Source organism: Schistosoma haematobium, chromosome 7 (assembly GCF_000699445.3).
Source record: "Schistosoma haematobium chromosome 7, whole genome shotgun sequence".
NCBI lineage: Eukaryota > Metazoa > Platyhelminthes > Trematoda > Strigeidida > Schistosomatidae > Schistosoma > Schistosoma haematobium.
Window position 1 is genome coordinate 6,131,961 of NC_067202.1, and position 288,358 is coordinate 6,420,318.

At 34.4% G+C, this 288,358-nt stretch overlaps 5 protein-coding genes across 10 annotated transcripts in view; 3 read left to right on the forward strand and 2 right to left on the reverse strand.

Annotated features, from left to right (window-relative positions):
- Positions 1-41,655: 41,655 nt before the first annotated feature.
- Positions 41,656-92,362, reverse strand: PTK2_3 (putative serine/threonine protein phosphatase). Its single transcript, XM_051219578.1, has 9 exons — positions 92,311-92,362; positions 91,766-92,265; positions 90,472-90,657; positions 66,588-67,211; positions 64,535-64,822; positions 53,580-53,840; positions 49,488-49,943; positions 47,204-47,324; positions 41,656-44,217 (listed from the first exon to the last, which is right to left on the reverse strand). The coding sequence occupies exons 2-9, from the start codon at positions 92,171-92,173 to the stop codon at positions 42,950-42,952; spliced, it is 3,612 nt and encodes a 1,203-aa protein (XP_051064305.1). The 5' UTR covers positions 92,174-92,265; positions 92,311-92,362; the 3' UTR covers positions 41,656-42,949.
- A 4,336-nt stretch (positions 92,363-96,698) lies between these two features.
- Positions 96,699-100,541, forward strand: MS3_00009496 (uncharacterized protein; the record flags this gene model as incomplete). Of its 2 annotated transcripts, XM_012939191.2 has the most annotated exons (3): positions 96,812-97,109; positions 97,158-97,313; positions 99,962-100,541. In XM_012939191.2, coding segments are annotated over 3 exons (936 nt in total), but the record flags the coding sequence as incomplete, so codon positions are not given. The 2 variants fall into 2 exon arrangements, with proteins under 2 accessions (XP_051064306.1, XP_012794645.1); XM_051217876.1 differs by having other exon boundaries at positions 96,699-97,313.
- An 8-nt stretch (positions 100,542-100,549) lies between these two features.
- On the reverse strand, positions 100,550-228,812 carry SLC4A8_1 (Electroneutral sodium bicarbonate exchanger 1). 2 transcript variants are annotated; one of them, XM_051217877.1, is made up of 25 exons: positions 228,428-228,812; positions 226,080-226,256; positions 224,652-224,796; positions 223,012-223,172; positions 216,735-216,938; positions 210,111-210,262; positions 203,855-204,100; positions 202,736-202,882; positions 194,134-194,483; positions 191,766-191,940; positions 186,400-186,533; positions 181,074-181,286; positions 168,803-168,974; positions 166,351-166,572; positions 161,658-161,789; positions 160,605-160,754; positions 156,471-156,649; positions 153,470-153,542; positions 151,950-152,083; positions 143,717-143,828; positions 141,315-141,467; positions 136,803-136,868; positions 135,643-135,731; positions 101,240-131,908; positions 100,550-101,107 (listed from the first exon to the last, which is right to left on the reverse strand). In XM_051217877.1, the coding sequence occupies exons 1-24, from the start codon at positions 228,516-228,518 to the stop codon at positions 131,449-131,451; spliced, it is 4,137 nt and encodes a 1,378-aa protein (XP_051064307.1). In that variant the 5' UTR covers positions 228,519-228,812; the 3' UTR covers positions 100,550-101,107; positions 101,240-131,448. The 2 variants fall into 2 exon arrangements, with proteins under 2 accessions (XP_051064307.1, XP_051064308.1); XM_051217878.1 differs by lacking the exons at positions 100,550-101,107; positions 101,240-131,908; positions 135,643-135,731; ... (14 more) ...; positions 226,080-226,256; positions 228,428-228,812 and having other exon boundaries at positions 178,796-181,286; positions 203,509-206,376.
- Positions 228,813-237,731: 8,919 nt separating this feature from the next.
- PRMT3_1 (Protein arginine N-methyltransferase 3) lies at positions 237,732-268,340 on the forward strand (the record flags this gene model as incomplete). 4 transcript variants are annotated; one of them, XM_051217881.1, is made up of 12 exons in its annotated part: positions 237,732-238,006; positions 238,041-238,311; positions 238,345-238,457; positions 238,499-243,690; positions 245,274-245,376; positions 247,338-247,494; positions 249,101-249,243; positions 251,477-251,672; positions 258,755-259,853; positions 261,533-262,051; positions 265,186-265,273; positions 266,373-268,340. In XM_051217881.1, the coding sequence occupies 4 exons, from the start codon at positions 259,653-259,655 to the stop codon at positions 266,501-266,503; spliced, it is 939 nt and encodes a 312-aa protein (XP_051064311.1). In that variant the 3' UTR covers positions 266,504-268,340. The 4 variants fall into 4 exon arrangements, with proteins under 4 accessions (XP_051064311.1, XP_051064310.1, XP_051064309.1 ...); XM_051217879.1 differs by having other exon boundaries at positions 259,781-259,853; XM_012939196.2 differs by lacking the exons at positions 237,732-238,006; positions 238,041-238,311; positions 238,345-238,457 and having other exon boundaries at positions 239,629-239,724; positions 243,403-243,690; positions 259,781-259,853.
- An 8,608-nt stretch (positions 268,341-276,948) lies between these two features.
- Positions 276,949-288,358, forward strand: part of PRMT3_5 (Protein arginine N-methyltransferase 3) — a gene marked incomplete at both ends in the record, with an annotated part of 37,580 nt that continues 26,170 nt past the window's right edge. The window contains 4 exons of the mRNA XM_051219579.1: positions 276,949-277,113; positions 278,750-279,091; positions 283,027-283,311; positions 286,077-286,286. Of these exons, the coding sequence (XP_051064312.1) occupies positions 276,949-277,113; positions 278,750-279,091; positions 283,027-283,311; positions 286,077-286,286 (1,002 nt within the window). The remainder of the gene's footprint in view (positions 277,114-278,749; positions 279,092-283,026; positions 283,312-286,076; positions 286,287-288,358) is intronic.

Sequence of the window (288,358 nt, forward strand, 5' to 3'; positions counted from 1 at the left end):
AAAAGAATATCTGTAATCGTGACGGGAATTGACTATTCTCCTAAATTATTGACCATATTACAGCTTGGTTGACAGAATTTGACCAGCACCAACAGATTGGACAAACATAGTATTAGTCATTGATCCATCCCACTTCATCTCAGTTCCTACAGTTGAACCCAAAAAAGCCAGACATTTTTTAGAAAGGAAAGGTACTAGGTTGGTCCAGCCGGACATATCAGTTCATGATCAAATGATAAGCAAGGGACACTGGCGAGTGCATGCTATTAGTCATATATATATATATATATATATATATATATATATATATATATATATATATATATATATATATACGGTAATCTTGAAGTTTGAACAGGCTGCGCATTACGTGTACAAGGGTACTTGTTCCTTAATTTAACTAAGTCTGCTTTTCAACCATTTATCTTGGACCATCGTGGTTGGTTTGTGATTGACGAGTATAAAAATATATCGTCTAATTTTTACAACGACCACAACTAAGATTTCTGTCATTTTATGTCTTGTTATTGAGTCAGTATTCCTGATGTTATGATGTACAGGAGTAAATAATTGCTGGGTACTTTTTCACCATCACTTTCATCGTTAATCACTGTAATTATTAAGTTTTATACCAGATGATCCTGACTGAATCCTTTGTCTATTTAAATGACAGCTTTAATAAACCACGTATTCCGTCCACTGACTAGCGAGTGATTAGAAACCTGTTTCGTGAGTAAAACTATCAGTATTAAGTTTTGAGTCCGTTAATTGAGGTTACCATAATAACAGTATCTACTCAAAAATTACTCGAAACAATCCGAATGCAACTGAATTAACTTTTACAGATATTTGTACTTGGTTTAGAGTCATATTCTGAGTGTGAGGGTCAGTTATACTGTGGTGTGTGCTACTGATGTCGACAGATGTAAGTAGTATGTATCATCAATCGAAAGTGAAATACATGGTGGCAAAAGGTTAAGAAGATCGAAGAAAAAAGACTGAGAACAGAGAATGATTGCTGTGGAAATGAAAAAGCAGTGAAGTCTGAGACGATTGATTGGCATTTTGCAAATGAAGAATTTACTGTATGGTTCTCAGATTTTACTGAGATGTTCTGTAATTTCGTGTTGAAGTACATCCGATTGTCCCCACTTGTGTTCTCGTTCACTACAATGCTACCTGTCTGTTTAGGTCAAAGTGGTTTGCGAGAGGTCCAAATATAAGGCTTAGTGTTTGAAAGTCGATGGTTTTAATTATCAGGTCACTGCTCCGAAAATTTCATGTATCATTTTTGTCCTGTATATAGGGTTGTAATTTTGTCAATAGGGGTTCGTGGAAATTGTTAAATTGTTAAAATTTACAAAACGGACTGGTCTTAGTTCAATAACTATTGGAAAAGAAGAAACATTGGAGAGTTCTTTCGTTATAATATAGAATACCTCACTAATGTACATCCATAACTTCACCGGTGGTGGATAATTATCAATCTAACTCAATAGAAGATGATCGCACTATATCATGAATTGATTGAAGTTGAACATTCACACCACCGAGTTCTGACTTACTGCTTCAAAGGCTTGAACGCTTGCAGTGTGATCTGATAGTCCTCGGTTTGTTCTTAAGTGAGATAATAAGTGGTTGATACCGAGGAGTCATGTATTAGGACGAGACATTAATCCAGTTCTTCTCGTTTTTCAATGGTTACCAGTGTAGGGGTTGTGGAGATTATTAAGTTTTTGATTGAGATTATGAACCGATTGATGTTAGACCACCGTTGGAAACCTGAAAGCAATTTACGGCCGTTTCGTCCTATTGTGGGATTGGTTGATGTTAGACACTAACAACATTGGATGCCGGCTCAGTGTTCCAGTAGGTTAAGCATCCATGAGCGAGACTAAAAGCCCTGGGTTCGAATCCCACGAGCGGGATCGTGGATGCGCAATGCTGAGGAGTCCCATAATACGACGAAACGACCGTCCAGTGCTCCCAGGTTTCCAACGGTGGTCTAACATCAATCGGTTCATGTTTTCAATGGTTGTTTAAACAAGCTTAGTTCATATACTTAGTCAATTGTTTTAATGAATACTTCTGTGTACATATAGCTATCAATTCAAAATGTCGTCAGTTATTTGTAAATGTTCGATGTTTTTTTTTAAATGATTGGCTGCCACAATTCTTCAAGGTTTATAATTCAACTACTTACTAATTCTAATCAGTAGTTATATAAACACAAGTTTTGCGAATAAAATTATGGCGAGACTCTAATTTAGCGACGACCTTGGAACGAATCTTTAATGACCTTGACAATTATTAGCCAATCAGAAGACAGTTAGTATAAAGTGAGAATATATTGTAAGTAATGAATTACAGTGGATATTCTTCTTTTACATGATTTAAAAACTTGTTAAGGTTTGATGAAGGTTCAGAGGCTCTGAATTCATAATGCATATTGTATAGAAACTCGTCCATAGGGTTAGTGGTTAGGGTTGTAGCCTGTCAATAGACACTTCTTCTCTAAAATCCGATGTAAACCGATCGCATGTTAGCACCCTAACCCCAACCTTAACCTAACCCTAATCTAACCCTAACCTCAACCTAACCCTAATCTAACCCGAACCCAAACCTTAACCTAACCCTAACCTTAACCCTAAACCCTAATCTAAGCCTAACCTTAACCTAACCCCAAACCCTAATCTAACCCTAACCTTAACCTAACCCTAAACCCTAATCTAACCCTAAACCCTAACCTTAGCCCTAAACGCTAATCTAACCCTAACTCTAACCTAACCCTAACCATAACCCTAAACCTTAACCTAACCCTAAACCCTAATCTAACCCTAAACCCTAATCTAACCCTAAACCCTAACCTTAGCCCTAAACCCTAATCTAACCCTAACCTTAACCTAACCCTTAACCCTAACCTTAACCCCAAACGCTAACCCTATGGACGAGTTTCTATACAATATGCATTATGAATTCAGAACTTCTGAGCCTTTATCAAACCTCAACAAGTTTTTAAATCATGTAAAAAAAGAATATCCACTGTAATTCATTACTTTCTTGTAATATATTTTTACTTTATACTGTCTTCTGATTGGCTAATAATTGAAATTGCTCAAACGCTTCTCATTGGCTCGTCCCTAAATTAGAGTCTCGCCGTCCCATCTGTTTTAACCTCTCATTAATCACCTCCTCTCTAAAATCCGCTGTGAACCGACCGTATGTTAGCATCGCGTGTTGAACTTGGCTCTGTGACCTCGAAATTGCTCAAACGCTTCTGATTGGCTCGTCGCTAAATTAGAGTCTCGCCAAAATTATTTTAATAAAAGTATGCTCGGTTTTGATTTTAGCTTTCATGATGAATTCAATATACATAAACAGTCATGCCTTGAAATAGGAATTGGACCTATGGCAAGACACTAGCCTCGAAACCTGATTATCTAGGCATTATTAGCAAAAAGCCATAACTCAGTGTAACATTTGAATATTGTAGAAAACTAATAGAAAATCATACCCGTTTATCTTTACTAAGAATATGGATTCATGTAACTTAAGATATGTCGATCTAGTCAAACTGATATTGTGTAATCATCTTCTTATAAATGCGCAAACGTATCCTTTCGTTACATAAATAAAAGACTACAGAAGTAATCACTAACTAACATAATTACTTCTTTTGATTCAAACACCAAAAAGACAACAGTTCAGAAAGACAAATTCAACACGATGATGTTATGTCAAATAGAAGAAACACTTTAGTGGAGAACATAAATGGGTTGTCCGCCTAATTACACTTAAAAACTGACTAGAAGTTAAACAATATGTCATGTTATCGTCAATAAAATCAGTCAGGCCAATAGCGGTCATGAATTTAACTGAAAAAATACCATTTTTAATTTGGAATTAAGAGGAGTTGAAGTATACCGAAAACATTTTTCTAACTTTAAGTTAGTGAACATAGCAAGGTAGATTTCATTTACCAATCGATAATGACTCAGGCAATTAATCAAATGGTAATCATGAACCAATCAATTTTAGAACACTATTAAAAAACCTGAAGGCACTGAACTCTTAAGCAATGCGCATCTATGATCTTGAGAGTCTGAAGGTCCTGGGTTTGAATTCCGTGTATAGGGTCATTGATGAGCATTGATAGGGAGTCCCATATTAGGACGTGACGTCTGTGGAGTGCTTCCAGGTTTCCATTGATCGGTTCATGAATTCAATGATGTTTTTTCTTTGTCCACTGACTTATTTGACTATAAATACTGTTAGACGACCAACCATGCATATTATGTCATAATTTGTAAAATATATTGGTGAAAGTATAATTTATTGACAACCTTCGGTAACGCTTATAACGAGGTTGAGAAATTTTAGTTGAATTTTGGCCAGCAAGAATACAGGTGATGAAAATAGATACTTCAGTATATAAAAACTCAAAAAGCTTGTAGCTGGAATATATGATTACTGAGTTTTAGGAGATATTCATACATATGCAATTCTATCTATCTATCTATCTATCTATCTATCTATCTATCTATCTATCTATCTATCTATCTATCTATCTATCTATCTATCTATCTATCTATCTATCTATCTATCTATCTATCTATCTATCTATCTATCTATCTATCTATCTATCTATCTATCTATCTATCTATCTATCTATCTATCTATCTATCTATCTATCTATCTATCTATCTATCTATCTATCTATCTATCTATCTATCTATCTATCTATCTATCTATCTATCTATCTATCTATCTATCTATCTATCTATCTATCTATCTATCTATCTATCTATCTATCTATCTATCTATCTATCTATCTATCTATCTATCTATCTATCTATCTATCTATCTATCTATCTATCTATCTATCTATCTATCTATCTATCTATCTATCTATCTATCTATCTATCTATCTATCTATCTATCTATCTATCTATCTATCTATCTATCTATCTATCTATCTATCTATCTATCTATCTATCTATCTATCTATCTATCTATCTATCTATCTATCTATCTATCTATCTATCTATCTATCTATCTATCTATCTATCTATCTATCTATCTATCTATCTATCTATCCACAGATCTATTTATCTAAGATCACCTAAGATCAGTCTGTGGTGTAAACTACTGGAGTTCAACAACCTCCACAAACTCCCTATAATATTAATAATGATATGGCCCCTAGTGACTAACATCAAGCAGTTAACCTTGGAGTTGTAGCATATTGGATGTGAGCCATTTACTCACTAATGTCTTTGGGAGATAGTTATATAATACTGCAAACTAAATGAAGCAATCTATGTATACAACAGTAAGCCAACTTGACAGTCTTATGGTTGAATGCTCTCAGCAGGATCTGATGATACTGGATTCAACCCACTATTAAGTGACAATTATTCACTTTTGAGAAGTTCTATACTACGACTAAACAGCTATCCAGTATTCATAATTACTATGGTGGTAAATATAATCAATTCAAAAAATAAATTTCAATAAAACTAATGAATATTGACAAATGTCATTCATATTCACCGGTATTATATTTAACCAATCAAAATCAACAATGAATTTGGTACCGCTTCCGTTTTTCAATCTGTGTACAGTATCAAGGATTAATTAAAGTGAACGAATATTACACAGAATAGTATAATTTTCACTAGAATTACTTTTTTTTCCATTCGGCATATTGAGATGCGCTACAGTGTGCTATTCACAGAAGATATAATGTAGACAACTACTTCACTGAGAATTACACATTCATTTGCAGTATTATTGACACCCTAAATTCACCATCTCAAAATTAAAAAAAAATGTTTGGAAATGCTATATTAAACATTGAAAAATAAATGGTTAACTCCACATACATTGATAACGATAATTAGAAATAAAGTCTGTTTACTGTAATTAAAATAGACATTATATTGGACTTTTTGTAAGCAATGATGAATAGTGGCTAGCAGTGGAATCCAGGACGTGCGTTTCGTCCTATAGGGGACTCGTCAGCTGGATGTATCTGCACCTCAGAGTTGATGTTCACTCTGGGACTCGAACCCAATACCATTCGCTTCAAACGCCATGGCGTTATCCACTCAGGTACTGAGTTCTGATAGCCACTCAATGGGAAGATACAAGCCAAACAATACCAAGTGAATTATATTGGACTGTTTAATGATAGATAGACAGATTGTTAGTGACATTATATTAGTGAATTATTTATTCAAATAAAAACTACGTTATAATGGTGGATATGGAGGATCCACCTAACGGAGTTGGTAAACCCTGATTCCAAACCAATACTGTACATGGGCTACAGGATACTGAAGAAACAAATGGCTTATCAACCTATTATTGGTCATCGGCTATCATCGGACTGTATCTCCTAACGTTATTCCACTGACTTGTAGATTAGACCTTTAGGTCAGAGGCTCCAGGTGTGGCTCTTTAAGAAAACCACCTGTTTCGGTTTGGGTATCCGGGTAGTATCCCAGCCGTTACACAAGTCGAATGATTTATGTGGCACATCTATATTTGGTGCCTCCTTGTACCAATGTTTATGTGTTTAATTAAATAAATAAAATAATGTTATAATATTCATATGATGTTGTATGCTTGTATCTTCGCATTGTTGTTTAGGACTGCAATCGATCAGTTTCTTATTGGTATATATGCACCCTGTGCGGATTGCATCGATATTGCCTTAAGTCACAAGCATTATAAGCAACGATGGTTAGTGGATAGCAATGGAATCCAGGACGCGCGTTTCATCCTATTATAATATTTACTAGTACAGAATAAGTATGTAATTTTGTTGTGTCATTTTTGTCACAATAAAATATCTCAGCATGGGTACAAAAACATAATTTTTGTTATTCATTTGTTACTCTTGTTTACAATGTAGACAATTCAGTTTGTTGTGAATGATGTTACCTTGATAAACATGATGATGATGATTTCGGAGATTATTTAATTGTGTAGGTAGTATTTGTCACAATTTCCCATTAGTTAAATTCTCTTCGAATTTTGTTTAAATCACGTTGCAATGTAGACATTAGTTGATATTATATATACTATGTTCTTGCTTTCAGTGTTTAGAGGCAGTTGACAGAAGCCGCTCAACTCATAGCTCCAACTAATGAACATCAATAGACGGTGAATACAAATGACAATTCATCTAGACTAGCTGATCACATTGCAACCAAGTGAAAGGAATTCAAACAGGGTCATTAAAAATTAGGCAAGCATAACATTGGTAACTACTTAATGATTCATCAATTGTAACTGTTTGTTGTAGTATAATATTTATAAATTTAAAAAGTTGATTTGGCCCTCTTGGATAAACTGTATTCGCGAGACCCAGAATATTTCTTGAAAAAAGCTCAAAGGGGGCCCTGAAAACGCTGGGAGATATTTTATTCAATCAACATTGAACAGAATTTTCTCAGAAACACCTAGAAAGCGAAGAGTCACGTGTCACATTTCTGACTGGATGATTACCTATCCCACTACTATGTTTAATAGAGTTCCAGAACCTTCCAGAAGCCCAAGGCCATTTGAAATGCTATAAATACCCTCAATTTTCTGTACATAAGCTAACCATGGAGTAAAATGTTCTTTCCACATTTCGTGCATTTTCTCTCGTGTTCAAGTTATTGTGTTTATTTATTTATCTAATTAAACATATAAGCATTGGTACAAGGAGGCACCAAATATAGATGTGCCACATAAATCATTCGACTTGTGTAACGGCTGGGATACTACCCGGATACCCAAACCGAAACAGGTGGTTTTCTTAAAGAGCCACACCTGGAGCCTCTGACCTAAAGGTCTAATCTACAAGTCAGTGGAATAACGTTAGGAGATACAGTCCGATGATAGCCGATGACCAATAATAGGTTGATAAGCCATTTGTTTCTTCAGTATCCTGTAGCCCATGTACAGTATTGGTTTGGAATCAGGGTTTACCAACTCCGTTAAGTGGATCCTCCGTGTCCACCAACCGGTTTTAAGCTCCGGACATTCACTTTTCATCATTTCAATTTGGTAATCAACACCTCTGCTGCGAGAAGGCAGTGAGTAGGACTACCGTGACAGTGGCTGTATACGCATGGCTATGTGACAGCATTTCGAGAAGGAGAGTTGACTCTTCCTACCCTCGGCCATTCCAGGGCCTTTGGGGGCAAGTGTAGATTTGGCTTGGTGTTATTAGAAGAGCATAGGAAACCGATTCAAGTGTTCAGTCAGAAGATCTACCAAGTTCATTGCCTTTTCTGGAAAAGTTTATATTATTCTGATGGGTACATATGCCCGGTTTAGGATGTATGTAGTAAGTGGGTAATAGGTCATGAAATATCTAGAGATAACAGTCAGGATTTTACTACTATTTTTGTATTTGTAACTCATTTCAAGAGGGTAGGTGGAAGACACTTTTTGTGACAAGTTTACATTGCATGTAAACCCAAAATACATAAATCAAATCGACTTATGTATTCTATATTATACAAACAAGCACAGAGGCCATTTCAGGAAAGTAACGTTGTCTTCCTACTCGTTAGTCTAAAATCCCAGTTTTGCAATTATACTTTACATACACACTTGAAATACACAGATTGGTTTTGTTTTTGTGTAAACATATACTATATACACATCTGAAAGACACTGATCACATCGACCTATAACTCTCAAATTACATACACTAGGCACAAACGCTCCGGCCTGTGTTGTTCACCCCGAGATAAACGTAATGTTTCGGTCTGATTTCACAATAGTATTGGATTAGACCGATCTTCCCTCCCATGTTGGTTCATAAGGCACAACCTCAAAGTTCTCTGAACACCACAAGAAGGTCTGGATCAGATTTTACAAAAGGAAAATAATTTTCAGTTAAGTTTAATTATATCTCCAAACTTGAGAATATTTTTACGTGATCAATTAGAACTCATGACACATTTCAGTCTGTCATAATGGAATATGAAATTGTTTTGTGAATTCGCACTATTGAGGAGTCTCATACTAGAACGAAATGGCCATCCAGTGCTACCAGGTTCTCCATGGTGTTCTAGCTTTAATTGACTCATGAATTCAGCTATTGAAATTACAACAGAAACTATTGAGTTTCGTTTCCATGACTATATTTCTAGATAATTGATTTATTCATTTTAACATTATGTGAAATTCTAAAAGATAATCACTAAGAATTCTCTAGATGTTTCTACTTCAATAATCCTAATTATTTAATTGTATAAGGGATTTGTAAAGATTGTAGAATTTTCATAGTTTAAATCATGTACAAATTTTAGTTAGACAATCTCTACAAATTTCCCATAATAATAGTAATCATGTGTTCATTAGTGATTTGTTTCAAGATGTAACTTTTAGAGTTCTCGTGAGAAACTGTGATCAAATGAGTTTAACTGTGTTTCGTGTGTAGGCAAGATGTCGAACCAGCGAAATGTCACTGAGCCCTAACCCAATCATTCGGCAGTTGGGTCACTGAATATAGAACAAATCATCGATCCTGGCCAAAGTCAAGGACGACCAACGCTCATCAGTTGGTCTTATGCCATGGACTGGCCCATGCAGCGGTGGTCTTACTTTCATTTGTATCTACTTTAACTAATATGTTTCTGTAATAACCTCCTTTGTCTTGTACAGTCCTCAAAGCTTCTATAGTACCTTGGTACGTTGATGGGATAATCCACGTAAGGTGCTGACCGCGAGGTGTGACTTCGACGTTAGCTGGTTCGTTACGCCATTCCCGTCTAACTCTAGTAGGCCCCCAATCATTCGACACAGATCATCTACGCTGGTGATTTACAAAGGTATTCATTAAAAACAATGGAACATGATCATGTAATATCCCAATAGATTGTAAAAGTCTTAACTTATACATCACTGACTTCCGACTAATTGATCTACAAGTGAAGTGTTCATACTTGAGACTAAAGCTCACTGATTCGGTTCTGTGATGTGTAGTATTGATGAGTGTCATACTAGAATGAAATAACTCTATATTTATGTTATAACTTGTAGCCTGTGTGCCTTGTTAATGTATAACGTAACGATACCGCCAATTAGAGAGCAGTGACTTATCGATCGGATCAATGACGCGTAAAACCTGTACGAGCAATCTACAGTCCTGATTGATCCTGCTTTCCGCCTAGCCCAGCCAGTTAAGTCCAGAACAGCAATCCGAGCCTCTGCGATATGAATCATTTATTTCAAGCACACTGGGTTTATATACCAACCAGACAGACCACATCATGAGTCAATTAAAGCTAAACCACCACCATGAAAAACCTGAAAACACTGGACTGCCGTTACATCCTATTGTGGAACTAACTCTTCAACAGTACACATCCACAATCCTATCTTATAAGATTCGAATCCAGCCCCCATATCAACACATTCATCATTGTATTTAATAAATAGAGTTTAATATATTTATATTAAGTATTATTATTATTATTATTATTATTATTATTATAGTAAAGTTTCTATTTATTCATTCGATGAATGTACTTTTAATTATTTAGACTTGTCAAATTGAAGGTCATTTCTATTAAATGTCTGTATGTCTATATATATATGTATATATAGATGAGGTCTAATAGACCTGTCTATCTATCGATCTATGTACATTTATTCTTTTTAGATAAACAATAGAAATAAGTTTATCTGTTTATCTGGGATATAAAAAGATAAATGAGAGGGGGGTGGGACAGCGAGAGAGAGAAGGGATAAAGTGAGATAGACGGAGAAAAACTAGAACAAATAATCATTTCATTTGATGAATACAAACAAATAACAGTCAGTAAATAAGCATTTACTATCAATGTTTATGAATAGATTTTATTCATCATTTCATTATTAACTCTATATGATGTACTCTGTCAGTTTCTATGTTATAAAACATTGAATTGAATAGAGATGATGATGATGATGATGATGATAATAGGAAGATGTAGACAGAATATTCATATTAATAATCATAATAATAGTACAATCTCAAGGTCATATTTAATCGATTTCGTCCAAGATATGATAGTAACTATGTGGTTTCATTATTTTTAAAAAATCAATATATGGTTAATAATTAGTGTTTTTTAATAGTTGAGATCATAAATTAATTGAAGGTAGACTACCATGAAGAACCTGGAAGTATTGGATGGCCGTTTTGTCCTACTGTGGGACTTCTCAACAGTGCTCCTTGACGATCACATCTCGCGAGATTCGAACGCAGGATTTATCAGTGTTTGTATATGTTTCTTGTTTTGTCATTGTGTGTGTGTAGATGTGTGATTGTGTAGTAGTGTAACTAGTGTAACGACCGCTTCGTCCTAGTATTTATTTACTGTAATAACTAACTAACCAACTGATGGTTAGGACTGCAATTGATCAGCCTCTTATTGGCATATATGCATCCTGTGCGGATTGTTTCGATATTTCCTTAAGTCACCATCCCTATAAGCAAAAACGGATGGTGGTTAGCAATGCAGTTCAGGACTCAAGTTTCATCCTACTTCGAACTCGTCAGTTGGTTCTGCCCTCACCCTATAGTTGATTGTTCACTCAACGACTCGAATTCAATGACGTTTGCTTCAGATACCATCGCGAACAGTACTGAATTCGATTCCTGAATAAATTGCCTCGATGTTGTCTTTAGTTAAAATCTTTTTAATAATGAATAACGGCTAGCGACAGAATCAATATGGAGTGCATTTCTATTTATTTAGGACTCGTAAATTGGACTTTGTACCTGTATCCCAGTATGGATGTTTACACAGGAAGTTGAACTCAGTTGCCTTTGTTATATGCCAACGATGCATTATCCATATATATATAATAGCTTTTCTATCCAATACTTCGTGAATCCATTTTGAAACTTATTATTAGTGAGCCTCATAGTTAGTAATTGTTTAGGTATTGATTGTTATTCTTATAATGTTTTGTGTAGATTGTAGAATTTTCACAGATTTCAAATCACAGCTGAAGTTTCCCATACTAGGACGAAATAGTCTTTTAGTGCTTACATGTTTTCATTGGTAATCTAATCTATGAAGACTCTTTTATCTCCAAAAATCCACTTTATACTGTAAAAAGAAATTTGTTACACTACTGTATAACTAATGTTGATACTGGATTACTATAATAAAATTCATAGTACTGAATAAAGCTAGAAGGATTATTGATTCATACATAGTTATAATGGAACATTAGTCATCGAAGACATTGACATAGTCATTGGATTATATCGCGATTTAACTTGGAAATTTCTGCCATTAGACACTAACCCCGTGAGTCTCGAGGTTAGACGTTCACTCTGAGGGTTTTGAATTCGGTCCTTGGTTAGTTTATTGTGTATATTTGTGAAAAATCGCGATATAATAAGAAAAAAACAACTGTCCAGTTCCTCCCTGATTTTCAATATTTCCTAATCTATATTTAACAAAAATCTATATTCGAGAACCAGAGCAACAATCAACATACGTACATAGAATGTTTGCATAATATGGAGACCGGAAGGTTTATTCAAGTAGCTGGAGGTGCTTAGAGTAAGTTAAACCTATTGGACGCAGGCTGGTCAGAAAAGCTTAGCCTTGGTTGAGTTTCTATTGTGCTTTGGTCATAAAAAAGAATATGCTTCGTACAGACAGACAGTTGCACTGATGCTATCCAAAGAAGTGCGAAAAGCACCTATAGGATGGGAATCTCATGGATACAGAATCATCAAAGGATTCTTCAAAACAAAGAAGGAAGGGATTACAAGGAGTGGTATCCAGCGCTTTGTGCCCACCAATGATAAAAGTGGAGATGATAAAGATCAGTCTCATGTGAAGCTGCATTCGATAAATGCTCAGGAAATGACCTGAACATCCTTATGGGAGATGTAGCTGACGTAGCTTCGGATCACCATCTAGTGTTTACCAAAATGAAACGGAAGCTAAAGAAGCACTGGATAACTAGAGAACAAACATTACAAAAGTTGGATACCGCCGCCCTTTGAAATACTGAAAAATGCAGTGAATTCGAGATAGCTCTGAGCAGTAAGTTCCACTTAAAGAAGAGGAAACTACTATAAAGAACAACTTGAAAAGGGATTGAAGAAGCAATAACTTCAACATAACAGGAAGTGATAAGCGTAAGTAAGTAAATCATCCGATTAAACTGAACTTACATGTTAGTGTTTATGCATTATCATATTACTTACAGATATAATTGTATTTAATGAAAGTATTTATCATAATTATTTCAAACAACAAAAGAAATCGTTCTAGAAATTCCCATGTTAAGTGATTCGTTAATATCTTAAGCCTATTTGTTTTTACCATGGTGTGCGCTACTAATGTCGACAGGTATAAGTAGTATGTATCACCAATTCAAAATGAAATGCTTGGTGGCAGAAGGTTGAGAAAATCAAAGAGAAGAAAACAAGAACAGGGAGTAATTTTTATGGAAACGAAGGAACAATGAAGTCTGAGACAATTGATTGACATTTTGCAAATGAGGAATTTATTGTATGGCTCTCAGATTTCACTAAGATGCTCTGTAATTTTATGTTTAAATACATTTGGTTATCCCCACTGCCGTTTTTCTGGTAAACTAAATAAACTCCAATATGAAAGTAATCAATGTAGAAGTTGGTAAAAAGTAAATAGAACAAAAAGACAATGGGTGTTGATATTAAGTATAAAATTCTATTCATGCTCATTAGCAACTGGTTTCTAAAGGCGATTACCGGAATAAGAAGCTGTGACCAGTGAAGTTTAACCATGTTGAGTATGAATCAGTTACCGATTGTTGATATTAGATAATGATTATAGAGCATAGAGAATTGATTGAGGTTAAGTATGTCAAACAATGAGTGATGGTTCAATAATTTAAAGCTTAAGCTCTCGTTTTGAGACTGAGTACCCTGGGTTAGATCCCAGATAGGGTGGTGGGTATGTCGTTTTGAATAGACCTATACTCGGACGAAACAGTTGCCAGCGTTTCTTGGTTTTCAATGGTTGTTTAACTAAAGTCAGTCCATGATGCAAACTATGAGATTTAAGTGTTTATTAAAATAATTGTGAATGACTTACAAAGTAATTAAAAGATTGGTTAAACGAGATGATCTTGAAGAAAATACATTGGAAGCAGAGAAATTGAATAATAAGTCATTTTTAACTCACTATAATGCTGACTATTATGATGGCTGAGGAATGCAGAACCGTTGTGCAAACTTTTTACGGGTACGGAAATGTGAATTGTTAAGGTGGATAATGATGACTTCGGTTATATGTAATAGATTTGAGGGGTATTTTAATTTCAGGAAAACAAACTCCTCAGGAACTTTTGTTATCTCAGTCACTGTCCTAGTCTGGGTCATATATTTGTTGATAAGTTTTAATGGAAGTGTGTTCATGTTAAATGATAAGTCTGTTACTGGAACTCTTACTACTAACTCCCTAGCTGCTTCTGATAACCTCAGACTCTTTTCACACTTCAACTCGAACAAGAGAGAAAAAACGCGAAACTTGTGTAAGAACTTTACCATGAAGTTAAAAAAACAGACTATATTTACAAAGTTGTATCTAACCTTGAACCTCTCGAACCTTCTCGAAACACAAAAAAAGCTGGCAACACCAATATTCAACGAAGAACGAGATACATGCTTCTTCACTTTCTGAATGTTTTTGAGAAGCTTCTATTAGACGCTGATCGAATAATTATGTACTCTCATTTCATCGATATGATTACGTGTGTTATATGTGGTCTAAATAAATTAAATGGATACTTGTAATCGCATATTTGACAACCCATTGCTCTGATTTGAGGTTTTGGTCACTCAGTCAGTCAATCAATTATAAGCGATGTAAGGTTATGTGACCTATCGATTACGTAACGGATACTGTGATAAACTGATCATAATTAGTACTGATGATTTGTGGAAATTGTAAAATTTTCATGGATTTAAAATCATGTATTGATCTTAACTAGATCACCATTGAAAACCAGGAAGCATTTGACAGCCGTTTCGTCCTAGTTATGGCACTCCTCAAAAAATGCATATCCACGATCCCAAATCCAGGAATCGAACGTGGTAACGGATAAGGGTTATGCAATATCGTGAACTGATTGAAGTTAGACATGCGCACCAAAAGATGCTGCCCCAGTGGCTTAGACATTAAGCTTTCGTGTTTGAGAATGAAGGCCCTGAATTCAAACCCTTGTGTCTGGGTGGTGGATTCGCACTATTGAAGAATTCCATATCCAAATGAAATAACTGTAGAGTTGTTATATTTTTTTAATGGTGGTCTAGCTAAAATTGGACATCGGCTCCCATAATGGTTTGGTTTGCGCAAATTTATCCAAGCAACTTTGGCAAGGTTATAATGGATGTTATTATGTCAAGCCCACATAAGCTATTCTAGCTTCTGGAGACAAGCTTATTCATTTTTCTTAAGCTATATTTTGACCTTGTCAACTATTCGCTTACCAACCTTGACTATTTTTACGTGAGCGTATGTGTGTACATTGCTTAACCTACTCATCACACGTCTGTAGTTTATTATTGTTTAACTATAAATAACGATTTACACTCAATTAAATCGAGTTGGCTCACATGCCTTCTCCAGTTGGTTTCCCATAGCTCCCTCCTCTTTGCTTTTTTTGCTTCGTTTCTTTGATCGTTTGTCTGGATCAACGATCGTATGAAATATACGTATTCGAAAAACGTTCTCGTATTTCACCTATTTTAGTTCAGTTATTCTCTAACGCGTGTTAAGTCGATGATTATGTACGAGGGTGACCAGGATGTATATTTTGATGACAATCATAATAAGATTTAACTGCAGTCAGACAAAGAGTCACCAAAAAGATGATCTCAGAATTAATCAGTCCTCGTTAATAAATGTCAATCTGTCACTGGTAACGATAACCACGAGAGTATTTTTGTGAATTAAATTTCCCCATAGTGTTTATCATCCTTTGATTGGTTATCATAACTTTTTATTTGCTTATCTTAACTATGCTTCTAGATCACGTTTCTGCTGATAAGTTGATAGAGGTTTAATATTTCAATCTGCTTACTTCAGTCTTCTTCCTGTATTTCTTCGTATTAGTAGATCAGTGTTGTGGTGTGATGTATCACTTACCATTCTATCAAGTCCTCAATAGAATCTATTCATATTCAAATAACATCAATTATTCCGTAATTAGCAACTACTTTACATCCGTACTGGATCTCAATCAAAAGCATATAACATAGTTAACACTAACCAACAATGTTTCCTTTTTTTTAAAATGTTCACATAAATTACAATGGGAAATTCAATTAATGATCGATAAAATGTTCATAACAGACAATGAAAAAGTCAATTAGTTACTTATATATAATGAGTAGTAATGTAGCACCATCCGTTCAATGTAAATTTGATCATCAAACATTGTCCTTCAAAAAGTGACCAATCAAAAGCAACTAAACTTTATTTGAATTTTTTTGGTAGATTTATCCCAACAAGATGATGTTTTAAATTCACTTGGTGTTGTTTTACTTGTATCTTCCTATTGTTATTTAGGACTGTAATTGATCAGTATCATGTTGGCATATGTGCATCTTGTGCGGATTGCCTCGATATAGCCTTAAGTCACAAGCTTTTTAAGCAAAGATGGATAGTGGATAGCAGTGGAATCCAGTTTGACGCGCATTCCATCCTATTTGGGACTCTTCAGCCGGAGTGAACATCAACTCTAGGATTCAAGTAAATCCAGTTGACGAGTCCCAAATAAGACGAAACGCGCGTCAAACTGGATTTCATTCCTAGCCACTATCCATTTTTGCTTAAAAAGATGATGTTTTAGTGATAAATAGAATAATCTGTAATTTTGATGAATAAGATCACTATACATAGAACATTTATGACCATTTATGGTATACAGAGATTTTGATTAAGTACAATAATCTGCACAAAAACAACAAATAAATCAAATGGAAATCTTTGAAATGATGATGTGATCATGTAAACATTATCATGTGTAACTCAAATCTACCTTAAAGATGTTCTTCGTCAAAGACAATGATAGAGTTTATTTATTTCCACCAATTTCTAGCATACAATTAAATGAATTCAATAAGATAGTCCTGATTAGTTTTCCCTAGGCAGCTGATTGAAATATTCACATGATCATGAATTGATTCCTGTCTTTATCATCTGATAAATAATGATAATATGTGTTGGGATGACTTACGAGAAGTATAACATAGCCTCTAGAGGCCTTAAAGGAACCGAAGAGTTTCTATTCCAATCAAAGCCTCATGGAGCTTTCTAAAATATCAACATTGTATACTACGATTGAACAGTAGCATAACTTGCCTTCCTGTACATTGATTGTATTGATTCTTACCTAACAATCATTTCTGCTGTTGTTGTTTATTTCTGTCTTCTAATTTTGTAACTATGGTGCTCTATTACCTTCAAATATCATTAGTCACATATATATCATAGTCTGCATCAATCAAATAGGCAAATGTAACATCGACCAGATCATTAAGTGGCATTTTATTATTGTTATATATTACAATCTTTTGTTATATTTACACCTACATTGTAAACATTCACATTTATCATATGGACTAGACACTAATGATAAACATCATTTTTCCCGTAGTCTAGGTGTTTTAATCTTATTTTATTAAAATCAACCTAGATTTTAGACATTCAATAGAAAAATCTTATACATCACCTATATATACATAGAACATCATTATTACTTATAATAATTAAGTAAACAATAGATGTGATGTGGTATCCCGATAAGAATAATGGATGGTAACTTTTGGGATCCATTTATAGACCAATACTATGAGTATATAATTGTTATGTAACTAAACTGTTCATATTCATGTCCCTCTTAATGTGAGCTTTATTTTGATCTATGAACCATTATTATACGTTTTACCATTCATGAATTATTCCCTGTCTGTTAATCGCTATCTCCCTCATTCACAGCCACATTTAGCTAATTCTTGTACAAATGTTGTTTCATATTTTATTGGTACGTTATGGTCGGTTTGATTGGTATATAAACTCAGTATGTTTGAAATATAATTATTCATATTGCAGAGGCTGAGACTGATGTTCTGGACTTAACTGGCTGCTAGGCGGAAAGCGGGACCAATTAGGACTCTAGGCTGCTCGCAAGTGTTTACGCGTCTGCAATCATCAAGTTATAAAAGTTGGCGACGGGGTAAAAAAACGATCCAAGGCCAAGCCAATCAAAAGAAAGACAAAACAAAATGACGGTTATATTATGTCATTGATAAACAAAGTTGAATATTCACATTAAATAGAAATATTAGTATAAGGTTATGGAGATTGTAATAATTTTCTTTTTAATAATTGAATTTATGAGTCGATCTAAATTAGACTACCATTGAAAGCTTTGGAAGTACTGAATGGTTGAAGGTTCATAGTTCGAATCCGTGTGAATGGGATCGTGGACACGTATTGCTAATATGTTTCATTACTAGAACGAAATAACCGTCTAGTGTTTCTAGGTTTTTAATGGTTGTTCAATATCAATCAATTCTTGATCTCGTTCAAGAATATAAATATATTTTAATAGTTAAGATCATGAATCAATTGAAGCTAGAACAACATGGAAAATCTGGAAGCACTGGACAGCCGTTTCGTCTTATTATGGGATGTGTCACTCAATTCCGTGAATTGGTTGAAGTTAGACATGAACACTGTTGGATGCCGCCTCATTAGTTTAGAGATTAAGCATTCACACACGAGACCGAAAATCATGAGTTTGAGTCCTACATATAAGATTGTAGATACGCACTGTTGAGGAGTCCCATTACTTACTTACTTACGCCTGTTACTCCTCGTGAAGGAGCATAGGTCGCTCACCAGCATTCTCCATCCAACCCTGTCCTGGGCAATCCTTTCCAGCTCCGTCCAGTTGTAATTCATCCTTTTCATATCTGCTTCTATTATCCGACGTAATGTATTCTTTGGCCTTCCTCTTTTTCGCTTCCCTTCAGGATTCCAAGTTAGGGCTTGCCTCGTGATGCAGTTTGACGATTTGCGTAATGTATGTCCTATTCATTTCCATCGTCTTCTCCTAATTTCCTCTTCAGCTGGAAGTTGGTTTGTTCTCTCCCACAGAAGGCTATTGCTGATGGTATCCGGCCAATCGATGTTGAGTATCTTGCGTAGACAACTATTTACAAATACTTGTACTTTCTTGATTGTGGTTGTTGTAGTTCTCCAAGTTTCAGCTCCATACAGTAGAACTGCCTTGACGTTCGTATTGAAGATTCTCACTTTGATATTGGTTGAAAGTTGTTTTGAGTTCCATATGTTCTTCAATTGTAGGAATGCGACCCTTGCTTTGCCGATCCTCGCCTTTACGTCTGCATCTGAACCTCCTTGTTCATCGATGATGCTTCCCAGTGAGGAGTCCCATACTAAGATAAAACAGCCGTCTAGTACTTCCAGGTTATGCATGGTGGTCTAGCTTCAACTGACTCATGATCTCAATTATTAAAATTACTATAATATTCACAAAACCCCTTTCTGATATAAATATATTACGTGTGTGTGTGTGTGTATATGCACACATATCTACATTCATACATACATACACATTATGTTTATTTCGCAGTTGTATTCCTACAAAAACAGACACATATTCTCTCACATACAGATGTAACAAGTACGCTGATATGTATGTATGTATGTATATGTGTATGATTGTGTATCTTTATACTGTCTATATTATGTATGTCTGTATGTTATATGTCTACATACAAAAACCAGCTAGACATGTAGATGAGATAAATAATAGAATAGAAAATAATAAATATTTACGGCAAATATATCGATTTTTTTCAAATGGTGCATTTTGAAAAATAAAATAAATGAGAATAAATAAGAAAAAGAAAAGAAAAGAAAAAGGAAAAAAAGAATTTAGTTGTATCCAACTTTATTTTATTTCTAAATTCCTTTTTCTCTTTTTTTTAATAGTCAGGTAAATATAAATAAAAGAACGAAATAACTTTACTAGACAGAAGTAATATGGTCAGAAGGGGTTTTGTGGAGATTTTAGACATTTCACTAGTTGAAATCATGAGTCATTTGAAGTTAGACCACCATGGAAAACCTGGAAGCACTGGAAGGCTGTCTCGTCCTAGTATGGGACTCCTTAGCAGTGCTCATCTACGATCCCGCACCCCATGAGATTCGAATCCAGGATTTATCAGTCTCGCGCCAATCGCTTAACCAACTAGACCACTGAACCGGCATGATTTATATATGATTTATAAAAATGTTGAATGTTTAAACAAGATTCCGAGCTAAGATGAACTGGCAGTTCAATGTTTCCAGGTTCTCAATAATGGTCTAACATTTATCGATTTATAATCTTAATTAAAAACTTAACAACCATCACAACCATTAGTTACTGTCAGGGAAGTCCTAATCACTGCCTTCTCGACGCGGGGATGTTGTTTACGAAATTATGGGGATGAAAAGTGAATGTCAGACGCTTTAACCAAGTTGGTGGATATGAAACATTTACCTAGGGTGAGTTGGAAAACCCTCATTCCAAACCAATGGTGCACATGGGTTCTAGTATCCTGAAGGAACAAATGGAGTGTGAATCAATCGTTGGTCACAGGTCACCATGGGACTGCATCTCCTGACATCGCTCCACTACCTTGTAGATTAGGCTTTTAGGTTAAAGGTTCGGGGTGCGCCCCCCTAAGATATACGCCACATAAATCATTCGTTTTATGTGAGAACTAGGATGCTGACCGCGTTCCCAATCCGAAACAGGTGGTTTTGTTAAGGGGACACACTCGAGGCCTTTGACCTAAAGGTCTATTCCACAAATCAATAAAGCAACGTCAGGAGATACAGCTCCATGGTAGCTGGTGACCGACGATTGGTTCATATGCCATTTGTTTCCTTAGAATCCTGGAGATCATGTACACCATTGATTTGGAATGAGGGTTTTTAAATTCTACTAGGTGAATCCTCCGTGTCCACCAACTCGGTTAAAACGTCAGACATTCGCTTTTCTTCCTCTCAATTCGATAAATAACACCCCCGCAACGAGAAATTAGTGAGTAGGACTTCCCTGGTAGTAGTTGTATACACGTGGCCACTTGAGAGCATTTCGAGAGAGAAAGCTGACTCTCCCCACCCCGCTTGGACGTATCTAGGATATTTAGAGCATTTGTCTACATATATCTTCTTTGAATATCACATTATATCACATGCCGTTCTGTGTAATACTCATTCACTTTAAATAAACAGAGAAAAGATCTGAAAAATAATTGATACTCTATACAGATTAAGTTTGTAATACATCCATTTATTGATCTTATCCCAAATGGATATTCATTCAAGGAGAACATTTTCAATTTTGTTGATTTCTCTGTTTGTTTACACTTTCTAGTTTTGTTTTTGTTTTGTCTTTCAATACAGATCAGCTGATGATGATCATATTGTTTTCTGCTTATATATATATACATATATGTATGTTTACTTAATCCAATTGAATGGACAGATTATTCAATAAATTAGTATCTATGTGAAATAAATGAAAACTATCAATTGTCCTTTAAAGTAAACAAACTTTTCTTAGTTTTTTTTTCTTTTTCTTCTAAATGATGTAATCAAAGAGAAGATTGATCAATGAAAAAAGTGTTGCATGAATCTTGATCATATGAGTTAAATTGACCTTGAGAAATATAAACTGTGACTATATAATCAAATAAGAATATAAATATAAAAAAAAACATAAACAATTTTATTCTTTTATAGATAAATATTAATTAGATTTAGAGGTGATATACATATAAAGATGGTAATATTGAATAATGATTAGAATGTTGAGTTGTAATTCAGTGGTATAAGGTTAATAAGAGTAGAGTATCTTCTTAGGTTACTAGTATTCGATCATAAGTGTCTTCGAAACATTGCTTGTATATTCTGGGACCATCGAGTAAGTAATGCAGTTGTTAGGAAATGGGTACGAGATAAGGATGGCAAATCAATTGATGAAGTAGTGAAACTTCATCAGTTGAGATAGCTGGGACATGTGTTACGTATGCTCAACCACCGACTGCACCGACGTCCGATGTTTTATGGTGTAGGAGTAGGTTGGAAGAAAGCTAGGGGCGGCCAGACCAAAACATGGGACAAGACCATGAAGTCACTGACAAGTGGACTGAGCCATATTGGTAGGTATAGGCCTGCCTGATTGGGATCCGCGAGACGATGCAACCGATGGTTAGACACCCTGAAAGTGACATGGTTCAAAATCGTTTGCAATGGCTCAGGTGCATCCACTCTTTATGTTCTCCCAAATTCTAATCTTCTGAATTCTTCATGTCCACTTTTTCCTCTTTCCAAGTTTGTTTTACTGTATTATACTCTTTGAATAACATCTTCAAACCCTATTCTTTCCTATTACTGCTAATACTTTTACTACCTCTACCACTATGGAATTTGAATTGACAATTGCATCTCTGTGCTAATATGGTATGGCAACTCGAACTGACGTACGTACGTACGAAGTTCCACGTCGTTACTGACTGACTGGTATAAGTTTATAATTATGTTTATACCAACATTTGTTAGATATCAATTCAGACTGATTGATCTAAGTCAGAAGTTGTACTACTGATCACACCATGTGGTATTATATGCGAAAAATGTTTGCTTGTGGTGGTGAGAATCTTAAGGAATATATCTTCCCAGGTCCCAGAAAATTTCATTGGTAGCAGTGCTGACTAAAATGGAAAGTGAAAACATATCAAAACTATCTACAAATGGAGTATCACTAGCATCAAGAATCTATTTCTAGAGCCTTAAAGTTACGTTTCCAAGTGCTCTGGTGCACTCGATGGGGTGAGCAGAGTCCTCTCTCTCCCTCTCAAAATGCCCCCATATATCAACGCGTAGATAGCAGCTACTAGGAAGTCCTAATCACTGCCTTGTCCAAGCAGTGGTGTTGTTCACGAAACCGCGATGGTTTATGCTGGGTTAATGTGTACGGAGAATTCACTTAAGGAAGTTGAAATATACTGATTCAAAACCAATGGTGCTTACGGGCCTCTGGGTCCTAGGTGGGGGTGAGAAATGGCGCATGAAGCTATTATTGGACACTGGCTACTATGGGACCACAGTCCCTGAAGTTAGTCCACTGCCTTAAGGATTAGAACTCTAGGTCAAAGGCTCAAGAAGTGGCACCTTAAGAAGACCATCTATCTCGTTTTATGCATCCGAATAGTATCCAAATTCACAGAAAAATTGAATGATAAATAGTTAGTGAGGCATATATAAGTTTTTTGGTGCCTCTTTGTGCCAGTGTTTATATGTCTATAAAGCCTTTACTACTAGTTCAGCCTATTTTCCAACTATTTTAAGAACAGGAAATTATTTATGATTGTTTAGCCAAAGGTTTTAGATTGAGGCTAATGAAAAACTAGAGATTTCTATAAAACTATAAATCTCTTTCGCTGAAATTTTGAAACATGACGCATCTTAAATTTTTTTACTGTCCACTGACATCATTGTTGAGAACCTAATTGAATATGGTGAATTATTTGTGCTTGACAGTTTTTTTAAAAACGTTTAACTACTTATAAGTAGTTAAAAAGTAAATGCTAAAACTATCGTCTAATCCATTTGTTTTTAAAACATGTTCAAGATGTAAATAGGATGGGTAAAAAAAGAGTGTAGCAAACAAATGACGTGTTCACATATGCATACATATAAATATATAAATATATATCTGTGTCTGTATAGAAATAATTAATGGAAATGCTTAGAACTAAACGGGAAGTCTAAAAATTAGAACAGATTTGTGTTGTCGAGAATTACAATATTATTAATATTAATAATACAGAAGAGATAGTATATTCTAATGAGAAGAGAAGAAAAAAAAACTCAGACATTCCTTGAATGACGCTTATTATCCTATATAGAAGAGAATACAACTAACAACTAAGTAATCGTCGATAAACAATGAAGATAGACGTGAATGTATAAATATAGACTTCTATGTATATATATATAGGTAAGCAATAAGAAGAATAAATACAAACACGTAAATATTCTAAACTATTCACAGAGAAAGAGAGTGAGAGCGGGAGAGAGAGAGAGAAGGTATGGAGTTAAGAAAACAAAACAAACATCAATAGACACGAAGAAGAAGAAAAAGAAGAAACAAAAAGCACCTTCTTTTGGTATGATTATTTCAAGGTTATATATATAGTTTTAGTGAATGAATTCGTTTGTACTTTTATTATAGATGATAATAAAAGTAACTATAACATGTAAATAAATAGACATACATATACAAAATAGATACAACTATACAGAGTAGATACTAATGAATATGAAAGTATAGTTACTTAAAAGAAAGAAGTTAAAAAGTAGAAAAGAAAGAAAGTAAAAAGGAAGTATATATGATATGGTTTATCATATAAAAAAAAGGTAAATAATAGAAATATGTATGTATGTATGTATATATGTATAGACATTTCAAAAGGTAGATGAACTCTCACTTGGTAGTATAAACAACACAATAGATTTATCTAGATAGTTTAAAAAAAAATGGGTTTTCTTCTATTAAACCTCTATTTTCAGACAGTAGATTGTAGATTTTTGTATGTGTCTAGTAATTATCAAGTTATTCTCATTAATTAATGATAATTGTTATTATCAGAATTGGTTTTGTGGAGATTTTAGTAATTTCAATGGTTGAAATCATGAGTTAATTGAAGCTAGACCACCATGGAAAACCTGAAAGTACTGGACGGCTGTTTCGTCCTAGTATGGGACTCCTCAGTAGTGAGCATCCATTGCTCACTAGTGACTCACTTCAAGAGGCATTTCCAGGAGTTCTAGTGAGAAGCCGTTACTAGTGTGGTCCAACCAAGTCTGTTGTGAGATATCAGCTCACTGAAGACAATGGTGTACAGTGGTTCTATTTCGTGGATTATTTGAAGTTAGACACCGTCGGATACCAGCTCAGTGGTCTAGTGGTTAAGCGCTCGCGTGCGAGACTGATAGGTCCTGGGTTGTAATCTCGCGGGGGGCGGGATCGTGTATGCGCACTGCTGAGGGGTTCCATACCAGAACGAAACGGCCGTCCAGTGCTTCCAGATTTTCCATGGTGGTCTAGCTTAATTGACTCATGATTTCAACTATTGATAATAATAATAATTATTATTATTGTTATAACTCCGCCTGTAGCTCTTCTAGAGTTACTGCCGGTCCCAAGCCCGGGTAAAGGAGGAGGGTTGGGCATGGGGTTAGCGTCCCCATCCCGTAGAAAACTAACTCGCTAAAAAAACGCTTACCAGAAAAAATAATTCAAACCATTTTAACTCTGCCCTGAGAGTTAGAAGGTCTTCATTTAGAAGAATTATGACGCTTCATGGTGAAAGCCGAGTTCCTTCGGAAGCCACGAGGCCGATTCCCCTTCTAACAACCAGAGCAAAAATTTTTATAGGTACATGGAACGTTAGAACAATGTGGGAAACCGGGAAGACCAGCCAAATAGCAACGGAAATGAGGAGATACAACTTGGCAGTACTGGGAATCAGCGAAACCCACTGGACCCAAGTTGGACAGAAAAGGCTAGCTACGGGAGAGATGCTGCTATACTCCGGTCATGAAGAGGAAAATGCTCCACACACACAGGGAGTTGCTCTAATGCTGTCCAAAGTAGTACGAAATGCACTTGTAGGATGGGAATCCCACGGATCCAGAATCATCAAAGCATCATTCAAAACAAAGAAGGAGGGGATCTTAATGAATATTATCCAATGTTATGCACCCACCAATGATAGCAACGACGACATTAAAGATCAATTCTACGAGCGGCTGCAGTCAATCATAGAGAAATGCTCAAGAAAGGACCTCACCATTCTGATGGGAGATCTAAATGCCAAGGTCGGAATAGACAACACTGGATATGAAGATATTATGGGACGACATGGACTGGGTGAGAGAAACGAAAATGGAGAAAGATTTGCAAATTTGTGTGCATTCAACAAATTAGTCATAGGAGGCACAATATTTCCACACAAACGTATACACAAGGCTACATGGATCTCACCGGACCACACTACAGAGAACCAAATAGATCATATTTGCATCAACAAAAATTCCGAAGGACAATGGAAGATGTGAGAACCAGGAGAGGAGCTGACGTAGCTTCAGATCACCACCTAGTCGTAGCCAATTTAAAACTGAAGCTAAAAAAGAACTGGACAAGTGGACAAACAGCACTACAAAGGTTCAATACAGCCTTCCTTCGAGATACTGACAAACTCAATGAATTCAAGATAGCTCTCAACAACAGATTCCAAGCCTTTCAAGATCTACTGAAGGAAGAAGAAACTACCATGGAGGACAACTGGAAAGGCATCAAAGAAACATTGACTTCAACGTGTCAAGAGGTTCTGGGCCTAAAGAAACACCATCATAAGGAATGGATCTCTATAGAAACACTGGACAAGATCAAAGAAAGGAAGAACAAGAAGACAGCAATTAACAACAGCCGAACACGAGCAGAGAAAGTCCAAGCACAAGCTGAATACATAGAAGCAAACAAGCAAGTGAAGAGGAGCATTAGAGCCGACAGGAAGAAATACGTGGAAGAATTAGCAACGACGGCAGAAAAAGCTGCTAGAGAAGGAAATATGAAACAGCTCTACGATACAACGAAGAAACTATCAGGGAAATACAGTAAACCAGAGAGACCGGTCAAAGACAAAGAAGGCAAGCCAATCACTGAAATTCAACAACAGCGAAACAGATGGGTAGAATACTTCGAGGAACTCCTGAATGGGCCGGCTCCAATGAATCCACCGAACATCGAAGCAGCACACACAGATCTTCCTATAGATGTCAACCCACCAACGACGGAAGAAATTAGAATGGCCGTCAGACAAATCAAGAACGGGAAAGCAGCAGGACCCGACAACATACCAGCTGAAGCACTGAAATCAGACGTCGAAGTAACCACAAGCATGCTTTACCCTCTATTCAAAAAGATTTGGGAGGAGGAACAAGTGCCAATGGACTGGAAAGAAGGACATCTCATCAAGATTCCAAAGAAAGGAGATCTGAGCAAATGTGAAAACTACAGAGGCATTACACTACTGTCAATACCAGGGAAAGTCTTCAACAGAGTGTTGCTGAACCGGATGAAGGATGCAGTAGATGCCCAACTTCGAGATCAACAAGCTGGATTCCGAAAGGATCGGTCGTGCACAGACCAAATTGCAACACCACGGATCATCGTCGAACAATCAGTTGAGTGGAACTCGTCACTATACATCAACTTCATTGATTATGAAAAGGCATTCGACAGTGTACATAGGAGGACATTATGGAAACTTCTTCGACACTACGGAGTTCCTGAGAAGATTGTCAATATTATCCGGAACTCATACGACGGACTACAGTGCAAAGTAGTGCATGGAGGACAGCTGACAGATGCATTCCAAGTAAGGACCGGAGTCAGACAAGGCTGTTTACTCTCTCCCTTCCTCTTTCTTCTCGTGGTCGACTGGATTATGAAGACCTCGACATCTGAAGGAAAACACGGAATACAATGGACAGCTCAGAACCAATTAGACGATCTGGACTTCGCAGATGACCTAGCCCTCCTATCACGTACACGTGAACAGATTCAGATAAAGACAGCCAATGTAGCAGCAGTCTCTGCATCAGTAGGCCTCAGTATACACAAAGGAAAAACCAAGGTCCTCAAATTCAAAGCGGAGAACAGCAATCCAATCACCCTTGATGGCGAAACTCTGGAAGATGTAGAATCCTTCACATATCTGGGAAGCATCGTCGATAGACATGGAGGTTCAGATGCAGACGTAAAGGCGAGGATTGGCAAAGCAAGGGCCGCATTCCTACAATTGAAGAACATATGGAACTCAAAACAACTTCCAACCAATATCAAAGTGAGAATCTTCAATACGAACGTCAAGGCAATTCTACTGTATGGAGCTGAAACTTGGAGAACTACAACAACCACAATCAAGAAAGTACAAGTATTTATAAATAGCTGTCTACGCAAGATACTCAACATCGATTGGCCGGATACCATCAGCAATAGCCTTCTGTGGGAGAGAACAAACCAACTTCCAGCTGAAGAGGAAATTAGGAGAAGACGATGGAAATGAATAGGACATACATTACGCAAATCGTCAAACTGCATCACGAGGCAAGCCCTAACTTGGAATCCTGAAGGGAAGCGGAAAAGAGGAAGGCCAAAGAACACATTACGTCGGATAGTAGAAGCAGATATGAAAAGGATGAATTACAACTGGACGGAGCTAGAAAGGATTGCCCAGGACAGGGTTGGATGGAGAATGCTGGTGAGCGACCTATGCTCCTTCACGAGGAGTAACAGGTGTAAGTAAGTAATTATTATTGTTATGAGTGAAGACGAATGGTGGATAGTAGTGAAATCCAGAATGAGTGTTTCGTTCTATTCGGTACACGTTTGCTAGATGTACTTGCATAATAGAGTTGATGTTCACTATCAGGATTTGAAAAATGAATTTTCAGAAAAGGGTTATAGTAATTTAGTCGTTGAATTCATGAGTCAATTCAAGCTAGATCATGATCCCACTCGCGAGATGCTACTGAGGAGTCTTATACTAGGACGAAATGGCCATCCAGTGCTTCCAGGTTTTCTATGATGGTCTAGCTTTAATTGACTGATGAATTCAAATAATAAAAATGAATTTTACGCCATAAATCGTATTTTTTGTTCTGTTTAAATGCATCAATGAATTAAGCTGTATGTAATTCATGTTCCTTTTATTATAGGCTTTGTTTTGACCTATGAACTGTCATTATATGATTTAATGTTCTTGAGTTATGTCCAATTTGGTAATTACTGTCTCCCACATTCACAGCCACTTTTGGCTAAATCTTGTACAAATGTTGTTTTCTATTTTTGTGGTGTGATATAGTCTGTCTGGTTTTTATATGAATCCAGTATGTTTGACATATATAGTTCATATCGCAGAGGCTAAGATTGGTATTCTGGATTCAACAAGCAGGGTTAAGCAGAAAGAAGGACCTATGAGAACTCTAGACTGCTCGTACGAGTTTTACGCGTCAGTGGTTCAATCGATAACTCACTGTTCTGTAATTGGCAGTATCATTACGTCATATACTGATAGAAGCACAAAGCCACAATATATAACAATCTGTAAACAAGATGTAGAATTTTCATTGAAATTTATTGGAAATATACGCATTCGGAATGACTAGCTATTAATCTTTCACAGCCGAGTCCCCATTAGTCGGAAGCGAAATATGGATACGAAGAACTTGTAATCGCAAGGATATAGGTTACGAACTGAACCTCTTTAAGAAATTGCCTAATGAAAACCTGTATCCATTGGTATTTATTGACAAGAATATAAAACCCAAACCTCCTAAAGTACAACTAGCTTCCGTACCAATGAAAACTCTTTATATGAATATTGATTTTAAAGGTGACATAGCTACCAACATCCTGAAGAGGAGAATTTCTGACTTTCTCAACAGAAAGTTTTTTGCAACAACTTTATGATTAGTGTTCTCCAGCCAGCCAATGTTCAGTAACAATCTAAAGGATAAATGATCTCATTTGAAGAGTTCCATGTGGGTATATCAATTTACCTGTTTGTGTAAACCCAAGTACATAGGTCGTTTGATGTGTATTTTATCCAAAATAATTCGAGAATATTGCTTAGCTTGGTTGAAAAGAGGTAGAAATGATTCAATAAAAAGATCAGTAGTTGAACACCTTGTGAACACAGGTTATCTTATCAAAACTAACTCTGCGCCTCAAAGGACATCTCGTTATCCACTTAGCTACTGAGTCCTGATAGCCACTTGCTTGTGTAATTGTGTGAAGTTTAAATTCACTTGGTATTGAAGCGAACGGTACTGGGTTCGAGTCTCAGAGTAAACATCAACTCTAAGATGGAGGTACATCCAGCTGATGAGTTCGAAATAGGATGAAACGCGCGCCTTGGATTGCACTGCTAACTACCATCCATTTTTGCTTATGATGTTTTTGACCTAAGGCAATATCGAGGCAATATGCACAGTATGCGCATATATCAATAAGAGACCGATCAATTGCAGTCCTAAACATCAATGGGAAGATTCAAGTAAATAATGCCAAGTGAATTGTCTGGGTTCATTTTTCAAAGTTAGTTTGGAAGATATAAATAATCGTTTCATGAAGTATTTTCTTCGGATTAGTATAGATAAAGTTTCGTTTAATACTTATAGGTGTTATGCTAACATATTGAGTTATCATTTCAGTTCATGTTACTTTGATGTAAAATATTCATGATAAGTTTGTCAGGAATTAAAGATTTTCTTTTCAAGACAATCTAACTTACGATATTGATTAGATAACATGTGAGATCATCATATACTAGTCGGGGAAGGTAATGATTATATATGCGGATTGTGGTAATTCAGTGTCCGTTTCGTAATTGTGATTATCTACATAATCTGAATGTTATGAATTCGATTTCGAATGATACATTATGTATAGGTGAGGAAGTCTGCAATAGAATCATTCTATGCATCACAGTTTTCACTAGTTCTTCGATTTGTGTCGTAATTTTGTCTAGAAATCATGCTAAATCACCAACGTAACTTTTAAAGCCAGTCATTTAATTGTTTTCAGTGTAAACAATTTAAATTCACAGTATGGGGTTGTAGAGATTATTGAATTTCATTGAGACTCTAAACCAATCTAAGTTTGATAAGCTCTGGATACATGTTTCGTTCTAATATGGAACTATTCACAAATGCCCATCTACAATCTCATAGGAGGAACCCAAACCCAGAACATTCTTTCTCACGAGCAAACGCATAACCTCTAGATTCCTGAGCGGGCATCCAATGCTATAAATGTATAATTTTAATCAATTCACGATATTGTGTAACCATCTTCTATTGTCTTGGGTGAGTAACTCCATCATAGTTAGCACGGTTTAGTTTCACCGGTCACTGCTTTACACTAGAATTCCGGAAACTTCTCAAAGTTAGTCACTAGTGAACATATAATAATTTTCAGTATGAGTTTCTGGAGATTGTTGACTTTCGTTGAAGTCATGACCCAGTCTAAGAAATTCAACAATATTCTCTGTGAAACCCCTTTTAAGGTTTATATACTGTCTAGAATGGACTGCAATTCGTGAAAATCTACACTTTATATATTATGTTATTTGAAAAATAACTCCTCATTTATAAAAAAAGTATTGTAAATCACCAACGTAGATGATCTATGTCGAAATGATTGGAGGCCTACTCGAGTTAGACGTGAATAGTGTGACGAACCAACTAACGTCGAAGTCACACCTCGTGGTCAGCACCTTACGTGGACTACCCCCATTGACGTAACAAGGTACTATAGATGCTTTGAAGACTGTACAACACAAAGGACGTTATTACAGAAATATATTAGTTAAAGTAGATACAAGCCAAAGTAAGACCACTGCCGCATGGGCCAGTCCATGACATACAATTAACTAATGCGCGTCGGTTGTACATGACCTTGGCAGGGAGCGATGATCTGTTCGACATTCAGTGATCCAACTGCCGGATGATTTGGCTAGGGCTCAGTGACATTTCACTGGCCCTACAATACTCCCCACCAGATTCAGCGGCCGTTTGAATCGGTATACGAAGGACCCTTCAAAGTTCTTCAACGTGAATCTAAGTACTATATAGTCGATAAGAACGGAACAAACGATAGCATCAGCATCGATCGCTTAAAAGCAGCGTATTTAGAAGGAAATCCTATCCACGTCGATTTTCCTTCGGTACAATCGAACGACACGACTCCGACACTTACAATACCTCATCCGACAACCAACACACACGATGATACTTCGACAGTATCCGAAAATAAACTTAAAACGACGCGTTCTGGAAGAAGGGTGAGATTTCCAGAACATTTAAACGACTATTGCACGTAAGGCACTTCTCGACATTTTATATTATTTTTTAAAAAAAAAACAATTTTAATATGCTTATATATTTTTATTTCTATTTAAAAAAACAAAACAAAAAAAAAACAATTTTTTTAATTTATTTAATTTATTTACCGCTACAGTATGAATCACTCTCAATAGGTTCTCGGCTGATATTATCCGTATTCTTTTCAGTATTCACTAGATGGATAGTTTATATCAAGTACCTTCGTTCATTTTTCCGTTAATTTTATAGATAAGTGATCAACAATGCTGAGTACAATGTATTTAGTAAACATTGTAAGCGTGTGGTGTGTGCTACTGATGTTGACAGATATAAGTAGTATGTGTATCATCAATCGAAAGTGATATGTCTAATGGCAGAAGATCGAAGAGAAAGAGAATAGAGAATGATTGATGTGGAAATGAAAGATCAGTGAAGTTTGAGATGATTGATTGACATTTTACAAATGAAGTACTTACTGTATAGTTTACTAAGACGTTCCGTAACTATGCATTCAAATACATTCGATTGTTCCCACTTGTGTTTTTGTTCACTACAAGCGTTTACTGATAACATTGCCACAAAATTCTCTTATCTGAAATACAATTTTAATAGTTGAATTCATGAGTCAATTAAAGTTAGACTACCATGGAAAACCTGGAACAACCACTGAATGACCATTTCATCCTAATATGGGATTCGTCAGTAATGCTCAATTACAATCCCGCTTACAGGATTCCAATCCAAATGCTTCGACGTTTACCATAATAGTTTAGTTTTAATTGATTCATAAATTCAACTATTCCATTCAATTATGTTTCTTTATAACGTTGAGGGTTACAACATTTTCTCTCTTTATTATGATCATCAAGTTTCCAATTTCAATCACAGCATATTCATTGATTTATTTATTGTTTACGTAAATCCATGATCATCTAGACGTATTTTGTCTGATCGAATGAGCATACGTACACTGTTACACACAAACACACACATATATATATATATATATATGTAAGTATATAGAGAAACGGTAAACATTTCCATCGTAACTATTGAGGTATTATAAGACATTGGATTGTTCAATTATTTTTGTCTATTTGTTGTTCTTCATTTAAAATATATATACATCGATTGTTTTAAACAAACATAAATATAAATATGTAAATAGGTTCAATTAAACTGAACTAGGACTACTTACTAACTTACTTGCGCCTGTTACTCCTAATGGAGCATAGGCCGCCGACCAGCATTCTCCAACCCACTCTGTCCTCCGCCTTCTTTTCTAGTTCCATCCAATTCTTGTTCATTTCTCTCATGTCTATCTCCATTTCCCGGCGTAATGTGTTCTGTGGTCTTCCTCTTTTGCTTTGGCCTTGAGGATTCCATGTGAGGACTTGTCTTGTGACGCAGTTGGGTGCTTTCCTCAATGTGTGTCCTATCCACTTCCAGCGCTTCTTCCTAATTTCTTCCTCCGCTGGGATCTGGTTTGTTCTCTCCCACAGTACGTTGTTGCTATTAGTGTCCGGCCAACGAATCCGAAGTATTTTGCGTAGACAACTGTTAATAAACACCTGTATTTTCTGGATGATGGCTTTCGTAGTTCTCCAGGTTTCCGCCCCATACAGTAGAACTATCTTGACATTTGTATTGAAAATCTTGACCTTGGTGTTGGTTGACAGACAGACAGTTGTTTTGAGTTCCAGATGTTCCTCAGCTAGGATTAAGGTGTTAGTAAAACCATATATATATATATATATATATATATATATATATATATATATATATATATATATATATATATATATATATATACGACAGTTGTAAAATATAAACAATCTCGTCCCACAATAGGACGAAACGGCCGTTCAGTCATTCCAGGTTTTTCATGGTGGTCTTATTTTATTTTTGTCCATTTAAACACATAAACATTGGTATAAGAAGGCACCAAATAGATGTGTGCCACTTAAATCATTCGATTTGTGTGAAGACTGGGATACTGTTTAGGTGCCCAAAACGAAGCGGGTGGTTTTCTTAAGGGGATACACTCAAGGCCTTTGACCTAAAGGTCTATTCCACAAGGCACTAGAGCAACGTTAAGAGATGCAATCCCATGGTAGCCGGTGACCAACGATTGGTTCATATGCCATTTGTTTCCTTAGGATCCTGGAGATCATGTACACCATTGATTTGGAATGAGGGTTTTTAAACTCTACTAGGTGAATCCTCTGTGTCCACCAACTCGGTTAAAGCGTCAGATATTCGCTTTTCTTCCTCTCAATTCGATAAACAACAACGAGAAATTAGTGAGTAGGACTTCCCTGATAGTAGCCCTATACGCATGAGGAGGTTGTAAGTGATCAATAATGATTAGTTTCAAGCTTAACATTCCCTTAGTTTTCAGTGGTTCAAATTTGTAAAACATGATTGATTGATCACTGGGTGGTGATCAATGTCATGCTTGTCTAGTCCTTATTAGTGCGGATCGAATGCTATCGATCATGTTACAATGTGGCCACCAGTCTGGGTGACTCGACATTGCGGGCACTATGTATTGAGATCAGATGGTGGTTGGAGGTGGTCAACAGGAAACCCTGGACCCTGGAGTTTAGTCACGGCTCGGATAGCTCAATGGTAACGTCTCTGACTGTGAAGCTGAGTGACACGAGATCGAATCCGCCAGGGAGCACCAGTTCCCTCAAGATTACAGGTACACCTTGCTGATGAGTGCCAAGTAGCACGAAACCCGGGTTCAGGGTTTCCTGTTGACTACTTCCAACCACCATGATAGAATATACATTGAAGAAAAACATCAGACCAATTTTAAAATATCATAACATTTTATTATATTGTATTGTAATAAAGGGGAATGAGTGCGTGCATAAGAGATAGAGACATAAAATAAGGAAAAGAAAATCTTTAGAGACAAGGAAGAAATCCAGACTACAATCGAAAAAGAGATAATAACAACAACACTGTCCAAAAGTTAGGTTATTATTATTATTATTATCATTAGTAGCATTATTGATAGTATATATTTGTTTCTAATCAATGAAGACAAATCATGCTACGAATCAAAAGATTTGAGCTGTTACCATTCAAGAAGAAAACAAACAAACAAACAAGTTTTCCCTCTTGATTTAGATTATTTATTGTCTATAATGAATGAAAATGTGTTTGAGAGAGAGAGAGAGGGGGGATATCTGAAAAACGATAACATTAATAGTACTGTATGTATATATCGATGCATTCACGCTTACTTATTTAATTATAAGCAGAAAGCAAACAAGGGGAAGAAGGGGTTTTATTTCAATAACACTAACTATATTGATAATAATAATAATAATAATAATAATAATAATAATAATAATAATAATAATAATAATAGTAATGGCATCATATTGCAGATATAAAACCATCTTGTGTATATCGAAATTTCTGCCTATTTGTATATATATGTGTGTATGCAAAGTCAAGGATAATCCACACAAACAACACCTTCTATACAAGTATATTAACGATAGTAATAATTATGTTGGTAGTAATAATAGTGTTGATAATTATAATAAAGTTAGGGTAAATAATATTTTACACAGCATGTAACTACTACTATTCGACGATCTACCACCTTGTTTCTTAGTAATTCGTGTAGTTGTGACGTAGAGACATAGAGCAGGAGAGAGAGAGAGAGAGAGGAAGATGAAAAAGTCTGAATAACTATGAATGATTTGAAATGATAAATTAGTTTTCACCTTCTAGAAAGAAGCTGGTAAGTTAACATATATATTATTTTCGTCGGAAAAAAACATAAAAATCAAACAAACGTTTGTTGTTGAGAAATAGCTTCAATTTAAATTCACTTAGTATTGTTTACTTGAATCTTCCCATTGATGTTTAGGACTGCAATTGATCAAGGTTGCTTACTCTCACCCTTTCTCTTTCTCCTGGTGATGGACTGGATCATGAAGACGTCAACATTTGAAGGGAAGCACGGGATATAATGGACATCTAGGATGCAGTTGGACGATCTAGACTTCTCAGATGATCTGGCCCTTCTATCCCAAACGCAACAACAAATGCAGGAGAAGACGAACAGTGTAGCAGCATCCTCAGCAGCAGTAGGTCTCAATATACACAAAGGGAAAAGCAAGATTCTCCGATACAACACAGCATGCACCAATCCAGTCACAATTGACAGAGAAGATTTGGAAGATTTAAAAACCTTTACATATTTGGGTAGCATCATTGATGAACAGGGTGGATCTGATGCAGATGTGAAAGCGCGGATCGGTAAAGCAAGAGCAGTGTATTTACAACTGAAGAACATCTGGAACTCAAAACAACTGTCTGTCTGTCAACCAACACCAAGGTCAAGATTTTCAATACAAATGTCAAGATAGTTCTACTGTATGGGGCGGAAACCTGGAGAACTACGAAAGCCATCATCCAGAAAATACAGGTGTTTATTAACAGTTGTCTACGCAAAATACTTCGGATTCGTTGGCCGGACACTATTAGCAACAACGTACTGTGGGAGAGAACAAACCAGATCCCAGCGGAGGAAGAAATTAGGAAGAAGCGCTGGAAGTGGATAGGACACACATTGAGGAAAGCACCCAACTGCGTCACAAGACAAGTCCTCACATGGAATCCTCAAGGCCAAAGCAAAAGAGGAAGACCACAGAACACATTACGCCGGGAAATGGAGATAGACATGAGAGAAATGAACAAGAATTGGATGGAACTAGAAAAGAAGGCGGAGGACAGAGTGGGTTGGAGAATGCTGGTCGGCGGCCTATGCTCCATTAGGAGTAACAGGCGTAAGTATGTAAGTAAGTACTGCAATTGATCAGTCTCTTATTGTTATATGTGCATATTTCCTTAATTCACGAGCATTATAAGCAAAGATGGATTCAGTAACTAAGTGGATGACACGGTGGAGTTTGAAGCGAACGGTACTGGGTTCAAGTCCAACAGTGAACATCAACTCTAAGATTCAGGTATATCCAGCTGATGAGTCCAGAATAAGATGAAACTCCCATCCGGGAACCCACTGCCAGCCACTATTTTCTTATGTTTATGGTTTAAAGGTCATACTCTCCCATAGAACCTGGAAGTTTTGATTACTAGTCGATGGTGAGGTCATTCATGTCTGCTGCTGAGGAATTTCACATCAGGACAAGATGGTCCCATGGTTTTTAATAACTGACTACATGAAGCCATTCCGTGATGTAAACTATACATTGAATAACTCCTACAAATTTATTGAGCTAAAAATTTAACAGTTTTGAGTATGAAAATATTGACTAATGATTGAACAAAATATTCGATTTTGGCAAACTGAACTTAGCGAGTGAATGTTTTCGTAATATTTAGTAGCTATGACTAGTAAGTTACGGTTCATAGTTTATTAGGATTCACCTGAAAGTAAATGATGTACCTTCTACCAGTTATGCTGAACTTGTGACGATGTTAATGAGCTAACTGAGGAACGACTATATGTGTCTGAGTCAAGTTTGACATTAAATGGTCGGACGCAACGGGTAAGAACTTATCTGTTTAGATTTATGTTAGTAGGTTTTTTTTCACACATGCGAATCTGCAGTCTTGACAGATCTGATGTACTGACGGGTATCGGACTGAACCCAGCTATTTCCTCCACGTCTACTCATTTGTGATGCAGACATAGAAGTTACAACCAAGTTGTTCGTTTAACGATTAATTTTCTGTAGGACAAAGGTATTTGTACATTAATTGGTCCCTTAATAACTACTGATTAGAGATCAATTATCGAGGAAAGGATATCGACTATTTAATAGATTACATTCGCGGAATATGTGACATAAAAACAAAGGGTATTTCATTCAAATCTCGATTAGACATTATAATGTTTTTACCCGTTTCGCAGCATACAAAATTAGGACTTATGGTTTTTTTGAACGCATCCAATCAACTTAAAATTTCCACATATTTAGTGAGAGGCTGTGGCCATTGGAGTCCAATTTGTGTCGGGTGGAGACAGTTATCTACCTCAGACAATGAATAAAGGGTTTAGTACGATCATGGATCGACTGAAGTTAGACATTAACACCGTTGGATACCGACTTAGTGGTTGGTAAAGTTTATACAGGTATATGAAAATATTAAACTAATCAAGATAGTTTACGAGTCAATGATCACAATACAATAGACTGTATAATAGGCAAAAAGTATAAATCTTAATAGTGAGATAATAGGTATAATAGTTGTGATAAGAATAATAAAGGTTTAAATCAATGTTTCATAATAGAAAGTAGGTCGAAGATTTGGGAATAATAGACATTGAAATGCGTTGAGTCGGCTTTCCGAGAACTGCAACAGAGTCTCCAGAGGAGCCGAAGAGTCCTAGCCAGTCAGAGCATGATGGAGCTTTCTAGAATGTCAACGTGGCGTGCTACTATTGGCCAGTAGCATAATATGTCTTTTAGCGGATTGGCTAAAATATGATGTTGATTTAACAAATGTTAACATCTATAAATACGTGTTTTCTGTACAAAAACGAACCTTGGAGTAAAGTATTTTCTCGCATACTTAGAGTCTTCTCTCTTGTGTTCAGGTCGCTGTATAGTTCTAGCTTGGGGGTTTCCAGAATAGCTTAGGAAACGAATATAGCGTTCAATTCGCAAGACGTATCAAAATGATATCTAATAAAATCACTATAACTATGCCTTAAGTAGCATTCAAATAATTTTAAAAAAGTGAGGGAAAACAAAGGGTACAGAAAATAATAATAATAAGTGAACCAGTTTGTTAAGCCTAACTCGACCAATGAAGGGATAAAAGTGTCATAAATTCCTTATGAATAAAGAGCTTGGGTAGTTAGCTAGGATCCCAATAGATTCTGATATATACAAGAACAAAATAAATAGAAACATACATTACTTTGAATGGTTTAGCTCTATCTGTTACATAATCACTATTGACCAAATGTGATAGAACGGGGCTGAATATTATTTTTGTTATGCTTTTCACCGATCACGAAGAAAGGTATTCACTAACCTGTTTAGTTATATGTCCGCTACAGCGTTTTCCATAAGAGCAGCCGAATTCGTTGATACACAACAGATACTAGGTTTGAGTTTTAGTGGAAACAATAACATTGGGATGTACGTACATTCAATTCAAAAATCACAAGTAAGATGAAACGTGCGTCCTGCATCCAACTGACAGTCATTATTCAATTTTACTAAAGTTTGTTGAAAATTCAGAGAAACAGAACATAAGAAGGAAGATTTCGAGAACCATATGAACAGAAATCCATGATTAGGTAAGAAGTAACCAAATCAAGAAATGATATCACGCACAAAGATGGTGACAGCTGAACTAAGCTATATAGATGGGTATAGACTACTTGGTTAAGGTCTACGTGAATATCATCAACAATGATGATGTAGGTTCATAAGCCGTTTGTCCCCTCAGAATCCTGGAGCCCATGTTCACCATTGGTTTGGAATCAGAGTTTCGCAACTCCCCCTAGGTGAGTCTTCCATATCCACCAACCCGATTAAAGCGTCGAACATACGCTTTTCATCCTCTTGATTTCATAAACAACAATCCCACCACGAGAAGGCAGTGAGTTGGACTACTCTGATAGTGGCTGTATACGCGAGGCCATTTCTGAGTTTTTCGAGAGGGAGAACTAACTCCTCCCTCCCTCGGCCATATCGGGGCTTTAGCGAATTCACCAAGCAACAGATCCGTTTATTTAACTTCGAGCCACTTTCCTTCAAGTATATGAGGGTTAGTAAATGATAATATTGAATTTTTTTAAACGGTAGATTGAAGTTCCCTAATTTTTAAAATAGAAGAAACCAATTGTATAAATATTCATTTATATAGCTTGTAAGACAGTGTTCATTTAATTTCTAACGATCATTTCTTACTTTAAATCATATTCTCAACTGTAAGTCATGTTTCGTATCTAAATTTCATACACTGACCTAAAATACTAATTGTGGATCAAACTCTTAACCACAAATCGAAAATCAAGCATCCTATTCTTGATCTTCATTTGGGAATTTTATTCAGTAAATTACTCAATAATTGAATTCACGAATCGATCTAAGATAGATCAACATCGAAAACCTGGAAGTACTGGATGGCCGTTTCGTCCTAGTATGGAAATCCTGACCAATGAGCATCCATGATCCCTCACTCGGGACTCGAACCCAGGACCTGCGCTCATCCATTGCTTTCAGGTTTTCAATGGTGGTCTAGCTTAGATCGATTCGTGAATTTAACTATTAAGAAAAATTACTACAATCTCCACAAATCCCCTTTCTGACAGTAAATGATTCATCCATATCTCCTACATTCCGATAGGCTAAAAATAGATTTTCATTTTACCAAGGTCACTTCATCGGTAACTGGATACTGTTAACGGCAAAGTATACTTTTAAGTATAGTTGTCAAATATGAACTGATAAAGAAAGATCAATTGAATATAACTATTTATTGTGAAGAATGAATACACTGACTGATATAAATATTGTGACACCGACTATATGTGAAAACTTGATTCGAGATGCATATTTTTTTACCAGATTTTTGTTGCAAGAAGTGTTTATTTTCATAGTGACAAGTAATTCATAGTTACACTATTCTTGTATATATGAATTAAGAACTTTACTTCACCAAATACATGATTTACGCGAACTGATTTCCTTTGACTAATGAATATGTTTTCTAAAATCTATTCAGTTTAGGATTCTGAAATTGAGAGGACGAAAAGCAAATTTCCGACGCTTTAACCAGGTTGGCGGACACGGAGGGTTCAACTAGGGGACTTGGAAAACTCTCATTCCAAACCAATGGTGCACATGGGCTACGGTATCCTGGGGGGACAAGTGGCATATGAACCTATTGTTGGTCACCGGCTACCATGAGACTGCATCTCCTAACGTTGTTCCACTGACTTGTGTAAGTCGAAGGCTCAGGGAATGGCCGCTTATGAAAATCACCTGTTTCGGTTTGGGTACCCGGGCATAATCATAGCGCTCACACAAACCAATGATAACTACTACTGGCTTCATTGTTATTGTATGGCATATATGTATTTGGTGCCCCCTTGTACCAATGTTCAAATAAATAAATAAATAGGATTCTGAAGACTTGATCATGCATGAATAAATTCAATTGATCCCGTAATGAAAAGAAAAGATTAAGAAGTTATAAACTACTCCTATGTTGTTTACAATTAAACAGGAATATGTCAAAACTCTAGATCGAGAGAACGTTGAAAATGCTAAGGAATTTGTAAAAGCGTAGGATTCTCATTTATCGGTAATGAATAGGTAGACCAATTCATTTTAACAACTTTGACGAAAGAGGGCAATCAGTCACATGGTTAGAGGTCAGCTGAACACGATAATCAATAGGAATGAGGATAGCGGTACCTAAAAGCACAACTATTTATAAAGAAGGCCATTAGGAGAAACTACGTTAATGTGTGTGGAATAACTAATCAACTAGGCGTTTGATGGTGTTGTTCAGAATGATATACCATTCAATCACCAAGCTTAAAAACTTAACAACGCAAAAAACGAATAATTGCAGAAGAATGTTGCAATTACACTGACTATATATATATATATAATAAGCCTAGTAATGCATTACTCATATAAGCATGAATTTTCAAACTGAAAACAAAGTACTCAGGAATTGTTTTCACTCAAATCATACTACTCGTAAGTAACACAGGACATTAAACAATTAAAAAAAATACATATAGGCATTTTGGATACGTGATGTGCGTGTGAATGTGAGTTTATTTGTGTGCAATCACTGGAACAATCTAGGTGTGCAGGGTATACACATGACCATAAAGTCATGCGTGTAAACACACGCACACTATGGAACATTACGAAAGAATAGTAATCGTAATTGCTAACAAAGTTGCATGCTGAAATGAGAAAAGGAATTAAACTAAGCCGAGAAACTTATGTTTTCAGTTCTATAAGACAATTGATGATTAAGGATAAAACGGAAGCAGAAATCGAGAGAAATTGTAAAAGCATTAGAGATAATTTGAGAAGTTTTGATTTTAGAAAAAAATGCTCGGCATAAATACACGACTATCATCTTTATGTGTGTGTGTGTGTGTGTGTGCAGTTAAAATTTACATACTATTTACAAATGAGACAAGTTTTGTGTGAAGATGTAAGGGGGAAAAACAGAAACATAATTCTATACCGACAACGGTAACTGAAATTTTGCAAAGAGAACCTAAGAGAGAGAGTGAGTGAGGAAAAGAGGAATACAATGAAGAAGAGCATGAAAATGAAATAAACGAGATGGTGATAAAGAGAAACAACCTCTAGCACACAAAAATTATTGGACACACCAGTGAGCAAACGCAGTGAATAAAAAAACTCACCAAACAAACAGACATAAAGCTAGCTATTGGGACATTAAACATTGTCATCATTTTTTATTCCGTATAATAAAACATAATAATAGAGAGCCAGTTGGTGAATAAATTGTACAAAATAGATTTTACAAAAAATGATCAAATAAATAGCATTATTGAGTTGCATATGTACTATAAAATAAAAAAAAACGTGTAATCAAGTCATCATCATCATCATGATTGGTATTGGAGATAGGGGAGAAGAATCAAAGAAAACTCATGTGAACAGGAAATCGATAAACCGACGACATCAACAACACTAATAACAAATAGGATATATATACTGTGTGTGTGTGTGTGTGAAAAACGAGATCTTGTATCGCTTCTACCCAACTCTGTATATGAAGAAATTGATATACATGTAAAAAAAATACATACATACATTCCATGCATGAATACATACACAGACAGACGATGATAACAACAACAATGTCAACGGGAATAATAATTATTATTTTCTTCCTGTAACTTTCTTTCGTGAAAATATACGTGAACAAGGTTTTAATCGATTACGTGTTCTTGGTAAAGTTCCAGTAGATTGAATAGAAATATCATCTATTTGAATTTTAGGTAATGATGATGATGTGATTTCAATAGTTGAAGTTAATTCTGTAGCACTATTCACATTTCTATAATAAATAGTATTAGAAGATGAAGAAGTAGAATTGGTCGTTGAAACAACTGGTGAATAACTATTATTATTATTATTATTATTATTATTATTATTATTATTATTATTATTAGTAGTAGTAGTAGTAGTAGTAGTAGTAGTAGTAGTAGTAGTAGTAGTAGTAGTAGTAGTAGTAGTTTGACAATTATTTGAAGCATCTTTTTTAAATCGTATACTTTTTATTCGATTACGAAATGAATTGAATGGATTGAAAAACCATTGATTGAATCTATTCAAATGATTAGTATTAGTTGAATGATAATCTCTTTTCATAAATTGTTCTTGTCTATTCAATGTTGAATTTATATGAGTTCGATCAAAATCTATATTCAAATGATTAGATAATTGATCAGGATCAATAGCAATGATATTGGTAGATTTTTGATGTGGTTGTTGTTGTTGTTTTGAACAAGTGAAATTAAGAAAATCTTTTGGTATACTATTAATAGGTCGTAAACCATAATGCCAAGTTTTTTGATTTAATGTATCATTACTATTGTTATTATTATTATTTATATTGACACTGTTCTGCATTTGTCGAGGTACATTTAAATCGGATGAAATGAATGCTATAGGACCTGGTAGACTACCAGTTCGATTTGTTACATTGGGATTTATTGCAAATTTAGGTAGTCTGTAAGTAGTAGGAATAGAAATTGGTAAATCCGCTGGAGAAGCTGGAGGTTCCGATACATCATTCATATTATTGATAGGTTGTATAGCTTCATACACTGGAACACCAAGATCTAGACACCAATATGGTTGTGGTGTCATATTACTTTTTAAAGATTTTTCTCGTTTAGATTGATGAGTAGTTAATTGTTGTTGATCTGATGGTAAAAAGTAATAGTGTGACTGACCATTATTGTTATTATTATCAACATTATCTGGAACGTTGTCAATCGGATGACAAATATTTCCAGATCGACGACTAGTTTCTTCTGTTAAGTGAATAGGGCTAGTAGAGTGTAAATAATTCATTGAAAGATTATTATATACATATGGATAATTTGTGATTGTCGAACCAGGTTCCATTCGTGAACCAATACCTATTGGAGAGCAGATAAAGACAAAGTGTAAACTTTGACAATTCATTAATGTCTCTTGAATGAGATTAAAAATCGAGCGAAATCAGACCACCATTGAAAACCTGGAAACACTGGGTGGCCGTTTTATCCTAGCATGGGACTCCTCAGAAGTGCGTATCCACGATCCCGTACGCAGGATTGAAACGCAGGACCTTCAGTCGGACGAAACGACCGTCTAGTGCTTCCAGGTTTTTAATGGTGGTCTAACATCGATTGATTCATGATCTCAATAAAGAATTTAACAATCTCCACAACCTCATACTGATAATTCATTAATTATTTGAGCATTCAAAATCAATGGTATTAGTATTTTCTTCGTTCAAATTCGGTTGGTTAAAAAAGGGAAGATAAAAACGACACCAATTCCTTCTGTTTGTAAAGTTTTGCACTTTCGCGGCATTCATGTTAAGACTTATTAGTTGATCAATTTAAACAATCAGAAAATACAAAGTTTAACAAACAGAATTCATATACACATTGAACAAGTCAGTGACTACCTGGACTTATTAGCTAGGTGGTGGATAACGTGTTAAATGTTTGAAGTAAAAGATCTTGGATTTAAGTCTTATAATGTGAATATTAACCATATGTGGAGATCCAGAGATATACCCAGAGATGACGATCAAATGCATGTCATAGATTCTACTGTTAAAAAATATTTGGATTTAATCGATATAGATTACAGTTAGAATTATGTCAGTTTGCTTCCATGTAACAGTAAAATTTGTTTACTAGAGTAAAGCTTAGAATTTAGAATAAGAAAATATCCACTTCTGAGCGCATATTTCAAAGGTTTCTAAATTTCATATCTGTCACAACAAAACACACTTCATGAGATCAATGAGTATAATAATATGTAGTTGAGTGTTAAAGTATGAAAAACTAAATTAAGCGACAATTGAATTTCGAACTAAATTTCCCGCATCGATGTATCATCAGGGGTTAGATTTGTTTATCCATGTTTACTCGTGTACAGTTGAAAAAAGTTCACAAGAATGGTCTCGAATGTTAAATTATTTTTAAAAAAATGGAACTACTAGATAAATGTTTTGTCTTAGTATTGAACTCCGCCTCAGCAGCAGTGCACATCCATGACTCCATCGCTGGGTATCAAAGACAAGACCTTAGTGATATGGAGAGCCGACCAGAAGGAGCAAAAGGTTGATGGTAATCAGAAGTGACCTAAAGGTCACTAATAATAAGTTAAATAGGATATTGAACAGAAAATTTATTCTAACATTACATAGTTTGTGCTTAGAATCCTTTACTATAATAAAAAATTTGGCATTGAATAAGGCGATTATTAATGCCCGTGAGTAGAAGAAATCATATTAGAGTGAATATTCGTCAACCTATCTCATGATTTTTCATTGGACAGTAGCTTAACCTCAACAATACTCATCCACGACACTACCACTTGGGATCAAACGCATGACCTTTGGTTTTACTTACAAGGAAGACGTTTGGACAATATTGCGAATCGATTGACTTTAGACTTGTTCACCATTGGATCCTGGATTAGTGGTCCAGAGGTTAAGCAATCTTAGACCTAAGTGTTGTGACGTGCAGTGTCCATTATCTGATAGATGGTGTGCCACGTGTTAAGATCACCTCTACACATGAAGAACATCTCCAAGATTGTAAACAGATTATTAAATCCGACAGAAACAAGTGTAGCCTACTAATAATTTAATGAGCCATAAGAAGTAGCCAAACGAGAAGGTCACTTTTGGTGGAGTTTTGTTCTCTGAGCTGGATGGTTTGGTCATGGAGCTTTCATCTTTCTTCTGAACGACATCATCAACACAAACTTCAGATAGATAGAACTCCACCAAAATCATCCACCTGAGCTACAAATCTTCTCCACCATCTCAAGAAGGTCACTTGATGACAATCGTAAAATGACCTGAAAGATAACTTTATATCATTGGTCAAAAATGGAACGATTTTCTAAGAGGTAGAAACGTATATTTATATAAATGAGTATCTATGCATATTATTTGGTAAACCAATAGACTTTCTCTCCCACTCTTATCTTCTCGCTCAAGTAGACAGCCTAAGGGGGGGGAGTCAATGCGTAGCATATTATGTATCAGTATCAGATCTCAGAAACCGTATATCATAACACTTAAAAAATCTTTAAAATCAACAGTATTCAGGTAGAGGGACACAATAACAAACATTTACACAATAAAATATATCAACTGAGAGAGAGGCAATATATTGTTAAACAAAATGATATATCTTCACTTATATATAAATATATGTAGACAACTATGGAGATGAGTTCAACTGAGAAAATGTTGAAATATTATTAAACAGAGGAAACACAAAGAAGGTCATACAATTTTTATAATCCTGACATTCTAATCAAGCATCGATCAATTGACATAAAGGAATTGACCAAGCTTATCATCTAAAAAGAAAAACGGTAAATAATTGAAAGCTCGGATATAGGTTTACGGATGGGAACAGTTAAAACAAACAGAAAAAAATAACGACTACATAATTATAGACAAAACAGGCTGCTAGTCACAGTTGTAAAAGAATCCTAGCATCTTGTCACTCTTTGAAATATGTGCTGATAATGTTGATATTGTCTAGAAAGACAATGAAAACTTTAAGACTAGACCATCCAGCCTAGAGAACACAACACACAACCGAAATATTTACCCTGAACAACGAATATTCTCCATCATAAACAGACATAATAGAAAGAATAGGTGACCTTGACGTTCCAGTAGGTCATCGCAGGAAATTCGGCGTGCAAAGAATAGATTATACCATTTTACGCAGTCGATGATAATGACCGATTTAAAAAAGGCAAAATAAAAGCTTGAGATTTTACGTCGTTTTAGAAACATACTACTTACAAAGTAGTAAGTAGTCGTTTAAACGCATGTATAAAAAAGAAACAAGAATTTTGATCTGAATACTGTGTAATTACCTAAGTTGGCCAGCTGTTTTTCAACATTGGAATATTGTAAACATGCTTCAGGTGAATAGTAAAAACTAGACATATCTTCTGGTCTACTATACTCTTCATAGTCATCCAAATCATGAAATACCTAAATACAAAATATGGTAGGGAAAAAAGCCGTATAGTAAGATGAACAAAATGTATAAATGATGATATTGTGTTACTATGACTATTCTGAGTGGAAAGTGTTCAATTCTGTCTAATATAAGCACATCAGACAATGTTCCGAGCAAGCCTATGATTCCTTTATACGGGTACTTGAGTAATAGTGTCAAACAGAAAACGTTTGGGACCAAAATGGATGCTTGGTCATTCGTTATTAAACATATGCAAAAGTGATTTAAGTTTGATTTCTTTAATATGGTCGTCAACGGATCTAAAGACAGATTATAAAGCGATCTTTGCCGATAATATACAATGTGAACGTTATCCAATATTTGTATACTGTTTATGTTCATATACCGCAAAGGCGACCATTTATCTACCGGAATCCAGGATCAGGATAGCCTGTGATACCTTTGAATTTGATGCGATGCCCACACCAAGTAGGCCACGCGAATTGGCAACCAAGGATCCATATACATGGAAAGTAGATTGCGCCAGTCCTCTATATTGACTGGGTAATGTCAGGGTAATGACTACACTTGGATTTTGTATCCAAGTTTCAGAAACTCAGGAACAATATAGCTGATCATCTTTAGTTAAGTAAAAATTCAAACTAAGAAGAAGGAGAGAAATAGCATTGAATGTCAAAAAAGGTGTATCGATTAAAGTAGAGATACCATTATCAATACAGCGGCATGAGATGAGTAAGAGGGAAAATAATAATGATATAAACAGTGATAGAACTATACAGTTTACATCACGGATTGACTTTCGTTAGACAGTCATTGAAAACCAGGAAGCTATTTCGTTAAGGGCTTGTCACAAGACCTGAAGCTCCTCAATTCGATTCCAGGTAGAGTCGTAAACATGTGCTTCCAGGAGGAGAGTCCCATACTAGAGAGTAAACAACTCCGCAATGCTCCCTGCTTTTCATCCTTACTTAATCAAGATAAGTTCGTAATGCAAACTACGAAATCCAATAATTTCAATAAATCCTTAAATACTAATAGTAATCACTTGCTAATTGGTAAGTAATGTCGACAGGTAATTTCTGAAGTTCTAGTGAGTAACTGTGACCATCGGTATTCAACTATTCTGAAAATCACTGAACAGACGTTTTATTCTTAATAAAGGCTCACCAGTAATAAATAACCATAACAGTACATTGGATCAAGTTCAATTTGACCCAGTCGAGAGTAAAACAATTGTTACCCATTTAAGAAACTGAACGGAAATAGAAATATACATACATAGAGACTACAATTAAGAGAGACGAACCAATGGAACACCAGATAATAACTGATTAATATATCATGGTTAGTGAGATACCTATAGTTATTCGGCTTAATTCTACACCATTAGTAACATGTGTATACCAACTCTGTCACTTTATTCAAGCATTCACGATCTGAATAGTAGGGAAATTATCGTCTTTTAACTAAAACCACAAAATATTTCTTACAGACAATGAACTTAGTTAGTGACTAAAAATGATCATTGTTGATAAGTGCTAAATTGGAAGTAAGTAACATATTCTTATTCATGTGACTGATTGGATCAGTTAGTCAAATGAAACGTAGAAGGTTGTGGCATATTTGTGCATCAGTTCAATTTCTCATAGTACATTAGCACAGCGAGACGAAATTATCAGAGGATATCCCAGGGTAGTAAAGGTAGTAACAGTATTAGCGAAACGAAAAAGTTAGAGTTTAAGAAAGAACAAAGGGTGAATACACCTGAGCCATTGAGAACGATATTGAGTAATGTCGCGTAAAGTCCCCAGTCATTATTTACGATAGTCACGTAGATCCCAATTAAGTAGTCTATACATAACTACTTAAATCAGTCTAACAGTCAGTGTCTTTATATGTTGCTAGGTCTTAGTTTGGCTGGCCATAATCCTTTCCCAACCTACTCCTACAAGAGGCAATATTGCGGTGGTTGGGCATTATGTTGCACATGTCCCAATCAACTCAGTTGATAGAGATTTACTACGTCATCAATCGATTCGGCATCTTTGCATAGTATCCTAACCCACACCGATATTATTTACTCGGTAGGGTTAGGAATGGGTACTAGGTAAATTGAATATTATTATTATTATTAGAAATGAAAGAAATTCCCATACTTTTTATTCAACACCTACCTTTAAACGATCAATCACTGAGATCGGTGCAATACCATCATGATTATTAAAAAAGTGTTCATCCTTATCACTGATAATCATATTTGATAAAGATGTTTGTATATCATTCTCATTACTACTAGTAAATGTTTGATTTGGTGAATTATTGAAAATTTCATCTATATCAAATATTCTAGCTCCAGTATCATCAATATGTGGTAGAGGATATTCAGAATGACATCGACGTAGATAAATTAATGGATCAAGCCAACAGATTATACCACGTTGTTGTTGTTGTTGTTGTTGTCGTTTATGATAATGAATTAATGTATGTGTTGGCGATTCATTATTTGATAATTGTTGATTATGTGATAATTCATTGCGTAATTTAATTTTAATTTTTTCCACAGACATTGGTGTTGGTGGATCTTGTATATACCAAGTTTGTTGACGAATTTGCAATAAAGTTAAACGTTTCTATTAACAGAAAAACAAATAAATTGTTAAAAATTTATTTATTTATTTATCTCAACACATAAATATTGGTACAAAGGGGCACCAAATATATATGCGCCACACCATGTTTGTGTGGGCTGTGATACTGCACGGTTGCCCAGACCGAAGCAGGTGGTTTTCTTAGGGGGCCACCCCCCGAGCCTTTGACCTAAAGGTCTGATCCACAAGGCAGTGGAGCATCGTGAGGAGATGCATTCCCATGGTAGCCGGTGATCAACAATAGGGTCATACGCCATTTTTTCCCGCAGGATACTGGAGCCCATGTGCACCATTGGTTTGGAATGAGAGTTTTCCAACTCCCTGGTTAAAGCACCAGACATTCGCTTTTCGTCCTCTCAATTTCGTAAACAACACCCCCGCCACGAAAAGGCAGTGAGTAGGACTTCCCTGGCAGAGGCTGTATACGCGTGGCCGTGTAAGAGCATTTCGAGAGGGAGGGAGGGCCCCCCCACTTTCGGCCATACCATGGCATTTGGGGGCAAAAATCATAATATTGTTGATTTGTAAGGAAATGTTCAATTTTCAATTAATCAACCAATTACCATACATTTCTCTGATCTCATTTATCAGTATTGATATCACTGATTTCTCAAATATAAGGTCTATTTACTTTATTTTGAGCCACAAACACTTAATCTGTACTTAAAGATTGGTGATATTCAACGAATTCTCTAACCACCAAAATAGTTGTGTATGGGGTTTGAACTTGCTTGATCACAGCAAGCTATTCTAACGTGTTGGTAGAGTTTTCTGGCTGTCATGATTGCTCAATCAAGTTTCATATTGACTGAAACATTTGTCCTTTTAGGTTATACTAAATCAGACAGGTTGGTTGGAGAGTGATAAAATTAGGATTGGTAAATTAAAGTCTGATAGTGAGGTCGTGCAACTGACTGTATTGAGGTATGATGGCAGTATGATGTTTGGTTCAGACAATCAGCATCTAGAACAACACTGTCTTCTCACAAACGAATGACGGAGTTAGAAATGGTCAAACCTCAAAAACGAAACACTTCACCTTGGCTTGCAAATTATCTATCGCCGATAGTAAGGCCTTTCTAGATATAAGACTGACTCATTCAAAACTATTTTTTTTACGAAAATTTCGTGTGCGATCATTCTCAAGCTGTTGTTTTCTGAGTATTGTGGTTACGTTTTCAGGTATCCAAAATCACTACTACTAATTCAAATTCATTATCAAGTACTTCGAAAAAAGTGCTCCTATGGAGTGTAACCAACCAGAAAATGACTACAAAACTTAAACACAAATCATCTACTGATTACAAATCGAGTAGTTTAATAATGAAACCATTATTTTATAATTTAACTCATACTATTAAAGTTAGATTGTTGGGGAACAGTATGGTAATATGATGGCTTACAGGAGCGTACAAGAACTTTCATATTTTATTAATCGGTTATATGAACAATAATTAATTCTAATAGTTGAAATCAAGTCGATCTAAGCTAGGCCATGATTGAAAACCTGGACGAACTGGGGGGCCGTTTCGTCTTAGCGCGGGACTCCTCAGCAGTGTGCATTCATGACCCCGCACGCGTGACTCGGATTCAGGAGCATCTATCTCGTGCGCGAACGCTTAACCTTTTAACTTCTAGTAATGAGCCAAGTCAAACAATTGTGTATGTGCTTAATGTAGGCTGCAAAAAAGTTAGGAGTGGGGGTACCAAAGAGTCACCAACTCATACTGGTCTTAGTCGTGTTGGTGGTAGATGGTAAATTCCTGATCGTAACACGGGTAGTATGCTCTTAACCAACGGTTGGAGCTGTTGGATGTCGTTTACAAATTGACATTTTCCATCTTATGTCCAGCTTTCCATTAACATGGTACGTTTTACATACCTTCTATTGCTTTACTAATACAGTCAATGTGGCGACTTTCATACCAATGACCCGGTGTCTGACGGTTAAGTTTGCGCGCAAGACAGAAGGTCCTGGGTTAGGGTCCCACATGCGGGATCGGGGATGGACACTGATGTGAAGTCTTATGCCGGGACGAAACGGCCTTCCCGGTTCTCAATGGTCGTCTAGCTTAGATCCGTTCGTGAATTCAATGACATCCAACAATTGACATAACCTTATATTAATAATTTGTAAAATTAAACTATGATTGCTCTACGACATTAAACATATAAGTGATTAGGCCTGAATTTGCTCTGAAATAAAGATAGTGGATTTCAATGCTCGAGAAAATTTTTTTTGGTCTTTTCAAAGATCTAAAAACGTTTGATCCACAGTTTAATTTGTTTTTGTATTCCTTCGACATTGGAGACAAGCTCGTAACCTGAACACGACTGGTCGAAAAAGAGCCTATGAAAAATTGTCAACCTGAAGTGGTGTTCATTAGGGTTGCTCATTTTTTCCGTCTCTATTCAACTTTATCAAATACATCCTTTTAAAGATAACTCTCTCATCATCTAACTTTCCAGGACTTGGATCATGTTATTGGTCATAACATAGTGAGTGCACTAGAGACTGTAGATGGAATAGAATAAGCGAGAGTAGAGAAATGATAATCAAAATTCTGAATGACAAATCTAAAACATGACAAAAAAATACTTAGTAAAGGTATACTTTATTGACAAATCAATCAGATTTAAGATAATGGGTTTTGGGAGGAACGATTACTATCACTGAGACTAATGTAAGAGCTGAATAAAACTCATCCATGTTTAGTTACTACGACAAACACAGGAAGATTAAAGATAATAGTGATCACTATTTGTGAATTTATGAAAATAACTAAATAATTCTTGATATATAGAAATAAAGAACCAACTGTATAAATATTCATCTACACGGTTAAAAGTGAATTTTTCCATTTTATTCCTAACCTAGGACTCGTAATCATAAGCCTAACTATTGATCTTAACTCTAACTCTTTACCATAGATTCTAATTCAGCAAAAGTATAGTATAATGATACCATTGAGTTAACCAGTTAGAAGGTAACGCCTCATTTATTTTAGGCGAAATTTGAAGTGAGGTGAGGAGTATTTACTTAAGCTTATTGCCCTTCATGGAAAAGCATAGGTCATCTACCAGGATTCACTGTCGAACTCTGTTTTGGGCAATATTTTCGTAGTGAGGGGTAACTTGTGTGTTATCATTGACGGAGTGAAAACTGGGAATATTTAGTTATTAAAATGCTTGGAATCAGTAGTATACGAAAGATACTAGAAGATTCTTACTTAAATATCTGTATACACTCTAATATTTTCGCTACTGAATCTTTGTTGTTCCAATTATTGAAACATACATGTTATTATACAAATATTCGTTAAGATTAGAACAAATAGTTTGACAGAAATTGGGCGCCGAGTATAGAGAAGTCATTATATGTCTGGACGAAACATTGGAATTATTTAAATCTCAATCGCTGAGATTATTTCAAATATAATACGTGTCGTTAGTTCTAAATTTATGTTCTGATATGAAAAGAGTTGAATGAAGTATCTTAGTCAAGGAATACTAGACAATAGAAGTGTATAGCAAATAAATGTATACAACAAACCATAATTCAAACAAGAAATAAACACTGATATGGAGATTTGAAAATAAATAAACAAACAAACTTGCTTTAGGATCTTTCTGCATCATTTTCCGAATCAAATCTGATGCATTGGTTGATACATATCCTGGTATTGTATAATCTCCTTTAACAATTGCTTCAAATATTTGTAGTACATTTTGACATGAAAATGGTACATGACCAGTAAGCATGAAATAAAGTGTTACACCAGCACTGTATACATCTAACTTAGTACCATCAAATATTGATTGTACACCTTTGGCTACTTCTGGAGGTTGTACAGCTGGTGTAGTTTGACCACCACTAACCTAAAATTACACAAGAAATTCAATATATAATACATTAGATGAATCTTAAGATTAAGTGATATTGTTAATTTTTGTTTTCATCTTCCGAAGATATTTACATGTTTCCCCCATCTACTTTGTGCTACTTATAATTATTTAGTAGCCTATATTATATCTCCAACTACTTTGTGACTTGGATATTGTATAGGAACGTGTAGTAGTATTACGTTGTCACAATAAATTAACTATCCTGTGTATTAGTACTTTTATTTCAATGTTATAACTCGTTATTTACTTGTAGTAATGTTTACTTTATCAGTATCGAGTCTTGTGGGTGACTTCCTGAAATTTTACGCGTTTTGAATAGAATATTTAATTACTGGTATTTCCTGAATGTTACAGACACTTGTACTGTCTCATGAATATTTTATCTAGGGAGTATTCGTGTTAAGATGTATTTATTGATCAAAAGAGAATGTGAGTGATAGGATATCAGGGAGATTTTATCGTATTCAACTGGAGAGATTTGATTATCCCATACCCAATACAGTCAAATGGATTAATCGAAATGTTCTCCGCATTATTATGACCTGGGAAAATTTACCTCTTGATGTCTAGATCTAATTTTATGTGACATTAAAGAATATGACTTCTGTTTACAGTATGAGTTACGGTTTTATTCTACGATCACAACGTATGTGTAACCCTTTGTATGAAAAATAACTAGTCTTCCCTTAGAGGTTGTTAAATTAGTGTAAAGATGCCTGTAAATTCATCGAGTAAATTTCTATCCAATATTGTTCCAAGTAGTAATTTAAACATGTAGATATTGGTTTGACAGGAAGCATGTAAATACATGCCTGTTGAAGTATTAAAATGGATATCATCTATATCTCGAATAATTCAAAGCTAAACTCTAAAATTTTCTACCATTACTTCAGAAAAATGAGTAACAATAATACTATTCGAGGGTAATCAGGCATTTTACAATTGCCAATATCGAAATTTCACCCATAAGCTACATTTATATTACTTATACCTTTATTGTCTAACCCATACTACTTATAAATACCAAGTAGTTAGATATGTATATATTCAACAATTTCTACACTATATGAATTGTAACGAGTGATATTAAGTTTGTGTGTAACGAACCTCTCTTATCTTTCCTTATCAATGCGTTGGTTCAGTTTCATGCTAAAATATTATACTCTTTAAAACCTTGTTTACTGATAAGAATATGTGTATTCTCGAAATGTAGTGTTCAATCCACATTTTCAATGATCATGCTTGTGAAACAAAAATATCGTGGAGACTATCCTTTACACATTACAGATGGGTTATCAAAAGTTATTACAATAGATGAACGATTAATGTACACTCTATTTTATAATTACTCAAATATTTATCAACTGATTTTCTTGCTTAAAACACAAGGTAAGTAACTGTAAGAATATTCAATTGCTAAGCTCAGTTCCAGGTATATCCATAGATAATCCATATTGATCTAGGCAAATAAACTAGTTGAACAATGCAGACGATAAATAATTTTTCATACTGTCTGTCCAATTATCACATTCTAGACCATACAAATGATGATAATTTGGGTTTTATCAGCGTGATATTGTACAGATTTTGGTGATGGAAACAACTATTATTGATATGGACAGTTAGATATACGTAAACTATTCCATTGAGTTGTGAGAGATACTGATCGCGGATCGATTATAGCTGGTGTACCAATACAGATTAAGGACCATCGTACAACTTTTTAATCGTCATAGTATAATGAGACTCTTGAAAAATGCAAACCTACGACTACGCTTGGGATCGAATCAAAGATAACGAGGTTTCACGAATATCACTTACAAATTAAACTTATCTCTCAAAATACTTCAATATCCAGACAAACCTATCAACTATCAATGAGGCTCAATAGTACTTTCGTGCAGAGTCTGCCCAACAACAAGTAGACAGTGGATATTGTTGTGAATTTTTAGACTAGATATGAATTAACTACCTAATACTTAGATGGATTCTTTCCAACTATTTTATTATTTTGTTTTTTACAAAAAAAATTCATGTTTTTCTTACTCAACAATGTCTAAGATAGACAAGCAATTTACTAACAGTTATGCAAATGGATTTTACATGACATACACACTAGGTACATATAAGCATACATATAGAGAGACATACTCTGAGAGAACCATGATGTTCAAAAGCTTATTTTCGCTGTTAATAATAATAATAATAACGAAGTAAGTATTGATTTGCATACATACACATTCCTGTGACAATCATGACATCAGTATTAATAACATAGTTTGTAAGTGAAAAAATAATCAAGGTAATTAATGATCAATTTCGCAGATAGATACACAGTAAAATTGTCCTAATTAACTGACAACACTATGATAAAAATAGTATGCACATTGGTTTACTCTCTCCCTCTTTTATTGTCTCTCTCCCCTTCACACACACACATATATATATGACAAAATCAGTTATTTGGAGACACTGGGAATGACAACATGAATTGACTGGAAATCGATTTCATTATTATTATGTCTACTATTATTGGTAAACGTGTGAGTTATCTCATTGTTGATATTAAGGATTGGAATTAGTGATTAATCTTTTTTTAAATTAAAAGGAGTACTGGGTTCGAAACTCAACGTAAATATAAACAATTCTAGGATATAGTACACACATCCAGTTGACGAGTACCATAGCAAGACGAAACACGTATCCTAGATTACATTATTAGACATAATTTATCAATTCTAAATACTTTATTATTGTGGTTGTGGGAATTGTCGGATGTTATTGAGATTATGTTGTGCTGTAAAGAGTATTAATGATACGCAAGCTTTTCATATAAGAGGTTAAAAAATGAGAAAGGAGCTTTCACTAACTAACTGAACCGGAGTGCATGTGAACTCATTCATAAATCCATGTCTATCTGTTAGAAAACTAAGCTATCAATAGTGTATTTCTCATTTGTCCGATTTCTAATAGACTCACAATATATCACAATTAATAGGATAAGTAGTGAATTTTTTGATGTCATTATAAATATGGTTGTAAGTGATAAGCTTGAAATGGTCAAGAATGAGGAGAATCCGTTCTCCCCGTCGAAATGCTTTCACATGGCCACGCGTATACAGCCACTGACAGGAAAGTCCTACTCACTACCTTCTCGATACGGCAGTGTCGTTTACGAAATTGAGAGGATGAGAAGCGAATGTCTGGCACTTTAACCGGGTTGGTGGACACAGAGTCCACCTAGGGGAGTTGGATAACTCTCATTCCAAACCAATGATGCACAAGGGCTCCAGGATCCTGACAGAACAAATGGCATATGAACCCGATGGTTGGTCACTGGCTACCATGGAACTGAATCTTCTAATGTTGCTTCGATGCCCTGTGAGTTAAACATGTAGGTCAAAGGCTCGGGGAGTGGCCCTCTAAAAAAAACCACCTGCTTCGGTTTGGGCACCCGGGCAGTATCTCAGCCATCACACAAATCGAATGAAGTATGGAGCATGTATATTTGTTGAATCCTTGTACGAATGCTTATGTGTTTAAATAAACAAATAAATATTATTTTTATCAGTCTAGGGTTTTGGAGATCGTTGAGTTTAAATTGATATCATGAATGTCAGACCACTACTGGAAACCTAGAAATGCTGGATAGACGTTTCGTCCTGGTGTAGGACTCCTCAGCGGTGCGCACCCAGGGTCTCGCGCGTGAACATTTAACCTCTAGATCACTGAGCCGGCATCCAACAGTGTTAATGTCTAACTTCAACCAATCCACGATATTGTGCGACCATCCACTATTGCCCTCAGTGAGTAACTGCCTCTACAACAGACACGATTGAACTCCACTAGCCACAGTTTCTCACTGGAACTCCAGGAAATCCATCTTGAAGCCAGTCACTAGTGAACACATAAGAAGTCCCATAAAAGGACGAAACGGCCGTCCAGTGTTTTCAATGGCGGTCTAACATTCATCCATTCATAATATCAATTTAAATATTATTTTATCAAACTATAAACCACCCAATTCATACATAGATTTACGCTCTTGAAATATATATTTTGGATAGAATAAGATGTAAGCGTATTAGCATGTATACAGACAAAGTACAGAAGATAATTCACCGTTGTATATATATATATATATATATATATATATATATTGTAACGTCTATGAAAGTCCAGAAGATACTGTTGAAATATTGTATGCTGTGATATCTATAATGTATTAAACCTTTAATATTGAATAATAGAGATTTGTAATGTTATTAGAAAAAAAGCTGAACCATTTATTAACCCATTAATATAATGACAAAAGCAAATCGTGAATTAACGATAAACACACACACATATACAAGTGGTCGATTTCAATCATTGATATCAAAATCAGATCAGTATGAATAGAAGAGTAGAGGAAGTTACTGATGGAAACAACTTTGACAGATTTTAGTAATGATGGTGTATAAGTATGTTGCCTGGAGAAAGACTTCAGTGAGACTATAATTTATAAATGACTTTTGAGCGATACTAAAGTGACCTTGGGAAAATTCACCAACTTACTAGGGTTAAAAGAGAGTTATAAATGTCTGAGGATTTAAAGTTAAAAAATAGGGTTAGGAATTACAGTTAGAGTTTTCATCATGAACTGACATTAGCTATAATGTCAAAATGCTATTTAATCATTAAGGTGAAAAATTTCGCGCTAAAATCCTAGACTTGGTATCTTCAATTTTATGAGTTCATCTATAAATTATAGATTCATCAACTTTTTGAGTTTGATTATACGAATGATATTGTCTAACTGTGAGACGATACCCAAGCCATACAATACACACTTGATCAGTTGATACTCAGTGTTCGTAGGTATAGTATCTGCTTTGCAGCTATTAATTACAAAGTACTTTTGCAAGACTGGCAGTAGCCTGTACCTGCACCGACCCTTGCTAGTGAGCAGGTAGAAGTAGTTGAGAAGTTCATGTATCTGAATAGCTGTGTAAATGCTGGTGGTGGGGTGAGTGATGAGATAAATTCACGTATAGTGAAAGCCAAAACAGGTCACCTTTGGCGCTTTTGTGACTTTAGTATAGCTTGAAAAAGGTCAGATTTAGAATGAGTCGGTAATATTGTTTGGCTGTATGCTTATGAAATCTGAATTTTCCGAGTTCAGGATGTTAAGCGACTAGCTCTATTTGATTATTGTTGTTTCCTAAGGATTGCTGACATTCAGTGCTAACATCATGTTAGTAATGAAGAGATTCGGCAACGTGTATTAGGCCATGACGACTACAATTCGATTAATACCACCATTTTTAAGAACCGACTTCGGTAGCTTAGGCTATGTCGCGAATGTCGTCCTGTCGGATTTTACAGCGTGGATTGTTTGCGGACTCTGGGACCGATTAGAAGAAGCGGAGAGGCGGTCAGTGTATGACATGGTATGAAATAAAGCTAAACAGGACTGGCATTCTCTACTCGTTTACAATTCCCTGGTTGAGGTCCTAGGGATAGTGCGACACAGTGGCTTAAAACGTTATCAGACCTGTCTCAGAATCGAGGACAGTGGCGGTCCTACGGTAGTTTTCTTTTACCTTCTTCATATAAATGAAGGGAATTTTTAACCGAAGGAATACTTTTTGGTTGTATTTTCTTAAGTGAACCGCTTTTCCCATTATTATTGTGATTATTATTACTTTCATTCTCGTACACCAATTTCTACTAATTTTTGTTCTTTTTTCTATCTCTTGACAATCTCATTCTTAATGTGTGTGGTATATAAATACTTTGGCGTCTCTTTATACCAATATTTATATGTTTAAATAAATAGTTACTGACTGTTGAACTGATTCGTGTAGGTAGGTGAAGACTAGCTAGTTTGGGCTTTGTCTCATTACCATAACCAGTGGTTGAAGAGATTGGGTAAAATGGCTCAGAATCGGTCAAAGTGAAGAAGATGCATTCACTCTTGGTCTTCCCACATAATTTTTAAAATTATTTTGTACTTTTTATTTCATTAATTTTATCCTTTCTTCTCGCAATATAGTGTCTAATCTCTTCTACTTCTTACACTGATAGTGTTACTAATTCTACTACTCTAGCGTTTATCATGATAATTCCATCTCGTTGTGCTGAATGATATAAAGTGTGGTAATTTGAACCGAAGAACATATATGCCAGGTTTCTTATTACTGAGTGACTGACTGAAGTGGATAATAATAACCAATATACTGAAATGTTGTAAGTATATTTTAGCATTTAAAAATGTTTGACCTCAAATGTCTTAGTATGGAGGATTGTGAAATAAGTTCGCTCTCTCTCTAGAAATGTATATATAGAGCGACATATTTCCAGACACTACTTAATGACTTTACGTGACATTAACGCTTTTAGGAAAGAAAGACGATAAAAAGAGAACACTCGGCACTAAAAGAGAGGTGATCTAAATAAGTAAGGAATTATCTCTCATCAAAGTCTGTGGAGAACAATAAGATGGGCGGGGACGTTACGGCAAATCAGCAGTAAAAAGAAACTTTTCAGAAACATTTAGAAAAAGGGAAGAATTATGTGTCACGATTTGATTAAGCAGTTGTCTCAATCGCCACTATATTTAGCGTGTTGCTAGAATGATCTAACAGATTAACATAATATAAAACTCTTAACATACACTGAACTTCTTGTACAGAACTAACCTTAGAGTAAAAAGATCGTACTGACATTTCGCTCCTTATCTCTATTGCTTGAGTTGAAGTGTGGAGGTAGTGGGTAAGAAGTTAGGAGTAAGTGTTTCAGTAGTAGACTTATCATTCACTACCTTACTAACTGGTTTCTTACCTTTACTCACTAATCTGTATCTCTATTGTCTTAACATGCGCTTCGAAGGTATGTACGATCGGGTATTAGTAGCCTAAGAATTTTTGTTATTTTTAAAGATCAGGTTTCATAGAACTAAAGTAGAACAATATGAACTGTTGAAAAGTACATTCATTTTTTGTTTACCAGACAAGCCTTCTGTGGGAGAGAACAAACCAACTTCCAGCTGAAGAAGAAATTAGGAAAAGAAGATGGAAATGGATAGGACATACATTACGCAAATCGTCAAACTGCATCACGAGGCAAGCCCTAACTTGGAATCCTGAAGGGAAGCGAAAAAGAGGAAGGCCAAAGAATACATTGCGTCGGATAATAGAAACAGATATGAAAACGATGAATTACAACTGGACGGAGCTAGAAAGGATTGCCCAGGACAGGGTTGGATGGAGAATGCTGGTGAGCGGCCTATGCTCCTTCACGAGGAGTAACAGGCGTAAGTAAGTAAGTAAGTAAGACAAGTCTCTCACCTATTCTAGAAGTGACGCAATAAAATGTTAAAATCGAATGGGATTTTCTAAATTGGTGTCAAGATTTCTTATTTTAGATATCAACCCAATAGATTTTTAAAATCTTACAAGATAAGTAAAGTGATTAATCCGTTTAGTAACTTCACTTTTTATCATTAAGTCTCAAATTCAGATCCTATTCATAATTAATTCGATTTTAGCAACTGGATATAGCATCATTTATACTGTCATCTAAACCATAGTTCAAAGTGACCTATATGCTTATCTGTGTGTGTATAGAGGGGTTGGTTATTTCAGATTGGTAGAATAATCATGTTTTGCTAACATTAAACACAATACAAGGTTACAATAATTTAGATAATCTGTTTATTTGTTTTATTGAACTCATGAGAGATTCTATAATAAATGTATATTTGTTATTCTCTATTCATATTCAGGTTAATCATGATAGTAGTAAGGTTATTTAATTTGTTAATTTAATAAAGAGTTAGTTTTTGAAGGACGAATGTTATATGATTACCGAGTGGAATGAAATGCAGTTTAATAGTATGAAATAGTTGCCTCATTAATAATAAATAAATAAATAAATAAATAAATAAATAAATAAATAAATAAATAAATAAATTAAATAAATAAATAAATAAATAAATGTAGCTTTATATCGTATGCACAATTAGCTCTGTTATATCCGAATGAAGAATAAATGAATGGTAACTGCTAGGGATTATTTATGAACTACTATCACGTCGGAGTGGCCGAGCGGTTTAAGGCGCCAGACTCGAGTGTTCTGGTCCACGGTGTGGGCGTGAGTCCGAATCCCACTTCCGACACATACTTACCACCCCCGAATGCCTTGGTACGGCCAAGGGTGGGAAGAGTCAGCTCTTTCTCGGAATGCTCTCATATGACTACGTATATACAGCCACTGACAGGGAAGTCCTACTCACTGCCTTCTCATACCACGGATGTTGTTTATGAAATTGAGAGGACGAAAAGCGAATGTCTGGCGCTTTAACCAGGGAGTTGAAAAACTCTCATTCCAAACTAATGGTGCACATGGGCTCCAGGATCCTAACAGAACAAATGATGTATGAACCTATTGCTGGTCACCGGCCACTATGGGACTGCATCTCCTAAAGTTGCTCCACTGACTTGTGGATCAATCCTTTAGTTCGAAGGCTCTGGGTATGTCCCCCTAAGTAAACCACCTGCTTCGGTCTGGGCAACCGGGCAGTATCACAGACCACACACAAATCGGATGATTTGTGTGGCGCATATGTATTCGATGCCCCTTTGTACCATTATTTATGTGTCCAAATAAATAAATAAATAGATGGACTATTATTACGAATATTCTTATGAGATAATTATTAAGTACCTAGAATATACATATATTCATATTCCTTTTATCATAAGCTTTCATTCGACCTATAGACTACTATTATATGACTTACTATTCTTAAATTATTCCTAATTTATTAGTTACAATCTCTCACAATCACAGACACTTTTTGGCTTGATCTTGTATAATCATTATTTTTCATTTTATGGTGTGATACGATCTGATTTACTTGCATATAAATCAAGTATGTCTAGAATATATGATTCATACATCAGAAGCTGGTATTTGTGTTGTGAACTCAAAAGGCTGGGCTAGGCGAGAAGTTACCACACAGAGAACCAATAAGTACTCAGAATTGACTCAAGGCTGCTCCTGTTGGTTAACGCATCATTGATTTAGTACAGGGACAAGGTCATATAAAACGGTGTTTTGACTGACGATTTTGTCATAGGACAACAAGTTTATTAAGATGTTGGCTGGTAATTTGTGTGAAATGTTTAAGGTTTCGAATTCATATGAATCTGGAGAGAACAAGTTCAATGTGAGACTTAAAGGTCTTGAATTGTATTATTAAGGATACTATTAATAGATGCTCATTGCTGATAGTTGAAATATCTAGCTATATAATGTATTCGTTGCTTTTCTTTTCAGTTGTCCAACTGATATTAAACCATGACTAATTGATTATTTTAAATTTAAGTCTCTAATAAAATGACAAATAATGAAGATTTTATGTTCTTTTGAGCTGTTAAGCATTATTATTCATCATTATGTGTATATAAGCTAGGATACTATATGGATGCCTAAACCATGGTGTGCGGGTTTTTTTAATAGCCCAACCTGGAAGTCTAACTTGCAAGACAGTGGAGCAATGTCAGAGAATACAACTTTATATAGTAGTCGTAAACCAGAATTGGTTTTCACTCCGATTGTTACCTCGAGATCCTCCAGTTTATGCATGCCATTAGTTTGTAATAAGTATTTTCCAACTTTTCTACGTGAATCTTTTGTAATGACCTGATAAGTCTGCTACTGAAACACTTACTCCTAACTTCTTACCCACTACCTCCACACTTCAACTCAAGCAATAGAGATAAGGAGCGAAATGTCAGTACGATCTTTTTACTCTAAGGTTAGTTCTGTACAAGAAGTTCAGTGTATGTTAAGAGTTTTATATTATGTTAATCTGTTAGATCATTCTAGCAACACGCTAAATATAGTGGCGATTGAGACAACTGCTTAATCAAATCGTGACACATAATTCTTCCTTTTCTGTCAGTGATCCTGGGAAGCTTCTATTCAAAGCTGACTAGATAAAACGCTTCTATGAGTTTTCTAGGATCCTAGAGACTATGCCGAAGGATGTGTTTGGAATCTGCAACAGTGAATGTTTATTGACTGAGGAGTTTGGAACACGTTTTATATATACCAACCATTGCCTACCTCAACAAATAATATTTGCTAACGTGGGTTGGAGGAAAGATAGGGGTAGTCAAATCGAAACGTAATATGAATCCATAAAGTGAGTGACTGTTAGACCAAGCTATGTAAGTAAATATAGACTATCTGGTTGGGGTCCTTGTAATTATCGTAACCAGTGGAAAAGTAGATGCATTAACTGTTTATCCTGAAATACTTATACTTTCTGTCCCATTAATTTATTTTATTTTCTCGAGTTATATCGTCAATGACTAAACTATTCTACTAATAACAACGATAATGTTACTAGTTCTACCACTCTGGTATATGTTTTGATAGTTTTATCTCGCTGTACTGATACTAGTCGTGCAACTTGAACCGATGTAAGTCAGTAGGGACTTTGAACTTGGTTAGTTAAGATATAATACCTTCAATTACTAGTTCATAAATTCGAGGCCGACTCACACGTAATTCTGTTTGAATAACGAGATCTCACGAAGAACGAGAAGAAGAAGGGTGGAAAGATAAACAAACTAATAAGGAGAAAGACAAGAAAATGCATTCAATAAAATTACCATATCATTTGTACTAAATGCTGAAATTGATGCCGATACGCCGAAATCAGTTAACTTCACCAGCCAACCACGTGATAATGCCAATAAATTAGCCAATGAACGTTGACAAAACGCTGATTGACTACCCGTACTGCATAACCAATTATGATCTGGTAAATCCATGGTACCATTTGGACTGCCAAAACCACTTAAACCACAGCCTGGTGCAGGTGTTAATAATAAATTAGCTGGTTTAATATCGCGATGTATAACACCGTTACGATGAAGAAAATGTAAACCGTCTATTAACTAGAAAAGGAAATGCAGAGGGAGAGTGAGGGATGGAAAAAACGACGATAGTACAGAAATATGCTATATATATATATATATATATATATATATATATATATATATATATATATATATATATATATATATATATATATATATATATATATATATGAAAGTCGTCAGTTGGATGTGCCTGCATCCGTGTTGACGTTTCCACTGAGACTCGAACTCAGTACCATTATACTCACTGAACAATCTAATGGTTATTCGGATTCAGTGGTTTAGTTAATAGCTCTTTGGGTGTTAGAAGTGAAAGATACTAGGTTTAAGTCTTAATGTGAATATAAAAATACTGAGATCCAGGCACAAACAGATGACAAGCCGCACAGTGGATGAAACGCCCATTCTGGATTCCACGGTTAGTCATATACTGAATATACAAAACTTGTGGCATAATGCTACATGGAGGTAATATCAGGATCTACATATGGCAAAAGGTATTGATCAACTGTAGACCTGAATATCAACAACGGGAAATTAAAAAATCTTAACAATATAATTCACAGGATTTACGATGAGTTCTTTTATCCCCATCAAAAATATGTTTCTATTTGTGACAATACACTTGGTCTATCTCCATTTGAATTGATTAAAAAATGGACAGAAGGACTCAAAAGTTAGACTGTTCAATTAGCTCAGTCTTACTTCACATATTAATTTTACATTACCTTCATGACACATGCCCCTTGCATGACCATTTGACATTTCGGAAAGAAAACTATTAGTGAATAATGTGAGGATGTGTGACGGAATTACCCAAGTGATTTTAAAGTAAAATTTTTTATCATATATATATATATATTTATATAAGAATAGTTAGAAATTAAGATTGAGAGTCATAGTTCCAGATTTTATCACAAACTGACATCAGCTATAATGCAAGGATTATAAACTTCATATTTTTATGTCAAATCTTAACATGATGAATTATAGATTAATCTTCCGTCTCCTGATTAATTAAATGGCTTAAAATTACAAAAGTTATTCGACGGTATATCTTCACATCTTAGGATCAGTCAGCTAAGTTATCCAATTTTATAATAAGACTGGACAAAAAGTAGTAATATCCTAAAAAAACGCTTCCGTTGTTTGTTATTGCTTTTTCATTTTTATCGTCATAATACCGAATTATACCTACGAACGAATGATGAGCATGCAAATCTCTTTAATGTCATGGCGCATTCATCAAAATAGAGTCAAGATGTGGAGTTAAAGTATTTTTCATTACAGGCAAATATAACCTATAATGCGAAAATTCTAAACTCTATCTCATAAGTCCTAGTATAAGAAGTCGTTTATTTATCTTCACTGTCTCCTGACTGGCTAAAACTAGTCAAAATCTGAAGGTCGTTTGCCTTTATCCCTCCCCTCAGCTGGGAGCAGGAACAAGGACAAAGTATAGGATCCGAATAATAATAAAATTCAAAATTTACATTACGAAATGATCTTGATTGGCCAAGCACTAAAAATTAGAATGGGTTGGACGGCTGTATCGTTCTAGTGAGGATCCACAACCCTAATTCAAAGGGGATCCGGTACAAGATTTTCAGGCGGACGTCTAACCTTTCAAAGTAATTGAATCGGCAGCATCCAATGTTTTACATGTTCAGCTTCAACCAATTCGCTAATATCATCATTATTGTTATTATTAGTTCGCGGTGTAAATTATGAAACTCAATAATCTAGACAAACTACCTATAGGGAAAAGATAATAATGATTTACCTGTAAAAAGTAGGCATGCGCTTGTGCTTCAGGAAGTCGACGAAATTGTTGTTGTTGTTGAGAGGATGTACGTTTTTTTGTTGGTTGTTCTATGGATGATGTTTTACGACTTTTTGATTTATTAAATTTTGTATCTGTTTCTTGATTGATCTGTGTAGATCCCATTGATAATCTAGGATGAAATCGACGAGATTTATTCAACTTTTCAGAAGAATCAACATTTTTTCTTTTATCTTTTGAAATGTTTTCATTTAATACAACATCTGATGATTGTCCATGTTGATGTTTAAAATATGATAATCGTGGAGAGGATGATTTAGCATTGAATTCATCTAATTCAAATTCATTTTCTGAACTTAAAGCTGTATGAGATGGTACACCGGAAGCTTGTAAATCATGTACTGATCCAAGACAATGCTCCATAACTAAACATAATCTATCTGGATTTTCTAGTCGTAATACAACAACTAATGAAACCACATGTCGACAAGCAGATAATCTTCGCATTAAACTAGCTTCATGTAATGCTTGACTCCAACCACCGGGAATTTTTCGTACACCTAGTTTACTAATAATTTTTACAGCATGACGTCGAAGTGTAAACAGATCAATAGAATCTTTTACCTGAATAAACAAAATAAAATATTATAACTTTTTTAGAAAAACCAAATAAAAATTATAAATATCTTATGTAGTATTCACGAATAAACAAGTATCGAAACATATAACGTGGAATCTGGTGGGCAGCAGTCAAATTCAAAACAGTGATCTAGTTCAATTATTGACTGTTTAAAATTCTACTGATTGAGTTCCAAAGTATTTCAGGTTTTAGTACACTTTTTATTGTCATTATTGTTGTGATAATTAAATTAATCCATAGTGTCGTTGAATAAGAGGAAGAGAATTCAGTGAAAAAAATCTTCCTTTCGACGAAACCATCCACTTAAGCTGTACATTTGTATATATAGTTATATGGAAAATATATGTCTATAGGAGGATAGAAAAGATTGCATCACAAAAATCGATTCGAGAATAAATAACAAATGAGGTTACGTACTAATCAAGGGGTAAGGATTCTAACTAAGACTCTGGAAATTCCCTCTCGAAGGTAGTCACTAGTAAGCACATAATTTCAATGAAACTCAATAATATTCACAACTTTTTACTGATAACATTTGGAAGCTGGTAATTTTGATAGGAGATACAAGTTAACTGATCTATCTAATTTAGCCAATCAATCAATAAATTAAAATGCAAATCAGTGTGATGAAATGGAAGAAAAATCTCGTTTAGGAGAGAAATTAATCTACAGGATTTCAGTATAAAGACTAGATGATACGATACATGAAACCTACTTATCAGTCAGAAGTCAGATAAGAATGCATAAAAATTCACTTTACACAATGAGGTTATAAACTTATTTTGTACGATGGATGTTATTATCATTACGACTACTAATCATTTCTATACTTCATTTTTCGTAAATTAAAGATTACATTAGTTGCTTACAAATTATTGATACTATTACACTTTACTAACTGACTACACAGAGTTTAATCAACTGTTAAATATCGAATACTTATCATTTACCATTACTGAGAAACACCTTTGTATCACTTGGTATTGTTTGACTTGTATCTTCCCATTGAGGTTTAAGACTGCAATTGATCAGTCTGTTATTGGCATATGTGCATACTGTTCGTATGCCTCGATATTGCCTTAATTCACAAGCTTTTTGTAAGCAATGATGGATAGTGGCTAGCAGTGGAATCCAGGACGCGGGTTTCGTCCTGGGTTCGAGTTCCAGAGTGAACATCAACTCTGAGATGTAGGTACATCCAGCTGATGAGTCCCAAATAGGACGAAACGCGCATTCTGGACTCCACTGCTAGCCACTATCCATCATTGCATACAAAAAACCTTGTATCAGTTCAATTTAGTATAATTAATATCTTTATCTATAGTGGTAAACCAGAACTATAAGAGTGAACTAATGATGATGATAATGATGAATGTATAAATCTCTCTAAGGTCACGGAATATATTTTGAATCAACAATATGTCTACTCGATTAATAAAATAGATTATTTGACTAAGTTATTGTTACTTCTTGATTGTATTATGAATAATTAAATTCAAGAAAATATCTTAACCTACTTTAATGATGAAAAACAACATCATTAGATATTTGAATTAAGAATTGGGATTGAGATTTAGGTATTCAGTTTGGAATTATATTGTTATAGGAGTGATTAGAATTAAGAGTTAAGGCGTAGAGTTTATTATTTAGGATTAAGAAATTTTGGAACATATATTGACTAACTGTAAAACCCTTAAATTCTAGCTTTAAACCATAATATTTAACTGGTTGAAATCATGAGTCAATTGAAGCTAGACCACCATGGAAAACCTGGAAGCACTGGGCGGTCGTCGAACCCAGGACCTATCGGTCTCGCGCCAGGCGCTCAACCAACTAGACCACTGGGCCGGCATCCAACGGTGTTAATGTTCGAATCTCGCGGGGGGGGGGCTTAATCGTGGATGCGCACTGCTGAGGAGTCCCATACTAGGACGAAACGGCCGTCCAGTGCTTCCAGGTTTTCCATGGTGGTCTAGTTTCAATTGACTCAGGATTTTAACCAGTGAAATTTCTAGAAATCTCCACAAAACCCATTCTGATCATAATATTGAACTTGAATTCTAGTTTTGGAATTATAAATCGCTGATTTACATGAACTTGCTGTTTTCTTATTCAGATAAATGTGTGTTAAGAGTTTGTCAAAATTATTTAGAAATTTGTTCAAACTCCCTTTTATAGTTTAGCTTGAATTAAAAAATACAATAAACTACAAGGTGGTACGTTATTCTAGAAGTTGAACAAGACAATCGGGAAAAAGCCACCAACATAAATTCTAGTAATATATAGTATACGACAAGCAATGGAATTTCGTATGTATGTTCCATTCTACTTGAAACTCGTCAAATGAATATACCTGTCACATCCTAATATTGATGTTGTGCACATTAAGATTCAGACCTAGTACCCAATGCTTTAAACGGCTAACGTGTGGTTCATTTAGACTACTGAGTACCGGCAGCCAATAACTTGTTCAACACAGTGTTATTAAATGTTATTATCAGAACATAATATAATAATGGAAGTATTTACAGGTGTACAATACAATGAATTACAGAATTTCAGCCATATTAGAGTCCTTTTTTCAACAGAAATGAGAGGGATTTCCTGGAGAGAAAAAATCTCACAATGAATTAATTTTTTCGTGAGATATTTATTTTCAGAACGGGTTTTGTGGAGATTTTAGTAATTTCAATAATTGAAATCATGAGTCAATTGAAGCTAGACCACCATGGAAAACCTGGAAGCACTGGACGCCCGTTTCATCCTAATATGGGACTCCTCGTGGACTGGTTGAAGTCAGACATTAACACCACTGGATGCCGACTCAGACGTTTAATGGTTAAGCGCTCGCGCGCGAGACTGATGGATTCTAGGTTCGAATCTTAGGGGAGGCGGGATCGTGGACGCGCACTGCTGAGGAGTCCCACACTAGGACGAAACGGCCGTCCAGTGCTTCCAGGTTTTCTATGGTAGGTATTTATTTGACCAATCTGAAAGGTATTCAATTCTACTTATACATTTTGGACCAAATTTACACAGTAAAATAGTAATGTTGATAGTTAACTATTGAGAATTAGTATGTCTCATAAAACTTGATCGATTTAAATTTTCCACCAACAATTGCTTTATAACTCACTGAATTGTGTAATTGATGTTTATTTTTGACATTTAATTTACTATACAATGATATTAATTCATTCAGTTAGTTTTGCTTCAAATTTTAGACGCCATTATTTTTTGTTTCATCAGTTGAATAACATTAATAAGTTTTCACATCCCAATTGTGTTAGAAAGTCGGCTATAGGTGTGTATCTGTGTGGGGGGGAGTGAGATATTTTGTAAAAGTATAAGAAAAGGTTAATGAAGTTTCAAAATGTTACTTCAACGTCACATTAGGTAATTCGAATGAATACGTTGAATATCAATCATCTACCTTCTAATACCGACAATAATGAAATGAAATACAAGGTAAGGAACTGTTTGGGAAAATTAATTTTTTGTGATTGTATTGCAAAAAATAAATCAAGTGGAATATTAAGATAAATGTGATCATGTTATACCCTAGCGCTAACTACGTAGGCATAGGAAGTCTTGGTAAGAGCTGACTTTATTCTTACTATTTTATTTATTCATCTGGACCATAAATATTGGTACAAAGGGGCATCGAATACATATGCGCCACACAAATCATCCGATTTGTGTGTGGTCTGTGATACTGCCCGGTTGCCCAGACCGAAGTAAGTGGTTTACTAAGGGGGACATACCCAGAGCCTTCGAACTAAAGGATTGATCCACAAGTCAGTGGAGCAACTTTAGGAGATGCAGTCCCATAGTGGCCGGTGACCAGCAATAGGTTCATACAACATTTTTTCTGTCAGGATCCTGGAGCCCATGTGCACCATTAGTTTGGAATGAGAGTTTTCCAACTCCCCTAGGTTGTTTCTCCATATCCACCAACCCGGTTAAAGCGTCGGACATTCGCTTTTCGTCCTCTCAATTTCTTAAACAACACCCGTGGTGCGAGAAGGCAGTGAATAGGACTTTCCTGTCAGTGGCTGTTTACGCGTGGTCATGTGAGAGCATTTCAAGAGGGAGAGCGGACTCTTTCCACCCTCAACTGCAACAGGCCATTTGAAGGAGATGGAAAGTGACTTGTAGATAACTAATACTTTTTTTAAATAATGAATTGGACCACATAAACACTGATAAATGATGCAGTTGTCTTTATTGATGCAAACCAAGTCAAAAAAGGGCAATAGTATTAATATTGTAGAGAAGTGTGAGCAGAAATGTTGATGAGAGAAACACTGTTTATAGGTGGGATGGGTTTAATTGTAAATATTGAAGAAATAGTCCTTTGGAAAAGAAAGTATGGTAGAGAAAAAATTATTTAGACAGAATTAGTAAGTGGTAAGCTTTTCAGTAATATGAATGAATTCTTTAATATTTTTACTAACTGTCCTCTGATTGGCTAAAGATGGTAAAAAAAAAAACATCCTTGAAGATTATTTAAAAGCCGCTTAAGGTCACAACTATTATACTTTAGTCCTGTCACACTATTTCAGCAATTGAAACACTAGGCTAGTTATAACAATCATTCCAATGGTTGTGAGTAATATTAACAGCAGGAAATTGATCAAAAGGATTTCTTTTCAAAGAACTTAGTATCATGCTATACAATTGTATATACATATATATGAACGTTTAAGGAACAATTTTGTGGGGAAATATAGACAATGAATATAAGTGATGTAATAGATTTATTGGAAAAGGAAAGAAATTACTTCACTGAATTTTATGTTTTTAAGCTAAGTAGTATCCACTGTTTTTACATACTCCAAAACAAGTTAGTAAATCATACACACACACACATACACGTATTTCAGGAATAACACACAGGCATATCATATTCTAAGGCATCATAGTACTTCACTGAAAGATAAATATTATGAACATGAGAATATCGATAATCAATAATTGCCGGAAATTATTTAATGTTTAGAAAATTTAAAAAAAGATTTGTAAGAGATAGAGAGATCTATTATCTCCATTATTCTTTCTCGGGCTTTTGAGAAAAGATTTTGCTGTATTGCGGAGAGTGCTGAAGGCAGTTAGCAAGGTGTGTGGTGAATCTTTCGAGGTCATAATTAATATTGGTTGTGGTTAGACATCTAAAGTCATGCAAACTCCTGGTAGGTGTTATTTTATCAGATAATAACCATAATCTTCACTGTTATCTTCTTGTATATCTTCTGGTAGAACGAGACGTAATTACATTAAAATCCATGCACGCAAGCAAATGTATAAAAGTTCTATAATACTTTACCTAGCAAATATACTCTATAACGAATAGGTTATTAGAGTTAACCTAGTCAATAACCTGCATTCTTAACATGTCTCTAATTTGAAAAGTTGTACAGTTTTTCGGGTTTTTTAAACCCTTTTTTGTCTTTGTTTCTGTTTTTTGTGTGTAAGAAACTTGTTGAAATACTGTGTGGTGAGAATTTCTATATTGTACCCGAAATATAATATTGAATAAAGCCACTAATTATTAGTTAATAATAATCTATGCAGAGAGAGAGAGAGAGAGAGAGAGAGAGAGAGAAAAAGAGAGAAACCACCACGTGCTGTTATTTGGAGTCATAAATTATGTAAGTCACAAGACTGAGTACATTTGTAAATAATAATAGTAACAATAGTAATGATAATAATACTAATGTGAAAACGAAAATATGTTGATATATTTTATTGCCTTGACAAAAAGTACATCAATTTCTTTGAAATACGAAAAAAAACCCAGATAACTGCATACCAATGTTTATTTACACACTATGGACATTAAACCATATATATGACCTAATTTTATTGTGATAAGCAAATTTATCACAATTACTTACTTACTTACGCCTATTACTTCCAATGGAGCATAGGCTACCGACCAGCATTCTCCAACCCACTCTCTCCTGAGACTTCCTTTCCAGTTCTATCCAATTGTTGTTCATTCTCCCCATGTGTGTCTCCGTAGGTAGGTGGAGGCTTTGTAGTTCGAGTTTTACATCGTTATCGTAATCAGTGATTAAGGCAAATTCACATAGAATATATGGAATGTGGCTAGTAGTGATGTCCAAGACGCGCATAACGTTCTATTTATGACTCATCATTGGCCGGATGTACCTGCATTCCAGAGTTGATCCCCACCCCATGATTTATACTCAGAATCTTGTCCTTCAGACGCTAACACGTTATCCACTGAGCTACTGGGTCCTGATAGCTACTAACTTATCTTAAATAGGATGAAACGCGCGTCTTAGATTCCACTATTAACCAAATTCCATCAATTTTATGTAAATCAATACACATCTTTAGTTAATAATAATATCTAATACGAAAATATTTTATCATTTTCTGCATTGAAATTTTTACAAAAAATAAACAGGATCTAGAAAGTACTACCATCCTCACTTCAATAATAATGATTACAATCAACTAACAGTCATCAACACTGTCAGTCAAACAAATAAGTTTAATAAACAAATCGACCAATCAATCAACCAATCCATTCATTCAACTACTACTGTTGTGTATACTACTTATGTCGACAGACATAAGTGGTATGCAACATCAGTCGAAAGTGGAAAACCTGACAACAGAAGGTAAGGATCAAGTTGAAGAGAATAAAAGAAAAAATATAAAGAAATTATGAACTAGAAGAGTCATATAGAATATGAAGGACAAATGATGGAAATTTGCAAATGAAATATTCAGTGTATGGTTCTTATACCTTTCTTACTAAGAGAGATTGTGTAGTTTTGTATTTAAATACATCGGTCGACCCCCCCACCACCACCACTTTATGTTCTCGTTCACAACACTATTGAATGGACAACTAATCGGTCAATTGATCGATTAGTTAGTCACACATTCAATTATTGTATATAAATAAGCAGGAAAAAAAGAGCGAGAAAGAGATGAATAGTTTTTTTCTATACTTATGTTCATCAAAATATTTACAATATTAAATAATACACCGCAATACATTTCATTTGAATGAAGAGAGAGAGAGAGAGAGAGAAAGACAAATCATTTATTTTTGTTGTTACCATAGCCATTAATGTCATGTATGTGTGTGTATAAGAGCATTCGTTACTATAAGATAAAGAAATTTCGTTCAAAATAGAATGATTGAACGTTGAGTGGATAGATAAATAATAGGTGGATATGTTTATGTAATAAGTGAAAGTCTATTTTTTTATGAACTAGAATTTACTGAATTCATATAATGGAGGGGGAGGGGTGGATAAATTAGAATTAGAGAGGTTTTATCAATTAATTGACTATAAGTGGATTGCTAAATTATGAATATCCTGTTTGTATTCTTTCTTTGTGTGTATGCTATATTCCGTTCAAATGAATATAGATATAAAAAAAGGATCGAATCCGTGTATAAATTTGAAAGATGTATCGAGTAGATAAAATGATGAAAGGAATTCGCATCAGTCTATTTTACAATATTGGTTATTTATATTTTATAGTACACTATGTTGTACCTGAGAAAATTGTAAACATCATACGGAAATTATGCAACGGACTACACTGGTGTCGTGAATGGAGGACAGCTCATTATTATTTTATTTAAACACATAAATATTGGTACAAGGAGTCAACAAATATACATGCGCCACACTCCGTCATACGATTTGTGTGAGGGCTAGAATACTGTCCGAGTGTACGCAAACCTAAACAGGTGGTTTTATTAGGAGGCTAATACCCAAGCCTTTGACCTAGAGACCTAATCCACAAGCCAGTGGAGCAACGTAAGGAGATGCGGTTCCATGATAACCGATGTTCAACAGTAGGTTCATATGCCATTTATTCTGTCAAGATACTGGAGCCCATGTGCACCATTCGTTTGGAATCAGGGTTTACGAACTCATCTAGATAAATCCTCCATATCCACCAACCTGGTAAAAGCGTCGGATATCCGCTTTTCGTTCTCTCAATTCCGTAAACAACACCCCCGCCACGAGAAGGTAGTGAGCAGGACTTCTCTGACAGTGGTTGCGTACACGTGGTCATGTGAGAGTATTTCGAGAGGGAGAGTTGACTCTCCCCACTCTCTGCCGTACCAGGGCATTTGGGGGCTATAAGTTTAGTGTCAAGAGGACAGCTCACAGACCCATTCTAAGCGAGGACCGGAGTCAGACAAGGTTGTTTACTCTCACCCTTCCTCTTTCTCTTGGTGGTCGACTGGTCGACCTCCACATATAAGGGGGATTACGGAATATGATAAACAGTTCGGATGTAAATGGACGACTCGGACTTCGCAGATGACCCGGCTCCTCTGTTCTATGAACATCAACAAATGTAGGTCAAGACAACCAGTGTAGCAGAAACTCCTGAATCAATAGACCTCAACATGCACAAGGGAAAAACCAAGATCCGCAAATACAACACAGAGAACAACAACCCAACCAAACTTGATGGAGAAGCTCTGGAAGAGGTGGAAAGTTCCACGTATCTGGGCAACATCATCGATGAACAAGGAGGATCAGATGCAGACGTAATGGCGAGGATTGGCAAAACAAGGGCATCATTCCTACGCTTGAGGAACATTGTTAGATATTTCCATAACTAATCAATCAAATTGTTGTTTAAGCGTCCACCACGTTGAACTGGTCTTATGTGTCTGTAAACTATCCCTGTTGCATGTGACTTACCAATGGAAAGAAATTATTATCCTATTATATTAATGTGACTCATAATTTTATCCATTTCGATAAGACACGCAATACTGGTCGAAACAGATAAAGTTTAAAGCCAAGTTGTCCTTGTTCTGACTATAGCTTCCACATAGACTCGGTACTCGCCAGTATCGCGTTTACGGTTCTAGTAGTATATCCGTAGGACAAATTAAATCCTACAAATATATGGGACTGAAAACAACTGTCAACTAATATCAAAGTGACAATCTTCAATACGAAAGTTAATACAGTTCTACTTGGAGAACTGCCACAAATATCATCAAACATGTACGAGTATTGATAAACAATTGTCTACGCAAGATCATCGATGTCCGTTGACCGGATACCATCAGCAACAGCCTACTGCGGGAGAGAATAAACCAGCTTCCAGATGAAGAGGAAATTAGGACAAGATATTGGAAGTGGATAGGATATACATTTCATAAATCATCAAACTGCATCACAGTGCAAACCCTAACCTAGAATCCTGAAGGTAAACGGAAAAGAGGAAGACCAAGGAACACACTGCACCGGGAATGGGAAGCAGAAATGAAAAGGATGAATAGCAACTGGAAAGGATTGCCTAGAACAGAGTTGGGTGGAGAATGCTGGTGGGTGGCCTATGCTCCTCCACGAGGGGTAACAGGCGTAAGTACGTTTTGCAGTACTGTCGTTTTTCTATTCTCTTATCTACATCTCTATTTGGAATTAGGTATAATTAAACAAAATTATTTAGAAAAGCTTAGTACAGGAATTTGTACTCTTAGTATTGAGGGACTCCATTGATCACAGCTTCTCACTAAAACTTTAGTAATCACTTGATTTCCAATGGTTGTATAACTAATATTAATCTGTGGTGGTGAACTGTTACTTACAAAAAAAATTTACTTTAATTGTGCACAGAATATCGATGATGTCAGTTTTTTTTTACTAAAAGCAGTTTTTAACCAACCATGACAATTAATCAGATAAGTAGTGGTTTAATAAGTAGCGACAGTAGTCGTAATAGTAAAAAATGACAAGTGTAGTATGTCATTTGTCAGAAAAAAAAGATTGATTAATTAACGAAGAATGGCGCAAAAGATGAACATGTATTCTCCACTGGTACACACACACACACACAGATATGTAGAGTGGATTAAACTCGAAAAAATTACTATTTCGGTGCTAATGGAGTGCATGAAATGCAGTAAAAAGTACTTATACACATGTATACAGTTGAAGGGAACAACCCCCCTTAAAACGTATTAATCAATAATTAGTTGGATGATTTTTCTTCTTGGAAAAAGATTCCAAATTATTATTCATCGACATTAACAAACATACAGATTAGCCTATGAATATAGATTCTATGCATAGATTACTAATATTGGCTTTAAATTATTACTCCAGTATAGTGACGGAATTATCAAGTCAATATTGAATGATATGTGAATTAAAATAGGAACTGATTGATGTACCCTTGAATTTCCATCAACTGAGATATTTTGACACATAGTAGAAAGGTTAATTTGAAGAGTAATCTAGCAGATGTTAAAACAAGATATAGCAAAAAAATCATGAATTTCCTGACTGTTTGCACTGAGGTATGTCGAAAGGTAAAGACTTCCTAGTTGATGTATGTATATCTTGGGAGATCACAAGTGGCATAACTTAAAACTAGTGGCAAGTTCAGGTGGAATATCGAGTTACTACCGTTTTGATGAAAACACAATATATGCGATCTTTCGTCATTCTAGATCTTACTCAGTCTTTCTGTTTAGGAAATGGTTGATGAACTGAATTTGAGAAACGTACTGATACCCAAGATTTTACGTAACATTTGAACTGATAAGAACCTCCCGTAATGATTTGAGCAATAAAACTGAAGGTTGAACAATTGTATTGTTACAATTGGGTAGCATTTTGAGAAGGAATAAGAATAATGTGATCTAAATATTATGAAATAAAGTTTCTATTACCTCAGTTCATCTATATATTGGACAGTCTAGTATACCAGAATCAAGATAAGTCTTTTAGATAGGATTAGTAATTATTAATGTGATGCTGAATTTTTATAACGGAAGGAGTTAGAAAAAGTTGGGTTCAAAACTTAACACACTCCAAAATGCGCATCAAAGACTCTCAGCGTCAACAGTAAGGTTTAAAAAGCACACAGTTACCCAAATAAAAAAGCTGTGTGTGTATGTGACCGCCCTCAGGCAGTTACCTATTGGGTTCTGCAGTCCCTCTCCTAAATCGACAAGATCATCACTACTACTACTACTACCACTCCAACTAATTCAGTTTCTTCTAGAAAATCCTTCAAAAAGGATTCTCTTTCTACAGTTTAGCCGGATTGTAATTGTCAATCGTCCACACATTTCTAACAGTACATGAGTTGATAATATCTAAATTAACCTTAATAGCTTAGTTTGCATATCTCTATTAAACAGATACCATGTACAAGTCACGCATAAACCATTTCAAATTCACAGATAAAATTTTAATCTATTACAAAGCTTTTAATTATTTTTTTTAATAGTCAACATAATTTTAATTAAAGCTGTTTTTGGTGATGATAGAGGTTAACAGTTAAACAGTCCAATAAAATAAGGGAACGTGATAAAAATAATTTTTAGCTAGTATCGTGATTATCTTGTCGCTATATATATATATTGTGCTGATCTTTTAGTCTTTTAACTGAATAAATTGATCGTGGAGCTGTCATCATTCCTCAGAACAACATCATCAATACGCGATTTGGAAAGAAATAACCTATTGAAGTTTTTCCACAACTGTGACAAACAGCTTGTTCTGCTGACTTGAAATACAGTTGACCGTTATTAAGCCCTTTTCGTATATACCACATGACAGAACATAGCTTCGCTCATATCCATGCATGTGGATAATTGTGAGCATGAGTTCGACTGGAAAAATGTCGACATATTGAACAAAGGAAATAAAAAGAAATTTAGTGAATTTTTAGAAGTCTACAACACTTGAATCGGACATCAATCGATAGACAAATTGTAATTGATTAAACTCATAACAGAGTAAAGAAAAGGGTCAGTAAGTGCAAAGTTAGAGTACAGAAACAGGTCGGAAGAAAAACGACCAAAACAAACACACAAGTAGCAACAATCCAGCTATGGATAACAACGAATCAAATTCCAGACTAACAGAACAATCTGTCAGCCAAAATTGTGGAGGAATTCCAATAGATTATTTCTTCTCGAAGTATGAGCTGATGATGTTATCCAGAAGAACGACGAACACTTTACAATCAATTCATTCAGTTTAGATGCCACAATACTTGCAAAATCCTGAGCTACAAATATTCTCCATCATCTCGTATAGTGCTCATCAAATTCTACTGATTAAGATCTCTGAGTTGGTATCCCATAGTTTACATATCAAAATTCAATCTATTCGAAGTATTCTAAAACCATCATTACTGGGTAACTGCACCATATCCAACGTGGTTGAACTGCCCCGATCACTGCTTCTCACTAGAACTTTGAGAATCAATCTCAAAAAAATGTTTCACTAGTGAGAATTTTCCAATCCCCCACTAAGATGAAACGGCTAACTAGTACTTTCTAAGTTTTAATGATTGTCTAATTAAGGTCAATGTGTAGTGTAAACTATGAAACAAAAAAATTTTTACATTCATACATTTTGTTTACAATCACAAAAACTCTAATGTTTTGTTTCATTGTTGTTGTTCGAGGATTATTATTAATAATAATAATAATAATGATAATAATAATAATAATAATAATAATAATAATAATAATAATAATAATAGTCGAAAGTGATTAATTAACTTTAAAAAAGGAAGGAAGTGTAAATGGTGAATTTGTGAGTCACATTGATGAAAAAGGAAATACAGAAGAAACAATCAAGTTGAATCATAATTGATTTGTTTGGATTATGGTAGTGTATTAAAACTAATCACGAAGCACAAGTGGTGTGCATAAATAAGCAATTCTTTTTTGAAAGAAAATAAACACAACAAATCGAAGCAGTTGAATCGAGTAAACAGACATAAAGAGTAGTACATACAAAACAAGACAGCATACATCATACATAACAGCTCAAGGACATGGAACCTTAAGGTCAGATAAACGGAGTAAATCGATCAATAAGTCATGAAAATGATAGATATTGATCAAAATAAACAATCTGGATTAATATTTTTAGTGAAATAAAACATTCTGTGATTGATGGAAGCAGTAATGTCAGTTACGTACGTACGTAGGTACGCACGCACGCACAAAAGCACAGAGTATTAGTATTGATTTTGTTATTGTGTAAGGGGATCGGAGTTCGAACCAAGAATCTAGTGGTCATCGACCATTTACATAGGTACACATTCATTGGAAACTAAAGAATCGACAACAGAATGTGACAAGAACTATAACAGCTAGATTTAAAATTGATCTGTAAATACAATGTGAACCTATCCACCCATAATCAACACTACGATTTGACACAGATTTGCATCAGTCTCATTCATAACACTGGTTCAGGATAACAAGAGGAAAATAACAAATGGATAGCTAACGAGTATAAATAGTAATGGTATCAAGACAGCTGAAGAAACAAAATATAGTTTAGAAAGGATGAGCAACAATTCTAGGTGTTGTAGCGTTCTCTGAGCTAGATGGTTTAACTGCAAAGTTTTCATTGTCTTTCTGGACAACATTCTCCATGCTTACTACATGTAGAAGTGAGTTTTTTTGGTCATCGCCCCCCAAGCGCCCTGGTACGGCCGAGGGTGGGGAGAATAAGCCCTCCCTCTCGAAATACTCTCACATGACCACGTGTACGCAACCACTGTCAGGGAAGTCCTGCTCACTACCTTCTCGTGGCGGGGGTGTTGTTTACGGAATTGAGAGAACGAAAAGCGGATATCCGACGCTTTTACCAGGTTGGTGGATATGAAGGATTTATCTAGATGAGTTCGTAAACCCTGATTCCAAACGAATGGTGCACATGGGCTCCAGTATCTTGACAGAATAAATGGCATATGAACCTACTGTTGAACATCGGTTATCATGGAACCGCATCTCCTTACGTTGCTCCACTGGCTTGTGGATTAGGTCTCTAGGTCAAAGGCCCGGGGATTGGCCTCCTAAGAAAACCACTTGCTTCGGTTTGGGCACCCGAGCAGTATCATAGCCCAAGTGACTTGTGTGGCGCATTTGTTTCCGATGCCCCTTTGTACCAATATTTATGTGTTCAAATAAACACATAAATAAATTTTAGTTATTACACGTCTCAACTCAGTTTTTCCTGGTAGCCTAAATTGTGATTGGTTATTTTCGTGGATTTTATTGTCTTCGGCTGTTTTTGTACTGAAGTTGACTGTTTTGTCCCGCTGACCTTTGGCATGGCTAGTGCTTGACGTTTTTAGGATGGATTGACAGATTGAATCTAAATCGATCTATCGATTAATTACTGATTGACCTGAATACCATGCTTTCAGAAATTCTCTGGCATTCTTAACAATTATGCGATCTAGAATTTCGACCATCTCCCAGACGAATTGATGTCCGTAGTTGTATACATGCATTGATATCCCTGATGGTATGTCGTATCATTTCACTGACAGATTGTGTTTGTGTGTGCGTAAGTGGAAAGGGTGTCCAATTTGTTCAATAGTGTTTGCTACAGTTGGTACAATTTATTTTGTAAATGATATTGGGTTCATCTTCTTTCTCTGTTATATTTTTTAACCTGCATAAAGTGATGTGAAGTGATTCTGTTGGCTTATAAACGAGATCAACTTCAAAGCGTTTTAAATTATAATAGTGATTTCTGAGATGTCTTACACACGAAACAACAATGAAAACTCCGCAGTTAAACCGACTAGCCCATAGAACTTAACAACACTTAAAGCATCCACCGGAGGTGCAAATTTCCATTATTTCAAATGATTAAACTCGGAACCCAAGAAGTATAAACAAACATTACAACGCGAAATTCGGAGGATAAAAGATGGTGAATACACATTCGCAACACTACAACTGATTTCGGCTTTCATTGGGGATTAAAATATGATATATCAGGTATTGTATATTGTAGCAAGTGGTCAACAGACATGTGTGGTCTACGTTTTAGCTAGGTTAACCGGTGTGCATTCCTTTACAACTCCCTTACATCGACTAACACCCTTCTCGACAAAAATTGTTACATTACTTCGTGATAATGATAAGATCTACAGTGAGAAATATTGACTTTTAAGATACGGATTACAGTAGAAATGAAGAACCTACAGTCTGAGGGCCAAGCTGGAACTGTGCAGTTATTTAGAGCGGCCAGAAGAGAGTTCATTTAAAATAATCTTAAGGAAGAATGGAAAAAAACCTAGAAAACGGAGCTTAGAATTGAACTCAGTCTAGTGTCTTAATAGTAACTTAAAGAATTTGACAATGCTCTCCTTTCCAGGTAACGGACATAAAAAAAGGTCTTATTAATACCTTTTTTAGGAATATAATCACTACAGTTCAACGCGTAATAATAATAATATTTTCACAATATTTAAACGATTTAGAAGCGTTTAGATAACAGTTTAGTTTGCTGAATGCTTCATATATTTTTCAACATTGAGACAGTTGGTTACGATGTTTACATAGAACTAATAGAATTTTAGGACTAATAACAATTTCAATGAACTGCAATTGATCAGTCACTCAATGACATTTATGCATCCTGTGCGGATTGTGCCTCGACAGCCACTAGCTTGTGTAAATAGGATGAAACGCTCATCCTGGATTCCACTGCTAGCCACTATCCATCTCTGCTCATAATGCTTGTGATATAAGGCAATATCGAGGTAATCCGCACAGGATGAACATATGCCAATGAGAGACTGATCAATTGCAATCTTAAACATCAATCGGAAGATCCAAACAACCAATACAAAAATGAACTAAAACTTAACCCCATTGCACAAGCTATTGGCTATCAGGACTCAGTAGCTAAGTGAATAATGTGATGGTATTTTGAGTGAACGGTACTGAGTTCGGGTCTCGGAGTGGAAATGAACTCTGGGATGCAGGTACATCCGGCTGACGAGTCCCGAGTTGGAGGAACGCACGTCCTGGATCGAACTGCTAGCCATCATCCATCTCTACTTATGATTCAAATGAACGCTTTTAACACTTAACATTGACTAAATTCTAATCATTAGTGAAAGAAGAAAAGTTACACAATCTGAATTTTTTTTAACAATAATGTTCACGTTTATAAGGTCAACTTATAATTCAATAAATTCCAATAATTTAGCTTCCATTTAAAACACAAGTGTAGATTCATTATTACGCATTATAAGAAACTAAATGTTGATTTATTTTAGTAAAGTTAGATAGTTGGTTATCAGCTGAATTCAGAACCAGTATTTCTTCCTTTTTGGGACCCGTCAGATGGATGTATCTCTGCTACCTGTAAACACTAATCCAACTTTATCAACAACTAGTGACTAATATGTCTATATATATACCCAAAAGAGACTGGTTGATCGCAATCATTAACATTGACAATAGAAAGAACGGTGGTTAGTGGTTCAGGTATCCGATATTCAACCACTAAGTCCCGGGTCCAAACTCTGGTCCACCTACTTCGGGATGGTAAACCCGGGTGGTATCACTAGCCCTCATACTTGGAATGAGGCTTATATCTGGTAATAAAAGCCTTGCAAAGTTCCACTTAGCTCAACTGATGAAATGAAAAGTTTGTTAAACGCTGATGATTTAGTCAATCATTTATAGACAGGATAGAAACTGAGGTATGTGTATTGGTTTAAATTGTCACACAATATTAACACTGAGATAAAACCAACAAGACAAATTCATAAGAAGCAGAAGTAGTAAGACCATCAATGACAGTAGAAAACATTAGGGATATACAATATGATTCGCGAATAAAGAATAATTCCATATAATAAATAGTACAAGTATTGTAAGACAATAAATTTGAATGAATCTGTGGTATCGAGACCAATTCTGGGCCATCTCACATAACATCTCCAACTACTGGTTAAAAAATAACCTCATAGATCTGAACTAGATAGTTTCCATCTGTACATACGGCTCAATCTAACAGTCATTGATTTCATGGGCAGATGTCACATTTTAGTTTCAATCACTTGTAACTACCATCCTATTCCTAGGACATTTAAAAGTGAGCATCAAGGTGGGCGGGGGTTGAATATCTTAATGATAAAAACATTTTATATATGCGGCCTGTTTGATATACCTCCAGTTTATTTACAATCATCCAATCCATTTAATTGAAAATTTTTACCCATCTCTAAATTAGAAACTATATAGTGCTATGTTATGAGAAATATTCAATTAAGCCTGATCTGTGTGTCTATATTTATTTAAAAATCTTAATCGATTAGAAAGAGAAAACAATCAGAAATATAAAATACCATATCATAGAAAACGTGGAACAATGAAAGAAGAAAAACACAATAAAACACAGGAATGAAAGCCACCAATCAACTGTTGTCAATTATCTATGCTAAGTCATTGATAATGGTATATCATATTGTAATATTGTACTTAAATAACTATGGGAAAAATACCATTTGACTGTATTTTTGTAGGTAGCTTTTATAAGAAAGAATGTAAAGTGGAGAGAAAATGAGTTATCGATTGGCGGCTGGTAAATTAATCACTAGGTTCATATGAATGAAATACTTATGACCTTCTTCGCTCTCTCTATGTATGTATGTGTTTCAGATTGAACGATTGGATGATAAGTTGGAAAAAAAAACAAGTGTCCATTCTTTTTCTGCGGACAGAATAGTGGAATGAGGTGAGGAGGGGGGGAGAGAGAAAGAAGAGAATTGAATTTGGCATAAGAAAAGTCCAGGCACTGTAATTATTATTTAACTGATAAAATCCCGATGCCAGGTAAAGACAAAGAAATTTGAAGTGATTAAGAGGAAGTGGAATATTTGTTACTTCATATACAAAGTGTTTATGTTTTAATCTGTTTGAAATTTTTACATCTTGACTTGGTCAGAATGGATTAACCAACCAGTTAAATTTTCATTCATAAATATGCTTATTTCATGATTAGGTCAAGGATTTATCTTAGTTGCACAAGCATTAAAAACTGGGAAGAATTGGACAGTCTTTTCATTCTTTAGGAGTCCCTATCCACAATTTTATCGGAAATCAAATACAAGACATTCAGGTCTCATGAAGAGTGGTTAACATTTAGATCACTGAGCTGGTGTTCAGTTGTTCACTTATTTTATGAGCTTGTTCTATATAACCCTCTTCTATCACTATCAAGAAAGTTAATTGAAGAGTGATGATGATGAGGGGAAGGTCAAAACACTAGATGCACAGAGACCAGTTCGACTAGAGGTTATGTCACAGTTGGGATAGTAATTCTTCAAGAATAACTGAACTGTTTTAGTGATGTTAAATTCCTATTAATCAAAAATGCGAGTTTTTAAAACTATTGACTTTAAAATAAGAGCGAATAAATGTTTAAAACGGTTTTGTTGGTGGTGATAAGATAATTGACAAGGACGCTGAAGTATTTGTAGTATCAGTCGTAGTGAGAAAGAGTAGACGGTTAGATATCGAGAATATGGTTAGATAAAGTAGAAAGAAAAGGTTTATGTGAGGGAATACCGCAACTTAAGATTTAGAAGATAATAAGTGAATTGAACTGCGCCATTATGATTGACTTCAAGCTATTTTACCCAACGTATCCAACTACTGGTTGCAGTTATCGCGCGGAGACCAACCAAGTAGTCTTCACCCAATAACATGGCTCAGACTAATAATCAATGACACTTTGGTTCGCTCGCTCCTAGCTTTCTGCCGACCGATTCCTACGTCAGACAACATTTAGGGAAGGCGGCCGTTAGGAATACGTAATAAATGTCCCAACCACCTTAGTAGATGAAGATTCACAGCCTCATTACATATCTTATCACTTTGTTGTTCTAACTTATACGACCAACGGTTCTAAGACACAAGTGGTGGCTGGGTGGTTAGACTATTGGACTTCTAACTACTAGGTCGCAGGTTCAAGTCTTGTTGGACCTGTCTGGGTTTGGACAGTCAGGTAGTATCACTTTCACATAAACCGTAGCTCAAAGCGTCAGGCAAATGAATTTGTACTTAGTGAGTTACGTGAGATCAAAAACCTACAGTCTATACACACCTTTTACAAGGTATAGGACTCGGTTTAGAATATAGATTATTGGTTTCCAGCTCAGTGATTCAATATTATTTCACTTATTATGGTTAACATAGACATCTCTTGTGAACTTTATGCGTGTGTGGAATTGTGTTGATATTCACTTCCAAGGAGTCTTAAATAAGGACAAAAACACTATTTCCAAACTATAAGGTAATTACAAAACAATTCATGTAGATTACATATCGATTTACTAAGGACTAATTTCATCATTACATCAATTAGAAAGTGATCGCAGTAAGACAGTATAAACAATCAACCGAAAAACAGTCGTAAAAAGGATGGTAATAATTTCACTAGGTCTTTTTTCGTATAATCGTATAAACAATTGAAGGCATATCTATTTAACTTAATATATGATAATTAGCATACAAAGATAGCAGATTGACTTAACGGATATGCATATTAATCATGTTGCCTGGTGAGGTGGTGTTATAAACGCAATTGACCTCGACAATTACAAATACAATAGATTTACAACCAAATAAAATGCCTAGCATACATTTCCGATATTCAAACTGTGTCAACTTATTATGTGTAGTGGTACGATTTTTGGGACTGGTAGTTGAAAGCACACTCATTGTCTTGGCAATTTAGAAGTGTGCGTGTAATTGTTTCTTTTTGTGTAAAACAACGGCAAAATTGATCTGCTTTTTAATCTAATCTGATACTAGTAATATTAGTTATTACTCTTTGTTCCGGTTTAAAATGTTTGGATGCTACCTACTCAACATGTTACTATAATTATTCAAAATGTCGACCTGAATATTACACATTTTGCCCCCAAGTTCCCTGGTACGGTCGGAGGTGGGGAAAGTCAGCTCTTCCTCTCGAAATTCTCTCACATAGTCACATATATACAGCCACTGTCAGAAAAGTCCTACTCATAGCCTTCTTGTGATGCGGGTGTTCTTTACGAAATTGAGAGAACGAAAAGCGAATATCCGACACTTTAACCGGGTTGGTGGATATGGAGGATCTATCTAGACGAGTTGGTAAACCCTGATTCCAAACGAATGGTGCACATGGGCTCCAGGATCCTGACAGAACAAATGGTGTATGAACCCAATGGTTGGTCACCGGCTATCATATGGCTGCATTTCCTAACGTTGATCCACTGACTTGTGGATTAGATATGTAGGTCAAAGGCTCGAGGAGTGGCCTTCTAAGGAAGCTAATTGCTTCGATGTGGGCGCCCGTGCAGTACTTTAGCCCTCACGCAATTCGAGTGATGGGGTGCTGCGCATGTGTATTTGGTGACTCTTTATATCAATGTTTATGTGTTTAAATAAATAAATTTACACATTTTATACAGGTGATACGGTAGTTTTATAGTTATAATACATTTGACCTTCAACCATTAGGCTGCAGATCCATGCTTCACCTCTTCCCGCTTACTTTGTTTTAAATAGTTGCACAGTACTGTCATTAGCCCAAGTAAGAATAGTTTAATTCAATACCGAGTATATAAACCTATACTTGACAAAGTGAATCCTGTTACACTACTTATGTATAGGGGTTAATGAGAACACCCATATAACTGTTCCAAACAAATATAAGTCGGAAAAAAAGGATTCAAACATCTCTACTATGAGTCAATAACATAATATCATGATAAATAATAAAATTTGTTGATTTCACATGATTTATGTGTTCTCTCTTAATTCTTATTATTTAATCAGATTAATCGTTAAACAGAAGATATGATTAGTATAATCTATCGTTGTACAAGCTTATTGGATTTACATACATTTATTGATATGTTGTTTGACTAGTCAAATTGCAAGACATGAGACACAATTATTTAAAAGTAGTTCTATTGCTTTCTTTCGATCACTTTTGAGTTTTCCCTTATTCCTTCTGCTTTTATGATATAGTGATTGACGAAGATTAATAATAATAATGATAATAATAATAATAATAATAATATTAATAATAAAGTTCTAAATTTCGCTGAAGGGTACTTCAAATTATTTTTGAAAGGAAGAATAAGAATAGGTAATTGTATTACAGAATAATAAATGAATGAAATAAGATAATTCAGTCGATATTCTAAAGTTGAATCATTAAGACCTTTAAAAACTGGATTCAGTATCATACTGTTGGGTATTTTCAAAAGAAAATATTTCAGTTATTCTTTTAAGTTGTTTGTAAAGTTATTTTTAAAAGCGATACCTAAAGAGGATAGTTAAAACCTCTGAGTTTTGTATTGACTAACTGTGAAGCAGTGGTTTAATGGTTCGATATTCAATCACTAAGTGCCCAAGGTTAAAAGCCTGCCCCACTTACTTTAGTTTGGGCAAACGGGCAGTATCATTAGCCCCCACACTTACAGTGTGTCTTATATCCAAGTACTTGGTGAACAAGTTAGTTTGTTTTGGTCATGATTCAACGCAATTCGTTGATCTTCATATTTGGATGTTAGTATACATAAAACAAAACAAAATGGGTTGAGTTATATCAATCGATACATTATCTATCTAAAGGCTATGTATTGCATACACGCCTGTAGCACTGGAAAGAACGGGATTAAACAAGAAAACAAAGTATAGTTTATTTAGCTGACATTTTGTTTAAAAAACACTAAAGAAAAGTTAGATGGAACTATCATTATCCTCTGTTGTAAACCATGTTCAATACCAAGGTTGGACTTGATAGTTTCATATAAATTAAGCAATGGGTAGAGTAAGTAATAAATATATTCTTAATATTTTAATTTAACAGTTGAAGCTAGACCACCATGGAAAACCTGGAAGCACTGGGTGGCCGTCTCGTTCTAGTATAGGACTCCTCAGTAGTGCGCATCCACGACGAAACGACCGTTCAGTGCTTCCAGGTTTTCCATGGTGGTCTAGCTTCAATTGACTCATGATCTCAACCATTAAATTACTAGAATATTCACGCAAATTCTCTCTGATTATAATCATCATATGCTCACTAGCGACGGTCTCCAAGAGGTAATTACTGGAGTTCTAGTGAGAAGCCTTGACCAATGGAGTTAAACCGGGTCTGTTGTGAGACAGTAACTCACTAAAGACAATGGTAGACGGTGGTGCAATTTCGTGGATTGGTTGAAGTTAGACATTAACACCGTCGGATGCCAACTCAGTGGTCTGGAGGTTAATCGTTCGCGCATGAGATCGATAGGTCCTGGGTTCGAATCCCGCGGGGCGGGATCGTAGATGCGCACCACTGAGGAGTCCCACACTAAGACAAAACGGTCGTCCAGTGCTTCCAAGTTTTCCATGGTGATTCAGCTTCAATTGACTCATGAATCCAACTATTAAATCACTATAATATCCACAAAACCCCTCTCTAAATATATTTTTTGTTATTATCCCGATGAGTAGAAATAAAATTTTTCTACTCATAGGGATATGACAAAAAAATATTTATTGACATGTTCAATAACGTTCAGAGAGAATGAATTGCACAACTCCTAGGACTCCTATTGAAGGTCTGATGAATTAACAAATTTAACCAAGTATTTGACCATTAACTAGCCATTTTTCTCTTTCATATAATTCAGTGTCTGTAAAGTGTACCGTATGAAATTATAGAATGTAAGCCACCGAAGACTTTATATGAACATAGTATTATTCACTTGGAAATAATTTTTGTTGTACTTAAACACATATTGTTAGCACGTAGCATAACTTATGAGTCTTGGCAATGGATGAAACTTGTTCCCTATAGATAACAATGATCAAATACAAACAACGAACATTCCCCATTGTTGAGAAGTTGAATTTTGAAAACAAACTGTAGAGCTGACAGCGCCAATGAGTTGTGTACTCTATCTTTTATGGTTAAACTTATGATTTGAAAGATGACCCATATCAGTATCCACTGATATTCAGTTTATTATACATTGGTTTATTTCATTTTTCACTCAGCTATCTAGATGCATAAACCTCTTAACTAATCCCAACAGATCATCGCAAAGAGTGAACATACACGCAGATCCCCATTGGTCTATTAGAAGTAGTTTACGCTTCGTTACTCCACAGTAAATGCAACACGTATAAACAATATTTACCAACTAAGTACCTATACCTTGATCTATAAGTCAGTGATTACAAAATTAAACAATGTGGTGAACACATGAAAGATCTGGAATTCCTTCTTTAAGTAACAAATCGACATTACCATCAAGCACTTCTTTTAGATCTATTTCCAGAAAATAATCTAGGCCAAAATTAAAGCAGACTTTATGAAAGTAACTTGCAATTAAAAAGAACAAGTGCTACCAAACTAATTTAAATAACGATCATAAAGGAATTACCTTTCCATAACTTCCTCGCCCAATTGTAGAACCAAGCAGAAAACGATTGGCTAATACTTTAGGTGGTTTACTTCTATGTATGTATGACATACACAACGGGCTACTTAAATCAGTTGGATTGTATTCTGTTACGCCATGTGGTAGTCCACCACGTTTTAGTGTATCATCATGAGATAACTGCCTCAGCTTTAATGGTTTGAGAAAGAAAAAAGCAGAGTAAATACTACTATTCTTATTATCAATGTGAAGAAGACAATTTCAAGGGAATTTAACTATGCACCAGATTACAGATTTACATATTTGTTATATAAAAGACAATCATAACCAACCAATTAAGTTGAGGTACTTAAAGCGTTTCAGAAATTATAATCCAGTGATTATTTATTGGTTACTTTAATTGCTAGATAAAAAACACCGGTCATGTAAAATATTAATAGCGTAGTAGAACGGTAGCTGAATAGCCGGAGTATACGGGTTTTAGTGTCGATTTGCTGGCTCGGACCTTGCTCCTTTACTTAAATCTAAGCAACTATGTTGCATCACTACATCTTACGCATTATACTTATTTTTAGAATATTTCTAGAAGTCTGTTTGACCCTAAATAAGTGTGTATCAATCCGATTTGCGATGTAACAAATCAACACAATAAAGGTGAATGGGAAGAATAAAAACCAAATGAACTTGAATAATCATTTCAAATACATTAGAAAACAAAGTAAGTAGCATATCTCTAAATAGAACAGTCGAAATCGGTGGATGAACACTATTAGGTGAAGACTGTATACGGTTACTTAAATAATGTACAACCTATATTATATCACTAGGGATCACCAACCACTCGACTATAGATTTAGTCAAGATGCAGTAGTGAAGTTTGTGCACCAGGATGATCTGATTGAGTAACACTACCTTAGACAATTGTTCCTTTAGATACCGGCATACTAAAAGGGTTGGTTGAAATACTTCAAAACATAGATAAGTCCATTCCAGATACAAGGGTAAAGTCATACTACTGATTGTAACACTGTGAAATTTTCTCGTCTCTTAAATTTCTTCTAAAATTTGTCAGGCAGGGCGAGACTATAATTTATGGACGAATCATAGTCCCGATGCCTCATACTAAATTACGAACGTTCTTGCCTCTAGTAAGTATGTGAATACTCTTAAGGTACATTAGCACTGCTCAAAAATCGTCCATAAATTTTAGTCTCACCGATATACATGCTGTTAGCATCACCAGTATATAAAACTTAAAACTACCACTGTGGGAAAAGCAAAACTCCCAACGAGTTACCTGAGATCCATCATCTTGGCATGGTTTAGAATCAGAATAAGAATTAACGAGCAAACGATATCGTTCAAGAATTTTCAGGTCATCATCTGCATTATCACCGTAGAAAGCTTCCATAGGACTAATCTCATCACGCAGCATAGGAGAACTGCCCTCCTTCACCTCGTTACTCTGTGTTTGGATTTTACAGTCCTCTGTAGATATAGTACTCTGCCTTTCATCAATGAGATTTGAGGATTGGTAAGAAAGTGGTTCGGCCATTTCTTCGAAGAAATTTGCAAAAACTCCGGATCCACCAGCAAGATTTTGGCGAGAATGACTGGTCGAGTTTCGGTTTTCAATACTAGATGCAGATACATCTTGAAATGTGTCTTTTAACTCATGAGACATATGATCGTCTAACTTTAGCATTTATTTGTATTGATAGGTAGGATGGTCACCGTTTAGTCCCATGTACGCATATGAAGCAAGACTGATGCCGTTTTACCGAAGAATTCTGTCAGCTAGATTTGATGGAGAGTAAAGAATTAACTAGATTTCTAACATACAGTCCATTTGTTCTACATAACGTAGCGCAGTCACCAGATAGCCCGGGTCAGTATTGAATATCTAATATCTTCATGACAGACTTGAGTAAACTTATTGGTTTTTTGTGCTCTCCTCTCGTGGTTTTGGCACGGTTTCAAATTTCTGCCGATAAGATCCAAAGTACAGAGTCATATGTTCCATCTATGAATAAAAGTGCAAGAGCCTATGTTATTTATAACTTCATATGCCTCTGCATGTGTTCAGATTTCCGTTAAATTGACCAGTTGACGGTAATGACATGACTTCCATCGTCTATAAAGAATAAACTTTACTCAGAGCTCACTTCAATGGAAAATGTTTTGAACAAAAACTATTTCAACGAAGGAATACATGTGTTTTTTGAATTCTAGAATCCTGGATCTTGAGAACTTACTATATGATGCTTAGCAGTAGCTCACAAGACAATCTTGGGATCCCAAGGTTGTGCCAACTAAAAGAGTAGTTGAACTAGCTAAAAGAGATCGGCAGTCTTTGTAGCGGTCAACTAAACTCACAGCCCCCTCCCCACATTGCAAGTGCTCGCTCCCACACTTGTTACACTCTGGTCAAGCGGATGTCAAGTGACTTTTGAGAATTACATGGATTCGGAAGAGGCACAGGATAACAGCATCCAGCACGACAGAAATGAACCAGAATTATCAGTTTGCCAGTGAACTGTTTAGAATAAATTCTTGACACTACCACTCGCCTGTTTTTCTTTGAGTAGAATTTATTAGCTTAAGTTAATTAGTTAAGAGTCGACCCCAAACGACTAAGTATATGCCAAAACAATAGAGCTCATGTTTCAATTCACTTTTTTAGATATGCTGATTTCATTTCCTCACCCTCGTTTCTCTTACAAGCTCTGGTAACCATATAGAGGACATGTAGTAAACCATCAGCGGTAGTCGCAGAAGAAATTGAATGCTATAAGACTGCAAGCCAACAGATGAAGAGACATCCATGGACTATCGTCGCATAACGACGGAGTCGGTCGTCATTGATTGGAAGCCAAACACTGAGCGAGTTGATAATTATCCTTTGGGCTGTAGAAACAGAACGTATATGTCCGTGATAGATAGGTTGATTGAGCAGACGTTCCTACAGAACACGATTCTGGGAGGAAGGTAGTGTAAGAGCTTAGGTTGACTAGTTGAGAGTCGACCTCAAACAACTAAGTATATTTCAAAACTATAAAGCTCAAGTATTCATTCATTTCCTTACTTTTTAAAGACATTATATTTCCCATTATCTCATACTGAATGTTGAAAAGCTTTTTGTGTATGATCAGGCAATCCACAGCTCCACGGTGACTGCCACGCGATCTAAATAAAGACCAATTCAATACTGGTCCGGGTTCTTCTATCAGAGAACGAGGGTTACCTAAAGGCACGAAAGAAACACCTACTTCGAATGAACAACTCAAGTATACTCAGCAATATGATGAGTTACGCGGATTAAGTGGGGTAAACAATCTTCGTTCTTTTGGAATCTCCTTGAAGTAAATGTTACGAACTTCCTTAGGTCTGTGTAAACGCATCTGTGTGCATCTTCCTTGTATGTACTTTGTATGAAAACAAAGCATTGTTTAGCACCAAAGTTGACTTTGTTTTCTCAAATGTCCTCATTTCCGCGTGTCATAAATAATTTTTTATTCAAATTGAGCTATTATTACTTTCTCAGTCCTTGATTTCGGTTTTGAATCATTTCCACGCCATTTTGTGGCATTCCGCCAACTGTCTTTGTTTTCACACGACTCAATCGTATATTTCAATGGTTGCGTAGCTGAATGATTGTGGTTGACTATCTGCGCTCGAGGGGCGACTTACTTTGTCCTTGAACTTCATAATAATATTCCTGGCTTTCCAGGAGCACGTGTAACAAAATGAATGCTTCTAAAAGTCATGATTTTCCCTGATTGTTTTATACATAATAACTGTTATTCAAGGCTTCTGTTGCCCTATACTAATATTTCTAAGTCTTTTAACTTAAAGTTTTATTATCCGACTCTGAACAATGCCGTTATTGTTGTTATATGGTGCAAAACCGTTGACAATAAGGTTATTTTCCACTAAACTCAAGGTTAGATAATGGTCAGAGTGGTGAATATTGACCCGTAGTGACATTTGTTATTATTCACGAAAACCTTGAGAATGAACATAATATAACTAAGAAAACTTAAATCGGACGTTCAACACTCGAAGGTCGGAAAAGCCTACCCAGAAATACTAAATAGAATCGGTATTGTTCAGCCGTATGGTTATGGTCACTCTACGTAACGTGTTGTTTTTGTTTTATACATGTTGTTCCATTACTACTGTGAATGTATTTAGCAATGTTTCTTCAAAGGAATTCCACTAACTTACATGATATGGTGAGACAGTACAGACAATGACGTGGCTTAGTCGTAAAATATTATAGGTTAGGTCATATTATGCCAAGTCTGTAATGTTGGATTAAGTGTAATATTTCCGTGGCATAGATAATTTCACTAATAGAGCCGTAAACCTAGATCATACAGATCTTTGATTATAACGGTTTATCGAATCCATGTACAAAGATATGTTTTATCACACTTTGTTGGAAATACGTTTACTGACTCTCAAGTATCAGACGCTTATTTGCTAACCGCTCGATCTGCTGTTTAGTACACTAGTTTGTACCAGAGCGACCTTTGACTGTATAGCGCAAGCTGATCATTTTGAGGCACTTTGCACTTCAATATAATTTTTACATGAAGTTAAGTCCGCTTAAATCGAGGGCAGAGTTTGCGTATTGATATAATTAAAAACGAGTGACTCAAGAAGGATTTGTATGTTACGAAGAAGAAGGTAGTTCGACTTTATCGAATGAACCTTAGTTCGTTAGCTTTTCATTCAGACTAATAATAATACTTTATTCTCAAATAACAATGTTTTACAAAAAAATATGCCAGTTTACAGGCAAGATCAATAAGTTGTAAATGCTAGGGGATTTGTTATAATGGATTATTCAGTTAGGTTGAAACGTTGTATGACACAATGATAATAAGAACAGGAGGATAATGTTTCGTAAATTAGAATATGAAAGTTAATGAGGCCCTAATTTTCAGAATACGTTTTTGAGGATTCTTCGCGATAAGCAAATAGTGATTGAGAAAGCATGCAAATGTAGTTCAGAGCTGTTAATAGCAAGAAGCAATGTGATGAATGAATGACAAGGCATTTTAAAACACCAACATTTACGCATTATTTTGTGTTTTTTGATGATGTTTCCAGATGAATGTCATAAGTATTAATGAAGGCGCAGAACGAAGTCATATGTTCCATACATATGTTTTTGGGGGAATACCATCAGGTTGCTGGAAATGAGAGGGAGAAAAGAGAACAGACAATGTTCATTTCTGATGGAATAATTAAGAGATGACTGCCTGAGCTTATTTCATCTAGCCCATGTTCTGACGGACATGTGATGAAGTACTAACAGCTTTCTGTCAAAAATTAACGAGTTTATTACTATTTCAACGCAATACAACGAGTTTTGATAAAAATTCATATATATTTCAAGTTAAGCAATAAAAAAGTCGAGAAAATCTCCTTGTGACTAAATAAACGGTATCAAACTTAACAAACTAACTGGGACACCAGTTGGAATTCTTCCTCCCCGTCGTCATAATTTTTTTCTTTAAGTCAGCCTATTAATTTAGGTGAGATTGGAAACCAACCCATTTGAACATAATAAAGACATATTACTCACTTCCCATGTATTAGATTAGGTAGTCACATCGTGAAAAACCTGCGATTTTGAGATTATATTTATTATTATAGCAGCAAGGATAAATGTACTAATATCGAATTAGACCATAATGCTACAGATATACCATTACTCAAGCCAGCTGTCAAAAGCTCTGTAATCACCACAAGGTTATAGTCAGCACGATGCTTCTTATAGGCCATTTGTAGTGATAAGGTCTAAGGACAAACCCCAGTGAAAGTGCAACAACGAGTCAACATCAGCCAGTGAGAATCTTAACACAGGTCAATCAATCTAACAACACTATTACTGGAAACTGATGTTTCAAAATCGTTCTTGCAATATATGAATAAGCTCAAAAAATTTCAGGGAAGCACATTTTATGTTTAAGACTAAAGCCAAAACAAGTGGAGGAAAAATTGTGACGAATGTTGAACAATCACAATAAAAAGTGAATTATCAGTATGGGGGTTGTGGAGATTGTTAGGTTTTTTGATTGAGATCATGAATAAATTGATGTCATTCCAGGTTTACAACGGTGGTCTAACATCAATTGATTCATGTTCTCAATCAAAAAACGGAATTACTGAACATTCAAAATCACAGTTTTTTAGCGAGTGTTGTTGAAATTTTTGTCACAATATTTGTGTGTAACTAAACATAGTCTATTTTTTTATTATTTGCGGAATCGCAAATTATTTTGTTTTACTGTTTCACGGCTGTTTTCGTTTGTAAGTGCTCTTTCAATAGGTCGGTTTCCGCATGAGAATCAAACATAGAATCAAGCATTCACCATTCACTGAATGCAGATATCGTACTGCATACATATCAACCTACTCAGCCTTCGCTTTTTTGCTCATAGCTTTTGTTACTCCATACTGGTTACAATCATGGCCTAGACTTCATACACCTTTTATCCGCTTAGGATTGTGGGAATTTTGTGTCAATGGTTTTGTACAACGTCTAGATCCCAATATGATTTCTTACTACGGTTGCTGGTGGATTCTTTCTCCGTATATGCGAAAAATATTCACGGATTTGGTTCCATGTACGTTTAACTTACCTAAGTATTCATCGTGAATCGGATTAATTTTAGTTTGGTTTTTGATCATCCAAGTTATGGTGACAGTATCTCTTTGTCTACAGATAGTAGCAGTGGTCACTCTTATTGCGTACATGTGTAAAAGGATTAGACATGTGGAACGTCAGTCGTTCTTTATCTCGTTAATTACATTCTGTCATTCTTGCTCAAGTAAGTTTGATTCAGATCTTTGGTCTTTTGTGACAGCAAATCATTCAGTATTTTCATGCCTACAAACTAGTTTCTCGCTTCTTTTGTTTTTAGTACTTGAATGAAACGGTCAGTTTTCCCCATTTCTAACATTATTATAATTCGACCCAAATTTGGCTCATTCTTTTTTAGCTCAGTTTATTAACGTCTCTCCTTCCTACATATTAGGAGTAATGCCATTATCTAGTTGAAGTTTCCATATAACTTTTTTATACTGTTTCGGTAGACGAACATTCGACGCAAATATGGTCATTCCTATAAAGTTGATTTCTACAGTTGCATACAGGTGGATTATTATGGAAATAGATAACTGTTCATGATATGAGTTGATTGCAAAGATTCGAAATACTGTTCAGTGCACAAAAATCATTTTGACCAGCTATTTTTAGCCAAGAAGAGAAACACTAATAATCTGGTTTTCGTATAAAGTCCGTCATGCTAAGGTTCAGTACTGCATAAATATAATTTCATTTCAGATTTGAACTTTTAGAAAACCGACATTATGTCACTTTAAGTTTGTTATATCTATTAGTCACATTGTCGCTTGCTAATTTTCATCGGTGTATAAAATAATTCTTGAACATATAGTGTCTTTATTCGCCTTGACGCCTTAAACACAGAGCTGAGTTACCTAAATATGTTGGCAAAGTTGGTACTTTCATGTCTATTTTGATCAACTTTGGTGCTGTACTGGCTGTTGAATACACCAAGCATTATAGTTTAAATTCTGATGAGCAAAACTTGTAATTCCTTCTTGATCCATCAATTTGTAAAAAATATACAAGGATTTAACCGTACAACCCTGTTGCTGAAGTTAATAAAAGTCTAACTATCAACTAACCCATGGCATATTTTAGTGTAGCTATACACTGTAAATAACAATAATTAATATTTCTAAGTTCGAAAAATTAGGCTAAAACCTTTCTTGACAAGCTCGTAGTAGTTGTCATGGTCATAATTAGTTAAATCACATTCTGAAGTTGACTTTCAGACGTCAACCATCTTTATATTGAGATATCTTAGAAAATGGCTTCATCACTGCCAAGTATAGCTGCTTTCAAAGTTTCAGAGAAAATGTACAAGTGTTTCCACATATTTAGCAGAAGAGTAGGACATTAAAAGTTTAAACGCTCTCTTTTAAGACTTTATTTTCTTTGTGGATATTCATTTAATGATAATACACTGGCTTTTATAACTATTCTTCAAAGTATACTGGATTAGGATTGTAAAAGCCTAGTTAAATTGTTAGCATAAAATACATTTTGTTTTTTATTATCAAAATGTAACGTGTTTGGTTTTATGTATTGATATTTTATAGTTTAGATGTAAAGTGAGGAAGAATTTGTGTGAAGGCCAACTTCAGAGATGCAGTTATCCTAAAAGTCACCAGGATAAGGCAGTAATGTAAAAATTTTGTTAGCGTAACGGGATTCTTAGAAAAGTATAACTCTTCGAATCTTTGTTGTTTCGAGTATCTTTAAAATGGGATCGTTACAGGTGTTGTGGACAAGAATAAAAAATATACTTTTATCAGTTTTATGATCTTTCTCAATAGCATGTTATGCGTAGGATAAATCTCGTTTTCTGTCTAGGCCGTAATACTTACATTTTTCAACAATTTTTTAATAATATTGTGTTAAAAATAGGGAAAATTCATAATGATTCTCATATAAAACTAGACATAGCTTGACTAGACGGGTTAAAAGGCTGTACAACAAATGTGGCAGTCTCATGAATCAACAAAATAAGAAATAGGACTTTTAAGGGAGCTTTTACATCTCAAAAAGATAAAATAAGCGGATGTTGCAATATATTTATGGCATTTCTAAGATGTTTTTATAATGGTTGTAAATATCTGGTACTACTACGTCAACTGATAATAATGTGAGTGAAGTCATACTAATAACGTTTGTTCGGACAACCACAACTAATCATGCTATTATTAATTTGGGTCAGCGTCAACTACGTGAAGTTGGTAAAAACTGATAAAACTATTCTGAATTTGAAAGGCTTGACTTCAGGGTATGTGTCTTTTGATATTCGACATTATGAGTTCAACCTGATTTCATGTCCTTTCCATCAGTTATCTGGAGTTTATTATAAGGATTAATTTATCAAACCTCTAAACATACAAGAGTGTATGATCTGTCTCATTGTAATAATTCTCTGATGAATCATCGAAACTGATTTTCTAGTTCAAATAACTGGTTACAAACATTCATCTTAAGGTAAACCTTAAGAAATTAGAAAGTCATGAGTTTTAATAAAATAAATCACTAGTATTTGTTTACCTAAATCAGTGTCATACTGATCTAAAAATTTGGTCCACCATAAAATATACAACATAAATCATGCGTACAGTTTAAATAAGTATTTTCGTAATTGTTATTCAGTTATACATGAAATGAATCCCTGTTTTACTACTTTACCAACGATGTTAACTTAACCATGATTTTGCGCAACACTATTCTGAATCCCAGAAAAGTCATAAATTTTCTTAATCATAGATATATCAGTTTAACAGCTATAAAACCTAAGTTTTTAATATTAAACTTAACTTTTTAACTATTTAACATCAAATAATATTGTGTTGTTTTCATTTTTTATAGCAATTTTAATATTTATATCAGTGGTTATTTTCGGTGTGAATTATCAAACAGAGACTTGGATGCCTTATCCTACATTGAATTGGCCATCTTGGTCATATGGATTTGCGATTCTTTCTGGTTTCTCTTCATTACTGTCAGCTGTTTCATTTGGTCTATTCAATAAAGAATTACGTCGAGATATTCAAACACTAGTATTAGAATTTCCAATGAGCACTAAAATTAAAACACGACGTCGATGGAAATTAATAAAACGTCATTGGCCAGAAGAAGCTTTACCAGTTAAAACAACAGATGAGGCAAAATCAACATTTCTATCAGGACAAAAGTATCATTCACGTTCTGATTTAGAAGCACCAATAGGATCTATGGAGAGATTTAGTGAAGAATATAGTTTTAGTGAAAGTAGTGGAAATAATTTAGTTCGTGATAATCGAAAAATTAAAAATTATCATGATGGTAATCGACAAGACTCTGAAATTTAAAGAGTATATACTTTATTCATTGTAAAAAAGCGTCTAATTTAATTTCTTTATAATTTAGTATTTTTTCTAACAAAAATATATCTGTGTTATAACTTGCATCCTGTATACCCTGTTAATGTATAATGGGATGATACCGCCAATTAGAGAACAGTGAATTATCGATCGGACCAATGACGCATAAAACCCGTACAAGCAGTCTAGACTCTGTATCGGTCCTGCTTCACATCTAGTCCAGCCTGTTAAGTCCAGAACACAAATCTCAGCCTCTGCGATATAAAACATGTATTTCAAACATACTGGGTTTATATACCAATCAAACAGACCACATTGTACCATAAAATAGAAAAAAACATTTGTACAAGATTTAGCCAAATGTGTCTGTGAATATGGGAGGTAGTAATTGATAGATTGGGCATAACTGAATAATGGTAAATCGTATAATAATAGTCTATAGATCAAAATAGAGCTTATGGTAGTAGGAACATGAATATACATAGCTTAGTTACTGAATAATTATACGATAAAAATATGCATATAGTATCGGTCTGTAAATGGACCCCAAAATGTACCATTCATTATTCTTATCGGGACATAACAATCTGTATTAAAACCTGATATTCTTTTATTTTGTTAAATCATCAGATACTTGAGAATCTATAAACATCTAAAATTAGAATTACAGTATTAGGTTAAAAATAATTGCAAAAATGAATTTGGTCGGATAGTTAATGTAGACATTTATCAGTATAGTATTCTCAAATATTCAAATAAATTCCAAAGGATCAAAGTAACTTACCTTACAAAAGCAAATAAACTTGTAAATGCATAATGATTCAGCTTAAACGTATTTTTGGGAAGATTATATTTAACAACCAAAGTGATCACTTTCTAAAATCAATAGATGAAATAAATATTAGCGAATATTTGTAGCTTAAGATGAGGATGTTGGAAAGTGTGGTTTTCTTTGTGAGTTGAATAATTTAACTGAGACACTTTCATTGTACTTCTCGGTAATATCATGAGGATGTTCTTTGAAGGAGAGGTTACAACCATCAAACTGAGAGAACATAAAAGAATTGGAAGATTGAATAAAATAGTGAGAATAGGGATCAGATGTATGAGAATATTCTGCAGATAAAATGACTACGAATGAGTGATTACGTATTGTGCAAACATAAATGCCTAGTCAAACTTCTATAGGCGAAAAGAAAGAAAAGGATGAGAGTAAAATCTGTCATCTTAAAACATAAAGTTACAAACTGGCGAAATCATGCTGATATACATTTTGTAAACACATAAGATTTGTCAACTTACTAACTGATTACATTTAAAAAACAAACTGTATTTTCTTCTCAAAATCATCTATTGAATTTTGTCTAATTCATCAAAATAAATCAACTAAGGAATCTCATTAATATTTAGGAACCATTTAAACATTAAACAACAGTACAAAATGAAAGAGAAACGTATATTTCGGTCACAATCACTTAACCATAGTTATCTTTATAGCGTTGTTTAGAAATGTAATGGAAACACCAAGTGAGTGTCGTCAAGGTTAGACAAAAGTAAGGTACTTGGTGAAGATGACAAATCGGTTGTTAAGACCGTTATTTTCGTCCATTGAAATGTCTAGGGTATATGCTACGCATGTAGAGCGATCGCTTACCTCATGCGAAATGATGACAGTCACAAAAATTATTTGGGAGAAATATGGCGGCGAACAAACCAATTTATACCACCAGTCCATTACATAATTGACGTGTTCTGAGTCGTGTAAGTAGGCGCAAAATTCTTGGTTCAGGTCAACAAATTATCTGTAGTTTCCTGTTGGGAACACTGGTTGGCATGGCCCTAAATCAGTCATTGTGACCCAATTTGTCCCTTCTAAATCTTCCGTTGAGTGTTATCTGCAAATTCTCATTCCTTGATCTCATTAACTCCTTTCGAACCGCTTCTCTCCTCTTTTCACCACATTAAAGTCCTATCTATCTTCCGGTCTGTGTCAATTACTGGTATATCAACCTGGAAAGGGATCCATTATATATTTTGACTTGATATTTAATAATCCATCAATACATTCTTTAAGATACTAAGCACTAAAGGTCTTTTTCAGAAACCCATATCAAGCAGTAATCCGTGGAACAAAGTGTGAGGCTGATCATGCAGCTGATCCTTACGGGAAGTTGCTACACTCGGTTTGAAACCAGTCATTGAATTCTCCTGTTGTCAAAACAAATATTGATTCCTTTTGAGCATTATTCATTTGGTTTTGAACCATTATTGTTACTCATTTCCATCGATTTTTACTTTTCTTGCAGAGTATTCCACATTATTTAACACTTATTTATTCTAAAAACCGATATTGGGGATTTCATAGTACCGTTAATCAAAATAATAATTTATGTACTATTGTTTAACTACTTAATAGTAGTATGGTCTCTCATCGAAATTTGTTAGTGACGTTCAAAAACCTAACCATATTACCAAACTAAGCTGTAGTTTTTGTGATAATCTCATTGCATGTCAACCGTTGTAAACTTTATTTTGGTCAGATAAGTAATAAGCCTACGTTTTATGCAAGAGGCTTAATGAACCTGGATCCATGACTTTTAAATTCCTAGATGTTAACACACTGAAATATTCAAACCTAGAACGACGTTATGTATGATTGCAACATTTCCTTAAATAAACTATCGGAACAAAAGTATTCAGTAGTAAATAGGTGAAATGTAATGTAAGATTACCAGTTGGAACTTAACCCATTGTTTTTTCAAATACCTTTTAAGATTGATGAAGTGCTGATTATTGGGTGTATTTTGGAGATTATTTGCATTGGAATATATTTGATATTACAGACGAACTTTGTTTAAATAACCGTTTAAAACTAAGCAGAATCAAACAACTGATTTTTCCTAGCTTGGGACTTTTCAGTAATGAATATCCATTACTTTAACAGGATTCAGACCCGAAAACATAGTCTTGTGATGAGTATATTACCTTTAAATCACTGAGTTAGAATGCAATAGTTCATATTTTTAGCTTCTTTCAACTGTCATTGCTACATGACTGTCATAAAGTGTCATTAGTGAGATGACTGTCTTATTCTCACAATGTGATAAGACCCCAAATGTCATGACTTTGAGAAATGATATTGAAGTTACGGTGAGAAGTTAATCACTACACAGAATACGATTATTAGTTAGTTGGATGAATTATAGAGATTATTTTAATGTAAAGATAGTTTTTTTTAGTGTTTTCCGGTCTTCCATAGTTTCCCATATAACAAGAGTTCCAGATAACTCTCTAAAAAATGCCAATTTTGTAATCAAATATACTGAATTAAAGGTAAGCTTGATATTTTAAAATGACATTTGAACAGTAGCCAAATTTTACAATTCACTCAAGAGAAAACTGCTCATCATCCGTAGTGTCTTGGTATATACGTCATAATATTGAAGCCATTTACAAGCTCATTGTTTTCTTGTTTACATAGCTCATATTTACCCTAGTTACTGTTTAAAGTTAACACTTGTTAATTGGATGTCGAATATATCCAACTCTTGTCATCACTTTAATATTAATCGCTGTATACTAACGTCCTAGTAATTTTTACACACCTAAATGACTTCACTTCCCCTTTTTCACATAATGATCCATGGACATAATACTTGAGCTGCATATTTATTCATTTATTCATATCTATTAATTGATTTGTGATTATCATCAGAAAGAGGTTTTGTAAATATTATAGTAATTTTATTAGTTGAGATCATGAGTCAATTGGAGCTATACCACCATGGAAAAACATGAAAGCACTAGACAGCCGTTTCGTCCTAGTGTAGAACTCCTCAGCAATACGCATCCACGATCCCGCCCCACAGGATTCGAACCTAGGACCTATTGGTCTCACACATAAACACCTAAACTTTAGACTTAATTTGTGATTGATTGATCTGAATTTCTATATAGAATATGATAAAATGTAATCATGATAATGATCCAGTTCATTATAAGATGATTATCAAAACTTTTAAATTATTTATGTAATTCACCTTTGAAATATTTCAAACTCATTTTATAGTTGTTATCATTTGAACACATAGTTACATGTTTAGATGTAAGTAAGAAGGTAAAGATTTTATTGCGAACTGATTTATTTCTATAGTCAATTGTCGAATTCATTTACATTGAACACGGCAGTACTTAGTACTCATCAATCAATAACTTGATGAATGTATACAATTCACAATATCATTAGATCAATCTACTTCACTCAACTAATATAATTAAATTATTAAGTAATATATTCACTTCCTTCTAATACTACTTGAAGAAATAAGTTAGATAGAATAGTTTCAACTGAAAGTTGCCATTTCATGATTCTAATCCTATTTACATTTATTGTACCCATTTTTAACGTAGTCTTTTGAAGAAGTTATTTTCTGTTACCTGGATATGATTTGAATAAGTGTTCATTCATTTTATTTATTTGAGTTCTAAGATTTCGTGATATTATTTCACCTGGTCTTAATACTATTGAATATACTCAATATTTATTTATATTTTTCTCTCTTCTAAACTGTACATTGAATGAAACTTGACACTTGTGTTTTATGTAATCTGCGATCTGTATGCCCCATTAATGTATAATGGGGTGATACCGCCAATTAGAGAACAGTGAATTATCGATCGGACCAATGACGCACAAAATAAGTACGAGCAATCTAGACTCTTTATCGATCCTGCTCCCCATCTACACCAGCCTGTTAAGTCTACAACACCAATCTCAGCCTCTGCGATATAAATCATGTATTTCAAACACACCGGGTTTATATACCAATCAAATAGACCACATTGTACCATAAAATAGAAAAAAACATTTGTACAAGATTTGGCCAAATGTGTCTGTGAATAAGGGAGATAGTAATTAATAAACTGGGCATAACTCAATAATGATAAATCTTATAATAATAATATATAGGTCAAAATGAAGCTTATGCTGGTAGGAACATGAATATACATACATAGGTAAGCTACTTAATAGTTATACAATAGAAATATACGTATTTTATTCGTCCATAAATGGATCCCAAAATTTACTATTCATTATTTTCATAGGGATATAACATTATCAAAATAATGTAGTTGATAATATAGTGGCTCTAATTCCTTATAATTTTTCTGGTTAGCATTTTTTTATACTTTTTTATACTTCAGATCCGTTGGCCGGACACTATTAGCAACAACCTACTGTAGGACAGAACAAGCCAGATCCCAGCGGAGGAAGAAATTAGGAAGAAGCGCTGGGAGTGGTAAGACACACATTGAGGAAAGCACCCAACTGCGTCACAAGACAAGCCCTCACATGGAATCCCCAAGGCCAAAGGAAAAGAGGAAGACCAAAGAACACATTACGTCGGGAAATGGAGATAGACATGAGAAGAATGAACAAAAATTGGATGGAACTAGAAAAGAAGACCCAGGACAGAGTGGGTTGAAGAATGCTGGTCGGCGGTCTATGCTCCATTGGGAGTAATAGGCGTAAGTAAGTAAGTAATTCCTTATACATATTAATAACTGAAACTATATATCATTATTCATTCAAAATTTACAGAGTAATGAATTATTTCACTATTGAATTTCAATACTTTTTGTTACGATGTGCAGAAAAATATACCAATAATTATCATGCTAAGTCTAATGGTGGCCTTGGACTTTGAATGTACACTCCCTATTGGTCAATATTTGTTTCACTCGTTAAATATCGTACAAATGTTGTTTTTCTATTTTATGGTACGATGTGGTCTGGTTGATTGGTATATAAACAGAATATGTCTGAAATATAATGATTCATAACTCAGGGGCTGAGACATGTGTTCTGGACTCAACTGGCTGGGCTAGACAGAGAAGCGGGGCCAATCGGGAATGTAGGTCGTTCGTACGTGTTTACATGTCATTGGTCCGATCGATAAGTACGCTGCTCATCTAATCAGCAGTCCACGCGTTACAACACTTTTCAAATATTGTGTTGATATAATTTTCAGTATTTCAGATATTTTTTTTATTTTAGAAATTGATAATTATGCAGGATTCTACTTTTTCATTCCTGAACGTAAAACAACTTTAATGTTAATGAACTATAAATGATCAATCTCTATGGAGATATATCTATCCAAAGTGAATTAGCTTAACATCATCATTTAGTCATAAAATTTTATACATTTAAATTGTGCCTATCACAAATATTAGTGATATGCTTATCTTCCTATCTTGAGAATTACCATTTGAATTTACTTGTATTCTAGTGTTGATACTCATACTGCGCATCTTCAAAAGTCAGTTAATTATCCATTGAGCTACATTGAATCCAGATAAGCATAAACTGATTTGATAGTCTATTAAATTAGCTGATTCTTTTGAGAGAAAAAAAACACACGGGCACTGAGATTAATTGATGATCATGTTTTAATATCGTAGTGAATGAAAACTCAAGTGGTGACAATCGAATGTATTTCAACACAAAATTACAGAACCATACAGTAAATACTTTATTTGCAAAATCTCAATCAACTGTTTCAAATTTCACTGTTCCTTTTGCAAATATCTATCAATTGTCGCAAACTTGATCGTTCCTTCATTTTCATACCGATCATTCTTTGTTCTCGTTCTCTTTTCTTTGATCTTCTTAACCTTCTACTTCCAAGTATTTCACTTTCGATTGATGATACATACTACTTATATCTATCGACATCAATAGCACACACCACAATTCGACATAGACAAAAAACAGTAATTAAGTTTACAAAAGAAAATTATGTTTATGATGGTATTCAGGAAGAGATGATAGTGAAGTTCAGGAACATCGTTCAATAATTTAAGCATTAATCATTTGTAGCATTGTGTTTAATAGTCGGAATAATGTGAGATAAATTCATATTTCCCAACATTATACATTGTAGATCTTTATTAGAAATCATTTACATGCTCATTTAGTCAATAGATTAAATAATAATATCTACAAATGATTTGTTATACGAGATTTCAACTTTCTAAAATATTAACTAATTAATAGTTGAATTCATGATTCAATGAAAGCTAAACCATCATTGAAAACCTAGAATCACTGGATGGCCATTTCTTCCAGGTATAGAACTCTACAACAGTGCGCATCTACGATCCTACACATAGGACTCGACTGAGAACTTTCTGTCCCGCCTACGAACGTTTAACCTCTAGATTATTGAATCGATATCTAATGATGTTAATATCTAATCTCAATCGATCCACGATTTATAGATAAATTCATATTTCATACATCTGAATTAGTAAACGTCTGTAAATTCTCATTCATTCGTACATTCATTCATTAATTTAAATAATAACAGTCATTATTATTATCCATTATATACGTATATTCGTCAATATTAGAACGGAAAGCATGACAAATATTGGGCACCGAGTATAGAGAAATCATTCAATATACATGTGAAAAGTATATTTGATATAATCTTAGCAATTGAAATTTAAAACAATTCCGACGTTTCGTCTGGTGAACTTGTTTGAACTTCTTCAGGATAGCAATCATTGAACTCATCAATACTTGAGATGTATGTGCTGAAATTCGAATTCGATTTTATATTTGTCTAATATGACATGAAATTCAGTTCGAATTGTTTCTGTAGATTTCATGTATTATCATGATATGTATGTTGAACTAGTTAAAAGTGAGGAATGTAATTATAATACATTTGAAAACTGTAGCTTTTACAATGTAAACACTAGTTTAAACACTTTTCATGAGAAATTACTGCACTCGGTGGTAAAATGATGACATTATCAGAGTAGACATACTGACTGATCATATTGAAGTATTCATTCCGTACTACAGAGAAGACCGTATAATTTGATGATGCTACCGCTTGTCCTACTTCTGTACTCACTGTTACATAGATCGATAATTTTGGTCACTAAGTCCTCTTTGTGATCTTAAAAGAACTGATCTTAACTATGGAGTTCAAAACTACATTATACATTGTTGCAGTCCCAGAATTTTATTATTGACCAATTCTAGCTCCGATAAGAATTCTGTAGGAAATAAGATGTTTGTAATGGTCAAATATTTTATACTCAATAAAGTCATATTTGTAACTTCATCTCATCAAAATGTCTAAATATATAGAAAATAATCCTTATCCTCCGTACAATAGTTGCCTATTACACTTCAGTAGTTTAGTAGATATCAATTTAGGCACCTCCTTTTAAGAGATCCATTATGTAATAAATCAATATAACTTCCAAATAAACAAAAGATCCCAGTTAATATTCATCAACAAATCATCATCATTTTTCTAATAATACTGTCATTTTACCATCGAGTGCAGTAATTTCTCATGAAAAGTGTTTAAACTAGTGTTTACATTGTAAAAGCTACAGTTTTCAAATGTATTATAATTACATTCCTCACTTTTAACTAGTTCAACATACATATCATGATAATACATGAAATCTACAGAAACAATTCGAACTGAATTTCATGTCATATTAGACAAATATAAAATCGAATTCGAATTTCAGCACATACATCTCAAGTATTGATGAGTTCAATGATTGCTATCCTGAAGAAGTTCAAACAAGTTCACCAGACGAAACGTCGGAATTGTTTTAAATTTCAATTGCTAAGATTATATCAAATATACTTTTCACATGTATATTGAATGATTTCTCTATACTCGGTGCCCAATATTTGTCATGCTTTCCGTTCTAATATTGACGAATATACGTATATAATGGATAATAATAATGACTGTTATTATTTAAATTAATGAATGAATGTACGAATGAATGAGAATTTACAGACGTTTACTAATTCAGATGTATGAAATATGAATTTATCTATAAATCGTGGATCGATTGAGATTAGATATTAACATCATTAGATATCGATTCAATAATCTAGAGGTTAAACGTTCGTAGGCGGGACAGAAAGTTCTCAGTCGAGTCCTATGTGTAGGATCGTAGATGCGCACTGTTGTAGAGTTCTATACCTGGAAGAAATGGCCATCCAGTGATTCTAGGTTTTCAATGATGGTTTAGCTTTCATTGAATCATGAATTCAACTATTAATTAGTTAATATTTTAGAAAGTTGAAATCTCGTATAACAAATCATTTGTAGATATTATTATTTAATCTATTGACTAAATGAGCATGTAAATGATTTCTAATAAAGATCTACAATGTGTATTGTTAGGGACGTTAGATCCCCAGAACGCACTTGGAAAAGAACCTAATTTTGTAATTTTATTTAGAAAATTTGAATTTCTTTTTTTTTCAAACCAAAGGCGCTCTTGTCACTTTCATGTCGCGTTTCCCATTGGGAAGTATTTTAAATGCTATTGGTCCGTTGCGTCTTCTAGTATGCCATTTGGTAACTCTCCACAAGCACGGTTTTGTACTGTATATATACGTTCTGAATTGTGTTTGTTGTTATCGCTCGTTTCTGGCTGATTCGCAGAATATACTTCCACATTACAAGCTTGGAATTCTCCCTCTCGTTAGCGAGACTAGGACTCATCAACAGCTAGCTTACTGGTCTTTGGTCACCGAGTCTTGTTCTCGTTCACAGATTAAGTGAACTCGTGATAGCTTAAACCCTAGCATATAAGCAGATAAATAGGTAAGTGAATAAGTTAAGTAGGTATATGAAAATCTGATCAATTACTTATTTATTACTTATTACCTTTTAAACGTAGTTAAACAGAATTATTCACTTTAAATTATAAATGTAGCCTCTTATTTATTTATTTTTTTAAAAACCAAATGTATATTACTATTTGAATGAAAGTTTAATATTCACATATCATCATAGTTTCAATGTTCTCACGGATTCAATTAGATAAATTAATAATAATAAATGAACAATTCATTGATTGACAGGTAAAATTAGTTGTTAACTCATAGTAACACTTCCGTACATTTCAATCTAGAATAAACTGATCATATGATGAGAGGAATGTTTTTTTTTCTTCTGTTTTTTCAAAATATTCAGTGAAATTTATTATGAAAATCATGAGTTGATAATATTTAAATAAGCAGTAGTGAAACTTCATCAGTTGAGATGGCTGGGATACGTGTTACCTATGCCCAACCACCGACTGCCTCCAAAGTGCTATGTTTCATGGTGTAGGAGTAGGTTAGAAGAAAGCTAGGGGTGGTCAAACCAAAAGATAGCACAAAACCATGAAGTCACTGACAAGTAGACTGAGTCATGTTGGTAGGTGTAGACTACCTGGTTGGGATCCACGAGACGATAGCAACCGATGGTTAGAGGCTTTGAATGTGACATGGCTGAGAATTGCTTGCAATGGCGTAGGTGCATCAACTCTTTGTGTTCTCCCAAATGTTAATCTTCTGAATTCTTCATGTCTCTTTCTTTTTTCTCTTTTCAAATTTATTCCACTGGGTTATACTCCTTTAGTAACATCTCCAAACCCTAATCTTTCTGATTACTACTTATACTCTTACTACCTCTACCACTACGGGATTTGAATCGACAACTGCCTCTCTGTGTTAATGTGTTATCCCAACTCGACCTGATGTACGTACGTACGTACGTACGAAGTTCTACGTTGTTACTGACTGACTGAGATAAGCATTAATTGTTGTCGTTATCAATGTTAGGACATAATTTTAACTGTTCCAGTTTCATTCTATAGTCTGTTGTTGGTTGGTTAGAAGGAAACTAGATTGAATGTTTTAATATTTGTTGATAATTCTATTTAATCAATTTGATCAATTTCAGTGTCAATTTATGTATGTATCTATATATATGAAGAAGAATAATAAACTTTATAATTGACATTCGATAGAAAATCATTTAAAATAAGGAAACACTGGATATCTGTTTCGTCCATGTGTTGGACTACCCAGTAGTGTGAATTTATGATCATACACAAGAATTGAATACAAGAACTTCAGGTCTCGATGGAGACATTTACCAATTAGGCTTGTGTTTGATCCTCGGTAGGAATATGGGAATGCACCGCAGAGATGTTTCATGATAGCACGAAATATGTCTAGCGTCTTTTGACTTTTAACTGTATCCTAACTGAAATCAATCTATGATAAACATAGAATGCATAAATTAAATCAATCTCTACAAAACCCCTTCCAATTAATTATCAATATTATAAATAAACATAGAAATTACGTACATTGTCAGCTAATTTTCACATACCTGACTTAATTTCCTTTTCCTTTCTCTCTCCCACCCAGATTCTCAAATCTCAATTTAGTTGCCATTGCACCAAAGAAAAATGACAATTTTATGATGATTGAACAGTTTTGAGATAGGAATTTTGAAGTGAAATGAAACTTTCAATCATTTATTGACATATACAGATTAAAAAAAGATGGTGGTGGGGAATTTTTCTTAAGTAAAACGGATGCTAATGGGAAAATCGGGATAAATCACAAGTATATTATAAAAGTAATGATAACCTGTTAATGAAATCGGACAAGGATTATTGATTTATCGAAGAATTAATTGAAGTTGGAAAATGTGACCAAACAAATTTTGACTGAACGTTTGAATATTTCATACGTACAACAAGACTTAACTGTTTTACATTCAAATCAATTGACCGATCGTTGAGTAGTGACCAATGTCGTGTTTGTTTAGTTCAGGATATTGCCTATTGAGTTCTATCGATCAAGTTGTAGCGTAATCACTAAACTAAGTGACTAAAAATAACACATGAACTATGTTGAAATGTTATATAACTGGAAGTAGTCGGCAGGAAATCAATGTATTGACCCAGGTTTTTTTGCTGACATACCTACAATATTGAAGGAACTAACACTTTATTTTAGAGTCAAACCAGAATCACACAACTTTCAATGGTTACCATCTAATATGAAACTTAGTCTAACATATGATTTCCTAATAACCATTTTCAACTACACAGCACTAAAATATGGTCATTATATAATAGAGTCACGTAGACCAGTGGTCTATATTGCAACTGGACGGATAGAATTAGTTCAGCGTTCAATGACTAGATGAATATATCAGTAGTCGCTACTCAATCATAAATTAATGACAATATATTTCTACACATTGAAATAATAATTATTATCTTGTCAATCATTTCCATTTGTGTTGATTTATTGGTAATGGACTTGATGTTTAGTATTGCGAGTCACTGACCGTAAAAATCAACAAGCGTAACAAAATAATATGAATTCATTAATTTCATGAATTCTCTTCATTTACTAGTTACTAACATTAAACAATAATGTTAATCATTTGAAATCAATATACAGACTACTTTGAATCATATTACAATGGAAGCTAGTAGAACAACAACAGTTATGGAAGAATTCTAAGGATTTTTTTATGGGTTGAGTACATAGAAACAAGTTTCTAGGAAATAGAAATTGGCGTCAAATCACATCATAACAACCGTAAAACTGGATAAAAGGACAAAGGGAAATGAGTCAAGCCACAAAAAATGACACAGGAATTAGAAAAAAAAGAATTAGGAACTTATAATTGAGAAGATGAAATAAGATGAAAAATCCAAATAACCAGAATAGAAAGATATGTATAAAGCCATCGTTTCTGTTTTTCCAATGTATGCGCTTATGGTAAATGGAGATGAAGATGGCATGAAGTCGAGACTGAAGGCCCTGGGTTCGAATCCCGTGGGGTGCGGGATCGTGGATGCGCACTGCTGAGGAGTCCCACAATAGGACGAAACGGCCGTACAGTGTTTCCAGGTTTTCAATAGTGGTGTAACATCAATCGGTTCATGATTTCAATCAAAAGCTTAACAATCTCCACAACCACTAAACTGAAAATAAAATTGATTTAACAGTATTAAGTATGAGATTAATCATGTCTATTAAATGGTACAAAGATTGGGTTTTTTTCTCTCAGCCTTAACATATTTCATTCAATTAGTACTTGTTTTCTTAAACTTACTAATGTGATTTTATGGATATACATTATCTATAATACAGTTTTCAATCACTGTCATTTATTATTCAATCTTCTTTTCTGAACTTTAATACATAAATGAATGATGTTCTAATTGAATCAATTTCTTAGTTTAACCAACAGAAACTATAGCCTAGAAACTGCTGAAAACAATTCATGAAATAAACAAATTTGTTATAACGCTCGGTTTTACTTTGTCTAATGTTATAACTGTTGGGTGTCCACGTTTCCACGTATGGGACGTTAATTTACCTTAAACGAATATCTACACTAGATTACCTTCCCAGTGTTTATTCTACAGGACTTCAACACAACTCAGATGATCAAGAACACATGATTAGCCTGACCACAATGTAAATATATTTCCACATCAAAACCCGAAACAATCCAACAACAATGAACCATCAATAATAAGTGAGTAATAATAATAATAATAAGGATAAGGGAATATTTAACTCATCTGACACCTGTTAGACTATCCATATGTCTCTCCCACACATCAAAATTCATTATTATTACTTTGTTTAATCATCACTATAGGGTTGTGGAGATTATAAAGTTTTTAAATGAGATTATGAACCGATTGATGTTAGATCACTATTGAAAACCTGGAAGCACTTTACGGCCATTTCGTCCTATCGTATGACTTCTCAACAGTGCTCATCCACGATCCCGCCCGTGGAATTCGAACTCAGTGCCTTTGGTCTCACACGTGAATTCTTTAAAGTCTGATGAGTCAGTTTCCTGGTGAATGGCTCAATTCATATTTACAGATTAATATTTCATGAATCAATTATTTAACTCGAATTGAACAAATCAAACCTTTTTCAGATAGGGTTTGTGGACATTTTAGAAATTTCACAGATTGAAATCATGAGTCAATTGAAGTTAAACCACTATGGAAAACCTGGAAGCACTAGACAGCCGTTTCGTTTTAGTATGGAACTTTTCAGCAGTGCGCATTCACGATCCCGCAACCCGTGAGATTCGAACCCAGGACCTATCAAACCTTTTTATTATTGATTATTCATGATTTATTTTCTTAAATCAATCAAATGATTGATAATAGTAATAATTAAATGGAATAAATATTCTTTTTTTATTGTTATTGTTTTATTGTACAGTCAAGGTCAATTGAATTTTAAAAAATATGGAGGAAAATACAGATATCTAATTGACTTACAGCGAATGAAACACTTAAACCTAGTTGAATCCTTCTAGTATCGTATATATATCGTTAACATTTCTACCCATTCTACATTCGTGTATGTACATTTCCTAAGGTCAAACAATTTCTTAGATATAAAATCAAGTTGATGATAAATGGTAATAATATAAAAATATATTTAGAAAGAACAAAAAATTTAAGAAGATTAGTAACGAAGAAAACGAGAGAGAGAGAGAGAAAAAAGTCTATTTTCTTCTCTTTTTTTTCTCATCTCATAAATGACCTTGAATGGATTTATAAAGCTGAGATGATTATTTTTTTGACTATCAGGAATTGATTTAATGAATATTCACAAAAATAATTAAAGGGATAGAATAATTAAGATTCTTTATTCAATTAGTTCGTTCATTCATTTCTGTAACATGATCAGTAATATAATCAATAATTCAATAAAAAATCTATCCATTAAATTCATTTTATGAGCATTAGGTTAAACGATGTAAAATAAAGTTAAAAACTTGAATCAAAATCTCTCAACACCACAGATATTGTGGTGTGTGTGCTACTTATATTGACATAAGTAGTATATGATGTTAGTCGTGAACAGAAAGTCTGGCACCAGAGAGACAAGAGGATCGAACAGTAAAGAATCGAAACAGAATGCAATTTGTATGGGAATGCAAGAACAATGAAGTCTGAGTCATTATGAGATAATGGATGAACATTTTACAAATTACGTATTTACTATTTGATCGTTAGATTTTATTAACAAGACCTGTAATTTTGTGTTAAATACATTCGATTGTCCCCACCCGTGTTCTGTTCACTACAGATATTAGTAATATTATTAGAGTTGTAGTGTTAGCAAAAATAGAAATCTTAACTGAATCAATGGTTCTCTGATACTTTTAACAATACTGGAAAAAAAAAGAAATATCCTGAGCAATTTACCATATTATCTTACATTATTTATAGTATTGTTAAAGTTCTCAAAATCGAACATTTAGTAACAGACAATAGTATGGTATGAGCAAGTTAATCAGATTTAAGATAACAGATCTTGGATTTTAATGCGAAATTCATTTACCCATTTGTTGAAATAGCATTTTATCTGATGTTAGTTTATACTTAAAAGCATAAATCTAATTCATAACCTCTAACCATTCACTGTAAATCATAATTTTAATTCCTTACACTGATTTATAACTCTTATTTAATCCTAGTTAGTAGATAAACATTCTCAAGGTCACTTTAACATCGCTCAGAGATTATCCATAAATTATAATCTCCAATCTTTATAATTAATTAATTATTGATTTTATAGAATTAATCAAATATGTAGCATCTGACTTCCTTAATATAAATCAATTAATTCTCCAATAAATATATATATATATATATATATATACACACGCATACACACATATAAATCCATTAAAATGAACCAATCAAATTCAAGGTCGTATTAACACAATTTAAGTATGAAATCGATTTATTTGTTAGTCAGGCTGGTAATTCAGGTACATACATACATACATAAGTTTAGTGAAATGTGAAATAGAACAAAACGGAAGATGGTCGCGCGATTTCGTGCATTGGTTGATGTTAGACACTATCACCATTGGATCCCCGCTCAGTGGTCCAGTAGGTTAAGCGTTTGCGGGCGAGACCGAAGGCCCTGGGTTCGAATCCGGCGAGCGGGATCGTGGATGCGCACCGCTAAGGAGTCCCACAATAGGACGAAACGGCCATCTAGTGCGTCAAGGTTTCCAACAATGGTGTAACATCAATCGGTTCATGATCTCAATCAAAGAAAATTTTAAAGGCTATACATGTTTAATATTAAAGTTTTATTATCCTTTTATGATCTAATCAATATGATTTTCATTATTTTCTTTTTTGATAAAAAAAGAAGGAACAACTAACTGGTATTCACCTAAGGTACATAATAGAAAAGAAAATCAATTTTTTTTAAAAGAAAAATTGTAAAGTTATAGATAGATACAACAATTTCATCAAATATTATGACATCATATTCTTACATTGTTCTCTGAAGAAGTGGCTTACATTAAGTTACGAAACGTCAAAAAAAAATCTAATTTTTTTTACTCATTTGAAATATTACAAATATATTATCTTTATTTATAACAATCCACTCAATGCTTAATCTGTTCGAAATGATCAGGTCAAACCTTGGTAATAAAATTTTTTTTTAAGCAATGATGGATAGTGGCTAGCAGTGGAATACATGACGCGCGTCTTGTCCTATTTCGGACTCGTCAGCTGGATGTACTTGCATCTAAGAGTTGATGTTCACTCTGGAACTCGGACCCAGTGCCATTCGCTTCAAACGCCATCGCGTTATCCACTCAGCTACTGAGTCCTGATAGGCACTTGCTTGTGCAATGAGGTGAATGCAGGTAAATCCAGCAGACGAGTCCCAATTAGGACGAAACGCGCGTCCTCAATTCCACTGCTAGCCACTATCCATCATTGCTTACAAAAAGCTTGTGAATTAAGACAATATCGAGGCATACGCACAGTATGCACATATGCCAATAACAGACTGATAAATTGCAGTCTTAAACCTCAATGGGAAGATACAAGCCAAACAATACCAAGTGAATTTAAATTCACCCCATTACACAAACAGGACTCAGTAGGTAAGTGGATAACGCGATGGCGCTTGAAGCGGATGGTACTGGGTCCGAGTCCCAGAGTGAACATCAACTCTTAGATGCAGGTACATCCAGCTGACGAGTCCCAATTAAGACGAAACGCGCGTCCTGAATTCCACTGCTAGCCACTATCCATCATTGCTTACAAATAGCTTGTGAATGAAGACAATATCGAGGCAATCCACACAATGTGCACATATGCCACTAAGAGACTGATCAATTGCAGTCCTAAATAACAATGGGAAGATACAAGCCAAACAATACCAAGTGAACTTGGTAATAATACTTATAATTTCATGATGAAATTTTTAAATAATTTGTTATTAGTGTAGAGACTTCATATGTGAAAAGAAGTGAGAAAGATGCAAAAAGAAGAAGAAGAAGAAAAACCATTGAAACACGTTCAAATAAGTAAATTTAACAATATAGAATTAGAAAGCATCAAAGTAACTATCATAATTGAAACTACTGTTTTTTTAAAGTCCTCCAATTTCTTCTGTTACTTTTTAAGTGTCGTAATATACCTCCAAAACTTCGCCTGTAGCTCCTCTGGGGCTACTGCCGATCCCCAGCCCGGGTAAAGTAGGAGAGTTGGGCATGAGATCGGCAACCTCATCCCGTAGAAAACCACCTTGCCAAAAAGAACCTTAACCAGAATACATCTTCAAGCCAATACGTATAAAATGTGATTAAAAATTGGCTTAACTTCGGTGACTATCTAAATTTGAGGATTAATGTATCATTTATTGTTATCATTACTGTTACTAATACAATATCAGTAAGGTCTTCTTTCATAGGAGAGTAAATATTCTTCGAGATTGATATTGGTCAACTATTTTGGACACATGACCATGTTTATATTATGCTATTACTTTGTATATAAGCGTATTATTTTGTTAGAAGAAACGTAAAATATTCCTCTGCCTAGTGATTATTTGTTTTTCACCTTGGATCTTTCATGAACTTATCTCAGTAATTCGATCTTGTAAACGTTCATCACTATGACACATTGTATCATTCCTTCATTATAATGATCAAAATTAGTCAATCAAATCACAAAATCGGATTTCATAACAATAACGAAAAGTTAAAAATCGTTTCTTAAAATGTCAATTTTCATTACATAAGTACGAATAAAGGTGATTAAAATTCTTTTAAATTAGTCGAAGTATGGAAATCACGTATAAATTGTTAACTCAGAATCAAATATAGTTAACAAAGAATGCATCATAGATGAAGATCTTGGCTAATGCAACAATAAAATAGTTGCTAACAATGATACGAAGTTTTTAAGTACAGATTTTGTTTATCTGTCTTTGACATACTTCTATCTGAAGTTTGTACTGATGACGTCGTTCAGAAGAACGATGAAAGTCCCACGACCAAACTATCCAACTCAGAGAATAAAACTCCATCAAAAACATTTATTATGTAAAATGACCAGTGATATCAGTCGTCACTGACCTATGACGTTTCACTAAGTTGTATATAATAGTAATTGTAATTGATCATCACAATTGTTTTCAATCTCAAGGTATGAAATAAGAATAGTAATAATAGTGAAACTTCAGTGTAATCAAAGTCATGAAAGACATTTGCCGAATAGAGGGAATCCTACTAGTATAAAGTTTTTCCCTCATTCTCTAGAATTATGACGAAGATATATAAGTGATAAATTTACACTAGCTATTTTTAATAACGTTAACAAATGTTTTGAGCATGTAAAAATTCAGGGAAAAATAGAATATAAATAATCAAGGGCTTTCAGTAGTTGCTAATAATGTGGTTTCGAGAAAATCGACGTTGCATGGAACATGTTTTGATGTTAGATGACTGACGGTGATGGACAGAAAACTCTGTTTGATCCAAGTTTCATGATGGAAAGTATCTGTTATCTTGTAATAAATAATGCTCTTGATTGGATTTAAATCCGTTCCAGAAAGTATAGTAGATATATTATCACTGAACTGTTCGGTCTACGTTTTTTTAAAATATTTTAGATATATTTGTAAGTTTGCTAGGGTTTAAGCTATCACGAGTTCACTTAATCTGTGAACGAGAACAAGACTCGGTGAACAAAGACCAGTAAGCTAGCTGTTGATGAGTCCTAGTCTCGCTAACGAGAGGGAGAATTCCAAGCTTGTAATGTGGAAGTATATTCTGCGAATCAGCCAGAAACGAGCGATAACAACAAACACAATTCAGAACGTATATATACAGTACAAAACCGTGCTTGTGGAGAGTTACCAAATGGCATACTAGAAGACGCAACGGACCAATAGCATTTAAAATACTTCCCAATGGGAAACGCGACATGAAAGTGACAAGAGCGCCTTTGGTTTGAAAAAAAAAGAAATTCAAATTTTCTAAATAAAATTACAAAATTAGGTCCTTTCCCAAGTGAGTTCTGGGGATCTACCGTCCCCAACAAAGTTGATGTTAAATCCAATCAGAAAAACTATTTTACTACATATGATTCTTATTACCAAGCACATTATACTTGCTGAACACTAGTAAAAAGATGTTATTTGAATAGAACTGTAGTCGAATGCAAAGATACTATATGAACACTGGGAAAAATTGAAACATCAATGGAAAAAAAAGAATCACAATTGACTATTGGAAATGTAAGTTAGTCAGTCAGTCAGTCATTCAGTCATGAGCAACATAGAACCTGAGATATATTATATGGGTATTGGTTCATGTTAACACGCTAAATTATCACTGAAATAATAAAAGAAAAGTCGTTAAGACTATGTCTCAAACTAACAGCTTACATTAATCCAGAAGAACGATTAGTACAATTGGCTGTAACCGAGAGAGAGAAACACACTTTTTTTTAAAAAAACTTAAACTATACTTCCAATCAAAGTAACTTGGTCATTTTACTTTTATGAATAGTATTATTTGATCAATTTCAAAGCAAATGTAATAACTACTATGTATATTCTACATGAATAGTTCTTATTCTAGAACAACACATTCGTAGTCATTATATTATTTCATAATGAATAAATAATGTATCATAAAATACATGAATAACATCCAGTACCATCTGTGGTTTTTAAAGTTATTCGATTATGTGTTAGTGATTGTAGAAAAGAACTATTCCGTTTTATTGACTTAACTGCTAGATTTTATATTTGTTAAATTACCAAATATAATATATACGTGGACTCTCTGTCTTCCCTTAAACCGTGAAATTGAAATCGCTTCATATCTTTCTTTCTACGAACGAATTCTTTCTTCCTGTACTATATCCTTATTGCAATCTTTCTTTTATATATTACCACCTCTGAATTAACTACTTTTATGAATCCGGTATCCATCTTGTTGTGTTAATGAAGTATGGCAACTTGAACCGATTTATACAAGTGCCTAGTCCTACGTTGTAGCTGACTGACTGATTGCCTGGATAAAATGGAAAAAATAAACCGCAAAAAATTATGAATAAATGTTATGCTTTATTTTTGGAAAAAAACAAACAAACAATGATCATATTATTATTGACCGGGAAGTCAATTGACGACAGGCTTTATATTACCAAGGTCATAAAGATGAGCATTTAAGTTAAACATTGATTGGTCATTTATTTAGTTATGGGTAAAATTAACAACTTTTTATGTGTTTGTATTGTTTTACAATTGAATGTGTTTCATTTATATATTCATGTTGAAAAAATTTTTTTAGTGAGACTATAATTTATGGAGGACTTTTGAACAATACTAAATAGATCTTGAGAATGTTCACTTACTAACTAGGATTAAATGAGGGTTATAAACCAGTTTGAAGAATAACGATTATGATTTATAATAGTTGATGGTTAGAGGTTATGAATTAGATTTATGGTTTTCATCATGAACTGACAACATCAGTTAAAATGCCAAAATGAATTTCGCGTTAAAACCCAAGATTTGTCATCTTAAATTTGATTGATTCGTCCATAAATTATAGTTTTTGATGGAGTTTTGTTCTCTGAACTGAATGGTTTGGCCGTGAAGCTTTCATTGTTCTTCTGAACGACATCATCAGTACAAACTTCAGATAGAAGTGAAATAAGGCAAAAAAAAACTTCCGGAATCAGTGAAGATACACAACAAGAAATAAGGCCAACTAAAACACTTCACTTCTATCTGAAGTTTGTATTAATGATTTCGTTCAGAAGAACGATGAAAGCTCCACGACCAAACCATCCAACTCAGAGAACAAAACTCCATCAAAATCATCCACCTGACCTACAAATCTTCTCCACCATCTCATAAATTATAGTCTCACGAAAATTGTTTTATTGAAAGGAATTGAGGTTGAAACAGAATTAGTATACTCCAGTTAGTCTCTATCACATAATTTAATGTCATCTTATCTTATTTTTTAGTATTGAAAAATAAACTAAATAAACATGAAATTAACAAAAATTTCAATCAATTCAACCAGGTCTGTTGTGAGATAGTAACTCACTGAAGACAATGGTGAATGTGTCGCTCAATTTCGTGGATTAGTTGAAGTTAGACTTTAACACCATTGAATGCCGGCTGGCTAAATGGTCTAGTTGGTTAAGTGCTCGCGCGCGAAACCAATAGGTCCTGAGTCCGAATCTCACCGGGGGCGAAGTAGTGGATGGGCACTGCCGAGGAGCCCCACATTAGGACGAAACGGTCGTGCAGTGCTTTCAGGTTTTCCATGGTGATCTACCTTCAACTGACTCATGATCTTAACCATTGAAATTTTTATTTAGGCCTAAAAAGAACACCAACAATAAGTAGTGTGGTAAGCAATACAGGATTTTTTACAAATTGCTTGTTAATTTCTTCATAGGTTCTTTTGAACTCTGATTGGCTGATTGGGTTGTGATTCAAGGTCAGATTCCCTTTTAATAGGTGATGATGATGATGATGGTATATATTCATTTTCATAAAATAATAAGGGCAGATTTCACTAAAAATAGTAAGCAGACAACCTTGGTTTAGTTTTAAACAAAATAGAGTAATGAGAGAGAGATAGGGGAGAGGAGGGGGGGGGGAAGACAGTAAATATTGAATATTTGTAAGCTATCTGTTTTTGTTTTTTTTCTCTTCTCTAATATGCAATTTCTTTTATCTAAAATGAGACAAAATGCATATTCAGATTTAGTAACAATAAGAAAAGAGTAGTGATTTTGAATAGCAATAAAATGAATCCGAAAAAAAAATAATCAGGATTCATGATAATGATCAACTGTGAATGTAATGAAACTAATATGGAATATTTTGAACAATGAATATTATCTAGACCCCTAGAATCCATTATTTCTATTATAATTTAAAGACTTGAAAATTAAATATTGAATTGTATTACTAATAGAGTAGATTGTTCAATCGTGAATGAAAAAAAAGTTGGAAAATAAAGAAATCTGAAGTAGTGTTAGGTCCCGATAAACATAATGAACGGTAACTTTGGGATCCTTTTATGGACCAATACTAAACGTATATTTTTGTCGTATAATTGATAAATAACTAAACTATGCATATTCATATTCCTCTCATTATAAGCTTTATTTTGACCTATGAACCATTATTATACGTTTTACCATTCTTGAATTATGCCCTGTCTATTAGTCACTGCCTCCCACATTCACAGCCACATTTGGCCAAATTTTGTACAAATATTACTTTCTATTTTATGCTACGTTGTGGTCTGTTTGATTGGTATATAAATTAAGTATGTTTGAAATATAAGGATTCGTATTGCAGAGGCTGAGATTGGTGTTCTGGACTTAACTGGCTGGGCTAGGCAGAAAGCAGGACCAATCAGTACTGTAGACTGCTCGCACGTGTTTACGCGTCCTTTAGTCCGATCGATAATTCGCTGCTTCTGATTGGCGGCTTTGGGCTATAACATGTAGTGGAACAGAAAGTCTATTAATATCTAATTATGAATATGAAAAATTAAAATGATCAACAATAAGATATATAGTCCTCAATAGAAGTATGAAGTCGATATTTACCTAATGAAAGATATTGATTTTTCACTGTTAACCAACAGTACATTAAGTACCATTTACAACAAGGAAAAGTTGGACAAAAATTTTAATGTACTTTCAAAGTCTCTTTGTTACAAAGTTAGAGTAGTATTCTTCTGTAAGGATATACGATATTAATGATTTTACTATGGAAAAGAGACACAAGAAAAAGATCATATGCAGCTACTAGTCATAGAAATTATTTTAAAATATATTCAATTGAGTGACTGAATAAACTGTAATTACTGACTACGATATATTTAGATAACTTAACAACATCGAGTTCATCCTCAGTCAATTTCACTCTAAATTTGCTCGAATTCTACTGAGTAAATGTTTACTGGCTTGACGGTAAAATATATATCTCAAGGTCACATCCTACAGTCATTCGTTATGACAGCTCATTTCCAAGATGAAATTATCTCTGAGACTATAATTCATGAACAAATCAGTCAGATTTAAGATAACAAGTCTCGAATTTTGATACAAAATTCATTCATCCATTTGTTTAAACAGAGTTTTGACATTGTATCTAATGTCATCAGTTCATAATGAAAACCATAAATCTAATTCATAATCTCTAACCGTCAACTACTGTAAATCATAATCGTTATTCTTTAAACTGTTTTATAACCTTAGTACGTAGGTGGGTATTCTCAAGGTCACTAAGGTGTCTCTCAAAAGTCCTCCATAAATTATAGTCCCACTAAAAGATCATCGATAGTATCCATACAAATTTACTAAAAGTACATTAAATTGATTTAATATATGGTATATTTAAACTATTTTTTTTAAAGAAAAAAATTATTCACCATTATTTTATGCCTAATTTTTTACACTTGAAAATAGATGAAAATAACTTTCATATCCACCACCATCATTTTTTGTTTCTTCAAAATTGTTTCTTATCCAATCAAAAATGACAATGCAAATATAAATATTCCGTTACTTTTTCAATGTTTTTTTAACAATTCAAGGACAAATTTATACAGGGTGGTGGATCAATGTCATGTGTGTCAAGTCCTTATTTAGTGCAGATCGAATGCTATCGACCAAGTTGCAATGTGACCACAAGTCTAGGTGACTCGACACTGTGTGCACTATGTATTGAGATTAGATGGTGGTTGAAGGTAGTCGACAGGAAACCCTTGACCCGGGTTTCGTGCTGCTTAGCACTCATCAGCAAGGTGTATCTGTAATCTTGTGAGGACTGATGCTTCTTGAAGGATTCGATCCCGTGTCACCCAGCTTCACAGTTAGAGACGTTAACACTGAGCTATCTGAACCGTTGAAAATAGATGAAAATAACTTTCATATCCATCACCACCATTTTTTGTTTCTTCAAAATGGTTCCTTATCCAAACAAAAATGACAATACAAGTATAAATATACCGCTACTTTTTCAATGTTTTTTAACAATTCAAGGACAAATTTATATAATATACAATAAATCCAATTGATGTCAGCATGAAATATTGATTTTTTGTTTCGATTGTAGAATGATATAGAGTTTGTAATGTTTAGTAAAACTATATTGTATTGCATGACAGAAATAATAATACATTAAGAAAAATCTAATTATCCTTTTCTGAAAAAGAAAAACTCCCATGGAATTACATTAAACATAAAGATACATGGATACTCACAATTGATTGATCACTGGGTGGCGATCAATCTCATGCGTGTCTAGTCCTTATTAGTGCAGATCGAATGCTATCGATCATGTCGCAATGTGGCCACCAGTCCTACAGGAGGTCGGTTGCGGCTCGGATAGCTCAGTGCTAACGTCTCTGACTGTGAAGCTGGGTGACACGAGATCAAATCCGCCAGGGAGCACCAGTTCCCACAAGATTACAGGTACACCTTGCTGACGAGTGCCAAGTAGCACGAAACCCGGGTCCAAGGTTTCCTGTCGACTACCTCCAACCACCATCTAATACATGGATCCTGACTTCTAAATATTATCTAGTTAGCCGGAAATCTTTAATTTATGTCTCCAGAACAGAAGATAAAAACACGCAAGAGTTAGAACAAAAGTTTTTTGTTTCGAGTACAGAAAACAAAGAGATTTATAGGACTTTCTATTTAACAATGACTGGATAAAGTGTTTTTAAGTTTTTTTTCCCAGCTTCTAAGGAATTCTCGATACGTAACAGAAACTTTGGAAAAATGATTTCGTCTTGAAAAAGGAACTCGCATCATAATTAACAACAACAACAGTAATAGTATATTTCGAGATCATTTGCAGTTTAAATAATACCCTAGATTTATTATGGGTCAGGGTAATTTCAAATTATACACTGTAACTATGTAACCAAGTATACGTTGATGCTTTAAATGCTTCATGATCGATATTCAGAAGTAATCTGAATATTTGACGCAACACTAAAGGTACAAGCGATGAAAGTACCAAAATGAACAACTACTCATGAAATTTAATGAAAAATGTGTCGTCAAACGTACTTACTTAATCACGTTTTCTACTCATCTTGGGGGGTAAACCATCAACTAAGAATTTGTGACCAACTTTGTCCTGGACTCTCCTTTACAGTTTTTCCCAAGTGTTACTCATTGTCTTGATGTCTGTCTTCAATCCCCAGATGCATGTGTTTTTTCTTCTGGAACTTTTCCTTTACCCTTGAGAAACTGAAGCTAGAATTCGTCTTGTAATCAAGTTTAATGGTTTCTGTCAAAAGTGCTTTATTCACCTCTAATGTCTTTTGCTTAGTTCCTCCTCAACTGACAGCTGGTCCTCTCTCTACTAAAGTAGGTTACTAATGTTGGTATTTGGCCGACATATCTATATTACCGTGGTGATGTTTAAGGTAGTTGCTCATGTTTCATCTCCATACAATAGAACTGGTTCAACATGGGTGTTGAAAATTCAGACTTCGGTGTTGTGGGACAATTGTTTTGCGTTTCAGATACTGTTCATTTGGAAGAATACTGTCTTTGCTTTTCCAATTTGCGCCTTGACATCTGAATCAGATCGTTCCAGTTTATCGATGATGGGCGTATAGGCACATAAGGGATTACATCTCCACGATCTCAAGATCAAGCGGTGGATGAAAGATCAAAAACGAGACATTGTTGACGGATGTCAATTATCCACCTACTCAAGGTGTCGAACTATTTATTCTTGGGTGGGCTGGAAAAACGATGATATGTGTTGACTATTATTCGATTTAGTGATTGAACGTTCCTATTCACTTCAGTCTTCCGTTTTGCATAATGGGTCAGTCATACCTTACAATGCATACATCGTAACCGAATTAAACCACAGAAAACATTACTGTTTCTAAAATATGATATAATTTGCTATCCTACTCAGCTAAGTAGATTACAAATAACCTTTTTCTCAAATTTCTTACCGTTTAGACTGTATTAGATCAGCTGTAAAGCACCGTACTAGATAGAGGTTTTCGAAGAATCTCTTAGTAAAATGTATCTCAGACAATTCAACACCAGATATTTATTTTTAAACAAATAACGCTATCAAGTCCCAGATGAGTCTTGAACTACATGAAAATTATAACAGATTTTAAAATATACTAAATCTACATTATATTACAATGAACGCTAATGATTTTTAGTATTGAAAGATATGAAGAGATTTTCATTTAGAAGACAGTTTATTGAACCATTAGGTTGACTTTAATAGTGAAAATACAAATATGCCCACAGTAATTTTAAATTTCGGGGAAAAATTCAATAACTTTTGTCTTAAATTGAAATTCAAGGAGGATTGGATAGTTATATTCATCCGAGTGTTGGACTCCTCCACTGTTGTACGGACCGATAATTTTTAACCGATTGACCATTGAATCGTGGACAATCGCATGTATGTTGAGTCTTTCCTAGAGCTAATCGAATTGCTGTTGATTACCTCTTATCACCTAATATAATGTACGCGATGTTCAGTTGCTTGGACTAGTAGTGGTCACACTGTAACTTGATCGATAGGATTTCGTCAATACTAAGGACTTAACAGACATGATATTAGCCACTACTTATTGATCAATCAATAGTAAATATATCCTAGTTCAAAAGGTAAGTCGCGGCACGAATAACTCAGTGATAAGGTCTCTGACTATAAAATGAATTGACACAGTATTGAATCTACCAAGGATTACCTATCTCTCCAAGAGTAAATGCGCACGTTGCTGAGAAGTGATAAATAACACGGATCTAGGTTCAGGGTTTCCTGTGGACTACCTCCTAACACCTGACCATAGATTGAGCCCTAGAACTTCTTGCTTTTCAGTGTAGAGTTTCTTTCTCACTAGAACTTCGGAAATTTTTCTCCAGGTTAATCACTGTGTATATGATTAACCTTACCACTTGATGAATCATTAATATCACCACATGAAATATAGACAAATAGATAGACAGACAGACGGACAAACAGTTGGATACTCTACTACTGACAGCAGCAGGAACCGCACGACTACAAAAGACTGTATGAATTGTTACTATTATTATTATAAATAGTTTAGTAACAGTAATGTATACTACGTATGATTTGTCGATGTCATCTTTATTAAGTTGTATATGTTTATGATGAGTGATTCGTTATTGTATCAATAGAAACAATAGTAAAAATAGTAATATCAATAATAATAATAATAATAATAATAATAATAATAGTCATAACAATAACAACAATATTTGAGTAAATCATATTAGTAATAATACTTATCACTTTCATAGAAATTATAATATGATTTGTAAAATTCTAATATTGGATAGGTTCTGCTAAGTTTGAATAAAAATAACTCAAATAAAAAGGATAGTTGTTAAATAGAGACAGATAGATCGATAAACTTGATGGATAAACAGGTAGCTGGGTAGTATAGATAGACAGTCAGATGGAGAGTGTCGAAAAATAGTTTGTAAGCAAAACAGGTAGGAAATGGTTCTGACATAAGAAAGGATATCTCATGAACGAACAAACAGAATGACGGTAGAACCAGGAGACAAAGTAATAACAATAAATAATAGTAATAATAATAATAATAATAATAATAATAATAATAATAATGTTAAAGGTAAACACTAGCTGGAGCAAGTAAACAGAATGATGCCATCTTCAGTTTGTTTCTTTTTTCATATGAATCAAGAGCATTTGCCCATGTGTCATTATCAGTTTAAAAAGACATATGAAGGATGGATTATAAGGAATGAATAAAAGAGAAGAATGGCACTGTGTATATATATATATGTGTAAGAGAGAGGAATTAGGCACCAGGAAAAAAAATCAGTGAATGAGAGTACGAAGAAAAACGTAATGGGAAGAGGAAATGAAAACTAGTTTAAACAGGATAACCTACTATTCTATTTTTTCTGTAACTAACAATTTTATTTTCAAAAAAAATGAGGGGAATCAATAGTACAAACGAAGCAAAGTTGGTCTATTTTTTGCTAAATGCTCTAGTGTAAGAATTGAGTAATGCATCTCCAGTCGTACATGTGTACGTAGGCATAGATACAAGAAAATATAACTAATTGAGAGAAAAAAAACTCTTGCTTGTAGTAAGTAAAGGTATTTACTAGATTAGAAGAGGATAGAGTAGGGGAAGTTAGGGATTATTTGTATATGGGAAAGAGGGAAAGTAAGCTTCATCAGTACATTATTCCTCAGTAGTAGTAAACATAGTTTTGCTGAAGAGACACAAACATAAGTAAATGAAATTATTTCTTCACAGAAAAATAAGGAAATTTCATATGGATGGGGTCAAGTGGAGGGTGCGAAATGGAGGGATAATGATAGTTTTCCTCTCTCTTATCAATCTAGTAAAAATGATGAGATTAATATGACTATTGTGACTATCGTTACTACTATTACTACTACTACTACTACTACTGTTTTTTATGGTACCCGGTTGACTAGGAGTTAGTTAGGTATACAAACTGATCATGGTAATAATAAGCAACGGTTTTCTTACCCTACAGTTACATATATCAAATTACATCTACTTTGTTATCTGCTTTTTATCGTCCATTATCTCTCACAAATACACATACTCACCCTTATTATCCCATCTTGGCACCTTACTATCTCTATGGCGCTTTAAAGGAAAACGAATAGAAGAGCAAGTTAGAGGGAATTAAGAAAAAAAATAATTGCAAACATAATCATCATTATTGTTATCGTCAATCCCATCGCTGCCATCACCAAAACATCGGCAGAAAAGAGAAAAGATAAGAAGATACTGAGATATTAGATTGTATATGTGTTTGTCTGTATATAGATATACAATGAATCTATGAAAGTATAGTAGATTAATCATATAAGTTTGACATCTAATAATCAGTAAGAAGACTAAAAATAATGATATTTTCATTACTATGACTACAATTAATCATAATAATCATTATTATTAATAGTATCTCTAATCATGTTACATATCTGTTTGTATCTTCAAAATTCATTTATTTTTTCGCGCATTATTGTCTTTCAAATCTCCTACAATTCGTTGTACACAGGTATTTTTTTATTTATTCATTTAAATAAATAGACAGTACCATTAAAATGTGTACATTATATGTAATATATATATATGTTCCCAAAATCAAAAATTAATTTTTACCAACACTGTCTGTTTCTAAGAGTAATGTAACAACAATAACAAAACAATGTAGAGGCATAGAATGATTCCTGAAAGTGAACCAACTGATTCAATGTGAAGTACAATTATTATTATTATTATTATTATTATTATTATTACTACTATTACTACCACTAATAGTACTACTACTACTAATAATAATAATAATGGTAATTATAGTAAATAAATTACTACAATGTAGAAACCTAACATTCTCATTGACTAGAAATGATATTTTATCATTGGTTTATGTGTGTGTATGTATGTAAACAATGCAGAGTGTATAGAAACGGTCAAATAACAAATCAGAACAACAATAGAGAATAGAGAAAGATTAAACTCTTTAAGTATTAATTAATCAGTGGTGAAAACAGTAGATATGATCATGTAATGTAAAGGTGTATTGGATTATTTTTTTTAAAAAAAAGAGGCGCAGAGGGAGGTAGGTAGGAAAGAACATGGGTGGACGTATCTAATGATCATATATGTATTGTATTCTAGCAATTTTCGTATAAGAAAATGTGTTTATCCATGACAATAACAAATATGAAATTGTTATTCAAACAAAATATAATGTAACTGATAAAAAAAGTACTAATGGTAACAATAACAATCAAGATCAGGAGTTATGAAGCTTGAGGATGACGATGACGATAATGATGATGATGATGATGTTAACGAGGATGCAAAGAGCAGCTGTGTTATGGAGAGGTGGGTTGAAACGGAAGTGAAGTAAATCACTGTTTGAAAAAAACGTATGTATTAGTATTTTCTTTAAGAAAAAAAAGGGTCAAAGGACCAGCTTTTCAGTAAAAGAAGATTCATATGTGTATGTATACAAAAGAAAAGAGGAAAACACTGTACCAAACAAATAAGAATTACACTTTTAAATCTTCTATTCCTGACTTTATCCGAACATACACACATACACGTACACACTCAGTTTGTTCAAAAAGTGTTCGAATAATAATACAAATACCTCTCATTAATTCTAAAATCTAATAATAATAATAATAATAATAATAATAATAATAATAATAATAATAATAATAATAATAATAATAATAATAATAATAATAATAATAATAATAATAGGAAGAATCATACACAAATCATGCAGCTTTGTTAGGCATTTGCTTACGACAATTTTGATTGGATACATTCTGTTTTTTCAGCTTTAATCTTCTTCCTTACCAATACGATATCGATAATCAGTGAATAAATTTAGGAAGTGGAAAGGTGGAAAGACTGATTAAAATGTACTCCGAAAGTATACGGATACATATGTATGTATATGTATATGCGCGTTTTAGATTATTTCAGTAGTCTTTCGTCATTTCTTCTTAAAGTCATGTACATAAACATGCATTCACATAGACCAACCAACACACACATACACACACAAGAAATTTTATTGTAATAAAAAATGTGGGAAGCAATTCATATAAAACCATCAATAGTAGGAGGAACTGTTTTTTTCTAAGAGAGAAAAGAAAAATCTATCATTATTCTTTACTTGCTCCTTTTCAATTCGTCACCTTTATAACTGAGATTGTTAAATGCGTTGTACACGATGTTGTTGTCGTCTTTGCGCTGTTTCCGGTGATCCTTGATTCGATGGTGGATTTATCATAATTTTCGGTGTATCTAATAATGGTAAACTATCAGTATTCCTATCTTCCTTAACATTAATAGTTTGTCCTTTTGTATTATTTACTGTATCCTTGGGATCAATGCAGAATAGAACTGGTTGTTGCTGTTTTGTTGGGAACGCTACAGATGGTGAATTTGATGTGGATTGATCATGTTGATCATTAGCGTCGGAATTATTATTATTACTATTATTACCAGGAGTAGTAGTCGTAGTAGAATTATTGGATAAATGATTCGTTTCAGTTCTGAGGGTTTCATCCTCATCATCCTCACACGGTGATGTAGACGAAAAGTGTTTCGCTTTACGATGTCGTGTTTTTGATGAACTCCCACTACTAGGCTTTGTATCTTTCGATTTATTACTAAAAAGAAATTAACAGGGAAAGATGAGATAAAATAAGTGAAGGAAGAATGAGCATCCATATGAAATATGATTGTAACAGACTGATCTTGGTTGAGGTACCATTAAGAACCAGAGTTCACCAAACAACTGCAGGTGCTCTTCAGTAATGCGCATTTACTATCCCATCTATAATCCAACTGGGGACCTTCAGCTCTCATGATGAACATTCGGCTATTAAATCGTAAATAAAGTCCCTAACTATTATCAATGAGATTGGATGATCACCGCGCAATATAACAAATTGGTTAAAGTTACAATCGTACCACCGAACCTCGACCATGGGGTTCTGATGACTAAAAGTTCATTTGAAAATGTGACTGTTCTAGGTACAATTCCCGGTGGTGAGGCTATGGATGCGCATTTTTTAGAATTCCCATCCTAAAAAGAGACAGCTATTCAGTACTCTTTAATTTTCAGTGGTACTTGAATTGAGATCAATCTCTGAAAACAAGGTCTACAAATTAAATCAGTTTCCATGTGCATGTAGAGAAAAAAAGAAACTGTGAGATTAGTTAATTCATTACAGTAGTACCAATAAAGTAAACCTTATCAGATAACGATTTTCATAATTTTGTTTTAAAATAATAATTTTCCCTAGAAAAAAATGTAATGGGAAGGAAAATCTAACACGAAGTGATGGTCAGGGATGACGGGAGATTTGATGAGAGCGATGAAGAAAACAAACGAAAAATTTACTAATCAATGCAAATAAGACTAGACACAGTCATTTATGCACATAGACTCAGTTACAAACTTATGGAATACACAAATGCAAAGCATTATAGGTCTGTTTAAAAGGTGTGTAAGCAACGTTGTTAATGAGGAAATGTGTACATTTGGTATAAATATACACAATAAATCAAGTTGCAACACTTCCACAAAAATAACAACGACAACACAATGAAAAAAGAAAAGTAGTAGAATGGAGCTTTGAAGAAGTAGCTGAAAAAAGAGTAGTGTATTGATCAAAAGAAATATGTCAATTAAAAGGAACGGATCAGTGATTGGGTGAAATTAATGAATAAAATATCATGAAGTAATCAGAGCTAAAAGACAAGAACCATAGTTCTACTTGAGATTTTTATAAAACAATCGTAGCGTCTGCCATCTCAATGTTGGATATTCACATTGAGATTTGGACCGAGTAGTGCATACACCTCTTCGATCAGTAATAAAGGATTAAACATGCATAACATTGACTAGCGATACTTAACGTTTACTCAGTATACATACACCTCAGTTCTACAGGAAGTCAAATGTTGGCCTGAATAACACCATGGTAGTGTCCTAGACTGTGTAGCAGGTTGATGAAGCTTTAAAACCACCAGGAAGAATCAGTTCCCTTAAAATCGTAGGTGAGTCGTACTGACAAGTGTCAAATACCATGAAACTAAGTTAGTATATAGTTTATTCTAGATTCCTTCCAACTCTAACCTAACTGACCTACTGAGTTCAGATGGTTATTAACTACTTTAATTAGTACAATTTTTATTCGTAAGGCTTTACAGAAAAGCCAATTTCTGGCTGTACTGTAAAAATATACTCAAACTCGTAACAAAAAGGGCGAGAACAATGAGGCTTCCCTTCTCACAGGATGCACAGAGACTTACCAAAAACTAATGATATTTCAAATACAGAATATACATATCATTTTGGATCAATATTCTCATAAAAATGAATAGTGAACACATTTATAACAAATTATCATGTACACTTAAGTTGACAGGGGCCAAATTTCTCAATATTGTCCGAACTAAATGATTTACAATTTGATATTGTGATCTAGATATCCTTGTTTATGTTTCTGTAAACCATTCCAAAGCTGTTGCTCAGTATCGTATATTATAACTGATATATAACAAATGTTTTGGTCATACTGACACGATGATTTCCAGCCTCATCAAACTGATTCATTATATTTACCTAGTACTCTACATGCAGGCTCAGAATTACTAACTTAATAAGTTCACTATGCACTCGAGCCATGGTTCGAAGGCATTATTCATGATTAGTTAATCACAACCTACGCATATTTTCAACTTTCAAGGAATATGCTTCACAGTCATTAGTAATATATATAGAACATATTCTATTTGGACAGCGCTGGATCTGTTGGGACACATCGAGAGTTCCTTGAAAAGTCATTACAAATTAAAAGTATGCAAATACTTCATTCGGTCAGCTTTCAACGGAAACTTCCTAGAGAGTCTTCGAAAGAAGATGGGTAACATGTTATATACTGATTGGAATTTCATAGAAATTATTATTAAATTAAGGATGTTTTCAGAAACCTCCACAATATCAACACTATCCGCAAACTTACAAAATCTCACTGCTTTCTATAACTAAATTAACCTTGATAGTCAGGCTTCTTTCCATACTTCCCATCTCTTATCTATCGTCAGCGATTCAATTGTAGGAGAATTAGTAGTTGTTAAAAATTCGAGTGCTCAAGCACCAAACCTGTTAATATCTAATCATCTGTCTGTAAAACCATTAGTTGATGAATAATGAGATTTGTCAACCATCTACTACTAACCATCACCAACCGATAACTCATGATTTGTCCACAACTCTCTAGACTTCCTCTAAGCCTGCTGCACATATATTCACGTATTTTATGTATAAAAACAATCAATATTATAGTAAGTAAACATCGAGAAGAGCAAGCTGATGAATAATTTATGCATGCGAGTGAAATAGTTGAGTGCGTTGACAACTTCACTTTTCTTGGAAGTTTCACCAACCCTTGTGAGTTGATAGCCCAGTAAAATCTTGGTACACGGTTTTGGAAAACTGGCTTAACTCTCACCAAATCGGACTATTTGTAGAGTGGGTGAAATGTCTCTTGCTAAGAAAAGTGTGCGGCAATTAAATTTGTCCTAATTTATAGCTGTAAGATATGTCCTTTTTGAAAGAGAGAATATTTGTGGGTCACTAGCAATTAATCACATATGTCTCCGAAGCATTGCTTGCAAATGTTGCAGCTACTGAGTGAGAAGAATTGAGGTTAGATCCAGAGTACTAGGTAGACATGGAGAATCGGTTGAGAAGGTTGTGAATATTCATCAACTGAAGTGGTTGGGATATGTATAACTTAGACCCGATCACAACATAAGTACATGTGTTATGTTTGCTGGTACGAAGATTGGTTCGGAAGAAAGCTAAGGAAGCTGTCAACTGTTGAACTAGGGAGTATATGTAGGTGTACACAACCATGTTTGGGTTCCGGATGATCATCATAACCATTTGTTAGAAACAATGGGGAACATGGAACAGAATCGGTCACAATCGTGCAGATGGCTTTGTTCTTTTTTTCCTTAAATTGTGAGTTTCAAAATTATTTTATACCTTACATCACACTAACTCATTCTTTTTCTCGGATCATATCATCTATGCCGAATCTAATATACTCACATCGATACTGTGATAATTTCACTTCACTGTGCTAATGTAGCATGGTAATTTGAATCAATGAACATAAATAACAGGTTCTACATTGGTTATGACTGACTGAAATTGCCAGGTCCTATTTTGATTCCGATTAGTTGGCTGACTGATAAACGTTGAGGAGAGCGAGAGATAGGGGTAAGAAATATTCAATATGCATTTACTTTTTACCTCTACATCTAGACAAATTAAAAGTGAACTATCAATTATAAAACTAAATCAAGTCTAACGGCAAAAACTTACGAAGCCTTTTTACACTCATTATTTATATCCGCACCACTTAACTGGCGCCATATAGATGTTTTTGACATTTCTTCTGTGATATTGATACGCTGCAAAAGTTGGTGAAGAAGAAAGAAAAATAGTCAGGAAACCAAATATACTTGACTATGATTATTGGAGTGGTTACTGAGTAGTGTAGTAATAGTAGTAATGTTAGTAGTAGTGTTATGAACGGGAACACAAATGTAGATATCAAGCGTACCTTTTTAAAAAATTACAGAGTTTTTTGGTAAGTTGTGAAAACCATACATTCAATATTTTATTTACAAATTCCCCATCAATTGTCTCGAACTTCATCGTTGCTTCATTGCTACAGCAATCACTCTTTGTTCCCGTTCTCTACGATTCGATCTTCCCAAACTTCGCTGTCAGACATCTCACTTCTGACTGGTGTTATATACTACTTTTGTAGACACAAATTGCATACACCTTAGTAGTAGTGGTAGTATTAGTAGTAGCCACTGTCATTGGTCTGGTCCTTAGTGTTCTCGATCAAGTCTTAGGAATCGGAGTTTTATGTAATATTTTCATATATTACAAGATTGAGGTAAATTTGACAGGGCGGCCTGAAAGCCATAGTGGTAACGTCTAAGGCAGCAAAACTTGGAGATGCGGGTTCGAATTCCACAGGCAGCATCAGTTCTACCAAGAGTACATGTTCACCATTTTGATGAGTGTCAGGTATCATGAAGCTTGAGCCAAACAGGGTTTTCCGTCAACTACCTTCAACCATGTAACACCAAAATATTCTGCGTACGATCTCGAGCGATTTAGACTAGTAGACACACATTTGCAACTCATTCGATAGAGTTCTGTTAGCCTTAAAAGACTAAACAGACATGGCATCGGTCACTACTCAGTGATTAATCATTTGTAAATACCTAAGTGTTATAGGATGCCATTGGGTGCTCGAATAGCTGTGCTAAAATCTCTTTCTGTGAAGCTGGGTTATAGGGGTCCGAATCCTATAGAGAATATCGATTCTGTCAAGATTGTAGGTACGCCGTGCTAAGTGTCAACCAGGAAGAAAGATTATTGGCGCTTAAAGGTGATCAAAAGGAAACCGTGAACTATTTAAAAATAAGACAAGTATAATTTTTAAAAAAAATAGAAATAGTTACCTTTTCTTCTGATTGAGATATTTTCTTTTCTTGTAAAAGATTCGCACTACTTGAAAATTTCGTGTTCTGGAAAACAGGAATGTAAATGGTGCAGTGAGTGAGTGGATGAGAGAGAAAAAGAAATGGAGGAAAGAAGTCAGTAATAGTCCAATGGACAGATACATATTGATTTCCGAATCACATTGAGAAATTAGCCTAATTTTAGCTACAGGAGTAAAAAAAAATATATAACTCTACTGAACCTGAACATAATTTTTCGTCACATGACCACCAATAAGGTCAAATACAAAGTCGATGTGTTTCTAAAGTTTTTATCACAACACGAGAAATCACGACCATATATTGAGTAGCGTAGTCGTTCCTAAATTACCATGTATCGTACGCCCAAAGTGAAATCCAAATGTCAGGATTTAATAGCAACGGAGACAGTTTTCTAGATAATTAATCAATCTGTAGGTTGGATTAATCACAGATTGATTTCAGTCAAGATTAAACTGAAAACCAAGGAGGACTGAACAGTTGCCTCATTTCAGTATAGTGCAGGGTTCTTCAGTAGTGTGCTTTCACGACACCACCAAGAAATCGGACAGATGTTATCAGTAGAATGGTTCTCATGGTTAAGCGTTCGCTGAGAGACTTTAAGGTCTTGGGATCAGTTACTGTTCAGTTCTGCCTAGTTCTCAATAGTATTTCGAAATACATCAATCTGTAACAGATAAAATCTGCTGAATAAAATTCGGCAATTCATTTGTAGTAAACTGGTTATAATTTTTCTATTCTGATTGGTGAAAGACAGCAACAACCAACATGACTAAAAAAATCTACTAGTTAAAGCTACACGAAGAAAATACCGTATAACAAACGTTTGCTGAATAGCAAACAACTCTTAAAAATACATAACCGAGTTTCATCATTGAAATAACATCCAATGGTGACGACCTTTGGTGACCTGGAAAATGATCCTGTTAAGAAAGTAGGGCTAGCTTTTGACCAATCAGGTTGCGAGCAGAGTGAATGAATAATATATTACATACAAACCTAGAAATGATTAGAATTAGGGGTTAAAAATAAGGGTGGGAGAACATTTTGGGGCCTCATATTAATGAACGGTTATAGTAGATAGTTCTTTTTTTTCAAATCTCATAAATATATCAGTTCTCTCTGAAAATTCATGAATCATTGATATTTTAATCATGCTTGTTTGCAATTATTTCTATCTTCAAAAGATTGATCACTTTCCCATGTCCCCAAATACCCTGGTATGGCCAAGGGAAAGGAGAGTCTCCTCCCCCCCCTCGAACGCCTCGCATATGGTCACGCATATATGCCCTCTGTCAGGGAACTACTCACAGTCTTCTCGTGGTAACGTTGTTGCCAACGGAGTTGAGAAGACAAAAAGCGAATGTTGGGAGAAGGCTTAAACCGGGTTAGTAAGTACGAAGAATCCACCTAGGGGAGTTGAGAATCCATGATTCTAAACCAGTGTTGCACATAGGCTCTAGAATCTTGAGGGAACAAATAGTGCATAAAATTATTGTTGTTGCCGGCCACCATAGGATCGTATCCCCCAACGCTGCTCCAATGACTAGACCCTCGTGTCAAAGGGTCGGGGAGTGGCCTCCTAATAAAACCATCTGCTTTGGTTTGAACGCCCGGACAGTATTACGGTCCACACTCAGATTTTGTGTGGTGCACGTATATGTGTTTAAAAAACTGTAAATTACCTTCCGATTGTCATCTTAAAAATTGAAAAAGTTCTTTCCCATTTTTTAGTTGTTTCATGTCTATCAAATTTAAGCGGTTTGATGATTATATGATGATTGTAGGCTTAACTCATTTTATACCTTGTTCTAAGCAAGACATAAGCAATTCGTCATTGTGTTTTGAATTTCTAGCAGAAATTCCAAAGGTGTGATATTTTAAATTCTAGTGGTTCATAAGTATACTTCTAACCGAAATTCTTCTTGCTTTTTTATCACCTTGTGTAAGCATTTATTGATAATGTGAATAGTTATCTCGATAGTTAGTTCTTCTGATTTTAATCGAATTTAATTAAATATAAATTACGTATTGTACAATGTAAACATCAACCATAATTGATAACATGATAATGAAGTGTATTTTTGACATCTTGTTAGCGAACTAGTGAAGTTTGTATTACGATTACAACAAAGAAGTGCATAAATTCTGATGTTTGCCCAGTGAAATTAGAATAAGATTGAACGGAGAGCGAGCCAAATCTGTGATTAGTAATGTAAACTATTGTTATATGTAAAGTGTTGATTTCACCGACGATTCACTTGAGTTCTGATTGTATCGTTCTCTAGAGTTCACACAGTGTTATCTCAGATTATCTGACTATCAATTATTAGCGGGGAATTGTGTAATTATGTATCACTTAATCTAATCAAGTGGTCCAATTATCTAGTGTATCAATCGACTGATCAGTCGTATTAGCCAGTCTGATGAATAGTGTGTTTATTCCATTACTTACCGATTGTATTATCTCAAGGTGTTTTGTAGTATTATCAAATCAAATTACATTTCTAACTTTTCTAGATGGAATATGTACACTAGAACTCTTGACAATATTCTCGCATTTCTTTACACAAATGCATCAAATATGTCAAACTTAATCAAACTTAGAAACGCAACATATAATACGTAGTTATGTAAAGGATTTCTTTTGCTAAATGAATTATGTGTATTTCTGTGTGAGTACATGTATTTATGTAAAAAGGCGTCATTTGACATTGATTAAAGTGTTTCAAATATTTAATAGTTAGATCAAATTGATGAATCTTCAGATAAGGAAAGGAGTTAAAATTGATAATTGTGAACTAGTTAGATTGTTAGTGATTGGACATTTACAGTAAATTCAGTTGAGACGAATATCTTGAAACTAATTACACTGTTATTAAACAGAGACATAAATAGGAAAAATATATTCGTCTGGCGATCGACATAAATGAAGAGTTGTTTGATTATTTTACGACATTCTCATATTTGCATTATTAGGAATTAATCATTTTTTATGTCTGATAGACCTTAACATTCTATTTTGATCGAATAATGAACCATTGAATTCTAAACATATATGCACGCTGGTAGAATTTATAGAAATGGATCGCATGAACAAAGATCTGTCGATCCGACCATATCTTTTACCAACTGTTTAATCTGACTAATTAGTACAACAGTAATAATTTTTTGTAGATATAAAACTATTTTAAGTATAGGGTTGTGAAGATTACTGATTTTTATTTAAATCATGATCCGATTATTGTTAGACCATCAATGAAAACCTAGAAACACTGGATGCCGTTTCGTTCTAGCATATGACTTCTCAGCACCGTGTAATCACGATCCCGCATTCTGGAATCAAATCTAGATCCTTCAGTCTCGCGCGCAAATCGTCAACTTCAGGACTACTGCGCCGTCATCCAACAGTGGTGATTTTTAGCTTCAATCAAACCACAATATTGCGCGACCATCTATTTTCTACGTTGGGTAACTGCCTCACACCTGATGGAGCTCCACTAATTACAGCTTCTCACCATTTTATAGCGTAAGTCGGACAAAACCAGTCAGAAGAACGTTGATAAATAGATAATTTCACTGTCGTATATAATCAAGACCAATATCAATACAACTGGAGTTTAAATATGTTAGTCATACCCGCCCTCGCATTAGTGAATGATTTTTTGCACTGTCCTACTTTGCAGTCCTTAAACCTGTCACCTAATAATATGAATAATTTTAAAAATGGTACAAGTCGTGATTATGACCGTTGTTATGGATACGAAGGTTAATAATCTATGCGGTAATTACCTTTTGAATAGAAATAAGCTCTAGTAATTACGTTGTCGTTAGTTTAGATTTGATTTTGAAAATGGTTACACCCAAAGATAATTTGTTTCTCACCGTGCTACGTCTTTATATATTTGAGTGGAAAAAAGGTGTACATGTTCACATATTTGGCAAACACTTCGATAACAATTAAATCAACGGAGAAACTACAAGTGATGAACAAACCAATCAGATTTAAGATAGAGAGTTTTGGATTTCGGGGTGAAGTTCACTCATCTATATGACTAAATAACATTTTGACATTATAGTTAATGTCAGTTCGTAATGAAGATTATAATTTTGCTTCTCAACCGTAACTTCTAACTCTAAATCTCAATTCTGATTTTCTACACTAATTTATAACCATCTTAAGACTCTAGTTAGTAGGTGAATTTTCTAAGTCACTTTGGCGTGGCACAGTGGTCGTTCATAAATCGTAGTCCTACCAAAACCAATCACTTTCTTATCGAATGTTTATGGTTAAAAATCCAGAAAATTTATCATTAAGATTAAAGAATTTAAACCATAGTTGTTTAAATGGGATTACAAGCACACATGTATACCAACAAACAATCCGAAAAGAAACAAGACAGTAATAATAATAATACTTAGATAAATAGATGATAAAGTACAATGTTTAAGAATATCATACAAACAACTAACCTTATTAAAATCATTATTACTTGGCACAGATGTGACTAATGAACGTGGAAATGGTTTACGTTTAGTACTTGGTAAAATTTGATCTAACCATTTTAATTCTTCTTGTGTAAATATAAAATCTAATCCTTTACGTATGAAACACATGGCTAAAACCTGTGTATATAGTTGAAAAGAAAAAAAGAACACTATTAAAATGAATAATTAAATATAATATATATAGTTTAAGAGATAATACAACTGATGGATACAGTGTTTGATAGACTCCCGAATCATCTAGACTGTTGAAAATCGCATGTTAAAAATTTTTCAATACAATGTTCAGAAGCCTAGAAAAGGCTAAAAAAAACATCTAGTTCGGTAAACATCAAAAATGTAGGGTTATATGTCACAGTTTGATTGGATCGTTACTTATTTTATTACTAAATTTAGTGCACTTCTTTAAGCTTTTGGTGGGTCAAGGCATTTGTAAACCTATAAATAAACTTTTCTATCAATAAATTAATCTTTAAGTAAAGCTTATATGCTTATCACACACTTTTTCATTACTGTTCGGGTTTAAGAATAGGAGAAATCTGATTGTATAGACAGGGGTTAGGCAGTCAATATCAAGCGTTCGACCAGCAGACATAATATAGAAAAATATTGGACAACAAATTCCAAACCCCAAGTTGGATCACAAAGAGAAGTAGTAGATCAGATCGAAAATACACCAATTTGTTCAGTGGATATGAAAAAAAACTTTTGACTAGTCTCTAGTTTAGTTATTCAATGTCCAACCTATGAGTGGTAATTTGATTGTAGTTGTTACCTCGATGTGATGGTCAGGATTGGCCATCGTGACGACCTACTGAGACTAGTATTGGCTAGGATGTCTTTTCCTCGAGATTCCACTATGTAAGGCAGATGTTCGGTTTAAAAATAGTAAGACAAAAAGCAGCCACCAAGGGTCCTAGAAATGTAACAACTGTTTCCTGTCTGGTAATCAAATGACAAGTAAACTGCAATTAATTACTTCTGCTTTGAAACATGGCTTCATACGTTATTTGTGTTTGATCATAGATTCTTCCGAAACGTTTCTTACGTATGTTGCTACCTGCCTACGAGCAATATTGTGGTTAGACACAGAGTACTAGATAAAAATGGCAAGTCTGTAGATGTGGTAATTGATAAACATCGATCGAGGTGGTTGACAAATGTCTTACGTATCTCTGGCAGAAGCCTATCTCGACAAGCTAGTATAAAGCTAGGGGCAGTCAAACTAAGATATAGGTATCATTACCAAGGTTTGATTTGATAATTTCGAATAAATTGAGCATTGGGTTGATTGTTATAAATAGATTAATTTGGTTATTTATTCTCTGAAGAAGTGATTTACAATAAGTCACGAAACGTCAGAAAATCTAATTTTCTATTCATTGGGATATCACAAATATATTATTTTTATTTAAAACTAAGATATAGCCTTAGTCCATAAACTCATTGACAATTGGACTGAGCAATGTTGTTAGTTTCAGACGTCACCCGATGACAAATCACAATCGTATCATCCGATTTCACATCTTTATCCTAACACCAAGTAGGAATATTTATAATCGGCTGATCACTGCGGAGTAGTAAACCAATGTTATGTTCATCTATTCCTCAGTTATGCTGAGTAATGTGTCCACTAATCTAAATTGCATTTAGGTTTTTTGGTGAAATTCAAATATCACTTATAATGATCAACAGAAATACCTGAGTATATTACCATGGGGTAAAAATGATAGTATTAAACGAATGAAATCCTGAGTTCCATCTCTGTAAATCGACACTGACTAAATTCTAACCCTAATCGCATAATCCTAAAACAAACTTTAATCTGGTGATACCACTCTTGGATTCTTGTGTGAAATTTATTCATTCACATGGCTGTAGAGTATTTTTAAATTATTATTGATTTCAGTTCATGACTAATTTCCTAATCATAACCTTGACTACAAACAATACAGGGACCCTTAGATATCTATTTGAGTCGTTTAAAGAGTTCAAAAATATACATAAGCTATAACCGTAAGGATGAGTTTATATATCGTTGACTTTTAGACTTACAGGCAGAGTAACCTGCAGAAGACTTTAATCGCGTTAAATATGTTTACACTTTGCAATGTTATTTTTTTCAACAAGGTATTCATTTATAAAAGCTATCTTCTGATTAGCTAGAAACTAACTGATCGTGCCTGTACTATACTTTCGCCGGGTTTTGTGAAGAAAAAGTAATCTCTCACTCTAACTAGATACCCTAGTCCTAATCCTATCCCTAACTCCTAACTCTAGCCCTACTCCCAACACTTCTTTGAGGAAATAATGCAATGAGACAAAGTATTATTCAATGAAATAAGATTAAATATTAAAAAAACACTTACCATAATAGGGAAGAGAATAGCAAGTACTTCAATTGATTTAATAACCCATAACATAACTAAGCAAGCAACTTGTATTATCGTGAATAAATGAACTCGACGTAGAGAGACATGTCTATACAAAGAGAAGAAACAAACAAACAAGTTAGAACAAAAAGTATTTTTATTACTTCAGTCAGTTAATCGGTAGTTATAAGCAGCATAGAGACTGACACATATGTGCGTAAGACTTCTTTTTCATCGTACATTAACTAGATGTGATATAATTTCACAGAGATGAATAAGAAGATAGTTAAAATCATCACTATAACAATGTTATTGGGAATAATTTTAGGTTTTTGTACTCTAAGATTGACGGTTTATTCGTGGAACTTTAACTGTTCTTCTGAACAAAATACCGGACCAATATCAAGGACGACAGTATAAGCTCTTGGTCATATGCGGAGAAATTTGAATGCTTCAATTCTACATGGATTTTGTGCTGATTATTTTGTTCGAAGGAACAATTAAAGCTCCAAACACAAACCATTCAGCTCAGGGGACGAAACCACCAAAATCCCTCACCTGAGCAACAAAATTTTTCACCATCTTAAGATGAAATGTTTAGAATATGGTTTGGAAAAAAAAAAGTGAGAATTGTATGAAGGAATACTATTACTCAAGATCTAGAGGAATATAAAGAAAGCGTGAATACATTCCAACTATTGCAACTGATTACAAGTCACATTACTCAGCATTTTCAATGACATTCATTAGTTGGTAAGGGTTAGTTATAAATTAATATCCTAAACTGCATTATGATATGGGTTACTAGATCCCTACTGACAAAAAGATACTGGAGATTTTGATAACCTTACAGATTGTTATATGTGTGTCTGCATGTGTGCGTATGAGAGGAGGGTTATGAAAAAGCGAACTGATGTAGTTTTATGTACGTGGTATGATTAAATTTTTAATAATATCATACGATAAGACTTAACAATTAGAATATGGATTTATTTATAGTTATCTACTCCGTATATACCTATTTCGTTTATAGACTCATGTCTTATGCGTTGATCAGTTATAAGTTTCGGATGACAATTATTAACCTCGAACTGTGGCCGCGATAATCTAAACAGATTTTGGATCAGGGACATAGTCTCTTCGATTTACTTATATTCAATCCGGTTAAAGAAAACTGTAAGTAGACAAGATCTCTATTTGCGGAATAGTTGGTAGATGTTACAACTCAAATGCACACAGTAATATAAAGTAATTTCCTGACCACTTAGCGACATAATTATTAAATTACAATGTGCGCATCGCCACGCCATCAATGAAAGAGAAAGTAAGTAATAGGTCGGTAATATATTAACATTAATTTGATTAAGTCTGGGGAGTGTAATTGAATAATAGTAGCAAAGAATAGAAGTAAAAATCTAGAAAAAGAAGTGAGGAAAGGGGCAAATAACTGAGGAAAGTGTAATGCATTTGTATCTTTTTGTTTCCATCGATCATTCACTGAAAAATCAACATAATCTAGGGGAATATAACGATTTTTCAAGAAATTACATCAAAATTTTAAAAAAAAATGCTGGACCAATCATACAATCCGCTTAGCAGCAAATTAGTGAATGAGTTGGAATAAGGATATCCTACTGAGAGATAGTTCTATAAGTGTACCTTACAGGTGTTAGTAAGGAGAGACAAATAGGTGGTTGGAGGAGGTCAACAGGCAGCCCTGTATTGATCTTGGTTTCGTGCTAGTTGACACTTGTCATCAAGGCGTATCATGTAATTTTGGAGGAACCGATGTTCCCAGTGGAATTTAAACATGACATAATGCTCACTTATCAGAGGTATAATCACAGAGCCATTTACATTTTGAATGTTCTTCTGTAGGACTGAATTGTTCATAATGATTGTTGAGGAACTAGAACATGTTTGTTTAGGCCTTAGTGCTAATGATCGAATCCTATCGATCAAGTTGTGTCATATCTACTAAGATCTGTGACTTAATGGTGTGTGTTGATATTAAAATATCACAATATTTCTTTTTCAATAAACCAATCCTTCAAAATGTCGACCGAACAAATCCCAAAACACCAACGCTCCAGTCAGCTGACCGATAAAATTAGAAATCATCATTTAACCAATAGAAGCGTTCAAACCAAGGATACAAGATAAATGACATAAAATAACCAATCATCTTTCAACTCTACCCATCATATATGCCATACGTAGTCGACTAACCAATGAAAGGATGGTTATCATTAAAAATACATAAACTAAACTACAAATCAATCGGTTGGTAGAAAGGAATTCATGGATAAATGTAATTTTAATTTAATCCAAAAGATGTGTTACGACTTGTGGACAAAAATAGATTTTATGCATCTTGTTTTCTTCTTGTTGATGCTTACGTTATATTATTTGATAATGTGGTGTATTGCTTATTTTCTCAGATAAATAACTGGGGGGTAAAGGGTTAACTGTGTTTTTTAATCTCTGATTTACTTATAGATGAGGAATATTACTAAAATAATGACTATTATTATTGAGTGCAACCTCTGCCTACCACGAGGGCCGATATCGTCTGGTGTAAGAGTAGACTGGAAGAAAGCTTGGGGGAGGCCAAATCAAAACATGACATCGGCACGTAAAGCCATTGGTACATACGTACTAGGTTCTATCTAGTGACTGACTGATTAGCTAATATCGCGAGAATTCACCATAATTCCATATGAAATTAAGTAAATCATGGCCAATACAAAGAAAGAGAAGTAAACTACTTTTTAAATAATTAGTTAATTAAAATTTGACTAACTGAATAATTTGATGACATTTTTCCTTAAAATTGAAACTTATTTAAATCTTTGCATCAGATGAGAAACAATTTTGGTGCGAAAACAATCAAAGAAACATCTTAAAGACTAGGGACGTTTTTGTAAATACATAAGAAAAGACTGTACATTACGGAGTTGTTATGACTGAGACGTAGTAGTATCTAAAAAATAGATTAGCTAATCAGAATCTTGGTTATAATTTCTCAAACCTCGGGTATACTATTTCGGCTATCGCCTAGTGTTCTAAGGTCCGACAAACTATATACTTCGATTATCAAGTTTAGCCTTGAGTTTAAGGCCGAAAATAATCCTAATTAGCATTGGTTTAGAATGTACGCTTTTCTTCTATCCCAGTCTTCAGTACAATAACAGAACACAGTAAGCAGGTAATGAAAAGGTATTTTTCTCATGTGAATTAACTCATATAATAACATATTAATTTCCTGATCGCTTATCAGCATAAATATAAAGTATCAATTTAGGCATAACTACTCTGAATTTAGAGAGAAAGGAGGAAAAAGATAGGTGATTAATTAGCATTAATTGGAGAATAATGAAACGTTTAATAATCGTTAGTATGTTCAGCAGTAGCTCACAATAAAGGGAATATAGAAAAAGAATTATGCAGCTATCTACTAATTATACGATAAAAATGGGATAGCGATGCTTTGTGTGGTATATTCTAAAGTCTCAGCTGAGATGGTCGTCATTTGTGGTAGTCAGTTAACCGTCTCACTAGAAGGCCAATAAATCATCGATGATCACAGAATTACAAATTATTGCTTTCAACTTTTAATTTATAACACATCGAAGAATCTCACACAAGGAAACAAATATATCTCTCTAAGGAGCTCAAGCAAATATTAGTGACTGTATGGTTTGGTATTGAGTCTTTGACCTCATACAAATATATTTCTACATCAATTAACACATCACGCTTTATTAAATGATGCATTGTATATGACTTATAACTTTTTGTCAATTTTACTCAATAAGCAACTTCAAAATCGTGTTAAAGGTATTAGATTACTTCTTTATAACTAAAACGTTTAGGCTCGACTCCAATTATTACTTAGTTATACAGCACGAAAGAAGGGGATGTGTAACCGAATAAATGTAACCATTTGATGACGTCCCCGATAAATATGCGTGCTGGCTGTGTCCCGCGACTATTGTTTAAACAAACTTAATGGTTGCGTTTAAAAACAGCAATTTAGAGGTCGTCGACTAGATCCATTTATTACCTGATGGGGGTATGAAAACTGACATGTTGTTAATTTAACTTTCCATATACGGTGATTATTTATTATTATCCTGGAGTTCTAGTGAGAAGTAGTGACCAGTGTAGTTCAACCAGGTCTGTTGTGAGGTAGTAACTCACTGAAGACAATGGTGAATGTGTCGCTCAATTTCGTGGATTAGTTGAAGTTAGACATTAACACCGTTGGATGCCGGCTCAGTGGTCTAGTGGTTAAGTGCTCGCGTGCGAAACCAGTAGTCCCTGGGTTCGAATCTCGCAGGGGGCGAGGTCGTGGATGCGCACTGCTGAGGAGTCCCACAATAGGACGAAACGGCCGTCCAGTGCATCCAGGTTTTCCATGGTGGTCTAGCTTCAACTGACTCATGATCTTAACCATTGAAATTACTACAATCTCCACAAAAACCCATCTGATATTTAAGTTTATTTTAATTGTGTTTAAGCTGATACACCTGGTCTCAAGCCAGTATGAAGGAGGAATGTCGGGTGTCGGGTCATCAAATGCATTTTGTAGAAAAGGACCTTGCTAAAAAAAACGCTCATCATAAAAATTGTTTAAACCATTTAAATTCTGCCCTGGGAGCTGAAGGATCTTAATCTTGAAGAGTTATGACGCCTCAGGGTGAAAAATGAGGTTCATCGGCAATCATAAGACCCATGCCCTTTCTGACAAGCAGAACAATGATTAACAAAAGTAAATGAAATGTTCTCACAATGTGAGAGACCGGGAGGACCATTCAAGTAGCTGTGGAGATTAGAAGATACAACTTGGCAGTACTTATAATAAGTGAAACCCATTGGACGCAAGCTGGACAGGAAAAACTAACTTTGAGACAGATGCTGTTGTATTCTACTTATGAATAAGGAAATACCCAGCACATACAAGGAGTTGCAGTGATGCTCTCATATGCTGAGACATGTGAGATACTAAGTTAATTCAATTTATTGGGATGATTACATGCTACTTAAATTATTCACAAGTAGTAGGGTAATTACTTAAGCAATTAGGATTATAGGAGAAAAACACTCCGTATGCGATACCATTCTGTCAGTAGTCAAGATAGAACACATCAATTTGCACTGGTATATGTTGAAACACTTAAACACCAGCGCACAAAGAGATAATCTGAACCTTTACAAATCATAAAGAGAGAAAATAGTTGTTGTGGATGCGGAGGAATAGACCAATAATTATCATGTTAAGTCCAATGATGTCCTTGGACTTTAAATGGACATTTCCTATTGGTCGATATCTGTTCACTTGTTGAATATTGTACAAAATGTTGTTTTCTATTTTATGGTACGATGTGGTATGCTTGATTGGTATATAAACAAAGTATGTTTGGAATATAATGATTCATAACTCAGAGGTTGTGACTCGTGTTCTGGACTCAACTGACTGGGCTAGACAGGGAAGCGAGACCAATCGAGACTCTAGGCCGTCCGTTCGTGTTTACGTGTCACTGTAATCGATTGATAAGTACGGTGCTCTCTAATTTTCCAGTCAAGGACACAACAATTAGCACAGGGTAAAAATCGACCCAACTTAAAGTCATAACAATAGTTTAAAGTGAAGAAATGGTTTTGACGACTTAAGATTAGCGAATAACATATTAAACTCAATATTACGGGGAATATACACAATAAATGAAGCAACTGAATGATAATAGACGAATTTAAGCCATATAATATCTTTAGGTTGTCAGTCATGAAGACTGCACCTATCTTTCTTCACAGCTTAAACCGGAAACCAGTGATTTCATTTATTGATATTATACACACTTATATGTACTAACCTATCCTAGATCTCTTCCAGTGTATACTTACGTCACTCAGCAGAGACTGCTCGGATTGAACATTATTAAACCTCCTGCTAACAGTAAAAATTACAATGAGTGGAATTTTTCACGATGGGTATTGAGTATACTATTATTAATACTACTGTTAAAATCGATTAGGCGGTAAACTGTTAACAAGTAAATAATATTAGTAAAGGAGGGGGTTGTAGAGACTTTAGATTTTTCATAGTTTAAATCCCGAACTGACCTTAGCTAGATACGTTATTATTGAAAATCAGGGAGCTCTGGATACGGGTTTTGCTCTGGTATGGGACTCCTATAACCCCACATGTAGCTCTTTTAGGGTTACTGCTGGTTCCAAGCCCGAATAGAGGAGGAGGAGGGTTGAGCATAGGGTCAACAACACCATTCCGTGGAAGAAAACCCTGCTAAAAAATGCTAACCACAAAAAAATCATGGGAATTCTCTGAAGTGTATCATGTACTTCCTGATTTTCAATCGTAGTATGCCTAGCAAAGTTCAGTTAATGATTTAAACTATAACACTGAATGTATAACTATGTAAACCTTCAAACAAAAAGTAGCATAAACTGAAATCACATAATGCAAGATTCAATGGACAAAAATCTTTTTTTATTGTGTCAGATTATTGTACACGTATGTACAAGCAACACATGTAAACTGACTGGTTTAGAATGAAAATCAGGAACACTCTGTAGGTGGTATTGATGGAGAGATAAAACTAAAAAAGTATTTGCAGTAGTAAAATGGAAAATAGAATGAACCTAAACATTTCACAGATCAATCAATCAATGTGAACAATTCGAATAAAGATATGTTGACAGTATAGGGTTGTAAGGTTTGTTAAATTTAATTGAAATAACTGACGGATCAAACGTGAACAACCATTGGAAATATGGAAGCATTGGTTGGTCGTTTTGTCACTGTATGGGTCTCCTAAGCAGTGTGTAACCACGACCCTTCATGAGGGGATCAAAGACAGGACCTACTATCTTGCGCACAAGCGCAAGAAGTTATATAGTCACTGGTGAATGATTTCGAGAGGAGGGAGATGCGTAACCAGTGAAGTTCAGTAGTGTCGAGTGTGAACCAGTTAATTAATTACCAGTATCATAAATTGATTGAATTAGAAAATATAAACCGTTGGATGTTGACTCACTGATATGGAGAAGAAGTACTCGCCACAACACCTTGATATCCTTGGTGAATTTAGTCACGGATGCACACTGCCACTGAGTAGTTCCATTCTAGGACGAAATATCTGTGTGATGCTTTTTGATTTTCAATGGTTGGTCAAATGATATCAGTTTGTGATATCATCTATATATAATCACTATGATTGATTTTATCAATCTATGAATTCGCCACGTGACACGTTCAAACAATAACTAAATCGACAGATTTCGTGTTTAAGTTCAAAACATTCGCTTTATTTCAAATGTATTCTTATCTTGAGCAGTACAACATGTTAAGGTGAACAGTGACCTGAGACATATGACTATCAATTGTAATTGATGAGCACTTCAAAACAACACAGCACGTACGTTTTGATAATTTAATCACACTTGTGTAATGCTTTATTAAAGGTATTTATGATCAAACAATCTTGCAGCCATACTACTAAGCATATCTTCAACCTTCACCGGTTATGTTTTATAGTCCGTAAGTATTATCAACTGAACCGGTAAGTAATATGTCTTATCATTTCAATATTCAGAATATAGTGTAACATCATTACTACACAGGAAGAATGAAATTGAAGTTTTACATGCTAAATGTTTGTCAGTTATCATTTAATCGGTCAATTAATTTATCAGAGATAATGTTGATCTTTTCAAGATAGGTAAAGTTATATAGAATAAGTAGATTATGTGGTTAGTAATAGAATCCAGAGTCAGCGTTCCAGACTATTTCGGGTTTATTAACTGTATGTGTGCTTGTTACATCCCTAGTGTTGGATGGATAAGAAAAATCACACTAGACAGAGCGTCCTGGGTTTAAGTCCCACGTGCGGGATCGTGGATGCATACTGCTGAGGAGTCTCATACTAGGATGGAACGGCCGTCTAGTGATTCCAGGTTTTTAATGGTGGTCTAACATTGATTGATCCATGATCTTAATCAAAACTACGTTGTTGTATTTTTGTGAGCATTAGGTCAATAAATCTTCAAGTGCGAGGACTAATCGTTCAAAAGACATATTTCTTAGCAAAATGGACATTGGAATGAAGCATGATGTGAAACAACGCAAAAGTATAATAAACAATAAATTTAAAAATATCACATTCACGAAAATCAATTTTTACCAAGAAAAAAACAATTTGTCGCTAACCTCAAATAAGGATAGTCTGGCTGATATTTAACCGGCATAAATAGTAAACTAAGACGTTCAAACATTTGAATGCCACGCATTGATGATATACCCATGAATAAAAATATTCCATACAGTACAGGCATTGGAATACGCTGAAATAGTGGTAGTAGTAAGAAAAGGAAAGAAAAATAGGGTGAGAAAAGTCCTTTTAACAACAAATATAACTTAATGGTATGTATATACATAAGTCGTAAATTGCTTAAGTATGGAACTACACCATTGTGTGCTGATTCAGTTTAGTAGTTACAATGGTTAAGTATTCACCGCAAGATTTGAAGGTTTGGGTTCGCTCCTTGGGGTATCGTGATGGGCAGTTCCACTGAGGAGACCCCGTACTAGGAATAAAGAGCTGTTTAGTGATCCATTGTCTGTACAATGGTATCAAAACTATGATCAGTCAGTAATGAATACAACTCATAAATATATTTTTGTGAAGATTATAATCGAAACAATTCTATTGTTTAAATAAACTTAAGTGTTAAATGATTATACAGCAATCAGGAGTTGACAATTTACGAAAAATGGAACATAATAAATAATGATCCTATAACTGAATTCAAAATTACTTTTCTGATTAGAAGATTCATCAAAACATAAGGATCCATCGAAAAAATTGTGCCAAAAAAAACTTCGATTACTTATCATTATGATGTTTTGAAATGAACCAAATTGTATTATTATTTATAAATAGTATTCGTTAGAATCTTTGCTTTGATATACGTGTCTCATTTCAATTATAGCTGTGATTTACAAGCTTCCAAAAGACATTTATATTTTGCTATAAATCTCTATTTAGAGAGGATGAGTAGTTAAGTTGGATAATATTTTTCAGCCGAGGTTAAATGAATAGACTGAGTAAAGATGGTAATTCGGTTAAATGGAGTCAGGACATATCTTACGTATGCCTAACCACCACCTACTTTAACATTTGATCTTGGTTGATATGCGGGTGGGTCGAGGCACAGCTAAAGATGACCAAACCCAAAGATATCATCACTCTATGAAATTATTGACGGTCAGATTGAGCCGTGTATTTATGTAGATGAAAACAATCTAGTTTAGGCGATTACTTTAAAGAATAATTTGAAAAATATGAGTAATTTAAAACAAATAAGGAATGAATTTGCATTAGTGCTCAAACCAATAGCTGGTGACTTTTAAATTGAATTTTCAATTAATTGTCATAAATTTATCCGTAAGTGTAAGATGGTTTGTAAAGAGTACAGATTTTTATAGTTTACATCATGAACTAGTACTATTTAGGTAACTATAAAAGACAACTATTTAGTTCAAATATAGGATAATTTAGTGGTACTGTGTATCCAAAACTCCATCAGGAATCGAATCTACAACTATCAGGTCTTACAACCTTTATACCAATGACTTAGCATTCAACGGTTTATATATTTTTAACTGTGGTTAACAGGCAGTATTGTGTCTAATAATGGTAGTATATATGTGTAATTTAAATGACTTACTGATAATAAAGGAGTCATAAATACAGATAAACCAATAAATAGGAAAATTAATACTCCAGTGACACGTTGTTCTCTAAAAGGAAAGAAAACGATGAAAAACGAGAGAAAAAGATAACCACTATGAAAGTTATGTAGTGTGTGATATAGAGGAGATAATAGTAACATAATTTGTGCTCCCTCTCTCCCTCCTCTCGGAGAAAAAAGCATCTTAATCAATATGTTAAAACGTTTGAATGAACATGAGTTTGCACAAAATAATAATATTATAGAAGAGTCTGTGTAGATTGTTGAATTTCATAATTTATAATTATAAACTAATCTTAGATAGACAAGTGTTGAGAAACGGAAAGGACTAGACAGTTAAGAGTACAGAATTCAAGCTTTTGTGATGCAGTTGTAGATTTGAATTGTCACTACTGAGGAATTACACATCATAACGTAACAATTATCTGGTGCTTTTCTGGTTTTTCAATAGTTGTCAAAATAAGGCAAGTTTGTGATAATTCTAAAACAATTATAAAATCGGATTCTTAATTATTTTAGTAAATAGAAAACTGGGTATGAGTCCTCTTTTTACACATGTATTGAAAACATCTTACAGAACTGATTAACAGCTTGTTTATGTTTAAGGTCAATGGTTATTACTTCACCAACTTCCTAAAGGAATTCGTTCAATCAGAAAAGTTGTCTAAAGTGAGTAACTCAGACCCAAATTTATTGTAGAAAGCTCGTCCATTCTTTCACCACTTCAGATGGTAAACAAATTAATACCGTAACTTGTTGGTGGTATTCACTACATTTTGACCCTAATTAGAATATTGTCAGAAATCAGGGAGTACTAGAGGGTTGTTCCACCCTAGTGTGAGACTTCTTCACAACAGTGTACAGCCCACGACACTGGTGTGGATCGAACTCAGGACCATTAGGTGGTTAAACAAGTGCACACACATTTCCAACTATAATCAAGGATAAACTGATTGAAAGAAGATGGAGTATCAGAAATAATTCTAAACAATGATAACTCCGCATAACTGTCCCTTGATTGGTCATGATTTTAATGTATGATCAGCGAAATTAATTTGCGATTGACTAGCGAAAAAAAAAGCAGACAATCAGCTTTGCTAAATGTTGCGACACTATATAATATTGTATATTCTCCTTTTTTATGATTGATTTGCACTACAGGTTTCGTTATGGAATCAGCTCTGTTTGTGTTGACGGACTGCTAGCATTTGTATTAAATAAGTTATTGTCTAGATAGTTATCTGGATCTTAACTTTTGGTTGTGAATTTTGTCTTTAGATGTAACGTGATTCAGTCTGTATCTAAGATATTAAGTCATAGTGTTATCTAATTATTGCACCCTATCCGTGCAAAGAGAAAATACTAAATTTTCTTATTTAAATTGATCTGCAGCTATTTAGTGACAGCGATCTATGCTAAAGAGTATACTCGCTATTGAATGGACAGATGGCATCCCACCTGTACTACATGTGGCATAAAATGATGAAAACCATTCTCAGTCATTTTGTATCCGCGGAAATATTGAGTCAGATCCATCAATCTATCAGAACTGGTATAATTCTTGCTAAATAAATGCAATGTGATTACCATACTTGTGATATCACCAATGTTATTAGATGATTTTGCAACATCTTGAATCGATTTAAGTAAGAAATGTAAACCATAGGATACCAGCTCAGCAATCTGAAGGTTAGACGGTCACCTCGAGGTCTGAAAGTCATGGGTTCGATTTCTGCTGAGGAATCTCATAATGAGATAAAATAACTGTCCATTACTTATTGGTTTTCACTAATATTCTAGCTGAGATCAATTGGTAATTTTAATTATGATAATTCAATTTTAATTAAACTGCATATTATGGCACACACCAGTTCTTCAGTAATATTTGACATTTACAACTAATGAAATGTATTCCAAAAACAAACTCTGATTATTAGTCAAAGTTTCCATCGACAAACAAGACTATCTTGTTTACATAATAATTTAAGTGTCTCTCTCTCTCTCTCTCTCTCTCTCTCTCTCTCTCTCTCTCTCTGTATTTAAGAGATGAATCCTAGAAAGTTTAGAAATATGAGTATGTTTTTCACGTCTAAAAGATTTTTTATAGAAAGTTCATATCAAAATGGAAATAGTAACTCCGAATATCATTCATTACTTGAAGGTGGTCAATTTAGACAATAAATTATCATATTTTTTTTCAAAATTAACCAACAAAAACAATTAGTACGCTGATATAGTTCTTTGGTAATTGTAGAATTAACAAATTAGAACACTGTCGTTTCGGAAAACGAAACAGATTCTTTTTTGTAATAATGACAGGTAAAAAGTTGTTTGATCTTTCCTTCTTTCGAGTTCGATTATCGATTAGTTCAGTTATATTGGCGATAGAATTGGTAAGCGTCTAAGTACCAATCGCTACATCAACCAATAAACAACAATCAAGGCGTTACTACTTATTGGTATTCAAGCTCCGTCTAATCCAGTGAGTGGTCAATGATAAGACAAAGACAAGCAGCTGGTCATTTCCCTACTATTATTTTCAATTCAAATATGACCCAAAACTCGTACGATAACATGCTTGAGATGCTTTACCACACAACAACACAACTAAAGGATTACAATACACCCATAACGTAGTCGTAAGTAATGCAAATCCAGGGTAATAGGAGGATGATTAGTTAGTGATTAATCTGGAATAGTGAGACGTATGATAACCGTTTATAGGTTCGATGGAAGCCTAAAAATAGGAGAATCTAAAAATACAGCAGTCTGAACGTCTAATAATTGCGTAACAAGGTTATAACGATCCTTCGTATGATAGTCTCAAAAGTTATACTTCCCCAGAAGTAGAATTCTTAGGAAATTTATGTTGAAATAAAATAGCCATCACCTACTAAGCACATTCCACTGATCAACAGTCTCTCACATGTAGAAAAATGATCACATACACGTCGTATATATTCATGTAAAGACTTACCTGCAGCCTAAATAAACTGGTCGTTCACCAGGAGCATTTGTTTCGGATTCTTTTTTCAATGATAAAACATGATTAATCGACAGGACCGTTGCTGCGACAAACCATGGGATTCCAAGGATTGAATTACTTAATATAGTAACTGCGACAACAAGTAAATCCAAATGATAACCAGCTCCTTTCTGAAATAGAACAGAGAGAAAGAGAGAGGGAGAGTTAAACAGAAGGTAACATAAAACGAAAAGAATGCCATTTTTGTTTATCAGAGAATAGTGACTGACTGGATTTTAAATATTTTTGAATAATTAATATCATCTAATTAATAGTAGGGTTTATCGGACTATCGAGAGAATGCTGAGACGATATAATCAGTTGTGTACATGCACAGACACATATAAACAAACACCAGAGAAACATCATTAATCTAAAGATAAACACAGAAAAGTAAAAATGTAAGTGATAGTTCGAGACAATCAAACATTGACCATATGATAAGTTCACACTATTGGCTAATATTTGAATACCTTTTCTACGGAGCAAGACAGAAACTATCGATTGAATGTGTAACTCTAATTTCTAAGAGACAAAGACGTATATATTTCTGTATATGTATATGAATAAATAAATATATATTGCTCGATTCGGTTTTAGTCGGTAAAGCTTCCTTCTCGATCTTTTATTGATAAAACAGGTGTGTCTATATTATTATTATTATTACTTAATAGCTGAACTCATGAGTCGATTGAAGCTAGAACATCATGGAAAACCTGGAAGCACTGAACGGCCGTTTCGTCATAGTATGGGACTCCTCAGAAGTGTACACCCACGATCCCACCTCATGAATTCAACTTTTAAATTACCATAACATCCACAAAAACTCTTCTCTGATTATTATTATGATTTAGTATGGTTTGAATTAGTTAATTTTACAAAATTTACAATACGAAAATCTTATTCTTTTCAATATACTTTCTGTTTGTGGTGATGTACTTTTGTTATATCTATTTCCTTTATTGAAAACAACGATGAAAATTGGTCAGATATAAGACACTTCAATTGCATCGTTATTTTATACAATCCCCCTAACTTCTAGGGTTTTTTTTACTACAATCATATGTATAGAGAATGTATTCATATTTAGTGTTATAACCGGGAGAACATTGTAAAAGTTGGGAATAGTTTTTCAAATTATTCTTAATTATAATTTCGTTGTATAATTACCGGATACCTAGATTACTATGTCTATGTAATCCTTTTATCATACGTTCCATATTTTAATTTGTTTTCAGTCTCTTACACACATTCTCCCATTTTCATAGCCACTTTTGGCTTGTCTACGTACAATTGTTATTTTTCATTTTGTGATGCGATGAGACAGTATAGTGTACTTGTATATAAGCAAAGTATGTATGAAATATAAATATAGTAAAGGCTGGTTGCTAATTCTGGACTTAAACGGTGAGTAGAGAGAGAAGCTAGCGGATAACTGCCACCTCAGGGTCAATAGTGTTGGTTGAGCTTATAACTGACCAAATCAGAGACGTTAAACTATAGAATAAATAACAGACCAAATTAGAGGTAAGGTTCTGATTGGTGACTTAGCATGTGATATTTGTCAACGGGTTACAACATGGCATAATAATTGGTCTATCAGTAATCATTAGGACATAGAATCAACAATTAAAAATTACAAGATACCCTATTCGTTCAGTATTTTTTATTAACACAGCAAACCAAAGGTAGCACAGGTGCTGGATCATTTTAAGAAATATCTGTTTTCTTCAATTCCCTATCTAAATAAATAACCCTTAATATTTCATGAAGTTCTTTAAAGTTTCAGTGTATATGAAATATATAGATAACAGGGGAATCCAGTGGACGAGTTTCATCCATTGAATATACCTGCAAAGCAGTAATGATGCTCATCACACTGAAGATCAGACCTAGTACCTTTCGCTTCAAATATCAAACAAGTTATCCACTAAGCTATTGTGTTCAGATATCTGTCAGTAGATTTTTCAATTTTGGTATGAAAATCAACGCATTGTACATCCCAGTTGATAATTCTAAAACGGAACAACACATATATCAGGGATTTCACTAATAGGAATATACCAAATGTTATATTGAGGTAATCCGTTCAAGATGAGAACATAGCAGTAGAAACTGGTCAATTACAGTACTGTTGATCCAAGAAAATGACGACAACAATACTTCAAAGCTTTTTTCTCTAGTTTTTATTAAAAATCCCAGTTAGCTTCGATTGGATTAATAACAATAATAAAATTGATTCCTGTTAATTAGTATAAAGCAAAATAATTGTACACACCAAATGACGATGATGATAAGTGATAATAACTTATATTAACGATGGATTGGTGAGAATAGTTGGTGTGTGTGTGTTATGGGCTCTTGAAAATATCCCTTATTATTATTATTAATATTATTATTATTACTCTCTGTCCATTTGTCTTTTACCTAGTTTAGTTAATTTCTGTTTATCGATTTTTTTGTTGTTACTTTCTAGCTTCCCGATATGTTTTTCGGGGGGGTGGGTGGGTAATTTTATTGTTTGAATGTGTGTAGGAAGTTAAATTACAACTTTGTGGAAAGTTGTTTAGTAAATATTATTGTTGTTTTGAAAGGAACAAATGAAGTGTATGTGTGTGTACACAAGAGAGACTATAATATGCATATATATGTGAGATAGATAGATAGATAGATTGGGATTACTAAAGGGTAGAGACGAAATCAATAGGCAAAATAATTTATTCCTTATACAAAATTAATGGAGACAAAAAAGCAACTGAGCAAAACAAAATGAAACACCTTTAATTCAATATGACAGTGAAAAATGAAAACTTAGATTTGACTTCAATCAACTTGAGATAAAGTACAACCATCTTCTAATGTCATTGATGAATTAACTGGCTTGGTTGAATTTCACTGATCATGGCTACCCACTAGGACCCTTTGTATGTCAATTACCCACCAGTGACATTGAAAGATGACTGGACTAAATCGTAAGTTGTTTGAAGCTAAACATACGCCATTGGATCCCGCTTTAGTAGTCTAGGGGTTAAGCTTTCGCTATGAAACGGTAGATTGAATTCTTGACAGGATAATGAATAGGCACCGAGAAGGAGTACCACACGAGGATCATGATCTACCTCAAAATATTACAATTTTGATTAGAGGTGTGCGTTTGATATCTTTAGTTAGTAAGAAACCTAGTTAATTGGTCAGGCGATTGGTTACTTTAAGACCTATCAATAATTCATTTGTAAATAATAATGTTACTGTTATGTTAGTCGTCGCTGACTGCTGTGCCGGAAAAAGCGCTAATCACTTATACTCGGAACGGGAGACCACGGCAATTCCCGCGATTAGAAAGGAAGAACACAAAGACTGGTATAAGTGAAGATTTATTAGCCCCAAAACACGACAACGACGATGATCAAAATAGTCTAAAGTACACTGGTTTATATATTGATTGACTCACAATGTGAATGGAATGCGTAAAGTCTAACTTAAAAATCAACGACAGGAGATGTTATCAGTCTCTGATGCCATGAAGTATAAATGACTATGAAAATCATATAGGATTCATGAATTTTACTGTATTTTCAGAGTTGTAACCACAAACTGATTCTAGGTAGGCTACTATAGAAAACCTGGGAGCATTGGACGGTCGTCTCGCCTTAATTTGAAACCCACTGGCAGTGCTCTATCGCTACCCTGCCACTAGGGATCGAACTGAAGCCCTACGGTCTCGTGCTCAAACGTTTAACTTCTAGACCACTGAGCCGATACCCAGAGGTGTAGATGTCTAGACTCAATCAACTCACGATAATGTCCAACCCTTATCCATTGTCTGTGGTGGATGGTCGTATATTACTTGATATTAACCTAGTGATCCGATAGCTAGGAGCTAGCTACGAGACCTGAAAGTACTGGGTTCAGTCCCTGATGACGTTATAGGTGTACACTGATGAAAACCTCCATAACAGAACGAAGAAGTTGTCTAGTCTTTCTTGTTTTTCAACAATACTCTAGTGTAAGACCAATCTCTGAGGAATACAACTGACAGTCTTTCTTCAAAAAAAATGAAATGAATTTTGAAGAAATGTTGATTACCTTCAATTTATGCTCACGTCGATTCACAATGACCGCTGTAATTTGTTGATCCATAAAAATTAAAATAACTGCCAGGAATGATGGTCCGATAGCAACAATTGATGTCCACCATGGATTATTATCGAATGGATGTATAAACCAGCCACGTTTCTACAAAGTAATAACAATTATAATAATAGGTTAGATAAAAAAAGTCTCACTTCATTTTTAATAATTTGGATTATCCCGTTGTCTATATTTTGACTAAAATTTGATCAGTTTTGGTTGTCATATCCATTGCACAAATGAGTGTCTATCCGAATAGGACAAAGCGAGCGTTCTGGATCTCAATGCTATCCAAAGACCATCAGTTATAAGCATTTGTTTTTACAAAATAGGAATACTGAAGCAATCTTCACAAGATGCACATATATTCTAACAATAATCAGAATTCAGGTCGTCTCAGTTGACTACTAATGTTCATAAGATGAAATACAACTAACTTTATATTTCAATCACAGTAGCTGACTAATAAATGGTAAATTACTATCCCTTTGGTACATACACATTTACCTATATTTATTTATTGATTTGATATTACCACTTCTTTAAATTTATAAGTTTGGTTCATCAAAGATTGGTCTGATTCGAGATACTACAGAAAAATATAGATCACTGACTGTGATTCCCAGTAGAGTCGTAGATTTGCATTATTGAAATGATGATATGTTAGAAAGAAACAGCTGTTCAATACTTCAACTGTAATTAATCTATGAAAGAAATTAACTTGACTTCCACAAGACTCTTTCAACTAGAATTTTTTTACATCCATAGAATGTTAAAAAATATCTCATCTTTTGGAAGTTGATAAATTCTTCACTGTTTACCTATAACCTATAACTTGATTTCATACTGAAATGATGAAGAATATTTTGTATACGAAGATGAGAAAATGTTTGAAGATGTGTTTTCTTAGCTGAATGATAGGGAACTAATTGACTAATGAATAAGGAAAAACATGAATAACCAAAAGAATAAGATAACAGTTAACGATCAATAATAATAATATCTTACACTATAACCCAATGTTGGTTCAAATGTTGTTGGTACTAACAACTTCGGTGTATGTAAATTCATCAAGAAATCTGTTGTAGTACCGATCGCAATTGCAATTACCACTGAGAAATCTGATATTAGTTGACGTACCTAAAGTATATGGATATTTACACGAGAGAGAACAAAATTAAGTGTATGAGTAATGGATAGATAGATAGATAGATAGATAGAGTGGATAATTATAAAGTAACGATGAATAAACAGTTAATTATAACAAATACACATACTACTACTGCTACCTCCAGCCACTTAACATCATAACATAGCATATAGTGTATCGAATCATTCAGACTAGCAGAGGTCCCATCACAATTGGGTCAATATAATTTGCTAATGACTAGATAAACATGATATTAGTTACTATTCAGTAACCAATCAATCGTCAGTGATGGCCCGAATAGTAACTCAATGTTTGCTTATTAGACTATGATGTTGGGGGGGGGAGGTGTGAGGCGTATCAGGATTCAAGTAAGTCTTGGTAATGATTGTCAACTAGCACGAAACTTGTATTAAAAAACACAGAGTATCCTATCGACTATCTCCAACCACTGATCAATAAAGCACAAACAAAATAAATAACCCGTTGAGAAAGTGTTATTTAAATTATATACAAATCAAAGGGATGTTCGGATAGCTCATAAGTGATATAGCATCCCTAACTACAATAATGGGTAAAATCTCATATACAGCACCGATTCTACTGAGATTGCAGATACATACGTATCATTTTAATGCATACACTGACTAGAACACAAAACTGAAGTTTTAAGCTTAAACTATCAATCGATTACAAACCATCTAACGAGAAAAAATTACAATAACCTAGTATGTTAAGAATCTTAGTGACGCAGTGTACACTGGCCAATCAGATTAGAATTATAAAACATATATAGAAATATTTATGAGGCAGTGGTAATGTTGACGCCAACTATTTCACTTTCTTATCTTTCTAACTATTTTTTTTAGTCAAGTGACGTTTGTCAATTATGAGAATCTCGACTGTCGTACAAATGTCCAAAGATTTAAATTGATCTTAATTATTCAATTAACTAGTTTACAAAATTTAGTAAATAATTCATTAGTATTTTCCTGTCTATTACCAAACAATGATTTGCTTAAGTTATTCTCATATCTAACTAAACACAAATATATACAGATATTAAGGTCAATTGTTTGTGACCTTAATAACAAAAAAAGGTAAAGGGAAAAAATCAGATCTCATTATCCCAAAGTTCAATAATTCCGAAATCAATTTTTAAAACACAATACAAAATTCAGTTAAAATGAGATTGGGAATTATGGAAGAAGGAAGGGAAAACCAATGATTTTCCATGATTCAGTAGATCGTCAATTACCCTAAAAATTTAATCAGAGGTTAACTTCGTTTGTTTTAGATTAGTTGCCAGTACCAATAATGTAACATTTGGTCGACTTGACAGGAACCGTTTATTTTTTTGGTACATAATCGCTGTATAAACAACTTCCAAGATTTTATGCATTTCTGGAGAGTATTTCTCAAATTTCTTTAGCTCAGCAGTTCGTTCCGTCCTACTTTATGGCAGTGAAAAATGGTTGGTAAGAGGAGAGGATATTTGTAGTTTACTAGTATTTGATCATAGGTGTCTTCGAAACATTGCTCGTATATCATGGGACCACCGAGTAAGTAACGCAGTTGTTAGGAAACGGGCACTAGGTAAGGATGGCAAATCAATTGATGAAGTGGTGAAACTTCACCAGTTGAGATGGCTGGGACATGTGTTACGTATGCCCAACCACCGACTACCTCGACGTGCTATGTTCAGTGGTATAGGAGTAGGTTGGAAGAAAGCTAGAGGCGGCCAAACCAAAACATGGCACAAGTCCATAAAGTCACTGACAAGTGGACTGAGTCATGTTAGTAGGTGTAGACTACCTGGTTGGGGACCGCAAGATGATAGCGACCGATGGTTAGAGACCCTGAATAACATGGCACAGGTGCATACACTCTTTGTGTCCTCCCAAATTCTAATCTCCTGATTCCTCCTAGTCTCTTTTTTTCTCTTCCTAAATTTATTTCACTGGATTATACTCTTTAAATAACATCTCCAAACCCTAATCTTTCCGATTACTACTTATACTCTTACTACCTCTACCACTACGGGATTTGAGTCGACAACTGCATCTCTGTGGTAATGTGGTGTGGCGATTCGAACTGATGTACGTACGTACGAAGTTCTACGTTGTTACTGACTGACTGACTGACTGACTTAGCTCATTGAGTATGCACATAATTTACTAGAGAGATGTTGTATGTCAAGATTGTGGAGGCTAATGTCCTCAATATCTGACTCCAATAAATAATATCCCGTAACTGAGTATTTTAGGTAGGCTTAATCACCTAGTAGAATTGCGAATTTACTCGAGATTATTGAGAAGCCTGAGCACCAGTTATAGAGATAGTTTATTGTTAATGATTAATAAAAATCCACAAGCGTACGTTGAGCAAGCACACGATGAAACAGAGTGAGTCTGTGTGTGTTTAAAATCCATATATATTTTTGCGAGTTAATCGGGTGTGGATAAATTATCGATTATCTGCACATCGAAACCAATAGGAGGATAGCTTAAGAGTTAATGTACAGACATGCATTCGATCATACACACCGAAATTAACACAGTGAATTAAGGAGTCTGAGTTACAATGAATAGACAGATGATACAGTGGCCAAATGGGCTTGCCACAAGTTCCAATGAGAGCCAAACTTTTCTCTAGGCTATTTAAAAGTTAAAATCCAACTAATAGTTTTTTTATATAGTATAGAAAATTTATATTCCCATCTCGGAGCATATACCACAAAAATTAAAATTAAAAAGTTAACTTCATGTTCTTGATGGTGGATATAACGTTGATATTTTAAAATCATTCAAAGTAATCACTAGTTAAACAACTTTAAATCTACTAAGTTACACCGAAGTCATTGAAATTCTTAAAAAAATTAAGCTAAAGGGAATCAGTTATAAATCGATCATTACCCTGGTATCTTCTAGTTTTCATTATTCAATTATGCAATATCTTACTTAGTATTCTCAATGAAAGAAAATCCCTTTTCATACTTATGTCTTTTTAAGTTTCACTCATCTGTGTTAAATTTTATTGTTGTAGTTACATAACAACTTAAACATCAATATTCGTTCAACAGAAACGTGTTTCTGTGTTTTAGAATTTTCACAATTAATAACACACAAATATTTATGGATCGATTGAATTTAGACATTAACAATGTTGGATTTCGGCTCAGTGGTCTAAAAGCTAAGCGTTCGCGCGCGAGACCAAAGCTCATGAGTTCGAGTCCCACATACGGGACCGTGGATGCTCACTGTTGAGGAGTCCCATACTAGGACAAAACGGCCATCCAGTGTTTCCAGGTTTCAGTGGTGGTCTTGCTTAGATCGACTCGTGAATTCAAGCTGTAAAGAAATAAATATTCACACAGTTCACCGATCTATGATACTTCCATGTTTATTGTCACTATTTTACTAAACTTCATTCTAATATTATATAAAATAGTTTGTATATTGGTTATAAATAATAATTATTATTGTTTATAGGTTGTTTTAAGCAGCGGATGGGAATAAAAAAGTTAAATGAATTTCGGCTTATTCTGCTATCCTTATTGTTCTTGCTTTATTCACATTTACCATTCGGAAACATTGAATGTAAAAGATTATGCTTACCAGTAGAACCCGCGATATTCATTTCAATGAATTTTGGACTAGTCAGCAGGGTACACCTGCATTGTTGCACTAGTGTTCACATTGGGACTCGGTCAAATTCACTGCCTATCGCTTTAAACACCTAACGCGTAATGCATTGAGCTACTGAATCTAGTTAACCGTTAATGTTTTCAAAGGGATGTAATGTTTATAACATTATTAGTAATGGTTTCAGTTATCCTCAATATCTCTGAGGCTGGATTCCATTGTCATCTACCACCCATCTATTCTATAAAGCTTGTAACAAAATGGCTATGTCGAGTAAAACTTCATAGGATGCACATGAGCCAACAAAGACTGACTAAATATCGGTCTTGAATGTAAACAACCGGATAATTTAACCCTTACTTTTAATGATATAATTGACAACTATTGATAAATAAGTGGACTTCCCACAACTTATGAAATCACTTTAGCTAGACCACCATTCAAAACCTAGAAGCAATGAATGGCCGTTTCGTCCTAGTATCAGGCTCATCAGCGGTACGCATCTAAGACCCCGTCACTGGGGATTGAATCTAGGATCTTTGGTCTCGCGTATGAACAACGGTTAACCTATAGACCACTGAACCGGGATACAATGGTGTACATATCCAGCTTCAATCAATTTACAACATTCGGTAATCTTCATCCATTGCCTGGATCACTGTCTGATGGTCGTGCAGTGCTGCCAAGTTCTTACTGGTAGTCCAGCTAAGATCAGTTTATGATGTAAGCTAGGAAACTGCATTAAAAATTAAATGCATTTCATGTTAGAAACAGATGATGAAAGGAAAAGCCCAACTAAAACTAGTTGAAATCAACAAAAACCCGGGATCGTAAACAATAAAACAAAGTCTTCCCATAAGTCTTCATGTAGCCACCTCTCCACCACGCATCCCTCTCAAATTTCACTTACACGAGTAGGAAAGAATAATGAATTTCGCATCGATTTCATTGTAAAGGCTAACACAAATGTTGCTATAAATAGGATACACGAAAAGAAGAACACATCTGGTACATAAAATGGTCGACAACTTTTGCCTATCCATGTACCATTCAACTGTACACATAAATCTTGATATTCTTGTGATTTCCAAGAGTAACGACCACGTGAAATGGCCTCCCAATCAATTTGTTTCTAAGTATAAATGAGAAAAAGAGGAAAGAAAGATAAAAAAATAAACAAGTTGGAGAGAATATAGAAGATATAATAATGATACACTTTGGCTTGGTGTATGCAAGTGGATTAAGGGCTAGCAAGGAAATACGGTGGATACATGTTTCGTTCTCTTTAAAACTCAACCAGCTGAATAAGCTATATATCCCAGTGTAGACATTCATAACAAGGCTCGAACTCAATATGTTTTGCTTAACATATCAAACGAATTGTCGTGCCAAGAAATTGTACAACAACAACAACAATGTAATTAGGGTTAGAATTTGTGAAAGGCGTTTCAGTCGGATGAAGTGGGTATATTCATTGATAATTCAACTTTACAGACTTGTTGTTTGATTCATTAACAAAATAAAGACATTCCAGAGAAGAGAATTTCCTTTCCTACTATATCATTTTCTGAAACTTTTCAATCGTATTTATTGGTAACTTTTTACATGTAGTAGTCGATAATAAAATAGAGGGGTTTCACAAAAGAATCAAAGATCATCAAACTTATCAAGCGGAGGTCCATCAGAATGAAGTGGTGTTAACTATTATAGTCGAAATGATCAAAAATCTTTAAATATTTCAAGTGGAGCTAATCCGTGTCAGGTGAAGACAGGTATCTACATCAAACAGTGGGGGATAGTCGCGCGATTTCACGGATTGATTAAAGTTAGACATTAACACTGTTAGATATCGGCTCAGTGGTCTAGAGGTTAAGCATATGCGTGCGAGGCTGAAGGTTCTTGTTCCGAACCTCGCGTGCGGGATCACGGATGTGCACTATTGAGGAGTCCCATATTAAGACAAAACGGTCGTCCAGTGATTTCAGGTTTTCAATGGTGGTCTAACATCGATCGACTCATGATCCCAATCAAAAACTTAGCCATCTCCACAACCTCATATTGGTAATGATTTATAAGTAGAAAGATGTTATTTCTTAGTAATTAAATTTTTCAAGTATGAAATAGAAACGTCTGTATCATTTAACAAAGTAATCAACAATCATTAATGGCTCACGTTATGTAATTGTTTTGGAAGTAATAAAAAGTAACAATCTATGGAAGGTAATTGAACACTTGGTAAAGGGGAATGAGGTAATAATTAGCAATTGTAATTGGCGAAATTCGAAAGAACGCTAATACCATAAGAGAATAAGAGACTGAGCGCGACTCTTATGTACACAGAGTTCGGGTTCGAAATGGTGAACTGCCATAGACTCCGTTGTGTATAAATTCCTCATCCAAACCTTTTTTGAACCAGTTCTTCTCACTTGTGGAAGATTTTGAACACAGATTTGTGATGTGAGTAGTGACCTGAATTGATCATGTATATGACAACTGAGCTGTTGAATGATTTGTTTTCCCTTTTAGATAACCATTCAGGCTAGTTCCCGGATATTCATTTACCAAGTGAGTGCTTTGTACGGCCAATGTAACCAGCTCCACTCGCTGTTCGGTTAAATTTATTCTCAATATAAATCACGAATTGGTCATAGCTAGACCACTAGTTAAAACCAGAAAGCACTGAAAGATCGTTTCGTTCAAGTATGGAACTCTTCAGCAGTGCACATCCACGACCTCAATATAGTGGATCATGCTCAAAATATTCTGTGTGGCGTGCGAAAAATGCTTAATCTATAGACCACTGAGCCGGCATCCCACGGCGTACATGTCTAATTTTAATCAGTTCGCGACATTGGGCTTGACAACAAACTTACTAAAAAGAGATCCCTTCGTTGGATTTCAAAATTGTAAAGAAAACGTCCACATACATTTTATCAGAAGTTGGTTGAGGGATTCTACTCTCTAAATATTCGAAGTTAACAGTTGACCGGATGAACAACAGTAGCGTTTAAATCTTACAAGAATTGTTCTCTGAACACATACCAATATGGATTCACAATGAGTATTATATATTTATCGAATTTACCAGGTACAGGTTGATGTACGTGGCTATGAGCAATATTTTAGGTGTGAAGGGTAGTGTCATACTACCCAGTAGTCAAAACAAACGTAGCTGAAATGGAGTTCGAACCTATAGCTATGTGGATAAAAGTCAACCGCCTTAAAGATATTAAGTTACCCACTACTTCACACTGTAGATATTAGAGGAATGAATCATTTATGTACACATAAATATATTCAACAAAAACGACAGTCTAATGTACATTCAAAACATTAAAAAAAAGCATTATGTGTGAACTTACTTCCATCAAATCTTGTACAGATTCTGGTTCAAAAGTTGAATTGAATCCAACTAATGGAATATGTGTAAGTGGATGCGTTTCATACATTGTTGATAATCTTTCAAAATCTGTTTGATTTTCTGATGGAAAGCATGCGCAATGATGTTTATCGACTAAATCCGGTGACCAGGATCTGTGTAAAGAACAGAGGAAAAGAAGAAAATGTCAAACAATACAACATAGAAGTAGAATGAATATTGTCTTATTTATGTTTGTATGTGTGCGCGTGAGTGTGGATATTCAACGATTATTCGTCAGTCTTCACAATATCATAATACCAAATCGAAAAATTATTATATGTACTACTACTTTTAAAGGTAAACGAAAAGAGGAAGATCAAAGAGCACACCGCATCGGGAAACGGAAACAGATATGAAAAGGATAAATAGCAACTGGAAACAACTGGAAAGGATTTCTCATGACAGATTTGGATGGAGAATGTTAGTGAGAGACCTATGCTCCTCCATGAGGGATAAATGGCGTATATATGTAAGTAAGTACTAATTTATGAAAGAGAATTCCACTATTTGAGATGGATATTTTATTGGTATTAAATTGACGTCAAGAAGTTTATTCACTCAGTCATTAGTAACGTGTACAACCTGGAGCATATATGCATCGATTCAAGTTGTTACACCAGATTAGCACGAAACGAGATTAAATCTAAAGTAGTAGAGCGGTAGTAACGGTATCATTGGCAGTAGAAAAGGTTACGGATAAAACATTATGATTCTAAAGAAAAGAATAAGTTTGCACGAATACTAAAATGATAATTTTAAAATTTAATATCGATGGTACTATAATTTATAGATGAACATATCAGTGTTATGATTACAACCTATGTATTTCGGAGCAAAATTTATTATCGTTTTATTATTTATTTATTATTATTAGCTTTATTCAATATTTTTGGTACACTGTAGAGTTCTCAGCACAAAGTATTTCAACAAGTTTCCGTTTCTTACTTCTTGGTCGATCCTGGCGATAAATACTGAGTGAGCGTCAGCTAGAAGTTAGCAGTCCAGGAATCGACATCTAAATAATGTATATTCTTTTCGCTGCATATTGCCAGCAACCGCGATGTCTCTAATTGTGCTTTTTTGTAACTTGTACAGCGAAAGGTTGTAAACTTTTCATAAACGAACCTTAATAGGTTGTGGGATTAATAAATAAATTAAAACAGATAACTTGTTGAAATATCTAAAAGGCAAAAACAGATAGCCCAGATGTTCAAGCAGGCCGCCATGGCTTTATTCAATATTATATTTTTGGTACAAGATAGAATTCTCAGCTAAATTACATTTCGGCATTATAGTTGATGTCAATGTGTGATGAAACTCTAATTCTAACTCTTAACTATAAATCATATTCCTAATTTCTCACACTAATTGATAATTCTCTGTTGATCTTAGTGATTAGTTGAACATTCTGAAAGTCACTTTATTATCGCTCAAATGTCGTTCATAGAGTATAGTCTCACCTGGTTACGATAGTCACTTAGACCTTAAACTGAACAGTTTGGATTAATCAATCATGGCCAAGAGCACACAGTCCATAACTTTATGGATTGATGTCGTGTGTTTGGTTTGACCGCCCTAAACTTCCTTTCGACCTACTCGTACACCAGCAAAAATTTCTCATCAAGATAGGCAATGTGTAGTTTAAACCAGAACTCAACACAATTCCTATAAGTGATGTATGTATATAGCTGAGTCAACTGATCTCCACTCTACTAACTGAATGAATGAATAAATGAAGTGAACAAAAAGATAGTGAGAAGGATGTGATTTTATAGCAAGTCAATCAACAAAGATCATAACAGCTATTATTATCATTATTACCACCATAATAATAATGTTATTATTATTGTTAAAGTTTACCTTTACAATCAATTAATCACACTTCCTAGTTGAATAAATAACCATTCAATCTAACCTGAATGCAAATAACTGAGTATAAACAAATTTGAATATAGGACAAGATTTGAATTTCCTGTATCATTTAAAAATACTATTAATATTACTGAAGTATTTGTCAAATGATCTAATTCTGGGAGACAAAATAAAATTTTCATATCAGAATTGCAATGACTGAAACGATTATCATTAGGGAGAGAATACAGGATATAGCCATACAATTAACTAGATACAATATACATAAATGTTTTATATATATATATATATATATATATATATATATATATATATATATATATATATATATATATATATATATATTCACAGTGGAAATTACGTGTCGATCTAACCTAAACCATCATTAAAAACTTGGGAGTACTGGACGACCATTTCATCCTAGTATGGGACTCCTCAGCAGTGTGCATCTACGGAGCTTAAACTTGGATAACTACCACAACCATCATCAAAAAGTACAAGTATTTATAAACAATTTTCTACGTAAGATACTCAATATCTGTAGATCAGATACCATCAGCAACAGCCTACTGTGAGAAAGAACAAATCAACTTCCATCTGAAGAGGAAATTAGAAAAAGACACTGAAAGTGGAAAGGATATGCATTGAAGAAATCATCAAACTACATCACGAGCAAGCGATAACTTGAAATCCTGAAGGTAAACGAAAAAGAGGAAGGCCAAAGAACACACTGTGTAGGAAATTGGAAAGACATGAAAAGGATGAATAGCAACTGGAAAGGTTTGCCCAGGATGGAGTTGGATGGAGAATGCTCATGAACGACCTATGCTCATCTATGAGGGGTAACAGGCATAAATAAGTAAGTTAACAAATATCAAGTCTACACTACCAGTTTATTCACTCATATACCTTATATTATATTAGGTTAGTCAGAATATCTTTAACAAACAAAAATGGAATACAACCAGCCACACCATGGCAACTGCTTATTAACAAGTAATTTGAACCTTTATCCACTGTGTGTTATATCTTACGCTGATTTATTTCAACAGATAACTCATTTGAATAATTTAATATCAAAACTATGAACGAGACATGCATCCTGAATTAGACTACTAGACATCATTTATCTCTGCATATATATGTTTGATGTGTTTATTTATCGTTTTACATAAACTTCGATATCCTTAGGAAAAAGAAACACTTTTCAATTTGTACTAATATTATTATTTTTAATAAACAAAATGATTAACATGTTCAACTGACTCATGATCTTAACCATTGAGATTACTATAATACCCACAAAACCCATCTGATATTAATCAACATATGCTCACTAGTGACTGGCTTCAAGAGGTATATCCTGGAGTTCTAGTGAGAAGTAGTGACCAGTGGAGTTCAACCAGGTCTGTTGTGAGATAGTAACTCACTGAAGAAAATGGTGGATGTGTCGCTCAATTTCGTGGATTAGTTGAAGTTAGACACTAACACCATTGGATGCCGGCTCAGTGGTCTAGTGATTAAGTGCTCGCGCGCGAAACCAGTAGTCCCTGGGTTCGAGTCTCGCAGGGGGCGGAGTCGTGGATGCGCACTGTTGAGGAGTCCCACAATAGGACGAAACAGCCGTCCAGTGCTTCCAGGTTTTCCATGGTGGTCTAGCTTCAACTGACTCATGATCTTAACCATTGAAATTAACATGTTTTTTGGTAGAAGACAAGCTGCATTTATTCATTAAATTGTACTTAATAAATAATAACAATATTAAGGTAAAGACACACATGGATATATTTATTCTTATTCATATTGTGTACTTTTCACATGATTCACATCTTTCTAAATAACAAAACTAACGGCTGAATATGAATGAATAAGCTTTTAGTGTAGATTTGTATTTCTTTGTTTGTTGTATAATCCATGATTATTATGCAGTGATTACATTTCGATTAGCAATAAGCTCTAGTAATCACGTTATCATTAGTTTAGATTCAAGTTCCTAAATGATTATAGCCAGAGATAATTTGATATATCTTTATTTGGAAGCTAAAAAAAAGGTGTGCACTTAAGCTATATCGAGTACATACTTTAATAACACTTAAATTAATCACTATTTATCGAATGTTTATGGTTGTACCTACAAAATTTATCGTTAAAAGTAAAGAAAAAGCACTATATTTAGTATATATCTACCTAAAAGACTAGATAAAACAGTTACTGAGTCTTAGTTTGATTGTTCCTAACTTTCTTTCAATCTACTTCTACACTGATAAACGCTGATCATTGAGGTAAGCAGTAGTTAGGTAAACATACAATCTTCTAACCATTTCAGATTTGTCACGATAACGATAACAATGATAACAAAACGACAACAAAAAGAATTTCCAAAAACACTGAATTTTCAGAAGGACGATAAGAGTTTAGGTTTCATACACATAAATCAATCTACTTGATGTAACTGTGTAGAGCTTTCAGTCGTTCTGTAAATCTAGATTGACTGACATGGTTGGGCCACGTTTCACGCATGCTCAACCAACGATGAACACGGTGTGAAACGCTGACTAGTGTTGGAGACTAACGGAAGAAAGTTAGGGGTGTCCAAACCAATATGTGATACCAGTCCATAAAATCACTAACTTCTGATCTGAGTCATGTTAGTAGATACAGACTACTTAGTTGAGATCCGTGCGACTATCGTAACCAGTAGTTGGAGACTCTGACTGACATGGCTCAGACTCGGTCACAAAAGCGTAAGTGCATACACTCTTTGTCTTCTCTCAAACCGTGAGATTAAAGTTACATCATACCGTTGTTTCTACGAGCTAACTCTTTCTTCCTGTGTTATATCCTTATATGCAATCTTTCTTTTGTATGTAACTATCATTGAAGTAACTACTATGAATTTGGCGTCCATCTTGTTGTGCTAATGAGATATGGCAACTTGGACATACACATATATATGCCTGGTCCTGTGTTATAGATGACTGACTGACTGACTGCAAATGTTCGGTAAGAACAATGTGAAAGTTACTTTACTTTTTTCAATGTCCAATAAAAGTTCACTATCTGGTATTTTCAATCATCTTTCCATTCATTTAGTAGATGAGTACTAAATATAAGAGTATAGTTTTCACTGAGGATTTCATTTCAATCATATGAAGCTATCTACTCACATATGTCTTTTATGAATATACTAATGTAACGCACCACAAGTTACTGGATGAAAAACAAACAAATAAATAAACTGAATGTTACAATTTGAAATGAAATCTTCAGTGGAAATTACACTTTTATTCGCAGTATTCGGTTACTAGATCATATATTATAATATACAATATAATTCATTAAGATTTGAGGTCTTTAAGAATAAAACAACTGTGATATATTAAAGGTTACCTACATAGAAGAACTAGCATCATTTTGTTAATAAGTGGTCAGTTAGTAACCATGCATCATATGCTTTAATATTTAAAAAAAATTTCTAATCCTGTTCTTTTTTACTATAATTATCGTGGCTATATCATACATATTCAGGTTTAATATGCAGAGCATATAATAGCTGTGGATACATGAGGTAATTAAGTATAATGTTATGCTTCATTAAAAGGTGTAGTTTCTGTGTCTACCTAAAACACATGGTAATTAAATGATCTAAACAGTTATCATTATCAGGATTATTCACAAGTCAATATGTGATTAAAATGTTATTCGAATCTAATCACACATATGCATATATTATTTGTGATGTAAAGTGGTGGTTTAAGGTAGTCGACAGGAAAACTTTCTCAACCTAAGTTTCATACTATTTAGCACTTTCAGTAATATGTGCCTGTAGTCTTTAGGCAACTGATACCTTGTCATTTAGCTTTACAGCCATAGAAGTTACCACTGAGCTATTCGGATCACGACTGACCTCCTTTGTAGGATTGAGATGTATTTACAACTAGATGATCATCAAATAGTGACCGGTTTCATGTATATCAACTCCTTCTCAACATAGTGTACACGATGTCGAGTCCATTACACTAATAGTGGCTACATCGTAGCTTGATCGATAGAATCAGACTATGACATTGATCACCAGTGATCGACCAATTATAACATAGTTGTGACAGACTCTATATTTTGATTACATCATCCAAATTTATTCAGAAAGGGTAATGTAACTAGCTTTTGTTATGCAATAACACATAGTGGAATTTAACGACTTTGTTTCAGTACAATAACAACCGATTTATTTATTTATTTAAAATGTACTACTGATTGACAACGTGGAATCCAGCAACAACAACAACAATACACAGAAAACACATTTTTTTTCCGTTACAAAATCAAACAAAATAAAACAATTAATTTACACGGAATTCATTAAATCTCGTTAGTATTTTTCTTGAATTTCGATTTCAAAATGAGAAATAACCCTATCATAATTGATTGATCACTGGGTGGTGATCAATCTCATGCGTGTCAAGTCCTTATTTAGTGAAGATCGAATGCTATCGACCAGGAGGTCAGTCGCGGCCCGGATAGCTCAGTGGTAACGTCTCTGACTGTGAAGCTGGGTGACACGGGATCGTAATCCGCCAGGGAGCACCAGTTCCCTCAAGATTACAGGTACACCTTGCTGACGAGTGCCAAGTAGCACGAAACCCGAGTCCACGGTTTTCTGTCGACCACTTCCAACTACCATCTAATCTCCAAATAACCCTATATTAGTTCAAAATAATCATTTTTCAACAAGTTTATGGTTTCTAAAGAAATATGCTAATACTACTTCTTCTACTACTACTACTAATACTACTAACACGAATACCATAAATAATTTAAAATTATTCAATATGCAAATAAAACTCAATTGTAAAACAGAATAAAACAAAACAAGAAAAGTAAGTAGAATGACAAGTGAGTATTTAGGTTCATACATTTTTGTTTTCTATATGTTGGATCTAAACGAAATCACAGAGTATTTCAGTTCTTTTTTTTATGTTTGAATTTTGACCCCACAAAAAAATATATTCACACTGTTTTCTGCATTTTCAAATGAAAAAATAATAATAATTCTGTAATTTTTATTGTAAGTGTTGAAAAAAAAAGTGAATTGGTGGAGCGGTGGGGTACAAGAAGGTGGTAAGTGTAAAAAGAGTTGAATAGAATATGGAACTTAACAGTTTCGTTTTAGTACATTGATAATTTATTTATTTATTTAAAATAGATTGTTGTTTTATTCATAAAACTGTTGAATTGTTTATCATAAACATTACAATGTTATGTAAATCAATATTTTCGAAATATGGGATACATTTAGTATTATAATTTAGTGTGTGCTTAGCTGTGGAATGCACGGTGCATGTTGGTTTACACGCCTTCACCACTGAGCACTATTTCGCTTCGTCCCTCTAATTGTCCGTCCAGATCAATTATCGCATTATTCAATTCCGTTATTCACTAACGCGATTTAAGTCGATGATTATATGCGAAGATGGTGGTAGTAATGCACACCAATTTGAGCTGACCTTCTACTAACAATGTCTTTTCCTAGACTTAGATTTGGCGCTTGTTAGAAATGGTTGTCTGAGCATAGTTATAGTAACCGGTCAACATTATCTGTTCGCTAAGCCACGACATCATGAGACCTACCAAGTGACTTTCAGTTGGGTTTCAATTACCTACTTAGATATTAAAATCTACTGTCACTATTATTACATATCAGAGCCCAGCTTTTCAATGAAGTGTTAAAAGGTTTCCATAAAAATCCATTCTCTACATTATCTGAGCTGAAATCAGTGGGAGCGTAGGCAGAGACAACGAAAAGGTGACGGTGTGTGCCTATCTTTCCAAGTTTTACTGTTACATTTAATTGGACAGATTAGCAAAGGACTATCCATTGGGATTCAGTCTAGGAGAGACTAAAATGCTTCAGAACTTACTGCTACACCTACCAGCGAGAACACGAGAAGTAGCAATAAAGTCTTTAGATACATAAAGGGTAAATAGCGCGGTTTCTTTATATTGATTAGATAAGGTAAAATGAGTAGCTGTACTTGGATTCCGTATGTGCATTTTGAAGATACAACATGGATTGGCAGATCCAGATTCTAGAGTCTGGGCTCAGGAAACCTGCTGTCCTATCTGACACAAGATTTGGACATTAAAAGGAGACCAGGAATGATATTTGGTGAATTTGGATCGTCAGATACCAAGGGATAACTGCTTGAACCTGATCACAGGTGGCTTTTAATGCGAAGTTTTTGAAGTGTTAATTCCGTACTTCGAAAGGCCACATTATCGGAGACGGAAATCCTGAAGTAAGGTGATGTGTGAAATTTTTGGGGTCGACCATTTCTAGCTGTTTCCTCCTATTATCCTAGCGAAAAAGTTCGTTTAATCAGTCATCAATTACTAACATTATAGTATTTATTGTAGAGATCTGAAAATACTTTGCAAATTGGTTTGGTTCATGTGAATAATTGCAATTAGTCTCGGCAGAGTCACACCGATTTGTTAATACACAGCTTTCTGATTCCAAAACAAATAATTAAATTTGGCGTTAGCTTGTGTAATCGGTATGTTGTCCAAAGAAATCAGCCTTATTTCATTCTTTTCTCAAGAATGCTACTTCATGTTTTTAAGTAAAGTGGAATCCAGTAGAAATGCATCTCATCATATTTAGAACTTGTCAATTGGATGTATCATTCAAATCCCAATGTGAAAAGTCACACCGGGACTCAGACTCAGTACTTTTTGCTTTAAACACTTAACGTGTTACAGAGGTTCATTCAGCCAGTTATCAACTTCTGTAACAGGGATGAAGTTATTTTTATATGTGCTGTTCTAATTTTCACAATGGGAAGGACAGTAATTAATCAATCTCATTTTGACGAAAGTGCTTACAGAGAAGGTTGCCTCACTATTACTATTAGATCAATACGTTTTAGGTAAAGCCTAATACAATCGCTCCTCAGGTTTTTAACAATGTCAGTAAAAACCACACCAAAAAAAAAACTTTGACATACTAACGTGACAGTAAACATATTATAAGATTTATCGATCAGTTGGTGATTTCCGATCAAAAAAGTTTTGACTATCGATTTTTTATTACTGTTCTATAAATTGTTTCCTGGACAATTACTCTCCATCAGAAGAAAAAATTATGCTTGGGAAAACTAACTAACTATCATGAAATACCACTTAATACTTGTAGACTAATTTAGGTTAAGCATTAAAATCGTTAGATGCCCACTCAGTAGACTAGAGGTTAAGAGTTCGTGCGTGAAGCTGAAGGTCTTGAGCGTGGGATCGTGGATGCACATTGGTGAGGAGTCCCAATACAAGGACAAAACCGCCTTCGAGTTGTCGAAACATACATATCCTAGCTACCCTAGTATTTAATCATCGAATTAAAATGCGTTAGTGAATAAAGGAATTAAATAAGTTAAATAAGAGAATGGATTTCAAATGCATTTATTTCATACAATCGTCGGTCCAGAAAAAAGATCGGAGAAGCGATGAGAAGAGAGCAAAGTGAAATGATGCGTAGTAGAGAAGGCGTATGGGCCAACTCCATTTAATCAAGCGTTAATCGTTATTTTTAGTCAGATAAAAATAAGTTACAGACATGTGGTGAATAGGATAAGAAGTGAGCACGCATACGCTCATACAAAAACAATTAAGGTTGATAAGCAAATAATTAACAAGGTCAAAATATGACTTAAGAAGAATGAATAGACCGGCCTGTCCAGAAGCTAGAATAAGCTATGTGGGTTTGCATACCACTACAGAGTGAATATCTTCAATGTGCAACTTCCTCTAATCCGACATGGTTAAACTCTAATTGTCACAGATTTTCACTAAAACTATTTAACACTTTTCCTCTAAATTCTTATTGATTATTACCTCGAAGACCATTAAAAGAAAGAGAAAGTATATAGTTCTTCAGAAATTCATAAAAATAATACACCTACGATAAAGTTTGTTTTGCAAGAAAGAATATAATGCGATAATTATAATATGTAGTTAAATAATATGAGAAGTAGAATTCTTTCAATTTGATTAATAGAAAGAATTTTATGAGCAGTTATATTAATCAGTGATAGTAGTAGAGTAAGGAGAAAGAATGAAGTTGTAGAATAAAAATTGTAATTATTTTAATACAAAGAGTGAATGCATCTGTTTTATTGTGACTGACTTTGAGAAATGCCTCATAGCCATTGGTGGTGATTATCTTGAAGACTTCAACCATAGATAGTTTGTATAAACTAACATAACTCAGTCTAACAGAAAATAACTTTATGGATTGATGTCATATTTTAGTTGGACCGCCTCTAGAATTTTTCCAACTTAGGTACAATCAAGAAATATCAAACGTCAGAATAGGCGGTGTTTGGGTATGTGTGACAAATGTCCTAGTCACCAAAGTTGATATAGATTCCCAATCTTACTAAACTATTTGGCATATTTACTAAATACTTCGTGTCTAACTTCAATATTTATAAGTCAATGGTGCCAGAATAATCGAACAATGCTTGGAAGACATCTATGATTAAATACCGGTAAACTTAAGGATATACTTCATTTTTTAAAGATCATATTTATGAACTTACAAGAGAATGGTAAATATTTACAGAAGATTATCTGACCGACTTCTTATTAAATTCATTTTAATTAATTGTTTAATGAAACCTATTTTATGATAAACAAAGATGGCTGGTGACTAACAGTGGAATTCAGGACGCACGTTTCGTCCTATTTGCGACTCGCTGGCTCGGTGTACCTACATCCTAGAGTTAATGTCCACTCCAGTACTCGAGCCCAGAATCGTTCGCTTCAAACGCCACAGCGTTATCTACTTAGCTACTGAGTCCTGACAGACACTAGCTTTTGAAATCGAGTAAAGTTTAATTTCATTTTGTATGGTATGTTTGAATCTTCACATTGATGTTTAGGACGGCAATTGATCGAGGCAATCCGTACAGAATACACATATGCCATTAAGAAACTGATCAATCTCAGTCCTAAACATCAATGAGAAGATTCAAAAAAACAATACAAAACGAACTATTTTATGATGATGTTAAAGTTTATGAAATTTAATAACCATAACGAAAAATCTGATTTAATGGAGTATTTATGAAGCTTTAACTGGTCAAATTTCAGTAGAGTAACATAAACACAAAATGTATAGATTGCACCTACTGACATTTTAATAAGACAAATTAATAAATTAAAAAAAAGACAGTATACTTAGTTTTTTAGTCACTCTTAAAGTACTACTAGTAGTACTGCTATAAGATAGTTGTTATTTAATAATTATATACTGTTTGCTGAACTATCTTACACTTACGCTTTGATTGTATTTAAAATATGACTTTTTTTATTTCGTGTGCTGTGTGGTCAGACATTTCAAGTACATTATTAAATTAAGTCGGAGTCATAATTGGAAATGAATAAAATATACACAGTTAATCCGTTTACTGTCTTTGTTTCCCAATTAGCCAATGAATTAAGAGGAGCTCAAGGACTAATCCCGCATGTGGGATCGTGGATGTACAGTGGTGAGGAGTCCCATACTAGGACGTAACGGCCATCCAGTGCTTCCAGGTTCTCAATGGTAGTCTAACACTGGTCGATTCATAATCTCAATCAAAACACTAAGGTCTTGGATGTTGTTTCCCTGATCAGTGTATTAATTGGTTGTTGAGGACGTTAGATACCCAGAACTCACTTGGAAAAGGTCCTAATTGTTTAATTTTATTCTGAAAATTTGAACTTTATGTTTTCGCGCCAAGAGACGCTTAGTTGACTTACAGCCTACATTTCCCACTCGGAAATCCTTGACTATCATTGGTTGACGGATTTTTTTTAGTACGCTGTTTTGTGGCTCTCCTAAGGGCGTTTCTATCATTGTCTAAATAAGCTTAATTTGTGTGCTTAGTAGAATACATTCTCTACGCCTCAAGACTTCTTGATCTAGTTAGCAAGGTCGGGGACAATGGATCAGAATAGCCTATCGTGTCACTGTATCTTGACTTTCGTTCTGTTTACCGAGTAAGGTGAACTCGTAATAGCATTCAAGCATATCATTGATACTTAGAAGTTCACTGTTCCTACAAGAAATATAGGTATATAGGTGAATCTACCACATTATATCGATTAGCGTTCTCAAGAAATAAAATAACGGTAATACAAAAAGAATAAGCATCAAAATTACAAATCAAGGAGAAAACATAAATTGTTTCAAAAAAACATAGTCGCAAACATAATAAATAATAATAAAAGAGAAAAAAGGCTTGTCATTATGTAAATAAATAAAGAAAGTGAATTAATCATCACAATAATCGACTACTTACAAATCTACTTTGTATTTTTTTGATATTGCATAAGTTTTCTTTAATGCTTCAATAAAAAATATTAAACCAATTAATGCTGCAAATGATTCTTCAGTGAAACGTGTAATAAATTTGACTAATGCACTCAGATCAAGTGCAACCATAATGAATAGGGCAACAGCGACCCAAATACCAATCCATAAACGAAAGCTTAAATATGACCAATCCATTTTCCTGCAAAATAAAAATTATTATAGAAAAGGATTATGTGTAAATAGTGTTTCTTTTTGGGCGGGGGATGGGGAGGAGAGGGAAATAAATGAATAGTTAATTAAATATGTAAATTTAACTGTGTCTTTTTGGAAGAAACTATACAATAATAAAGGAAAGATAGGATGGTGTTAATTCTTTAGGATGTGGGGAGAGAAGAGAATCATTACTACAGTCTGGAGCAGGTCGTGAAGATTGTTGCATTCTAAAGTTTAGATCATTGACTGATCTTGAGTTAAACAATTAGTGAAAACCAAGAAGTAAAGGATAACTGTTTCATCCTAGTACGGAACTAGTCAATAGTACGCGTCCACAACGCCACAAGGAATCGATCTCAAAACGTTTGGTTTCGCAGAAAGTGTTAGGCCGGGATTCAATTATATTCATGTACAATTATCAATCAATACTCTATCTTTTAATGTCAATGGTGGGTAGTTGCCTCATATCTCATAGGACTGAACTTCACATATTACAGCACTTTACTATGAAGCTTGAGAAATTACTTCTGTAAACTAGCCAGTAGTGAGCACATAACTGTTACTAGTATTATGGGGGTGGGTTGTAGAGATAGTTAAGTCTTAATTAAACAATTATTGAAAGCCAGAGATCATTGGACATTCATTAGATTCTTGATCTTCAACCGTTACTTCATTAAGAACAATTCATTATTTAAATCACGTGATCACATCAATAAACTCCTGATGTACTGCAACAGCTATAGTTATATTCTTCTTTTCCATCTTGATGTAACTAGTAGTACATTTTAATTAGTGATTTGTATAGAATACACTATAATCAGTCAGCTTTTTAAAAGCCACTACTCTGCCTATTCATACAAGCAATGTTATAGCATTATATATGTATGAGTTCTAGTATTCAGTCAGCCAGTAACAACGTGGAACTTCATACGTACGTACATCAAGTCAAGTTGCCATACCAAATTAGCACACAGATACAATTGTCGATTCAAATTACGTAGTGGTAGAGGTAGTAAGAGTATAAGCAGTAATCGGAAAGATTAGGGTTTGAAGATGTTATTCAAGGAGTATAATACAGTGAAATAAATTTGGAAAGAGAAAAAAGAAAGGGACATGAAGAATTCAGAAGATTAACATTTGGGAGAACACAAAGAGTTGATGCACCTACGCCATTGCAAGCAATTCTCAGCCATGTCACATTCAAAGCCTCTAACCATCGGTTGCTATCATCTCGCGGTCTCCAACCAGGTAGTCTACACCTACCAACATGACTCAGTCCACTTGTCAGTGACTTCATAGATTTCTACTATGTTTTGGTCTGGCCGCCCCCACCTTTCTTCCAACCTACTCCTACACCATTGAACATCGCTCTTCAGGGCAGTCGGTGGTTGAGCATACGTAACACGTGTCCAAGTCATCTCAACTGATGAAGTTTCACCACTTCATCAATTGATTTGCCATCCTTACCTAGTACCCGTTTCCTAACAACTGCATTACTTACTCGATGGTCCCATGATATACGAGCAATGTTTCGAAGACACATATGATCAAATACCAGTAACCTACGAATATCTTCTACTCTGACCGGCCATGTTCCACTGCCATAAAGTAGGACGGAACGAACTGCTGCGCAGTAAACACGTCCTTTGGCTGATAGACGGATATCTTGCCTACGCCATAAATGACGCAAGTTGGTAAAAGTTAGTCGAGCCTTCTGTATCCATGCTGAGATTTCGTCACACACCAGACCACAAGGGCTGATGAGACTTCCAAGATAAGTGAAGCGGTCGACACACTCAACTACTTCACTCCCTATCATTAGTTCGGGTGTCAATGCAACCAAATCCCGAAGCAACATTTTGCATTTCTAGGAAGAGAATCGCATCCCGAACATGCCTGCATTGTTGCTTAGAGTGGTCAGAAGACTCTGCGTTTTGTCAGCGTCTTCACCAAATAAAACTATGTCATCGGCATATTCTAAGTCAACATGTGAATCTCCCGGTAGAAGTTCTAGTATTAGCTCAGAAGATTGCATCACTCCATGTATATAGATAGCCAGAGTAGTTTGTACCAATCCGGGATATCTTTGACAGTGTTTAGAAGTTAGTTTACTTCTAAAAGATCATATATGTAATGCACATTACAGAAGACTTGTGCTATGTTATTCTCTTTTTCACTAGTTATATAATCTTTTCAATCTATTCTACTTATGTTTCAGAGTAATATTTATTACAATTGATAGTTTAACCGACATTACTCGGTTAGATTCGTCAGTACTAATCGAGACTGTTTTACCCTCTATCTCAAGTATACTTATTTTGCCTATTTAATAACATCCTATGCTTTGACAAATGATAAACTTCTTCTGACAACGATCAACATTGAGTTGTGGGCAATATAATCTAAACACTAATCAAATTAACAGAACGGCATTTTCTATTAATAAAGGTTTGGATGAAGATATTTCCTAAAGATTTGTATAATTTTAGTAGGCTGTATTCATCATAAAATGATATCAATCGAAAATATCATTGACTTGCTTCAAGACGTTTCCGAAGTTCTAATGAGAACTAGTAAATGATATTCCGACATATAAGGAGTGAAACACTTGTTACCACTAATTTGAATGTTCATCATGTTATAACTCAAATCGGTTGAAATTTAAATTCTATCATCACTGGACATCAGACTAAATGGTTCGAATAATTAATTGTTTCCCTCATGACTTTAAGATCCTGGATTAGCTATCAAGAGTTTAGTTATTGCCTAGAAGTCACATATTGTGATCAATCTGCGACAAATACAACATACGCATAAAATTTACTCAACTAATTTAATTCACTTATAACTAGAAAGTTAAGTAGCCACCTCTAGTTAGGAGTGATTTATGATCATGGTGAGTAATATCCACTAATAAGAATTATAAAAAGAATCTGTTCACGATTGTAAAGTATGCTGGGCGATATTTCGAAATATAACCCGAGAATGTATGGTATATATATATATATATATATATATATATAATGGTGCAAATTAAACCGGATAAACTCAATACTGTACACTTTCTAATTAATGATCTCTTTACATTTTCATTTGTTTATAATTACAAGACCTTATGATGTATTTGTTCAACGAATTTCGGTCACTATTATTATTATTACTACATAAAATTTCATGCTAGCAACTAAACATATATATATATATATATATATATATATATATATATATATATATTTACGTAAAGCATAAAAATGCGAAGAGGGCGACAAGTTTAATTAAACTTTACAATGTTGTATTCATTAAATTAAGAGTAGTTAATAGTAATAAGTGTATGCATATATACACATATATGGATGTATGATAAAACGGCAATAATAGTGACAATATTTCTCTCTTTAACATTAAATTTAAATAAATTCTCATTTTGACTATTTTTTTCACTCTGTTTATATCTTAAACTGACTTCCTTTATTGCTTTACTACTTATAACCATAATTAATAATGATAATAATAATAATAATATTAATGTTTCGTAATTATGTAGTTATTAGTTGTTAATTATGTATATATATATTGAAGATTAGATCTGGGTATGTTTACAATGTAATATATTCATTGGAATTATTATAGTATTTATGATGTTATAATATAAATGATAAATTTTTAGTCGATAATGAAATTGTTGATAACCTTATTTTACAGAGTATCTGGTTATTATTTTTTTTCATTTATTTATCCGTATAATTTTCATTGTCTATATCCTCTGATTTTGTTGACTTCCTTTATTTCTTCCGACTTTAACACTCTCGTTTCCATCTGACCTCATCTATCTCTCCCTCTCTTATTTTCTTGTATCTAATTACCCACTAACGCTGAATGTTTAAATGGTTAAAAGTTAATTTTCAATGAGATTTATTTAAAGTATTACGAATTTACATACATATTTGAATATGTATAAATTTATATAGTGTTATATATATAAATAAGAATCAAATGATTACTTCCTGTATATCTGACTATTTATCTGCTTATTTAATGTACGTTTATGGGCACAATAGTTAACGAAATTGTCGAAGTAATTAATTTGTATAAATATATATTTATTATTAGTTTGTTGTAGTACTGTATTCTGATAATTAAGTGATAATTATTATACAGGGGGGAGGAGAGATTTGTGGAAATTGTAGAATTTTCAAAGTTTAAGTTACGAAATAATCTTAGCTAGATCATTATTTAAAAATAAGAGGCTCTGGTCGACCGGATCATTTTGGTATAGGACTTCTGAGAAATATGCATTTGCAACTTTGCGTCCACTAGTCGAACCATGAATGTGCATTGATGAGAAGTCCCAAACTATGACGAAACGGCCGTCAAGTACATCTGTGTTTCATTAGGGGTCTATCTAAAATCTATTCTTCATTTAAACTATGAAGATAACTTAGTTGATTTACGTTATATTCATTTCGAATTTCAAGTCACCGCTTGCCAATGTGCAATATTTTAAGAAGTATTGAATTACGTTATAGTAGGGCTAGGATTATATAAGATATTTAACTTGGAACCATAATCTCGCCATATCTACTTCTGTTTCGCGGGATGAACTCTCCTTCTTTCTCTTAAAATGACCTCTCATAAAACAATGGGTTCATTACCTCTTTCGGGAGAATTCTATACATTACTTTCATGAGATATGAGTATTCACAACAAGGTGAAAAACCGAAGCATATGTCTGCCAATTAAACTAAGTTGAAGGATGATAATGGTTTACAAAAAAGAATTAGGAAACTTATGTTTTCAAATCAATAGTGCATATGAATTTCAGGATCTTGAAGGGATGAATAGGGTATGAAGTGAATGCTTTAATGGCAACATGTTTCAGGCTGTGAGGCTGAATGACATAGGCTCAAATATCACGGGAACAATCAATTACACCAACATTGAAGCTATGACTTGGTAACGGGTACGAAACATAAGTTAATGATATGGGATTGTTTTCCACTGACTATCTTCAACCACTTAGGAAACATGTTTAAAGGAAATTTAGCAGTAAATTTGTACTTTAATTTGATTGTAAATAAAATAACAGCAAAAAAACTCACGTGCATAATCTAAATATGATACTTTCAAATACTAGAACTGGTCCTGTACTACCCATGATAGTTAACGGTTGTCCAGAAAATAGTGAATATGTGATACCTACAACTGCACCTGATAATATACTTTCAATTGTTCCCTGAAAACAGAATAAATAATCGTTGTTAATAAATATTAAATCAAATCAAATGTCTAGTAAATAAATAATATCAAGTGTTAATGTGTGAAATCCTACGACAATATTTGGAAATAATCGTTGTCATTATCTGGCCATCGATGAGAGTACAAAGAAGGGGTAGGTCAACAAAATGATTAAAACAGTGAAAGTTTACTTCTCTGAAAACGAATAGCTTATATTTTATTCACAACCAAATGAGTAGAACATACTAATGATCAGTTGTTTCTGCTGAAATCATGGACCTGTCAATGTTAGAACACCACTGAAAACTTGAAAAGACTGCCGTTTCGTTCTGTATGGGACCACCTAGCACTGCGCACCCACGACCTAGCATGTAGGGACCTTCGGTCCCGTGCGCGAACGCTTATTCTCTATACCACTATGCCGTCATCCAACAGTGTTCATGTCAAACTACAATCAATATACGATAAAGGCTTCCATCTCTTCTAGAAATTCACCTTTATGTGTGATTTGGTCTGTACTCACCGTTTTTACTTCTTGTTTTTTCCCTTGTGAATGTTAAGTTCTACTTCTGCATAAACCACACTGACTGCCTTATTCTGCATTCGTTTCTGTGTATGGGATAAGTGGAAGACCAGGTGATATGTGAAGTCTAACTCAACCAACTGCATACGAGGTGCCCACTGTATACTCTGTTTTGCTTGAGATGTGAATATCTTCTTATTCCAGTTAACAAAGAGAAGAAAGAGAAAAAGCAAGAGCAGGCAGCTTTGTATGACATCAGTCATCACCTGAAATATATCCTTGAGATGACATTTGGTTGACTGACTGACTTGTAACTTGAATGGCTAAAAATTAGCTTCGTTTTATTCAAGACTATCAGTGAGGCACGTCTACATCATGGAGACAAAGGGCTGATGAACAATCATTTCCGTCCTAGTTTGCAGCTGTCCAACACTAAAAACACAGACAGCCCACTCTACCATGGCCCACATACCTCTGATCCTCAGGTGAAGGTGATGGACGCGCTAACACCTAGATACTACTAGGTAAGTCAATGTTGAATGATTCATATTTCCTAACTCAATTAAATTGCGATATGAAACTGCTAAGGCAATTACAGGACTACACAGTTTTTATCAATAAAGCTAAAGTTTAACTAGTAACAATAATCATGGGTACTTTATTCCCAAATCAATTTTTGAATGACTTTTGGGCCTTTCAGGTTCGTCTCCAATTTTCTGTGTGTTTTATGGTTATACTTTCATAACTAATATATATACTGAGTAGTACTACTTCGAGTTGTTCTGTTTGAATACCATTTTTTTCTAAAACATCACCTTCTTGCTATGTTAACTTCTAATCGTCAAATCATCGTATAATAGATGCCGTTGTCTATTTTTCGAAAGCCATCATCCAGAAGACATAAGTGTTTATTAACAGCTGTCTACGCAAAATACTTCGGATCCGTTGACCAGACACTATCAGCAACAACCAACTGTGGGAGAGAACAAACCAGGAAATCAGGAAGAAGCGCTGAAAGTGGATAGGACACACATTGAGGAAAGCACCCAACTACATCACAAGGTAAGCCCTCACTTGGAGTTCTCAAATCCAAACGAGGAGAGAAAGACCAAAGAACACATTACGCCGAGAAATGGAGACAGACATGGGGAAAATGAACAACAATTGGATAGAACTGGAAAGGAAGGCCCAGGACAGAGTGGGTTGGAGAATGCAGGTCGGCGGCCTATGCCCCATTAAGAGTAAGAGGCGTAAGTAAGTAAGTAAGTAAGTAATCTGTTTTTACATAGTATACCTATTCGTATTAAAATAATTCAATGGTTCCTTAATTCGTGAATACCACAGGGTCAATCAGAATCACTAAAACATAATTATTCATAATAAGACTTAATAGAAACAGGATAAATTTATAACTTCCTCTAAAATATGATTTAACTCTATTGTAATAACAAGTTGTCATCAATATTAGGTTATGGAGAGTTCGCAATACAAGTCTTACTCATCCATCATTAGTTATTCCAGTGCATAATTCATTATTTTATTAGTTAACTTAATCACAAACAATAATAATGTGTCTTTTTTCTCGTTATGGACAAACAATATGAAATATTATCACTAATCATTCATTGATTCATTTTAATTTATTCTAAATGTATATTATTCACAATAGCGGTTAAGATAAGATAACTTCTCATATAATCAAATACTTAATTACATGATAATACATTTATAATTAATTTTATCTCTATATAACTAATTATGGGAAATGGTAATGATAAGACCTTTTTATTTATAACATTGAATAGTGATATATATTGTTATTCACTTCAAATAACTTTATATGCCGACAAATTAATAATAGTTATAATTATAATTACCATCGTGATTATTATTGTTATCATTATCATTATTATTATTATTATTATACCTTTTAAAAGTTAATATAAGTCGAAGAGGTTGACTTGACACAAATTCTGAGGATCGTATATATACGAATGTATCCAACTTAAGAGTTTGACCACATTATATATATATATATATATATTGGATACCTTATTATCACTACTATGATTAATATATTTATACAATACAATATGCATATATATGTAGTATAGTATAGTATAGTATAGTATAGAATTATATCTTTTTTCTAGTTTATTTTATTTTGGTCAATTTTTTGTTGTTCTTGTTCTTGTTGTTATTGTCGTATTCTTTTTCATCCCAAAAATTTCATGTAAATCTTCAGGATAGAAACAATTTATATAATTTCCATAAGTTCAGTTAGATGAGTTCCCCACCCAATAGATTTTTTTCAGTATTAATATAAATGGGAAAACATTGAACTTAATGTTATTTCATCTAAGAATTCATATACATATAAAATTGATTATGCAATTTTTTAGTCCATAAATAGTTGAGAAATTTGTAAAGATTGTTTTGTGCATTCGAACAAAATATGGCATCTCAGTGTCAATAAATTAATCACTACAACTAAATACTAGAATCTTTACAAATTCTCATACTGACAATAATCATGTTCTCGCTAGTGACTAGCCTTAAGATGGATTTTTTGGAGTTTTAATGAGTAACCGTGACTAGTGGGGTCTAATTTATGTCACTTGTGAGATATTTATCCTACGCAGACAATGGATGAAGGGTTACAAAATATTATGGATTGATTGAAGTTAGATGTTAACATCGCTGGATCACGGTCCGATGTTTTAGAAGTTAGGCATTCGCACATGAGACTGACGATCCTGTGTTCGATTCCCACGTACTGGATCGTGAATGTACACTCTCGAGGAGTCCTATATTAGGATGAAAAAGACATCCAGCGCCTCCAGACATTTAATGGCGGTCTAACTTAGATTGACTCGTGAATTCAACTGTGAAAATATTACGATCTCCACAAATCCCCATACTGGTAATTAATTGTAGTATTAATAGCAGTAGTAGTCAGGGTCTGTTAGTATTACGATAAATCGGGGATTACTAACTGAATATCTCAGTCGTAACATCTGTTTGACTGTGTGACAATAGATAATGTAGAGTTCATATCTAATGAGAAACATAGAGGGAGAGAAATAAAGTTGGTCTTATGTATACATCAATAGAGCAACCTTACAGAAAAATACAATAATTAAGCTTGGAAAATAGATAAGTGCATATTTTCGACACTTTACTAGTATTTACTATTGGTGATCTGAAGTGTACGGTGTGATCTTGGTAAATAAGTAATGTTGAATATGAAGCATACGGTAACTGATGGGAGGCAATATCACACATACTTAGACTAACAGTTATATATATATGGTTAGAGTTATTGGTTGGAGAGTTCAATGTTGTTATTATTTCTACAATTTGATGATGATTATGACAGTATCTGATATTTGGTTTGGTTTTGCATCGAAGGTATCAGTTTATTAACGATGTCTGCAAAAGTAATACTTAGTCCCAAGTAGCTTAATGTTAAGTATCAAAACAATTTTTCTTGGGTAAATTCATTTTATCAACATGATTTCTATTGTAAAAACTATTTGGTATGAAAAACAAGAAGTTAGTAGTCAGTGTCCGTCCTGTATTATTAGATGGCTGTAAAACATGATCTTTGAAAATAGTAAATATTCATAGGTTACTAGTATTTAACTAATGGTCCTTTAGAAGCATTACTCGCTTGTTTTGGAATGGCTGAGTGAATTAGGTCAGGCTTACGGTACTAGACAAATATAGAAAATTAGTTGATGAGGTTGTGAATCCTCTTAAACTGAAGCGGATGGGAAATTTGTTATGTATTTTTAACCAACGGCTATCTTGACGCAAAATATTTGTGGATGTAGGATTAGCTTTTAAGAAAGCAAAGGTAGACTAAACCAAGATATGATATCAGTTCATGAAATTATTGAATGTTGAACTAAGACCTGTCAGTAGCTTCAGATTACCTGGATGAGGTCTATGCAATAATTGTGAATACTAGTAGAAAACTTTGATTAAAAATGCTCAGAATCGGTGACAGTGGCACAGAGAAATCTACTCCTGCACTTTAGGTTTTAAAATCATTATTTACTTCTTTATCTTACAAATTTATCGCTTTCCTTTTCGAACCATATTGTCTTCGTCGAATATTGTTTTAATACTACCCTGACATTTGTCATAATTATTTAGTCTCTTTATGTGTATTGATATACTTGGACAATTTGAATCAATGTACATATTTTTCAAGTTCTGGGTTGTCGACAACCAAATTTTATTAGGATGGAGCCTTGACTAATGAATATTTGAGACCAGATCGAGTCAGAGCAAGCTGATTATTCAATTATCAACCAATCACTATTGGTGTATGGATGGATTAATGATAATACAAAAATATGACAATGTAAATTATTATGTATACTCTAAAACGTTTTACTACATCAAATTTTACTAGTTAATTTTTGTAAAATACACTCTCAGCTCCTTTTCATTTGTGTACTAGTCAAGTAAGGTGATGTGTACAAGGAATAATTCGGTATTATTATTATTATGGGAAGACATAACACATTAATTAACTGATTTATCAAGGCGTGTATATACTGTTGAATTAATTTGTCATTTAAGAATCACATCATAGTATGTCAGCTTGTAGATAGATTTAAGTAGTCCGATCAAATCCACTTTGAATAAGTCACTGTCGGCAAAAAGTAATAATAATAATAATAATAAATTACTTACTAAATAACCCCCAGTTGCTTGAGCCAATAAACCGCCAAATGTTATGATTGGTGTTAAACAAGCAAAATAGAGGAAAATGAAACTTGCACAACATTGTACATGTATAGCATCTGTGAAATCACTGACATAATGCGGTGCACGACGTTTAATATCTTGTACTAGACCACCGAAAATGCTGAATATATATATATATATATATATATATATATATATATATATATATAGAGAGAGAGAGAGAGAGAGAGAGAAAAAAATAGATGGATGAGAGAAGCAGAAAATATTCAACAATATAAGTATTATACAGCGCTTATCTTGGAGATTATAAATTGAATGATAAATGATTTGTTAAATTAATTTGAAATATGAAACACGTATTAGTATATTTGACAACGAGGGAGACCATAATTTATGGACGACGTTTGAACTACGTCAAAATACCATTAGGAAAATTCACCTACCTACTAGGGTCTAAAGAGGATTATAAATTAATGTGAGAAACCTTAATCAGAATTTAGAGACAAAAATTAGACTTTCGAATTAGGGTTTGAATCAAGAACTGACATCAATTATAATGTTAAAATGCAATTTAGACATACTCATGAATGAAAATCTAAGGCTCTCTCTCTTAAGTCTGATTAGTTCATCAATCAAATAGTTTCATTTGACAAAGTGAAATATGTATGTACTTTCATCATATAATATATAATTTGCGTCACTTGTGGTATCGGGAGAATCCCATCTGTCAATCAAAAGTTGAGTATGCTGGCTCAAATTTAACTCTGTATTACTCTATGGTCGTCAACAACATGGTCTGTGAAATAATAAAACATGAATAGACTGTACATTTTCCGTTATTTCTCGAAAAATATTGTAGAGTGGTCGAGGGAGGAATCCTGACGTTAGTCATGAAGTAATGGTCAAAGATAGCAAATTGGTTGACGAGGATGTAGTTTTTTATCGATTAAGGACTACCACTCACCTCGAAAGATGTTTGCTAAAGTGGAAGTAGGGTGGAAGAAAGATAGGAGTGATCAAATCAGGACATACCATCAATCTAGAAAGTTATTGACCGTTCGTTTGTTCTCTATTGGTAAGTGAAGTTCACGTGTGGTGACCGTGATCATTGTTTGGGGACATTGAGTTATATGATTTTCAGGTAGTTGCAGTACGCCTAACCTCTAAACCACTGGACCGTGATCTAATAGTGTTAGTGTCTAACTTCAACCAATCCATAATATCTTGCAACTCTTCATGAAATGTCTGTGTAGGATAAATATCTCACATCCGATATGGATCAGACTCCACTAGTTGCGGCTTCCGATTGGAACTCCAGGAGTTATACCTTAAAGCTAGTCACTAGTGAGAATATGATTTTCATTTATTTAAGTAATTAAGGACACTACTTCAAACAAGCAATACCATACTGAATGACAAGTTATGTGAAATAAGTCTACAAACATATCTTCAATTATCAATTTTTTTAAAGCAGCAATGATAAAAACAGACGATAAAAGAAATCTCATTTGAATATAATTTTTATGTATGATTGATCATGCTGGTGAGCGGCCTATGCTCCTTCACGAGGAGTAACAGGCCTAAGTAATTAAGTAAGTACGTAAATTGATATAATGAGTGAGGCTAGAATTGAGCATTATGATAATTGAAGTCATTAATTCTACTGAATTGAGATGAATGACCGTTCCCTTAAGCTGTTGTTTATTTCTATTATTTAATGACTTATTATAATCATTTATCTAATGATATAATTGGCAAAATTAAGCTATGAAGGTGAGCTAATGATGATTGCATAAACCCCTTCAAGATTACAGAATATATATCACAAAATGGCAAGCCACTGTCCATTGACAATGGAATAGAAAATAGAGTTGGGTTTTAGGCTTTCACCATACTTTGATATCAGTTACAATGGATGAAGGCTTTGTAGACATACAGATGGAATGTGTTTGTGCAGAAATACAATAGATTCTATATTAAATCAACATCATAGATCAATCATTTATGGTTGGTACTTTTCGATTAACCGAGTGAGTTGAGAATTCCTCTTGGTTACTTAAGCCTATCGGTATTGTCTTTTGATCCCAAATAATTCTAGAAAGTTTATGTGAGTAGCCATCACTCAGCTACAGTTCATACCACGACATCATAGCTAACCAATCTGCATAATATTTCATCCCTTGAAAAATAAGGGTTATGGTTTCTGAACATTTTTATTTTATTGATAAAAGAGAGGGTAATTGTTCAGCTAGGTGTATGGAGTGAACAAGCCATTAGAGGATCGACTTTACAGTTAAGTGGTCAGATCAGTCAAGAGAATATAAGGGGGTTACAGTTTTGATGAAAAACATACCGACCAGTTCGATTTAATGCTGGATCATCTCCATGACCCCCACCACCACCATGGTCGTCAGAACCACCGCCAGACTCGATATTTGTCAATTCTAAACGACTGCCAGTACTTCGTGCAAGATCAGTTTTTGACTTGTGTATTGAATCACTTTGGCCAATAGGTTTGGTAACCCCATCCACTTGTTGACTACGTGGAGTAGCATTACCTACGGCGGCTAAACAAAGACTGGCAAGTTTATCTCCACCAACATGAAGTTGTTCAACAACTGCTACACCAGGTTCAGAAGTAGTAATTTGAAGTGGGATCACAGTTGACTGAGGGCCATTACTGACCGTCGTTTTCCTACTGTCCTTTAATGAAAAAAGAGAGAAAGAACAAGGTTGTAGGATGAAGAATAGAAACAAAAAATATATTGAATCAATCTTCCGATAAATTCAGTAGTCCAATTAATCCAAGAAAAATAAAATAAACAGTTTATAAAGATAATCGGAAGCGTATTATAGTTCTCAACAATGACCAGATAGTAGATAGAAAAAAATTGTCAGTAAGGGAATGTGGCGATCATTTAATTTTATTGAGATCATGAACCGATCAATGTTAGACTAGCACAAAGACAGCTGGTAGCGAGGACATTATAATAAAAGAGGAAATTTCCTGAGTTCTAGTGAGAAATCGTGATCAATAGAACTTTGTTAGGTCTGAGGCAATTACCCATCGAAGTCAGTCAAAGATGGTTGCAAAACATTGTAGATTAATTGAAGTTAAACAATAACACCGTTTGATCATGGTTCAGTGGTCTGGAGGTTAATCGTTCACGTGCCAAACTGAAGGTCTTGGTTTCATTGTCCACGTACTGGATTGTGGATATGCACTGTTGAGAAATCACATAGTAGAACGAAACGATCATCAAGTGTTTCCAAGTTTTCAGTGGTGGTGTAACACTGATCGATTCGTGAGTTTTATTTTAAATCGTTTGTTCATAAAAATGTAACACTAAATGATAGCTGTTTCTTTCTAATTCTCGATCTCCCCTCATAAACCAGTATACATGAGATTTTAGATAGGATCATAATTTCAAATTGTAAATAATCACTAAACCAAATAGAAATTAAACACATTTGTAAACTGACTTATATTAATTTGTGACAAACATGAAATATTAACTATTGTACCTAATGTCACAATCATTTTGCGTTCATCAATAAATCTAAAAGTCGAGATTCCGATTTGTTAGCGATAGTCATTTATATGTTTTGTGATTTGAACTTGTAGCTAGAAAGAGCGAAGAATAAGTTCATTTACGTGACTAGTGTCACGTTTACAGAGTTTTATCATGAGAACCTCCAACCACTCAATATCAAAACTTAATGTACACGATGTGGAACCTCTTCAACTTGTGACCACATTGCAATATGACCGAATGAAGTCGTCTGGCAACAATGAAGGACTAGACAAAAATAACATTGATCACCACTCAATGAAATTTCGATTTTCATATATGATCGTGGCACAATTCGAGTGATCTGATCAAACTGAAATAAGAGGAAATTAGGCTTCAATGTCACAATTTGTTGATTGGAACTTATATAAATTTAACATTTGAATAATCAGACACTCCTTTTTATTATCCAATAATTACTCAAGTGATGTTAATTAATAAGTGAATTAATTTTTTCCGACAGAAAAATTTTTCTCAGAAAAAAACATTTCATCTTTTGACAATCAAAAATAATTTGGCTCAATCACTGACAAGAGACGAAAATAAATATGCTGATATATATATATACATATAATTTGTCTAGACTATAGAGTTGATTGAATTCTGCTGATCAATATGACTAGATTATTCTATGTAACACAACATTAAGCGGTCTGTATATCGATGAGGGATTTTCGGAGTCAAGAAGTTGCATAGTAGTTTTCACTTGTTGGTAATGTGCATTTTATTACTTCACTGAATGAGCAATGCTGAGGTTAGGTATAGGATACAAGGTAAATATGACGAATAGATTGATGAGGTATTAAACCTTTATCAACGTGGGTGGTTGTGACATGTGTTATGCCCAACACAGCCTATCTCGATGGGCGATGCTGTCTGTTGTAGGAGTAGGTAGAGGAAATTTAGTGTCCGCGAAACCAAGATATAACATCAGTCCATGAACATATCAACCAATGGACTGAGCCATGTAGGTAGGTTCAGACTACTTGGTTTGGGTCCACACGATTATTGTAACCAATGGTCGGAGACTTAATGTGAAATGGCTCAGAATCGTTAGCAACAATGGGATGGATTCACCTTGCGTCTTAGAATCTGAGTACCTAAGTTTCCTCATACCTTTTCTCCTTTTCTATATCCAGTATTTTCTGCTATTAATAGTATTGTTACCATTTCTACTATTCTGGAATTCGCCATGAAATCATTTTATTTGCCTGATCTAATGTTGTATGAGGACTTGAACCGATTCACATGTGTGGCGTTTTACGTTGCATATGGGTGACTGACCTGTTAATTAACCTATGAAATCCAAGTATAACGTTATGTAATTTGAAAACCAAAAGTGAAGAAATATGTAACGACCAGTTTTCGTATACTATTTACGTTTGCTCAAACTGATTTAAATGGAATTAAGTTCAAACCAGGCAGTCGAATAATTAGAAGTTTAGAAACTTCAAATGTTACACAATCCCGTTCACATAATGTTATAGCCCAAAGCCGCCAATCAGAAGCAGCGAATTATCGATCAGACCAAGGACGCGTAAATCACGTGTGAGCAGCCTAGAGTTCTGATTGGTCCAGCTTTCCGCCTAGCCCTGCCAATTAAGTCCAGAACACCAATCTCAGCCTCTGCAATTTGAATCTTTATATTCCAAACTTACTTAGTTTATATACCAATCTAACACACCACAACGTAACACAAAATAGAAAATAACATTTGTACAAAATTTGGCCAAATGTGGCTGTGAATGTGGGAGGTAGTGACTAACAGACAGGGCATAATTCAAGAATGGTAAAACGTATAATAATGCTTCTAGGTTAAAATAAAGTTTATAATAAAAGGAATATGAATAGTTTAGTTATTTAACAATTATACGATGAAAATATACGTTTAGTATTGGTTCATAAAAGGATCCCAAAGTTACTATTCATTATGTTTATCGGGACCTAACACATAAGTAACTAGAGTATGCTCGTTTCACAATGTATTGCATTCAGTCAATAATAAATTAATATATTAAAACCATGAAGCGATCAATGGTACACCACCACTGAAAACTTGGAAACACTTGATGATCGTTTCGTTCTACTATGGGATTTCTCAACAGTGCATATCCACGATCCATTACGTCGACAATGAAACCAAGACCTTCAGTTTTGGCGCGTGGACGTTTAACCTCTAGACCACTGAACCGTGATCAAACGGTGTTATTGTTTAACTTCAATTAATCTACAACGTTTTGCAACCATCTTTCATTGTCTTCGATGGCTAATTGCCTCAGAACCACTAGAAACCTGGAAATTCACCCCCAAAGCTAACCACCACCTAATTAGTGACGATTATTACTGATCATTTATCACACTGAAAAACTACAGTGCAGTGATGGCTTAGTGGTTAACGTAAGTCAATTTGCAATCATCAGTAAGTCGAGCAGGTTCAAACTCCACTTCTCCGTCCGTTTTGGTTTAAACAGCTAGATAACGATTACCCTAGCCCTCTCATTCTCCGACGCATACAAACAAAAGAGTATAATTCAAAGATGAATAAAGAAATAACTTTTTTTATCGAATAAGTGAATTCTATTAAAGCATTTAATGTGAACATCTACAAGTCACACTTATTGTATAAAGAACAGTAACGTCAGATGGTTGGCGGGAGTACACAGAAAACACCTTGTTAATGAATTCCGAATGGGAAGAAATCTAGGTCTAGGGTATCCTACTGACTACCTATAATCACTTTACAAGCACTATCTTGGAATGTTATGTTGGTCCACTTAGATTAATAGAGGTCACATTGTGAGTTGATGAACAGAAATCAATATGTACTAGACAGGATTAGACAAACATGACATTGGTTACTACTACTCAATAGTCAACCAGTTGTCAACACATCAATAAAATTTCAATGGTCGAGATCATGAGTTAGTTGAAACTAGACCACCATAGAAAACCTGGAAACGACCATCCACAAAAGCCCTTCTGACATCAATAAAAGGTGAAAATTTATAGATCGATCAATGAGAGTATATTCAGTCTCGAAACATTTATCCCAAGTGATACAAATGACACTGTTTGTTCTCTCCTACACATAACAGAAAATTAACTATCAAGTTAAAAATATGATCAAGGGATAGACAATTTCCTGTCATATTCATATAATAATTAAATACTATTATGTATGTGAATCAATAACATTTAATGATTTTCTATCTTAGTAAAGTTTATCGAGGAATATTTTTCACAATAAAACAGAAATAAATTCACTTAGTATTGTTTACTTGAATATTCCCATTGATGTTTAGCACTGGAATTGATCAGTCTATTATTGGCATATGTGCATACTATGAATATTGCCTAGATATTGTCTTAATTCACAAGCATTATAAGCAAAGATGGATAGTGGCTAGCAATGGAATCCAGGACGCGCGTTTCGTCCTATTTGGGACTCGTCAGCTGGATGTACCTGCATCGCAGAGTTGATGTTATTATTATTACATTTTATGAAGGACATTGTTTAATTTGTAAAAATAGTTTTGTAAAGAGATTTTTCTTTGTATTCAGCTGAGTTGACAACATAAAGCGAGTATGGGATAAATGTTTCTTCGTACTTTTGAAATTAACGGTGTCAAACCTCACAACATGAAATCGAAGCCAAAGCATTTAAGTTTTTTTTAAATAAAATAATACTATAGGTCGTTGTATCATTATCTAATAGTTTACAATTTGAATTTCAACCAATTCACAATAAAACGAAATGATTACTCGATAACTTTCTAAGCAGAGTTGGATGATGGCTATCAGTGGAATGCGGAACACTTGTTTCATTGTAGTTGGGACTCATCGGTTTTATGTACTTTCAATAAAGTGTTGATGTTCACGCCAGGACTCGAAGAAAGTAACTTTTATTTCAAACGCTATTACGTTACCCACTTAGCTAATGAATATATACAACCATTAGTTTGTGAAATGGGATGGATACATCCTGGATTACCTTACTAGCTACTGTCTAAGAAAGCAAAATAATTGCAGTCAGAGATTCATCATAGATGAATCAATTGATCTATACCTTGACAAAAAGGGATACAACACAAAAATGTGGTTCGTTTTTATTTCCTACTACATTCTGAATTAATTAATATATTAAATGAGAAAGTGCAAAATGAAGCACGAAGTGAATAGGAAAAGGTGACATAAATATCAGTGTTTAGAGGTTAGACGTTCGCGTGCGAAACTGAAGGTCCTGGACTCGAGTCGCGCGTGCGTGATCATGAATGAGCACCGCTGAGTAGTCCCATATTAGTACAAAACGGTCATCCAGGTGTTCAATGACGGTCTAGCTTAGATCAACTCATGAGTTCAACTGTTAAAAATTAAACAGATGAAATAATTTAGCATAAAAATATTTGTGAATATACTTCAATTGATAGTTTAACATTAAGAATTGACTTAAGCTACACAAATATAAGAAACTAAGGGGAATTTTTTTCAAAAAAACACAGCCCTTTTATTCTGATATGAGAATCTATTGAAATCTATTTATTTACAACTTTTGAAGTAAAGGAATTATCAAAGAATTATTTACTCTTTAATTTTATACAATGCAGTAACTAGCGATTATATTGATTATGGTATTCTGACTGGGGAATCGATGAATAATTTAAGAGCAGAAATCGATATAATGAAGGGTTACAATATGACTTATACAGTTTAGTATATTTAGTAAATTGGTAAAATGCGATTGTTAAAACATTCATTTTAGACTATTTAAACCGCAGCAAAAATACTGTCTATTCGTAGAAATACCATTTATTGGTCTTAACTCTATTTCGGTTGATCAATTTATTCAGTTTCTTACTTATTTCATGTTTGCTTAACCAATATTTTGCTAGAAGAGAGGGTAAAAACATTTTCTCTTTAATTAGTATATTAACTATCATCCAAACGGTGAATTGATAGTTGAAGATAATAGTTAAGCTGAAGCAGTCCAATTTTTTCTTCAATACAGAAATTTAAAAGTTGTCCTAATCTTGAATCATCTTAGTAGTTTTCATACCCATCAAAATTAAGGACAAATTTCTATAGAAAATTGCTTTCTCTCATGCACTGTTTTCATGAAACAACAACACCTAACATTTCATGAAAATCCTAGGAACTACTTCCCATTTTAATAAAAAGAATTCACTATAGATTAAGCTGTATGTATTATCAGAAAAAACATCTATTTACTCATCACATCACTCTTTTTAGTTGATGAATATCAATTAATCGGAAATATCCAGGACAGTCTAATATAAGTAGTTGTAATAATCAATTTTTAACACTTAACCGAATAAATACATGATAAACATAACAATCACACATAATCCCCATTTAAACATTACAAACATGAAACTTCAAAGAATAGATCTCGTCTCAGTAAATTTCTTATCAAGCTGTACAACAATATGTGCAAGTATGTATAAAGAACAAATATAATAATTTAATAGAAAGATTATTATACTCGATTACGCAATGTAAACAATAACAATAAAAGGTTGTAGATATGTAAAAATATCCACCTTACTCTTTCATTATTTTTCATATCCACATAGTTTTATTCATAACTGTCTCTGATATTACCTTATTACTTTTAATTATTTATAATGAAATACTTAGTAGTATAACTCCGCCTGGAGTCCCTCCGGGGGCTGCTGCCGGTCCCAAGCCCGGATAAAGGAGAAGGGTTGGGCATGGGGTTAGCGACCCCATCCCGTATAAAACTAACTCGCTAAAAAAACGCTAACCATAAAAAAAATTATTCGAACTTAATGGTATTGTACAGCTTAATAATAAATTCATTTGAAAACAGATCCATTCATTGAACTTTGTATTTTTTTTTAATCACAATCTCTTACAAATAATTATTAGAAGGCAAAAAACAATTGTGAGTGAATAAAATATAAACAAAACCCCAAAACAACAATACTGATTATATATTGAAAGATGGGATAAAAGATTCCATGAATGCTTCAATGAAATAGTTATAAGACAAAAACTTAATCGATCAATAAAAGTGTTAATATCCTCTGTATCAGTTAGTAAAATATCACAGCCAATAAATGTATACATAGGCATAGACGATAACATACAGAATAGGGTAGATAAATTATAGAAATAACTATAGACTATTTCAACGAGATAAACAACGGGATAAAATTGGCAAAAGACCGATATATATATATATATATATATATATATATATATATATCGACTTAAAGAAGGTTAGAAGGAAAGAGATAGTGTGTGTGTGTGTGTGTGTGTATGTGATTGAATCAAATGATGGAGAATGGTAAGGGAAGACAAAAAAATACAAAATGTATAAATCGATGAGCTAAAATAAAATCTTATTATATCACACAACAATAAAACAGTTTGCCTACATTTTTTCCCCTCTTAAAAAGTATATATTTAAATTCGAAATATGTTGGATTATACGTGTATGCGCATATATATGTTTAATAAAGCTTCAATGTCGTCAAAGTGGAGCATAATTTTTTTCATCTTTATTTCTTTACTATGAAGAGTTCCTCTTTGTTTTTTTTTTGTTGTTGTTGGTTTTTCAAGTGATTTACCGAATTTTCAGAGGTAATTTTAATCAACTTCAGAAATATGTATGATGTATTTTATCCTGATGAAAATATTTTCTAATTTTGCCTAAGTAGTTAATGTTCTGATGATACTCGTTAGATTTTTTTTTTTTTTTGAAGATGGAGCGGGAAGAAGTATGGGTCAACATGTACCATTTGTGGGATTATATGTATATATATATATATATTTGTAAACAATAATCTCTCAGTGGATTAGAAATCAATCCAGAAAATCAATCAATCGATTAATCATTGGCATATAGATTAGATTACTTTAATAATATATAAGTGAGTATTAAAAGCAAAATAATCAGGTTGTGAACTCATGTATTTTTATCGATTATGGAAAATATTAAAAACATGTAAATTGAATCAACTAGTTTTATGTAAGATGAACGATATAGGAATAACGATTAACATTTAGAGGTTTTTATCAACCATTCAAAACAATGGAGCGTTGGACAGTCGTTTTGTCATTAATATAAGACCATTTCATAAAAATTGAATCAAGGACATTTTGACCACACGAAGAGCACTTTATCATTAAACAACTGAGTTAGCATGAACTGGCTAGTATTTCTAACTGTATTCAATTTTAAGTAAAGACTGAAGATTTATTAACTTTCTGCCTGAAGTCTTAATTAAGATGATTTGAAATTGGTCGTAATAATGCCCATGAATCTATTGTTAATAATTTTTGAGTAATTAAAGATATCAAATATTTAAAAAATGATAAATAAACAAAGAACTAGCTTACTTGTGATGGAACTGATGCTGGTGGTTCAATACGAATTGATGGATCCCACTCACCAGGTGGTAAGACAGTTGCAGCGCTCAAGAATTCATCTAAGCCGGCTAACAAATCTGTTCTAGATCGAGCCTTGTAAGCAACATCATGAAATACCTAAACGAAAATAATTTTTAAAATGAGAGAAAATGGGGAATATGATGTTACTTATCTATGTATTTAGTAGTATATTTATGTTAATTTGTCATTATAACTTGACCGAATAAACAGATGTACCTCAAGAACGATTATCTCCTACAACAACGCTTAGACGATTATCGTGATGCTGGTAATTTAGTCCAGAATTGATCAATCCAGCATCGCAAATCAACAAAATGAACTTCTCATTCATTTTAGTGAACAGTAACTGATCAAGTGTTACTAACGTATAAATTTAATTTATTCCTTCAGAATTCCTTTGTTGAAAGGTACTAACTAAATGAAAATCGAAGTCAATACAAGTTATGCTTCCCGACTACCTCCAGGCATCTGATGTTAAAACCTGGTGCATACATTATCAAGTTACTTGAACTGGTTGGCCCAGATCGCATTTCGGTCAACAGATTTTCGGTCAACCAGAAAAATGCACCATCGGTCGCTGGTAAGGGATTAATCAATGTATTAAGCTGTCATTATTTTATCAATCAGTACTTCAACATTCATTTCTAAAACCTAAGAAAGTAATCTCAGTGATTGGTTAGTTTATTTTCAGAATTAGTTCAAAAATAATGGAAAACTACTACCTGGTTGGGATCGCTTTGATAACCCCGGTTATTGGTTAGAGATGTCGGGTGACACACCCCAGAATCATTCACAATGATCCAGATGCATTTAATTTTCATCTTCTTGTCTTTCTGAATTGTATTCTCAAAAATTAAACTTGCTCATTATCGCTGCTACTATATTATCTCAATCTCTTTTGAAATCTCGCAGACCAAATATCATCAAAATTAATGATGTATTGGTTAGTGGCTTTACTACAGTGTATTTATGTTTTAAACTCATGTTACAAAACAATTTTTTCCATAAATTCATCATATATAGAATTTGGAATATTACCAATTTACAGGGAAAAAAATACAACTTTACTTCATCGGACATAAGTACACCCATGGAACGACCAATTTCACGATATTTAGCTGCATTACCTATAGTACCCAGATGTATAAACAGAAATCTTGTCGGTACTGGTACTTCAGTGAGATCACCAAGTAAAACAGCCTCTTTTAAACGAATGAATACAGTGATTTGTGTTGTTAAAAATGTTGTTTCACCAACAAGTATATTGGAAGTCTCTGATCCAGGTGCAATTTTTTTCAAGAAATGTAAATCATACTGAAAGAAAATATAAAACATCACAGTGATTATGATGATGATTAGGATGATAGTTGGTAACTAAAAGAGGTTATTATAAGACCGAGAAATATACGTTGTAAGTTTTTTTCTTTAGGGAGATTCGAACTCAAGGGGATATAAATCGAAGAGTTGAATGACAATGAATACTTTGACTCTCGATATATATATAATTTTGGTTGTTAGCGTTCAGGACGAGTCTTTGAGGATACATCATATCGAATTTCATTTACCGAGGTGAGGAATTTCCCTCTGATCTTTCATGGCATTCTGATTTTCTACTAATATGGGAGAAAGTAAGCTTTCTGACTTGTTACTTAGAGAAGCTACATGTTTCGGCTTCATTCGACATCTATTTTTATTTAAAAACTTTTTTCATATTACCTGTTACCCTTTACTGATCCCCATAATTCTTTCCAGGGATGTTGAGAAGAAATTCATTACTGTATCTCGGAGACTATTAAAAGAATTTATCAAGGTATGTGGTGAATCTTTAGATGTGATTATTAATATGGTATAGGATAGATGTTTGAAATTTTGCACACTATTAGTAATTGTTATTCTATCAGATACGAACCATCTACCTCATATTTACATCTTTCACCTTGTGTGTCTTCTGGTAGAACAAGACACTAGTATATTAGAAGCTGTGCACCTAGGCAAAAGTATATGTATGCTAATATATTATTATTAGTGTCTAAGCTGCTTCTACTCATCAATGCTTTCTTTACTCAGTAAATCCACCGCCTTGGACAATTTTGACGAACTGATTGTCTCCACCACTGTTTCTTCAATAGACTGAGGACTTCTTCACAGTGAATCAAAATGATGGTCATTTCGATTCTTCTGTACCTAGTCGAACTGATTAGGCCCATTCAGATGCAGACGCAGATAAAGCAGAGTTAGTGCATGATCAGAATCTAAGTAGGCACTTCTAACAGAATGACGACTGTTCACAGATCTCCTCTCCATAAATAACCAATGACAATAAGATCTATATGTGTCGATTATTTGATTAACATCGAGAACAATCAAGTCAAACATCTTTCTTAAAACATATAAAATTAGTGTTCCACTATGAAAACATGATTTGTTCATCTTAAATTTTTAACAAAACGATTACTGATATCAAATTATCAGTAGAATATATGTAAGTCGAACGATTACAAGGAATAGTGAATCAATTACAGTGATTTAAGTTTTTGAACATATCAGTAAATTATAAATATCCCAATGAGTACAAAAATCAAGTTCTTTTTTTAATTTTCTGATGTTTCATGACCCAATGTAATCCACTTCTTCAATAAATTGATACTGATTAAAGTACTATCTTCAAAACTCTTAATCTGTTTTACAAACATACACAGTTAGAATAAGGGGTTTTATATAGATTATAAAATTTTTTTAATAATTCAAATCATGAATTGATCTTGGCTAGATCATTATTGAAAATCAACAGCATTAAACAATTATTTTTAATGGTGGTTTAGTTCAGATCAATTTGTGATTTTCAACTATAAAGTCTTGACGATCACTACAAAATCCCTTTACATAAAATAATTCTATGCTGACTAGTGACTAGGTTCAAGATACAACTCATGGAATTTTAGTGAGAAGCCATAAGCATCAGAGTTAAACCATGTTGAGTGTGAGATAATTGTCTTTTTTTAGTCATTGATATTACAAACGAAAGAAACAAGAACTGAGTTAAATGGTTATAAATTTATCATGTTAATTTTGCCAATACAATTTTAGAACACTTTTCACGGTGGCAGTGATAATACCCAGTCGTTTAAACTGGACTAGACAGAACAGCGTATGGAACTTACAAATCCATTGAGTAAAAGTCCAGGTGTTTAAACCACACAAATCATCTTTTTATGCTGAGAAACACCCGTTGAGTTTAGAAAATAAAGCGAAATACGCTAGAACGATTTGTCATTACTGTGTGATAAAGGATGAAATAAAACTCAATGGGCTGGCGGTTTATAAAGTAAATGGATTGTGGTAAGCAGTGAAATGTAGGATGTGTGTTTCGTTCTATTCGGGACTCATCATTTGCATATACATACAATGTAGTGTTAATATTTAAATGGATACATCCTGACGGCTAGTTACAAATAGTACAAAATAAACTTTCTCCTGAATCCATTGCTAATCACAATTCATTTATTCGATAAAACTTGTGACAAGATAGCTATTTTAAGATAGTTTGCTTTTTGATGGAGTTTTGTTCTCTGAGCTGGATGGTTTGGTCGTGAAGCTTTCATCGTTCTAATGAAAGCTTCACGACCAAACCATCCAGCTCAGAGAACAAAACTCCATCAAAATCACCCACCTGAGCTACAAATCTTCTCCACCATCTCAAGATAGTTTGCACAGGCAGCAGTAAACGGATTTCAACCAGTACGTTGTATATCTAGCCTCTTCATCACCTAATTTAGTTCTGATCAGCCAAATGGTGACATTAACCACCATTCATTTACACACACATACATAGCAGCATATATATTTATATGTATACATGTACAGCTATAGCTCGAAATTGAGTGCAGAAACCTATGCACTTAATCAAAACTATAAATCAAATCAACTTGTTATGTAAATTTTTAACGACGATAGGTAAATTAGAGAGAAAAGAAATACTTATGATTATTAATAAGAGAGAGAGAAAAAAAAGGCTAACAACCGCACCCAAAAAGTACTATTGACGCACTTGGAAAAATGTAAGGAGAAAAATAAGTAGTGGGCAAACAATAAAGACAATAATAAATAACTTGAATGTACTAGGATTGTCTGTCAAGTGAGTACGTATACACATACATACACACACACACACTATATATATATGTATATATATATATATATATATTGAGACGAATTAAGTTTAGTGTTATTACTATTATGACAAGGTTACCAAAAGAAAACGATTTGGGCAACTAGCTATCATGTTGAAGCAAGATATGTTTATGTATGTGTGTATGTATGTATGTATAGATAGATAGATAGATAGATAGATAGATGGATAGACAGAATATTGAAAATGTTCACATCCTAGTAAATCAATACAAGTAATGGTCCTAGTCACAGTAGTAGTATTAGTAGTGGTACTACTAGTATTAGTAATAAATGTTCTTTGGTCTATCTTGCAAGAAGTTAATTAACGAGAAAAAGAAACAGTGAGAGAGATAATTGTAAAATATCCTACGGAATTAATAATCATAATATACTTTGTAGAGGATAGTAGAAAGAAATTGGAACAGTATGAAGTTGCATGGTACACACAGACGACAATAGTTGAAAACTGTAAGAATTTAAATTTATTATTTATTATTATTACTACTGCTCAGTCATAAACGACGTAAAACCCGGTACATATCTTTGATCAGTACAGTCCGCCAGACGATATCAGCACAAAGAGATGAAGTCATCCAAAAAATCCCAGATTAGTAGTAACGGTATTAATGTTAATAATAGGAAGGATTAGACATGAACAGAAAGAAGAATAAATTTGTGGAGTAAAGTGTGTATGATAATTTTAAACTCAAGATCTAAAAGGAAGACGAAGAGTGAATGGATCTGCACTACTGTGACCGATTCTGAACCGTGTCAACTAACATTTTCATTTATTAGTCACGAAAATCATGAGGATTTCAATCCGGCAGTCTACAGCTGCCAATAAGGTTCAACGCAAAAATCAATAACTTTATGAACTGATACTTCGCATAACTTTGAATCTCCTCCTAGCGTTCTTTCAACTTACACCCATATCAGGAAATACTGCGGGCTGAGATACGCAGTAAGTGGTTGAACATGTGTAATATATGTCATAACCATTTCAGCCTAAGAAAATTCATAACCTCATCAATCGATTTACAATCTTTACGTAGTATCCTAGGTCTACGACAGTATTTTCCACTCAGTGATCCTAACCTAATCAACTAGCTAATTATAATTTTCTAAGATGATATCAGTGCTTATGATGGAAATTCATCTCCTCAAGCTATACAGATATTTCTACTAGAACACCTTGAATAAGTCCAAATGAATTAGATCTTCACTACAACTGACAATAATCTATTGCATACCCAATTTATCAATCAATTAACCGTAAAGTTTTATGGTATCGAAAGTAATTAGATATTATATATTAAACAGATAATATATGGTTATTAATAGTATGGGGATTTTGGAGCTGTCTTGAGCTTTATTGAAATCATGAATTAATTTAAATTAGACAACCATTGAGAACCTTGAAGCACGGAATACTCCGCTTCATAATAATCTGTGAATATATGAATTAAAATTTAAAAACAAAAAATAAACCCAACAGGGTGTATAATCTACCTACACAAAGATAATAACCAATTGTATTATTTTACAAATTTCATTAGCTGAAATAATTGCAAGTTATAAGTGATTGATTAAATGTACAATAGTTAATAAGATCGATTGGTAGGTTCCATTTACATGATCTAAATGGGTTTAATATTACATTATTAATGACAATCAACATTATTCTGTCTTCCAGTGTGGATTCATTTAATATATGAAGTAAAGGTATAAATGCCATTATAGATCATATTTCATAGCTATGAAGTAATACAGAGTAGATTACTGAGTAGTATACTCTCGTCTTCTTTGGTAAACGGGCAATTCTCCTTTACTACAAGTAGCAAAAGTTTTTAACATTAACACATCAAAGCTGATGAAACTTCCAGGATAAATGAAGTGGTTAATGAGCTCAACAGCTTCATTTTCTATCAGTAGTTTAAAGGTTGTTGTAGATCAGTCGTGGAACGAGATTTTGCATTTAGAAAGAGAGAAAAGTATCCCAAACATTCTTGTATTGTTGCTCAAGACGATCAGAAGATTTTTCATTTTATCAGTCTTCATCTGAGCATTCGAATTCGATAAGCGAAGCTCTTGTGAGGAGGAAGGGCATGAAATTACAGCGAATAATTCAAATATTTATCAGTCTCAAATGTAGAATGTACAATATATCACTGAGGTTGGTTTATAATACCAACTGACAACAGCTAAGGAAATATGAGGAACGAAACAGAACTAGAAAGGTAATTTATTACAGCTGGGATGAACCAAGGACCTATTAATCCCAATCTCAGAAATCACTTTTGTTTACTTCAACAATAGCAATGACAATAATAAATATATTCAATAATAACTGATTTCAAGATGGATTCCCGCAATTCAGTGGAAAGTAATGACGTGTGAACTTTAACCAAGTTAAAATTGTGACAAAAATATCAGCGATAAACTGAATGATTATTACTATACAAAGTACGCACTTACCCTAGTTATAAATATGCAAACAGTAGTATTCATTCAACTCAGTTATCTAAATGTATCATGTTGTTGCCAACAGATTTAAAAGTCATAAAATTGACTTCTAGCAATGTAATAGATTGCCATAAAGATAAGTAGAATTTCAAGCAAGACCAAATTAGCTGTTTAGTGTGCCCTTAAGCGTTACAAAATGTTTTTCATTCTGATAGTCTATGAAAATCGAACATTAAATTAAACAAATAAATTTTTCTCATGATCTAAAGTAAGTACTGATCCTAGCTAGACCACCATTGAAAATCTGGAAATACTGGACGCCCGTATCATCTGAGTGTAATACACTTCAGAAGTGCGCATCCACGACCTCACCACCGAGAATCAAAAGCAGGACCTCCATTCTCCTGTGCAAACGCTCAACTTTCTGGACTACTGAACCGGCATACAATGATTTACATGTCTAACTTAAATCAACCCACAATATTGAGCAAGCATCTTCTAGTGTCTGCAATGGATAACTCCCTCACACCCGACATGTTTTGACTTCACCGGTCACGGGTTCTCTTTAGAACTACAAGAGTAGAATTTTTAAGTTAGTCTTTAGTAAAGACAAGATTAATATCAGAAAATAAAATATTCATAAAATAGCAATCTATTCATAAAAATTTAACAAGTCATTTAAATAACTTACTTTCCCTTGTAAACTACCAGACATTACTTCAGATGGTCCAGACGGTTGTGCTTGTGCATGAGCTGTAATGTGTGCAGCTGTAGCCGGATCCAATGAATCCATTCCAGTTAATGTGGGCATTTTAGCTAGCGATGTATAAGGTGCTTCTCCAGCTAAATAAAAAAATTATGTTTTAGGTAAAACAGTGACTTCTTACCGTTCAAATAAAATAATTTGGAAAAAGTGGAATATAATTAAGTAGAATCCTGAGAAAACAAACCAATGAATTTCAGTGACTCTATAAATAAGTTGGAATCGATGGTCATGTTTGTCTAATCATTTAAATCTGTTGATTGAGTTCTATGGATCAAGTTGCAATATGGCCACCACGTTGAAATGTGTTTTGGAACATTCATCGGAAAACCTTAATTGACTAAATTTTCGTGCTAGTTGAACATGTCAGGAAAGGATAGCTGCAATCTTGTGAGACCTAAGAGATTCTAACACATTGCTTCACACTCTGAGACACTACTATTGAAACACTATTTGGATTGCAAATGATATCTTGTAGGACAGATATTTACATTAATTGGTCACTGAGTCGTGGCCACTATTATATTAGTCTAGTTCTTCAGTGTTGATCGGATTTTATTGATAAGTTCTATTTATCAAACCCTAGAGTATTGTTAGCTGTCTCCAACCATCTAGAATGATCCACGTTGGGAACAGATTATCTAGAAGGGAATATAGTTAAACTCTAGATCACTGAACCGGCATCCAGTGGTTAACATGTCTAACTTCAACCAACCCAAAATCTTGCGCAACCGTTCATCCTTTGTCTGAGATGGATGAATGTCTCACATCCGACACGGACTGAACTTCATTGATCACGACTTATCACTGCAACTCCAGGAGTTACACGTGACTGCGAGGTCGTGGATGGTTACTACCGAGCAGTGCCTCACTAGGAAGAAAAGGCCGTCCAGTGCTTCCAGGTTTTCAATGGTGGTTCACTTCATATCAGTCCGTGATTTCGACGGTGAAAATACTATAATCTCCACAAATCCTCTATATTAATAACAATTATAAATTGTCACTGAATGAAATCTTTCAACTAATTTAGTGTGAAAAAGTAATGAAAAACCTCAAAATATATGTCCATCGGTTCAACTTGTCACAGTATAAAACCAACACGGAGAGATGAAAATATCAAGATAAATGACATAGCAGTAGAGACAGTAAAAGTATTCGTGATAATAGGGAGGCTTAATTATAGACAATATGATTCAAAAGGAATGAATTTATGCAGTAAAATTTGTAAATACTTTAGGGTAAAGAGTGAGTAGATTTGCGCTATTGTGATCGATTCCAAGTCATGTACCCCAATATCTTCAAACGTTAGTTACGATAATCGAGTGTACCCTAAATAATCTTAACTTGATTCTACACAGCTCAATACAATAATGATATCATAGACTGATACTATAAATTATCACCCATGATAAATATCGTTTTACATCAATATTCAAGGCACAATATGCTGTACATAGAAATTGATTAAATCCCCTCAAATTAACAGACTGTAATAGTGTTTGGATAGTGGCTAGCAGTGGAATCCAGGACGCATGTTTCTTCCTATTTGGGACTCGTCAGATGGATGTACCTGAATCTCAGAGAGTTGACGTTCGCTCTGGGACCCGAACCCATTACCATTCGCTTCAAACGCCATCGCATTATCCACTCAGCTACTGAGTCCTGATAGCCACTTGCTTGTGCAATGGGGTGAATTTGAATTCACTGGATTCCACTGCTAACCACTATCCATCATTGCTTACAAATAGCTTGTGAATTAAGGTAATATCGAGGTATACGTACAGTATGCACATATGCCAATAACAGACTGATCAATTGCAGTCTTAAACCTCAATGGGAAGATACAAGCCAAACAATACCAAGTGAATTGTAATAGTGTTTTGTTAAACAGACAATTATCTCCCTTTTGAAAATAACCTCAAATCATAAAAACATAAGCTTTTATAATGTACAAAATGTAGTACAATCTAATCTATTTTTATTTTCATTTTTCACGAAAATTTATCCGAACAAAATTAAAATAGACGAATAAAAATGGAATTGAACATTGAAGTATTTCATCTTCCTCTTTTCTATATTTTCCCTTTCCTATGTATATACGTTTATCTATCTATCTATTTATCTACCAATCAATCAAGTTATCCAGTTCATCAAACACCCATAACAATAACAACAAAACAAAAGAGACAAGAACATCAAGGATAAGCAAATATTCATGCTGTGCACTTTAACGAAGTACAAATAGAAATTGATTTTGACAATAGAATACTAAAGCAATTATTTTTGCATTATCGATTTCACGTCAAATATATGATAAAAAACAATGAAGAATTAGTAGTCGATTAGTAAAAAAATGATGATGATGTGGGGATTTAAGAGAAATGTTAGATCCGAATCATCAAGGATTTGGATTTTTTTCCCTTAAAAAAACCTACCTTCATTACAGAAGTGGATGCCTGGAGAGGAACATAGCTGAATGTTTTGGTAGTGTTGAGAAAATGGGGAGAGTTATTTCTCCTCTTTGAGACACTCGCATGCGGTTGGACGTTTATATCCTCTTTCAAGGAAATTCCACAGACTGTCTTCATTAAGTGTGGGTGTTTCCTCAAAAGCGAGATTATGGTAAGTAAATACCGGATGATTCAACCTGGCTGGTAGATACAGTGGACCTCAACCTGGGAGTTGAAAAACCTCGATTCCAAAACACTATTTCACATGACGTATGAATCTATTGTAGTCACTGCTTACCACAGAGTTGTATTTCTCTACTTTATATCACTGTTTTGTGAACCGGGAGGGGGCCCTAGCAAAACCACCTGCCATAGTTTTGATGTCCAGATGATATCCCACCACTTAAACAAGTATTGATTTTTTCAACAAATTGAATTAGTGATAGGACTCATTAGTTTGTACAATACTAGTCACCAATTATATAATTATTCCATGAAGTCTGTCTATCTATTTATCTTTTTTCGTATTCTACTACTGTTGGATTGATTTTCTTTGAATTAAAAATCTGAATCTTCAAATGCAACCACTTTCAATGATTCCCTTATAAGATAAAATTCCATTTCGCCTATTAAGTTAACCAATGAACCAATCAATTGACTAATCAATTATTAATTGGTAATATCTGTTGATTATGATTCTGTGTGTATGTGTTAATGGAGTTGATTACTACTAAAGTATAATAACTGATTGGCTTCATTTTTTGTTCAATAAAAGAATTCATTTTTTTTCGCAATGGGACAGACACTAATACCATTATGTTAGATGAGTGATTGTATCTTCCACATGTTAAGTTAAAATGATTATTCAGTAAATTAGTGGATCCGTAATAATAATAATAATAATAATTAAATCAATGAATTTTTCGACTACTCAATTGCAACTTTTGAGCTCGTTGCCAATCGGCCTGTTCCAAACAGTCAGTGAAGCTTAAACAATAAGAGAGAAACTGATGTTGTTAAAAGCTAAGTAAATAAACTTGGATTACTAAGAAAATAAAAGCCACTGAACATAAGACATGTGTTTCGGCTTAGTTTGGGACTTTAGGATTTGTTATCCACCGACGGGATTGCAAGATGGTTGCTCAATATCGAAAACTTATTGAAACTAGAAAGATAAACCAATGGATAGTGATGCAATGCTATAAAAGCTAAGTACTCGTCAAAAAACCTGAAGCCTCTGGATTCCGTCCCTTGTATGGTCGTAAGTTTGTATCAGAGATAAGTCCTATACTATAATGAAGAATTCGTACAATTCCTCCTGGTTTTCAATCCCTACAAACCCCTTATGTTGATTTAAACCTAAGACTATGTAACAGAATTCAAATACATTAGAAAGTTATTAAATATGTTACAAACCACAAGTAGTGAATAATGAAATTTAGTTAGATACAAACTAAACCTATTTTCTATAGTATTTTATTTTGATTAACAACTATAGAATTCAGAATTACATCAATATCTATTTTTTTTAATTATTTAGTCGAAAACAATACGATACAAATGTGTATCAGTTCAAATTGACATTGTTTCCTAATAATACACAAAAAAGGAAGTGTTTAAACAATAACATTGTTCAATGTTATCAAAATCAAATATTTTGATTATATAGATTTTGACAAAAAAAGAGGAATGAAATGAAATTATTCAGTAGGAATACAAAATGAAGGTTTAAAAGATAGTAAATACTGAACATGTCTACGGCGTTGCAATCAATATCAAGATATGTAATCACATGGTGCATTTGACCAATGACTTGTACTATCACGTGAACTTTAACTACAAAGGTTACATTCCGCATTATGTTTTAACTAAATGATATTTAATTTCAGGGACTGGTGGCAAATTTGGATTTGGCTGTTCATCATTTCCTGTAAGTGTAGTCTTGAAGTGACCAATATTGTATATGAGTGTAATAGTAGTTTGGTGCGTATGGGCATAACTTATGCTTTATCCATCCCAGTCGACGAACGATTACAGCTTTATTGATCGATATACTATCTTAGCGTTTGTGTCGGCCACCTGGATTGATTTATATTGTTTATTGGTATGCTCACATCTAGAAGCACATGAACCTCTTTTATTCAGAAAATGTCATAAGTGTATGAAATTGAACAAAGAAACACTATTATTATGACGTGGAAACTGACTGACACAAAATGTTGGCATAACTGATGATGAACAACGCATTATTTGACAAAACAAATAATAACAATTTGTATAGTGATGTGAAGGCGGTTCAATTTCATTGAGATCACGAACCGATCTAAGTTAGGAAAATATTGAAGACCTCTGCAAGCAATGTGCGACCGTTTTGCTCTGGTACATGCGACTCCTCAGTAGTGTGCATCCACGACCCCACAATCAGGAATCTAACAATTTCCACAGCCCCATACTGTAAAATGTCATGTGCTCACTGATAAATAACTTCGATAGGAAATTTTCGTGGTTCTAGTAGGAAACCGTGATCAGTGGAGCTAAACTGTGTCAGAGGTGGGGAAATTACCCATCAAATGCAACGGAAGATCACCGCACAATATCATGAGTTGATTAAAGTTAGACTTGTACACCACTGGATGCCGGCTCAGTTGTCTAGAAGTTTTGCGTTCGCATGCGACAGCGATGATCCTGTCCTCGATTCCTAGCGTCGGGCTTGTGAATGGGCACTGCTGAGGTCTTATTCTGGGACGGAACGGTTATTCAATGCTTCCACGTTTTTAATGGTTATCTAACGTGGATCGGTTCTTGGTTTCAATCAAATAGTTTGACAAATAAACAATTCATCCTGGAACGAATTTTTAGATTCCAACGGAATAATTTCATGAGAGGTTAGAATCAATGGCTTGAATACAATTAATAATAATAATAATAATAATAATAATAATAATAATAATAATAATAATAATAATAATAATAATAATAATAATAATAATAATAATAATAATAATAATAATAATAATAATAATAATAATAATAATAATAATAATAATAATAATAATAATAATAATAATAATAATAATAATAATAATAATAATAATAATAATAATAATAATAATAATAATAATAATAATAATAATAATAATAATAATAATAATAATAATAATAATAATAATAATAATAATAATAATAATAATAATAATAATAATAATAATAATAATAATAATAATAATAATAATAATAATAATAATAATAATAATAATAATAATAATAATAATAATAATAATAATAATAATAATAATAATAATAATAATAATAATAATAATAATAATAATAATAATAATAATAATAATAATAATAATAATAATAATAATAATAATAATAATAATAATAATAATAATAATAATAATAATAATAATAATAATAATAATAATAATAATAATAATAATAATAATAATAATAATAATAATAATAATAATAATAATAATAATAATAATAATAATAATAATAATAATAATAATAATAATAATAATAATAATAATAATAATAATAATAATAATAATAATAATAGTAATAATAATAATAATAATAATAATGGGGTATTAAAATTGCTAATTACATGTAAAGAGTAGTCAACATTTTTTACACTGAATAAACATAAACTATAAATGTATGTTCCATGAACACAGATTTTCTGCCGTTTTTTGATCTACCAATGGATCTGGTCCACAGTTTACATCATGAACTGACTTTAGTTAAACAACCATTTGGACTCAAGAAACACATGACAGCTGATTCGTCCTAGTATAGGACTCTTCGGCATTGTGTACACCCACTATCACATGGGATATCGGAACGAGGACTTTCGAGTCACTCTAAGTAAGTGACTAATCTCTGACTACTGAGTTGGCATCCAATAGTTAAAAGTTCTGACTTCAGTTTACCAAAATTGAAAAGCGAACGAGTTATTCGGTTGAATTTTTGTCCATTAGTTAGAATATCAAATACACTTGAAAAATTTAATCCTTATCCGTTAAAACACATGGATTAAAGTATTAAGCAACAAATCAATAAATTTCTATGGAAAACAATAATTTTGTGATATTACCTTTTTCAACATCTTTTGCTGAGTGTCGTTTGCCAATATCTGCTAATGATCGAATCAATGGGAGATTTGTTGCACTACGACCAATAAGTTTCGGTCGAAGTCGTTCATGTAAATGAACATGACGACGTAATAACACATCGAATAACAGATCTCTTTGATCTAACGGTAAACGGTCTTCGGATATTAATAAATTTAAAACTAAATCTATCAAAGATAAACAAAGGACAGTAGTTAAGAGAAATATACCCAAAATAACAACTAATAAGTATATAACATAGAGTTTACATGATTAATTTATTTAGCAAGGAAAAAAATATACTCAAAGTATAAGACAATACAAATCGGCGTAAAAGGAACTTTGAGACATAGAAGCATTGTGTATAGGTAAACAATATTGTAACAAAAATTCAAACATATGACTCGTTTAAAAATCAAGTCTTCGAGTCAATCAATTACAAATTCACATAATACATAACATGTAATTATATTGTAAATGACAAATTAGTTGCATGTATACATATATATAGCCATTTTACGAGTTTCATAAAAGTTTTGTTGTTGTTGTTGTTGTTGTAGATTGAGTCATCAAAAACCTTATAAATTTGCTTGACAACATCTTTTTTCTACGATCGATAAGATGAAAAAATCCTGTGTATCTGTGTACGTAACAACATTACATTTTCAAAATGTTACTTCCTATTCTATGATTATCTAATTATAATCTATTAATCAATCAATTAATTCAACTATTATTTGACTATAATAAGTTTGGGAATATTTTCTTTACTGGAAATACACCAAGAATTGGAATTAAAAAACCTATAAGTGTTTTTCTTTTCTTGACGTAGATTAAACAATGTTAGAACAAAACTTAATTTATGTGATATCCTAACCAATTCTAATAATGCTTAATGGTTTATATAAAGTAGAAAACGTGATTTATTTAATGAAATGTAACGACTACGTAATAATAAATTGCGTAGTCATAACACATCATATAGGTGATTGTCCTACGCATCACAAGACCCGATAATTTTATATACATATATCTTTGAAGTCAGGCAGTCAAATACACGTACAACCCTTAAAATATAATATATAATTGACCAGTCTTTTTTGAAGCTTTCCATTCATTCTTCTCCTTATACACGTTGAACAACATTTGTATTATTATCACTCACACTATTCACATAACTTAGTATAATGATTTTTAGTAATATGTTGTTATTGACCGTTTATATTTTCGTACAGAACCAAGCTTTTGTAATTAAGTTAACATGTGTTAGATAGTTGGAGGCAGACAGAAAGAAATTCTAAGTTTCGTGCTAGTCGGTACATAACAGTTTGGCAAATATGCAGTCTTGATGTATTTGATGTTCCCTGTGGGACCCAAAGACGCATCACCCAGCTTCATAGTCTGAGACTTCACAACTGAGCTACTATTCAGGTTGGAGCTGACCCTTTATAGAATTGAGTTATTTACAGTTGACTGAGCATTGAGTGGTGACTAATATTATGCTTTTCTAGTCCTCTAGTTCTGACTAGATCTTGCCGATCAGGTTACATTATGAATGGCATAGGTTTGAACTCCACATCAAGCATTAGTTATCTCAGAATTAAAGGCAAACCTTGATAAATAGTACTAACTAACATAAAACCCAAGTCAATACACGGTTTCCCACTAACTACTTTCGCAACTGCTTAACATTAAAACATAGTGTACACAATATCGATACACTTAGACTAGCGATCATATTGCAATGTACATCTTAATAATAAATTCGTTGGAAGTACATCTCTTTACTAAATTCTGTATTTGTTTTCTTTATTTTATAATAGAAATGACAAAATTATCGAAAAGCCAACGATTTGTTTTTAAAACCCTTCTTAGCAAAAAGTATTCACTAATGAACACTTAATCCATCACAAGACTATTGATGCATACTCAAGACTAATGTGATTAATTTCCCAGATACACAAGATTTCGCATATATATGGCTCATCACTATGAGAAATGAAGTAATAGTGATATTTATTAATTCATGGATTGATCATTTTAAACTGAAAATGACTAATCATCTAGTTGTACAGTTTGTTTGAATCTTTTCGTTATTGATGCTAAAGACTACAATTGACCAATCTCTTATTTTTGGCTTGTGTATACCCTGAGAGGATCCCCTCGATATTATCATCAAGTCACAAGTATTTTTGGGCACATTTAGTTAGTGGCCGACAATGGAATCCTGGATATAATGTAAGAAGCTAGTTTCACATCTCGGACAAAACCAATCAAATAGTGTTGTGTACTTTGATGACAAAATTAATTCTAAAATTACTACATTTCAAAGATACACTTTTGACTTTGATCAAGAAAAATTATTTATTCAACCCGATTAACCGGTCAAAAATATAGAATATGAAGACTATATGTATTAAACGGTTATTCAAAATCAATTCCAAACAAACTAGTCTATTGATAGTATTGAAATCCAGGATGTATTTTACACATCCTATCAAAAAATTGTCAGTTGAAAATCTATATTTGTCATATTTTTGTGTTGATCTTAACAAACTCTTACAAACATGGGTAGTGGCTAACAGTGGAATCCAGGACGCGTGTTTCGTCTTATTTGGGACTCGTCAGTTGGATGTACCTGCATCTCAGAGCTGATGTTTACTCTGGGACTCGAACCCAGTACCATTTACTTCAAACTCTTACAAAGTGAAATAATAGCTGAGAAAACCAATTGTTAACTCGTCTTTTCGGTATTAGATACATTTTAACATTTAAAGCCACATTGTTTAATGAGATAAATTGAAACATTATTGTTCTGTAAATCCACTTGGTATTATTTGCTTAAATCTCCCCATTGATGTTTAAAACTACAATTCATCAGCCTCTTATTGGTATATGTGCATATTGTGCGTATTGCCTCGATATTGCCGTAGTGATTATTTAGATGGTGGTTGGAGGTAGTCAACAGTAGACCCTGGACTCGGGTTTCGTGCTACTTGGGACTCGTCAGCAAGGTGTACCTGTAATCTTGAGGGAACTGGTACTCCCTGGCAGATTCGATCTCGTGTCACCCAGCTTCACAGTCAGAGACGTTACCACTGAGCTATCCGAGCCGTGACTAACCTCCTGTAGGACTGAGATGTAATCACAATTGGTTGATCACTGGGTTGTGGTCAATGTCATGCTTGTCTAGTCCTTATTAGTGCAGATCGAATGCTATCGATCATGTTGCAATGTGGCCACCAGTCTAGGTGACTACCCCCAACTACCATCTAATTCTCAATATATAGTGCCCGCAGTGTCGAGTCAACTAGACTGGTGGCCACATTGCAACATGATCGATAGCATTCGATCTGCACTAATAAGGACTAGACAAGCATGACATTGATCACAACCCAGTGACCAATCAGTTGTGATTCGTAGTGATTATCAACTCTGTAATGCAGGTACACTCAAATGAGGAGTCACAAATAGGACGAAATGCGTGTCCTGGATTCCACTACTAGACATTATCCATCTTTGTTATTGTTGTATTATTCATATTTTTTTGAAATAATAAAGACTGAAATTTAGTTAATTTGGAATAAATTAACTTACTATAAAATGTCCTAATCATAAGACTGATTGATTTGTTTACAATTAATAAATATAGCTATTAGATCAGTGACTTGTATTTCGATCAATGATTCCTGTTTTTATTATTATTATTATTATTATTATTATTATTACTATGACTGAAATAAAAATGACCTTCTACATAAAAACATGTCAATACATTTTACAGCACATGTACTACACTTTCCAAGCTGTTATTATCAAGTATTCATATGGATATAAAGATGATGTTCTTTTTAAATTAGTCCATTAAAGTTTTACTGATTTTGATTCAAGCCAAATTGATAAGTAGGAATAACATGAGATGAATATAGATGAAAATCAACTGTATATTATACAGATACTCTAATTATTGAATTATAATTAATCACTTATTATTTTCTGTATGAGGGATTTGTGGAGATTGTAGTATTTTTCACAGTCGAATTCACAAGTTGATCTAAACTAGACCACTATTGAAAACTTAAGACAAAAGAGCCGTTCAGTGCTTCCATGTTTATAATAATGTCTAACTTAGATCGATTCATGAATCCAACGGTGAAAATTAATATTATTTTGTCTTGCATAAAAAGTTGACTACTAGTATAAGTAGTCAGTCAGTCAGCAAAAACGTAGAACTTCATACGTACGTATAACAGTTCGAGTTACCACACCACATTAGAACACAGATACAATTGTCGATTCAAATTCCATAGTGGTAGAAGTGGTAAAATTAAAAGCAGTAATCGGAAAGATCAGGGTTTGAAAATATTATTCAAGAAGTATAATCCAGTGAAATAAATTTGGAAAGAGAAAAAAGAAAGGGACATGAAGAATTCAGAAGATTAACATTTGGGAGAACACAAAGAGTTGATGCACCTGCACCATTGCAAGCGATTTTCAACCATGTCATTCAGTCTCTAACCATCGGTTGCTATCATCTCACGGATCCCAACCAAGTAGTCTACACCTACCATCATGACTCAGTCCACTTGTCAGTGACTTCATGGTACTGTGACATGTTCTGATCTGACCGCCTTTAGCTTTTTTCCAACCTACTCCTACACCAGAAAACATCGCTCTTCAGGGCAGTCCGTGGTTGGGCATACGTAACACGTGTCCCAGCCATCTCAACTGATAAAGTTTCGCTACTTCATCAATTGATTTGCCAACCTTACACAAGTTGGCAAGAGTTAGTCGAGCCTTCTGTGTCCGTACTGAGATTTCTTCACACATCAGACCACAAGGGCTGATGAGACTTCCAAGATAAGTGAAGCGGTCGGCACGCTCAACTACTTCACTCCCTATTATTAGTTCAGGTGTCGATGCAACCCAATCCTGAAGCAACATTTTGCATTTCCAGGAAGAAAATTGCATCCTGAACATGCTTGCAGTGTTGCTTAGAGTGGTCAGAAGGCTCTGCATTTTGTCAGCATAAACAGTTAATTGGTTAATCAATCATAAACAATGTTGGGTCCAGAATAAATTAACCTCAGTTGTAATACAATAACAGGATAAATCACTTGTGATAAAAATCTAACAAGTTAATGAAATAGCCTTAAATTATCAATGATACTGAATAGCTAAAGAAAAGTTGGTTTAAAATGAGTACATAGAAAATAAGAGCACTGTAAGGCTGTTTTGTCCTAGTATAGGATTCCTCAGCAGTGCGCCTTCACGATCCCGCACGCGCGTCTTAAACTCAGAACCTGAGGTCTCATGTGCGCAGTTGTGGAGGTGCATTGCCGGGGAGTCTCATGCTAGAACGCAACATCCTTCCAGATTTTCAGTGGTAGTCCAACATTGTACGACTCATGATCTCAATAAAAGATTATCAATTGATTGGTCATTCTTCATCCAGTATCCTACTCTTAATATCAGTAGTGTAAAGAAAAAGTGCTTATCAAAACGTGGATCAAAAAAGACGCAGAACAAAATATATGAGTAGTTATGGTCCATTTTGAAGAGTCTATAAAGTCAGCCAAATTCATGATGAGGATTTTGAAAAACTACTTCTCGGTTTAGTTTATTTTAGGGAAGATATTGCATGTTCTAATTGAAATAATATTAAAATTAATAAGACAAGCACCCAAAACTATTTGACTTGTAAAATAATTTGATATAGTCCCGTCACGTTATGTAGTCGGCTGAGTCTGATACTGATTTGTACACTTCCTGTCTGCTGACCTAAACTAGCTGCTTGAATTGGTAAGGTCGAGTGTAATTAGGAAGCTTTTATTAGGTAACACGATTAGCAAATACATACATAAACTAATTCCTAAATATATATCGTTTTTTACCGGAAATTCTAAAGCCGCACTTTCAACCAATAGACTATGTCTTTCTCCTTAGAAAGTGAAACCAAGATTGTAGATATGAACTCCCGTGGAGTACCGTACTAAAATGAATCGGCTGTTTAATTTTACAGGTTTCCAATGATGGTCTAGCTAGGATCAGTTCGTGATTTAAACTATGAAGATGTAATTAAATTGACTGATACGACAAAATACTCTTATTATTTTGTACACATGTTACAGGATAGACCATAATTAGCTAAAGACTTTCTATTCAAGTACATTGAAAAACACCTATATAAAGAGAACTAGGCATTCGTTTTGAAGTAAAAATATAGGTTAAAAGTAAACTTAAATATATCAATGAGATTACCTGCAATTTGTTCCATGCTATAACTTTCCAGATTCAACATAATTACTCCACTTGCCAGACAACTGCGTAGTTCAAATACAGAGAATAAAGGTAGTGTAGCTACATGTGGCTTAGACCAACGTTCTCCATTTTCTTCCACATCCTCTTCAAATTTAATCCATCTTTAACGAATAAAAAAAGTATGAATATGTAAATAGAAAGCTTGGTTCATACAAACCAATTCAAAATAGAGACATGACGTAACCGGAAAATAAAGCTACATTTTATGTTTCGAATGTGAAAATTCAATCTTATGATATTTTGTTTCCTTACCGATTGATATGAGTTTGCAAAAACTGATAGCAATATATAAATGATAGTTACCCTATCATTCTTTAAGACTGATTAGTAAAATTTAAGTATCAAGATTAAAACCTTGAATCATCATGATCATATTCTTTATGGCATTGATAAACAAAAATTCAGGTTCTCATCACAAGTGGTTAGGAATTTATAAACTTATTTGATCACTTGATTATTAATTAAATACCATATTCTTATTGCAATCTTTCTTTTATACATTACCACCTTTGAATTAACTACTTTTATGAATCCGGTGTCCATCTTGTTGTGTTAATGAGGTATGGCAACTTGAACCGATGCATATATGTGCCTGGTTCTACGTTGTAGCTGTCTGACTTATCTCAAAATGATTCTTTAAAAATGAGAGTGGATACGAATTTTCTCAAAAAACAGACTTAAAAATGCTCATGTTTACACTTTTACAATATTTGGATAATAGGAGTAAGGACATTGTTACAAAATAATAATTAAAATTACTTATGCCTAATATTGGGGGGATCATTTGTGGAAACCATATTTCGATAAAACTCCATTAATTCAGAGTTCAAAATTAACGAAAAGTTCTAAAAAACATTGATCCGTCATAATGTAAACTTTTTCAGAAAAACATAAAGGGCAACATAATCAATATTGGGATCTGTTTTGTAGTGAGTACAAGTTGTATAAATAACGTTTAGACTCATATTTTTATGATAAGGTGTTGTGAGGATTATCAAAGTTAAATTGTTATGTCACAAACTGACAGAAATCTGAATACCACTGAAAACCAGAAAGTACTGGATGATTGATTCGCTCTAATATAAGAAGATCCCATGGTGTCCATTCACAATCCGAGCAGTGATCAAACTCATGAACCCCAGACTTTGATGACAGCGTTTAACTCTCGGACTACTAAGTTGGTTTTACATTGATTTGCATTCCTAACTTCCGTCAATTCGTGACATTGTGTGACCATCTTCTTTTGTCATTTGTGATATTTATCTAACACTAGATATGATTTAACTTTATGGTCATGACTTCTCACTAGAACCACCAGAATTACCTCTCAACGTAATTCATTAGTAAGTACGTGATGATTGTTATTACAGGGTGTTATGGAGATAGTTAAATTTAGATTTTGATATTACAGATCAATTCTAGTTAAACAATCGTTAAGAACCAGGAAGCACTAGTTCGTTTTCTATGTGAGTGCTTACGAAATATAATTCTGTAAATATGGATAAAATAGGTAATAATAATAATAATAATAATAATAATAATAATAATAATAATAATAATAATAATAATAATAGACTGACCTTGCGGCTTCTCGCCATTCGGTTTCACCTGATCCTGATGGGTCATTCCATAGTTCATCTAATTCACAGAATAACTGATGTGTTTGCTCATCATCACCATCGCATTCACCAAGTAAAAACATTACATGTTCACTTGGATTTGTAGCTGTAAATAGGGAGGAAAGAGAAAGCAAAAACAATTGGCTGTTACTCACAGTGATATGAATGAACGTTTAAGTATTAGGATAGTATTTCATGCAAATTACATAGCCACTATAAACATATGCTTCTGACTGATAATATTGTGTGAATTTTCTTTGTAACGTATACAATGAAATATCGGATTATTGGGTTGATATTAAATTTCTGAAGGAATATAAGTAGGAATATTAAACTTTGCTTAAAGTGATTGGTTCGTAGATACTTCAACCTCAAGAACGATTATAGCTTTCTTAAATGTTCAGTGCCACGGTCAAACAAGTTATCTTTGAAGTAGACTAATTACCATTTAGCATCTGAATTATAATATAAAATCCATACGTGTTTAACATCTATTTGATGTTCAAAAACTACCATACAGGAGATTACCCTTAGATGTACTCTGAGAAGCCGACATACCAATAAATTACATAGGTCATTTACCAAACCAGATAGTGAAAATGGAATTTGTAAACCACCTTTGTCAGTGTCTAACTATGGAGTATAAATAGCGACAGCCAAATCACAAACGAACTCTGTACAGTCGAATTCATAATATCTTGAGAGTTGATAATAAATAACTTGATCAAATTTTGTTGAATACATTGTATATCATCACCAGTTTTAGCTGTTATTTAGTATAAGGAATTGCATCTCCTCTTACTGGATTGATTGTTGATGATCTTTCAGTAAAAGTGTATAGAGCTTTTTGCTCTGGACTTTCCTGTGCTCACGAATCTATGTTTTGTTTATTTGTGCTAATATCTAACGTGAATCTAGAACTTTCATACGAAATAAATACTCTTTCAAGATTCATCACAAAAACATAGAGCGATATCGCATATGTAATTAAACACAGAAAAGCCATGCGAGATAAATTGGTGTAGGATCATAACGCAATTATGAACAAAATGTGAAATGCAACCATCTACTAAACACTGATAGTTGACTAAAAGTAATCAAACTTTAAATATATACAACCGGAAAAATCGTTTAGCTAAGAAATGGCAGGAATTGATAAACCATGAATGCAAGTTTTAATACATTAGACTACAACTTTATTTTGAAACCATTAAATATGCTAAGTACAACTTAGCTAGTTTTTATCAATAAATGGGTAAAATACAGAACCTTTTTGTTTGAAATTGAGAAACCATTTACACAATCACCATTCAGTCATAAAAAGGCACATATATTTGTTTAGATACATCATTCTTGAACATGAACTAATTAAAAATAATCAAAACTTACGGAATGCTTTTGAACTTTCCTCCCTTGTGCTGTTTGTACCGATGCGTTTACGTCGTCGACGGTGACGATGAGCTGAAGGTCCTGATGCAATTCCTTGGGGGAACTGTGACGTACTGAGCGTAGCTATGTCATTGTTTACGGATAATCCAGCTATCATAGACAGCTTAGACCGATGATCTGAAGACAAAGAAAATTGGATCAAAAGCAGGTCTTTAATTTTTAGAAACCTATTAGAGAATACACGACAAGATAATTGGGGGAAGATAATCCAAAAATCGTTTCAATGATTTATAGTAGTAAAGTTTTCTGTTACTGAACTTATCTGTCAAATTTTAATAGTTGAACATTTTCGGTTTGTTTGTGCAACAAAATTGTTTTAAAATATTCGTAGTATTCCCTAGATTACTAACTTCCTTCGGGAGTCTTCTGGATCTAGTTTCCTAGTAGTGTACTATACAAATAAACATTATATATATATATGTATATATATATATATTGTGTGTAATTGGCTCTTCCTAATCTCATAATACGTCGTGTACGTGTATTGCAGTTCGACAAAAACATTATTTGTAAATAAGAAGTTCACACAACGCAAAAGCCCTGGTCGTAGACCATAGTATCTACGTATAAAACGTTTTTCAAAAACTAAAACCTCTATTTACTTTGATATACGCCAACATTTAGACTACGAAAACAGAAAGACATCTAAAAGTAACAAGACTTGGAAAGTTCGCTATGCTCTGAACTAAGTGGTAATTAGACAATCATAAAAAGGCAAAACTTTGCTAAATGGATTCAGAGAATCAGTACAAATTAATAGGTGAAAAATTTGAGAGTTATTGTCCAAACTGGTTTTAACAGTGTAGATAGTGACCGTTTACATCAGTATAAAAGGAATAGCAGTAATAAATGAGTTACTATCTTGTGTTGTAAAGGTTTCTTCACTTCACCTCCTTACCGCTTTTTTCATATATATAATTATTGAACATTCTGGCAATTCACTTATTTAGTAATTTACCAGCCGTCAGTTACCTTACCCATTTGATACGTTTAATGAGTGAGATATATCTTCAAACTCTGACTTTAGTGATGCGCTCAACCGAACTAATTGGATTTCCGTGACATAAGTACTAAATTAACAGGAGGAAAATCGTGAGCTTACGCGTTATTTAAGCTAGTTTTATTCGACAAATATTATTTACTCCATTTTTTGGTCTAAAATGTTAGGATAGCCTACTGATTCTGCCAGTTATATGGACATATTTGCACCGTTTAAAGTTGTTACAGTATACTAGCACAAAAAGAAAATTATAAAAACAAATCAAGAGAAGCAGTGGTAATAGCACTACCAGTGGTAGTAAAAAACACTGGGGAAAAACAATATGGTTTACGAAGAATGATTTCACAGAGTAAAAAGCAGAAGATAGTCTTAAAACTCAGCATCTCATGGGGAGGAAGGGAGAATGTATATGTGAAATTACTAAGTTACTTAGTTAACAGATTTTAACTTCATACACTGGTTTGATCACTGCAAAATATGCATGACGATCTGTCAGATCCTTGCTCTAATTTAGTGTATTGCATCTGAGTGATATGGTATTTATTCAAGACTATATATATTGGATAGTTTTTGAGAACGCCGATGAAATTGTGCAACATCTAAAGTTCATTAAACCAGTGTTTTGTTATTTTTTTAAATATAAGGTCTATCTTTGATGTAGCTAGGTAGATAGTCCCAATAAAACATCAGACTATTATAAGCCACCAAACAAAATGGCTGGAAGCATTAATTGCGTTATGCCACATTTAAAGCCTTAAGATATTATTAACTGAGTATTTTTCAGTGAGACTACGATCACAGTAAGTACTGAGAACGGGGGAACAACATTACAAAATGGTGCTCTTAATCACATATATGATTTTGCAAGGAACATATTGAAAAGCAAAGTTTCGATGTTTCGTAACAGAACGTTAACGTCGTTGGGGTCAAAATGTCGATCTTCAGAAGGGTTTAATGGGGTAGTTCGAACTAAAACAATAATTAAATCGGATGGCGATATCAGACAAGATTGTGACATCTTCGGTTAGATTACATTATGAATAGCTTTTTGCAAGGATTGAATTGTTATGATCACATCCAGTGGTAAAATACAGAAAACAAACTCTAACTATTATTAAGGAACGGCAAAATAGATTAAGTGTACTAGTTAAGATGTTGTCAACTAATTAGTTCCTACTTAAGTAGGAATATCTATCAGAAAACAATAAAATCACAAAAGCAAGGTGCTCCACTCTAACTCCATATAATATACGAAACATAACAGGAGATAATTTTAACATAATCATACCTTCGATTTCATCTTGAGAAGGTTCGCCGATATTACACTTTACTTTCGAGTCAAGGATTGGCTCATCACTCAAGTTTCCAGGCTCAGACATGAGACTTTGCGAATGAATTATGCCAACATGCGATCACTTTGAACGTTTATAAACTGAAAGAACCATAGACTCCTCACCGATAAAAACGCGCACTAACTGCTTAAACTGAACCAATCACTATCAGGATGACCTCCGATCTGAATAGCTATTTGTTGTTCGAAGGTCCTTGAAAAAGTTAAAAAAACAACGTGATATCATAAAACAAAATACGTGTACTTGAAAATTTTTGATCTGTATGTAGCTTGAAGATCCTGATACTATTTGCGAATTATACATCCTCCATTTCTCTCAACGATACGACACAAAAACAGAAACATCTACTGATACTTTTCCAATGTTGATATCTGTGCATTTATCATAAGTTGATTTCATATGCACCAACATCAAATAGACCATAACTGCTCTGAAAACGTTCTATGATGGTGTGCCTGACGGGATTCCTGAGCTGTCCATGAAACGTAATGGCAGAGAATTTCCATGGACTATGTAGCCTATCCATCTCTATGAAAAGCATCGCTTATAGCCCCTAGATTTAAAGACGGGATCACGTGGCGATAATGCTAACTATTAGAGAATTAACTAAACTATTGCGTTATCAAGACTCATTGGAAAACAATTCATAAACAGTTATTAATAATTTTACTTTCGGCTTGTCTGATTGATCCATCTCAGCATGAGTTTATGACTAAACGTAAATGCTCCACATCGAACTTGAAATGTTTTGGTGAAATTACCCAAAGAATAAACGTCAGTCAATCAGCGATAAATCTGTACTTTTATTTGATGAGGCTTTCTACAGCACCTCCCGAAAACTTCCAAAAATTTCTTCATTTGACGTATGGAATCCCCAATTTATCACGGCTCAAATCCTTTTTAGCAGAACGTTCGCTTTGGACCTTGCAACTCTGAACCTATGGATGCAACCGGTGTGGTTATACAAGGAAGCGTGACTGACCGGCCACTCTTTCTTTCTTTGGTCTGTGACGTGTACTCACTCTTTCAACACAACAAACCTTTACTTTTTGCCGATGACCTAAAAGTAGTTTATTCATTCTCAACTCTTGCCGAAGAAAGGTGCATTTCAGTGGTAATCCAAAAAGACATAAACAAGTTATAATAATGGACTGTGTCGTGAGATCCGTCACCGAATGTTGTTTACGTCGGCCGCAGACTTATCCTAAATCTTGCTATACAAAAACACACCCTGAAACCTCTCAACTCTGTTTGTGACTTGAGTTTGAAGTACAGCATCAATTTGAACTTCTCCGATTGCATCTCAAATATCCAAAGCAAGAAAGCTCGTTGAATTTATAATGATAAATTACGATAACAGTGAATCCAGATACTACACAAAAAACATATTACCCATTATTGATTATGTGATTGTTTGCAGTAACTGTAGACATAATAACTCGATGATAATTGAATCTTTTGAGAGAATATTCACCAAAGCTGTTCCGGGGTATTCCGACAACTAGGATTACAACCAAAGATGTCTGAAACTCAATTTAGGACCTCTATGGATTAGGCGCATTAAATTAACCTTTATCTTTATTTACCGAATTATAAATGTCACTTCTTACTCTTCGGCACTCACCCCTTCGTACTCTGTCGTGTCACAATATAATGAATAATCTATCGATTACGAGAGCCCACAAAAAATTACGTCCAAGTTGTTTTATTATTCGCTATTTAACCATGTGGAACAGACTTCCTGTAAACCTCCGTTGCAGTGAAACTATAACTCGGCTCAGAAGTCTCCTCGACGGCTTTTTTCCGAAAGTGGTTTGTGACATCCATTAAATATCAATGTGATTACCAATGATTCAAATACACACGATCCGATATCTACATAACTGACTGTAAAGCAAAGTAGAACCCTTGAAACTTTACTCGCTATTTTATTTCTACCTATTTATTTAAACGTTCCAAGTCTTTGTGTGTTCACATTTATTATTATTGTTACCATGATTGATCCTCTGACACATTAGGTATACTTTTATTCCGACCTACTCTTTTCCTCCTTAACAAACTTATTCCCTACACATCCAGAAATTATAATTAAAAACACATCATCGTGTGTTACACTTGATTAAATTAACTTTTCAGATTTACTTTATTTTCAGCACGTATATATAATCCAAACAAATTGTTCGTTAATTACCCTTGCAATTAATTGAGACTTCCACAACATCATTCTGAACTATTACTGCATAAATACATATTCTGCAGGCATATTTTACTGCATCAATGATTTACTTTCTTATATACTTTTACTCAACTGACAATACCTACATCATCGTTTATCACTATTCTCTTTTCACAAACACACTTTTAAATCATTTACATATTGTGCGTTTATATCCTTCAAATTTCCCTTCTTTCCTTATTTGCCTTCTTCAAAGTCAACTCGGTATTCTAAATTCTACAGAACTCGTCTAAATATAGAGAATATTGTGACAACATTATTGGAACTTGTGTATTGCTGTATTTCTGAAGAAATCTAGCTTGATTTCTTCACAACACTTATGCACAAATAGGCTGTTTGCGAATAATAATAACGTAGAATAATACTATCAGATTCATCTTTCTCATATACCGCTGGTGCCACTACGTGCGGATGAACCTCCGTTAAACAAGTGAACTCATTTGTGGTTATCTCAGGAGATGCTTCTAAGGACAGTGAAACGTCACTGGGCCCTAGCCAAATTATTCGGAAGTCGGGCCATTGGATGTCGAACAGTTTGTAGAGTTATGGTCAGGGTCGAAGACAACTAACGCGCATCAGTTAATTGCACGTCATGGACTGGTGCATGTAATGGTGTTCGTATTCTGTTTTTCGTACCTACTCTTACTGAAATATTTCTGTAATAACGTCGTTTGTGTTGCACGGTCGTCAAAGCAGCCACAGCACCTGGGTACGACGAAAAGGGAATCCACGTTAGGTACTAACCGTGGAGTGTAACTTCGACGTTAGCTGGTACGTCGTACCGTATCCGTTCAACTCGAGTAGGTCCTCAATCACTCGGCTTAGATTATCTAAGTTAGTGATCTACACTGGTGGGCAAAACGTCGAATAACACAACCTATTATCATAATCTTTGTTCTTAAATTCTATACTTATTCTTTTTCTTATCTATCGTCACTTAAATTCATCAATTATTATGAACACTCGCTGCTTCATACCAATTTTAATTAGTATTAAAGCTTAACTAGTTATTTAATTCAATGAAACCACCTATCCAACTACGATTACAATTGGTTATCGTGGATTTTTAACAAGTATGTAAATGCTCATTTGCAATATGTCCGTTAAAATAACAACTAGTAGTTAGCATAGCCACAAGACATCACAAACACATATTTGTTTGTATCTTATCTACTTGTGCAAGCAAGACATAACCAAATATCGATTATAATTTTATCTTCCTACTTAACCACTATACACTATATATGCATTGGTCGAGATCAGCCCAAACTATTAACATCAATGAGCGAAACCCAGGCATGCTATTATGCCCTCCCATCACGAGCTTGCCTTATTTGGAACATCTGTTTAGTTAAAGTGAAGCGACTACGTGGGATTCTCCCACCAGACGATTTGCTGTTGGATGGCATTCTGTTGTAATGATGTGATGGATACTTATAGTGCATGTGAATTTATTGGAGGTGCGATTGAAACTGCATATGGTACACCTGAATTAAGAAATTCATCTCTTTGGGGACACGGCAGCAAAACCCTTGGCTGCCTACTTTGGTAAACATCTATCCTACATTATACTCCTCTGATTGCCTATACTCTGATGGACAACCTATACTTTATACTATAGTCAATTAAAACACCACATCGATGGTTCATAATTTGTAACTGACAGACAAGCTTGTAAAATGATGCTTATAAAACTAGTGTTTTCCAGTAGGATGTGAACTTTGAACTTGCTCCACCCTGGTAAATATCATAACTCATTGTTCTTTACTCATCTGGAGCCTCTGATCAAATTTCACTCTAGCAACTACAGCTAGTATGAATTTGACCTAATAATTATTAGGCCAATAACAGATTATTCTATCATACAACTGTCTGTTCCACTACAAAATGTTATTGTTTAGCGTTCATATCCAATTGCCTTGCTGCTCCCCTGTTTCTCCTTTTTCAGAATCTTACTCTGAGGGCGCAGCTATGGAAGTTCCGGCGTCTGGAACGTACGCGGTTTCTCAAAGTCATAGTTTACACCAAGAGCTCTACAAGTCTACTTTAGAACAGCTATAAACTTAAAAAGTTGTATTGCATAAATATTTAGCACGACCAAAATACTAACACAGTTATACCGAATTGGATCTGGTATGTGACGAGGACACGATGCTACTTTGAAAAATATTTTGAAGACTGTACTCAGTGTATTACTAAAGCCTAAACCTAATCATTAACTCTCCAAGACATCTGCACGAATGTACTGTTATTTACTTTTATTGATTATATCTATTTAACGATCCTACTTGGAAAGCATACTGTGAGCCAACAAATGCTGTGAAATGGCGTGTACCTGCCTTTCCTGAAATGTACTATTATTATATCTTTTACCAGGCATTTAATAAGCCATCTGGTAAAACGGCACACCTCAGTAAAGATGCGAGTAAAACCGTTGGACGGAGCCAAAAGCCAACTAACTCGTTAAGAACATGTTGAAAACGATTGGATAACCTGAATATTGACAATGTTCTAATTATGTGTCCCTGTATATTACTACGCTAGCACTATTAACAATTCTGGTCCACTAATTTATATTTGGACTCATTTCTGTTTAGACAAGTCTTTCTGCTATCAGTCTCACAATAGCATGAATCCCTGGAAGAAATAATGAATGAAAACAATCAAAAGCTCTCTTTCTGTACACTACCAGCACAAATGGTTTGTGTATGCAAGTCGAAGTGTCGCAAATTATAGTGGACTCGGAATGTAGTATTTAAGCACTATTTAAAATTCAACTTGAATTTTATCTATACGCAGAGAGATAAGAATAATCGGCCTGTAAACGTGTACTGTTTAATATGAACCAGTCCAGTGGAGCAAAGTGCACCCACGTTGAAACGTGATAAAATATCTGCCTTAACATTTGATTCACTTTTTGTAAACTGTATATTGGTCGAAACTTATGAAATTTGATCTGACTGTTGAATCTCTCTGGATAGAAAATGTTCGGTTTTGGCGTCAAAGGTTTGTGATCAGTGAGTATCACGAGACCCCTATCTTGAAGTAAATGTTTAAAATGTCTAACTGTCAAGTAAATGGCTAGTGGTTCTCTACTGAGATTGCTTTATCGCGTTTGAGTTGGTTCTAGTCTCTTCGAAAAGAAAGTGGCTTGGTCTCGTTATTTACTCGCTGTTGTATTACTGTACCTCAGACGGATCTGTGCACAGAATTAGTGTTGTCTCCGGGTCAGGATTTAAGTCAAAGTGGTTGTGGAAACAATTGCTAGTCTAACTGTAGAAAAGATATATGAACCTTCTGACTTTACATCTTTACGCCTCCATTAAGGTTTGTGGAATGGCCGAACAGTATGAAATTAACTGACGAAAGAAGTTAAAAATCCTCTAGAAACATCGAGGTTTATTCAAATATTATGGTTCTGAAAAATTGTTTATGGCTGCAATTTTTTGATCTACTTTTTCGATTCCATGTTTTTCGGTCGAGTGGCCTAAAAAGTCTTAGCTTTCGACTCCAAAAATTGCATTGAAATGGATTAAGAACTATACATAATCTAAGAAATTTTTCAGATGGTTGTTGCAGGTGACCAATATGTTCAAGGCGTAGACTGGTAACTAGTAATACATCGTCGATATACATGAAAACAAAATCTAGGCCTTTAGAGACCTCATCCATTAATCGTTGGAATGTCTGTGAAGTGTTATTTAATCTGAATAGCATTCTCAAGGATTCAAACAAATCAAAAGGAGCCAGTTTTGCCACGTCCTCAGATGCTACTACAATCCAATATTACACTGACATAAGATTGATCCCATAAAAATTTCTCGCGAACGTAGGCGAAAAGTCGTGCAAATAAGGGACGGGGTACTATCAGGTAATTTTACGTCATTCGACAATCGATAATCATCACAAAGTTACCAATCCTGACCCTTCATAAGTACCATGTGAAGATGGGTTGCTCAGGGGCTACTCAATGGACGTATTATTCCAGGCCGCGTGATTTTATCAGATGCGGCCTTTGAACCGACAAGTTGGTCTGGTGGTGATTGACGTGGATCTGCCGAAACTGTTTGACTTTTTTAATGATCCCATGTACTACCGGATGCTGGGTAGTGTTTTTGTTATAGTCTGGTTTCATTATTTTAAGAAGTTCGGATAAAAATTGGGCGAATATATTGCTTATTTGTGTGTTGATTTTACTACTGTGTAGGTTATAGTCCAACTGAACGCCAATATCAGGAGTTGTTCCCTAAATATCTTCACTTGAGTTTTGTTGGTTGCTTGTAATAAATAGTCTCTTTATTTGGCAATGGGTCTACTGGTTAATGTAACTGGGATAATATTGACTTCGGCCCTATCAGGAATGCGGAGGAGGAGATTAAAGGCACAACTAGCAATAGTCGTCGCCACTGCTATCTGGTTGACGCATTTTCGAACAAGGAAAACTACTCAAAAAAACACACTTCCTAGTTTTATTGCCACACATTCTATGGTACCAACAGATGTGGTCGTCATATTTGCTTGTTCTTGTGGTTTTTTGGTCCTTAGTCCTCTGAAAACTAGATATGGACCTTCGAAATATGAAATCGGAAATTATTAAATGTGATGCATCTGGTTTTTCTTCAAGACTAGCGACAGTGTGGGCATGATGTGTACGTAGGTCGCCTGATTAGGCTGTTAATGACCTTCCTGCCTTCTCCATTATTGAGGTTTTTCTCCGCGTTGAATGTTTAATATCTATTTCCTATATTGTCCCGTGTTAGGGTAAAACGCTACTATGAAAACATTATAAATATAAAAAACAATCGCTGCTAAAAGGAAAAGAAACGCAGAAATGTGTTGCTGGCGAACTTGAGATTTTCGTTTCGTAAAAGGTGTATGAGGTCACCAGTTACCAATGATTTAACAAGAAGACTTAACGCCACAAACAGAAGTGTCTATTTATGAGTAAAACAAAACAGTAACAAACAACACTTACTGCAAACTGGTCTATTAAACAACAATATTCTAACAATTTTTATGAAATGCGCGTTACTAGTAGATCACTATTGTGGATGATTTATGTAGAATTGTTGGGGGGGGCTTAGTCGAGTTACACGGGATTAGTATTGATATGAAAGAGAACATAAGTGAGAGACAACCAATGTATTTTAGTACATAAATACTGAACCTCTTAGGAAAATATTAGAACCAAACAGTAAATAATCCGCTCACAATATGTTCATCAGTCGTCTGAAGCTTCATCGTCACTTCGTTTCCATACCAATAACTCTTTTCCCTTTTATCTTATCAAACTTCTGAAGAACATGCAGATGGGGCTTATTATGGCGTTCTTCCCGTCTCTCGGTAAACGATCCTGGGTTACAGATAGATTAAAGCATATACATAAAGGGTTCGCAACGAAGTCTGTCGCTTCCTTTAGTAACCTAGGATGCCGTTCATCGGGTCCCGTGGATTTGCCTATGTCGAGCTTAGTTAGCAGACCAAAGACATCGAACTCTCTAATGGTCACGCTGTCCAGTGTGTGTGGGAGGGATTTGTATGAACTGATGGGAAGGGTGTTTCTGTGGTATATACACTGCTAAATTATTTTGAGAATACTCGAGCTTTACCAAAGTCGTCCTCCACTAATGATGAAGCAGTACTATAGTGCAGGAATATTTCCTCTTCTTTTTGTCTTTTGGTTTATATACGAATTTCTTGACGACTTTCTGTTCGTACAACCTTTTAGAATTACGGAGGGTCGAGACACGAGTATTCCGAGCTTTTCGATACTGAGATTTTCCCTCGTCAGTCCCCAGTAACCTAAATCTATCCCACATTTTTCTTCTCTAACGGATCAGCATGTAAATCTCCTTACTGAGCCATGGTAAAGAGTTTCTCTGCCCCACAGTGTGTGCGGTGCAATAACCTTTAGGTATAGAATTGGAAATGCGTCCCAAGCCGTTTCAATTGGAGACTCCGGCCCTATTGTCCAATATACTGACGATGCTGAGTGTATAATATCTTGCATATTTGCTTTCCAGACGTTAGGTCTGGGTTGAGCTGATGCGTGCTCGTTTTTGGCAATTATATAATGGCCATGGGTGCTTTGAAGTCCCCTCAGGATTAGACATCGTCCACTTTGTGAGACTGTTTAGCAAGACTTCATTTACATCACAGCTTGGACTGCGATAGATCAAACCAATTAGCAGCCATCGTCCCTTGCATTTCAAGCGGCAACTAACTAATCCACATGTCCCACTATCATGGGATACACTGTCGATAACTGCAAATGGAATAGCATTCCTCATTATTAGAGCTACTTCCCCTCATTTACGCTTCCGGATTCTGTCAGCTCTTGCTAACGTAAAGCCCTCAAAATCAAGTTCCATACTATCCATAGACTGTGTCATTCACGTTTCTGTGACTGCGATTATATCTGGCTTGGTCTAGTCAATCTGTACACCTAGTTCCGACCGCTTATCAAGCGACCTTCGGACATATGTGTAACAGACCCGACGCCTATTTAAATGGCTTCGTGCTGCACCCAGAGTGGCTTAAGTAACATTCCCTGTCGAGGCCTTACAACCTGAAAATCAACAATTATTAGGTCCTTTTCTCCAGCGTCTTGTCTAAGTTGTAGTGTACCGCACTATGTGTGACTACATATAGTGTCATATATAGGGAGAAAAAATGTGATCCTTATTTTTTCGTTACAAAATTCATTGAACTTGGATGCCACTATATGTTTCACTGACCTTATGAAGACAGACTGGAACATCTTAACCTATTTCCACTATACCGTAGGTTATGAGGTAACCTAATACTTGCTTATCGTATAGTGAGCTATGATTTGGTAATAATGTTTCACTCTTTCCTATCATCCAGAACTGATTATGTGGGAGGATATTGCAAGAAACTTCGAAACTGAGACCAAATTGTTTACGTCTGGGGTATTGTTTCTCTCATCACTTAATTAATTGATAGAAATTTCTACCAGAATAAGTAATACCTACACGATCAGTTGATATATTCAAAGCTAGATTACTTCTTCGCAGTACTACAAATTACGAGGGTTCATATAAGTTACTTGACCTCCCACCCTCATTACTAAAGAGTGAAGATCGCCACCAACTCAAACGCTTGAAAAATCAACCAATAGGAATCCTAACATAGACGTGGCGCGACTTCCAACTGGCAGCTGGCTGTATTCTTATCCTTGCCTAGTGTTATATGTTGAATTGTCTTAATTTACACATATGGTATTGCTGACTGCTGTCTACTGTTTCCATTAATAAATGTAAGTGCATTCCATGTGCTTACTGAGTCATCAGCTCATTTTCTCCTTGTTCTTCATTCCAGCTTTCTTTGTTTACTCTGCTTTCCCCGGTCCCCCAACATTGAAAGTTTCGTCAGGCTAGGCCGATACAGAATGTCTTTTCAGAAATCTTGGCGACTACCACGTTCGATCAAATATTTCCGCTCTCCGTTAGCTGTCGACGATAGCAGAGTTTCTAAAACCATTCTCAAACAGTTAAATTTTAAACCAGTTATTAAAATGTCATTTCGTTTTAATCCGTTACTACAGAAAACAGAGTCTATTAGGTTAGTATGTATATGATAACAAAAATTTTGTAGACACCTTTGTAGCATACTCAGTGAACCGAGGTGGCGAGCATCCAGTACTAATATGCTAGTAAAGATCAATGTACTCTCAGACAGTAACCCTCCTGAAGTTGAAATTTCATATGGTATACCATAAACACTTGTAGCTTATCCAAATTTTTTCTAGATAATGGCCATATCCTTATCCTGAAGACAGAAAATTTAAGCCTTCGAGAGACAGTAGAAATCATTATTGCACATACGGGGATCATTATGGCAGAATAGTTAACCGTTAACGTTTAGTAATATATATTTATTCATTTAACATACAGTCTTTCTAGTTTCATACTTTTTCACTCCACATATGTAAAGAGAAATGCAATTCCTTTAACTATAAGATTTTGAGTCATGTTTTCTCCATAGTAATGTTTTAGTCTTATCACTATTCAACTGTGTTCTTATTTCGCTTCTTAGTTTAGTGTTAAATAGAAAATATTGACATGGACTTTAGTAAGAAATAGGTTCTTGTCCGCCAATTTAGTCTAAACTCGATCTTCATTACTTATTTCTAGATTTTGCTGCTTGAACGCTTAGTTTTGAAGACTGCTTATCCAATTGTTTGATAGTGGAGTACATACTTTTTCTTGTTAAACTCGGCATAAAAACTACTTTACAAACTTTCGACAGATTCTTAGGCTCCTCATGGGTAGTTTTATGAGGAATTAATATCTAGGCTTTCAATATATATATGGAAGGCTAAAATAATATTAGCTCTTTGTAAAAACAATCTAATAGTTGTATGTCAGTTCATTAGTAATCCTCGGTTTTTATACTCTTAGTATTAAATTCACAATACTCTAGATAACCGGATCTCATTCTACATTATCGATATGTTACTTCAATGTTATTTATGCTTTAGTATTTCATTTATGGTTTTATCTAGTTTATGAAATTAAATAACTTTAAACATAACACAAGTCAAAGTTTTGTAACTAGATGAAGGGTTATTTATTAGCCCTAAAAATCATTTGATACACAGCCAGTTACGGTAGTGAAATTGTATCGATTCTCTAAGTTTAAATCTTGAGTTAAGCATCATTCCTAATTTTTCATATCTTGATATCATTTGTTCCTTTTGAGTCGTACTTTTAAACTACGATTCTTTTTGTATTATTAATATTCTTAGGCCGTCAAGTAGTATACGGTTCTGAACAATTTATTCTTCTTTCTTTCCAATTTCGTGTTTGGCAGTAGTGGTAAAAAGAATGTAGAAGAATCTAGACTAACTGCATGGTCACTAAATATTTTAGGTACTGAATGACATTGACTAAGGAAAATAAACTAGTGACTGGTCCATATTACGAAAAATATTTTGGTCCATGGTTTCTTTGGTACGATGCAGTTGGTGTATGTGTAAGTCGGTCTGAGAAACCACATCTGTCAGGATAGTAAGATGTAAAAAAATCATCTGATGTCATTCATGTTAATATTTATGGTTCTTTTAGCTCCATAGACAAATAATAAGATAACTTGAAATACTTTTTAAGTGCGTCGTTCCTTCAATGCACTCAGTTCTATTCCTTGTTTTTGGACCCCATAGTTTTATGTTCTTCATAACATCTTTCATTTCGTCATATGTAGTACCATATAAGTTTGTAATGCAGTTTTTCTTGGCAAATAAGATGATGTTATTTGCGCACATTACGAAGTAATTTATGGTCGGCTTCAATTTCCGATACCTGTTGCCTAGATGCAAGTATCGTTCAGATGAAATGTGTTATTTTCAACTTAGTCTATTTCTCGATATCTTTAATCTCAGTTATTTTGTGCCTGCAGAAGCACTGTTATACTTCGTATTCTGGCTAACAAAACTCTATTTCACTTAATATCATTTTGTCACTGTTACTCGTTTAGAGATAAAAGTTACTTTGTTTGACGTCTGAGTTATAGATCTCCCGCCAGAAGATTCACTTATTGACTTTGAATAGGCGAATGATAATCCGGTCTTGATAGTACCCGGCATGGGACATTCTTTCAAACGCCTTGATCAGCTAAGCAAACACGATTGAAATGCGTTTTGCTCTTTTTAAATGCAGTGTCTCTGTAGGATTGGTATGGGTCATCGCACAGAACTGATCTTATAGAGAAAAGTAATTGAGCGTGTCGACCACTTCACTTATCGAATGATGATGCACCGAAGCTCCATCGATTTGCAATGTTGGCTGAATGGAAGAAACGAATCTTTAATGCTTGTTCACTTTATACTGGGAATTTTTACTCATTAGTTATTTCAATTGGTGCTTTCATTCGAATGTAATGCTTTATTCTCTCTTAAACTTACTAAATCTAAATTATATCCACTATGTGCACAATAAGAATTTACCGCCTTGTAATTTGATACGAACCATATCTTATGTGAAACTTGGCTGTCCTATTAGTATTTTTCAAACGGTCAAATCAGTAATTCAATCATCTACAACGTAGGACCTCATTAGCACAACAAGATGAACACCAAATTCATAGGAACAGTTACTTCACTGGTAGTAATATATGAAAAAAATTGCTTATAAGGATATGATACAGGAAGGAAGAATCGGTTCGTAGAAAGAAAGGCATAAAGTAATTTTAATCTCACGGCTTAATGTAAGATAAAGAGTGTATACACCTACGCCGTTGTGAGCTCGAGGATCCTAAGAAAACAATTGGCGTATGAACCTATTGCTGACCACCGGCTACCATGGGACTGCGTCTCCTTTCATTGCTCCACTGCCTTGTGGACTAGTCCTTTAGGTCGAAGGCTCGGGGCGTGACCCCTTAGGATAACTACCTGCTTCGGTTCGGGAACCCGGGCACTATCCCAGCCCTTAAGCAAATCGGATGACTTATGTTGCTCATACATATTTGGTGCCCTCTTGTACCAATGTTTATGTGTTTAAATACTGTTATTAGTGGGAATGAATACCATTTAACATGGTAGTTGTCTCTTAGCAACAACTATTAGTTCCCCACATTGGTACGTATACCAACCAAGAATGTACATAAACTAATGTGTAATAATATTTGCATCTGTCTTGTAGATAATCGGCCGGACATCAACCACATAATATCTAGTGGATGTCTTGGATCGGTCCAAGCTGCGGCATAACTGACATCGGCATAGCGAAATGGGTAAACTAGTACCGGTAGTCAGAGAGAAGTAGTAAAAGTGGTTCGAAGGACTGGGATAAAAAGTATGGTATAAAATTAAAATCTGTAGGAAGGTAAAGAATGAGTCCATATATACTACCTATGCTATTGTGAAACACTTTCGAAGTGGTGACTTAGTGATTAAGACGCTTAACTTAACCATTACATCGCAGATTCAAGGCCCACTCTAGCTACTTTGGTTTAGACGACCATGTAGTATCATTAACCGTTACACATAGTGTGACTCGAAGCCAAGTACATGATTATGTACCCGATAGGTAAGTAGCTTCCGTATATGCAAAGACTACAACCAGTTGTCAGGTATATCACTTAGTTTTCAACACTTCCTAATTCTGGGTAATTCGTAGTGTTCTGTAAATTCTAACCTTATAGATTATTTTGAAGTTGATGCAACTGATGTCACTGTAAAATTCCAGGGAAAGTTTCAATAATGATAGTTTAAATATTAAAGTTTCGTCAAAATAACCATATATATAGTTAGTTATTGAATCAAATACTTTGTGTATATATTGTATATTAACGTAGTTCATTATACTTATCATAATAAAATTGTTCAGCAAAGTAAATATATTCTTTTTGTTGTTGTTGAGACGAACGCTTGACATTGAATGATGATATTTTCAAAGTTGCATACATTTCCGTGTAACAATGATTCTACTAATCTGTTTACTTGCCTGTCCAACTACATTGTTCATCTATGTTTATTGTATATAAATTTTTAATTAAGTTTGGTACATTGATAAACATGATCAATTCATAACCATTTGATGAATAAATTTATTTAACTTGATCCAACTATCTGGGTGCAAGAGACCAAGTCAGTCAAATGCATTCATGCAGCGTTAGCATAGCGAAATGAAATTGCTATGACACATCTCATTAGTAGAGGTAGTAACAGTATCAATGGTAATCGAATAGATTAGGTATCCAAGATGTAATTCGAGAAGAAAATACATATTAGTGAAGTAATTAAAAGAAAACATATGATGGATTTAGAAGTTTAGGACTTGAAGGAATACAAAGAATGATTGTACCTGTACCATTGTTAACATCTTGAGTCATGTTATTTCAAAGTCTCTAAACGTTGGCGTGAACTCCAACTATGTAGTCTGAACCTACCTACATGATTGAATCCGACGGTCAGTTTCTTCATCCACCGATGCCACGTCTTGATTTAGCAGCCTCTAGCTTTTTCTCAACCTACTCGTACACTAGCCACTTTCATGAGTCAAGGTAGTCAGTGCATAAGTACACTTAATACATGTCCCAATCATCCCAGCCGATAAAGATTCACTGCCTCAAAAGATTAAGTATAATTCACATTGGTAGCATTGTGCACGTAAGCTTATATGTTACTATCTCTGCTACAATTTGACATTGGGATTCAAATACTCAGATTTTAGCCACTATCTACAAATTCCAACCAAAACCAGCAATCCGCCCTGCATTATTATGCAACCACAAAATAACCTGTGAAAGTAGATATATACCCACCTCGGGTATTTGATCATATGTATCTTCAGAGCCCTGGTGGCAAGTTGTAGGACCACTGACATGATACTCATTGTACTGGGTAGAAAGAATAAATCTACTGATGACAAGGCTATAAACTTTCATCAGCTAAGACGATTAGATGTTTTAATCATCCTTAACCATCACCGCCCATTACGGCATACAATATTGATTGCCAGGAGTAAATTATAGAGGAGCTAAGATTAAGCGGATTCTAACATCATATCGGTGCATAAAATTACTGACTCTTCTTCCAAGACATATCGAAAGTTGTTAGCATTCAACTTAGGGCTTACGCAATATTCATAAAATCAAGTGTAATTAATTGGTTCTCAAAATCACTAACTTTTCTGTTGTCATCACCTATTTTAGTGTCGATATATTTTTCTTATTCTAGATATGAACAAATCGATTACCAATTCAAATCCAATGGAATACGACTGTGATTCAGATGATTGGCAAGAAGTCACACTGCCTGATTCGCTTTCATCTGAAAAGTATACTTGTTTAATGTGTGAGAATAATTTTAACACAGCTCCATTATTTTTTCAACATCTTACCCTTCAACATGATTGGGTCAATTTTTTAGACGGTGAAGGCAAAAGTATTTTCAGTGATCAATATGATTGGATTCGATTTGTTAATTTTGTTCGCAAAACTGTAAGTTCAATAGTGTTTTTGATATGATGGGTGGTTTAAAACATTTTTCTCCCAGGTATGCCACGATAATAAGACTAGTCACGTCGAATCAGATCCAGGATTCACGACCCAAAATAGAGATCAGAGTATGGACATAAACACAAGCAGTCACTCTCAGTGAGTCCAGAGTAGAAATCAATGAGGGTAAAGGAAATCACACACTCTCGGTGACCAATCATATTTCACCTTCACCATCACATATCAGTTTTAGGTAATAATTAAATGAAACGGATATATCTTTTGTTGACAATAGATACCAGTATTTTTTATGAGTCGTTTATTAAAGCTGATACTTACCTACCCGTTGATGTCCGTAGTTTGGTATGTAGCTTTCACCATCTAAGTACAAAGTTCTCGTGGTGGCAAGCTGCTAAAAGTAGTTAAAAATTTGTGTACCTGGGTAGTTGAGTGTACTGATGGTGACGTGGGTGATGGGATCTGTCTACGTATATTGAAAACCAGGTCGGCTTATGCTTATCTTGGCTATCTTTGCTGTTGTCGTGATGTTAGTCTTTCTATAAAGAACTGGGTCTACAATACGTCAATGAAAGCAGTTTCCCTCCATACTTGTGAAACTGTAGTAAGCCCATTCAACTATTTTATTATTTGTCTACTCGCTGTAATTTAGACATTTAATCCACTATGTAAAATTATATGTGAGTTTGATTCAGTGCATTTCTGCACATCAACCTTTGCTCACAATCGATTAACACTTATAAATATTATATGGATTTTTTGACACACATGCAATCACTGGTTTCTCTGTGTGCTTGCTTTTCGTCGCGCTTGCGGATTTTTACTAATCATTAACAATAAACTGTCTCTACAACTGGTGTTCTGGCTTTGGAATAATCTCAAGTAAATTCATAATACTACTTGGAGATTCAGCCTGTGTTAAATACTCAGTTAACGGGAGAGTCAGCTCTCCCTAGAGGATTTGGAAAACCCTCATTCCAAACCAACGGTGCACATGGGCTCCAGGATCTTAAGAGAACAAATGGCGTATGAATCAATTATTGGTCACCGGCTACCATGGGTCTGCATCTCCTGACGTTGCTCTACTGCCTTGTAGATCAGACCTTTAGGTCGAAGGCTCAGTGTATGGCCTCCTAAAAAACCATCTTCGTCGGTTTGAGCACTCGGGCAATATCATGTATATATATATATACATATGTAATCGCTTTATTTTGTGTAGCGCACATTTCTTTTCTCTTGGTAGTGCCCAGTTACGCCAAACTTTGTGTTCTATTAAATAACAGAGTACTTATGATATACTAAGCTCCTTCAATATACACATAACTTCTAACAGTTTCTGTTACACGTTGAACTCTGCGAATTGTGATCAATTTCGTGATTAATTAACCAATTAAGTAGATCTTTTCTTGTTATTTGTCCATATCTTACTGGTTTTTTTTTCACTTGAATCAGTGCTAAGGTTAATGTAGTGTAGCTTTAAAAAATTACTTACACTTATTAACATCAATTATCTGTAGTTGTTTTACAGAGAAAAAAGAATAACTTGTACGTATTTATGCATATTTTAGAAACCAGTGGATTTACGTCAAGCATTTTATGATATGGTTTGGAAAACTGACTCCTTAGATCTACTCTATCCAGTTCTACCGGATGATGAAGTTCTATCGATTGGTGGGTGTTTTCTTCTTTGGGTATTTTTGTCGTAGTAAAAAGTTCTCATATACATTATATCCCCAAAACAGACGTACGAAAAAGAAAATCAGTTGTCATTTTACATATCTAACGACTTAAGGTTCTATTTTACCTTGAACTGACTGATTAATAAATCTGTGAGGTATACGTTTGTTACACTGATCATTCGTTTTGGAATCTATATGATGTCTGTATATACAAAATACACAACAAAAATTTATGATCAACATGGGGTTTTGTGGAGGTTATAGAATTTCCTTAGTTTTAATTTACAGACTGATCTTAGTTAGACCATTACTGAAAACCTAGAAGCACTGAAAAGCAGTTTCGTTCTAGTATGAGAACCCTTACACGTTTTCATTTGTGATCTAATTAAAATCAGTTTGTGACCTAAAATCATGAAAATATACATTAGTCCGAATTACTTCAAATCATGCATACAGAGGAAATTACCAAAATGAAAGGCGAAATAATGAGTGGTATCCATAATACAATGGTCAGCTTTGTTGCAAGTAGACGATTTGAACTTCAAAGATGACCTGGCCCTTCTATCCCATACATGCAAACAAATGCAGGTCAATACAACCAGTGTAGCAGAAGCCTCTGTAGCAGTAAACCTCAACACCCACACAGGAAAAAAACAAGATCCTGAAATGCAACACGGAACACCAACCCAATCACACTTGATGCAGAAGCTCTTGAACATATAGAATCTTTCACTTACCTTGACAGAATCGTCAATAAACAAGGAGGGTCGGATGCAGACATAAAGGCGAAGATTAGCAAAGCAAGGACAGCAATCCTATAGTTGAAGAACATACAAAACTCAAAGCAACTGTCAACCAATATCAAACTCACAATCTTCAATACGAACGTCAAGAAAGTTCTACAATACGGAGCTGGAACTTCGGGAACTACTACAACCATCATCAAAAATGTACAAGTATTTATAAACAATTGTCTACGTAAGATACTGGATGTCCGTTGGATGGATACCATCACAAAGAACCTACTGTGAGAGAGAGAGAGCAAACCAGATTCCAGTTGAAGAGGAAATTAGCAAAAGACGTTGGAAATGGATAGGACATACATTGAGAAACCCATCAAACTGCGTCGCGTGGCAAGCGCTGACTTAGAATCCTGAAAAGAAAAGGAAAAGAGGAAGGCCAAAGGAAACACTGCGACGAGAATTGGAAGCAGACATGAAAAAAATGAATAGCAACTTTAAACAACTGAAAAGGATTGCTCAGGACAGAGTTGAATGGAGAATGCTGGTGAGTTGCCTATGCTCCTCCACGAGGAGTAACAGGCGTAAGTAAATGAGTTCCCATAATTGTATAAATAACTGAACATAGGGAATGCAGTTGAGAAGTAAGTAATGAATTATTCAGGAAAAATTGCGAAAAAAATCAATACACCATGCATCAATATGACCGGTTGTGAACCATGTCACTTTTACGTAACCCACTAACTATAGTCGGTTGATGGAATTGATTTAGCTTTTTAACTTTCATACTTTTTGTGACGGCTAATAATACTACTACCACTACTAACCAGTAGTAGTTCGGACCAAAGTAGATAAAAAATTGGAGTCGATATTTTGCAAAAAAAAACATTTTCCAACTATTACTAAGAGTTACATAAATATTAAGTCATTAAATTTTAGTATTTTAACTTCTTTTTTCCCAATTACAATTAATAGCTTTCTACTGTTTCTCCCATTTTTCATGATATTTACATAATTTTGGTTAAAGCTGTTGAATTTCAGCCTATTAAATTGCAGGTTCGAACTCTCTGAGCCCTAAATACCTCGATTTGCGTAAATGTCTCAGTAGTAATGTCTGTCACTAGTCTTCATGTATAATATGTGGCTTGAAACGAAGTTAATGATTCTGTTACTATTCAACTGATTTTTTCTTATCATACCCTATCCACCTCAGATATTGAATCCTATTTATTGGATAATCAACGAAGTGATCAGTCATCTGGGATAGTTGTACGTGAAAAGCCAACTACTATTCAACAACCTGTATCACAAGAAATGTCACGTATCATGGCAGAAAATAAAATGTTACGTACTCAGTTAAACAATTGCAAGTAAATTATTGTTATATTTGTTGAATAAAAATTCGATTAGTTAATTTTATTCATGATGATTTTGGATTATCCCGTTGTTGATATACTTGACTGAAATCTGATCAATTTTATTTGGGATATGTGCATCCTATGCAGGATTGCCCTTATTCGTTGCCGATTATGATAAAGTTTACGTAGAATTGATGAAAACTGGCTAGCAGTGAAATCGAGGACTGGCGTTTCATCCTTTTTGGGACTCGTCTTCAGCTAACGGTACCTGCATCCTAGAGTTGATATTCACTTTGGGGCTTTAACTCAGTAGCTAAGTGGATAATTCGTTGGCAGTTGAAGCAAATGCCACTGTGTTTAAATCCCAGAGTGAACATTTACTCTGAGGTTCAGATAGATCCAGCTACCGACGAGTCCCAAACAGGACGAAACTCGCGTTCTGGATTCCATTTTACATCTATTCTATGTAAAAATTATATCAGTTAATTTTATTTTATTTGGAAATAATTGATCGTGAGGGGAAATTATGAATTTTAGTTTTTTTTCACTTACTGACGGGAATGTGTTGCAAGGAAGCAACATAGAGACAGGTTGTATAGAATGTCGTTCACTTCTCTTATTTAAACTAATTATGAGATGCATAACTTATTTCTACTAGGGTGCAATTGCTAAATAAGTAGCATAGTATTTACATCTTTGTGTTGGGTAGTTGGAATTAGTCTACAGGAAAAATTTCTGAACTTGTGTTTGATACTAGTAGATACCTGGTACGACATAATACAGTATTATAGTATGTTTGTACTAGTAACGCAAATAAATACAATCAGTAGCAGTGGATTGTGGTTATGCAATATCGTGACTAAAGTTATAAATATAAACTATTAGGCGCCAACTAACTAGTCTAAAGGTTATCTACTCATCATAAGGTTTGAGGATCCTGTGTTTGATCTTCGATAGGATCTTGGGTGGACATTGGAGGGGAGTCTTACACTAAAATGACGGATACGTAGAATTCACCTAGGGGAGTTAGACAACCATGATTCCAAACCAGTGGTGCATGTGGGCTTCACGATCGTAAGGGAACAAATGGCGTATGAACATATTCTTGGTCACCGGCTATCATAGGATCATACCTCCCAACGTTGCTCCACTGCCTTGTGGTTTAGTTCTTTGGGTCACCGTCTCGGGGGATGACCCTCTGACAAAACCACATGCTTCGGTTCGAGCACCCAGTCAGACGCGTATTTCACCCTGTTTAGTACTCATCTGCTAGATTTACTTACATTCCAGTGTCGACGCTCGCGCTAAGACTCGAGCCTAGTGTCTTTCATTTTAAACGCCCTACGAGTTGCCGATTGAACTGCGGAGTTTAGATAGCCACTAACTTTTCCAACAGGTATAATTTTTTTGCAAGGGTTTGTATCTTTCTATCGTCTTTTCAAATACATTTGGCTGACGAGTCTCAAATGGGACTAAATACACGTCTCGTACCCACTATTTGACTTAACTAAAAAACTTGTCATCATATGGCATCGTTATTGTTGTTGTCTTCTTTTGTACGCTAATTTGTGAGTGGTCAATGCTACTGATCTTTCTCATCCTTGCTCTATATTCCTAGACGTTTACTTTCAACTATGTCTGCCCAATCAGTTCGAAGAAAATCATCTGACCAGTCGCCTGATTATGACTTCGACATGGAACCGAATGATTCCTCATATTTTGGATCTTATGGTCACTTTGAAATACATGGTGAAATGATAAGTAAGCTGATCATAACATTAGCTTTATGATGTTTTTTCCCTAAGGGGTTTAAAGATAATTGGTCCTAATCACCGTAAGATTTGGCATGAATGTGTTCATCGTCCTAAACTGTTACAATAATTCATTTCATCACAATAAGAAGGAAAGTCAACACGATAAAATGCAAATTAACGGAGTATCACACTTATAATTCAAGAGCATAGCGATGTCCAACTGATGAGCTCTAAATAGGCCGAGTTTCGCGTTCTGGATTCCACTGCTAATCAATTTCGAGTTATATCAATTTAGGCTCCCACTTGAACTGTCAATTGTGATCATTGCACTGCATCATTTTATCCAAGAAATTTGCATTTTTCATCACAACAGTTTTTTCAAGTCAGTAACTTCGTTTGATATTTTTTCGATTCGGATGTTGCTAAGTTTATTCCCATCTAATTTGTATGCTGGTCACCAATAAAGATCCATATCGAGTGCCTGTTACGACATGTGTTACATATATGCAGATGTCTCAAGACTATAAAATACTTTGTAGTTGTTTCAACAAATATAAGTAGTTTGAAACTAAATGTATGGGTGATTGATGCTTGAAGATTTCGTGGTGGTTTGAACTCGTTGGCGAGGCGTACTTGAAATATTGAAGGAAATAATGATCCTTGTGGAATTTAAAGTCACTTCACTCAGCTACAAGGACTAAAACGTTACTGTGGTGTGTGCTACTTATATTGACATAAGTAGTATATAATGTTAACTGTGAACAGAAAGTCTGGCAGCAAAGAGACAAGAGGATCGAACAGTAAAGAATGGAAACAGAATGCAATTTGTATGAAAATGCAAGAACAATGAAGTCTGAGTCATTTTGAGACAACCGATGGACATTTTGCAAATTAAGCATTTACTTTATGATTGTTAGATTTTATTAACAAGTCCTGTAATTTCGTGTTAAATACATTCGATTGTCCCCACCCGTGTTCTGTTCACCACATTGCCGCTAAGCTAGCCCACTTTTTATTGGACTGAAATATTATATAGTTTACATTGTCATACTGTTCGTATTCGGTGGCTAATAATATAGACACTTGAATAGTGATACCGAGCTCATTTCAAGCTTGGAATTAGACTTGTTGAAACCCAAGTTCTTCAACTATTTTTAGGTCCCAACCTACTTTATTATCCCGTTCAACATTGCGAATAAGTTGATCTCTCATGCTGTTAAAGATGTGACGGTGGTTATCACTTCCCAGTTGTCTACATCATGAAAGAATACCTCCCAAAGGACCTGAAAAGGAAATTGGGTTAGTGGCGGTCTTGATCGCTTATGAGCGTGATCACACAGAAAAACAGGCAACTCCCTAAGCCTGTTAACATATGGCCTTTTACGAGTAGCTCTTAATGTGTTCGCTTTATACGCCTCAAACCTTACCTCTAGTGAAAGAAATTTCTGGGGGAGGGGAGAAAAGTAAGGATATATATTTAGAGCTGACATTTCTAACCTAATCCTTCCTTTGTAATAAATCGGTAACACTATAAATTTGGGTTGTCTTAACGGAAATATCTTACTATTATCGAAACTCCAAACAGTTAGCAATACGACTTCCCATTAGGACCCTATAGTTATTAGATTCGGTCTTACTGCTCACCAACTAACTTCGTAGTTTGTCGAAAACTGAAGAAGCCAGTATCCCAGCCAATATATAACTCTTCTAGATTATCACGATATACAAGACTGATCACCGTATAAAAACAGCAGTTACAGTCGGACAATACTGTTTGATTACACTGACTCGTTAGCTAATTTCAGAAATTTTTCAACTGAAATATATTGTTGAAATATTTATGTAGAGTATAATTGTGAAGTACCGGGCATTTATTTCTTTTCCCTATGCTAAGCGTAATAAAAGTAATATATCAATCCGTGTTTGGGAATTTTACATATCGATAACACTTGTCTTATGCTAAAATCTTTTTTTTTGGCGTTAGTTCAAACGGTTACTCTATATTATAACACATTTTTATGTGTAAACTCACTCATCACATACTTGGGTAGTATGAGCCACATTTTATGTGTGGGAACTAGTGATGTGCTTACTCGGTTGTTCAAACCGTAGTAGGTGGGAGCGGGGCTCGTACCTGTAACTTGGCGGCTGAAAGTTGAAAAAACATTAAACTTAATAGTTTTACGTTTCTAATTGTTTAAATTTTTTGCCATGTCGATTTTCTTTTCATATCTATATAGATGATCGTGTACGTACTGAATCTTATGTGAATTTCATCTTGTCTAATGCAAACAAATATTTTAAGAATAAAATTATCTTGGATGTTGGCTCTGGTTCAGGTATCTTGTCGATTATCGCTGCACAAGCTGGTGCTTCACATGTTTACGGTGTAGAAGCTGCTGACGAGATCTATGCAGCTTCGCATGAAACTTTAAGGTATGCATATTGAATTATATGTTTATGTTGTATGGTCGAGAGGAAACGGTTATTGATTTTTTTCTTAGACTATACAGTCTGATAGGTGTTTTATGATATGGCTCAAAATCGTTTGCAATGGCGCAAGTGCATCCACTCGTTGTGTTCTCCCATATTCTAATCTTCTGAATTCTTCATGTGCCTTATTTTCTTTCCAAATTTATTTCACTGGATTATACTCCTTGAATAACATCTTTAAGCCCTAACGTTTCTGATTACTGCTTATACTCTTACTACCTCTACCACTACAGAATTTGAGTCGACAACTGCATCTCCGTGCTAATGTGGTGTGGCAACTCGAATTGATGTACGTACGTACGAAGTTCTACGTTGTTACTAACTGAGTGAGGTGTTTTATGTGTCGCATACATATTTCCCCACCCCTTGATTGTCAGTTGTTGGGTAAGAAACGTGTAGTGAACACGAACTCAGGTGGAGAAGACCAATTTATCGTTTAATGCACAATCACACAATGGTTTAATAAAATGTGAAAATCACACATCAAATACATCATTTGCAAATTTTCGAATTGTTTCTGGCATGCTTTGTTGTTCCTTCATTCCTGTTGTTATCTTGATTCCTTCAGTTTCATTCTCTCTTCCCTTCACTTCAATCTTCTCAACCTTCTTCCATTCCACTTTCAAATGATATTACATACTACTTATATCTGCCAACATAAGTAGCGTACATCACACACGTACTAGTCAGGCGAGTCACGTGTCCTTGGTTTGAGTTTTGTTGAAGCTTTGTAGAATAGTTCTGGCTGAGCATCTAGTATAGAGTGAGCGAATCGTATACGCAGATAAATCGTTCATTTTAGGCAATTTTGTGTCCCACTAGTAAAGGAAAAATACGAGCATTAATTTGGTATGATGAGTCCATCAGTGTTTCATTTATCTATTCTTTAAAATTAGTTTTACTTATGTTTTCTTCTGTACCACTAGAGAACCATGTTTCTTGTTGTTCAGAAATCAGGTCAGGAGTTCCGTCACTAACAACAAAAAACGGGAATATCTCACAATAGGAAAAACTATATTTTCTTTTGTCAGAGCGTTCTGCCACACGATTAAACAACACAGCTAAGAGAATGGAATGCTAGCAACACTCAGGATTACTGAACAACTAACTTTTCTTTTTATCTTGATGATTTCAAGCTAGGATTTGCTTTGCGTTATACACGTTGATTTACTCATTGTCTACCTACAGCGTCTTTTCTTGATTTCCTCTTTCATTGAAATATGTTTTGTTTTCTGGTATAGTCAGTAATTGCTTATGGTCTCTAGCCAATCGATCTGTGGCCTCTTGTGCAGGTTATAGTAGTTTTCCAAATTTCAACTTTGTACAGTGGGACTGTTTCAACGTTTGTGTTGAGAATTCTAACTTTAGTCTTGAGTGATAGTCCAATTGAGTTCCAGATATTCTTCCGTTGCGGTAATGTTGGCCTTGCTTTGTCAATTTTTGCCTTCACATCCTCATCAGATTTCCCTTGTTTACAACTGATGTTGTCCAGATGCGTAAGAGCCATCTCTTCCAGAGCTTCGTTGTCAAGCGCGATTTGGTTCCTGCTTACTATGTTGTATTTCAGGATCTTGCTTTTTACGTTGTGAATGTTGAGACCCATAGCTGCAAAGTCTGCTGCTACACTCACTGGCTGTAATCCACAAAGTCTAAACCACCCAGCTGCGTAGCTCAGTAGTTGAGAGTTTGACTTCCATCCATTAAGACTCAGGTTTGAACCTGTGGCAAGCCCATTTGACTACTGTATCATTTATCTAGTCATTGTAACTCAGACTCAATTCACTATGTTAATTTCGGTGTGTATGATCGAAAGTATGTCTGTACATTAACTCTTAAGCTATCTTCCTATTGGTCTCAATGTTCAGATAATCGATAATCTATCCACACCCGATTAACTCTCAAATATATATGGATTTTTTAACAGACTCACTAACACTCTCTGTTGCATCGTGTGCTTGCTCACCGTACGCTTGTGGATTATTGTTATTCATTATCAATAAACTATCTCTATAACTGGTGTTCAGGCTTTTTAATAATCTCGAGTAAATTCGCAATTCTACTAGGAGATTAAGCCTACCTAAAATACTCAGTTACGGGATATTATTATTTGGAGTCAGATATTGAGGACATCATCCTCAACATTTTGGTGACCCGCCTTTAGAACGCGCACCATTTTCCTACAAAGTCTGCTGCATTCTCCTCAAGAGTATCATAAAGAACTTCATATTGGAATTATTATTATAATTAATAACAATCCATTGACAGTCATAATAAATTCACTCATAATATTTTCCCTTTGGAATTATTACTGTATATTCTCATACATATGCCCAAAGTGACAATTTTTCTTTTCGGTGAGTCTTATATATATATTTCTTGTTGTTATTTTTGATTTCTCTTCATATTGTATATTACAATCCTCGGCTTATTATTACTATTGCTTCTTCGTATCATGGCACTTGATAATTCGCTAAGCCTTTCATCTAAATCTATTTCCGTGGGTGCCATCTCTGTACCTTTACCCATTTTTAATCCACGAAAGGCTGAACTCTGGTTTGCTCGCTTAGAAAGCTTTTTTGTAGCAAACAAAATCACAAACCAGAGTACGAAATTTAGTTATGCAAATCCACTGCTGCCAGATGACGTCATTGAACAAGTGCCGGATGTCATTTTTAAGCCGGATCCTGACTCACCATTCGATTGTCTAAAAAGAGAGGTCATTCGTGTCACATCTCTCACCGACCAACAGACAATTGATCAACTTTTAGCCAACGTGGAGCTAGGTGACAATACACCGTCACAGTTAAAACGCCACATGACAAACTTATTAGGAAATCGTACAGTAGACAAACGTCTACTATATCAATTGTGGCTCAGACGTCTCCCTCAAAACATTCAACAGATACTAGCAATTGGAGACGAAGACGTTGATTTTGATAGACTAGCAGGCATAGCCGACAGAATTTACGAACGGTCCAAGACTCACCTTGTATCTCAAATCCAACCAAGCTCAGCTGACGAGATCGCCGAGTTACGACGATCAGTTGATACCCTTACGAAACAGATAGCTCAGATCCAATTATTGAATGCCTCCCACAGCAAGCGTAGAGGAACATCCACAAGCCGTAGACGACGTAGTCCAAGCACTACTAGACACAACATTTGTTGGTACCATAGAACATATGGTAAACAAGCTAGAAAATGTACTCCGCCTTGTAACTTTGCAAGCACACAGAAAAAGGAACGTCAAGACCGTAGGTTAATGACGACTGCACTCACTGACCACAACTCTCAAGACAGTCGTCTATTATATGTTACAGACAAAAGAACCGGCACACAGTTTTTAGTCGACACTGGGGCAGAGGTTAGTGTAGTACCACCTACTGCACTCGAGAAAAACACACCTGACCCCAAACTAAAACTACAAGCTGCAAACAGGTCTGACATCAAAACGTACGGCAAAAGGCGGTTGCAATTAAATTTCGGTCCTAAATCTAATTTTTCCTGGAGTTTCATCATAGCGGACATCCTCGTTCCTATAATCGGCATTGATTTTCTGCAATTCCACAAAATACTGGTAGACGTCAGAAATAGGAAACTTGTCCTTGCCGAACAGAGTAAGGAAATTAGAGGGATTATATCAAATGAGACTTCCATACATTTATTAGTTAAACCTCATCATGAGAACGACAAATACGTCAATTTACTTAATCAGTTTCCAGATTTATTACGACCGAGTTTCAAACACGACAAACCGACGCATACCGTCGTACACCACATAAAGACAGAGGGTCCACCAGTGTTCACACGTCCAAGACGCCTTGATCCCTCTCGTCTGGCTATCGCAAAGAACGAATTCAACAAAATGATTGAGTTGGGCATCATACGCCCCTCCGATAGTCCGTGGGCATCACCGCTCCATATGGTACCTAAGAAGAACTCTTCCGAAGTTAGACCGTGCGGTGACTATAGAGCTCTCAACAGCCGAACCATACCAGATAGATACCCTCTCCCACATTTGCATGACTTCACTCATAGCCTATCTGACGTGTCGATCTTTTCAAAAATTGATCTCGTCCGTGCTTACCATCACATTCCAATTCATCCAGACGATGTTCCTAAAACAGCCATTACTACCCCCTTTGGACTATACGAATTCGTCCGTATGCCTTTCGGATTAAGGAATGATGCACAAAGTTTCCAGCGTTTTATTGACCAAGTGGTACGGGACTTACCGTTTGTGTATGCTTACATAGATGACCTACTTATAGCAAGCAAAGATGAAAATGAACATCTAACTCATCTGAAAATGCTTTTTGAGAAGCTAAACGAGTATGGGTTAGCGGTCAATCCTGACAAATGTGAGTTCGGAAAACAATCCCTCACCTTTTTAGGCCACGTACTTGATAAGCAAGGCATTAAACCAGTTCCTGAGGAAACACAAGCTATCAAAAATTATCCTTTGCCTGATTCATTCAAGAAACTACGACGTTTCCTTGGGATGATCAACTTTTACAGACGTTTTATCCCTAAATGTGCAGACTTAGCAAAACCACTAACTGATTTATTAAGGGGACGAGCTAAATCATTAGCAATGACACCGCAAGCAATTCAAGCATTTGATCAGTTGAAAAGCGCTTTAAGCACAGAGGCATTACTAGCACGACGAAAGGTTGATGCACCTTTAGCAATAATGACCGACGCTTCTAACGTAGCAGTAGGTGCTGTACTTCAGCAACGTGTCAATGAACAATGGCAACCCCTTGCATTTTTCTCAAAAAGGCTAAACGCAACGCAAACAAAATATAGCACATTCGGTAGAGAACTGTTGGCTATCTACTTAGCCATCAAACACTTTCGCTTTATGTTAGAAGGCAATTCTTTCACGATATATACTGATCACAAACCCCTAACTAAGTCCTTGATGCACAATCATGATAAATATAGTCCGCGCGAAATTCGTCAACTAGAATTCATTTCACAATTTGCAGCTGATATACGCTATATCAAAGGCAATGCAAATGAGGCAGCAGATGCACTATCGAGATTAAATATCAATACCTTCTCGATCCCTGATATAGACTATCAAGAAATGGCAAAGCATCAAAAGCTCGATACGGAGCTACAAAAGCTTTTGCAGTCTAAGGAAACGAAATTATTATTCCAAAACATCCCCATAAACAACAAGGACACCTTAACTTGTGATACCTCAACAGGTAAAACTCGCCCTTTTGTACCTTTCGGTATGAGACGAAATATTTTTGAGAAAAAACAGACAACTGTAAAACCGTCTAAACCTGCAGCAGAGCAAGCACCATTCAAACTACCTGCAACAAGCAACACTTCAAATCAAAGTTCAGCAGCAGCACAAACTACAACAAGATCAGGAAGAAGAGTACATTGGCCAGATAGGTATGTAGCAACCACTATATTTATCTAGACCAAATCCTGAGACTACTCTTATAACACATAAAAATCCTACTTTATTTTGATTACTATTTTTTTTATTTATTGGCCCCACGGATCATCATTATGCTTACATTTTAACCTTATACAATTCATTAATGTTAAATATACACTTGTATATACGATATGAAACGTTTCAACACACAAGCTGTTATTACAATTTTACGCTTACTAATCATATTGAGTTGTACTTTCATTTTTAAAACAGTTCCGTTCTTTATCTCTTTGTCGAACATAGATGTTAATCCAATTTTTTTTTGGTACATAAAAACATCAATGTTCTGGATGGGAGCTTATGTGGCAAGCCCATTTGACTACTGTATCATTTATCTAGTCATTGTAACTCAGACTCAATTCACTATGTTAATTTCGGTGTGTATGATCGAAAGTATGTCTGTACATTAACTCTTAAGCTATCTTCCTATTGGTCTCAATGTTCAGATAATCGATAATCTATCCACACCCGATTAACTCTCAAATATATATGGATTTTTTAACAGACTCACTAACACTCTCTGTTGCATCGTGTGCTTGCTCACCGTACGCTTGTGGATTATTGTTATTCATTATCAATAAACTATCTCTATAACTGGTGTTCAGGCTTTTTAATAATCTCGAGTAAATTCGCAATTCTACTAGGAGATTAAGCCTACCTAAAATACTCAGTTACGGGATATTATTATTTGGAGTCAGATATTGAGGACATCATCCTCAACATACCCCTCTCCAGTCATTGCAATTTGGGCAACTAGGGTGTATCACTAGTCCTCATACTTATTAATACTTCAGGGGTCTTGATACGTACTTGTAAGTGGTCGTGCCTTATAATCAAGATGTTCTGTCCAGTTTCTAAAGTTCACGGCTGACATTCGAATCTCTCGAAAACCAATGTAAAATTGCCTTCCTATAGGGTATATTTATAATTATGTTTGTAAGGCGAATTGAGTAAAGAATACGTTCACAATTAGCAAATAATAAATTCAGGCCTGATCCTTGTATTCAGAAAAAGTATCTTTCAATCCCTTATTCTCACTGTCTGGTTCCATCACCTCTATTTTTTAAAAACACATTTTCTGTGGACGGTTCGATCCGGTTAAAGTCTAAATACTTCATTACAATTACAAATTTTTTAAATGTGTTTTTCATAGCTATAAATTTATGTCTTTCTTTCTGACATTCCTTAAGCCGTTGTTAACATTCACGAATATCTTTTCAGTTCGTTTCTTAATACGGTAAATTTTTTGTCCCTACTTTAAAATATTTTTCCAAATATACTTAAATGCGTATATATTATTTGTTTGCCCAGATCAATCCTCTTTGGCATCAGAACTAGGTTTTCTACTGATGCTCTGATTGTAAGAAAATAACTGTGAGATTAAGCGAGGGGATAAGAGGAGACTCATCTGTTTTCATTGTTCAAGGTAATCTTAATTTAGAGTATTCGGTTGTTTTATCAATCTCTGTCAGTGTTGTAGCTTGTCCCATATATATATATATATATACATATATATATCCCTGTTACATATTTTATGACAATATTTTATTATGTTTTTTTCCAGTTCAAATTAGTAGAATGAAAGCAACTTCTGATTTATATTCAGACTCGGTAAATTCATTGCAGTATTTTGGTTTTTCCAGCTGTTAAATCTAACTTTGTTATGTTATTCAGAAATCTTTATCAGTGACGATGACATTAGATTATAGTCATATTATACACCTCAGATTGAATGAAGTTCATCAATTCAGAACTTTAAATCTAGACTTACTATAGTCTCTTGTGTTCAATACAAGTCCTGAAGTTCCACTGTTCAATTCCGTGCATGTATGTTAGTACGGAGGATTGTTGATCCATACTGTGGATGAGACTCAAATTAAGATAAGGTAACTGTTCAGAACTTCTTAGCTTCTATTGAATTTTTCAACAGTCATGTAACTCCTCTGTATCACAGAATCTATCTTCAAAATACTTTAAATATTGGCCTAACATATTGATTGAGTCATGTTGGTAGATGGACATTACTTGGGTAAAGTCCTTGCAATTATCTTAACCAATGTTTAGTGACCTATAACAGTATAGCTCAGAATTAGCTGCAGTAGCCCCAAATGCATTCACTTGTTATCCTTCCCCAAATCTTGAGTTTTGGAAAATCATCTTACACCTCTCCATTGTCTTTTCTTATTCATTATTTCTTGAGTCATATTGTCTGCAGTTAGTTCCTAATAATCTTACTACTCTCACTAACATTATTATTATTACTCCTAATACAACTCTGGCATTTGTCTTTATTGTTTCATCTTGTCGTAATATGGTATAGCATGTTGAATCGATGGACATATATGCCAGGTTCTATATTGCTTATGACCTACTGACTGAATGAAATGTTATCGATCTAACATTTTTCGTAATTTGTAATTATTGTCTCTTTTATTTGTGAGATTAATTTTTATATTTTTTAAATGACCCTATCATCGTCATTATTGTTATTAGACTCATTCTTATGCATATTTTTTGTTGCATTGTTTTTTCCCTTAAATATTTGGGTTTTTGTTTTCCTCTCCCCGTCGTCGCCGCAAAACTATAACAGAGTGAACAATTTACTAGAACGTGTTACTTTTATTCATGGTCAGGCGGAATCTGTTGAATTGCCAGTTAAAAAGGTAGGTCATTAATGTATTTTTTCCTGCATTCCCTCTAAATTATTAAAAATTATCCTATTTATTTTTTTGGGGGGGGGAATAAATGAGACTTTCTCTTTAAAAAAATTATTTTATTTATTTAAGCACATAAACATTGGTACAGGGGAGCACCAAATATGTATGCGCCAAATAAATCATTCGATTTGTGTGCGGGTTGTGATAGTGCCCAGGTGCCCAAACCGAAGCAGATAGTTTTCCTAAGGGGTCACACCCCGAGCCTTCGACCTAAAGAACTAATCCACAAGGCAGCAGCGCAAGGTCACGAAATGCATTCTCATGGTAGCCGGTAACCAGGAGTAGGTTCATACTGCACTTGTTCCCTCAGGACTCTGGGACCCGTGTGCACCATTGGTTCGGAATCAGTTTTCTAACTCCTCAAGATGGTTCCTCCATGTCCACTGACCCGGTTGAAGCGCCGGACATTCTCTTTTCCTCCTCTCAATTTCGTAAACAATACCCCCGCCGCGAGAAGTACGATGATCAAATATTTGGAAGATTGGTCTTGTCTTCTAACACTCCTGATAACACAGAAGAATATGTTACCCTCTCGGGCACAGACACAACCATTTGATCAATTTATTTCGAGAATTTTTCATTAACCTTCAGGGAATTCGGGGAAAATAAGTCAGCTCTTGAATAGAATAAAACCATTTAGACGACAAACAGTTATTATGCATATACATATACGTATCGATATGATTGATATCAAGCTAACTTTTTTAAGCCGACTTAATTGGATCACTGATCATTGAATCCAGTAAAGATGAAACCGCCTTACTTGCTGCAATCTGATGCTAATTGACCCCCATTATTTCTTTCTTTCAACACATATCCAATACCAAAAGAGCTAATTATTCTGCCTTTTATAATAATGTAAACATTAAATATGTACAATTTTTTGCGTATTATTTTCCAATCACCAATCTACTGTCTGAGTGATTTGTGAAAATCGCCTGCAAGCATAATTCGCTCAAGGTACTTCATGTTGAAAAAAATTCGTTCGAAACGACTGCGGAGTTAGATTGTCTGATTTCTGTAATTTCCTGGTGTGTTTTCAACGATTGTGCGAAACGTGTATAAGTGTATTATCATAAATATGAAGTATTTTGAACAGACTAACATTAACAAACTGTACAATACGTAAACTAAGGTTTTTCTAACCTCAGTACACTTATTTATTGATTTGATATGAGTTGACACAATTGTAGAATGTCGGAAAAATTGACAGTTGTTTGGTCATTCTTTTTCATTTAGTAATCCTTCAGTAGTCTTTATACCCTTGTAGAATTGATTTCAGTTACTTTCGTATTTGTTTCAGCTAATAACGATTTCTCATAATGAATTTGATTTATTCATTTATTCAGCATTGACGAAACTAGTAGGTTTATGGAGATGGTTTGATTTTATAGTTGACACTATAGATTAAACTTAGTTTGTCCTGACTTCGATTCTTTTAGGGAGTGATCGTTAGTGCCTGCTTTTGGAGAGTTCTATACTGTGACAAAAGAGTTGTTTAGTGCTTCCGATTTTGCAATGGTTTGACTAATTAAAAACTAGTTCGTGATGTAAACTATAAAATTAACAAGGTAGGTTTATGTTCAATTCGCTCATTTATTTACATATTTACATTTTTATTGCAGGTCGATGTAATCATCTCTGAATGGATGGGATATTTTTTGTTTTTCGAATCAATGCTTGATTCTGTCTTAAAAATGGCATCAAAATATTTATCCCGTGATGGACATATTTTCCCACGTCATTATACATTAAATTTATTAGGTGTACAATGTTCCGAACATTTACGTAAACGTCGTTTAGAACATTGGAATGATGTATACGGGTATAAAATGCCAGCATTACGTCGTGCTGCATTAAGTGAAGCACATGTATTAAATTTAACAAATGAACATGTTACACCGCCAATATCCCCTATTACTATATTAACACAATCATTTGAACTGGTTGCACTGGATTTAGACGATATGCATCGTAATCGTATTTATAATTTATCAAATCACTGTTCACTTTTATGTGAACAAAAATTTCATTTAATTATACAGCCTACAACTACTACTAATAATAACAATAGTAGTAGTTATAAATTAGACGCCATTGTTAGCTATTTCAATGTACGTTTTGATGATGACGCCGATTGTAAGGTAAGCGGAAAGATTTGTTATCAATTTTATTCTCATAGATTTTATATCATAAACTGCTCTTAGCTAGACTACCACCATTGAAAACCTGAAAGTATTGAACGACCGTTTCGTGTTAATTTGAGACCGTTTAGCAGTATTCATCCACAACCATACCTCCAGGAATCAAACCCAGGATTTTCTATCTTGTATACGGAGGTTTTACTTCTATCCCACTGAGCTGGCATTCAATAGTGTTAATGTCTAGCTTCAATCATTTAACGAGAGGACCCATGATAGGGCTAAACGGCCATATAGTACTTCCAAGTTTTCAAAGATGGCGTAACCAAAGATCAGTTCATCATATAAAGTCTGCCGTAATTGTATGATCTTCACAGAACCCTACCCTGGTAATTTCATTGTCAATTTAGATCAAAGTGAATATTCATATTCCAACATTTGATAATAAGATTAACTGAGTAAAGAACCCTTTTTTCTAGCTAATTGTTTCCCACAGCATTGCCGGTGAAATAATAACACGAAGGTCAAGAACGGAGAGCTGTACAGAAAACGTTTACTGCAGACAGACTGAATACGGTTTTTTGTACAATCGTCTGATAATTAGAGCTGACCAATAGAGACAAACTATCTGGTTTTGCCAAATTCATATGTTTATTAGTTATTCGACTGCTCCTTTGGAGCTCAAGCGAAATATGGTAGACCAGAGAGACCGGTTAAGGACAAAGAAGACCAGACAATCACTGGAATTCTAGAGCAGTGGAACAGATGAGTAGAACATATCCAGGAAATCTTGAATAGATCAGCTCTATTTAATCTATTAGTCATCGAACCAGCACCTACAAACATATTTATAGTTGTCGCTCTACCAACGGTCGAAGAGATAATGATGGCCATCAGACAAATGAAGAGTTGAGAAGACAGCAGGACCTGACAATAAACCAGCTGAAGCACTGAAGTCCGGCATAGAGGTAACTGCAAATATGCTCCACATTCTATTCTGGAAGATTTGGGAGAAGGAACAAGCATCTACAGACCGGACACAAGGGTTGCCCAAGACAGTGTTCGATGGAGAATCATGGTTATTCAGTTCTCTTCCATCTACGGCGCGGTTATGTTTATATTATAATTTAATTCTGTTAATGCATAGTCAGGATTTTGTCCTAGATTATTGTATGCGTACTTATTTTCATCCGTTGCCCATCGTGGAGTAGCGATTGGTTTCTCACTAAGATTCTACATCGAACTCTGCCCTGGGCAATCTTTTCCGCTTGTAGCTCTTCTAAGGTCACGAATAGTCCCAATCCTGAGTAAAGGAAGAGGGTTGGGGATGGGGTCAGGAACACAATCTCGTAGAAGAAATCCTTGCTGAAAAACGCCAACCAGATCATCGTATAAGTGATTCGTAAATTCTATTTGTATCATAAGGATTTGTTTTTTGTTTGAGATTTTCTCTATTCTGACTATTGGGCGAGCGAGCGATCGTGGAGAACTGCATCATAGACCAATAGTCATTTAGTGTTTCTCTCGACTTCTGTTTGATTTTCCGCATTATTGGTGCTAAATAAACAATTTAGGGGACGAAAATCAATACTCGGACTAGATCAATACAATCACTCGCTTCTGTTTCATAGTCCAATCTCATGGGTCCCAAATAAATGAAATATGAAAATCAGTTTTTCACTAAATTTAATCTTTGTACTCCGAAGAAGTTTGTATAATCGCTTTCTCCCCCCCCCTCTCCACTTTGGACACCGATTTAGGAGTGGATTATATCTGAACTATGATTAACTCTTGTTCTTTTCATAAATACTTGGATGAATTTCCAATTTTCTTTACTTTTAAAGTTTCAACATATTTTCTACATACATCTCTTAATTATTATATAACTATTTATAAAAATCAAGTTTGTACTGATGATGTCGTTCAGAAGAACAATGAAAGCTCCACGACCAAACCATCCAGCTCAAAGAACAAAAGTCCACCAAAATCATCCACATCAGCTACGAATCTTCTCCATCATCTCAAAATGAATTTTTTTAATCAAAATATTTGGTTAATTCTTTTATTAAATATTATGCAATCTAAGAACTGTTTGATTACATGTTTTTTAGTTTTTGGTAAATACTTATTTTGTTTATTATAATTAATACATTCTCCCACATCTTTTAATCACTGTGTTAATCATTCAATATTGTTTTTAGAATGTACATTATTATTATAATAAAAAATTATTGATAATTGAATCCTGATGAATATCATAACATATCAGGTATATCTTAATGAGATGATTGCCAAATAACATTAAACTTGTAAGAAAGCTAGTGGTGGTCAAACCAAGACATGGCGTCATATCATTGGATAATTGACTGTTTATTCGAACTGCGCTGGTGGGTGCAGTCACCGGCTTGTGGTCCGTACGATAATTACTATAACTAGTTATGGGAGACGTTGGTTGATGTGGCTCAAGATCAGTCATAATTCCGGAAATGTGTTAATTTCTTGTGTTCCTCTAATTCATAAGTTCCAGTATTCATACATATTCATTTTGTTTTTTTTAGAGCCATATTCTATTTATTTATCCTTGCTCAATATTAACACTACTGAAACCATTTTGACTCTTGGTATTCATGCTTTTATTGTGTTAGGCGGTCGTTTGATTCTGATACTGATAACACGTTCCAGATGCTCGAATTAAATCAGCTACGTAAGTAAGAAGACGAGGAACAAATAGGATGTCTTATTGGAAAACCTGGATCGAACTATGAGTGCAAACTCATTTATAAATCTCAATATAAGTCATCCGAACAATTGAGCTAGATTTCGGCCAATAGCATGTATCCATGTTCCTCGGATGATCAGGGCAAACCTCGACCAATATCGTGCACCTGTCAACATTTCTCACCTATCATTTAATGTTGAATTGATATCATATTGGCCCAGCTTGTCAGTTGCTAACTTCCCCTCATTGTCCTTACCTATTGTGGGTGCTCGTGCCAAGGCACATTTGTGCCAAGTTCTACGTTAATTATGGCTGATTGAGTAATTGTGATCTCCCCTTAGTAATCTATTATGTTTTGTTTAAAAGAAATCTTCCGTGACGTAATTACTATTTTTATCCTCATTATTTTCCTCCATAGGTTGAATTTTCAACATCCCCAAGTACTCCTTTAACACATTGGAAGCAAACGTTACTATTTTTAGATAAGCCGATTCCTGTGAAACCAGGTAAATGAGAATACACAAAACAACAGTGGGCAATAATTTTTCCTATTATTCTAATTCCATCGTTTTTTCTTGATAACTGAATTGTTTAAAACCCAACTGGCTTGGTCAATCATCATCACTGTAACAAATATAAGTTTTATTCGTGTTGTCTTCATAACTAAATCACTCTTTATAAGCAAAGATGGATAGTGGCTAGCAATGGAATCCAGGACGCGCGTTTCGGCCTATTTGGGACTCGTCAGCTGGATGTACCTGCATCTCAGAGTTGATGTTCACTCCAGGACTCGAATCCAGTACCATTCGCTTCAAATGCCATCACCTTATCCATTTAGCTACTGAGCTTACGACTTAAGGCTATATCGAGGCAATCCGCACATTGTGCACACATGCCAATAACAGACTGATCAATCGCAGTCTTAAGCCTCATTGGGAAGGTACAAGCAAAACAATACCAAGTGAATTTAAATCACTCTTTGTTATGGTGTAGCATAATGTGATGGTTATAGCTTTCATTCATTTCCAATCATTTGGTATCTGTTATAACTTGTGACCGCCGATTAGACGGCAGTGAGTTATCGATCGGACCAAGGACGCGCAAAACATGTGCCAGCAGCCTAGAGTCCTGATTGGTCCTGCTCCCTGCCTAGCCCAGCCAGTTAAGTCCAGAACACCAATCCGAGCCTCTGTGATATGAATCATTATATTTCAAACATACTGAGTTTATATACCAATCAAACAAACCACAACCTACCAATAAAATCTGAAACAACATTTGTACAAGAATTAACCAAATGTGGTTGTGAATGAGGGAAGTAATAATTAATATACTGGGTATAACTCAAGAATGGTAAAACGTATAATAATAGTTTATGAGTTTGAATTCCACCGTCTCAATGTTACTTCATTTAGAACTTTCACAGTGGTGTCACCAGACATCGCAAACAAGTGTATCTCACTGTATCAATTAAATCTCTACTTCATAGATCAGTTAGTTAATGCATTTATTCTAACATTGTAATACATATTATTTAACCTTTTTTTCCTTTCATTATTTCACTTTAATCTTCCAGTTTATTATTATTATCATTATTATTATTAGGCGATAAAATCTCTGGCATAATAACTATTCGTCGTGCAACTACCGATAATCGTGGCTTAGAAATCAATCTATTAATTGGTGAAACAGAAAATTCACCTGAAATCAAACAAACGTTTGATTTAATCGGTTAAATCATCAAAGCCTACACTGATTAAGTGAAGAACAATAAGAAAAAGAAGAAGTTAACATGTATAAAAAGTAATTTGATCAAAGTAGACAATAAGTAAATAACCTTAGATATGTACTTTTTTTTAAAAAATAAAAAGAGATACGATTAACCTACAATTGCATACGAGAGAAAAAACAACAACAATAAATACAGCCCACCCCCCATTCACCCACAATGTGTTACATGACATTTTTGTAATTCAGTATATTCATTTGAATAAAGCTTATTTATTGTCACCTAGGCTTCTGCTTTTTTGTTGTTGGTATGTTTCATTAAAAATCTATTGGGATTGTGTAATGTTCATTGTATTTATTTGTTGTCATGATTTGATGTTTTTGTCTATATTTGTGCTTTTATACTTGAATTCTATTCAGCTTATGAGAATAAAGTTGTTTTTCTAACAACTCATTTATGGGGTTCAGATTTGTGTACACTAGGCTTTGAGTTATGTGATGGTGAGTAGCTACTATCAGTTATCCGAGTCAAAGTAGATGAATATAGAGGTTTGAACCTGCGACTTCATGATTTAAAATCGAACATATTAATTGTAAATTAGTGTATTCACCAGGCATTATGATGTTGAGCCAGACTCAACGTGAGAAAGCTAATGATAGTACCTGGTTGCCCAAAGCAATGTGAGTGGATTAAATTTCAAACTTGGGATAGAGTGATCGAAACTCGGACGATTTGATCGCTAAGCCACAGCTGTACATCGTAACCATTAATTCACTATTCTAGAATATGAATACTCTTGTCTAAGAGATTGATTTTTATTGGAAGACGATCGTAAAAAACTAACGATCAGTGAAAATGGCTAGATAGAGACATTTTTGTACAACATCGTTGATCAATTGATTTAGTGTATTAGATCGCATACGGATTAAGACGCTAACATATTTCTTTACATTTTAGAGTTCGCATGATACCTTTCCGTTACTCAATAAGTCTAAATTTAACAATAATAGCAGCACACGTTTTACAACTTTAGTCAAATTGTTCATCCACTATTCATAGAGTTAAATGAGTCCTTGTGTCTACCCCAAAAGATTCTGTTTGTGAATGACCTCAAGTAGTCGTCCTTCGCACTATTGTCACTCTGAAGTTGTGAAGACCACTGCTAATCCAGTTCCTTTAAATATGGCTCACGTCACATAATATTAATTAGACTACTTAGACGATACATTATTCCAAAGTTCCACCTGAGATTACTGTTAATCATATGAGCATCGAAGGAAAATATTCCTCTTAGGATAAATTCTATAGCACCTGTATAAACAAGTTTACATCTAATTGTTGATAAAAAGTTTGTTACCCAGTAAAGTTTTGTGCTTGGTGACTGTTGGACAACAATTGAGCTGAGGTGTGTCCTTTCATAAAAATGTATGCTCTTACTTTCAGCATTCACTTACTAAATGAAAGAACACATGCTACATATTGTATGCATATTACCTATTGAAAGAAATATGCCATTCAAATTCACGGACACATTCTATGACTGGTTGTGCGCTCACTAGTGACTAACATCGAGAGGAAATTTTGGGAGTTCTATTAGGCAGCCGTGTCGAATGGAGTTCAAGTGTGTCGGACGTAACGATGCTACCGACCAAAGACAATGGGAGATGATCGCTCAATATTGAGTATTGTTTGTAGTTAGACATGTACACCGTTGAATGCTGGCTTAGAGGTTTAGAGTGCAAGTTTTCTAGCGTGAAACTGTAGGTTCTGTGTTCCATCCTCAGTGACGGAGTCACGGATGTACACTTCTGGGCAGTCCCTTACTAAAAAGACTCAGCTACTTGCTTCCAGTGATTGTCCAAATTAGATCGGTTCGTTATCTCAACAAAATATATTCATTGTTTTGTGGCTATATGAAGCAAAACATATTCTCTATATAAATATACGAAGTACTAAATGTTATTAAAATTACACTTATTTTATTTGGTAGGGATTTTCCGAGTTAAGTTTCTTCATTATCCATAGAGTTCGTTCAATATATTTTTTATTTTGTCACATCGAGCTAGTTAAACTGGGGTCCAGTTAGCAACCTAATCGATTGAAGTCGATCATCAGTACAAAAGGACTACACACACATGACATTGGTCACTACTACTCAATTAAAAAACGATTGTAAGTACATCTCAGTCTTATGGAACGCTGATTGTTGTCACATAGTTCAGTGGTAACGTCTTAGGCCGTGAAATTAAGTGACTGATATTCAAATCCATCAAGGGTCATCGGTCTCTTGAAGATTAAAGATAAATATCTTGCTGACGAGTACTAACTAACATGAAGGTTTAATCATGCAGGGGTTTCATGTCAAATATTTCCAACCATCTAACTTATTGAAAAGATTTAGTTCAATGTTGATTGTCGCATTGGTTCGCTGCAGTAGAGATAGCTCACTGTAACCAAGCCCATATTAAGTATAAAACATACATATTTTCTTTCATTTGACAAAACAATCCTGCGTTCCAAAGTCACTTGTTTTAAATCTATTTAATGAGCCTTAGTATCTCAGTATTTTCACTTTAATACTGTGCTACAGGATAGAAATTCAATTTTGTGTGCATATATATTTAACGTACATCCTCATGCATACACATACACCAAAAATACCAGAAAATTTTCTGAACCGTAATATGATATCTCTATTGTTGTCTATTCAAGTGTTTGTGTGGTTTTTTTCTAATATCAAGAGTTTTCAAATATGAACCATTGTTTATTATTCATTAGTCATTGTGTAAAACAGTCATATTCTCATGAGAAGTCAAGAATTGATTGTTCTCACCAAACACGTGGTTCAGTTTGAATAAGTGAATCTAGTAAATTATTAGACCTCACAGGCATAAAACAATGCGTATAACCTGGTACATATATGTGCATCCATTCAAGTTACGGCTATAATATCAGTAAAGGGAGATGAAATTATCAAGACAAATGTTAGAGTATTAAGAGTAGTAACAATATCAATGACAGAAAATATTAGGCACAGAGAATATGAGTGGAAAAGGAATAATAAATTCATAGAATAAAATAAAAAGTAGATGATTTTAAAACTCAAGATCAAAAAGGAGAAAAGAGTAAACGAATCTACACCGTTGTGATCGTTTCTGAGCTATTTCATCAAACGTCTCCAACTATTGGTTATGAAAATTGCGAAGACCTCAACTGGGTAATCTTCATCCGCTTACACAACGCAGTTCAACAGTCAATATGAATTCATGGGCTAGTGTCACTTGGTTTGATTGTTCCTAATCTGAATTGCTAAACCAATTTTTAATGTCAGTTATGTATAGAGAGATAGATAGTGAGAGTGCAATGTAGACCTCTTGATTGAATCGAGATTATAGACGATATTGTAAGTGGTCAAATAATTTGGTGCAGATTCATTAATTCTTATTTGTATCTGATGAACGTTTTGTAAATTCGTATACTCTAAAAAAATGTGCATTTTATATGTGCTCAATCTCAATGCGGTTTCGAATGTATCTTTCTACCTGTTATTACAATTATGTAAAATAAACGTAACTCCAGTTTTTTCTAATACTTTGAAACATCATATAAACGACTGCTAAACAGCTGATTTTGTCTTCATTTAGGATTTATCAATAATATACACTCACACGAACCCCCCAGGAATCAAACTCATTATTTTTGGGTTTCGTGGTGAAAATGCCACCTCCCCACTACCGAGTCAAAGTAGTTCATATTTCCGATATCAATCATTTTTAAATACAATTCTAAGATAATTATGTTTTAATTGGTGAGAATAGATTCTCGTGTTGACAAGGCATGCGGTGACTTAGTGATCGATGCGCTCAACTTTAAACCACGAGTCCGAGTCCCGCTTCACCCACTTTGGTCTGGGCAGTCGGATAGTATCACAACCCTTACACAAAATGTGTTTCACATGACTGAGAAAGCATAACTGATGGAATTCAATCGTTTTAAGACTAAGAAATGTACAATTACTTATCTAAATTGTATAAAAGATTTATGTGAATTGTTAAATACGAAGTTATTTTTCATCATGAACTGATTAATTATTGTCTGTTTTGAGTAAATATCGCTATTATTATCGTTACTGTTATGATTTTTAGGATTTCAGTCGTTTCGCTCAGCCTGATTTCAACCATGTACACTGGATAAATGAAACATTGAAATCATGTACTTCTGATCTTAATCAATTAGATGTAAGTTCTAGTTAACTAATAGGTTGTTTATTTTTTGTCCATTTTTGTGTATATGTTGTTATAATAGAATTATATATTAATTGACTAAACACCTAATCTATTGAAAGATCAAAATACATTCTATATATTACTCTTAGTACTGTGATCATAAAGAGTTTGGTTAACGAAATTCAGTGTGCAACAATTATATCACATTTTGAATAAGCTTCATTTGTGGTGATCAAACTGCTTAATTTACTCGTCAGTTTTGATTTTATCTGATCTTCCATCAATCTTGGAGTCTTCACAGTTCTCACAGTAGTGCTTGGTCTATCTATGTATATTATCTATTTCCCTCCAATGAATTGTTTTCATAGATGATCTTTAATATTTTATAGATTCAATGAAAGTTCTCAATTCTTTTCAAGAATAAATGTTGAGTATTTGCTTTTGCTTGATTTATTCACTAATGCTTTCTCTATCGACATGAACAGAAGATGTCACCTCAACACCCATTTTTTAGACGGTCTCTTAGAGTTTGCGTTAATTATCAAAATCATTACAGGGACTGAAAAAAAAATATTCAGGTGGATATTAATACATATATGTTTTTGGGTAATTGAAGGGAGATAGTTGGTAGAAAACCTCGAACATAGGTTTCGCATTATTTGAAATGATATTGGACGCAATATTAACTCACACTAAAGACCATATTACAACTTGATCTACAGAATTCAATTAACCCTTAAAAAAAACTAGCGAAATTTAATTGAAATCACTTTTAAATGATCAATTAAAATCAATATCTCAGTCATATAGGATATCGGTTACTACCTGAATAGCTCAGTGTTAAGATCCATTGTTGAGCTGATTGTTCCAGATTTGAATCCTTCAAAAAGCATCAATTTTTTCAAGATTGCACATACCCTTTTCTGACTAATACAAAATAACATGAAGCTTATATCAGCCAATATTTACTGCGGACTCTTCATCTACCCAAATATATATACTGTACCTAAAGAGTTCTTGATTGTTCTTCCTTTTCAACAATCTTCTATTGTTTTCAATCTCACATTATGAACTATGTATTTTCTAATATTCTTAAAAGTTTTTAATCTTATATAAACATGACAGTAAATGCCCTCTCGTAATTCATTTGAAACTTTTCGTATTATTATTATTATTATTAGTAGTAGTAGTAGTAGTAACTTACTAATCACTTACCTAATGCTGTTAACCCCCGTGGAGCCTAGGATGCTGATCAGGATTCTTCTACCTACTCTATCATGGGCTCTCCCTTCCAGTTCTTAACAAGTGCTATTCATTCTCTTGACGTCTGTCTTCAATTCCCGAAGTAATGTGTTCTTTGACAGTTGTTTTGAATTCTATATGTTCTTAAGTTTTAAGAATTCTGCCTTTGCCTTATCAATCCATTTCTTCACATTTACATCAGATTCTCGTTGTTTACCAATGATACTTCCCTGACGCGTAAAAGTTCCCACATCTTCCTTAGCTTCTCCATCAAGTGTGAATTGGTTGTTTTTCTATGTGTTGTGTTTTAAGATCTTGTCACTTCCTTTGTGTATGTTTAGGCCTGCTACTGTGTAAATCGCTGCTTCATTGGTTGTCTTCATCTGCACTTGTTGGTGTGTATGGGATAGAAGAGCTAGGTCATCTGCGAAATCTAAATCGTCTAGTTACATCCAAGCTGTCCATTGTATTCAATGTATCCTCTTAGACGTGTAGATTATCATAATTCGTTTAACCACCAGAAGAAAGAGAAAAAGTGAGAGTAATAATAATAATTAATTACTGAGTAGATTGTGCTCGTTTAAATTTGTTTATGCTTTCTTCATTATCTTGTCCATTTTTTCATTTCAGCAAAAAGCATCTGATCTTGTGTTACAACTTCAAACTCAAATGAAAGTAAGCACACGTTACACGCCTACACACAGATTCTTCGTTTTGTAAACGTCTGATTTTATTTTCTAAATTAAAATGCAGTTTCTGCTTTTACGTATAAACATTTATACTGTCCAGATTTTTATGTAAGATGATTAGTAATATTGTGTTGTGTACTATTTATATCTACATGAGTAGTATATAACGGTAGTCAGGATTAGAATGTCTGGCAGCAGAAGGTCGAGAAGGAAAGAATGGAAACAAAAAGCAATTGGCATGAAAATGCAGGAACAATGAAGTCTGAGACGATTGACTGATATTTGCAAAATGAACAGTCAAGTTTGAGACAATTGATTGACACTTTGCAAATTAAGTATTCACTGTATGGTTCTCAGATATTAGTAAGATGTTGTGTAATTTCGTGTTCAATTACATTCGATTGTCCTCACTTGTGTTCTCGTTCACTACAATACCACAGAATTAGTCTCAAGTTGTAGAGTCATTGATCAAGCATTTGATGAAAATTAATGATTAGCTGGTGTTTGGTTCGAATAACGCAATGAGTACATCTAAGTTTTTGTAGTAGTTGACAGATAATTGGTTTAAATTTTACAGAGAGGATCAGTTCATTTATAATTATATGTGTACACCTTGCTTATGAAATTGAACCAGCATGATGTCTGATGAAATCTCATGTATTCAGCTAGATCCCTTGACATTTGTCAGCTTGTGGTGTGGGCGTGATAATTTCTCTTCTCAAGAGTTCGTCCTATTCTGCTCTGTGGCTGTGAAACGTTGTCTTTAAAAAGGGAGTATGTTCTTAATTTAATACTATTCAATCATAGTTGTATTCGTAACATTATTGTTGTATATTGGGATCATAGAGTGAGCTATGCTAAAATTAAACTCAGAATTCTAGGTGAACACGGAGAATCAGTCGGTTAGGTCGTGTATCTTCATCGATTGAGATGGTAAATACATATATCACATGATCAACCACAATGTTAATGTGGGAGTATGTTGGAAAAAGCAAGTGACCGGAAATCAAGACATGACATCAATCTATAAAGTCATTAACCGTTGGACTGTGCCATGTAAGTAGTCCAGTTTCTCGTAATTATAATTAATGGTTGCAGACGTTATGTGGTTTTTCAGAATCGGTCACACTGTGTTAGACCCATCCAAATTTTTTTTTCATCCTAAACCTTAAATGATACAATCATATTATCCTGTTTTGAAACACTATTTAGTTCTTCTCGTTGTCCCGGTATGATGTGATAAGTTGAATTGACGCATGTGTGTACCAGCTATATATTGGGTATGATTGTCTGATTATTACTAGTTAATTCAGACTCTCTTGAATTGCGTAATCATACTTATTTTACTATTTCCATTATACAGGATGTAATGCAAACACTAGATCATACTTGTCAAGAAGCCATTGTTTCTATTCCTCGGTAAGCAAGTACTGTTGTATTTCAAGTAAAAAAAATTGGTTAGGGATCATTCACCACGTCACAAGTTCTATGAACTTTAAAAATACTGACCAATCAGTGGTAGGTCAGTTCTCTGTAGGTTTTGTACTCCTCTCGAAATCCGAAAACGTCATTTTTCTGTTTATGGTGGGTCCAATCACAAAGTCAGATCGAAATAGTTTTTATTTGTAATGCTTTTTATTTTCCCGTTATTGATGTTAAGGATTACAATCGACCGGTCTTTATTGGCATATGTCCATCCTGAGGAGATTGCCTCAATATTTTCATCTTATCATAGACTTGTGGTTATATCTGAACTCAGTTCTTCAGTGCATAATAAGTTTGAAGCTCAATGTACTACTAAATTCAAATCTCAGTTTGAACATCAACACGGAAATAGAGGTACTTTGATGCGACGAATACATGACATCTTTTCAAACTATTTAACGTTGGTAAGACAATGTAGGGGTTTTGTGGAAATTGTTGAAGCGTGTGGTTTACATCACAGATTGATCTTAGTTGGTCCAATGTTCAATGGTTAGTGCGGTCATCGGTGTGTATCTCTAAGCACTCCCATACTATAACAAAACCGCTGTTTCTTATATCCTCGTTTCCGGTGGTTGTGTAGCTAGCTCGACTTTTTGATGCGATCTACCAAACTTAACAATCTCCCCAAACTTATTACATTAATATGGTAATTGTTGTAGGAATTATTCACCTACAAATGCAATTCTAAGCTGTCGAACACAGAGTTTTAGGCTGGTCAAAGTCAGAACAAGTTAGCTACTTGGCTTGATAAAATTGGTGGTCGTTTAACACTGTCGTTGGTGAATTAACTTATTGATCGCACCGTACAATTATTATCAAATGAAATCACCTTGGAACTTTCATAAATTGTCTCTCTAAGTAGTAACACTTTTGGCTATTCACCTGATTCTCATTAGGAAGCATCAAAATGAAATAGTCTTTTAAAAGATTCTGTTAAGATGCTGATTAACTAAAAGAAATGGAGTTTGTCATTTTTTGTCTTCGGTTTCAAGTGGCAGATAACTTCTCAATTAATTGTAGATGTTTCTCAAATGCCTGACGACATAACTTAATATTTTTAATAAGTTCGCATCATGCTCACACTGTGTAACGTTTTTTATTTTCCTTCTGGTAAAAACACACTTAAGTTCTGTTTTTATGGCATCGTCATCACTCAATGCAATGATTGCATTTTCATTTTCTTAGTGTTCTACGTGAAATTGATGCAGTAAGAATTGATGCTCTCACTTTAGAAGCAGATTTAAAAACCTTACAAGATGATAACCAGGTGATTATTATTATCATTATTGTTATATTTTTGATACAATATAGAATTTCTTGATCGAACCTGACGATAAATATTGTGTGATCGCCAGTTAAATGTTAACATTTCAGGAATCAACATCTGAATAATGTTCATTCCTTTCAATGCATATTTACTGTCAGCCACCATGATGTCACTTATTGTATAGTGAAAGGTCGTGAATTTTACCTGAATTCGCCTGAATAGATTATGCGAGTAATAGACATAATGATGTGTTAAGACAAAAAAGACAGGTAACTTGTTTAAATATCCAGATTACAAGAACAGGTAGCTTAGATATTCAAGCAGGCCGCCGGTTGATGTACTACAAATTGTACGGGTATATATATAATCCACCGGATTTCAATAATGCACTATGTATAAATAAATATTTATTCCCTGTTCAACAGAACTATTTATAATTACGGAAGGGTTTGTGGAGCATGTATAATTTTCATGGTTTAAGTCACGAACTGATATTAGCTAAACCATCATTATGAATGTGGAAGCATTGGAGGCTCATTATGTCCTAATATAGAACAACTCAACAATAGGAACCCACATGGCCCCGTCGTATGGAATCGAACACAGTAACTTCATTCTTGAACACGAACGATTAACCGCCTAACTACTGAGCCAGCATCCAATAGTATACATGTCTAACTTCAATCAATTCGCAATATAATGTAAAAAGTGATGATACCGTCCAAGTGTTTATAATCCATAGATTGTATTTAGCAGTAGGATCCATGGCGTTCATTTCATTCTATTTGGGACTCGTCAGCTGGAGGTACCTGCATCTTCGGTGTTGATGTTCATGTTGGAACTTAATCTCAAAATGTTTATATCGAGGGAATTTGTAGAGAATCAATATGTAACAATAAAGTCATTTTGAAGTATCACCATGCCTGTTGAACAAATTGATGGTTATATGGAATTAGCAGATATGTTGGTAACGGGTGGACATTTGAAGTCAAAGGAGCTTGGCTTCAATCCTAATGAGACAGACATTATCACCGACATGCAAGTACACTCACCTGACAAGACTTAACCACATGATTGAGATACGCTTGAAATATAGGTTCTTAAACTACGGTTTATCTAAAAAAGGGTTTAAATAATGTGAACTGTATGTACATCAATTACAAACCTGAACTCGTAAGGCATCTGTTGTGAAAAGAACTATGTGTCTAAAGTCAATCAAAGATTGCCAGCGATTAAAATAAGCAATAAGAGCACACAAATATGGAAATTGTTGCGTTTAAACAAACATTCATGAGATCCATAAATCCTAGAAATAACTGTTAGGACGGTTTAGAGAGTGTAATTACAGTAATAAGTACGGTAAATACTCTAGGTTTATGTAAATTATTGAAGATACTACACAACAAAAACGTACGTTTGGGAATTAATAAAAAAGTAACCAATTACTGAATATTAACGAGTAGTATGAACAGTAAACAAAAAATGAACTACGTGGGTACCTAGCCAACATTTTTTCTGTACTTATTTCTTTTCTGACTTGTACATGCAGTTGGATGATAACAGTCAAAATATTGTCAATTCCTTGGTTGAATTGGATAGAACACGTAGAAATGCTCAATCAGCAGCTGACGCACTACGTGAAACAGATCGATGGATTAATCTGATGCAATGTATTGACGAGTTGTTTGAAGTTGGTGATCTTGATCAGGTAAATATTTTCATTTCTGTATTTTAAATAGTTTATGTAAGGTAAAAATATGGGATTTATCTAGCAATGGAATCCAGGAAACTTGTTTTTCCTTACTTGAGACTTCAGTTGGATGTAGCTGTATCCCAAGGTTGCTGTCGACTCCAGAACTCCAACTCTAGTATGTATTTACATACAGCCTGAAAGAAACGGTCATCCCGGATTATACACTAATCACATTCCATCTGTTCTATCTAAACTTATGTCATAATGGCTATATCGAGGCAATCCGTTTAGAATGTACATTTTCTAACTAAGACTGATGGGAAACATTCAATCAAAATATCGACAATGAGATAATCTAAAGTATTACAAATTAAATTGACATTTCACCTAATTGTGTACACGTTAGTCATAATTAATGTGGAATCTTATATAAGCTTACTTCAGTCGAAATTCACTGATATTCCCATATTTTCTATTATAAGTTATTCTTGTCTGATTGGATTCATTTCGTACAACGTATATACCCTCTTTTCAAAAGTTATCAACTTTATCCTTTCAGACTATGTACTCAAATCAATCTCTAAGATTCACATTAAGAAGTGATTTTATCTACACACTCTTTATCAATCAAAAATGTCTTGACAACTATTTCGTCCTAGTATTGGACTTCTCAATAATCGACATCCACAACTCTACCAGGGATCAAACCAATGAGCTGGCATTCAAAGGTTAACAATCTAACTTTAATTTATTCACGATATTCACACTCGATATAGTTGGACTCCATTGGGCATTAATTGTTGCTAATTAATTATATATATTAATATAAATGGGAATGTGATATTTTCCTGTCTACTTTTCTTTTTTCTCTATAGCTTTGCTCGAGTATTGAGGGCATGAGTCAATGTTTAGTAAGTAAACTTTTGTATAATAATAGATAAAAAACGACTTTTGTCATGGATTAACATAAGATGGCAAAATCATTGATAATTAGCTAACATTGAACACTTACTGTTTATTTCAGTCTCAGACTCTTGTAAACACCTATGATTGATCACTTTCAAACAGAAGTCGAACCCATTACCATCTGGATTCATGAATACATGAATTCTTCGTTGATTTGTATTGTTTAATTATTGTCGTCACAGTAAATCCGCTCGATTTATCCCTCAAATCGTTTAAAATTAAGAATAAACATAATTTATCGGCACAGCTTATACCATCTTTGACAAACTACCAAACTCGAAAACGACGCAAGCATCAGAGTTATTTATAGAGAAAAGGACCAATCTATGAGTGTTTATAGCATTACAAATATTTGTGGTATAAATACAATGTCGTTTAGCCTCAGATATTGTCAGTTAGTAGCTTGGATACCTTTTTTTAGGCAGTGATTCAAGTTTTAAACTCCGTTTCACCTACTTTGAGTTGAACAACCGATTAGTTTTATCACTAATTCTTACAATTAAAGTACGGTTTGAAGCCATGTACATAAATCTATACTTGATAAGTCGATTAACTGTTTGATAGCTTGCATAATATCATACAGATATAGTAAATTCTGACCTTAACTGTATTGTTTTGTTTATGTAGTTTCTATCCCCCCTTTTTTTTCTCTCTCTTTCTCTTTTTGTTTTCATTTGTTCTACAGGCATCTTTTATTCATTTAAATGATTATGATGAACGTGTAAAACAAGTTGATCAGTATAAAAATAATTTAGAAACTTTAATAGCTCCAAAATTAATTCAATCATTTGATGATTTAAGTTTATTCATGATGTCAATGAGTACATTAATGTTAACTAATGACAATTACAATTATGCTAATGTTGATAGCAATAATAATTATAGTGGCAACAATAATAATAGATTAAAAACAACTGAAATGCATTATCAAAATGATCATTTAAAATTAACTTCACATTTAATTAACTTATTATGTCGGATTGGCCGTGAAAATTCGGCTAGAAAATATTATACTACTTGGTTAAAAGTAAGTAGTATGTTATTTTATCTTTAAAATAGTAAATTTCATCAAATAGTTTCACTTTTTTTTCAAAAAATGATTGTTGCATTTAATTTTATTATATAATTAAGATTGAAAGTAATATAGTATTGATGTCTGTAGGGCTTGATTTCCTACAGATACTATTCTAAACTAATCCTCAGAATATCGAATACCGAGTGTCGACTTAGCCAATGTCCAGAACAAGTAAGCTATTTGTTTCGATCATTTTTGATGTTGAAAATGTGTAGATTATTGAATACCATTTCTGTATTCTAAACTTGACATTCTCATCTTAATGGCGCTCTTAGCTTTCTTCCAGTCTATCTCCACACCAGCCATCAACGTCCGTCCAGCTAAGCAGTAGTTGAGCATAAGTAACATATTCTAACCACCTTATCAATCGATTCTCATGTTTACCTAATACCCTATACCCAACCTCAGCATTTCTCACTCATCATGGTTTATAAAACTTCCAAATTAGCAGAGCATTAAAGTAGAGTTTTGAGTTATTCGACACACTTAACAAATTTTCTCCTTAGCATTAATTCAGGTGCTGATGCAGAGTAACCGTGAAGTAACATTTTGCATTCAAAAAGAGAAAATTGCATTCCGTATATGTCTAGAGTTTTAACTTAGGCGACCAGCAAACTTTGCATTTTCTTAGAACCGCCACCAAACAGGACCATATCGTTTCCTAAGTTTCCTGGTAGATCGACTCCTGACAAGTCCGACAATGAGAGTATCTTGTTCAAAAGAATATCTATGACAAAGTTAAATAAGATTGCGGACAAGGAACAACCCTGATAATAATAATAATAATAATAATAACAATAATAATAATAATAAGGCTATATACTTAAGCAAAAGTTAAAGATCAATGTATTTATGCAGCTACAATCAAATTTGTTTTAAAAACACTAGTTTGTGCAACGAAGTATTTCGTCGTTTAATTAGTTCCTCATCGAGTCTTTGCACTAATATGCATAGATTTTACAGTTAAGGATAAAATCGTTATCGAATAAACGATGGTTAGTCAATTTAACTATGTTTTTATCTAGAAACGATAATCACAGTTAGAAACTCAACAGACATAAAATTAGATCTAATGATGCGATTGCGTAACTGGTGAATTATGATAATCCGTTGTGTAAGAATTAAGTAAGTTTTAAAATAGATAGATGACATAAAATAAGGTTATCAATTAACATTGTATAGAATCGAGATTTTTTGAGCAAAGTAATAACTTAAGTGAAGAATACCGTAGTAAATTAAGAATTTGAAAAGACTTCTTTTGTACACAAAGATTAGGTTCACTTATGTATTTATACCTGTGGTTCTTGTGATATGTCAAAGACAAAGTTTGATCATAATTATATCAAGTTCAATCGAATTTGAAGTTGCTTTGATATGATGACCAGTATTTAATAAATAGACCAAAACGGTGCTTGTTTTCTTTCTTTTTTGTTTGATCAACCAAGTGGAGTGATGTTCATAAATATCATAATGGTACGTGTGTGGTTGTACGTCAAGTATAATAGCTGGCTCCATAAGAATAGATAAACTGGTAAATATACACAGAAGCCATGGAACTAGGCAGTTTATCCTTATTTTAGGGACACAATAATACGTGACTAAAGAAAGTAGGACATAATCTAGCCGTGTTAAATGTGTTGTCCTATGGATTTGCCTATACGTCGTTTCATTATCTCACTGGTTATATCATCTTAGAACTGTAATTTTAAGAATAAGGACTTCTTCCGGTACTGTTGGTGATTTTAATTTAGATTCTCTTATGAACATATGTTTTGTTAGGAATTTTGTTGTATATGCATGTTCTACACAGTAGATCATGGATAAAATTTATTTTTGCCTCGAAAATGTTTTCAGAGCAATTAATTTTTTTCTCTATGCACCAAACATTTCACTAAATTTTGCTCATATTCTGATGGAACAATGTTCAAGAAATATGTATATTGACTTGGTGTAGTCAGTTCATGATTAACATTTCTTTTGATTATTCCATCTAACCTTCTTGTCAATAAGATATCTAGAAAAGGGGATGTTATCTTAGTTTCAGTCAGTCAGTAACAACGTAGAACTTCGTACGTACGTACATCAATTCGATTTGTCATACCACATTAGCATAGAGATGCAGTTGTCGATTCTAATCCCATAATGATAGAGGTACTAAGAGCATAAGCAGTAATCGGAAACATTGGGGTTTGAAGATATTAATCCAGTGAAATAAATTTGGAAAGAGGAAAAGGGGACATGAAGAATTCAGAAGATTAAAATTTGGGAGAACACAAAGAGTGGATGCATCTGCGTCATTGCAAACGATTTTGAGCCATGTCATTCAAAGTCCCTAACCATCGGTTGCTATCGTCTTGCGGATCCCAATCAGACAGTTCTACACATACCAACATGGCTCAGTTCACCTGTCAGTGACTTCATGGACTTGTGCCATGTTTTGTTCTGACCACCCCTAGTTTTCTTCCATCGTACTCTTACACCAGTGAACATCGCACGTTGGGGCAGTTGGTGGTTGAGCATACGTGACACATGTCCCAGCCATCTCAACTGATGAAGTTTTACTACTTCATCAATTGATTTGCCATCCTTACCTTGTACCCGTTTCCTAACAACTACATCTTAGTTTACTTCTTTCTTGAAAGTAACTACTTGATTAATTCTGTTTCATTCATATCATAATATTTCTTTATTTTCATAAAATAAATACATTATTTGTACAGATTAAATCTAGATGGAATAATTGGTCCAAAGATATATAGTGTTTGAGTTTAGGTTTAAAGATGCTGAAAACAAGTACGAGAAATTTAACTCTGTTATTATCTAATCACATAACAGTTATTTTAAATTAATAGATTATGGGGAAAAATAAAAGCTCTACATAGGTTATAATGTAAAAGGTTAGGGTTAAGTAATAAGAGTTAAACTGAAGTTCTGGGTTGGGTTTTTGCAAATTACAATTAGGTTTTTCCTCACAAACTTACATCATTTGTGATGCAATGCTTTGTCATTCTTCTGTTAAGAAACTTAAGAAACTTGTGGTTGAGATTTAGAGTAATAATTAGAAAATGTAAATATTATCTAGTCTCACTGAACATTCTTGACTACGCACAATCTTCCATAGAAGCAGTTGTTTTAAGTAATTTTGACTAACCACCAACTTAAATTCACTTTTTCGATTGCATATTAAGTATTTTTATATTGATTTCAATCCTTTTAAGAATCAACTAAAGCCATTTTTCACTTGGTTAATAATAACACTCATGATATTTATCACTGCAGCTTAGATTTTGCGCAAAATACATGAGGTGTTGTCTGAATACTTATTGGTTAACTCAAGGCCGTCAGTAGACTACTTTTATCACTGTCGTATTTTCGCTATTTTTTAGTTCATCTCTATGGTTGGTATAACGGATTGCCCAAAATATTTTTTTCTTTGGTATACTACGAAAATACGTTAATACGATAATAAGCCTAGTCATGTTATATCAGATCAAGGATTCACTACTCAGAATTGAGAACCGGGTTAACACTAGATGATACTTCATTCAGCACAATTGCAAGCAGTTACACTCACTGAATCCGGAATATAAATCAATGACAGGAAGGGAAATCACATTTAATAGACAGTACCGTCAAGAACCTGTTTGTCCACGCTCGGTGACCGATCATATTTCACTCAGCGCCCAAATGCCCTGGTACGGCTGAGGGTGGGGAGAGTCCACTCTCCCTCTCGAAATGCTCTCACATATGTACTCGGTGCCCCTTTGTACCAGTATTTATGTGTTCAAATAAATAAAAATATTTCACTCTACAAAATATTAATGGTATAATCTTATTAAGTCATTTTTAATCAAATAATATTTATTATTATTACTATAAACCTAAAGGAACAAGTGGCCGGCTTTTGGGATCGTAGTGCTTGTCAAACAGTAGAAAATACTACAACTGATGAATCGGACTCTTTGACAATGGTGGTGGTGGTATTACCTGTCGTTATACAAAAATTATCCTCTTATCAATCGAAAATATTTACAAATAAAGAACGACAAAAATTAAATTGTTTGCCAATATACCCTGACACCGAGCTGAATTCTGATCAGCTGACGAATTCACCAATGATCAATAATATCATATATTTCTATGCTTTATTGATATGCTTTTTTAAAGGACAGGTCAGTTTATGAGAATTAAAACTAATTTTTTACTTGTTAACATTGATTGGCATCATTTATATAGTTAGTGTTATTAGTATAGGTAGAGGATTTTGTGAAGTTTGTTGTGTGGTGAAAACTACTAACAAGATTACGTGTGAGTAGTATGTAGTGGAAAGTGATGTGGGAGCTTTTACAGTTAACAGACGGAGATAAAAGTTTCAGTAAACAATTGTTCACTTCTGCCCAGTTCCTTGTGCTACATCTGATGTCGCCGCCAGGGTAACGATAATCTTGTTAATACGTAAGCCAAATTTATTGGTTCACCTCAAGACCACGTCTGTTTCGTGTGGTCTTTCTCTGTTTGTCTGTACACTACTAGATTATCTCCATGTACCTCGACCCTCTACCAAATGTCGAAGTAATAAGATCATCAGTCTTTTAAAAGTAGGAGGCGAGTCTGCCAGTCCAAATGGCGTTCGTTTAAACTGGTATTGTCTGTGGCCCACACTAAAGGCCGTCTTGTATCTGTCGCGCTTGCTTATATTAAAAGTTGCCAATACCCTGACTGGAGGTCTAATATCGTAAACAATTTGGCTCCTTGTAGGTGGTCTGAAGTTTCCATCACTATGAGGATTGTACACGATCTCAGTTCAGTAATACTGTTCACTTCTCTGAAGTCGACACAGAATCTGTACTCCCCATCAAACTTCACTAGTAGTTTGGTGTATTCTACTTGTGTTGGCAGATATAAGTAGTATGTAGCACCAATCAAAAGCGAAATTGGCTGCCAACAGGAGATTGAACTGAAGAGAACGAGAAGGGAAACAGAGCAATTGTAATAACAACAGGAATGAAAAAATCATGAGACATTTGGAAGACAACTGCAGAAAGATGTGAAAATAATGCATTCAATGCATGGTTTCCATATTTTACAAAGACATTCTGTAATTTTGCATTAAACAATAAATTGGTTTCCCAACTAAGTCTTCACTCACTGCAGTAGAACAAGTGAATTATGTTGTCTATCAGTTTCCTAAGTTATCCCATCCCTTAGCGTTTCTTCCAACTAACGATTGACTTCCGTTACTATATGAGCTGAAATCCAACGGACACTGAACAACTGTTTCATCCAAGTATGGGACTTCTCAACAGTGTGCATCCACAAGTTAGGCATGCAATCTAGTGATTTGAAGATTAAGCCATCAACATGAGTCCTGGAAGTTTTGGGTTCAATGCTCAGAATAGTTGTGATTGAGCACTGCTAAGGGGTTCCATACTAGAACGAAATACCTGTCCAGTGCTTTATTGTACTTAGTGTCTGCTCAACTTAGACCGGTTTGTAATCAAATTAATAACTACTAATGAATTGGGTTAGGGGACATCACCAATGTACATATATTCATCAAACATGATAGTAGTAGTAGTATGTTGATTTTAACATTAGAAATTTGTTTATTAGCCATACTTAAAAAAAACATTTAATCTATTTAGGTTTCATTGCTTCTTATAGTATTTTCCTTATATGACGAGTTTACCAAACTACTGCTTAATTATAATAGTGCCAGGTAAATTTTCACTGTCATTTTAAGGGAGTCAAATTCACGATCTGCCATTTAGTGTAGTTTTACTGTTACAGTTGTGGAATTGTTTTGTGAACGGTTGATGAACAATCTTATGCAACCGAAAGATTACGTCCTGATATTGATGTTAGCGTAACTTACGCAAACTGCAACACACTAGAATATCAACTACAAAACTGAAGAGTGACTTGAATTTTTCAGAATCCAAAATTACTCTGTGATCAAAGATAATGATGCACTGGTGTATATGACTTAAATATATGCTTATATAAAATAAATGAAATGCGTGACTAGCAGTGGAATCCAAGACGCGTCTTTTGTCATATTTGCGACTCATCAACTGGATTTATTTGCACTTTACGGTTGACATCCACTCTGGTGTTCAAATCAGTACTTTGCGCTTCGAACAACAATACATTATCCACTGAGTGCTCATAGGCACTCATTTATACAACGAGTATGAATTTTTATTTAATTTGTAATGGTTTAAATTATTCTGTTAATATTTTTAACTGAAATTCGGTCAGTCATTGTTAACATATGTAGATCAAGTCTGGGATGCAAGCACATCTATCTGATGAGTCTTAAATAGGACAAAACACTTACCTTTTATCCCACTACTAATCTTAATTGGATTTTAGAATTTTAGAGCCAATCAACGTGTACTGTAAAATCATAAACAAATTGTAACTTATCAGAATGGGTTTTGTGGAGAGTTTTAGAAATTTCACAGATTGAAATCATGAGTCAGTTGAAGCTAGACCACCATTGAAAACCTGGAAGCACTGGACGGCCGTTTCGTCCTGGTATGGGACTCCTCAGTAGTGTGCATCCACGATCCCGCACCACACTGGCTCGAACCCAGGACCCACCGGCTTCACGCGCGAGCACTTAACCACTAGACCACTGAGCCGGCATCCAACGGTGTTAATGTCTAACTTCAACCAATCCACGAAGTTGCGCCACCGTACACCATTGTCTTCAGCGAAGCCAGTAGGTCCTGGGTTCGAGCCCCGTGTGGTGCGGGATCGTGGATGCGCACTGCTGAGGAGTCTCATACCAGGACGAAACGGCCGTCCAGCGCTTCCAGGTTTTCAACGGTGGTCTAGCTTCAACTGACTCATGATTTCAACCTGTGAAATTGTAACTTGATAATACATAAAACAATTTCTTTGTTTTTCGTTATTTGTTTGTCTATTGTAGTTAAATGCAAAATTAATTTTTCACTGTCAAGTAGATCAACCTAACTGTAATCATCATCATCATCATGAAGAACAACACCAACAAAAGTCAGAATATCTTTTTCCTATTGAATTACTTATGGATTTTACCGATTCATTAAAATCATTTAAGCCATTTCAAACATTTACCAATTCTATAGTGAATTATCAATTAATTGGATGTTTATTTCGTGTTAGTTTGTTTTTTTTTATTTTGTATGTGTTATTTATATAAATATTTAATGGTGTTTGGAAAAAATCAATAGATAGCCCCGTCCAGTGCTTCCAGGTTCCCAACGGTGGTCTAACATCAATCGATCCATGATCTCAGTCAAAAACTTAATAATCTCCACAACCTCTATACTGGTAGATAACCCTGAAGTTAGATTTCATAATGGTTAACCTGTAATAGGACTTCGGATTTCTTGTCTTCTGAGAGTGGATAGTACTTGTTTCTTGTCTCTCAGTGTGACAGCTAGAAATATTATCTGTGAAAATGTATTACGGGGTTATCAGTCAATGAATTTAGTGATTGTATAATCAATGTGTGTAAGTGGGTGCAAACTATATTCTAGTTGGTTTTCCGCATGATTACTATAACCAAAAGTTGTTTTAGGTGTGTGATGTCTCACAAGCGGTCACAATGATCCAAATGCATTCACTCTTTACTTTCCCTCAAGTATTGAATCTTAAAATGATCTTATACTATTTATTCTGGAATCATATTGTTTGTGCATGTGGTCTTTTCTACTACAACCACTGTTACTATCTCGACTTCTACTACTCTGATATTTGTCTTAATCTCATCGCACTGTATTGATGTAGTTTGGCGACTTGGACTGATTCACATATATTTAAGGTTCTACTATGCTTATGAATATCTGAACTATATTCATTGGAACGTTATCTGGTCTCTGACATGTTTACTGTATTTGTATATCGGATAACCAAGTTGAGAAGAAACTTCTGTTAACGAGACTATATTTTAGGGATGAATCAATGAAATTAAGGATAACAAGTGTTGATTTTTGGCGCAAAATTCATTCATTTATAAAGCTAAATAAAATTCTGGCATTATAGCTTGTCAGTTCGTGATGAAAATCCTTATTTTAATTGTTAGACCTAAATTCTAGCTCTAAATCCTAGTCCTAATTTATAACCTTTTGACCTTAGTAAGTAGGTGACTTATCTCAAGGTCACTTTGGCGTCGCTCTAAAGTTGTCCATAAATTATAGTGTGACCCTTCTGCTTCCCCATTTTCTATAGAGAAATAAACTTTTTGAAATAGATGAACATCCGTAGGTTGGGAGGAAATCTCAGGATTGCTTAATTATTATTAAAAATGCTCTAGTTTCAATAATAACGAGGTAATCACAAGTGCTTTCTTACTGAATATTTTGCATAACATTTGCTCTTTTTCTAATTGGCTGCTATTTGAAGGTCTTGCACTGGTTAGTGCTCATACTGAGTCTTTCCTACATCTTCTTTCTATGTTAACAACCAAATGTTGATGTGTTGTAAACCTTCTTCAGTAGGACTGTTTGTATTAAAATATATCAACGTCCCTTAATTTTTATACTTTTATTATTATTTTATTTCAACACATACATAATGGTACAAAGAGGCACCAAATACATATGCGCCACACAAATCTCATTCGATATGTGTGAGGGCTGTGATACTGCCCGGGTGCCCAAACCGAAGCAGGTGGTTTTCTTAGGGGCCACACCCCGAGCCTTCGACCTGAAGGTCTGATCCACAAGGCAGTGGAGCATCGTAAGGAGATGCAGTCCCATGGAAGCCGGTGACCAACAATTGGTTCATACGCCATTTGTTCCTTCAGGATACTGGAGCCTATGTGCACCATTGGTTTTGAATCCGGTTAAAGCGCCGGACATTCGCTTTTCGTCCGCTCATTTTCGTAAACAACAACCCCGCCACGAGAAGGCAGTGAGTAGGACTTCCCTGGCAGAGGCTATATACGCGTGGCCGTGTGAGAGCATTTCGAGAGGGAGAGCGGACTCTCCACACTCTCGGCCGTACCAGGGCATTTGGGGGCATAATTTTTATACATCTCAGGTCAGCCACAATTTCTAGTCGTTTTTATCAAAACATGGCAGTAAGTTACCAGTATTTCATCACATGCGTCGGTACTACCGAGTGAGCAATATTAAAGTTAGGTATATGGTCTTTTTAATGATAGCGAAACTATAGCTTCATCATATACATCTTTATATTTAACGGTGGTTTGGTTAGAATTATATT

Excerpts from the sequence above, each read along its gene's own strand:
- PTK2_3 (XM_051219578.1), bottom strand. The coding sequence starts at position 92,173 with ATGCTAAAGTTAGACGATCATATGTCTCATGAGTTAAAAGACACATTT. Across the intron at positions 90,658-91,765 it reads GCCAAGATGATGGATCTCAG|CTGAGGCAGTTATCTCATGA; the intron begins GTAACTCGTTGG and ends AAACCATTAAAG. Across the intron at positions 44,218-47,203 it reads AAAACAGCTGGCCAACTTAG|GTATTGGTTCACGAATGGAA; the intron begins GTAATTACACAG and ends GCTCTCCAATAG.
- SLC4A8_1 (XM_051217877.1), bottom strand. The coding sequence starts at position 228,518 with ATGTCTGAGCCTGGAAACTTGAGTGATGAGCCAATCCTTGACTCGAAA. Across the intron at positions 181,287-186,399 it reads ATCATATTTAGATTATGCAC|GAAAATGGATTGGTCATATT; the intron begins GTGAGTTTTTTT and ends TTTATTTTGCAG. Across the intron at positions 152,084-153,469 it reads TTATGACTCCTTTATTATCA|CGTATTCCAATGCCTGTACT; the intron begins GTAAGTCATTTA and ends CCACTATTTCAG.